We start from the raw sequence: 288,358 nt of genomic DNA on the forward strand, positions 1-288,358 counted from the left end.
CCACGCTGCTCCCAGAAGCGGCCAGCTGCTAACACATCTCTGCAGCCCCTGGCTGGGGAGGTGGCTCCGTGCACTGCCCCGCCCCCAGAACCATCCTCGCAGCTCCCATTGGCCAGGAACTGGCCAATAGGAGCTACAGAAGTGGTGCTTGTGGACAGCACATGGAGACATGCTGTCCCTCTCCCCCCAGGGACCACAGAGAGGTGCTATCAGCCAGCCGCTTCCGGGGGCAGCGTGGGGCCATGGCCTGCAACAGTTGGGAGCCATCTGTGGTAAGCGCCTCCCAGCCAGAGCCTACACCTCACACCCACTCCTTCACCCCACCCCCCTGCCCCAGATCAGAATCCCCCTCCTGCACCCAAACTCCCTCCCAGACCCTGTACCCCCTCCTGCACCCCAATCCCCTGCCCCAGCCCCCTCCTACGCCAAACTTCCTCTCAGGAAAAAAACTTGTATACAGGGACCCCACAAAATCTAATAGGCCCGGGCCCACAGGAGAGTTAATCTGGCTCTGCCTGTCTTTCTTGAGCAACACTTCCATACCAATATTCCAGTCGTATGTATTATCTCTGTGATGCCAACTATGTCATAGTTGTGACTATTCAGTAGTATTTCTAGTTCTTCCTGTTTATTCCCATGTAGGGAGGTTGCCTACGTGTAAAGATATCATGGGGATTCTGAAACTGGGGGTCATGACCCCTCAGGGGGTCACAAGGTTATTACGTGAGGGTTGTGAGCTGTCAGACTCCACCCCGAAACTCCCCTTCACCTTCAGCATTTATAATAGTGTTAACTATAAAAAAAAGTGTTTTTAATTTATAAGGGGGATTGCACACAGAGGCTTGCTGTGTGAAAGGGGTCACCAATACAAAACTTTGAGAACTACTATATTATCAGGACGTTATGGGGGGGGGGGGGGGAAGAGTGCTAGTAAGTTGCTAAAATTTTCTCAAGTAAATTTGTCTTAATTTGATCTTAAAGAAAAAAGTTTAGCGAAAGCATTAAGGAGGCAGTTTTACAGTGGAGTTAGTGATGGCACATGACAGGAAGGGGGACTTTTTGTTGTTTTAGAGACAGGGATCCTTCCAAACCCTAAGAACAGGGCATAGAAAAGTGTGTATCTTCCAGTAAGAGAGAAGGAGAGAAAACTTCCATCCAGTAGCCCTCAAGCTTAGAGCCTCATATTCTGCCATTTAAATCAAGAGAGGGGGATTGAACTTGGTTTCTTAATAAAACAACAAAAAGGCAAGTGATGGAGGCTAAATTTTGACTACACATCACAGGAAAAAGTGGAGTTTTGGGCCCTGGATATTTTAAGTATAGAAGACCAAGAGCCACTGAAGAATGTCCAGGACAAACTTGGCACTTAGCACTGAGTCCAATAGTGCTGCTCTACTCATTTGAAACCCTGATTGTATCGAGAGGGTGAGTTATAATTTACTATAAAAATTGGCCTCAGGAGCCTTGACAGTCAGAGGACGATTCATAGCAACATAGAAGTTTTCCCCGGCATCATGATTGTGATGTGGGTGCAAGAGTGTACAATCTCCCTTGTTGTAAGTGGATGAGGATTATGTATTGTATTCGTTTCAGTGTGGTCTCCTTTTGGCTCCTATATTTCATGTCTTTTTGATGTCTTGTGGGAAGTGGGTTCTTCACCTCTAGGTTGCTGGTGCTAGTCCACCCCATGTCAGTTGTTACCACACTGTAGGTAACCTGTATGAAATGAGGTTAGGGACCCCAGTTGAATTCTCTATGGATATGTGTCTACAACACAAAAACTGCCATCTAATTGTGAGTCTTGTCGGCAGTCTTGACATAATGGTCAGTGATGGAGTAGGTCATGAAGACTCCCCCATGGGATGATCAGGGTTGAAGCACATGCCAGCAGGCAAAGTAGAATGAAAACTGGTAGAACATTGTGTGCTGCTCACCATGCTGACCCTGCTCTGAACAAACAGCAGAGTTCTTTCAACTCAGTGCATTTCATGAGCACTAAAGACAAAGAGAAGAAAATATCAAAAAAGAAAATTCCAGTAAGCAGGCTCTTTCTTCTAGCAGGGTCTCTGTTTTCACTGTGTACTCTTTACAGAGATTTGTATATTATTAATAACTACAGCCCCTCAATTCAGGCTATTAATCAGAGCAGAGTTTTGAAGAACAAACTGGGCATTCCTGCTCATACTGGGATCCTATTTGCACTGTCGTAGAGAGAGATTTTCAACAGTTAGCTGTCCAATTCCTATTGTATTTCAATGGGACATGGGTGCCTAACTCTTAGGGCATGTCTACACTGCAATTAGACACCTGCGGCTGACCCGTACCAGCTGACTTAGGCTTGCGGGGCTATTTAATTGCGAGGTGGGAGGGTCTGAGAGCTTGGGCTGCAGCCCGAGCCGGAATGTCTACACTGCAGTTGAACAGCCCCTTAGCCTGAGCTCTGCAAGAATCAGCTGGCACAGGCCAGATGCAGGTGTCTAATTGAAGTGTAGACATATCCTTAGAGTCCACTGACAATCTCAACTCTAGATGTCAGTTTTCAGCAGAAGTTTTTGTTAGCCTGAAGCACTTAGGGCCTGATTTTCAGAAGAGCTCCATCACATTCAGACACCATTAGAAGTAGCCAGATTTTCAGTGGGAACTGCTGAGTGCTGTGCAATTTTGAAAATCTAGCCACTGATCTAGGTACCTAACAGGGAGCTGAACTTTTTTTGAAAATCTGTCTTTTACAGGTTTATCTAGAAAAAAATATATAGTCATTCCAGGAGGAAACAAACCCTATTGTTCTGTGGAGTTTAACTGTCAGGACTACACAAGCTGCATTGTTCCAGGTTTCAGACTGTTGGCTGAAGGAGTCGCCTCCAGGCTGTTGGACATTATTGTTAGATGGCAGAATTAAAATGTTGGATCTGTTTCCCAGCTGTGTTAGATTACTGTAATCTATCTGTCCTTCGCATTGCTCTTTCACTGCTCAGACATCTTAAACACTTTTATTCTGGCAGTAACCTGAAGAGAGGGCAAGAGCAATTTACTTGGCTGTTCGCTCAGTGTTCCCTTGTCAATGTTTTTAATAAGATGTCAAGGTTTTTAATAAGGACTCTTTCCTTCCCTGTCCAGCCTCTCCACCAGCTACAGCTTTTGGTGAAATCTTAATCCTGTATTTATGATGTCAGTGTGTTGCCATAGAAATGATTGTTATGTCACACATTCAAGCACTGTGGCCTCACAGTGGTATCTAAAAAGAGCAGAAGGTGTGTGCTAAGAGACTCTGGCTGAGCCACAGTCTGAGTAGTCGGAGAGAAAGTGACAGGAGGCTCAGTTTAAGCTACAAACTTGCTCTGGCATTTCCAGTTCATTTCCAGTGCCTGTTTAGCAAAGGATCTGGCCACATACAGTTTAACAGTCTGTACGTTCCAAACTCTCTGCAACCAAACAAGCACAGCACCTCCTCTGTATCCAACACAGTCTTAGACTGGCTTCTGATTGAAAAACCTGTTTTCCCACATGATTAGCCACATCCCCAGCCAGGTTCAGCTGCGCTTCACCTTCTAGCTGGGATTTTGAAAAGCACTCCTAGGATTTAATTTAAAAAACCAAACAAACCAGGACACTATTTGGCTCAGTTGTTGACTTCTCCTTAGGAAACAGCAGAAATGCAGGTCCCTGCCAAAGGGCCCCCAATCATCTATATACCCCATCACAGAAATCAAGTCTTGTTTGAAATGCACACTTCCATTTTTCTCTCCTGCTACAGCTCCTGCCCATCCCATCTTACTCCAGCACAGGCCTATCTGTGGGTCTGCACTATGCTTAGTGTGTTGCCAACTCTAGCACTAGCCTGTAGGCCCCCCATTTCTCATCATTTCTGGACTATCATAAAAAGGCAAGGGCAGGACCTAGGCTATTGCCACACAATAGTACTACAGATATCAGTGAGGATGCAGCGGCTGTTGGTGGTACAGCAAGTCCAGCATAAATTTATGGTGATGGATGGACCCAAACCCAATCCCCACATCTAAACGCTATTGCATTTGGGGGAAGCTTGGAGATGACTTTGCATCTAAACTTCGTGGCTATCCCACTCTCTACAATGAGCCAAAGCAAAAACCCTACACTTTATATCCTCCCTCAGCTTTGGGGAAGTTTAGAGTCAAACTTTGCCCTTCAGTAGACAATCTCTTAGAAAGAAAGATATTAAAATGACTTGGGGCACTGCCACGTCTTCCCAGCATACGCTAAGCCAACTCCTTGCTGTAAGAAGTTCTTCTGAAGAGGTACTTTAATGAAGGAATGTCCTACACACTTTGGCAAAATCCTTCAGAGGAAGTACATAAATCCAGGTGATGGGAAAATCCGACATCTCTGAATAGTATCAGGCTTTGTACAAGAGTATGAACCTCAGGAAAGCATGGAAGCTTCATGTCACAGGGTTTACTCACTGCTGGGACACCCCTTGTGGCTGTCTCTGGGGATTAGCTCTGCCACAACCCCACTTGCTCACTAGGAGTCACAGTGCTTCCTGGCTTGGCCCTCTGGCCAGATCCTATGCAGATTCCCCTTCTGGGGTAGCCAAGTCATACTGGCCAACTTGCCCACATGCCATCTCAGGCAGTCTTCTGTAAGTGCTGGGCTGTGCCACTTTCCCAGTGGCTGGTAGGGAAACCAAGGTCCACCCTCTACTCTGGGTTCGAGCCCAGGGACTTTGTCAGCAGCAGCCAAGGTCTACACATTCTCAACACTCAAAGCTCTTTTCCTGGGCTTCTTACTACACTGATTTCCACAGACTTTCTTCCCTGCAACTCCTCTGGATAAACCCTTTCTGCAGGACTAGGATCCCAGGGCTTCCCTCCCCCCCGGGTTTCCTCCTACCCACCTCTCTGTGCCCAGAGAGTGACTGCAGACTCTCTGCCTGCAGCCCCCTTCTTCTTCAGTTTGGTGGTGTAGCAGACTTGCTTCCTCAGCCTATGACCGCCATGAATTGTATCTTGTACCTTTGTCATGACTTAGAGTCTCACACCTTCCCCAGTATTCTTAAAGAAATACAGAAGGGGGTTGGTTGTTTGTTTTTTTTAAATTGGACCCCATTTTCCTTGTATTCTTGTTAGAAGTTGCAAAGAAAGTTTTGTTATTCTGAGTTTCCAATATAAACCTCTCCTTTCACAGGTATAGCCTTTGCAATCCCAAAGGATATGATTTATCATTTTCTGGACTTTAACTGTTAGACATAATCCATCTATGTTAATCAGAAATAAATTACTATTTAATCCACAATGCCCTCTTAGAATTCTAAATAGAGTCATTTCATTCTTCCTCTCGGGGCCTTGGATTACATCAGCATTGTCAACTGTAGGGCATACTTAGCCCCCAACTGCTCTAACTTGCTGGCTTTTTACAAGCCCACCCAACTCCTACCCAACAGGGCTTTGTCTTCAATTAGTGCTTATCATTCAAGCCTGACTCTCCCCCAGGTGAAGCCTATAAGATTGATTGGACCCTTCTGAGCCACCTTAGCCACTTCAGGGGTGGTGTGGGGTAAACATTCTTCAGGAGAAAATTATGAGAAGATGGGCAAATCAAGTAGCAAAAAATCTCTTCATAGGACACTTCCTACAGCCAAGTGTAGTTTCCAAAGTGACATTGTCTCTCTGATGGGAACAGCTCAGTGATCACCATCTGACCAGCTATTGATGTGACATCTCAGGCAATGGAGGGTTTGCCCAGAAGGACTGCATGCAGTTTTTCACTGACACTCCCATTCCAGAGAAGGAGCAGGTGAATGGCTAATTCTGCACTCGAAGGATAGAGTAGCAGTGGTGGAAAGGGTCGCTGGTGCTCTGCACTTATGAGAGTAGATTCCATCCAATCCACAGGGCTTCTAAGAGAAAACCCTGCACCAAGCCCTTTCATGTAGGCTGGGCCCAAAATACAAGATTGAACCCCTTGAAAAAGGTACTCTGCATGTGGTGGATCTAAGTGAAGACAGCTGAGGGGTGATGTCATTATGATCAAATGCTAGGACCAGTGCAGTCAAGAGAGAAGCTTTGTGGTTTCCAGTGGGACCAGGATTTGACTTGTAATGCAAGACGCTAATTTGTAGTCTACAGCCTGAGAAGTCTAAAGAGTAGGTTGTGCATTTATGGCAATACATGAAATGCCCTCTCCCTTTTTTTTCTTTAATACAAGAATATGTTACTTGCAAAATATTTGGCCATTGTGCTTGGATAACTCTCTGCACTTCTATATCCCCTTTCATCATGTTACAAACACATAAGCCTCGCATCACCTTAGAGAGGTTGGTATTATACACATTTTACAGCTGGGGAAATTTGAGGCACAGAGAGGTTGCAAGGTGCCTGAGGGTAATATCTACTAAGAGCTAGGATTAGAAGCTGGGAATCCTGATACCCAATCATTGACTCTAACCAATGGCCTACAGCCCCTCCTCATGCACAACTGTATGTGAACAGATGTATCATTACTATGGAGGCATCTTCTGTAGCATACTCTATTTATAAAGAGCCACAACAATTCTGTATAATATCTAAAAGAAAAGGAGTACTTGTGGCACCTTAGAGACTAACAAATGTATTTGAGCATAAGCTTTCGTGAGCTACAGCTCACTTCAGCGGATGCATTCAGTGACCCTGTGTATTGTGAAGCTGAGGCCTAAGCTCTCTGAATAAATGTTTTGTTGCAGGCTTACATCAGATTTTCTTGCCTACTCTGGTTTTAGATCTTAACCATATTTACACATTCTGTCCCCTGATCTTTTTCTCTCCCCCCTCCCCCCATTTCATACTGTAATTTGTCATCATGGACTTTAGTTTTAAGAAATGATTTTATTTAAAAATAAAAATCAACATTCTCACTTTTATTCATAGTTCAGATGCAATTAAAATTGCTATAAAACTCCATAGGTTAATAAAATACAAGCGAACAAGGGCAATCTGCCATGTGGCACATGGGCTGGTTTGAAGGGTTCTCACAGAAAAGCCAAAGAAAATAGGTTTTATTTTTTTCTCATCATTTCTAGATAAGCTTATTACATTCACCTGCATAAACTCATCCAAATCCCCTCTGATGGGGTTACTGGGAGGTAATTGATGGGACACCTTGAGTATCACGCCTGCTTTCTGACAGACTCTTCTGTTTCTTCCTGCAAGTAAATGTGTTGTGCCTTCTTTGGACTCTCCGGGCCAGATGTATGTAAACAATCAAGAGAAGATAATTCTCACTTTCCAAGCATTACTAAATAAAGTTAATCATATTTATGAAAAATGTGTGTGAATGTAAAGTTTACTTTGGAGCAAATAAATAGGACCATTGGTCATTTCTAATGGTTTCCTATCTATTAAAAAACTGGTCCACAGGCCCTTACTAACTCATACTAACTGTTTGTTCACAAGGTGCCTTATTAACCTCTGAGCACCTGAATGAAAACTGAAAATAGCAATTACCAGAAAGGCATCACTGCCCAATGAGTGCATAAAGCCCCAGAACCAGTGTAAAATGTACACAGCATTATTAGGATGTATTATTTCTATAGCACTCCACGCCGGAAGATGCGATTGCAAGGGCCGCGGAGTGAGAGTGCGCTAGGTGTGCATATGCAGTACTGCTTGTACGTATAGATTGCTGTTTGTTCTGTGGGTGCATATGCTGTGCTCAGTATCGTCCGCTGTGTGTGTTTATGGATGGTGTGTGTGCTGTGCTTGTATGCATGTCTGTGCATGTGCTCTGCGGGCACTGTAGTCTCTGCATTATGTGGGAGGTGCATAAACACCGCACGTGTGTGTGCATGTCTCCCGGGTGCACATGTGCAGGACTGTGCGCGTTATCTGCGTGTGTGCCTGGGTTCGCGGGTGGCGCAGGTAGTGGGCTGGCTGCCGTGGGAAAAGCCGAGCTCCCGGCGGCGGCGGCGGCAGGAGTGGGGCTGGTTGCAGGCTGGCGGAAGTGTCTGTCGGCAGCAGTGGGCAGCAGAGCTCCGCCGGCTTTGTGTTTGTTTCCTCTCTCTCACGCGCCCAGGGAGCGGGGAAGATGGCAGGGCCCCGGGAACAGCTGTCAGCCGCCGAGGACCAGCTCCACAGCTAGCGCCCTCGACGCCGGAAGATGCGATTGCAAGGGCCGCGGGGTGAGAGCAGCCCCGGAGCAGCAGGGAGCCCCAGCCCCGCTTCGTGCAGCCGATGCGGCAGCCTCCGCGCCTCCCTGGCGTTCACCGCGTTCGGGGGGGTCCGACATTAATCACCCGGCCGCAGCTCGCCGAGCCGGACTCGCAGACCAACTTCCCCGGGGACGCACCGAGCGAGTCCCCTGAACTGCGGGGAAGATGAGGTGAGGGCGGCCGGGACCGGGGCCGGGACCGGGGCCGGGGGGAGGCGACGGACCCGCCCAGCGGGACCCAGCAGCAGCCGGCTGGTTTGGGGAAGCAGCTCGGGGGCGGCTGATCGACATGGCAGGAGCGTCCCACCTGGCGTCCGGTCCTCCCACGGGCGGCCGGGGGGAGAACCCGTGCGCCCGGCTGCAGCCCCGCCTCTCCCCGGCTGGGAGCCCCGGGGGCGGGCCGGCTGCTCGGGTAGCCCCCCGCCCGGTGGCCAGGCGTGTGTTTCCCAGGGGCCGCGTGTCCCCGGCCCCCCTCCTCGCGGCGGCGCCCCGCTGCCATGGCCGTGGCCGGCGGGTTCCGCCCACCTGGCTGCGCGCGTATCCCCGGGGGCGGCCCCTTGCCTTGCCCGGGCAGGCCGGGCTGCGAGCTTCGTTCCCCGCCCCCGGACACGCACCTGGCTCGCGGCGCGGGAGGGGAGCCCCGAGGGCAGGGCGGAGGCTGTGGGCTCAGGGGTGGGGGCAGACGTGCTGCCGGACCCACGCGGCTCATTCATTGGCCTGTGGTTTTATGAAGGCGGGTGACTGGCCGGGTTGCTGAGGCTCCCGGCGAAGTGTGGCCGGGGTGGAGCGCTGGATGTCTGGGCTGGGGCGATTGGAGCCGGGCAAGAATAATGGGGCGGGGGTCCCCTGGATCCTCCCCATCCTCACTCCCAGACAGCCCCTCCCCAGGGTAACACAGTTGCTCTCACTCGCGCTGCACTTGCTTGGCTCGGTGTTTGTGCAGGGGGAGGGGACCCCCTCAGCTCCCCCCTCCCCGCCGCATTTGGGGGTGGATTTCCCGTGGGCGATTTTGGGTTAGCTGTCTGTCTTTCAAGGACTGGTGTAATTTGCTGCCCTTTGGAGGGAACGGGGGCATTCCTGCACAGGGGGAGGAGGTTAAGCAGCGCTGCGCCTCCTTGTCCTTCCCCGGATGGATAATACTAGTGGGTGGTGACATCTTTGGCAGGTTTGACTGTCATTACTTTAAATCCGTGGGACAGATTATGTCCGTGGTTATAAAAGGCTGCAGGCGGGTTTGAAAATAGTGCAGCAGCACAGAGCCGGGAATCTCCAACGCTGATGTTGTTTGGGTAGCACACTCCAGCTTCTGCCGAGGCTCATCTACCCTTGCCCTCTGGCCTGCAAACCAGCATGTAAGATTGTAAAAGAGCTTCAGGGGAGCAGAGAAAGTGTACCCTTGAAAGATTTCAGTGTAGATCCTTCCTGATCATGCAAAGATCTTCCTCTAACAGGGGGAGCTGGCCAGATTGCTGTAGGTTTTTCCAGGGCAGTTTGGCTATCATGACTCTTAGGAGCAGAGAACATAGATTTCATGTAATCAGAACAGAGCTGGAAGGAAGAGGTCATCTATTTCTAGACCGTAATTCCCTTCCCCCCAAGCAGTGCAGGAGTTCAGTCTGGTTGTAAGTGTCTCAAAGCAATGTGGCTTCCACTGTTTCCCCATCCCACTGTATAATACTGTTGATTCCTTCTGCTTCACCATCTCCTTTATTTATTAAAGCACTGTGGCTTGTCTCAGGAATGGGAATCACAATCAAAGACCAAATTGTCTTCTGTGTCTTTGGTGACTTGGAAGACTTTTGTTTTGTATTGCTCATAAGAAAGACAATAGAATTTTAAAAACTTTTTTCCCCATAGGGCACTCATTATATGCAGCTATATCATGCTTCAAATAGTCTCTTTAAAACTTTTTTTTTCTTTTGGGGAGAAATTTGTTTTGCCGCCTTAAGTGGGTAATTTGATTTTGTATTTTTAAAGGTGTCCATTGTTGATACGTTGGTGTCTTTTGGATACAGTCATATTTGGACACTGATACATACCATGGATATTAGTATAAATACTGAATTGGTTAAATCCACTATATACACATTTACTGGCAGGTTCTATCTAACTTACTTCATTCTTCCCTCCTCACAAGGGAAAGAAAACCCACTTAAAAGGAATTTAGGTGTAAAATTCTCCTCTAATAAATGTAGGTTGTATTACTCCAAGAGATCCTGACAGACTGCAATCATTTAATAAAAACCTTCAAGAATCTTTCTATATGTGTGTTTTTATTTATATTGCTTTTCAATGGTGAATAGATTACAGTACCTTTCTTTGCACTGAAATGAAATGTTTCTCAGTTTGAAGTAAAAAATTTGCCTGTATATTTTAATTTTTCCTAAAAAGAAAAGGAGTACTTGTGGTGTCCTCAGTTTTGTTTCTTCCAAAGAGATAATCTAGAACATAATGTATGAATAGAGAACATGCCATATATTATGGCTGACCTGGAGGGATAGCTCAGTGGTTTGAGCATTGGCCTGCTAAAACCCAAGATTGTGAGTTCAATCCTTGAGGGAGCCATTTAGGGGGTTCTGGGGTAAAATTGGAGATTGGTCCTGCTTTGAGCAGGGGGTTGGACTAGATGACCTCCTGAGGTCCCTTCCAACTCTGATATTCTATGAATCTATGTATGAATTTTCTCACTGTCTTATAAAAGTGCTTTGAGATCCTCCAAAGATAGATGCTATATAAGTGCAACGTATTATTACTTATTCAGTACTTAAACGTGCAGAAATATTACCTCCCACTGTACAATAAATATTGCTAGTTTTTTTAGTAGCAGATTTTATTTATTTTTGCAAGCATCATGCAGTTCTATCATTTTACAGAAATACATCTATAAACACAATCTCTTCATGTTCTGGCAATCTTTGTACAGTTTCCTGCCGATTTGTTAATCTTCAGTATGTCTTATAAAACACCTCCTTGTGTTTGAGAGGCATCCACAAGAAATACATGGAGCCAGCCATAGTATTTTGGGGTGGGTCTGTGGAGCAGTTTTTCACCTTTACCCTCCCAAGTAGCTAACTTATGTCCACCTCGATCATACCACTGTACACACGGCTACGAGCTATACACCAGTTGAGAGGGCTCGCCCTCAACATATGTGATTCGTTTTATCGAAAAATGGGTACTGAGAAGCTGCACCTCCTTTTTAACTGTGAGGGTGATCTAGCCATTGGAACAAATTACTGAGGGAAGTGGTAAACTCTACACCTCTTGAAGTCCTCAAAACAAGACTGGATGCCTTTCTGGAAGACAACGTGTGCTTGACTAAAGTACGATCGCTTCAGTGCAGAGGTAACTGGGTGAAATTCTATGGCCTGTATTAGACAGGAGGTCAGACTAGATGATCTAATGGGTCTCTTCTAGCCTTAAAAAATCTATGAATTTCTCCAGACTTCTGTTGCAGAAGTGGTGCCGGCTTGTGCTGAGTCGCCTACTTTAAAAAAAAAAAAAAAAAATCCCAGGAAGATGCCATATCTAGGTATAGAGCTTTGTGTTTGTCACCAAAGTGAAAGAACACAAAATAAAACAAACTGATGTACAAAACAAAAACTCACCCTGCAGTGATGGCTCCTGGTTACAGGGCCATTCACTTGTGTCCTGGCCATCCCCTTGTTATGATGGAGGGGCAGCGGGGCCAAATTTGAGTGAGCGGCATTGCAACCTGGTGACTGAAGTCTCCCTCCCTCCCCACCCCTGGTTCTCCCACCCCTGCCAGGGGCAGGATCCAACCCTTCCCTCTTCCTCTCCCCCTCCCCCAGGGCATCCTGTGCTCCAGGGCAGAACCCAGCCCCCAACGTCACCCGCGTTAAAAAAGATAAAACAACATGAAATTCCTAAAAATAAAACAAAAAAATTACAACACAAAAATCTCACAGGGCTCTATCTGTGTGCATCCCTAATCTGAAGGGATGAAACCAACCCACTGCCGTGAGACAAACTGAACCAAATATGCATACAGTAACCATGTACAGTAGTAACAGTGTGCATCATGAGCTTTTTAATCCAATAGTTTTGATTGAAGATTTACTTGAGCAAAGTCTTGACAGTGTTGCAATAAACCCAGCATTTCAATTACCTTATTGCCCTCTCATTTCGCAGTTCATGTGGCAGCATATATATAGTGGCCAGCACTTTTAGTTTGATGTAAAGAGAGCTGTATCTGCAGCTTAGTTTTAGTGTTTCCTTTATTTATTTGCTCTAAATTCCTTTCTGTTTTGCTCACATAACAATCAGGATTATAATCACAGAAAAGGAGAATATGCTGGTTTTTGTATATCACCTCATTTTTAATTGCCTTATTTGATCAGACCAACAGGTCCATCTAGTCCAGTATCTTGTCTCTGTCAGTGGCTAGTACCCTGTGCTTCAGAGGAAGGAGCAAAAAAAACCCCAAGTGGGTAATCGTGTAACAACCTGCCTGTAGAGGAAGTTTTTTCTATCCCTATCAGTTAGTAATTGACTTAACCCCTGAAGCATGAAGCTTGTAGCCTTTCCAAACTTTGTTTTAATCCTATATACTGTAACTGTGTTGTTCTCATTGTCTATATAAACGTCCCTTTGTTTTTTGAGTTCTACTGAGGTTTTTGCTTCAATGATGTCTTGTGGTAAATGAGTTCCACAGACTAATTAAGAGGGTGGGTGGGTGGTAAGCAGTAGTATTTCCTTTTTATTAGTTTTAGATTTGCTGCCTTACAGTTTAATAGAATGTTCTCTTATTAAGAGTAAGGATGAGCAAAAGAGTCTGTTATGCCTTTTCTGTGCTGATTCTTCTTTTTCATCTCTTCTCTAAACTGAAAAGACTGGAAGTATTTAATCTCTCTTCACATGGAGGTTCCTCCCCCCCCAATATTACTAATTATTTACATCAATTGTCTCTGAATTCCTATTTCTGCTATATCCTTTTTTGAGATAGCATGTCCAGAACTGAACACTGCTCCAAGTGAGGGTATACCACTGATATACATGCTGCCATTGTCATATTTCATTACATTCCTTACACATTGTAACATTTTGTTTGGTTTTTTTGACTGCTGTTGCTTACTGTGCAGTGGTTTTAGTAGAGCTGCCCCTGGCTTATTTGGAGTTGTTAGTTAATGTAGATTATGTATCAATGGTTAAAATTATTCCTTCTATTTGTTCATTGCTTTGCATTTATTAATATTGAATTTCATGTGCCATCATGTTACCTGTTGACTTGGCTTTATTTAGTCCCTCTGGAGTTCATCACAGTTTTCTCTAGTTCTGACTAACTTAAATAATGTTATCAAAAAGAAAAGGAGTACTTGTGGCACCTTAGAGTACACAAGTCCTCCTTTTCTTTTTGCGAATACAGACTAACACGGCTGCTACTCTGAAACCTTAAATAATGTTATGTCAGTTGTGCAGAATTTGCCACTTCCCTGCTATAACCTTTTCCAGATCATGAATGAACTTGTTAAACATCACTGGTCCTGGCACAGAACCTTGGCACACCTCACAGTTAATACTGTGCCACAATGAAAGTTGACTATTTACTCCTCTTCTGTGGTTTTCTGCCTCTTAGTTTTTGTTCCATGACATTACAAGTACCTCTCTACCTTTGTGATATTTAATTTTCCTTAATAGCCTCCTGTGAGGGATCTTATCAAGGGGAAGTACATTTTATCAACCTGCTCTCCATTATTCCCTACTTAGCTGACATGCTCAAAGAATTCTAGTAGGCTAGAAGACCTGGTTTTCCTCTGCAGACACTCTGCTGATTAGTCCAAATCAAGTCAGGATCACCTAGGTGTTATATAATTCTATATTTAGTTTATTGCTTCAGCTGGTTTCCTTGCTAGTGAAATAGGTCTCACTGGTTTTGTCATTCCTAGAATCACTCCCTGGTGGTCCAGCAGACTGCCTGATTCTCTTGCAGGTTTCCTGCTTCTGATATATTTAAGGGATTTCTCATTGTTCGTTGTTATATCTTTGACTATTTGTTCTTCAATTTCTATCTTGGCCCTCCTAATTTTCATCATAGCTTGCCCATCATAGCTGATGCTCCTTTCTATTCCCTTCACTAGGGTTAGATTTCCATTTTTGAAAGGATACTTTTTTGGCTCAAAAAAACCTCTTGAACCTTGCCATTTAGCTATTTTGCCATTTCTTGCCTTCATGCTTGCTGCTCTCAGTATTCTTTCTGTGTGCTGGCCATTGCATGTGATAAACAGTATTGAGCCTCCTTTTTGTCTTAGATTTGAAGTATTGAGGGAATTTATTAAACTTTCAAATTAAATGGATTTTCCTTAATGTTGAGCCCACAAATTAAATTAATTAACTCAAGTATGGATTTCTTGTATCCAAGGAGATCCTAGTAACAACCTCATGTTTCCTGCCTGAATCTGGACCTGAAGATAAATATTCAGCTCTCCAATCTGCTGTTTTATTTCCTTTGATCAGAGCTTTAGAAAATGTAGAAAACTGTGGTGTCAGTCTTCATCAATCAGATTTCCATGGTCTCCACTCATTTAAGCATTGGCTTTATTCCTGTAGAAGTAGTTTGAGTTTTAAAAGATGTCCTATATTTTCTTTTCACTCATTTCAGAGCTGCCAGTGATCCATAAATCTTCTCTTATTCACCCCAAACCTTGGATCTCAAGGGTACTGAGGTAAAGTTGAAGTAACTGTCATAATTTCTTTGCCTGGGCTGACACAGTTGGGTCAATAAATACTTCTTATCTTTACTCTTACCCCAGGCAGATTTCATCAGCGGTAATCCAAGGCTTCCATTTCATCTGCTCTTCTGATTTAATGCGTAATAATGAGGGCAGTTGCTATCTCCACTCTAACTCAGAGCTCCACAGAGATTTGTCTAAGCTATTCATTGACAAAGCTCCCCTCCTCCATTCCCCTGCTGAAGTTTTAGAGTTGCATACTAAGAAAAGCACAGTTCTCATAGGAACAGAGGCATGACCTAGTAAACTGAGTCAGGCTGTGTGAAATTGCAAACATTTAAGTTTTTGATGAGAGACAATTTTGCCACCACCAGATTTTTCACAATGGAGTGTTCACATCAAAATGCAAACATTCAGATTTTTATAGATTGAGTCTCAAAAATCGATCTTAACCCATATGAAATTCTGAAATTCCAAATTTTGAAAACAGTAAAGTTTTTCCAAAGAGAGATTAAGAGGCAAATCCTCCCTCAAAATACCCATGTAAACCTCCTGCCAGCAAAATGACCCCTCAAGCAAAAAACTTCAACGTTTCAGTGTTCTGCTACAGCTGATTGAAATCGTAACAAATTGCAAAGCTTTCAAATTTCACTGAATATTTCATGCAACCCTGATTTGAGAAGAGGCCGGGGAGCCAGGAACTCATGAGTGCTGACACTGACTGTATGCGTTCACTACAGAGTATGTCTTCACTTCTGTTGCTTGGATGCTGGCCCAAACCCTTCTCTTGTCCACTCACCCAGCCCTCTACCCTAAGTGTAGTGGTGCTTTACGCCAGGGCTAACTGGCCCAGCTGGGAGTATGCTGCTTCAGATGCTGCTTTCGTGCAGTGAAGATGTAAGCTACATCACTTGAATGTTGATAGACTTCCAGTACCTTCCCACAGTTTCCCCTTTATGATCAGAAGGGCAGACTCATTCACCCACTGTTTACTTGGAAATAATGCTGCTCAGCTTACTGCAGCACCCAGAACCATGGGATACGCCCCCAGAAATCCTAGCAACCCACCCAGGGGAGTGCAGCACCTGTGAGGACACCGTAACTTGGGTATGGCTTTCCATTGTGGCTGTTCAGACCCCGGCTAGGCTAACCCAGGCTTTGAGACCTGGGTGCTGATCACTTAGATTAACTCTGTAGTGAACACATACAGACTCATGGTGGTCTGTAGCAATTTAATCATTTAACTACTTTGGCTCCACTACCCTATTTGCAGAATGAGGATGATAGTACCTACCCGATGAGGTGTTAAGATGTATTAGTTAGGTCCTAGTCCAGCAAAGGATTTAAGCACGTGCTTAATTTCAAGCACACGAGTAATCCCATTGAAGTGCTTATTTGCTTTGCTAGAGCGGAAGCACTTTGAGGATGAAAAGATACAAATGCTAAGTATTACAATATGTATTTCCTGTACTCCATGCACCTCTCTCTATGTATCCTTCCTTCTCCCATGTGCTCTTCCCTCCCTCCTCATCAGTGCCTCTATTCCTTTCTTTCCCTGACTCTCACGCATCTGTTAACTACCCCACCACGGCTCCAATAATGAACAGACATAAAAGAGAATGAAGTGGAACTCCGGGTATGTCTGCACTTGAGCTGGGAGACGTGATTCCCAGTTCACACAGACGTACCTGTGTCAGCTCTGCTTTTATTAGCCTGCTAAAAATAGTAGTTTAACCAGAGTTGGTGAAGGTACTAGTGCACTACAAATAGTAAGGTAGCCAGGGTAGCCCAGGTGGTAGCTCAGGCTAGCCCCTCCCCCCGAGTAAGTACCCACCCGGACCCCTGAATACATAGTCAGGTGGCTAGTCCGAGCTGCCGCTCAGGTTACCTCAGCTACCGTACTATTTTTATCCCACTAATAAGAGCAGAGCTAGTACAGGTTGTCTTAAATACCTTTTAATGGCATGCTCTCTCCTTTTCCCTCTTACCTTTTTTTAAATTGTTGGGCAATAACAGCGCTCCCTGTGTGTGCATGTGTGTATAGCAACTGGGACAATTGGGTCCTGATCCTGACTGGGACCTTTGGGAGTTGTCACAATATACAGTATAAATAAATAAAAGTGCAAATATTGTGTCTGATACAGAAATAAGTGGTTTTTTTGTTCAGTCATTTTTGGTTAATATCTGTTTCAGTAAGTAGGAGCTTTAGCACAGACTAAAATTATCTCATAACGTAATGGCATAATTTTAGTAACCTATTGTAATTTTACTGTATTATGAAAGTTGCAATTTGTTTATATGCTAATCTCTGCCAATTGATGGCATCTTCTTGGGTTGATTCAGATGAACTTCTGATCTCAGCAATCATTTTCTTAAGAAACAAAAGTTGATGGGCCACTAAATAAGTCAGGCTTGCTTTCCTCATTCAGCTAATCTCATTGTAGCGCCTGTAACCCAGCCAAGTAAGTAAAGCAAACAGGATTTGGCCTGTCACAAATGCACCAAATGGTATAGATTTACTTTTTCTTTAGCGTTTTATACAGTGGCCTGGATACAGAGTCACTTTCTTTTTGCCATATTTGTTGCTGTTACATTTTCCCCAAAATAAGAACTGTCCATTTATTCAAGCACAGACAGAAGGGTTGGGTAGCTTCTCTTAAGTATAGAACTTCAGGATCATTACTGCATCTGAAATGCTGTTTTGTAGGCTGTTACAGAAATAGCCCTAACTCTCCCTCAGTAACCTTGTATAGCAGTAAGTATTTTCCCTTTCTCTCCTCTTGCAATGGACTGAAAGCAAACTTTTAAACCAGCGCACTGGCTGTTTTCAAACTAATGGCTTTGCATTCAGGCTGAGGAAAGCAAGGTACAAAAATCAGCTGTTGTCCTAAGTCGAATGGTTCATTCCTTTTTGGTTCACGGCTTGAAACTTTTTTCTTGATCACACCTGTTTGTGAGTGGAAGATTATCAACATGCCAAACTTCCCTTGCTTCCCAGATAAAACTTTTTCATATGGAGTAAACATCTTAAGGCAGCATTAAAACAATTCTTTTAATTAAAAAGGAAGAGGGGAAAAAAAAAGAGAGAGAGCTTGGAGAGCAGAGATGTGTGCAGGCAGCTATAACAGAGTGGAGATGAGTGTCAGATACAGATTAAGAGCCAAGCTGTGCCCTAGGATACGTGTATAAAACTCCCATTGAAGTCAAAAGGGATTAAGCATATGTACTGGATTCAAGAGCAATATGTATTCAGCCAAATGGGAGAGCGAAGAGGCTTTCTGGAGTCTGAGCTGCTTGCTGGACTCGAGCAGCATCTGTCCCCCTGACCAGAGTGCTGGGATGTAGAATATTAAACCTACCATTACTGCAAAAGTACCTATGAGGGGTGGTACAGAGATACCATGATAGTATATAAGACATCGAATCACCAGCAGCCAAGCCAAACCACATCTTTCTCTCTTTTCAAGACCTTGCCAGATTTGGGCTCTGCTGGAGTCTGGATCCTGGAGCCTGCAACTCCTGACCATCCTTGCTGATCTTAACAGCTGCCCCAACAAAGTAAAAGATTGGAGGCAGAAATGAGGCTGGCTGATGCCAGGCATTAAGACCCTTACACACATGCTTAAGCTTACTAGTGTGGGAAGTTTAATTGATGTCAATGAGTTCAGTGCAAGATTGGGGCCTAATACAGGAGATGAAAATACTGTCCTGATCTTAATGTACCTGGATTAAAAAACAAAACAGCAACAAATATTTTCCTCTCTGAATTTTAAAGAACATGACACTAAGGGAAATCCTATACTCTACAGAGAAGAAGACTATGTTTATCCTATTCCTTCTTTGTGTGCAGCAGTTATCTCTCAGCTAATATACAGGAGTCACTCTGAATTGTATTTTCATGTTGTCCATAGGTCCTGGCCATTTGCCGGTATCTGAACTAATTCCACAATGAGATAAACATATACCCCGCATGTACACCTTGTTTCTTGTACATCCAGGACATTGTTGCCCAAAGTCAACCTCGTGGGTATATGTGACTACTCCTGCTCCACGGTCCTTGGAATGTGTTAGTTGTTTGTTATTTATACTGCATCTTGGGTATGTGTGGTGCTTTACAAGGTGTTCTGAGAGGATTACAATCTGGAATTAGAGCAAAATCATAACAAATGGAGAAAAGATCAGAAGCAATAAATGAAAGGAGCTGGATATCTCCCTTGCGAGATGTTGTTTCTTGCAGTGAATAAGAAACAAAAGGTTGCATCATGGATTTCTAATTAGTTGCTTTTAAAATATATAATATAATAGATTTGAGGAAGGGACTAGTTGTGGTGCAGTGGAGACTGAGAGTCTCTAGGCCTGACAGAAGTGAACGAGGAGGGGTGTCAGGACTGGGCAATGGGCAATCTGACCTAGTGGTCACAGCAGGAGTCAGGCGTCAGGCCAGGTCCGATAGCAAAAGGTCAGAGTCCAAGACAGGCCAGAGGGTAAACAAGGGTAGGTGTCAGGAGCAGGCAGGGTTAGGTTACCAGGAGATCAGAAGCAGGCAGTAGGTGCTGGTATTTCAGGGGAAGTAGCCCAAAGCAGGGAGAACCCAATTGCATGGACAGCTTCCTGTTCCTGTGCTTGGCTCACAGCTTCTAAACCCATCAGGATGCCCAGCATTCTGCCAATCAGTTTCTAGGACTGGGGTCCTCTGTCAGAGTTCAGCGCCTATTCTGATGACCGTTAGCAGGTCACTGGGTGGCAAGTTGGAGCTTACTAGCTCCAAAGAACCCTGAGCAAAGCCAGACCAACACATCTGAGGAGGAGTAAGGTGGGGCCGGGGAAATGGCCTGATTCTGGGCCAGCTTCAAAACTGCTCTAAGTTACCCAGCTACAGGGGAGCTGCTTCACTGGCTGAGGATGAGAAGCACAGTTGGGGTCATGGATCTCTCCTAAGTTCAAGTCCCCTAGATTTGTTTCTTGACAAAGAAGTGCTTGAAATGTGCCATAAAAAACAAGAAGGTGGAATTAAGAGACACCAAAATAGGTTGCTTGTGTTGAGCCAGGTGGCCTTTCCCTTGTCCTAAAGCAGGGGTAGTCAATTCTTTTTTATCAAGGTTGAAATTTCTTAATCAAAGCATAGTCAAGGTCCAGACTCCAGAGAAAATAAAACAAAAAATAATAAGTAAATAAAAAGATTTTTAAGGATCCATTCAAAAGCCTCTGGTGTTTTTGACTCTGCTGTATTTCTCTTCACACTGACTCTCTTAAGATACGAAAAGGGCAAAAGCCAAAGGGATTGGATTTCTCCCAATTAATGGTCTTCCAGCCTAACCACAGAAAGTCAGTGCTTCTCTGAATGATATGGGAGGGTACAGAGGACCATTTTCTGACCTTACACCCTATGAAATCCCATCGACTTCAGGATATAAGTCAGGGCAAAACTTGACCCATTGTCTCTGAATTTGGTGGAGTGACACACCAGTAATTTCAAAGAAGGCAGTTAAGTAGCTGAGGACCCTGCCTCGTTCTTGTCAAAAGTTTAAACTTTGTTTTTGATTTAATTAAAAGTTCAGATCTAAACTTTACAATTTCCATCCACCCAGTGTAAATAAGATTTGCTTGTTTTTCTGTCCTGAGCTGATAAACAAAAACTATTGGCAAAATTGTATAACCAAATGTAATTACAAATCTTTGCTGGAAACAGAAAAAAAAAACCCCAACAACCCATTGTTTTAAAATTATATAGTGTGAAAGCTTGTGAGCATTACAGAAATAGCACAGGAGAAAGTTTCAGAACTAGACACTGAACTGGAGAAGATGGAAACAAGTTCACAAAGGGAAAAATGCATATTGTGACTTGCTTCAAACGATGAAGCACCTGTGTTGAAAGATCTGCAATATGAATACTATTTTTCGGTTTAGCTTCATGCAGTTAGTCAGTCAGTACCTCAAAGTATGAAATCTGTGTTGAATACTGGTTGCGTTACTGATGGATTTTTAACACTGCTTTCATTCTGTAAGGAGGGTACATGGAAAGAATTGTTCCTACTGCTTAGGGCTCAAGGCCTACATCTTCAAAAGGAGCTAGTGATTTTTGGGTAACATCAATTTTTAGATGCCTACTTGAGACACTGCCAGGTCACAGATTGTTTTGAGTAAATAAAATCCTTTGTAACAATTGCTGCAAAGCCACAGATCTTGGCTCCATTCCCAGGCAATGTATTCTGCTGACGTTTCATCAGGTGATGGAAACCTTTCTGCCACTGCTTGTATGGGCACCAGTGAGAAAAGCCAGTCATTGTAGATTCTATATACAGATATGTCCCAAATGCTTTATTGAAACACTCTAGCAGTAAGGTCAAACTCTGGCATGTGTAGTCAATGAATATTTATTTAATTACTAATTTAATTCAGAGGTCAGATTGATTAACCAATATGAAAGGCATCAGATGTATAGACATATACGAGACTTCTAAGCTCAGATGCTAAAACAATGCCTTCTTTTTTTCTTTTTTTAATATACACCCTCCATATCCGCTTGGGCATCTTGTCCATGATATGAGTCTGTTCTTTCAGTCTCCATCTCTTGTTGGCCAAAGTGTGTGGCCACAGATCCAATTTAGGCCTGATCCTGTGAACTTTCTGTGAGCAGAACTTCCATTCACTGCCGTAGTCATTCCTCACATGGGGATGGTATGGGAAGAGCCCAGTCCTGCTAACTCAGAGTGCGAGGATCCTGCTTTGACTATACAAGCAAATGAGAGCAGAAGATTCCCTGAAAAAGCTTATTAGAAATGTCATTAGCTACTAGAGGTCATAGTCCAAATGTGATTCTCTCTTGGAAGCATGGCGTACACCTCCATGTCAGTGAGGTAGGGTTGGAGTGTTGGGTCAAATTTGAATACCCTGAGGCCAGAGCGAAGAAATGTGATGGATTTGAATTGCAGTTCGACTCCACAGATGGCACCTGCATAGGAAGGAAGTTTTAGAGATTCATGCCCTAAATATGATGTAGTGCATATATTTTGTGTCCATATTTTTGCATGCAGGACAAAATCTCAATGAAATTGAGTACTATAGGACAAACGTGTAAAGTACATTAGGAGGACCCACTTCTGAACTTGCACCACTGAGAATCGGCAGTGATGATATGAAAGTCAGTAGAGTGTAAATAAGGTGAAAATTAGGTTAGAGACTGAATATATATGAAAAGTGACTTTCACACTTCACTGTAGGAAGTTAATCCTTTATGGTTACTTTTTTTTTTTCCCCTATTAAAAACCCTAGACAGGTACATTGTATTTTTGTTGTTTGTTTTGTTTTGTTAATGTGCAGGATGTTTTCAAATATGGATTAGTAATCTGTTAATTTTTAAAATAGACATAAATTCATCCTTTTCTAAGATTTTTTTTCAGGACATCATTATAATGTCCCATTAATATCAGCCAGGATATTGCAAATATTGAAAGACTGAGAAATGAAGATTTGCAGTTGCCAGGTCTCTCATTTCTTCAGTAGACTCAAGATGAGTTTTAACAAAGCTAAAAAGCAAGAGGAAAAATCATGAGACAGGGAATTGGCTGAGCCCATAACCTGAACTCAGCAGAGCACACCGACCCTGAGTTAGTGTCCAAACCCTACCCTGGCCTGGGGAATGAATTCTTTTGTATCTCAAAACCACTGTCAACAAACGTGGCTGTTCCTGGGGGTTTCTCCAGGATTTCCTTTGTCCTAGTTTCCTGTAGTCCAGTGGTGTCCAATATCTGTCCTGCATGTAGCTCACCTGGGCTACACAGAGTCAATAGAATCTAAGTTTTCATTTGGAAAAAAAATAAACTTTCTGACCCTGATGGTTGGAAAGATACCCTTCCAAATTTAAAGGCTGTATAATTCAGTGTAGTGATGTCTTCCTCAGTGTGCAGAGAGCCTGAAACAATGGAAGTGTATTGCAGCTAATTGCTGTCCCAGACCTATAGGCAACAAAATATAAGACAGCAGGGACTCCAGGTACCATGTTGGTTCCAGACAATTCCAAACCTGTCACCTACAGAAATAATTGTGACTGAAAATTGGAAAAGGTTCAGAGAAGAACTACAAGAATGAGTCAAGGTCTGGAAAACATGCCTTATAATGAGAGCTCAATCTGTTTATCTAAACAATGGCTACATTTAGAGTACTAAACTGTACCGATATAAGCACTTATGTCAACACATGCTAGAGATCCATGGTAAGGCATTGTGCTATTTGAACTATATCTGTTTCTAACAGGTCTAATTAAAACCATGTAAGCCAAGCCAAAGAGAAGGTTTAGAGGTGACTTCATGGTCCATAAGTACCTATACAGGAAGATGATGTCTGATACTCAAGGGCTTTTCTGTCTAACAGAAAAACGTGTAACCAGATCCAATGTCTGGAAGTTGGAGTTAGATGAATTCAAACTGGAAATAAAGTGCAATATTTAACCACGAGGGTAGTTAACAATTGAAACACTTTACCAGGGCACGTGGTGGATTCTCCATCACTTGAAATCTTTAAAACAAGACTGGATAGCTTTCTAAAAGATATGAACTAGTTCAGACACGAGTTATGGGCTTGATGCAGGAATTACTGGGTGAAATTCTATATTCCCTGTTGTGCAGGAGGTCAGACCAGGTAGATGAACATAATGATTCCTTCTGCCCTTTTAAAATCAATGCATCAATTAATAATTCTAATTAACTTAGTTTAATATATTTAATGAATTAATTACATTAATTTACTCTTAGATGTGATTTCCATGCATTACTCATGGCCTGATTCTATACTGTATTGCTTTCCCTTGATGTATAATCCCCAGCCATGGAATTTAAGTGCATATACCTTCTGACTAGCCACCAGCAGCACTCTTTTGGTCCACTCCACCCAATACCATAGGCTCCCTTACCTAGTTTTCATGTTGCTTTTCCTACCTTTTCCACTTTAGCTTCCTTTTATCCTCTGTGATGAACTGGTGATTTGGCCTTATGTATACTATATGGATGAGTGCAACAGAAATGCAAAGATAAATCTGAAAATGGCAGAGATGTTTTCCCCCCAAGAGTGGTTACTTATTGAACATGGATAATTTTGAAGTCTAAAAATGAAAGAATTTCTAATCAAATAGCACCAAGAAAATGCAGTGCCATTTATTTTCCCCTTTAGGATTTTATCAATATTAAGGAAAATTGCTATTTTTAAAAAAAATCATATGTATACATTTTATAAGTAGAACATGCAAATGTGAGAAATTACAGCAAATTTTCTTACAATATTTAATAATATTTTAATAGGAAAATGTTTAAATGATAGAATTAGGATTATATTAATTTTTATCCAAAAGTATCATTTGAAAGACTCAATATGTACAATTGTGGTAATATAAATTGTATATATGATTTTAGTTAATGCCTTTACAAATATGAAGAAAATTATAGAAACTTTAGCCTGACCCTGTAAATATTTATGCACATGCATAATTTTAAATGAGTAGTCCAGTTGGCACTACTCACCTGAGTAAAATTGCATATGTGATGAAGTTTTTGCAAGATCAGGGCCATAGACAAGGGGCTTGATTTTGATCTCACGCTGGTGTAATTGAGGAGTAAATGAGTAAATCAGTGGAGCGTCACCTTTTTAAAATCAGGGATGAGTCATTTGTTAAAATCAAACTCTGCATATCTTTAAAGTATAGTTATCATAGGTTGTGTGTGACGCTGGGACAGAGTATGTGTTTGTTATGTAGAAAGCAGCTCTGTACTTTTGCATATGTGGGACTTCTCAATAACATCTTAAAGATAAGTTTAAATTGTATTTATAAATTAGCAAAATGACACAGCAGTCATGGTGTTATTAGAGATGGGTGAGCCAGTGTTGAGTAAATAAAGAACTTACCTGAAATTTAGCCCAAAATTTAACATGAATCAAAACTCGGATATGAAAATGATGGGGCTTGTAAGCACACAGTGTGAAGATTTTAAAAGGGATTTAGGAGCATTGTATTTCTAAATCCCTTTGAAAATCTCTCCCTAGAGCAGTGGTGTCCAAACTTTTCCTGTTCTGCCCAACCCTTACCAGTAATGAAATCTGCTGAACACCCCTCCCCCGATCCCCATTACTACCTAGTTGTCTCAGCAGAGCAGCTTGGGCTGAAGTGGGCAGAACTGGGTATATGGGAGGAGCTAGGACTAGAGGCAGAGTTGACCTGGGAGCGGAGAGGGAATGAGGGCAGAGCTGGGCTTGGGGTAGAGCAGGGGGCGGAGTGGAGCTGGGGCTGGAGCTGGGCTGGGTGACGCTCCCTTCCTTCTCCCCATGGGGACTGACACGAGCCCTACTGCATGCCCCCTCAAATATTCTAGGGAGTTCCAGGGCATGCCCAACAGTTTGGAGACCAGTGCTCTAGAGAGAGGAAATGGTTATCTTTTGGTTTTAATTTTGTATACCTATACACTTCCTGGCATCAACTCGGGCTGGAAAAAATGCCAAAATACTGCATGAAAGGCTGGTCTCACCCGCTAGGAGGTTCCAGAAATCTTATGGGATTCCGGCCCAATTTGATTTGAAACCAGCCTTTGAACTCTGCCCATTTCACCCCTATTGTAATATCAGCAAACCAGACGTTTATAAACAATATGATTCTTCATTAGGTGATGACGATTAGTAAGACTTTGAAAAGATGTACTGTTTAAAGTTATCGCCTTATATGGAGAGTTGCTCCAAACTTGGCTGTCACCAGCGAATATTTTTGGCTCTGGGACAATTTCCTTTACATGGCTCTTCAGTAAAGAATCTCCAGTGTTTGGATAGTGATGGTTAACAAGAGATGGGACTGTTGTATAGGATTATTTTTGTATGAAGAAGAGAGGATGGAATGCAATAAGCAGGTCAAAAATAGAAACAAATTTTATTTGGCCAGAAATTATATGTATAAATCTTAACTGACTTTTAAAAGTGGCCCGTTTTCAAGGCAGATTTTTTTAGCACGTTGAGTTTTGTAGATCTGTTTGCTCATTGTTTTGTTGTTGAGTGCTTCTAGATTTGTAGCTGTTTAGTGGGATTCTGTAGATGCCACTCTAGAAGTATATATGGTCAGATCTCTGTCCCCATCCCAATTCCCACCATTGAAAACTGGCTTCTTGGGAAAAGTTTCAGTGGAGAAAGGGGTGGGAGGAAAAATAAGAGAGGCAACTATAATAGGGCATGTCTTCATTGCACAGTTAACCTGGGTTTTAGCCCCAACTTTACTATCATCCACACAGCCAAATATCTGGTTTGGAGGAGCTGTGAGCCTGGAAGTATGGATTACAACCATATCTGTCCTTCACTGGGCCTAGAACAGTGGTCCCCAAACTGTGGGGTGAACCCCTCTCGGGGGCTTCAGAGAAATGTGCAGGGGGGCATGATGAGGCATGGGCCAGATCCCACGGTGGGCCGGGAGTGAGTGCCACCAATCCTGCTCTGCCCCCAGCTCTGTTCCAGCCCTGCCTGCAGTCGAGGCTCCAGCCTTGTATGCTGACCGCTGCCCCACTCCTGGCTCCGGCTCCCGAGGTGGGGCAAGGGGCTCGGACAGATTACATTACAGGTAAGAGAGGGCGTGTCATAAACATACAGCTAAGGGGGTCATAAACATACAGTTGGGGATTGGTCCTGCTTTGAGCAGGGGGTTGGACTAGATGACCTCCTGGGGTCCCTTCCAACCCTGATATTCTATGATTCTATGATAAGGGTAGCATAAAATCCGTCCTTTACCTATAAGGGATTAAGAAGCTCAAATAACCTGGTTGGCACCTGACCAAAAGGACCAATAAGGAAAGAAGATAGTTTCAAATCGGGGGGGGGGGGGGGGAGGTTTGTTTGTGCTCTCTTTGTTGTGCTCTCTCGGGACAGAGAGTGAGACCAGGCAGGAAAAAAAATCTCCTAAAACCCTACCTGAAATAAGCATCTAAGATTACAAAAATTGTAAGTAAAGCAAGGAAATGCGTTAGATTATCTTTTGTTTTAGCTTGTGAATTTTCCCTATGCTAAGAGGGAGGTTTATTCCTGGTTTTGGAACTTTGAAGTTGAGCCTAGAGGGGAATCCTCTGTGTTTTAGATCTTATTACCCTGTAAAATTACCTTCCATCCTGATTTTACAGAGGTGCTTCTTTTACCTTTTTTCTTTATAATAAAGTTCTTCTTTTAAGAACCTGATTGATTTTAGTGTCCTAAAGATGAAGGGTCTGGTCTGTACTTTTATTAAAGGCAATTGGTTAGTATATTATTCTCAAGCCTCCCCAGGAAAGGGGGTGAAGAGACTTGGGGGAATATATGGGGGAAACAGGGACTCCAAGTGGCCCTTTCCCCTGGATGTTTGTCTAAATCACTAGGTGGTGGCAGCAATACTGTCCAAGGACAAAGAAAGGATTTGTGCCTTGGGGAAGTTTTAACCTAAGCTGGTAGAAATAAGTTTAGGGGGTCTTTCATGCGGGTCCCCACATCTGTACCCCAGAGTTCAGAGTGGGGAGGGAACCCTGACAGGGCGTGGCATAAAAAGTTTGGGGACCACTGGCCTAGAACCAGCTCGCTTTGCAATGAGCATGCAGGCTAAATCATTCAAGTGCTGACAGTCCATCAATGCCTTCCCACAATTCCCCCCCCCCCCCAAGTTATCCCGCAAATGACTGGGCAAGAATCTTAGAGCGTCTCAGTACAAAGAATTAGGGGAGATGCCCCCAGACACACATGAGTGCATGCAGAAACAGTGAGGATTCAGTAACTTCGGTAGGGCTTTGCCACGGGAATCCTTGCTAGGGAACACTGGTCTAGGCTAATCCAGGTGTTCAGACCCAGGTGCTGATCACCCAGCTTAATTGCACAGTGAAGAGACAGCCTTAGAGGCCCGTAGCAGGCTAGAGAGCGTGATAGGAATGGAAGGACTGAGAGAGGAGCGTGGTCAGTGTGAGAGAGGACGATGGCATTGGCAGCAGCATTTTAGAGTGACTTGAGTAGAGATAGTTGAGAAACAGTGAGGCTAGACTAATCTGAGTGCAGAGCTCCCGGTCATTTCCTCTCCCACCCTTAGCATGCCCTCATGCTGGATGGTGCCCAAGACAAAGGGGGCCTGTGCTGCCCCATACATGGCAAAATTCTCTAGTGGCTTATTGTACCCTCTCTATGCTGCTCCAGGGTGGATAGAAAGTATCCCATTGTACTATGCCAACGGGGAGACCCTTGAGGTGTTCCAGGCAGATTGCTTAGGAAGTCTAGTTTAAGTGATGGAGATGACATGGTCAACTTAATGTGGAAAGCATTAGCTGTACTGAGCCTAAGTTATGGTACTGTGTGGAAACCGACTCCACAGCCCCTTACTCAGATGTGAGAGTGCTACTCATGGACAATCCCAATAGTAGAACCTCGGTAGATGTGCTTTAGATAGTGTGTGAGAGAATGGTAACCTGTGGTTGAGAAATGACATCACTGGCAGTTATAGTTACCTGTCTCTGCTGGCTTTAGTCCATCATTCTGCATCATTGACCGTACATTTCTATGGCTGCTAAAGCAATTTGTTTGTCATTGGTCTAATGATTAACCCTGGGGTCAGGTAGAAGATAAAATAAATGAATAACAGCGAAAACATGTGCCAGTGGTACCCAGGGAAAATTGTTACATGTTGGAATGTTACGATACCAGTTCCACTTAAAGCCTCAAAATAGGGCTTACCTGGGACGTAATTGGCACATAGGCTATGTGGTAGACAAACTTCACCTAACAGATCAAATTGCACTGTCATTTACACCTGTGCAATCTCATTGACTGTAGTGGGACTGCAGTGGTGTAAATGAAAGCAGAATTAGGCCCTCAGAAGATATTACTTTGTAGTTGAAAAGTGAGCTTTTCAGTCTTAATTCTCTATGCTGCATCCTACCATGTCATTAAGGAGTTCACTACTAAATGTTAGGAAGGTTTGTTCTTCTTCCTGTGTTTATTCAGGTAGATGCCAAGGCATACATGGTAATATTTTCACAGGGTAAGACTTACCCGTGTCCTGACAACACGCTTGATAATGACACCAAGATTTAATAGGCATTAATATGCTCAGCTGTGTGTGGGAAGTTGCTTAGTTCATGTTGGCTGCAACTTTTGACTGCAAACACTCCACCATGTAATTAAATGCTGTAGAAGATCCTCTGGGCCATTTGGTTACTTGAAAACTACTGCAGATATCCAGAGTATTTTTGGTGGCTTGTGAATATTCTTCTTTGTATTCATATAACAGCATTCAAATATATATATGATATTTATCCACCTTTACAGGGCACGTTTTCAACATATGAAAGCCAAAAGGTCCACTGAAATTGCATGGCTACTGGAGGTATCTATTCATATATTATTTTAATTTTTGCTGAATATTCATTTGGTGGTGATTATATTGTAATACCAACATACCCTCTTGCCCAAAAAAGCAGGCTTATCTAATTATGGCCAGTTTGAGGGACATTTCCATGGAAAATTGACGTCTGTAGGTTTCAGAGTAACAGCCGTGTTAGTCTGTATTCGCAAAAAGAAAAGGAGTACTTGTGGCACCTTAGAGACTAGTTTATTTTATTTACTCACATAGTGCCTTCCCTGTCTGCTGTTCAGTTTTCAAATAGGTTATTAGGATACTAATCAGAAGAGGTGTAACTACTATAAGATGTTATGGGTGTTTTCTTGTGAATATTGATGTGGTATAATTCTTAATTGCTAAGGCAATTTTTATGCTGTATGAGTCAAATTAAACTTTGTTGTATTAAAAAAGTTGTGGTTTACCATTTTTTATCTAGGAACAAATAATACCTTGACTGCCTTTGATTTCAAATTCATGCTGTCCTGTACCTTTCCTTGGTATGGATGTTATAGTACATTAAATAATTTTCTGTACATAGGCAAAAATCCAGGTCAGGCATATATTTTGAAGGTTTTGATCATATATAGTAGTGTTTCAAACAACGTGTCTGAAAACAGTGAATCTTGTTAATTTTTGGTTAGGCAATAATGTGAATGCATTGGTTTCTGATGAAGTGAGCTGTAGGTCACGAAAGCTTATGCTCAGATAAATTTGTTAGTCTCTAAGGTGCCACAAGTACTCCTTTTCTTTTTGTGGCTACAGACTAACACGGCTGCTACTCTGAAACCTCTCATTACTTTTGACATTCAGAGCAAGTGCTTTTTCTCTATTACTGTTTTGCCATGTCTTGTCTATTTAAACTGTCGGCTCTTTGGGGCAGGAACCATGTCTGCTATATATTTATACAGCACCCAACACAATGGGGCTCCAAAACCCAACTAGGTTCTTTGAGCATAACCCCAATGAAAATGATAAAGAATGTAATTTAGTAATCAACTTTGTTTTAATTGATTGATTAATTAGAATTGAATCAGTTCTGTGTTATTGCAGAATCTGATACCACTTAACCCCAGTGGTTAGAAAGACATTAGGAATTGTGTCCACTCTACCTGGTCTCCCCACCCTCCTTGAAGTATTAAAGCAAAGCAAATGGTTGTGTTGGAAGCATTTCCGTTTCAGTGCTGTGATGAGTTGCTGCTATGTGCTCATCAGCACCTTGGATCCTGTACAGAGCATCTATTAAAGAAAATGGGTGTGCTGTCTAAGCAGCAAGACTGGCCGCAGAGGAGCACAAGTTTGGGACTGATCTCAGGACATCCCTAGGCACTAGATGGATTGCAGGGAGTGAAGCAGCTGATGTTCAGACAAAATCAGAGAGGGGTGAGGGCAGGTTTTTGTTGTGCAAATGTCCCTGATCTGGCATACTTTTAAAGCGTCATCAGAAGTGCCTGTATGGGACAGGCGAGCTGGAGGAAGGGGAAACATGCTCATTAATGCATTACTGCTACACTAGCTTTTTCACAAACCAATTGTATTTACATTGGATATTAACAGTATTAAAGAGTGGGGGGGGGGGATATCTGTTGCCAGACATACTCATGCAACCCCTCCTGGGGTTGTGCAGGTGATGGCATTGGGTCCTGTGTGTTTGTAACCTTTTGCCATCAGAGTATTTTTCTCCCCACACACAGATTCAAGCTTCTTTTGGCAGAATAACCTCCATGCTGGTCAAAATAAAGACCACAGAATGAAGGAAGTGAGGAATTTCTCAGTCAAGAGAGTTATTGAAATGAACAAGAATAGTTTTCTTGTCTCATCACACCATGTCACTGTCTCATGACAAAACATGTTATAAGTACTATAGCTGAAAATGGAACATGTGATTCATTTTTTTTTTTTCTACTTCAGTATCTGGAGGTTTGATGATTGCCAGTGATACTAGTGCCATGCTGTTGCATCAGTACTGTTACCACAGATGCCGTAAATGCCATTGTTCACTAAAGTCTCTTGGGCTATTGGAATTGTTTCAGGGATTCTCCCAATACTAGAATAATCTAAGGGAACCTTTCCCTCCCCCACTCCACTAGACACTTTCAAATCTTATTTTGCTAAACCCAACAAAGACCATTGAACTCAAAGAAAACTCTACTGAAGGAGATATTTAAGCAATATCCTTGGCTGCTGTCTATGATCTCCATACCTACCACTGTGCAGAAAAGATAGGGCTGATCAAATGTATCCATACTGCTCAATGTGCTGCCTTGTCTTTATTTTTCTTCTCCATTTCCACTCTGTTTTTGCCTCCTCTCCAACTGAAATTAATGCTGGATCATTCCATTGAGTTCTTTTTCAAAGAGGTCAAATCCACATCACCAAAATTATAACACAGTCCAATGACAAATGCAAACATAGTGAACGTCTTTCCCCTTGCCAAGGTAAACAAGCACTTTATTCAAACGTTTCAATATTGTGTGATCAGATGGTACCATTGAGCATCTGGATGGATAAGGCATCACTGGAAACTTGAGTCAACAGAGTGAGTGCTGGACAGGCAGAGAGAGTGCATGCTCTTACACTAAATGAATCTGAACTCTGTGTAGAGCAGAGGTGGGCAAACTGCGGCCCGCATGCCACATCCGACCCACGGGACTGTCCTGCCGGGCCCCTGAGCTCCCGGCCGGGGAGGCTAGCCCCCGGCCCCTCCCCCCGCTGTTCCCCCTTCACCCGCAGCCTCAGCATGCTGCACCGCTAGTGCTCTGGCCCACCGCTCCTGCCAGGCAGCATGGTGGCGTGACTGGCTCTGGCATGGTAAGGGGGCAGGGAGCGGGGGTCCTGGCTCCCAGTCAGGGGACTGGGAGCAGGGGGGGTTGGATGGGTGGAGAGTTCTGAGGGGGCAGTCAGGGGGCGGGAAGTGGGAGGGGGCGGTTAGGGGGCGGGGGCCAGGCTGTTTAAGGAGGCACAGCCTTCGCTACCCGGCCCCCCATATAGTTTTGCAATCCCGATGTGGCCCTTGGGCCAAAAAGATTGCCCACCACTGGTGTAGAGGGTTAACATAAGGCCTACATACAGCTTGAGTCCCATTTAAGCACTGGGGGAGAAGTTCACCCACAGCCTCTGGCAACATGCCTCAGCCCTGTTCTGGATTGTCATATTTCAAAGCCCCTTCAGTCATTTTCTCCTCTGCTAAGATTTCTAACAGGGATGACCATTTTTGTCACATGGACACCTGTCTAGTAAGAACTAGACTGAAACCACCAACTCATTTTATATAAGCCACTGAACTGCTGTCAAATGGTAATAAATTATAGTAACTAGCACGGCTTTAACCTGGGTCAGATTGGAAGGTGGAAACTGAAAGGCTGGATTTTCCGTTACTTTACTGTCCAGTTGCTGACATACACTTACGTTCTAGTTTATATGTTTCTGTTCCATAACATAATAGCAATTTTTGGTGCAACGTGGGTCTTTTTCCCCAAGTGATTGAGCTGGGTATCCAAGCAGAGAATGAATGACCTTGTCATTGAGCAATTCTTTGTCTTTTGCTGATTCTGATGTACAGGACTCTAATTGTCTCCTTTTTGACACGTTAAAGCCAGCGTTAAATGCCTGTACTCAGTATGTGAGAAGCTGCAATGCTTGCTTCTTTATTTCATCTTTATGACGTGCTACATGATTTTGCAGGGTCTTCCAATTTAACTAGAAGGTCTCCGGCAGGATTATTCCATTCAGGTTTAAAATGCTCTATGACCATGATGGCAGTAGATCAATAAGGCTCTGGCATTTCTTTGCCCCCTTATATCTTCATTAGACACTTAAGTCATACAAGTTCTGTCAGGAAATCTTATGCTGATCTTCATTCATGTGGACACTGCGACATCATGCTCCAGATTGTCCAATCTAGTGGGAGTCCTAATTAATTTAATGTCAAGAAATTACACCATTAATTTCCTTGTAGGCTGAGAACCATGCTTGAGCGGTATGTGACACTACAAGCCACTGAGAAAACACTGGATCATAGAATCATAGAATATAAGGGTTGGAAGGGACCCCAGAAGGTCATCTAGTCCAACCCCCTGCTCGAAGCAGGACCAATTCCCAGTTAAATCATCCCAGCCAGGGCTTTGTCAAGCCTGACCTTAAAAACCTCTAAGGAAGGAGATTCTACCACCTCCCTAGGTAACGCATTCCAGTGTTTCACCACCCTCTTAGTGAAAAAGTTTTTCCTAATATCCAATCTAAACCTCCCCCACTGCAGCTTGAGACCATTACTCCTCGTTCTGTCATCTGATACCATTGAGAACAGTCTAGAGCCATCCTCTTTGGAACCCCCTTTCAGGTAGTTGAAAGCAGCTATCAAATCCCCCCTCATTCTCATAAAAATTAAGTTTTAAACGTTATCTCAATAAGAACTTTCAGCAATTGACCTTTACTAAATGTAAAAGCTTTCTGGAGCGTTTTTACCTTTTTTGAGACTTTTATCAATTAAATCAATTAAAAAAGTCTTTTTTGAGACTTTCTTCACAGAGTGGCCCTTGATGAGGGTGTCAGGGCTTGAACAGTAGACTGTTTCTTTAGCTCCTAAGGAGTTGCAACAATCAGAAAGCATGGCAGTGATTTAGTGAATTCAAATGCAAGGTGAATGGATTTGTTTTTAAACAGTATTTTATTAATATAATAATTTAAAGCTGGCATTAGAAATCCCAGTGTTGCACACAGAGGCCAACACGGTGGGAGCTTAGCCACAGTCTTCAGATCAGGGTTGGGCCAAAAGGAGGGTAGAAGAGAGTGCTTCACATTTTCTTCCCTCATCACTGTGGGATCTCCAGTCTTAATCCTGACTTTCAAGGTGAAATCCTGGTCTTAGTGAAGTCAGTGGCAAAACTTCCATTAACTTCACTGGGGTCAGGATTTCACCCTCAGTGTCTAGGAATCTCATATTCTTTCACTGGACCCTACTATGAAGAAGCAAGGTGGTTTTCTGATGTCTTTGTTCCTCTTTCCTCTGATAACGTGGAGCTCTTCTTTTTTTCTAAGTAGGATACTCAGAAACACCTACTTTTCATTTCACCTCTCCATCTTAATGTTTATTTTTGAGGATAAGAAATACTTTGATGGCCAAATTCACCCTTCATTTATATCAGATGGTGTAACCAAGGGCAAAATTTGGCCAGGTATGTTTTTCTGTTACTACAATATACATTTATTCCCATTTTAATAACTTATTCCCTTTTAAACAAAGGAGGCAATGCAAACAAAATCCAGCGTCCTTTCAATGTGCAAAAAATGCTCTTGCCCCAAATGAATTTAATGCAGATTTTCTATAAGTCTCCAGTGTCATTTCTTTCTCTTTGCTCTCAAGCATGCTTCCCGGGTTCAGAGTTAGGATTGTTGGAATCCTCAATGAAACATCCTTGAGAACAAGGTGCATGCTTTACCTAAACAAATAGCTATTTTAGGGCCTGATCCTGCATTTCTTGCATACCCAAAACGCCCATTGAGGCTTGATGTTCAGGGAACACAGACTTCTATGGATTTCTCTCTCTCTCATTTTTTTCTGCCATGTTTATAAAACACAAGGTCTCTAAAGCCTCTCCAGATTGTTTTGGAAGAACATATGCTTTGCCTTTTGAAGTATTCTAGGAATGTTGCTCTGGTGTCTGTCTTACTCCAGCATCCTGATGTTTTTTTCCTTATCTACATACAGTACATGTAACTTTTGGCCTTTGTAACCTGAGCTTGAGGTATCTTCTATTGTGTTGTGATTCTTGTCATATACCACTTATGCTTTGGCAACTTCCTACCCTTGTGCTATTTGAGCCACATTTTAATCACGAGGCATGCAAGGAAACCTGTTTTATTCCCATTTTAAAGAAGCTTCCCATTTGGTTGAACCCCTGTCTCCTTTGCCATAGAACTTTTCATGTTGCTTTGGAGATTGCATTGCTCTGTTGCTAGGCAGCTGAAGCATCTTCAGTTACATGCCACAATTTGTGAAATTCTTAAGTTATCTCATTGTTATTTTCTTTCTTTTTATTTGGAAATGTGGCTATTTGGCTTTCATCCCTCTTCATTCAGTTGCACTAATGTGATTTATTAGCATTAACCCCCTGAATTCCTAAGAGCCACATGTATTGGGGCAGATTGAAAGTGATAGCAAAGAAATGGGGAGAAAAGGAGTTAAATTGGTCAGGATTAGTCTACAGTAGGTGATGATTTCTTGTCGCTAAACTACTTTAATGTGTTTTGGCTTCCATGGAAGGGGTGGATCGTTGTTGTAATCTGTTGCAACATTGACAGTTCATGTGAATAAAAACACTACATGATATTAAAGTATCAGTGCAAGGTTAGAGAGTCTGTTTAGATAGGCCTAATTAATCTATCAGTTTGTAACAGTAATACCATATTTCTGGTCTGTTTCCTCCTTCTCCTCTATTTGAATTTATTTTTGATGTAAAATATGAACCATAATTTAACCATTGAGTTTGTCATGTAAAGTATTTGACTTATTTGGCTTGAATAATAAAGATATCTGCCTTTTATTCTTGGAGTATACTGCATTAATCAGACTTGCTGGAATGATCACATGGTACTCTATGCCTTTCCCTGTTAGCTGCTGCTTGTCAGCAGCTGGCTGAGCTGTAGGCTGCAGGCCAGTATCTGCATACCCTTTCTCTTCAGAATATTTCAAATATACTGCTTCTTAATTATGCATTTTGCTGCAGTTTGACAAACTAAATGGTTCTCCTGCATGTTAAGAAGATTATTTTAAATTTCAGAGAATTTGTCTAGTTACTAGGCCATGTATGCATTTGAAGAATTCAGGTAGGCTCTCTATTTTATACATCAGTGTGCTTGGTTTTTGTTCTCACAAGGTTTTTGCTGTGTAATGTCAGACGGCTCCATAGTTAGTTCTCCAAAATGTAAATCTTTCTTGCATTTTAAAATTTCTACCCTGTGTATTGGGAGAAGTGTGTAGAAGAATGAGCTGCAGGTAAATGATAGCTAACTGCATGACGGAGAGTAAAACTGGATAATTGATTATATCTTGCAGCTTCTGGCTACATGACTATAAAATGTGTGCAAGTACAGTATAGAGTTATAAAACAGAAAGTGTTCTGCTGAAAAGGGTCTTTGCTATTTTTGGTTCCTGAGACCTGACAGATGCTTCTTCTCTAAAGAATACGGATTATGATAATTAAGGGAAAAATATTGATGCTTAGATCATAGCTAGGATTAGATTTTTGTGCTGCAGCACAGTCTACATGCCTGTTTTTCATAATCCTGTAGCTGTAGAATTTCATATGATATTTCTAAATGTGATTCATATGGTTAGATTGGGGTTGGATTGGGTTTTTGTTTGCAAACATTTGAACAGCTGTGCTTGTTAAAGTACAAAATTAGCATATTTATATTTAATATTAGTGCTGCTCAATACTGGGTCCCCCCCCAATATAACACTCTCCCTATGCAGCTTCAAGGTCTATTTAAACCATAACAGGTTTTTGAAGATAGCTGAAACAAAATGAATAGACATTCTAACACGATTGATGTTTTCACCTGCAATGAAACTGTACTCTATGAAAATTTCTGATCTTCAGTGGGTCTTTCACTTTGTTTTAGGTTTATTCACTGTTTCTTGTAGGTCACACTATAATATTGGCCAGATAAAAATGGTGATAGTATTATGACAACATCAGGGTAATCTCTTGGTATATTTTCTGTTCTATATGCCATTGCTATAATATAATGAAAAAAATCCCTTTGATTTATTTAGATGTAGAAAAAGATGGTTCAAGTATGTAACTGAACGTGAAGGAGATTGGCTTTGCATTCACAATACACATTCAGTACCTGATTATTTTTTTCTATTAAACTTTTTTAACGTCAGACAAAGTATTGATTCCATTTTGTTAATCTTTGCTTTGCCAGATGACGTACGTGTGTGTGAGTACACATCTTGATGCTGACAAGTAGTAGAAATGAGCAACTGGAAAAAATAATAATTAAAAAAACACCATATGTCTAGAATCTAGCCATAAATGATGAAGAAATACAGGCTAACAGGGACTAGAACTTCTACTGCTTATGAAATGCTGTAGGATACTGCCTCAGTGAAGAGATTTTACTGGAATACTTTGTGATGCTGTGTAACTGCAGTTGTCATAGGATTGTCAAGAGATGCTCACAAATCTTGATTTAGCCAATTGTTGGCAGTAAGTTAAATTGCAAACAGGCATACAGTCTACTATGTCATTATTTGATTTAGTAGTTCTTTATATTGCACCGAAGTGTTTAAAACATATTATTAATACAGGATTGGCCTAGTTCAGTATTTAGATGGAGCACCTATGCCTATAAGATATGGAGTTGATGATTCAGTAGGTGGTGCTGTTCCCTGAATTAAAGACTCAACATGGTGTTAAAGGCACTATGCTGTGGGAGGTGCCATCTTTTTGGATAAAATATAGAACTGAAGTCATGGCCACTTGTGCTTACTCAGGGCCTGACTTCTGTTAACAAAGTAGGTGCTCTCTTGCATGTGCTCACGTACAAAAACATACATCCAGTTTAAATCTCGGATTTGTCTACAGATCGGTATCTGTCTAGCCAAGTGCGAGCAAAGCTTCCATTTGTGCATGCATATACAATTGAGCACATGCAAAATAGGTTTTCATTTGTGCACGTGCAAGTTTACACCTACTTTCTGACTAGATATTGGCCCTAAGGAACCCAAAAAAATCTCTGAGAAAGAGGTGCACAGCCATGGTGTCTTGGACAAATTCCAGATACTGTAGAGTGATGGCGTTCTGTCTACCCAACTTTCCCCCTGGAGTTTCAGTTTGCTATAATGATCTTCACTTCCTGGCGAATGGTTGCGTAGTGCTGGGTACTCTTAAACAGCTGCTGGACTTCTCTGCAGAAGCATCTTACTTCTGGACTGGATGAAGAAAGCAACCCTGGTGTGCTGTTTATAAAACACTTATTTGTGAAGCACTTTGGGATGAAAGGCACTCGGTAAATATATAACCAATGCGGATGAGTGGGTGGATGAGTCAAGAGTTGAACCTCAGAGGAAACAAAGGAGCTAAAGTCCATTGGGAATTTCATAATTGCATGTTCTAGCCAAGGGCAGTTTTTTTCCTGACATTGGGACAGGGCATTACCCCCTAAGCAAACTTTTATTTCTTTTTAACTGAGGGTTACAGAAACTTACACAGCCAGGACCTCAGTTTGTGAAGTCATTGGACCTTTACCTCCTGACATCAGCTGAGGATCTGGTCCCTTGTCTTTACTAATTACTTTTATAGTCTGCATAGACTCAGTAGCCTAACATGCATTTTTTTATACGTAAAATGAAGTAAATTTTCTCACGAGCTGGATTTTCTCAACCTCTCACTGATCTCCCCACCTCACTGTGATAGGTTGTTGTGGATAACGTTAAGAGAAGATTGCTGTGCTTTTGGCCAAGAATGTACTGTACTTTTGTTATGTCCAATCTAGATCAGTCTTTGTAGCAACAGAAAGCTTTGTTAAACCGAGTGTAGATTTTCCTCTTGTTGCCTTAGGTATATTAGGCTGGGGTATTACTTGGCATACTCCCCAATGAACTAGTGTCTGTCTGTTTCTAATGCACCTTCACCATCACATCTGGGAACTTTCTAGTCCCCTATGCACTGAGTAAAACTAGTAACAATACAAAAAAGGGAAATTTTATTCTCTTCAAAGTCAACCGTTTGTGAATACGGCAAGTATAGTTGTTTTTCAAAAATTGACATAATGCATTTCAAAACAGAAATAGACTATTTATATTTTGTGTGCATATAGCACCTCTCATCTGAGGATCTCAAAGTGCTCAGGAACATTAATAAAGCCTTATAATAACTCTCTGAAGAATATATTATGATGCCACTTCTATAGATGGGTAAACTGAGGCACCGAGTGATTAAGTGACTTGCAGAAGGCTACACCCATGAGTTTTGTTGCACAGTTGGAATAGAACCCAGGAATCCTGATTCCTTGCCTTCTGCTTTAACCACTGCCAAATAAAAAATATAAATACCTCAAAATAGAAAAAAATTAATCATTCTGAGTACTGTCTGACTAAAGCAAATTCCAGTGGTAAATAATCCTAGATTTACTTGTTGGCTGCAGTTTTTCCCATCCTATTACCAGCATTTCAGGTAACTCTGGTTGGGAGCTCCAGTGGGATAAGTTTAATAAAGAATAAATAAAAGAAAGTTGTTTGTCTTCCATCCTACTCTATGAAAATGGAAATGATATTGAAATTTGAAGTGGAGGCAGATAGATACATCTTCAGAAAGGAATAGCAGAAAGATCTCCAGACCAGATAAAGCCAAGTGCTCTAGGTGGATGAGGGCCTAACTTTCCAAAAATGACTAGTTACTGTGGATGCATCAATTTTTGGGTGGGGCATCTTACAGGGGCCTAATTTTCAGAAATACTGAACAATCATCTTTTGAAAATCGGGCCCCCTTTTAAGGTGTCTTAAATGCCCCAAATTTAGGAGTACTAAAATCCTGTAGTTACTTTTGAAAAGTTAGATCCTTTTTCTTGCTAGAGAAAATGACAATATTAATTATCAAGGGAGAGGAAAGGAGAAGTTCAAGGAACATTTTCAGCCTTTGCAAGAATGTAGTTTTTGTGAGTGGCACTGGTATTATAATTGTTAGGGAAAGCCAAAGCTACTTATTGTTCTGAATCCAAGGGATTGTGACTTCACAGGTAAGATGAAGTGACTAGTGAAAAAAATTTACAAAGTGGGGTAGTTATTCTTTTCTGACAAGAAGAGAAGGAAGTTTAGGGAGTTAAGGAAATAAAGCTGCTTAGGTTAAATGGTGTTAAAGCAGAAGAGGCAGGGGAGAATGTTTAAAACGGTGTCAAGGGTTTTGCAGATTCAGATGCTATTTTTGAGCAGCATTTGGCAAACAGTGTCTCAAAAAACTGATGTAACCTGCAGCACTGAATTTACTGCAGTTGCAGCATCATGAACAAAACATTTGTGAGATATTTAACCAATAGCAATTAAGAATTTTTGCAAGCAGGAGTTTAAAACTGACATTTCAATGTCAGTGGACTAAATCCAGTTATAGTTGAGATGGTGCTTTCGTTCAGAGTCTTTAGTGGCTTAAACCTTCCAACAGACCAACCAGTGCCCTTCTTTTTATTCCTTCTTTACAAATAGGGAAATTTAAAATAAAAAAACTGGCATAAAAGTAATGTCCAGGTTGAAGATTTTAATTGCACACCAGAGTCAGAAAATCCAGTTATAATTCCCATAGCAAATATAACTCTGCCACATTATGCATCTCCTGAGGCAGTAAGAGAAAATGGGTTCATGGGCACAAACAGGCCAACTTATGGTTGCTGTGAGAACCATTCCACTGACACTCTTGCATCTTGTGAGATTAAAATCTCAATTTTAATGTTATGACTAATTTAAGGCCAAATTCTGTGGGCTTTCCAGAAGCAAATCGCTAAGCGAAACAAGTTTCTTTACATTTATGGGAGATAATGCTGCCCACTTCTTAATTACAGTGTCACCTGAAAGTTAGAACAGGCATTCACATGGCACTGTTGTAGCTGGTGTTGCAAGATATTTATGTGCCACATGCACTAAAGATTTATATGAATTTTTCTTGAATAAGGCCCACAAAATGTGGCTGTTCAGTGTTTTGTATTTAATTATGTGAATGTTGAAATCACATTTAAAAATATGAAAAACCCTTCTTTTGGACAGCCAGTAAAGTTATTCAGGCACGCTACCAACCTATAACTGCTGAGAGAATGTTAATTCCTCATGGGAATGTTAAATTCCCTTCCTCAAACAGCTGATTATTGTACCAATGAAAGTTTTCAGCTACATACATTATATTTTCTCAAGAACTGATACCACAGTTGGCCCCATGTTTCATTGATTTAGAAATTAGATGTTTGACGAAAAGGAGTTGTGTTTTTTCTAAGGAGAAGTAACGTGAGAGAACATCCCTGGAGCACACATGACTCTGAATACACTTGCTGGAGATTAAGATATTCATGGAAATAAAATGTTCCTGCTACGTTGTAATGATTCTCTTAAACTTTATCCCAGTGATAAAGGTCCGAGGGAGTATGCTGGGTAGGGATGTTTTTACTTGGGAGTAAAAAAAATTCCTGTGAATGGGATGCACGTAACCTTATCCTAGAGACTGAAATATTAGTAAATATGTCCATGTATACTGTGTTTATGCAAGGGGGCCCCAATCCTGATGGGGACATCTGAGAGCTTCTATAATATTAATAACTGTAATAGATAGAGATTTCAGTGGGCAGGAGGATTGCTACAGGTTCTACTAGTCTTCCAGCTATAGTGATCCTGAATTTTATGTCCTCATGGTCTCCACCTGGTCCTTGGAAAATATTTATCTAGTATCCCTATTGTAATTGCTATGAACAAAATTTGACACTCTGTGTGCAGGCAAGATCCAGGCTTGAGTCTTGCAAGACTAATATGTATTATCAGAGATGTATGGAAATGTATGCCTGGCTTTTAAATAAAAACAAGACCCTGAATCCTAATATCTTACTTGAAAGGAATGAAGCTACTTAATCTACACAATGCAGTGATGCTTTTATTAAAAAATAAAAAAATCTGTGTCCAGTGGGAAAGGATGAGCCAGCCTTAGCCTGATCTGCCTTTGCACATCCTTGCATCAAAATTCAATAAAGGTTTGAAAAAGTGTGATTAAGATGCTTCCCTACACACAACCACTACCCATTGCTTCTCACTTAGGGTGGTATCTTCATTTGGATGGAGTGCTGGTTTCCACTAGCATAGTGTTCTCTTCAAGAGGTAGTCAGTTTCTCTCCCTCTAGCCCCAACTCCAGCCATTCATCTTCAAGGGAGGCCAGTTACCCACTCTCACCTGTTCCAGTACAGTGTGACCAAGTACACCTGCTGTAAGATCTGCTGTTTTCAACACCTATAAAACATATATATTGTACTTTGTAGCTTCACTACAACTTTCTGCCTAATAGCCTGATCTGAGAATCTTTCTATTGACTTCAGTGTGTTGGATTGGATTCCATATTCCTCATCTTGTTCTCAAAGTCAATGTTAGACTCATCTTGACTTCAGTGGGAGTAGGAATATGGAGCCCAATCCAAAGCCAGAGCTTGGGAGATCCATGCTTTCCTCCCTTCTCATAAGAAGAGTGATTGTGTTTGCATTTGCCTGAACAAAAACTGAATAAGGACCTCACAATTTGGCACCATGAGAGACTGAATTTGAAAGACATATTCCCAGCTGGAAAAACCATGCCCCATGAGCACTGCATTAATGGACTAGGAGAGGGGAGAAAAACATGGTAATTATGGACAAAAAGGAATAACAATAATAACAATATTCTGTGTATTGCTATAGCACCTTCCATATGAAGCCTCAGCATGCTTTACAAACATTAATGAATTAAGCCTCACAATACGCCTCTGAGACTGGTGTTATCTTTGTGGGAACACAGAGGTTCAGGGGGGGACTTAACCTAAGTCACACACACAAGCCTGTGGCAGAACCCATATTCGAATCCAGATCACCTGCCCCTCATCCCTCTCATTTAAACATGAGGTGTTACTAAACTGTGTGCTCTAACAAATCCCAGCACAGGGAGGCAGTGTGGTCTAGTTATTGTAGCAGATGGGACTGGGAGTCAGGGCTCTTGGGTTCTATTCCCAAAGCTACCACTCACTTCCTGTGTGACCTTGACCTCTCATGCCTCAGTTCTCCCAGCTGTCAGAAGGGTCTAATAATGATACCTGTTTTATAGGGTTATTGAGATGCTTCATTAACGTTTGTAAAGAGCTTTGAGAGACACAGAAATGAGGTACTTTGCAGAGTAAGTGGATTGTTATTTGATTAAAATACTAAATTTCATGAATGAGGTGAGAGGCTGGCAGGAGCACTGGAAAATCAGTAAAAACCTGTGACCCTCCTGATTTTAACACATTGTGATGGCCACTGAGAAGACTTACTTACCAAAGTCCATGATTATGGGGTTACTGTCTCTTTAAAATGACACATACAGCTACAGACTGGTGAAGATCTGCACAGCGAAGCAGCAGCTGAAGGATTTCAGCCACATCAGGCTTGGAGAGTTCAAGCTTAGATCTAAACTCTGGACCAAACTGCACTCTAGTGTAACAGGGCATGTCTCCTACTGAAGTCAAGGGGAGTTGTCTGCTAGTGGCAGGGCTGAATTTGGCTCTCCTCTTCAGTCAATGGGTGTAGCACTTGTACGAGAGCAAAATTTGACCCACTGGATATTGCAAAGTTATCAGATAAATATCCAGGTATAAATAGCACCCACACCAGGTGATATGTACAACCGTTTAAAACACAAACAGACACATTGGCCATCCTCACCGCACTCTCTGGAGAGGCGGTAAGGCTGGGCAGAAAAGAGGAAGAATTCCCAGGATGAAGGGGCTGTAAAAATACCCACATTTCCTTCCAGTCTCGGCAACAATGAGAGCAAAGTCTTGCTCTGCAGAAGAAAAAGGAAGCAAAGTTCTCCTCTTTGGGAGAAGAGGAGGAAGGAACATGAAGAATAACCTTTCCAAAGTGCCTTGACTCTAATTGAGTGTGATTCTCAGACTGCCGTGCTGAGTAGTGTTAGTGTTTAAAGGGGGTACCCAGGATGCCAGGAAGATGGCAGCCCAATGAGGGCGATCACTAGAGCTGACCAGAGGACGATGATTCTCTTTTGTGGCACCTTTCAAGATTTTGTTAATTCTGCATTGGAACAAAAATGAATCCTCTTGAATGTTTTCACAAAAATGGGATGGTATGTCCATTTTCAGATCCAAACCTGAGCTTTTTGACTTGGGGAGGTAGGGGTGTAGCTTGGTGGGTAGGGCACTGGCCTGTGAGAGACCAAAGTTCAAATCCTTGCTTTGCCTGATTCCAAGCAGAGTTTTTCATCCCAGATCACTCTGAATCAGATGGAGCAAGGGTTTGAACCAGGGTCTCCCATGTCCCATACGCTATCCAGCAGGTGCTAGGCTGTGAGAAAGTCCTGCTCTCTTAGTTGAAACTGATCCATCTCCATGAAGCCTGTCCGCTTTGAAAAAACAGCATGTTTCCACTAATTTTAATTTAGGCAGAAATGTTCTGACCAGCTTTAGCAATTGCTCCCTTGCTGCTATTTGGCTGGAGACTGTTTTTACAAGGGTGGGTTTAGCAGGACAGCAGAGTATCAATTAACACAGTGTTCAGGTTCAAGAGTATCCATCTTTCTGTCCAGGTTCCTAGTTGGCCTTTGTTACCATGTTATCTGGGATTCAAGTAAGAGGGTTTTTTTTTTGTTTTTTGTTTTTCCCTTCAGCATGAGGGGGGAAAATCTAAGGACCAGAAGACCACCTAACACTTCAGTTTAGGCGCCTCAGTGGGCGTGGCCAGATTTTCAAAAGTGCCTTGCACCCAGGTACTGTCATTGCTCTCTGGATGCTGAGCATTCTAGAAAACTAGTTATCATATTTAGGTGACTGATTTGGAGTTGAATAGTTGAGTTCTTTTGAAAATGTGGCTCAATTGTGGTGCTGAACTTTTTTTTTAAGCGGGCTCTAAACATATATGTCTGTCTAAAAGGACAAGGTTAGATAAAATCTTTGCAGAAAACAGAAAAAAATGTAGAAAGCCCCTAAAATAGTAGAATCTGGTGTAGAATCTGTCAGGTGACAGGTTATTTACAAGTAAATAAGATTAGATAAAGTGTTCTCTCATAAGTGCACACTTAACTTGGCATGCAGACCTTACAGCTTCCTGCAGATGATTTTTCACACAAGGTGAGCAATATGTTTGGGGGTTAGGGCTTTGTTCAGTTTTTTTAGTTTAAAGATATGTTTGTTGATATTTCTTGTCTTCAGTGATAACATGGTGGTTGTAGCAAATGGTGGACAAAAGCATTTTCTGATAAGAAAACAAGGCAGGGCTAATGTCAAAAAGGTCCAGTTTAACCCTAGAAAAATTAGCTTCAGGTGAATGAAATGTACTCTGTCGTGTGACCTTGTCACCATGAAACGCTTTAGGCAATAGCATCTATGCCTAAACTTGAGTGTAAACAACAGTTACAGCACTTCTTGGGAATAGATAAATGCATGTCCCAGTTATGCCAAGTTATTGCATAATCAATATATGTGCTTTGAAAACAAAGCATACATCCCAACCTTAATCATACACTAGAGCAAGGGAAACAAACCCTCCAAGCCAAATGAGTACTGAAACATTATGACATGTAAAAATGCAGTATAGCGCCATTGGCCGCATCCCCATATGGATGGGGGGGCAGTCTGATTGCAAGGGGCACTCTGCAAGAAGGACAGTATATAATATATAGTCAATGCCAGAGGGAAAAAAAACCTATTCTCAGACTGGAAAAAGATGTGTCAAAACATAAAGATGAAACATCAAAGATTTTTCTTGCGTCTCATATATATTGCTGCCACTAGCACTGGGTAATAAATTCACTGAACCAGATTCTTGGCTGTTGTAAATCAGAGTAGCTCCACTGAAGTCACTTTATTCTAATTTTTATCAGCTAAGGATCTGACCCATTGCACCCAACTCCAAATACACTCAGACACCAGGAGCTCATAATCCAAATTTACACATTTGTTGAATGATCTGCTTATGAGGGGTAGTGTAAAAAGGAGCAAAAGAAAAACTCAAATGAAAAAATAGGGGAAAAGGTGGTGCAGCGAGCTAGGAGAGTGCAGCATGCATACGGAGAGACTGCATGTGGGTGGAGATGCGGGTGGGGAGAAGATGAGGGGGAGCAGGAATTCCACCAACGAATAATACTGTGGGCCAGATTTTTGGCTGGTGTAAATTGATATAGCTCCATCGTTTCAGTCCTTCAGTGGTGCTATGATGTTTTACAACAACTGACAGTCTGGCCCAGTATATATTCTAGATCCTGCTGTACTTAAGGGGAAAGAACTCAAACTTGGGGCCTGATTCAGAGTGAGACTAAGCACACACTGAAGTCAGTGGTCGCAATTGACCTTTACGATGTGGCCCCTTACGCTGCTCCAGTGGCATAAAGAGGATGTTGACGGCAGCCATCTGCAGAATAACCTAACACGGGGAGTCTCTCCAGCCAGCATAGAACCAGGATAATGGCCCTATACCAGCCCCATTTCCCTATCCCCAGCATAGGGGGTATGTCAGAGGAGGAGGGACATGGAAGGGAGTGTTAGCTAATCTCTGTTGGCAGAACTGCTCATAGAGGGCCCCTGGAAGCCAACCCAGGTTAGAGCATCCATGAGGCTGCTCTAAATTGTAATGGGCAAAAATTGGGGAGTTGCAAAAGGTGACTTCAAGTCAACTTTTCCTGCTCCTATCCTGCATCCAGTAGAGGGAAGGAGTATTGCAAAATGAGGCCTAGTGAGTGTTGTGGGTGCCCAGCACCTCTGAGGATTTAAGATCTGTGATTGTCTGGAAACGACCATGGAATTGCACATGAAAGAAAACAATTTATGAAATCAGAATCCAATCAATACCTGTGTACTACAACAACGCAAGGGAGGAGAGATGTCATGTCCTTTTGAGGGAAGAAGATCCCTACAGCATAAACGGGCATGGGGATTTCAGGTAAGCATGCTCAAGTCCCAAGCCTGCTCAACCTGGTGGAAAAAGCTGTTAAGAAAAGCTGACAAAGAGGCAAAATCTGTCTATTGCTGTGCTACAATACAGAAGGTCACATGCATACTGCAGCTAGGCATTCTTGCTAGCTTGATGATGATGATGAGCAGGAAAGCTGTACTCTAAAGCTCTCTGTATCCAGCAGATTAACCAGCGATTTCCTCAGCTGTATGCTGAGCTCAACTACAGAAGCATTAAAGTAAAAAAAAAAGTTAGAAACTCTACTAAGACTGCTTGGTGAAACCATTGCTAGACTGCAAACCAGTCAATAAAACAAAGATTAGATGTGGCTAGATTTGGAAAATATCTGTAGGAAGAGGTGCTGTTTGTCTCTTCAGGTCCTACATCTGTGTTAGAGCAAACTCAGAAAGGCAGCAGTAAAGATGGGAGGCCAGAGCCTTCGCTGCTGGGAATAGGCACAGGTCCACTGACTTTGTTGGAGATACCACCATTACGTGGGCAGAAGTTCTGGCCCAGAATCATTATCATTTATTCTAGACCAGAGAAACCTTGGTTAACACAACATCTGTTTTAGGTATGGTCACATTCCGAAGTTCTAGTCAGACTGTGTTTAGTCTACGGACTTGAGAGACACGTTTCCCTTGACAGTGGGGTAAATATAAGAGTGACACTTGGGGCAGGAGACTGAGTATTTGTCTTGGATGCCAAGTTTATTTGCAGGCGTTACCAGATATACTGTTGGAGCGACCACACACTAACAGTGACCTCTGTGCTTCAAAACACAAGCACTCAAGCGAGGTAGCAGTTGGTCAGTTGTCCTTGCTTACTCAAAAGTGCATTGCAGTGGATGTGGATTAGTAGAATACGTGCAAGTCTGAGTGAGGAGTACAAGTCTTTATCATGGTGTGTGAGGGTGTCCATAAAGATAAAGAATTGTGAAATGGTCCTGGCAGCTGGGGAGCAGAGTAGAATCTACATGTCACGCTATGTATGGAGTTGGACTGGCTAATCAAAACCAGCCTTTGTAGCTTTCAGTGGAATATTTTTTATTATGGCAGGTAGCCTCCGCTCTGCTTGCATAGCTGTGTGTGGCCAAGTAAGCTCTCTGTGGCAATGACTCAGCATATTTCATTTACCTTAAGATTTCACTCACTCTTTACTACGATTCCATTTGCCCCCCTGATAATTCCCATCCCCATCCCCCTTTCTTTATAGCAACAGCTGCACTTTTACCCTCGGGCTGAGAGAACGCACTGCCTCCTCTGAAGCTGCAATACCAGATGCTAGAAGCTCTGCAAGAGTAATACACTTTGTTCCTTCTCTCTAAGTGACTATGGGATACACGGCCCAATCCTATATCAGTGTGGAGCGCCTGTGTGAGATGCTGAGCATCTTGAAGGCTGAGCGAAATGAGTGAGAGTCCATGGGAGTTGAGAGAACTCATCGCCTCATGGGAGATGCTCAGTACCTTGCAGTATGAGGCCCAGTTTTTTTTTCAGTGCACTGACAGAGAAAATAGTACACAGTAATAGCATTTACCTAGAGCTTTTCATTCATAGCCCTCAAAGCAGTTTAAAAAGGAGGGTATCATCCGTATTTCAGAGATGGAGAAATGGAGACAGAGAACATGACTTAAGTCACTGCCAGTGCTAGGAAGAGAACTGAGGTGTGAAATCCTGGCTCCTCTGAAGTCAGTGGCGAAACTTCCATTGACTTTAATGAGACCAGAATGTCTACCCAAGTACCCTAGCCTGGTGGTTCTCAACCAGGGGTATGTGTACCCCTGGGGATACGCAGAGGTCTTCCGGGGGTACATCAACTCATCTAGATATTTGCCTAGTTTTACAACAGGCTACATAAAAAGCACTAGTGAAGTCAGTACAAACTAAAATTTCATATGCAGACAGTGACTTGTTTATACTGCTCTATATATTATACACTGAAATGTAAGGACAATATTTATATTCCAATTGATTTATTTTATAATTATATGGTAAAAATGAGAAAGTAAGCCATTTTTCTATAATAGTGTCTTGTGACACTTGAGGATTTTTATATCTGATTTTGTAAGCAAGTAGTTTTTAAGTGAGGTGAAACTTGGGGTACGTAAGACAAATCAGACTCATGAAAGGGAAGGAGGAGGATCCTGGGAACTACAGGCCAGTCAGCCTCACCTCAGTCCCCGGAAAAATCATGGAGCAGGTCCTCAAGGAATCAATCCTGAAGCACTTACATGGGAGGAAAGTGATCAGGAACAGTCAGCATGGATTCACCAAGGGAAGGTCATGCCTGACTAATCTAATCGCCTTCTATGATGAGATTACTGGTTCTGTAGATGAAGGGAAAGCAGTGGATGTATTGTTTCTTGACTTTAGCAAAGCTTTTGACACGGTCTCCCACAGTATTCTTGTCAGCAAGTTAAAGAAGTATGGGCTGGATGAATGCACTATAAGGTGGGTAGAAAAAAGTTGGCTAGATTGTCGGGCTCAACGGGTAGTGATCAGTGGCTCCATGTCTAGTTGGCAGCCGGTGTCAAGTGGAGTGCCCCAAGGGTCGGTCCTGGGGCCGGTTTTGTTCAATATCTTCATAAATGATCTGGAGGATGGTGTGGATTGCACTCTCAGCAAATTTGCGGATGATACTAAACTAGGAGGCGTGGTAGATACGCTGGAGGGCAGGGATAGGATACAGAGGGACCTAGACAAATTAGAAGATTGGGCCAAAAGAAATCTGATGAGGTTCAATAAGGATAAGTACAGGGTCCTGCACTTAGGACGGAAGAACCCAATGCACCGTTACAGACTAGGGACCGAATGGCTAGGCAGCAATTCTGCGGAAAAGGACCTAGGGGTGACAGTGGACGAGAAGCTGGATATGAGTCAGCAGTGTGCCCTTGTTGCCAAGAAGGCCAATGGCATTTTGGGATGTATAAGTAGGGGCATTGCCAGCAGATCGAGGGATGTGATCATTCCCCTCTATTCAACATTGGTGAGGCCTCATCTGTAGTTTTGGGCCCCACACTACAAGTCCAGTTTTGGGCCCCACACTACAAGAAGGATGTGGATAAATTGGAGGGAGTCCAGCGAAGGGCAACAAAAATGATTAGGGGACTGGAACACGTGACTTATGAGGAGAGGCTGAGGGAGCTGGGATTGTTTAGTCTGCAGAAGAGAAGAATGAGGGGGGATTTGATAGCTGCTTTCAACTACCTGAGAGGTGGTACCAGAGAGGATGGTTCTAGACTATTCTCAGTGGTAGGAGAGGACAGGACAAGGAGTAATGGTCTCAAGTTGCAGTGGGGGAGGTTTAGGTTGGATATTAGGAAAAACTTTTTCACTAGGAGGGTGGTGAAACACTGGAATGCGTTACCGAGGGAGGTGGTAGAATCTCCTTCCTTAGAAGTTTTTAAGGTCAGGCTTGACAAAGCCCTAGCTGGGATGATTTAATTGGGGATTGGTCCTGCTTTGAGAAGGGGGTTGGACTAGATGACCTCCTGAGGTCCCTTCCAACCCTGATATTCTATGATTCTATGATGCTATGAAAGGGGTGCAGTAGTCTGGAAAGGTTGAGAGTCACTGCCCTAGCACCTTGGATTGCATTGCTTCCAGGAAGTACACTCCTGCATTGACAGGGATACATACGCCTAATAATACAGTGTTATCTCCATGATTACCATCATGTTCCCCAGCCTCAGTTAGCTATTTGCCGCTTTTACAGATCCAGACTAACATTGCTACCCCTCTGATACTCGGAGATCAAGTGTCCTTCAGTTTGTCTCAACCCAAGTCCTACTTAGGGCAGTACTTTGTATTAGCTGCTGACAGCTTTTATTAAGAAAAAACCATCAACAGGCCAAGCTCTGAGTGATACCCATTGTATTCTTGTCTGACTATATATTTATATCTACATTTCTATCTACTGCTGTAAGTGAAACCATTTCCTGCATAGCTCAGGATACAGAATGTTGCAATGTGACCATCATCTTAGAGAGGAGACACATTTGTTTATAGCTTGGTGGGGTTCAAAAGGTGTAAGATGAAGGCAGTTTGATTTTGTTTTGTTCTTCCAGTCCAAGTTGCTGTATACAGTGACAAGTGCGGGTTCTAGACCGGAATTATTTGTGTGTTAGTCCATTAGACTTGGCAGCGGCCAGAAGATTTGCTTATGTTGCTGAAATTCAAATCTATTTGTCTGGTGTACTTACTGGCAGAATGCTTTTTTTTTTTTTAAACACTAAATATCTCATCACTTTTCAGCAGACAGTAAGAAATAAATGAAAGTGCCTTGCATTCATGCATGCTTTAGTGCGGGCAACTGTAAAGATGGGATCCTGGTCAGTTTGCAAAGCATCTGAAAACAACACTTGAAACCCTGAAGAAATATGGATAGGAATATTGTTAAGTATGAGTTATCCAGAGTAGTAGCATATTGCTATTTATTCCAGTCTGCATGAAAGAAAAATGACCAGAAGGGCTGTTCCTGTAAACGCAATGGATAATAATAGTCCTGTATACATCATAGTTAATAGTTCTTTGGACTTCATTAGCTCCTCCCAACCAAGAATCCCAGAGCACTTTGAAGACGTTAATGAATTAAGACTCACAGCACCCCTGTGGGATTGTTGTTATCGCTACTTCACATTTAGTGGAAAAAATGAGGTTAAATGACTTGCCCAAGATGCCAAGTTAATGGAAGTGCTGGGAATACAAATCATATCTCCTACTTCTTCAACCTCTAAACTGTACTCCCTCTCTAACACCTGGACTGGAATGTCTTGGCTTGGGTTACAATTTCAGGCCAACCTTCTAGGAAAGCAGGAAACCCTAGAGATTGTCTACACTGACGACTGGCTCCAATTTCAGCCAAAAAATAGCTAGCCAGAGCTCTCGTGTGTACAGGGAAACCTATTGTAAAATGCACTCGTGTAAAACGTAACTTATAGCAGTTTATCCTGTCTACAATAGGAGTTTGCACCATTGCAGCTCCACTTGTTGCTGACGACTAATGGCTTATATCAGGACAATTCCTCCGTATAGACAAGGCCTAAGTTGTATGTCTCAGACAAAATGTAAAGGTGCTCCAGCATGTAAGGGTTTGGTGAGTTCCTGCCTATCACATGGCTGAGGTGCATGATGTTATTTAAAGCAGGGGTTCTCAATCTTTTTCTTTCTGAGGCCCCTCGCAACATGCTATAAAAATTCCACGCCTGTCGGTGCCTTAACAATTGTTTTTCTGCATATAAAAAAGAGGGCCAGCATTAGGGGGTAGCAAGCAGGGCAAGTGCCCGAGGCCCCATGCCACAGGGGGCCCTGTGAATCTAAGTTGCTCAGACTTCGGCTTCAGCCCCAGGTGGTGGGGCTTGGAGCCCCAAACTTCCCGGGGTGGGCTTCAGCTTTCTGCCCTGGGCCCCAGCAAGTTAATGCTAGCAGTGCTTGGCAGACCCCCTGAAACCTGCTTGCGGCCCGCAATGCGCCCTGGACTCCTGATTGAGAACCACTGATTTAAAGAAAGGGGGAAACTGGTGCAAAGGAAGCTACCAGAGGGAAAGGGTGTGCCCTTTCCACTCCCTGCTGGAAAGCCTTTCATAGTTATTACCCAGTAGTCTGAGCTGATTTATTCTGATTTTGGGGAATAAGTCAAGCCCCGAAGAAAGGGATATGAGGAGACCTGTAGTTGGGACTCTTGTTCTGACCCCAGATGTTGAGGCTGCTCGTGAACTCTCAGGCAGACTTTGTTAGAAGGTTGGCCTGGAATTTGAACCCAAACCAGCACCTTCTGGTCCTTGAGCCGTAACCAAAGATTAACAGACAACGCTGGTGAATGGGGTCTTTTTCTGGGTCAAATATTAACAGGTGGTGGCTGTGCCGTGCTTCTTTCTTTAAGGCTTGCATGTGTTCTAGAGAGTTTAAAATTCTGCTAGTATCACTTTTGTTTTCTGACCTCTTCTTTTCATACTCTCCCTAACTTATAGCTTCTATATTTTGAAGATCCTTCATATCTAACTTCAGTTTTAAGTTTTAAACATGTGAATGACAAATCTTTCTGATTTGAGCGATATCACAACTTTGTGTGTTTATTGCTTGACTATGTTGCCTTTATGGCAAGTCAAGACAGAATTCACTTGTGAGCTGGGTAGAAGCAAAAGAATGTTAAAAGATTTCAACATTTTAAAGGTATTTTATACAGCTGCTACTGCACCCCATCAAACATGCTGATTCATTGCCCACTTGGAATGAGCACTTAACAGTTCTACTGTAAAAAGAAAAGGAGTACTTGTGGCACCTTAGAGACTAACCAATTTATTTGAGCATAAGCACAGTTCTACTGTGTTTCTCTGATACCGAAGCAGTTCTGTGGGGTGTTGTAAGCTTACCTTAAATTTTTCCTTGAGGTATGTTTATAATGTGATTCCTGCAGTGCATATAGTAGTCTGCCATTTCTTGAAACCATCCTTCTATATGAATGAGAATGACAGGGAAGTGTCCTTGTTTCCCCAAGACATTTTTCCATCAATGAGTTCCATCAACAGTAAGCCACAGAACAAATAGGAGAGAGACTTTCTTTTTTCCTTTCCTTTCTTGGTTCATGTAGAGGAGAGAGTTCTTAGTGTTCTGGTTCTCTTGTTATTTCAGGCCTCGTCATTTTTTGGACCAGACTGTTCACTCATGCTGTGTTTTCCAAACTTTTTGAAAGTTGAGTCCCCACTTCAGGAAAATGAAACAAGTTGTGCCCCCGATCAACCCCTCCTTGTGTTAAAGGCCTACCCCCAAATGAGTGTTCCTCGTATGGATCTTCTTTCTTATATGCTTCAGTGAGCAGTGAAATCATTAACAATGTTGACATTTAAAATATCATTAGCAGCTGAGTTAGTATCCATGGAAATAATAGGACTGTTCACAAGTTGTTTCATGTTCTCTGCAAACTCAGGCAGTTATCAAATGTTCTGGGGAACAATTGAGTCCATATCCCTCCCCATCCCAAACTAATTCTTTGTGACCCACTATCTATGGTAGTGCATCCCACACTATGGGAAGTGCTGCATTAATATTTCTAAAGTAATATTTACAGCAACCTACCCTATGTTAAACTGAGGGCTATCTCTGCCCAGGAGCTGCATCTCTGCTCTCCTTGTGCTTTGCAGTGTTGTAGCCATGTTAGTCCCAGGATATTAGAGAGTGTGGATGAGGTAAGATCTTTTACTGGACCAACTTCTGTTGCTAAAATAAACAAGCTTTCAAGCTACACAGAGCTCTTCTTCAGGTCTGGGAAAGGTACTCAGAGTGCCACAGTTAAATACAAAGTGGAACAGATTGTTTAGCAAAGGTAATTAACACACATTCTAAGGGACCATTCCAGGTGAAGTAGCCCATTAACACCCCTGCAGTCATAGGGCAAAAAGGGGGGATTAGCCATGGGTTACAGATTGTTGTAATAAGCCATATATCCAGTGTCTTTATTAAAACCCTGATTTTTATAGTGTCTAGAAAAGTTATGAATTTTGTCCTGTGATTGTATTCACTTAGCCTTGAATGGTCCATTACATTGTATATTAATTACTTATGCTAAACAATTTGTTCCACCTTGTACTTAGCTGTGACACTCTGGGTATGTCTACACAGCAACTAAACACCCACGGCTGGCCCATGCCAGCTGACTTGGGCTGGCGGGGCTTGGACTGTGGGTCTGTTTCATTGCTGTGTAGACTTCGAAGCCCGACCTCTGGGACCCTCCCACCTCGCAGGGTCCTAGAGCCCATTTCAAGCTCAGAAGTTTACACAGCAGTGAAACAGCCCCACAAGGTAAGTTGGCTGGCATGGGCCAGAACTCAGTAGCTGTATACTAGTGCACACTTTCTACTTACCCAGAATGCACCACTGTCAGTCAGATGAGTATGTAAATGACTCATTCTTAATGTTGCTGTGCTGACATCTTCATTGCAATTATAAATACTAGTTGCCATCCCCTCAGCGAGAGAACTACTTTCACTTGAAAATGTACTGATAGCTTTCCTCCTGTCAGCTTAGACAAATGAGAAAATTAACTACACAAAGAAATTTGGCTTAGAGTAAAAGCCATCATCTATTTGACCTAGTTTTAAAGAAGGCACTTGTTTAAAGCGACTGGCTAAGTAAGCAGATGTTTTAGTTGAGGTTAATCCAGTAGTAAAACTGTACAGCGGCAAAAAACTTTCCATTTAAAATAAATGGCCACTAAAGAAATATTTATCTCGTGGCATACCGTACCTTAAATGGCAGATATTTTGCTTCTAGAACTAAATGTACTAGAGATACTGAACAGTGTTCTGCAGCATTATATTTTCCAAAAGAAAAGTGCTTATTGTCCTTACTCATAGAAGAAAAGGTACATATTGAATTAGCAGATCTAGATTCTCTGCGGTGAAACTGCTGTTTAGATCGTACAGGTGAAATGATGTCAGCCACTTGAAAGTGTCTTTTACAAAAAGAAAAGGAGTACTTGTGGCACCTTAGAGACTAACAAATTTATTTGAGCATAAGCTTTTGTGAGCTACAGGTCACTTCATTGGATGCATGCAGTGGAAAATACAGTGAGGAGATTTTATATACACAGAGAACATGAAACAATGGGTGTTACCAAACACACTGTAACAAGAGTGATTGGGTAAGGTGAGCTATTACCAGGAAGAGAGAAAAAAAAATTTTTTTGTAGTGATAATCAAGGCGGGCCATTTCCAGCAGTTGACAAGAACGTGTGAGGAACAGGTGGGGGTGGGAGATAGTTTTACTTTGTGTAATGACACATCCACTCCCAGTCTTTATTGAAGCCTAATTATTTAATGGTGTCCAGTTTGCAAATTAATTCCTGTTCAGCAATCTCTCGTTGGAGTCTGTTTTTGAAGCTTTTTTGTTGAAGAATTGCCACTTTTAGGTCTGTAAGCGAGCGACCAGAGAGATTGAAGTGTTCTCCGACTGGTTTTTGAATGTTATAATTCTTGACGTCTGATTAGTGTCCATTTATTCTTTTACGTAGAGACTGTCCGGTTTGGCCAATGTACATGGCAGAGGGGCATTGCTGGCACATGATGGCATATATCACATTGGTAGATGTGCAGGTGAACGAGCCTCTGATAGCGTGGATGTTGTGATTAGGCCCTATGGTGGTGTCCCCTGAATAGATACGTGGACACAGTTGGCAACGGGCTTTGTTGCAAGGATAGGTTCTCAAATCAGATGTCAAGAATCTCGCCAAGCTCGCTTACAGACCTAAAAGTGGCAATTCTTCAACAAAAAAGCTTCAAAAACAGACTCCAACGAGTGACTGCTGAATGGGAATTAATTTTCAAACTGGACACCATTAAATTAGGCTTGAATAAAGACTGGGAGTGGATGTGTCATTACACAAAGTAAAACTATTTCCCCCATGTTTATTTCTCCCCCTCCTCCCCCCACTGCTCCTCACACATTCTTGTCAACCGGTGGAAATGGGCCACCTTGATTATCACTACAAAAGGTTTTTTTTTCTCTCCTGCTGGTAATAGCTCACCTTACCTGATCACTCTTGTTACAGTGTGTATGGTTACACCCATTGTTTCATGTTCTCTGTGTATATAAAATCTCCTCACTGTATTTTCCACTGCATGCATCCGATGAAGTGAGCTGTAGCTCACAAAAGCTTATGCTCAAATACATTGGTTAGTCTCTAAGGTGCCACAAGTACTCCTTTTCTTTTTGCAGATACAGACTAACACGGCTGCTACTCTGAAACCTGTCATTCTTAGGAAAGACTCTCGTTGACTCCAGCCCATGTTGCATTGCATCTGTAAACTGCTGTCCCACTATTCCCCAGGTATCTTTCTTCTTAAAAGTAATAGTGCAACTGATCCTAACTTTTGACTACTGCAGATCTGCTAATGCAACTTTTATAACTACACACATCCTGTTAGCTACAGTTGTTGTTTATTTATAGCTTTTAGGTGACCACCATCACCTTTAATGTGTGAGCACCTTGCACACACTAATGAATTTATCCAAGGTGCAAAGTCCCCATTTTGCAGACGGGTCTAGTCTTACTCTCAGAAGTTGCCTAACTGAAGTCACTAATCATGTAAGAAAAGCAAGCAGGATCTGGCCCCATCTCGCCAGTTCAGTTCAGAGGAGGAAATCTCTAATGTGAGGCCCATTTCAACAAAGCATTCACCATGTACTTGTTAAGCTGTGCTTAATTCTCATTAACTTGGTTGGGGCTAAGGCCCAGATTTTTGGCATTGCAGCGCTCAGCGTTGCACCGCCTAACTGATTAAGGAGCTTAAATCTAATTTTCAGAAGGGATTTAGGCATTTAGTACCAACAGTCAATTGGATGTAGGTTCCTAAGTGCCTAAATCCCCTTTGAAAATGAGATTTAGGTTAATAGATTAGATGTTGTGACACTTTTTGCTTAGCAACGCCTGCTTACTTTAAAAATCTGGGACCTAAGTGATTTGGTGAATTGGGGACTTAACCAAATGTTTATAGTTAGGGATGTGCTTGAGTGTTTTGTTGATTCAGGTTCTTATTCCTCAAATAAAACTGGAATATGACTTAATTTCCGATTAGCCAAGACAGAAAATTCAGAGAATGCTACTCTCATTTCTGTAATCTACCATAATTATGAGTGTAGATAACATATTTAGATATTAGACAGACATATTTAAATATCCACAGTCTCAAGTATTTTGGTTTAACTTCAAAAGCTGCAATCGTTCCAGGTTTGTAAGCAAAAACAAACCCTAGGGATTTCCAGTCCTAGGGAGGGTGGGCAGAAGGAGGATGAATGGGAAGGTGTTACAACAGAACTGTTTGGAGAAATATAAAGCTAATATGGCTTATGATGGGAATAGAGCCTGTGTCCCCATATGGAATTTCAACTAGGCACTTTGATCTGGAAAGGTAATATGAAACTGATGCTAATGGACTATGAAGGGCGATATCTAATGCAATTGCAATGTTTTCTTCAGGATTAGTTACTTTTGATTGGATTTGCTGAGTATATTAGATCAAAACAGTCTATTTGAGCATAGTGATAATGTTATGTCCTGAATGGTGAAGGTATGGAGTACCGCGTTTTATGTTGTAATAACACATTTCATGCAGTTTCTTATCTAATGTTCCCTCTGGGATTAATAATCTTCATTGGTATTTTAGGGACCATTGACACTGGCCAAACAAAATGTGCCAGAATCATCTGTGTACGTTACTGTTGAGCTGTGGTTCTCTGCTCCCAACATTTCCTCATCTCTTTGCATCCAGAGCCTTCCATCCTCTCTGTATCTTGGATCATTCAAAACCTCTCCAGTTTGTGCCCTTTGAGTTTCTCTTTCCTTTGCATTTGCTGGCCTCTCTGCCGGAGGCTCCCCTCTTCTGGAGAGTGGTCCTCTCTAGCTAAAGATAAAACAATAAGGGAAGGAAACTTAATTTGCTGCTGTAGCACCTGTTCTCTGCATAAAGTTACCTTTGCCAACCCCTCTCCCCGGGCTGCACCTTCTGGAGATGCAGAATGGAATCTGAGCCTAGAAATAATAATGGAGAAGCCCTAAAGACTTGCAGTAGCGCAGCTGAGTAATAAGGCATATATTATATATCCAATCTAATTTACCATTCCAGTTAGGGTACCTCCTGGGGCATTGGATGTGAGATTCTGCTGTGAGGCGATCTGAATGTCTTACTGGCTTGTCTTAAGGAGCTTAAAAAAATTATCTTTCTCAATAATGTTTTTAATTGGATAAAAAGAAACCAACATTTTAGAGTAAAAGAAATAGAAAAGAGAATTTTTTTTTTAAATTAAGGCTTTGAATTGACTCCGGTGAATAGCACATTGTGGCGATTCTTATCCATTCTGATGCTGCTATTATTGCGGCTTCATTAATGACATACACAGGCAGGCTTCATTAAAACAGAGAAGAGCACCTCTAGGTGCAGGGCACTGTTATCCTGTGTTAAGCATGAGAGAGCTTTCTATTTTGAAATACGAACTGCAGCGTAACAAACAGGTGATAGAAGAGCAGAGCCGAAGGTCATCATTAGTCTGTTCTCTTCCATATAATGTGCCTGCAAGGCCTTTAGCAGAAAAGATTCTGTCCTTTAAGTATTCCTGAGACCGTTTCTACTGGGGTCTGTGTTCAGATGGGAGCAGCATCTCGTACTCTGAATGGTATCATTTGAAGACACAAGACACAAAACAGCCAGTGGGTTACAACTTCTTCTTCCTGAATATAGAGTACAGAGAAATGATATCTTTCCTTCCTTTTAGTCCGCATTCAAGGTACTTCTCAAGGATATTCCTGTTTGGATAGCTAGAATTTATGCCCCTGAAATTGATGGCATTATTATATAGGGCCAGGATTTAAGAAAAAGAAAGAATATTTGTATTTTTAAACAATGATTAAATGTTTTCGGATGTGAGTTGGCTGGAGCCCATGGACGTCTGATCTTTCCATGAGTGTGGATCCTGGTTAAAATCACCATCCACAAGGTAGGGTCTTCGATCAAAAGGTGCAAGTAGCACTGTAACCATGGAGTTTGGAAACACCATGTCCACAATGTGTCCGTGTTCTGCCAACTTTTAATTTCTTCCTTGGTAATTAAGCCACTCACATTCCATCAGTGAAACCTTTATCGAAATTGTTGATTTGACTCCTGTCCCTGCTTGTTCTAAGCATTGTTCCTGATACCAGTTTGAGAGAGGTGGATGATGCAAGTGATTTTAGTATTCCCCCAGTGAAATGTGTTGGACTAGTTGCAGATCCACATTTCATGGCTGAACAGCGTAGATCATGGAAAACGCTCTTTATTTGAGCTTTTGTTAGCAGCTGCAGCAGCTGGGAAATTGTGAATGAACAGGGAAGCGGAAGCTAGAAACCAGCAGCTCTGTAAATGTGAATTACAGAAATGAAATCCACGTACAGGACTCATTCTGTAACTGAGCTTGAAACAAGAAGATATTGAATGTGTGATTTGAATAGAATATTGGCAGTGTTATAGTTAAGGCTCTGTGGGGAGAAAATTCACTCAGGGCTGAAAATGTCTGAGTTTGGGGTGGTGGGGTTGTGTTGGGTGGTGGGGTTTGTTTTGGTTTTTTTTGTTTTGTTTTTCAGATGTTGCGATTTAAATGAAAGCTGTGCCTTTTTTGTCAGCCTAATAATCCAAGAACCATGTGTCCAGCTGCTGCCCCTGACTTTGTACATCCACTGTTTTATACATAACTGATTATTTACGTAAAAGAGAGTATGCAGCATTTTGTGTACGCATACAGAATTTGTGATGCAAACTGAGTACCTAGTTCCATGATTTGCAGACACCTGTTGCACATGCTCATTTTTGCAGGCACCATCAAGATCCTCTAGATATTTGCACGGTTTAGGACCCGAGCTATGAGGAGACCAGGTTTTGCATTATACTTGGCCCCATGAATAACTCTCCAAAGAAGTGGAGGAAGCCTGTTTTTAAAAAAAAAAAATGTAAATTCAGTTACGATACCAGGCGTCAGAGAGTGAAGTCTGTGGAGTTGATACAGCTATACTCATGAGGGGTTATTTTTTATTTTTGGTTTTGGTTTTTTTTGTGATTCCATAAACGTGATTTCAGGCAGGAACTTTTTATTTAATTAAAGAAAACAAGTTCAGGCAAATACAAAGAGTGAAGTGCCAAACAATTTGGTAGAGCCACTAGTTCCCGTATTCGAGGCTAGTCCTTAATAACTCAAGACCGTTCAGTGTAATGGTAGCATGGACCAGTCCTTTAGAACTTAAATATCCTGCTCAAGAGGATTCTAATGTAACATACTGGATGAATGTTATCTTTGTCCTCCTCTAATGGCTAGAATACATAAGAAGTTTATGAATACACCTTTGTCTCCAAGCTAATGTCTCCTTGTGCATTAGCTCAGACAGTTGGGGCATGTTGTTATTGTAGATGCCCCAGGTTCAATCCCTGCAGTGCAGACAAACGAATCAGGCTGTTAAATCGTCATCTAGACCCTCTCTTTGGTGCAGTTTAAACTCATTTGGGTCATGTACGGCTTGAGAGAGTTTTCTGGTGCAGACAGATATACATTCTTGAAAACAATCAGCACATTTTACTTGTGACCCAGCTCAGTATTTATACTCCCTGTCACGCTGTCTGGAGTGGCTCTTGACCGTGAGTGCCTACCTTAGGGGCAGACTGACAAAAACAGGGCAGACACCTCAAACTGGTGGTGTGTTCTATAGTTAGATTTTACCAAGCTAGTAACAAATGTAAACTCCTGGATCACTATACCAGTCTTACAATGGATGGAGTCACAGACATACAGTCTGTCTTGCCACCCAAGCAAATTGGACTTAGTGATGAATGGTCACTTACACCAAAAATCACAGCACATTTAGGTTGCTTCCATTCCCAAGAGACCAGTCACTTACCCCAGATCAATTGGTACGCTAGACCCCATACCAAAGAAAAGGCCTGTAGCCAATCCTGTAATAAACTATCTAAAGGTTTATTAACTAGGAAAGAGAAATAGGAGTTATATACAGGTTAAAGCAAGCAAACATATGTAAAAATAAGTTGCTATCTGAATTCTAAGCGTAACAGAGTTGTAGTGATCTATCAATCCAAAGTGCCTTTCAGTGCAGATGCAGGAGGCAACCCCTGGGGATCTCTGGCTTCAGTTTGGTGCTTGGCCCTGTGAGAGTTCAAACAGTAAGGAGATGAAAAATCTTCACATCACTTAGTCACTCGGGGGTATTTTTTTCACACCCAGGAGCGACATAAGTTTTGACAACATAGGTCACGTCTACACTACCACTTAACATACAGGTGAACTGGTCTGGTCTCCAGCTATGAGTTTGTCAGTTCTTCACTAATGCCTGCAGTCTTGGCAAGAGCTGGCATCTGGCTTGCCAGTGTCACACCTACCACTTCACACGTAGAAATCTAGTAAAGTAGTCCCATGATCATGAAATGGTAGAGTTCTTGATTCTAAGGAATGGCAGGGAGGAAACCAACAGAATAAATATAATGGATTTCAAGAAGACAGACTTTAGTGAACTCAGGGAGTTGGTAGGTAAGATCCCATGGGAAGCAAGTCGAAGGAGAAAAACAGTTTGAAAGAGGTGACATTTTTTCAAAGAGACATTATTAAGGGCACAGGCGCAAACTATCCTACTGCTTAGGAAAGATAGGACGTATGGCACGAGAGCATCCTGATTTAACCAGGAGCTCTTCAATGATCTGAAACTCAAAAAAGAGTCCCACAAAAAGTGGAAACTAGGTCAAATTACAAAGGATGACTATAAAAAATCAACACTCGCAGGTAGAGACAAAATTAGAAAGGCCCAAGCACAAAATGAGATTAAACTAGCTGGAGACATAAAGGATAACAAGAAAACATTCTAGAAATACATCAGAAGCAAGAGGAAGACCAAGGACAGGGTAGGTTCATTACTCAATGAGGGGGGAAAGACAGGAACAGAAAATGTGGAAATGGGAGAAGTGCTAAATGATATTTTTTTCAGTTTTCAGCAGAAAACTTAGTAGTGATCAGACATCTACCATGGTGAATGCCAGTGAAACTGAGGTAGGATCTGAAGCTCAAACAGGGAAAGAACAAGATAAAAATTACTTAGGCCAGGTCTACACTACAGGCCTATGTTGGCAAGACGATGTCACTGAGGGTTGTGCAAAATCCACGCCCCTGAGTGACGTAGTTATATCAACCATAACTCCCCATGTAGACAGCGCTATGTTGATGTGAGAGCTTCTCCTGTCGACAGAGCTACCCCCTCTCAGGGACATGGATTAACTATGCCGATGGGAGAGCTCTGTCGTCAGCATAAGAGTATCTTCACTTAAACGCTACAGCTGTGCCAATGCAGCATTTTGAGTGTAGGCCAGCCTTTATACAAGTTATATGTCTCTAGGTAGATACGGTCTGATGAAATACATCCTGGAATACTCAAGGAGCTGAGTAAGGAGATATCTGAGCCATTTACAATTATCTTAGAAAACTAACGGAAGATGGGAGAGATTCCAGAGGACTGGAAGAGGACAAAGATAGTGTCCATCTATAAAAAGGAGAGTAAGGACAATCCGGGGAATTACAGACCAGTCTGCTTAACTGGAACAAATGAGCAATCATTTTGCAAACACCTAGAAGATAATAAGGTGATAAGTAACAGTTAATGTGGATTTGACAAGAACATCATGTCAAACCAACTTGATAGTTTTCTTTGACAGGGTAACAAGCCTTGTGGATGGGGGGAAGCGGTTGATATGCTATAGCTCAGGGGTGCCCAACCTGCGCCTAAGAAGGAGCCAGAATTTACCAATGTACATTACCAGAGAGCCACAGTAATACATCAGTAGCCCCTCCCATCAGCTTCCCCCCGCTCCCAGCACATCCTGCCGGCACAGCCCAGCCAGTCAGCACCTCTCCCTCCCTCCCCGCACCTCCCGATCAGCTGTTTTGTGGCGTGCAGGAGGCTCGGGGTGGGGAGGGGAGGAGTGAGAGCATGGCAGGCTCAGGGGAGGGGGTGGGAAGGGGTGGAGTTGGGGCAGGGCCTGTGGCAGAGGCAGGGGTTGAGCAGTGAGCACAACTGGAAAGTTGGTGCCTGTAGCTCCAGCCCCAGAGTCGGTGCCTATACAAGGAGCCACATATTAACTTCTGAAGCGCCGCAGGTGGCTCTGGAGCCAGAGGTAGGCCACCCCTGCTATAGCTTGACTTTAGTAAGGCTTTTGATACTGTCTCACATGACCTTCCACAAACAAACTAGGGAAATACAACCTAGATGGAGGTACTGTAAGGTGGGTACATAAGTAGTTGGACAACCGTTCCCAGAGAGTAGTTATCAGTGGTTCACAGTCAAGCTGGAAGGGCATATTGAGTGGGGTCCCATGGGGATCAGTTCTGGGTTTGGTTCTGTTCAATATCTTTATAAATGATTTAGATAATGGCATAGAGAGTACACTTATAAATTTTGCAGATCATACAAAGCTGGGAGAGGTTACAAGTGCTTTGGAGGATAGAATTAAAATTCAAAATGGACAAACTGGAGAAATGGTCTGAAGGAAATAGGATGAAATTCAATAAGGACAAATGCAAAGTACTCCATTTAGGAAGGAACAATCAATTGCATACATACCAAATGGGAAATGACTGCCTAGGAAGGAGTACTGCGGGAATGAGAAATGACTGCGGAATAGGATTGGGGGGTGCTTGTGGATCACAAGCTAAATATGAGTCAACAGCGTAACACTGTGGCAAAAAAAGCAAACATTGTTCTAGGATGTATGAGCAGGAGTGTTATAAGCAAGACCCAAGAAGTAATTCTTCCGCTCTACTCTGTGCTGATAAGGCCTCAATTGGAGTATTGTCCAGTTCTCGGTGCCACATTTCAGGGAAGATGTGGACAAATTGCAGAAAATCCAGAGGAGAGCAACAAAAATGATGAAAGGTCTAGAAAACATGGCCTATGAGAGAAGATTGAAAAAATTGGGTTTGTTTAGACTGGAGAAGAGATGACTGAGGGGGGACATAACAGCTTTCAAGTACATAAAAGGACTTACCAGGAGGAGGGTGAAAAAATGTTCTCCTTAATCTCTGAAGATAGGACAAGAAGCGATGGGCTTAAATTATAGCAAGGGCAGTTTAGGTTGGACATTACGAAAATCTTCCTTGCTGTCAGGGTGGTTAAGTGCTGGAACAAATTGCCTAGGGAGGTTGTGGAATCTCCATCGTTGGAGATTTTTAAGAACAGGTTAGACCAGAGGTGGGCAAACTACGGTCCGCGGGCCACATCCGGCCCGCGGGACCGTCCTGCCCGGCCCTTGAGCTCCCCACCAGGGAGGCTAGCCCCCGGCCCTCCCTGGCAGCCATGCCACTGAGCACAGGGCAGTGCAGCAGCGTGTCTGGCTCCAGCCGGGCAGCGCAGCTGCCAGACATGCTGCTCTGAGCGGCATAGTAAGGGGACCGGGGCTGGGGGGGTCTCAGGGGGCAGTCAGGGAGCAGGGGGCGGTTGGATAGGTGTGGGAGTCCTGGAGGACCTGTCAGGGGGTGGTTGGATGGGGTGGAGGTTCTGGGGGGTCGTCAGGGGATGGAGAACAGGGGGGGTTGGAAAGGCGTGGGAGTCTTGGGGGGCCTGTCAGGGGGCAGGGGTGTGGATAGGGGTCAGGGAAGTCAGGGGACAAGGAGCAGGGGGGTTGGATGGGTGGGGAGTTCTGAGGGGGGCAGTCAGGGGGTGGGAAGTGGGAGGGGTCAGATGGGGCGGGGCCAGGCTGTTTGGGGAGGCACAGCCTTCGCAACCCGGCCCTGCATACAGTTTTGCAACCCCAATGTTGCCCTCGGGCCAAAAAGTTTGCCCACCCTGGGTTAGACAAACACCCATCAGAAATGGTCTAGTTCAGTGATACTTAGACCTCAGGAGCCAAATTAGTGATCAACATTACCTGAAAGAGCCACAACAGTGTGAATGACAGGGGAAATATTTAGTTTATATAATATTATTCTCACAGCAAATAAGTTAATAACAGTGCAAGTTGATAACTTAATTGGTTTATAACACAGTAAAAGCATCTTGACTGGTTAATAACTTAGATTGTTAATATTAAAATACTGTGATTTAATTACTGTGTGCTGCAAAGAGCCTCAGGAGACACGTTAAATATCCACTTGTGGCTTGAGATCCACAGTCTGAGTATCACTGGTCTAATCATTATTTAATCCTCCTTGAGTGCAGGGGACTGGACTAGATGACCTATTGAGGTCCCTTCCAGTTCCGTGCTTCCATGATTCTATGATCACAATAGAAGAGAGCTGGAATTGATTGAGAGTTTGTGCCATGGGAACAGGTATAGAATCTACCAGGAATGCAAGGAATGAGGAGAAATGTGGGGTGTTCTCTGATTCAATTCCCAAAGCTTATGAGTTTTGCTCACTGCTATTGTCCTATTAAAAACAGGAGGCCGCAACTCAAATATTAATTTACTTACACACACACACACTTAGGTAGAATAATCTTACAACTGTGTTGCAGTAATGTTCCTCTAAACTGATATAAAAATAAGGTTTTGTATTTGATTGGTCTGTATTAGGTATTTTAGGTATTTTTAGGTATTAGGTATTTTTTTCATATTCTCTAATGTATTTACAGCAAAATTACTAAAATGTCCAGAGCATTTTAGATGTAATGCTATAATTAGCTGAGGGATTACTAAACAGTAATATGTGCTGAATAACCTTTGTACTTTAGCAAATTGCTAAACCTACAGTGAAAGCTGGTAGCTGAAGAATGTGTGTAAGGAATGACATACACCTGACTTCAGACATGGAACACAAAATCCTCATATCATTTCAGTGGGAGCTCTGCATTTGTAGGGAGACCATTGGAATGGGGTTCCTCCATGGGATCTTAACGAGAACTGAGTGCAGGATTTTGCCCTTCGATGTCTTTTGAGCAAATAAATGAAGTGCCCTGTCGAGCCACAATGGTTTTTCTCAAGTTTCGTCATCCTTTTTTAAAGGCAAAGCAGTGTTCTAATGTCTTTCAGTGCAAGTCTCTGAAAATAAAACTGCTGCTGCTAAAGATTTTTCAAGAAAAATACAAAAGAAACAGATACAATGCAATGGACAAGACTATTACATTTATTTAACGATCATCACCAAAATCAGGATGGAGGAATGCAAACAGAACAATCTATTACTTTTCTGGTTTTCTGTTTGTTTGTTTCTAATTTAGACACTGTAAAGGACCCATGCATGATCACAGGATCAGTGTATACTAGCTACAGATGTAATCTAAAAATGTTGTTTTAATGGTGATGTCATGTATGAATCATGTTGTATCATAAGCAAATTAATGTGGTATGACATGACACTTCGTCACCGATATGGAGGTACTTTCCCCAGCAGAGCTGTGTTTTAAAATTCTTTCAGCCATTTTCAGCAGCAGATTTTTTAAAATAATCTTTTCTCATTAAGGCATATTTGCTATTACTGATTCAGACAAGCAAAAATATAGGGCCAAATTTCACCATGATTTATACTCCATTCTGTCTCAGTGAAATCAGTGTATAAGTCAGCATGCAGTTTGACCTAGGGTCTTCATTGTGAAGTATAGATAAGAAGAACATTTTATCATCACTGGCATTTGAAAATTATTTCCCAAAATCAATATTTCATTATCCCTAAAATTAATGGAATATTTTCAGCACATTTTTTTAAAATGTTGATTGCCTCTTAATTGTGATAGAAATGCGTCTAGCTTTCTCCGAGGGACAGTGTTACAAATGTACCAGGGCCCACATAGTCCCTGTTATCATGCTGACATCTGTGGAGCTACACCAGGGTTGAATTTGTTTCTGTATGTGTTAGGTTATATGTGGGTGGAAATATAAGGGAGCTGGTATAGTGACTTTGCACATGCCAGAAAACTTGCTTGCAGCAATGAGAACCCATGGCAGAAGTTAGTTACCCTGATTCTGTCTCCTCCAGAAAGTCATAGGAAGACCAATCCACACGTCCTCCAGAACTGTTGTTTCAGAGGGGAGCGCGAGGCAAATCGGTGTGGTCTTGCATATGCAGCTAAACATATCAAGCAGTGGTCCATACAAAAAACCATCACTCTTACATATTCTTCTTCTTCTTAGTAGCAATGGGATGAGAATAGTGCTGGTATCAAGCAGGACATATTAACACAGCTCTTACACTGTATAGGTTTCATTCTCCCATTCTTTAATATTTCAGTAAAAACAACTATTCGTGATATGAATTCATTGCTACAGTAAAGGTCAGATCTACCACAGCACTTCTTCTTTCTGTCTTGTAGTCTAGCAGCATAAAACCGAACTAAGCTGAAACTGATAGTCTAGAAAAACAGAAAACCAAACCTTGTAGATTAAGGAACGAAAATGTACATCTATGTCTATAGTAACCTCAACTTGAAAGCCAGAGCTGCCCAAAGATCACCGCTTCTTCTAATGAATTATTGTAAGAACAGTCATTGTCTTTCTTTATCTCTCTTCTGCAACAGCGCATTGCACCCCTGAATTGTGTGCCAATAAAATGCTTTTGTTTTCTGTTAGTGCCACATATTCTGGGTGGCAGAGCTTGCTTTGGTGCAGCTGGCATCCTTGTGGAGATTACAGGCATCAATTTCCAGACGCTTGGAGCATCTGCAGCATAGCCCGGGGAACTGGAACCTCAGTCAGTTCCTGAACCAAATAGGTTTTCATTTAATAGCACAAAGACACCCTTAAGCATCAGTAATAGAAAGACGTTATCAGAATTTAATTAGATTCAGCATTGTTTAACAAATCTGAAATTAAACACTTTCCTTACACCATTCAACAAGTACCCAGACTTGGTAGCCGGAAAGTTTTATTGATGCCTTGTATTTTCCAGAATGATAACATATTCTTTTTTTGCTGGTGAATCAGAAGAGTTCTTCCTACAACATTCCTTCTGAAAATAGTTAAGTCTTGAGCATTTGAATTTGTAAACTTGGCCCAAGATAGGACTGAAATGTAGAAGGACATAATGCAATAAGAGTATCCATTTGCACACATATATGGTCAGATCTTCCACTGGTGGAAAATAGCATGGTATCTTAGCACATGCAAAATGTATTGTCCATAAGTAAAACTTGGAGGCCTTTTGAAATTTTTGGTCTGGAATGTCTCTTTCCCTGATATTTTGTTCCTCAAACACTAATTCCAATTCACAAAGGATTCTAGCCCTGACCAATGATAACCTTAGAATATTTAAATAAGTCCTAACCTAGAACAAGAACCCAATCAGAGCAATTCTCTGTCTAACTCAATAATGTGGAAGGTCTGGTATTCTCTAATCCCATTAGGCTGGTGTGTTTCTCTTAACATAGTTTACAGAAAGCCTATCAGTTTCTGGCGTGGTCTATACATAAAATATATACCAGCCTATCTATGTCGGTCAGGGGTCTGAAAAAACCATACCCCCTAGCGACATAGCTATGCTTGCAAAACCCCTGGTGTAGATGTAGCTATGCTTACAGAAGAGGGCTTCTGTTGGCATAGCTAACATCATTTAGGAGGTGATATTCTGATACCACCAGACTGTTCCTTCTGTCAGCACACACACACTACATCTGCACTAGGGGACTATGCCGGCATAGCAGCACAGCTATATTTATGCCAGCATTTCCTCCGTAGTGTAGACATTATCACTAGAAGAGTCTCCCAAGGGACATTGCTAGGGACATTTAAAATTAAGAGTTCCCTCAACTGGTAGATTTCCAGATGGAAATCCTAATAGATGTGAATGTTGATGCTGGGCATAACACAACTGTGATGAGAGAGGCAGTTGTAGCATGAGTAGAAATTTGTCTGAACTAACAACATGGATCTGAAAACCTCAGACTATTTCTTTCCCCCCGGAACCCAAACATAGATTTGGATCCGAAGCCTGCATGCAACTTTATAACGAGTCCAATCAAACACTTGCAAACTTTGTGAGTAGTGATTACAAAAAAAAAAAACAGCGAGGAGTCCTTGTAGCACTTTAGAGACTAACAAATTTATTTGGACATAAGCTGTCATGGGCTAAAACCCGCTTCATCAGATGCATGGAGTAGAACATACAGTAGGGAGGTATAAATACACAGCACCTCCCTACTGTATGTTCCACTCCATGCATCTGATGAAGTGGGTTTTAGCCCATGAAAGCTTATGCCCAAATAAATTTGTTAGTCTTTAAAGTGCCACAAGGACTCCTCGTTGTTTCTGCTGATACAGACTAACATGGCTACCACTCTGAATAGTGATTGTTGACTTGAAATTTCAATCTGAGGTTTAGGCCCATCAACTCTTCTAGGTGAGCCATGCCGCTGGGGGAAGAGGTAGGTTGGGGAGCATCACAGAGAAAAAAGCATGCTGCATGGATAGCTTGGGAACTGTGGGGCTGACACCGGATTCCTTGGTAGGATGCTGGGATTCTGTAGGCAGTTCCACTGTCCCCATTCAGCCACTATCCCCTATGCTCAATAACTCTCTGATAAACCTTCAACAACTGTTAGTCCCATGATTTTGGAATGACAGTGATTTAAACGAGCTGTCACCATGATTATTCCAGAAACCACAATCAAGGTTTTTCGACCACAAAAAAAGTTTAGTAATAAATTAATTCATTTAACGTGTACATTTATTTACAGCAGTCTTGGGTTCTGCAGTGCGCAGCTGCTTAGTCTTCAACAGCTTCACTTGAAAGCAGCACTGGCTCCAAAGACATCTAGTCCACCATCCTATTATCTGGAGAAAAATTGTTTAATAATAGCCACTGGAAAGTCTGTGACAAGAGTGCACAGTATAGAGGCAAATAAAAGAAATAGAACATATACCTGAGTAACAATTAATGTGGAAAACTTGCTGCCCAAATTGCTAAATGCATATGGGCCTCGAAGCACTAAATAGCCTTATTCGCCATTACTTTGAGTGGTAATTTATCCTTGTGTGAAGTGGACATAAAACGCTTACCACATCAGCTTTTTACGCCCACTTTGCATGGGTGGAAATAGCAATACAAACTGTAGAGAAGCAGAAATTGAGGCCCAAAGATTCTTCTGCCATGAAACTTCGTAGCGCCACCAAGATTTTCAACGTTCCTGTGAAAAATAATTCTCCTCAGTGCTAAATTTGAGCCCATTGGTGTAGTACCGCATTTCCTCCATAGTGCTATGGTGATTGTCAGACTTGAAAGAAGGACCTGGCTGGAGCTCCTTATTTGACAGCAGATCTGGCATAGTGAGGCTGCTCTGACTTGTCGGACTACAGCACTGGATGGGAAAAAGAAACTTCAAGTATGTGGGATGCAGATGTATGTTTTTTAAGAGACCTTTTCAAGCCATTTATGTCCTAAATCTATCATACCTTTGAAGTTGTGTGTTGAAATGGGAATTCTGCTCTTTATTCTACCTGTGCCTGCATCTTGAGAGGACTTTGGACACTTGAGGTTCTGCCACCCAAGGAGAGGCTGAGTGAAAACCCTCGCTCCTTCCTGTGCTTTCTGGCAGGATTCAGGCAGGACAGGAAAGGAGTCTAGGAGATGGAGGGAGCTGAAGCTCATCAGGCAGTTGTGGGCTATGGAAGAGAGGAAGCAGCCCCAATTGCACGAGGAGCAGACTGTGTGTCAGAAGCTCTGAACAAGGTCTCTGTCTGTGTTTGTTCTCTAAAAAGGAAGAACTTTTATTTTGGAGCTGTTTGTTACCTTGGCGATGGGGAGAAATGTGTGCCTGGAAGAGCCCAAGCTGTGACCTCACTTTTGAGGGGTGTTGCTTTTAAATTGCGAATTCCATTAATTACGCACTGTGCACATCTCTGCAGGTGCCAGGATCATACCAGGTGGACAGTATCTGTCTCCTCCTTACAGATTGCTCTTTAAAAATTATTCAGGGAATTGGGGAAAGTGATCTTCTTAACTTACCTTCAGCAGGAGATTGTTTTGTTTAAAAGATGTTTACATCATCCTTCGTTTCTGCTGTTAAAGTGCTCTGTTCTTTCACTTCAAAATTCTTATGTTGTTGGAACACTAATGCCTATTAATTCATTCTGTAAACAGCTGCTCTTGGCCCCAACTCCAATTTCGTGTTCTCGGTTGGACACTTTGGGGCCATCCTTTCAACACACAAAATATGAATGACTCCGGTTAAATCCGTGGCACTCATGCACATTCCAGGCACCTTTTTGCATTCTCCCATGCCATCCCTTCTGTGTGCAAGGAGCTCCCCAAGTCACCACTTTGTCCTTCAAGCCCCTTAAACTGTCCTGTGCTATGAGACCAAGAGAGGTTGCAACGGTTAGGCAGTTAGCATGCTTTGTCCACAGCCGAGCATTGTATCCATAGTCCTCTTTGCTATCTTGTGCTGTTGCCCTTCCCTCATCATGTCTGTTTGTTGTTTTCACCTGTTCTCTCCCATCTTACACTTAGATTGTTAGGTCTTTGGGGCAGGGACTGTCTTTTATGTTTGTACAGTGCTTAGTACAATATGGAGCCTGGTCTCTGATTGGAGTTCTTAGGTTCCCCTGCAATAAAAATAATAAATATAAATAATAATCTGCAAGGGGTGGGGAATAGAGCTGTTTGGCCTGATTCACTTCTCATGCAAGTGTAAACAACGAATGACTCCACCAAAGTCAATGGAGTTCTACCAGTGTAAAGCAGATAGGAGAGGGGAATCAGGCCCCTATTTTCAAGCCACTGTAATTCTCATGTTGGCTCCTGAAAATACTGCCTTTTGGATGCAAACGATCTTTTGGGACTATTTCCTGTTACTTTGGTGGTGAATAGAAGGTAACATAGTCGGTGTGCTCTGGGGAATAGACTAGTCAGTTCCACCACTCCATGGAAGCATAGGTGCTGCCGCACCCCCCCGGCTTGAAATGGTTTCCATTATATACAGGGTTTACAGGTTGGTTCAATGGCTCTCAGCACCCCCACTATACAAATTGTTCCAGCACCCCTGCATGGAAGTGAAAGTTACATTATGCTACAGCTGTGCTCCCTTATCCCCCTGGCTTTAAGATTTTCCAGTCATGCTCTATATTCATGTATCTATTTGATTTCTGTGGGCCCCACCCCACAACAGATCTCAGCTTCCACCCAGCCCTTAGCCACCCTATCTTCCCCTCATATGTCTCTATGAACCCTGCTTTCCACTGCTGTTTTTCTGAACTACCCAACTATGGGCACCCCAACGGTCCTAGCTACCCCTCCAGTCACCTCCACAAAGCTAGCCCCTAGAAGCTCCTTGGATACCCCACAAGCCTTTTCCCACATGACTGCATTTAAGATTTTCCCTTCACCCTGCATATTCATATATCTATTTTGTTTCTCTGGGGGTAGCAAGAAACTTTTCACAGGGACAGACGATCACATGCCCTTTCTTCTTGACAAAATTCTAATTGGCTGTTCTAGGAGGGATTGCTTTCAGTGCATTGAACCCATCACCTCAGAGACTCTTGGAGAGCTACTATTTACTGTGGCGCACGCCTTCCCTATGCTGTGCAGGAAGCACTTGTTAGTGAATCCACCGCAAAACAGCTGGGGGGGTTCGGGGACATTCTGGAGGTACAAAGTCTGTGGTGGATTTCCAGAGCTCTTTGAGTTTAGGGGGCTCCCAGTGACATCAGGAATGCAGGATTGGTCCCCAGAAGAGAACCACAGAAACTCCACATACTGTATTTAAAACAAAAGAGATTGGCTATCACCCACGAAATCCATGTGTCACAATGGTAAGCACATTCAGTAAGTGTGAAGTAAATTGGCACTGGAAAGAGAGAATATTCTACAATAACTTTATTTAATTTTGACTTGTAAATTCGAAGTGCCCATCCGTCGCTCTGGGTACTTTCACTGTGCTTAAAATATACAATAGCAAATGTTTCCATCAATGGAATAGAATAAGATACAATACAATAAAACCTGCAGCATATTTATAAATGACCAGAAGTAACTGGTTTCATACTTAGGTGAGTCTGACATACATGAATGCACTAACCCATATAACCCACATACTCCTGGTAATTTTTTTTTTTTAATTGTTTGGAGAAAACCCCCTGTAAAACTGGACTGTATTGAAGTTGGGAGGAAATACTACACTCCACAGCATAAAATGAGTTCCTGTATTGCCGATTGGTCTTCCTGAATGATCCGTCTGTGGTTTTTGTTATCAGTAAAATAGATTAAACTCTGAATCGATGAGTACTTGAATATTTAAAGGCCCCAGTGTGCAATGCAGGGATGCTGTGATCTTTAGAAGGACTGACAGCTTTCCCGCTGGCTATTAACATGTCTGCTTTATACAACATAAATGTCAGAATTGCTACTAGCCTAATTAGAGCAGTGGGTCAACCACTGTCTTTCTCGGTATAGGAGTCTGGGCCACTAGTAACATGAAAGAGAGCTCTTTTGTTGATTTTTCATTTTATCCTGTAACATCCTTAAAATGTTGTATTTCAGAATGTGGCATCACTGATTATAGCAAAAAGGGCATCTATAAGAGATTGCACTGTAAAAGACCGTTCCGCCCTTTACCCCCACTTTGAAAACATGAACCATAATGTATGGACTTGCTGTGATAATGACAGGCCCTTGCATGGCCCTTAGGTTTGACCTACATGGGCGAGGAGCATTGATTTATTTTTGTTCCAAAGCAAAATGTACATTCAAAATGACAGTTTAAGCAATCGCAGCATTATAGATCCCAAGACCTATACAGATAGACAAACATGATTTCCTTTCAACTTACTGAAGGGTAAATAGTCTAGCTATTTCAAACTACCTTCTGTTAACTTGCAAGCAAAATAAAATTGCCATAATCTTTTCCTTTCCTTATTTTAATGGAGAAATCAATTTGGTGGATTTGGTTTTTAAGTGGAATTTAGCAGTTGTGGCTTTTCCATTTCAAGATTTAGAAAACAGTGGTGCTCATATTGAATGTATGAAAGATGTGATGGCTGTTTACAGTTTAAACCATTAATTTTCTGATGGTTTCTTCAGTTTCTTCTCTTGCCATTTCACCTATCAAGACGTGCAGTGCACTACAAGAGAAGTTAGGGGAACAGAACGCAAATTATTTAAAGCCAGCTGCACGTTTTAGCATGGGACCTCTTTTGTGTGTGTGTGTGTGTGTGTGATAAATATGTAAGGTGTTGAATTTTACAGTGGAAATCTTTGTGCAAAATTACAGCATTTTTTAGTGAAGTGGGCAAAAATAATCAAGTACACAAGCAGTGATATAATGTTCAGATCAAAGCCTGTATACTGCAGTTGTTTCTTTGATGGGAGAATATCAGCAGTAGGCAGGAGATTTCATCTTTCACCAATGCTGAGTCTATCATTTCTCTTTAAAGAAAAACTTGCCACGGATCTGTGCAAGTCCTGGATAGGCCCTGACGAAGGCTGAAGTTGTGTGGGGTATGGTTCTGGTCTTTATCATGTTATCACTAGCATTCAGTTGTTTTCATTGCTCAGCCCTGAATACCCATCTTTGATTCTTTCTGCTGTATGCTGTTACTCCCCTTTTCATTTTGTGTAACATGACCCCAAAATGGACTAGATTGGTTACATTCAGTTTACTGAAGGCCAAATTTGCACTCACTCATACCCACAAGTAAATCTGAGTAAACAGGCTTTGCACAGAGTGATCTAAAGAAGGCTGGAGGAAGAAGAATCCTCTCACCTAGCCCAATGGCTTGTGCTGCTACTACAAATTAAAGACATCATGAGCTGCTGGAGGCTTCTGATGCAGAGGCTTTAGGCCTGTAGATTTGTGTAGTGGGGCATCCATTGGCCACTCCATGACACACCTCCAGTCTGAGAGACAGCAGAGCTCTGTGGCATGCAGAGTATGGGGAGGTCTGCAGCCACTGAGTGGCCTCTTTGTGGCTCACCCGCCCTTGCAGTAGAAGTGTAGCATTTCCACTTAGGCCTCATTTAGGAGCTTCTGTGCCCATCCTGGGAATGGCAGCTTCAGTGCAATGTGAAGGAAGGAGAAAGGGGTGGTAGCAGCATTTGGTGGATAGCAGTTATTTGTTCCAGTTCTAGCCCATTTGCATTAGCTGTTTGCAGCTGAGTATCATTCTCCTGCATGTAGCTCAGGGTGCTCTGACTCATGTGCATACACTCTAAGCCTACTTATTCCCTTCCCGATGTCCCCTCCCCTTCTTATACTTCAGCGCACTGTTCATTCCAGTGTGATCTGAGGAGCAAATTAGTCCTGGATCCTTTTGCAAACTATCAGAACTCTGTGTGTGTGTGTGTGTGTGTGTGTGTGTGATATCACATTCTTACTTGTAAGTTAAAAGATGAGAAGCTGAAATAGTTTAAAATCCCAAGCAATGCCACAGAAGAGGGATCTACATTCCCCTTCCTGCCTCACTCTAATTTCTGCCCCTCCCTTCTCCTACCCCCAAGCCAGCACTTTTCTGCAGTGCTGCCTCTGTAGAAATTGAAAATCACATAAAGGGATTTTTCAATTTATAGGAGAGATTCATGGCTTGCTACTGTGTTCTTTTCTTTGTGGGGTGGTTGTCATTCCATGGAAAACGAAAGCTCTTGATTGCCCCAGACATACATGCTGGGGCAATTTTATTGCAAATTTATGTTGCCCTTTTCAAAAAAAATGGGCTGTTTCTGCCAAATTAGCTGCGGCGGATCTGTGGCCAGGGGCTGCTCTTCAACGGGAATGGAATTAAAACCACCTCACTCATTTCCGAGGGGAACCGTTCTGCCTAGGCTTTTCAAATAAGCCCACTTACCTGAGGTGTTAGGCACCAAATTCCCACTGAATTTCAAAGGGGTTTGGGCACCTAACTCCCATAGGCCTTTTTGAAAATCCCAGCTAAACAATAAAGGCTTGTCTGCACACAACTGGACCTGAAATAATTGCAAATGGTTTAACTCAGACCATTCATTATTTCTCTGCAGGCCTGTGTCTGGACACTCTTATTTCAGAATTAGTGTCATGATTTTATTTAATTTCAAGCAATGCAAAAATCACTCTTAATTTGGATTGAATGTCCATACACAGGCTTGCACCAAAATAACATAAGGTGTAAATGAAAACTGATTTAGTTATTTTGGTGCCAGTTTGTGTGTAGAACAGCCTTTAGGAGGAGAAGCACGCAAGAGGCAAAGATTATAATCAGCTTTTTGATTTATCCCATCAAATGGCAATGTTTCTTTCTGGGCCAGAGTGTGGTGAGCGTTTACTCATGTGAGTAGTCCATGTGAGTAAACAAGTAAGGGTTTCGCAGTCACCATAAGTAGGTCAGCTGTACAATAGCTCCCACCCACTGAAATAGAATTGCACAGCTGGCTATATGCATCACTGTTTTCTTTTCATGTCTTCCTAACCACCCACCCTATATCATTCCATCCCTCAGAATTATTGTGAAGCTACTGTGGGAAACACAGCCCCAGCCTAAGGGGATTAGTGAGACTGGCTGGGATTCTGCTTCTCTGCTCTTTGCAGTAGAGGCAAATTTTCTATAGCAATTACATTTCAAATTCTTCTAGTGCCCGTAGCTAGGTACCATTATCAATATTGATATGCAGTGTTTTTATAGCCCTTTTGGTCCCTGGATCTTAGAGAGACAAGGTGGGTGAGCGAATACCTTTTATTGGACCAACTCTCTCACCAGTGGAAGTTGATCCAATAAAAGATATTACCTCCCCCACTTTGTCTCTATAAATACGGATAGACCTTCATCATAGAACACGGGATTTGAAACCGCTTTGATGTGCATTGTAATCGACAGCACTACTGGGTGTGAGTGCTGTCTAGAGGTAGCTGGTAGTATGCTCTGTGCAGCACGAACTCCAAGGCAAATGCTGGAGGCGCTCAGAGTACAAGGCCACTACAGGCTCTAGCAATGGGCATTGCCGTTAAACACTCCCAGACTTAGTACGTGAAGGCGGATACGTTCCCAAGCTTTGCAGGAAGGCACAATGGCTTATGCTGTTACAATGAAGGCTCAACATCGGACGTTTCTAACTCAGGGCTACATCCAGCTCCACTGAAATCAAGAGGAGCAAGATCAAGCCCTCAGCCCCTGGGGGCACTCCAGTACAGGAGTATAAAGGTGACCCTGCTCCATGGGGCTCCTCCAGTCCATCCCTGTTGTGCTGAAGGAAAAGGAAGTGACAGTCAGAATGCAGAGCAGCTCAGGGACAGAACATGTGAGGTTGGAGCAGCAGGCGGGAAGAGGCAGACTGGAAGCCGGCTGTAGACCGAAGGAAAGGGGACAGGTAGCCTGAGAGCTGGGACAAGGAGGCTGGGTGAAAAGCCAAGCAAGTGAGCAGACTGTGGCTGGCAGGGGGCCTGTAACAGCAGGACAGGCCTGGAACCCCACATCTCGTCAACAGGCCAGCTGACCAGATGTGGGGTCCAGGCTTGTCCTGTTATTACTGCCCCCCTGCCAGCCAAAGCCTGCTGGCCATGGTGGTAAATGACTCCAGCTGGTTCTGAGAATCTTATGGTTACCTAGTAAATAATGTGTTTGTGTGGTTAAAATACTGGTAGTGAAGATAGTTTAAGAGCTGTAATCCTTCCTTTGCTGTACCAAAGGAGACTGATTGTTTGGGCATGTGAGATTGGCTGTCTGAAGTACTACTGATAGGGGCCAAATCCTGAGCCCACTTACCTGGGACTATCAGGCCCCAAATTTACATGGATGATGAGCGGTCACTGTGCACGTTAAGTGCTGCTTTGGCTACCAGGAAAATAGGATGCTCCTCTCCCATAGACAGGCGAGACTTCCTCCCAGAGGGCCTCACAAAGCCGGGAAGATGGGTCCAGTACATCCAAGTGTGACAGCAGTCATCTTGACTTACACACCGGTGACTGAACTGGGGAACCTCCAGAGCTAAATGCATGAGTCTTTGTTACCTGATCTTAAGGGCCAGACTTTGTAGCTGGACCTATATCCTCTGTGGACTGGGCGGAGGGGGAGACACACAATCCGCTAGTGTACATGGCTTGACACTGATTTAGGAGGGGAACAGTGATTCATTGGCACCATGGACATGAAGTACATATTAAGATGGGGATTCTCATCCTCCGCTTCATTGTGGAAATACATTTGCATGTGAACAGGGCCCTTTCACTTCGGCCTGTCTGAGTTTTCTGAGATTATAATTATTATTATTATTAAATATTATAGTGGCACCCAGAGTCCCTAATAAGAATCAGGTCCCCAGTGAGCCAGACACTGTGCAGACATACCGAACGTGATGTGCTCTGCCCCAAATATCTTATAGTCTAAGAATGAATCTAAAGTCTCAAAGACCCTAACAAAGCAACACCAGGTTTTCTTATTTTCATTTGAAAACTGTGTGAATGTAATTTTAAGTGAGGATAAAAGCGAGTGACTGAGCGCAATGGGCATATGTAATACACATGAATAGCTTTGGTTTTAGTTTTCTCTTTTTTGTGGGGGGGGGGAGGATTGTTGAAGACTCACTTTTTTTAAAACAACTATGCGGGTCAGTTGATCAATTGGAACTGGTACACAGCACTATACAGGTGGCAGATGAGAGGACATAAGAAATCTTGAAAACAACTTGAGGTGGCAGTTCTGCATCTACAAGTCCTACCTGAATCTAAGGTACAAAAGGTCCACAAAAGATATCCTAGGGGAAATAGCAGATTCCATGAACTGCTTAATGCAGAGCTGTAAACTGAAAAACATTCCACGCTCAAGGCTAAAATAATCTGCAGTGCGAGACGGGGACGTTTTGTTTTCACTTATCATGTATTTCACAAAAGTGTTCTCAAAATTCACTGCCTGATTTCCTGCTCTAGTTGTATTATTAAGTAAATAAGGACCATTGTTTGTGTGTTAGAAGCTGGTCATCCTAAACATAGAAAGAGATGAAACAGGCAAGGAGGGCAGAAATATTGAAGAGAAAAGGCTTATGGCAAAAATGCAGACATTACTTTAGAAACTGCTGTTTGAAACTAATGCTCCCTAACCCAGTTCCACTACCTGTCATGAAACTGTAATCTGGATTTGAAAGGAGGTCTCAGAGGTCAATGTTTTATCCATTAAGGTGTTACTGCCTAAACTGAGAGTGCTGCCCAAGAGACGATACAGAGTCTAGCTTGATTTTGTATTCTGTTTGCACATTGGGGAGTTGGTGTAAACAGACCAAATAACAATAAGATACTCCTCAGATGATAACAGACCAATTATAAAGTTCACCTCATGCGATTGTGCTGTGAATTAAAGTTTCATGCACCGTCTTTAGTTTGGGTAGGTTCTTTGGGGTGCAGTAATAGCCCAATTCAGACCTAGGCGACAGAGTAGTCATAGAATCATAGAAGATTAGGCTTGGAAGAAACCTCAGGAAGTCATCTAGTCCAACCCCCTGCTCAAAGAAGGACCAACACCAACTAAATCATCCCAGCCAGGGCTTTGTCAAGCCAGGCCTTAAAAACCTCTAAGGATGGAGATTCCACCACCTTCCTAGGTAACCCATTCCAGTGCTTCACCACCCTCCTAGTTTTTCCTAATATGCAACCTAGACTTCCCCTACTGCAGCTTGAGACCATTGCTCCTCGTCCTGTCATGTGCCACCACTGAGAACAGCCGAGCTCCATCCTCTTTGGAACCCCCCTTCTGGTAGTTGAAGGCTGCTATCAGATCCCCTCTCACTCTTCTCTTCTGCAGACTAAATAAGCTTCCGCCTCAGCCTCTCCTCATAAGTCATGTGCCCCAGCCCCCTAATCATTTTAGTTGCTGCCTGCTAGACTCTCTCCAATTTGTCCACATCCTTTCTGTAGTGGGGGGCTAAGTTCCCTCTAAACTGCACTGGCGCACAGCTACCTATTAACCCCCACTCAGGGCTGTGGTGGGGAGAGATGCCTCTCCCCCAGAATGAACCTGCTGCATCAGGGAGAGGCACCCCGCCCTGCCAGCCCCTTCCCGGACCTGCCGCGGTGGGGGGAGAGGCGCCACGGCCCCAGTGTGGACCTGCCGTGGCTGGGGGAGAGGTGCCCCTCCCCTGGCCCCAACACGGACTTGCCCTGGACCTACTGCGGCCGGGGGAGAGGCGCCCCTCCCTTGGCCCCAACGTGGACCTGCCCCAGACTTGCCAGGCCCACCAGAGCTCTTCCCTGTCCCCAGCTGCTGTGGCAAGAGAGGGCTGGGGGGAGTCCCCTCTCTTTCCCTACTGCAGCGCTGGGGCAGCCTACACCCCCAAACCCCCCATCCTGGCCCCACCCCAGAGCCCACACATCACCTCCACGTTGGTGTACATAACAAAATTCATTCCGCACATGGGTGTAAAAAATTAGAGGGAACACTGGTGTGGGCCCCAAAACTGGACACAAGATGTGGCTGCACCAGTGCCAGATAGAAGGGAATAGTCACTTCCCTCGATCTGCTACCTTATTTGAGGTAATATTAATTTAGTCAGTCTTTCAAAACCTGTTTCTAACTTAAGTCTAATTATAATCTGGCTCTGGATACTGATTTCAACGTTCTTATTGAAGTTGAGAAGTACTGTTGGCTACATTTGAAAGAGAAGAATCTGCCTTTCCTATCTAGTCTGGCTGTGACTCTCAGCATCTTCAGAGGAGGTTAGGAGCATTAGCCATTGGCTTAAAAAGTTGGCTTGAGAGCTTTCTGACCATGGCTGATATGGAATTGATACTTGAGTGGACACCTTGGTACATTATTGGAATGCCTCTGTCACATCGTATGAGCACTCCCAATTCAGATTCTTAAGGGAGAGTAAAGGTTTAAAGCTCAGCAGCTGGGTGACAGGAATTGGGGGGCACAAAGGAAGAATGAGGCAATTTAAAACTGCCCCCAACTCCATGCACACATCTATCTTTTCAACAGAGGTCACTGGTCTTCTAGGACCTTTCATTTCTCACCACTTTCTGCTGTATTCTGATTCTCCACTGTAACACATCAGTTTTCCCCAGGTGCAACTCCAGATAATTCAGTAGCATTCCACCAGGGTAAAATCAGTGTAGCACGATGAGAAACAGGCCCTATGCTGGTAGCTGTTAACACTCCCACTGTGGTACTGAGGCATTTGCATTAGAATACTGGGTTGAAAGTGGTTCTTGGTTTACACACTGCTGCTGCAAAAGAGTGAGGAGGATGCCCAAAGAGTCCTGGCAACCTTAGAAGCTAGTCAGACAAATAGAATTTTAAAAATTTCAATATAGTTAATTATCGTCTCTTGTCCTGACCCTGGTGTAGTTGTTGACACCTGGGCAGAGTGGGCAGATGCTGGGTGTGCAAATCCCACCATTTCCATTTGGTAGCATCTCACAGCCCCTTTGCAGAGGAGGATATGACTGCATAGACCCAAAATGTTCACTCAACGTTTTATTTAATCCAGCTTCTACAAGCTATAGGCTTGATTCTATACACTCTTATTTATGTGTAGAATTAGGTCATATTTTTCACAGCTGGTGTATACCTGCATGCACCAAAGCCTAACTCAAGGCCCACTGAACTCAATCAGAATCTTTCTGTTGAGGTCAGTGCATTTCGGGTGAAGCTTTAATTGCTCAGAGCTGTTAACCTTGTTTTGCTAATTTACTGGTGAGTTTTGTTCTCGCTTGTTACGAAACATAGATAGAAAAGTAGCAGATAGCTCTTGTCTGATATACACTTTGCAAAGAACCTGCTCTTGCTCACATTGAATAGGAAGCTTCCCATTTACTTCAATGGGAGTAGGAATAAGGGCCAAATAATGTTAAGATGCAACTCTGAATGCACTAAGAACCTCTCTGTTACACTGTAAGAGATTCAGGTGTTGAAAAAGAGGAAGAAATACAGAGACATGGTCAATTATAACTGTTATGATAAATCCATTCCCAATAGGAGGTGTTATAGTCTTAGGTAGATTGGCAAGTTTGGCAGTTTACTGTGTCTAAGAGCATTATGGAGAATTGTAGTCTAATCCTTTGTTCTTGTTCTATTCATCTGGGGCTAGATTTTATATGGGTGTGGCTCCAAAGAAGTCAAGCTTCTAGCCACCACAAACCAATCTTTTCCTGCCCCTCCATGTTCTCTGAGAAGTATCACTATTGAAAATACATTGCTATAACAATCTTATGTAATGCTAGGCATTTACTTGGGATTGCCACTGTCCTACACGATATCCCCTCTGTAACCTTGACACATTCCTTCCTAGCTCTACTTCCTTCCTTAAACATTAAAGTTAATAATTTAGCCCTCCTATAGAACATTACCTTCATTTTTTTAATTATATTTTGGGATCTGTTTTTTGTAATGAGCGGTTCTGACTCATTGGGAAAGCACTTTCCAAATTTATCAAACCCATACTCAATCTCTGGCAGTTTGAGCTACTGTATCCTTTTTCCTTTCGGCCCTCTGCCAGGGGCGAGAGGAGGGAACAAAACAATAAAAACCACAATGAATATTCTCTCTCATTACCTTTGTGATTTGTCAAACTCTTAGCCAGAGTCTTGCAGCTCTCTCATGTCTTCATCTCAGTCTAATGCCCCTTACTTCACATGACCTAACCGTGTCTTCTCACTTGATAACTGTTATACCTCCCTCATCCATGCATTTCTAGAGTACTTATGATAAAAGCATTTCCATTAGTATCCAGAAGGCTGTGTCATTGTGCTCTTACCACAATACATGGATCTTACACATTAAGTAAAACATGATATTCAGGTTACACTGTTCAGCAGTTTTGCTTCTGGTGTTGGGTAGCATTGGAAATAAGTTAAATCTAAAAATGAGCAACTATAAAACTTTCTGTAAGAGGTTCCTAGTCTCTGTTTTTTCATGATCATAAAGTTAATAACCTTCTATCTTTTAAAAATTTTAAATAGCTAAGAAGCCCTCTAAAATAAAAATAAGGACAGAAATAACATATACAGCTCACCTTGCCTGCTGTCTACAGTTGTGATAACCTTGTTTACTGAGGTAAAAGGAAATGTACAGGGTAAAAATGAGAGTAACTGCTGTAGACCACATGTTCATTGACATTCCGTATTTGGTTCAATGTATGTGAGAATGTCTCTCGACAACTCCTGTAATTAGAAATGAGTGTTAGCCAACATTCAGACCATAAATAGCTGCTCTTGAAACCTAGATCATTTTCTACCTTTTATCTGAAATGTTTTTACAGGGAAAAATAAAGTAAATCTCTTACAAAAATTAAAAGCTACAGTACAGAGCTGGACATAAAACATTCTGTACTTTTTAATCCTCAACATCTAATTTGAAAAGGCAGGAAAACATTAGAAATGAGCCAAAGCCCCTTAAAGTGAATGGGAGTCTTTTTGCTGACTTCAGTTGGTTTTGGATTAGACCCATAGTGTATGGCTGTTTCTAAACAGAAATATGGAGCTATACATTTTCATCCTTAACTCGCAGGCTCTCCACCCTTGGAACCACCGTTCGCTATAATGCCAGTTCTGACAGCCAAGAGTTTGCAAGATTGGGCCTTTTCTTTTACTATGGGCTAAAATGTAAATGCCAATGTTTATTTTATAATGACTGTAAAATGTCTCAGACACTCAGAATCCCAGGTCCTTTCATATTTTAATGGGAACATTTTCTGTATCATATTAAATAAACTGCCATGTAATCGTGGTGCTCCAGTTGTTATGAAATTGCTGATTTGTGGTTGTGCAATTAGCTGACTCCAACTAAAAATGGCATTGTAGATATTCTGTACATGAAGTGGCAGATGATGGTCTATGAATTGTTCCATTGCCGCTTAGCGTGGGGTCTGGGCTCATTGCCCTTGTATCAGAGCTTATGGGAGATGAGAAGTTAAGGCAACCACAGAGTTAATACTTTGTAATTCAGCATCTCTAATACAGTACTTACACTGCTAACATGATACAAGCTATTTGTATCATCAAACAAAAGAGGCTGCTCCTTTGAAAGCAGATGAGGCCTGCACCTGCTGTGAAGCCAATCAGAGTTTTGCTGTTGACATACCGTGGGGCAGCACCGGGCCAGGCCTTTAAGTCTTTACTTCTTGGATTTAGAAAACTTTTTTCAGGATGTATAGCGGGTTCCCATGTTGAACTGGTTAGAGGAAAAAAAAGACCACCTACTAGATATTCACATCAGGGCTTGATGTAGGCCTCAGAAAGCAAATGCATCTGATGATTTAACTTGACCCCCTAGTTGCTTATAATGCTGTAAGGTTGGAGGAAGGAATGGGGATTTTTGTGTGTGAAAGGACAGACATTTGTTAAAAGTGGTACTAATAGTCTCCGGATTATATTTATTGTTTCACATATCCTTCCTGACAATATATTAGTTGTAACTGAAGCTCCTATTTCTTTCCCAGTGCACAGCTATTCCCTGCAGAGCTCCTTCAGGACAGTAGAGGTTGCAGTCCTGTCCCCATGCTGCATGGAGGAGCTCTCCATAGCTTCTACTGAAGCCTCTGGGCACTGATTGTACCTGTCCCATCATTTAGTGGTGTGGGATAGACAATACACAGGGACAGAGATCCACTTGCCTTTCCCTGTTTCTGCCCCCAAGTCCCCACCATACACTAGCATATAAGGACTCTCTGGGAAGCTGGGCTTCGTGAGTGTGTGGTAGATACCTTGTCTGCCTCGCCCAATCCTGCCCTTACTTGTGCAACAGAACCGTACATCATGTTGTTGTTATCGTCTTGTCCCCTGATACTCGTGCCAGGCCATGAAGTTCAAGAATGATTTCAGTCCTTTGTGAGGGCTTGAGCCAAGGTGTCAGATCTGAAGAGGGTCACTTTCCTTACAATATTACATTCAAAAGCATGGGCTATATCTCAGTCTCATCTCTGTTTATTTACATTCCTGTGGAGTGCCCTGTCTGCAATCTCACAATAGTAGCTGTTTTTTCTGCGATGCTTGGATATTAATCACAAGATTTTTTTATCTGTTGACCCTTTATTTCTGCTAATATTTTCCATGATAGGGCATCACTATCCTCAGCTATTGTCATTCTTACCTGAATTTCCTGTCTTCCAACTTTGGCCAAATCATCAGCTACCTCACTCCTATATATACCAACGAGTGATGAAATCCATTGAAAACTCAATCCATTGCCTTGCTTTCTGATCCTCTTAGCCTCCTTATGAATTGTATTGTTGGTAGTGTTCTGGTTTCTCTTGCAAAAGGACACACTGTGATTGCTGAGGAAGTCTGAGGAACAGCAAGTACACCTCCTCAAAATCTGCATAATTCAGCTGATTAGAAAGATATTGGGGGTGCTTTATCTGCCAAATGTTTGCCTAGTTTTTAAGTAATTATTTTGGGTGCACACTAAGGTTGAAATCCAGGCCTCGTTTAAGTCAACAGCAGAATTCCCATTGACTTCATTGGGACCAGGATTTCACTCTAATTGAATAGCCTCTGACAACTACTGTTGTGGAGCTGGCATGCTAAGTAGGCACAGTAGCATCTCTGTCACATCAATAATTAGCATCTTACTAAATATTTAGAAACCTCCTAATACTAAACAAGTAGATCATATTATATCCTGAATTTTTTATTTTTTTACAGCTCCCTTTGAAGTAAAATGAAGGTTCTGTGGAACGTGGGGAGACTAGAGCCCTGAAAGACTTGTAGTGCATTTTTTACATACAGGGCTAATGGTTAGTGGACAAAGAATTTTTGATCCATTTGCACATGTAATGGATGCAAATCTGGGAACATGAGGAAAAAAATGGTCTTATATATTTATATATGACTGACAGCTGTAAAATGAGTTTTGCAAATCTGGATCTATGTATATTCGTGCATACCTTATGCAGCAGACATGCATATATTGTGCGTACAATTTTTCTTACTGATTTTCAACGTTTATTAGTGTGTCATTTTAGTAGTGAATTCTCACGCCTATTAATTATGCTGTCCGTAAAGGAAAGACATTAGTCTATGCAAATACTTCCTTTTACTGTTTACTCATTGTAATGGGTTTCTTTTTAAGATAAATAATAAAATCTAAATATGAAACAACAAATACGTACGCATAAAAAAGTAATTCAGATAGTCTGAAATATTGTGTTAATTGTGGAAAAAGCATGTTTTCAGCTTGTCTTCTTTCAAAATAGCTCATAGATAGTAGAGTTTATTTCGGATGATTGAGTATAAGCGTCTTGTTGTGTATTCAAACCTAGGACATCTTAAAGTGCTTCTTTTCGTTCTTAAGGAATTAAATGGTTTTCATATCTTGACATGATATATCATTTTGAGGCTGAGCCAGTAATCTATCTGGGTTCAATCGGTAGCCCTTAGAACTGATAGCATATCTTACATCTCATCTGAAAATCATGCGTGGCTTGCCAATGCAGCTTTCTCTCAAAGAAACACAAATACAGCACCTCATCCTCCTTCGAATAGTATCCCTCCGTTAATATGTTCGGTAGGTGTGTTGCTAAAAAGGTTCCAGTGATATTTATACCGTTGCAGCTAAGGCTAGGCTCTTGTGTGCAAGAAATTCTGATCTTCTTGCAGAGATCTAAACCGATTGTTTTAGACATATGTTCATCTAGCGTTCAGTCCTTGTTAGGTCCCCATAGACCTAGATCCTATTTGTACTTTGTCCCAAGGTGATATTCCCTTCACAGTCCTCTCTTTCTAGTCCAAATCCATCAAGGCATTTTAGCAGTGCAAATGAATGATTAGAGATACTTCTGCCGGAATGTGCACAGTAGTGATTAATTAAATTAACTTGGCACTGGGAGTCAGCACTGGGTTTTATTCCCCTCGCTGTCACTGATTTATTGTGTGACTTTGGGCAAATCACTCAGGACCTGGTATTTTGAGGAGCTGAACACCTACAACTCCAGTTGAAGTTAGCTCAGCACCTCTGAAAATAACACCCTCAAAGTGCAGCTACAGCCAGAAAAAACTGCTTTCTCTTGCTCAATGGACCCAATCACTGTGTATATTAAGAGTCAAAACTGCTTATTTTTAGCAGGAAAATTAAGTGGGGACTGAGTTTGAGCCTCTTTCCCCTCCACTCCCAGGCATTTGGCAGCTAGCTTAAAATATTTTTGCGAGGGACCAGACCTATGCCTGTAGGATCAGAGAAATGTAGGGGTGGCTTAGAGCCACCTTTGCTCCAATCCCCACCAGACTTGTACAGAGCACAGCATGGCCACTTTGGTGACTTTGGCACAATTATTTTGTGATTTGGGCTAATAATTATTTAGAGACAAATTTTTCAAGCCATGCCCCTGCAACATACAATGGAATGCTGTTCATGCAGTGACAGATTGTATAGCAGTGAGATGAGCAGTGTAAGTCTACCCCCCTGAACCTGGTGACAGAAATACCTGCTGCAGTGAGGCATTTACACACTAAGGGCACGTCTACACTGGCAGAGTTACAGCGCCGGGAGTTAAAGTGCTGCTCAGAGAGCGCTGAAGGGAAACCCCTGTTCTGTGTTCACACTGTCAACTGCCTGTGCAATAGTGTGTTCACATTTGTGGTACTTTCAGTGGTATTTGGAGCGGTGCACTCTGGGCAGCTATCCCACAGAGCACCTCTTTCTCTTCTGCTGCTAAGAGTTGTGGGAACATGGAGGAGGTTGCAGGGCATCCTGAGTCCTGTCTCATGTCTCAGTGCCCCGTGATGCATTGCTTCGCATCCCAGCAGTCCCTGTGCTTCTGTCTGCATTTAGCGCCATCTTTCAATGGAATGGATCCCAAACTGCTGACCAGTATGCTGTTCGCTCTGACCAACACATCACGAGTGGTAGTGGAGTTATTCCTTAAACTACAAAGGCAAGAGGAGTGCGACATTGATCTCACCACGCATAGCAGCTACTACATGAGATTGCTTGTGGCATTCACGGAGGTGTTGACAACAGTGGAACACCCCTTTTGGGCTCGGGAAACAAGCACTGAGTGGTGGGATCACATCATGATGCACATCTGGGATGACGAGCGGTGGCTGCAGAACTTTCGGATGAGGAAAGCCACATTCATTGGACTGTGTGATGAGCTCACCCTAGCCCTGCGGCGCGAGAGCTGCCCTGCCATTGGAGAAGCATGTGGAGATTGCACTGTGGAAGCTGGCTACTCCAGACTGCTATCGATCGGTTGCTAACCAGTTCGGAGTGGGAAAGTCGACTATTTCCCTAAGTCTGCAGGGCCATTAGTCGCATCCTGCTCTGAAAGTCTGTGACTCGAGGCAATGTGCGTGACATTGTGGATGGCTTTGCACAAATGGGCTTCCCTAACTGCGGAGGGGTGATAGATGACACACACATTCCAATTCTGGCACCAGACCACCTAGCCCAGGGGTGGCCAACCTGAGCCTGAGAAGCAGCCAGAATTTACCAATGTACATTGCCAAAGAGCCACAGTAATATGTCAGCAGCCCCCCATCAGCTCCCCGCCACCCCCGCTCCCAGTGCCTCCCGCTCATCGGCAGCCCCGCAGATCAGTGCCTCCCCCTCCTTCTTCGCACCTCCTGATCAGCTATTTTGTGGTGTGCAGGAGCACCCCCCCACCCCCCAGCACATTGGAAAGCTGGCGCCTGTAGCTCTGGCCCTGGAGTCGGTGCCTATACAAGGAGCCGCATATTAACTTCTGAAGAGCCGCAGGTGGCTCTGGAGCCAGAGGTAGGCCACCCCTGACCTAGCCACTGAGTACATTAATCACACGGGGTGTTTCTCAATGGTTCTCCAGGCACTTGTAGATCGCCGTGGGCGTTTCACAGACATTAATGTAGGCTGGTCTGGAAAGGGGCATGAAGCACACACCTTTCGGAACACTGGCCTGTTCAGGAAGCTTCAAGCAGGGACTTTCTTCCTGAACCAGAAGATCACTGTAGGGGAAGTCAAAATGCCCATTGTGATCCTGGGAGACCCTGCCTACCCCTTAATGCCATGGCTTATGAAGCCATACATGGGGCAAGCTGACGGCAGCAAGGAGCGATTCAGCGACAGGCTGAGCGAGTGCAGAATGACTGTTGAGTCTGCTTTTGACCATTTAAAAGCCCGCTGGCACTGCCTCTGTGGGAAGCTGGACCTGGCCGATTACAATATTCCTATGTTTATAGCTGCGTGCTGTGCGCTCCATAATATTTGCAAAGGGAAGGGTGAAAGCTTCACTTAGGGCTGGACCACAGAGGTTCAGCACCTGGAGGCTGAGTTTGAACAGCCAGAGACCAGAGCTATTAGAGGGGTGCAGCGCGGGGCCATAGGGAACAGGGATGCTTTGAGGCAGCAATTTGAAGCTGAAAGCCACTAATATTTGTTGCTATGCTTGGGAGTGCAGTGCTTGTAATACTAGGAGGTAATTGGTGCAGACGATGCAATATATGGATTTAACATAATTGTATGTTGTTTTGCAGGTTTCTTTTTGCTTTAAATTAATAGAATAAAGATTGCTTTCAAACCAACACAATTCTTTTATTAAAAAACAACAACCGGAGGAGAAAATCAAACCAAGAAAAAAAAAAAAACAGCAGTGAGGGGGATGGGGGAAGGGAAGGTCCCATGAGGAGGAGGGGTCCCGGGATGGCTAAAGATTTGTGTACGTCCAGGGGTCGTATCCAGCCTTCTCCTTCGGAGTACAATGCAGCGGGTGCTGTTCTTCAGCAGGGCCAAACTGCAGAGGGATGGGTGTTGCGTGCAGTGGGTAGTGGGAGTCCGCAGTGCCGGACTGTGAGGGGGGAGGAGTGGAATGCCGCAGGTATAGACTGGAGCCAGGAGGTTCCTAATAAGTGTTTGTTGACGGTGTCTGGGGCGGGGGGAGAGCACATGGGAAAGAATTTTATGACAGCGGCTGCAGGGGAGGGCAGGCGCGGAGCTGCTTGGTTTGAAGAGATAGTATCACCTGGAGTATGTCTGCTTGGCTCTCCATAACCTTTAAGAGCTGCTCCATGGCTTTATTCTGGCATGCCACGTTCTCCTTTCAGTCCCTCTTCTCGCTGTCCTGCCACTCCTTCAATTCCTGTTTCTCAGCGGCGGAGTGCATCATAACCTCATGCAGAAAGCCCTCCTTAGTTCTTCTTGGCCACTTTCTAATTCTGTACAGCCGTTCAGCCACCGATAACAAAGAGGGAGGCTGCGCTCCCAAGGTCATCTCTGTGAAGTTTAAATGCAACATTTTACAGAAGCAGTATTGTTTGCAATACAGAGAATGCTGATTCATTGATTTAAAACACAGCCAGTACTCACACACCTGTCACTGTCTGGCTGACCCCAGACAATCACACATGAGCCACAAGACCCCCAAAATGGTGAGTAGCCCCAGGGGCAGGGTAAATCACTCTTCCTGGATCCTGCTGTACACTGGGCACGTGGCACTCGGGTAGAGCCAGCACTGAAGGGGAGGCCTGATAATCATTTCTGTCCTCACACTTTCCACAGGATGTGACCATTATGGAAGGTATCTCGCTGCTGAGGGTGAGCAGGGAATCAAGGGAGGGTCTTCTCCAAGCCTGCGACTTCTGCCCTGGCCCCTATGCAGCTTGCCTGTGAGCAACAATGGTCTCCCTGCCCCCATGGTGTCACAGCAGCATGGGAAAGTTACTGTTAATGGGGCAAGAAACAAAGCAGCTCTGCTGAAGAACCTGTAGGAACGGATTGCCCAGTATCTCCATGAGAGTTTCCTGGAGATCTCTGAGGCAGATTCCCATGAAGAGAGGGAGTCAATCAACAGCCTGTTCCACCGCTCAGACTAGGCATGTGGTGGGAGACTGCTTCCTGCAACCCTCCTGCCCCCAACAACTCGCTTCAGCAATTCCCAAAACCAAATCCACTTAGCAGGGGCCTCCTCTTCTGTTTCCACTTCACCAACATCTGGCAGTTGTGACTGGCTAGCCTCCTCCAGGGTAGAAAAGAGCTCCTGGTTGCATGCATCTCTGACCTCCGAGTCATCCTCTGCCTCTGGGTCTCCTCCACATCCTCGTCCAAGATTTCCTTCTTCTGGCTTGATCCACTTTTGACTGGCACGCGAGCCACCGAAGTATGCATAATGCCGTTCGCAGTGGAGGTGGGATCGCCACCAAGTATCGCGTCCAGCCCTTTGTAGAACTATCAGCTTGTGGGCGCAGCACCGGTTTGTCTCCCGCGCCTCGTGGTAGGTGTTCCACAGCTCCTTCACTTTGACCCTGCACTGCAGTGTATCCTGGTCCTGGCCCCTTTCTGCCATGCATCCTGAAATCTGTCTGTAGGTATCATAATTCCTACAGCTGGAGTGCAGCTGGGACTGGACAGCCTCCTCTCCCCAAATGCTGATGAGGTCCAGCAGCTCGGCATTGCTCCAAGCGGGGGATCACCTGCTGTGTGGTGCAGCCATTGCCACCTGGAAAGATGCGGTGAGCCCACTGCACGCATCACCGAGCAAACAGGAAGGGGACTTTCAAATTCCAAAGGAATTTATGGGGTGGGGATGATGGTTGGTTGGTCACCTGAGGGCAGGGCAGTAGAGTTCAAACCGATGACCAGAGAGGCGAGAACAGGCATTGTGGGACACCTCCCGGAGTCCAGTCGCAGCAGTGTAATCGACCAGGGTGTCTACAGTGGCACCACAGTGCTGTAGCCCCAGCGCAGAAAGCCACACGCCTCACGTTGGGGTGGCTTTTTTACAGCGCTACAGCTGTGCAGTTTCTGCGCCCTAAGTGGCTTGGCAGTGTGTACACCTCGGGAGTTACAGCACAGAAAGCTGCTTTACTGCACGGAAACTTGCCAGTGTAGACAGGGCCTAAGTGGATGTCGTCTCTTGCTACGCATAGGAGCCAGAGAAAGGACATGCCACTGCGTCCGGGAGCCACTTGAGGTAAGCGATGCTCGGAGCCTGCCCCCCCCTGAGTGTCTCCCCATACCCCAACCCCCTGCCCCAGCCCTGATCCCCCTCCCACTCTCCAAACTCCTCGATCTCAGCCCAGAGCACCCTCCTACTCCCCAAACTCCTCATCCCCAGCCCCACCCCCAGAGCCCGCACCCCAACCCCAATTTTGTGAACATTCATGGCCCACCATACAATTTCTATTCCCCGATGTGGCCCTCTGGCCAAAACGTTTGCCCATCCCTGGTCTGTCACATAGTTTGGTGACATTTTCCTATCTCTCAGTGACTGCTGAGAATCCCACGCACACATCCTGTGATGTTTTACTGTGATCCCAATATCGGCCAGTTGAACAGGTTTTTAAAATCAGTTCTGTGATAGTAAAAAAAAAAAAAAAAAAAAAAAAAAAAAGACAAAATAAATTAAAATAAAATAAAAATGTCATAAAATAGCTCTCTATTATCATCTAGAAGCAGCTTTGTTTCCTTGCTCTTGTCACTTGCACTTCAGCTTTATTTTTTAAAATCTTCAGGAGTTGTAACCTGGAATAGTATTTACATCAGGCCAGATTCTCTGCTGCATGTTGCAGGAGGCTTAGCACAGGCTGTGTAGCACAGGCTGGGAAAAGGAAGAGGGGGCTGACTCCCACCTTTTCCCTCTCCAAATTCTGACCTGTCTGGGGGCCTGCCTGGTCCCTAATGCAACTTAGACCACCCCAGGTTACGCACTCAGAACTGAATAAGTACTATTCAGCATGAGTAAGGACTGCATTGATTATCAACTCTTTTGAGCAGATACCAATGCAATTGGTGACTTTCCTTGCCTGCACTGAGGGTTTGCACTGATATGCTAGCTCAGTGGTTCTCAAACTATTGTACTGGTGACCCCTTTCAGATAGCAAGCCTCTGAGTGTGACCCCCCCCTTATAAATTAAAAACACTTGTTTATATATTTAACACCACTATAAATGCTGGAGGCAAAGCAGGGTTTGGGGTGGAGGCTGACAGCTTGCGACCCCCCCCCCATGTAATAACCTCACAACCCCCAGAGGGGTCCTGACCCCCAGTTTGAGAACCCCTTTGCTAGCTGCTGAAATTAGAGGTATCCCTCAATATAGACAAGGTCTCTGTGTTTTGTACAGGATCAAGTACAGTGACTGTGTTGCACAAATGATAATAATTCTGTTGGGTTTTTTTTTTTTTTGTCACTGAATCCATGACAAGAAAAACTAATTAAATGCTTTTAATATCAACATTACCAGTGGAAAAAATGGCAGTTGATCTCATCTTAATCCATATTCTCGGTCTTGGACTATTGCTTCTTTTCATCTTTTTATACTGAACAAATTTTCTTTTCTTTTCTTTTCTTTTTTTTAAACCAAGTGTTATTTCCTGCTCTCTCTTTTTTGGTAAAACTTCCGTTTTCCTGTTTGGGTATAGGGCTTTATGCATACACTCTCAAACTGCATTACTGTCGAGTTTTTGTTCCGCTCTATAAATTGGAGAAACAGAATATCTGATTTAGCACAAATTACGTGTGACAGATTGATAATACATTGTTTCTGAATCTTCTGCTAAATCCTTTTTTCAATGGCAAGCTGGTAAGTACCTGGGGACTCTACCATGAATATATAATGACTTTGTTGACCAAAATTCATATGGTGTAATATAAAGAATAGCATGTCCTATTTAAACTGTACTTTCAGAAGGTTTGTGTTTCAGTTATGAAAAGATAATTAGATTTTTGTGGCAATAATAGATTGCTCTGATTCTGGCTTCCAGTGCTGAACTTGATTCACTGGGCCAAATTCGTCTCTGTTGCAAGTCAAATGATTTAAGTGGAGTTATCAGAGATTCATTTGTCCCATTGAGAACTGAATGGGAATAAGAATTCACCTGTGTGGATCTCATTGAAGGATCAAGGCCTTATATAGTTTGTTGTGTCGTGTACAGTTATGCATGTGTCTGTGTCCTGATGGATAGTGTCATGTTTGTAATTTGCATATGTTTGAATTTTTTAAAATCTTTGTTTAAAACGTTGTTCTACTCAAACACACTCCAATGGCTTTGAGAGTGTTTGTCTGAAAGCATTAGCTGGTGTCTAAAATTTGCATTTTCCGTTCACAGTATAGTTTCTGATTGTGCATGTTGTTTCAGTATTTTCTAAAATTAGTTACTTCTTGTTCTTATTTCTATAAAAAGGGAAGTAGTTTACATTAGCAATGGCCTGATCTTGTAAGGATACTTCATTACAATTTTATATCTCAGCATATGTAATAGACTAATCAAGTCTGTGTCATTTTTTCCCTACGCTTACCATCCTGATACTTACTTCTAAGAATTTGGTGTGTGTAGTGGAGGTTGTTTGCAAGATGGCATGTGGGATGCTATAAAGTACCGCACTTTATTACAGGAAGATACAGTGAATAGGTTAAAGAGTTAATGGATCAGTGAAGTGCTGGAGAGGGTGGAGGTGTGCATACATTGCTTAAATAGCTTGAAGGTCAAAGGAAAGCTTCCGCCCTGGAGTATGGCATGTTCCTATCTGTAAGCGGGGGAATAGTTCCGCTCTTGTGGGGAACTTTCCTAGCTTCTGCACTACCCTGGTTAAGTGGGCTAGCAAAAGGATCTGAGTCCTCGCTCCCACTTCCTTTACCCAGTGGCCTCCCTGCCCTTGAGGACTCCCCTTCCACTCTCCTGTCTGGCAGAGTCCTCGTAACCCCAACAAGGCTGGACCCAGGATTCCTGGGGGGCTCGACCCCCAACCCTGCTTTGGTCACCTAGGACAGGAGCTAGGGTGTCCCCACTCCGGGGTACTCTCTCTGCATTGGACACTTCTCTGATCCACTGACCATTACATACAAGTTAAAACAAATGCAAGTTATTTAATCAACAATTAAATTTAAAAAGAATAAGAAAAAATGGGAAAGGTTAAAGGAAACACATCACCCCGCTCTGTGGCAGGGAGCATCACAAACGGTGTCTCTGGAATGTCAGGGCAGTTCACAGTCTGTTCCTTGTAAATCCCAGGCCTTCTTCTCAGGCCCTGGCTTTGCTGCAGAGATGCTGTGGGTTGGACACTTGCTCTGGTGGTGGCCACATGCTCTCAGGCTCTAAGTGGTAGGACCCTTCTTCCCAGTGTTGCCCCCGCTCTGTCGGGGTTACGATCCAAGCCTGGCCTGCAGAGCCCCATGACTGAGGCGTCTCCCTGTGCTGGGCCTGCTGCCCCAGGGTCCCCCTCGCTCTCCCCAGCTGCTCACCGCACCCAGCTCCAGACTGCTCCAGCCCCAGCTGCACCACTCGGTCTCTGCAGCTGCTGCTGCTCTGCCTCCAGCTCCCTGGGCTGCTTCTTTTGCCCCTCTGCCTCTGGTTGCTACAGCTCTGCTCCCAGGACAGGTTTGCTCTGCAGGCTGCTTCTGTGACTCTGCTCCCAGCACTGACCTGCTTCCTGGGCTGCTTTTCTGGCCCCTCTGGCTCTGGTTGCTGCAGCTCTGCTCCCAGGGCAAGTCTGCTCTCTCTGGGCTGTGCCTCTGGCTTTGGAGCTGCAGCTCTGCTCCCAGCACAGGGTCTGCTCTCTCTGGGCTGTTTTTCTGGTCCCTCTGGATCTTGATTAGTCTCCCCAGCTCAGCTTGAGCCCCTGGTTTCTCCTTAGCTCGGCCCCACTCTGTGTGACCCAGGCAATTCCAGCTCACGCAGAGGACGGGACCTCCCTGACCTCCTGACTCCCTGATTAGCCTGCCCGCCCTGTCATTCAGGCTGATCTGGAGCATTGGCCTCTCCCCATTGTTCCTGGGGGCTGTCAGTCTCAGGGTCCTGATTCCCATAGACCCTTCCCCCTTTTTAGTACTGGGAGCTAGCAACTAAAACACCCCCACTGAATGTTAGTAAGGGGGCAACAGTCCCCTTACATAAGTATCTGACTATTTTGGCAGGAGTGATGTTTTTTAATGACTAAATTGCTGAGTATGAGATGCCTTTTGTTCAGCAGCTGTTTATATTTTTTTAAGATGCTGAGTTGACGTGCTCCCAAGTGGAGTTTGCCTTGAAACCCTTTTTTCCTTAAGCTAATTGTTCTGTTTCGCAAGAATGTATCAGAACAGGAAACAGAGGAGTTAAAATGAATTCACCAGCTACTACCCAAAATCTTAGCAGGATAAACTAAGTGCTGGGGCCAGATTCTGCTCCCAATTTCATTGGTGTAAATACAGAGCAACTCCATCAGCCCTGATCTGATTCGCTGCTGACTCGCAGCTCATACGCCATTTATATGTGGGTAGCAGACATAAACAAATCAGAATTCTCTATTCATTCACATCAGTGGTATAGTAGGATAGAATTGGTGGGAGATTACTATCAGACCTCTATGAATCATCTGTTACTGTGTGGTGTCTCTTTACATATGTTATACTTGCATCCCAGATTACCTCACGGTCATGTCTCAGTGCTTTGATGCAGCAAGTTACAAGTAAATAACTGTGAGCCTTATTGAGCATGGCTACACTACATGAATTTTCACACTGAAGTGACTAAGCCCCCAAAGTCCTGGCCTACTAGGACTGGACTCTCAGTGTAAACTCTGGATTCTCTATGACGTGTCTCTTCTTTGGTTTCCAGCTCACAAGTCTACATGGATGTCTTCACACATTACTCAATATAGTGTTTTAATAACCTCAGAAAGGAGAAATCAATTAAGGGGAACACCATCAGCATAAAGAGCAACTTCTGAACCCTGTTCTTTTATAACAACACATAGTAGTTGGCATCGTGCTTGTTAGTCACACAAACCTTCTCTGTAAACTACTTCCTTATCTGTCAGGCATGTTCTGAGGCTTAATTCATTAACAACATCAAGCCTTTTTGAGATGTATGGATGAAAGATTATATATATATATATATATATATAATGTGTGTGTGTAGGGGTTCTCAAACTGGGGGTCGGGACTCCTCAGGGGTTGCAAGGTTATTACATGGGGGGTCGCGAACTGTCAGCCCCTACCCCAAACCCCGCTTTGCTTCCGGCATTTATAATGGTGTTAAATATATTAAAAAGTATTTTTGACTTATAAGGGGCGGTCGCACTCAGAGGCTTGCTATGTGAAAGAGGTCACCAGTACAAAAGTTTGAGAACCACTGAGTACAGGATTGTTGTAATTTTTGTTATTGGTATCTTTGGATTTAAGATATTATATAGAGACATGGGAGTTTTAACAAAGAAGCAATTTAAGGGTAAGGCTGTGAATGGCTATAGGCAGATGCACAGTGTGGATGAATCTTCCCCCTTTGACAGCTCATCCAAGGGCCAGCTACAATTACAATCCCTCGATGCACATCAAAGGCGGTGGAAAGGAGGCTGGTGCATAGCTTGCCTCCTGTTCACCAGACTTCAGAGTGCATTAGAGAAGGGAGCATAAAAGGTGGTGTGACCTGAGCAGATCCTTCCGTGCATTGGGTCATAGGGGGGATGAGAGACCATGCCTCCCCCTTAGTTGGGCCGGTGGCTAAATGCCCTCAACCTTCACAACAGTTTTGGTCAAGGGAGTTTTCCACTTGTTCCCATTGCTGCTCTAATGCAGGAGCAGAGTCCTGCCTCGCTTGGTATCTGGTAGAGCAGGGGTGAGCAAACTTTTTGGCCCGAGAGCCACATCTGGGTGGGGAAATTGTATACAGGGCCATGAATGTAGGGCAGGGGGTTGGGGTGCGGGAGGGGGTGCGGTGTGCAGGAAGGGGCTCAGGGCAAAGGGTTATGGTGCAGGTGGAGAATCAAGGCAGGGGGTTGGGGTGTGGGGTGCAGGAAGGGTTCAGGGTGTGGGCTCTGGCCCCGTGTCGTTTACCTTGAGCAGTTCTGGGATAGCAACAGCGCGCAGTGGGGCTAAGGAAGGCTCCCTGCCTGCCCTAGCCACGCGCTGCTCCCAGAAGTTGCCAGAATATCTGGCAGTGACTCCTGTGGGTAGGGTGGGGCAGACGGCACCGCTGCATGCTGCCCTTGCCTGCATGTACCACCCCTGAAGCTCCCATTGGCCACGGTTCCCTGTTCCCGGACAATGGGAGCTGCGGGGGGCGGTGCCTGCAGGCGAGGGCAGTGCATAGAGCCTTCTGCCCCTCCTCCCCCAGGGGCTGCAGGGACATGGTGCTGGGCGCTTCTGGGAGCGGTGCAGGGCCAGGGCAGACAGGGAGCCTGCCTTAGCCCCGCTGCGCCACATCCCGTGGGCCAAATTGAAAGCCCTGATGGGCCGGATCTGGCCTGCAGGCCACAGTTTGCCCTCCCCTGTGGTAGAGGATCCTCCAGAAGTGATGCTGACTTCGGACAGGAAGTAGAAGTGGTAGATTGTATGGCAGGACAAAATTAGCGACCTAGTCATATCTGCAGCAAATGCTAAGATGCCAAATATGGGAAATGTTTTACTTGTAGTAACTTGACTGAATGCTTTTTTGCTCTGAAGTTTCTAGAGGTATTTTTAAGCTCTATTTGAATAAGTAGGTTGGACAAAAACTGCAAATATGGTGCCACTCCATAAATGGCCATTTCTTTAAATAATTACATCTAATTAAAAAATATTTTCTTCCCACCCTAATCATTGAAATAATTCTGTTTAGCAGAGTAGTCCATTAGAGTTTGCAGCTGACCCCAGCTGCTGCAGGAATGTGGTCTCTACCTTTGTATCTTGTTAACCTCTGAGGTTAATGTTCGTATATCACACTAGCCATACTTCTCATTATGTACAATTTCTTATTTACATAGGTTTTTTTAAAGGTAATGTCGGATGAACTATATCAGCATGTGAACCCAGCTTCTACTTGCACAGGAGGTTTAACCACACAAATGCGACTTCCTGTAAAAAGTACAATATGTTAAAAACATATTGTAGAGGGCTTTTGTAATTTTTCCTTGTGAAGTGGATTTGTTGCAAGGTAGAAAAAGTCCTTGACCACCCAAATAACTTCTGATATCAATAATAACGATCAGGCTGGTGAGAAGAAAAATAGTACAAACCAAGTTTTGATAAACAAAATGAAAACAAAAGTTTAGGAAAATGTTCACTAACTACCAGTTTGCAACTTCAAAGAACTTTACAAAAACTCCTTAGTTAATGAAGATAACTAAGTAATTATTAGCATCCTCATTTTAAAAAGTGAGGCATATTCTTAGCTTTTGTGAAATATCAAGTCAGTGGAGCTATGGCTGTTTACACCAGCTGAGGATCTGCTCCAGGGAAACGGACTGAGTTTTGTGTAAGTCTGAGAGCCAGTATGGGCTTCAGTGGTACTACTCACATGCTCCAGTACTTTGCTGGATCGGGGTCCGAGTGCTCAACACTGTGCAGGATGCAGCCTTTAGTTCTGAAATTGGTTAGTTCCATGGTCACTATAATCTTTTGTGGGAGTGAGTTCCATGGCCCAATAAAGGCTATGATCAGCTGTCATGGTTACAGGGTGAGCTGTGGTTTAGCTCCTTTTAGTCCCTCTCAAGTGCACGCCTCCTGGGTGGAATTACGTGGCCCCAGTGTTCTTAGACTGGATCTCTGGGCTGCAGCTCCCCTGTGAAACAGTTAGCATGACAGACCCAACTGGGTTTGGCACCTGGGAGCCTCTGAGCAGTTGCTGATTTAAAGAGACTCAAAAACAGCTTCTTCAAAACAAAGGGTTATTTATTAACCCGAAGGTACATAGCAAGCAGAGAAAGAGGCTAACAACAGAAGGCCTATCCATCTGGTCTTACCTAACTATATTCTTTGCTTGCAAGCTCCAGCAGCTGCTGCCTGCTCACCTCCCTTTCTCTCTATGCTGGTGTCTTTAATGGTTTAGTGCTCCTTTGATCTTAGGTTCCAGCCTGGGAAAGGTTCCTTTAATTCCATGCAGTCATGCAGAAAAATATCAAACAGGTAAATTGAAATGCAACTGATATTCATAAAAAATAATACAGATATCTCCTTGTTCTCCACATAAGCATTTTACGTTCTCTTTCGTCACAATTCTAATATGGCTTACATTATCTTTGGTAACCTTTACAATGAACATGGTTCTAACTGCTGCTATAGAGGATGTGGTCCATTACATAGGGCACTGAACTGGAAGTCAAGAGACATGGGTTGTGATTATTATTAGTCATCTTTCTTATGGTAGTCTCCAGGAGTCAACCAAGAACAGGGCTCCATTGTGCTAGCCACTGTACAAACATAGAATAAGAGACAGTCTCTACACTGAAGAGCTTACAATCAAAAGGCTTGTCTTCACTGCAGTATTAACTCAAGGTAAATTAAGTGTTGCCTCTAACTCGACTCTCAGGTGACCACTGATCCCTTATTTTAAGGGATCATCCCTTATTTCTTTGATTTGTCTCTTTAGGGTGACACCCATCCCTTATTTGAAGATGTATTGAATTGTATTAAAACTGATAGTAAGTACCATTTTAAACATTAAATTGAAGCTTATAATAATTGCATTGTATATCTGAGGGCAGTGGAAGTATACACTTAAGAGAAAAATACATGATGTGCTAGAGGAAATGGTGTTTGCCTAAAATGTCCCTTACAATAAAGCCTTGTCTCTTAATTTTTCCTGTGGTTTTCCCTTTTTTCCATCCAACAAAGACACTTACCCTACCCGACTTCCTTTCACGGTTCTCTACCACAAAGTAGGTGGTGCTTTAAACTCGAGCTAGCTGGCCTAAGAGGAGGTTGGGGTTGCAGCTCCCATGCTGCTGATAATTGAGCTAGTAATCGAGTGGGAACTCAGCTTCTCTGCTGTTAATTCAATCAGTCTGTGCAAATGTTCTCACTTAAGCGTCACTGACCGGAATGTGGGCAGTCGGGCCAAGTGACTGGATCAAGAGTTGGCAGTCAGGGATAGGAACCCAGGGTCAGAGTTGGAGTCAGAGTCCAGAGCCAAAGGTCAGGGTGAAGTCAGAGACAAGGTTTAAAGCCAGGTTATCTGAAGTGGCAAAGCAGGGGAAAGGCTGGATCCAGGACAGGAGTGGGGCTGGAACAAGGCAGGAAAAAGGCTGGAGTGAGCGTGGGAACAAGCAGGCAAAGGACCTAATGCAAACGTGGGTGAATACTTGAGCTGCCATTGGCCTAATACTGCTGCTGGGCTTAAGAGCATGCCTCTTGGTTCTTCTAGCCAATTGGGTGGCTTGGCCAATCAGGTGATTCTGCTGCAAGCCAACTCTTATTCAGCTCTCAGTCCTTTGTTCCTCACTAGGTAGGTAGAGCTAGCTGGTTCCAGGCTCAGCTACCAGCCCTAATTCATGACATCGAACAAGGCTAACTCAAGTAGTTAACTTGAGAGTGGCTAATTTAACCTAAAACTGCAATAAAGACAAGGCCTGAGTAGACAAGACAGACAAGTGAACAATGCGCTGGCAGCAAATATCATATTCTGCATTTTATTTTATTTTTTTGCGAGGTGAGGAGGTTGGTTTTTTTAAAATTTAAATCCTTGGATGGAGTTATCTGAGGGGGGGATTCTATCCCTGGCCTGTACCTCAGGTACCCCAGTGTAAATGAGGATAATTATATTTACCATAATTTCTATAGTGCTTTGAGATCTGTGGATGAAAAGTGCAGCTGACCTAGCTTAATTGGTGTCTGTGTTTCTGTTGAAATAATAATAAAATTATTTTCTTATTAAAATTAAATACTATTGTTAAAATCAGTTCAACATAGTATAGTAGTTCAAATAACCTTATATTTGGAGATCAGTTTTTCCTTTTTACTGTTTTTTACATAGAAAAGGGTGATCTGAGCCTAAGTAATTCAGAGGTTAAATTATTTCATTTTTAAGATTGTCCCTTTAAAAAAAAAACCTGCAGTATTGTACAGTAATGGCCCTGCAGAGATCCTGCAGTAATACACTGCAGTATCTCTACTGTAAGCTGCAGTGTTTTAGACCATTACAGTAGAATATTTCAGTACTTTTCTCATAAGGGAGTGTTTATATCCAGCCATGGGCCTTAAGAGAAATACATTTGATTGTCTCAGCTCAGTTCATAGTAAATTATGGGTAAAAAAACCCCAACAACCCTACTACAACTGTAGGGCAGGGCTACACAAAACACAGTGGCATGACTTCTCCCTAAAGGATCGTGTACATTGCAGGAAAACTCACTTGCCTTCACAACTTTTTCCCTGTGAATCAACAGAACATTTTATTTTTCAGCTTGCATAAAAAAGAGCAACATATTTCACATGCATTCATGCTACCATGGATGTTTTCTGAATTATTACATTTTTTTTAATATTATAGAGGGTAATTCTACAATAACCAGAATGCAAATTAACAATTAATGCCATGACATCAATACAATCTGTTCAGTGGGTTTCATTAATATTACATCTCAATCAAACACTTACGCCATTTAAACAATTTTTATTACTGCCCCAGCTACACGCCTTAAATGATCTAGAATTCTCTTGTTCTATCCTATGGCACAGTACTTTAAATATGTTGAAAATATAGATATCTCTGAGAGATATTGTCTAAAGTAGCTTTGCAAGTATATTCCATGGTTGCTTTACTTACACAAAAGTACTCAGATTTTAAATAAATTTAGGCCACATTCTGATACCCTTACTCATGTTGAATAATGTGACAGATATGGCAATTTCCTGCAATGTTGTTGGGAGACTTTATTGAATTATCTTTTGGTGCCCTTAACTGTGAAATATACAACCTTAGTGAACAAATAACTCAATTGAAGTCAGTATTTCTTGTGCAGTAAGAAGCTGCTATATGTGAGCGTAAAGATATCAAAATCTAGCCCTCTAATAATATGTAAATTAATGAGATCTGTGCATGGAGGGGTTCATCTATGTCTGCATATCCCCACTCCTGTATGGAAGGTTAGCTCAGACCCATTCCAAAGGCTTTTCTGTGGACCAGCACCTAATGAAAGGTGCTCTGTATCCTTTGATATCACTGGCAGTGGAGGGCCATTCGCACCTAACAGGATCAGGACCTTCAAGAACAACTCCTACGTCCTCCACAGCAACCCTGGAAACATATCACATATCCTACAGTAGGTAAGATGTTAGCAATGCTGGTAAATGAGCCTTTATCTTTGAATGTTCCAGATTACATGTGTCAGTTTTCAGGGAAGACAAACCATCAGGAAGAAATTATATCTTAACTCATTGTTTCATAGATTCCAAGGCCAGAAGGAACCATTGTGATAATCTAGTCTGACTTCCTGTATAACACAGGTCATAGAACTTTTCCAAAATTATTCCGAGAGCATATCTTTTAGCAAAACATTCAAACTTGATATTAAAATTGTCAGTGGTGGAGAATGCACCGTGATCCTCGGTAAATTGTTCCAATGGTTAATTACCCTCACTGTCAAAAACGTCCAGGTGAGTCGCATCATATGCGCATTTAACTTACATGAATTCAACTATATGCACTCAGCAAAAAAAAAAAGAAAAATAACAAGATACCTGTAAATAGTGCGGGCGATTCCACCCACCATTCCACTCAATGAGTATATGCCCCAGAGTAAGCGTGAGATGGGAGATGTGAATTTGCTGTTCCCTCAGTCAGTCTCAGTTCCCACGTACCTCTCATAGTGTGAACATCTCGCCATGCTGAGTGTGATTCTAGTTTTTAAAATACTGTACGTATTTTTCGTACAACATGGCCCTTAAACGCAAGCGAACTACTTCATCTGGTACACAACCGAAGAAACAGTGATCTGTTCCAATGCTGGAGGAAAAACTGGCTGTGTTGGACTTATTGAGAGACAGTATGTCAGTCTCCAACATGGCATGTAAATATGGCCGCAACGAATCTAGCATCCATGCCATCAAGATTTGAGAGAGAGAAATTTGTCAAGCCGTGGCATCAAGTGCTCCAGTAACCGCTAAGGTGGTGAGCCAGGTGCATGATAAGACTTTAGTGAAGACTGAAAAGGCATTAAACTTATGGCTGGAAGACATGAACCATAAACGTGTGCCTATCGATGGCAACACGTTGCAAGAAAAGGCTCTTAGCCTCTACGCGCTGTTCAAACCTCCCCCCGAAGAGGGACAGCCTTCTGATGGGAAGGAATTCAAAGCCAGCCAAGGTTGGCTTAACAGTTTTAGGAACCGCTTCAACCTCAAAAATGTGCAGACTACTGGTGAAGCTGCATCTGTCAATGAAGAGGCAGCAAAAGCCTACCCCGAACAATTAAAGAAAATCATACAAGAAAAAAATGCCCAACTGCACTTACACTTTGAAATCAGAAAGACAGGCCCCTGGCTTGAAAGCAGCTAAAGACCATGTGACTGTGTTGTTTTGTGGCAATGTGGCTGGGTATTTAATAAAGCTGGGCTTGCCCTACAGGACTAAAAATCCCTGTGCCCTAAAAGGCAAGAACAAAAATCTCCTGCCTGTGTTCTGGCAATCAAATAAAAAGGCTTGGGTGACGGCAGCGTTATTTCTGGATTGGTTCCACAAGTGCTTCATTCCAGAGGTCAAGCGGTACCTCGAAGAGAAAGGACTTGACTTTAAAGTGTTGCTGATCGTAGACAGTGCTCTTGGCCACTCTGCGGCACTCCGGTTTGCACATAACGACATTGAAGTCTTCTTTCTCCCCCCCAATACCACCTCCATCCTCGAACCTCTCGACCAAGGCGTGATTCGCTGTTTCAAGGCCACATACACGAGGCTTACGTTCTCACGGATACGTAGCACTATGGATGCTGATCCCAGTCATAATGTGGTGGAGTGTTGGAAGTCCTTCAACATTGCCGATTGCATCACTTATATTAAACAGGCAGTGGATGCAATCAAGCCTGAAACAGTCAATGCATGTTGGTGAAACCTATGGAAAGAATGTGTGAATGATTTTAAGGGTTTCCCAACCATTGACAAGTGAAATGCATCGTTCAGGTGGCCAGGCAAGTGGATGGTGATGGTTTTGTTGACATCCTTGAGGAAGAAATTGAAGAATTTAATTGAGAGCCATAGAGAAACATTGACTAACGAAGAGTTAGAGGAACTGATAAAATAGTCTACAGAAGACGAAGATGATGATGATGAACAGGAAGAGCCAGCAAGTTGGAATCTTCATAAATTTGCTGAAGTGTTCCAAGCAGCGAAACACGTGAATTATTTAATTTCTGAATATGATCCCTCTATGGAACGAAGCCTCAAAATCACACATAGTATTACGGACGATTTGAGACTGTATCAAGAAACGTTTGAGACGCTCAAGACACAACAGCGACAGTTGCCGATCACCATGTTTTTCAAGGAAAAACAACCAGCAGCAGATGAGCCTACACAATCAACTTCTTGAGCTGAACCAGAGTCAACCACTTCTTCTACGACTCGCTCTCCGTCACCCAAGCTCTCCGTCACCTCTGTATCCTGGATCGACATCAAGCCCTGACTACCCCCTGTAATTAAAAATACAGTACTGTAAAATTATATTTTGCATATGTACTCTTTATTATATACTGTACATTCTTGTATACGTTATATATTTATACATATTACTGTACAGGGTTGTATACACAAAACCATGTACAGGATACTGTACTTTATGGGCGATTTAAGGGATTTTCAAGGGTAATTTTGACCATATGCGATTTTTGCCTTATGCGCTGACTTTAGAACCTAACCCTCGTGTAAGATGCAACTCTGCTGTACGCCTTATTTCCAGTCTGAATTTCTCTAACTTCAACTTCCAACCATTGTTTCACATGATACCTTTCTCTGCGAGATTGAAGAGCCCATTACTAAATATTTGTTCCCCATGTAGATACTCACAGACGGTAACCAAGTCACCTCATAACCTTCTTTTTGTTAAGCTAACCAGAGCAGTCAGCCGCCAGACAAGAAAGCCTGATAGCTCGTCATAAATGTGGTTCTAACATTACAAAAAAACCACACCCAAACTCCTGGAGCCCACACCCCAAACCTCCTCCCAGACCCCAACCCTGAGCCCGCTCTCCAAACCCCTTGGCCCCAGCCCAGAGCCCCCCTCCCCCACTCCAAACCCCTCATCTCTAGAGCCCGCACCCCCAGCTGGAACCCTGACCCGCTCCCGCACTCCAACCCTCTGCCCCAGCCCAATGAAAGTGAGTGAGGGTGGGAGAGAGCACGCGACTGAGGGAGGGGGGTTGGAGTGAGTGGGGGTGTGGCCTCAGAGAAGGGGCGGGGCAGAGGTGGGGCCTTGGGGCAGGGCAGGGTGGTGCAAGGGTGTTCAGTTTTGTGCAGTTGATTGGCAACCCTAAATTAGACCCATGTTTTATCCTCCTCATGTTCACTCGACTATAATGGAAATCCAGGCTGGCAACAGTGGAGTCGGATACCTTGCATGTTAATGCAATGTAATATAATTAAAAAATCAATATAGAAATTAATTACATTTTGAATGTTATGTGTAACGAAATAGCGAATTGGATCTGCTACAGAATATCTCTATTCTCAGTAATCATATTTTTTTAGATACATCAGGAAATTTATGTATAAATTTCAAAGTTGTGGTTGTTAAACCATGACTAAATACAAATGCTGATATGATCCATACTGTTTTAAGAGAGAGAGAACATAGGCTATTCACAGTCATATGATATAAAGTGTTACTGTATGCCTGCAGTGCATTCCCCTGCCTCACAGCATTAACAACGACTTATGGCCCAGAAAAATAGCTGGGGAAACTTCCCTGGTAGCAACATGAGATTATCATTATCTGGTTTAGGTATAAAACAATGTAATAACCCATTCTAGTTCACACTGAGCTCAGTAGAAAGATTCCCATGGATTTCAATGGGTATTGGATCGGACTTTTATGCGGTATTTGGTGGGAAGTTACTATAGCAGTCGCGTGGGTAAAGTGAGAAAGTAGAATTTAGGCATATAGAGGTGCCTCTTAGTTCAAGGTGAGAGACTGTAGGCTAGAGTCAGGTCCTGGGAGGGACTATAGGGTTTGCAAGATAATGAAGGACTTCGCAAAGAGTGGTTTTTCTTGCATTGTTTGTCTTCTTTTATGTTGCTTTCTGTTATTTCAGTGGAGGCCAAGTAATGGATCTGATCCTGTTCCTGTTGAAGTTAATGGTTAAAAACTCCCATTGACTTCAGGGGAAGCAGGAATTGCGCCTGATATTTTGTGTTATAGGAGAGTTAATTAAAATGCCTCAGCTACTAAATCTGACTTGGGGAAATGCTGCTGTAATGCACATGCGCACCTTCAAAAAGAATAGTGCAAAGATTTGGGGGTTTTGTTTAGTCACACAATGTCAATATAAGAGCTATGTGGAGGGCAGGGGTTCCATTTCATGAAGGATTTTGCAATTTTGAAATTTAGCTTCATTCCAAATCAGAATGAAAACCAAAAATTGATAAATTCTTTGTGAAGGAAAAGTAAAATAAAAAATCATTTTTTGTCAAGCACGCTGTTTTGTTTTGACATAATTGTTCTGTTTTGATTTTAACTTCTTAAAATTTTGCATTTATTAGAATATATGGTAGTATATAATATAGCACAAAAGTTCAAAATGAAAACTAATTTCAAAAGAAATAAATGAAAACCTTTCAATCTGAAAATATTAAAAACTGGACCTTTCAGTATCGTCCAAACTTTTTTCCCTGGTTTTCTTCCAAAAGAAAATTCCAGTAAAATCGACTTGATTTTGCAAAGCATTTTAATTTGGATGCAGTATGGTTTGGTCAAAATTTCTCTGACCAGCTCTCATCAGTGTGAATAAGGGCGCAGATGTGCAGTTGACATCATGGAGGACACCGTATTTGGCTGTTGAAAGCAGACGTACTTTACTCTGAAGCAGCCTATTCTTGATGTCCTAAACATTCACTGACTCCAGGGAGAGTCGCTTATGATCAGCAGGTACTCAGCACTGTCTTAGTTTGGCCTATAGTTAATCAAACAGCTGGGTTTTTTTTTATAAGCAAACATATGCGTTATAATGAGAGAGTGGGGTAGGGGCAGGGCCATGAGCTCCATTTTGTAGTATGACCTATCCTCCCCTAAAAACATCAGAAGTTGAATTGTACTTTTCAGAAAAACCTTTCAAACAGCTGATGTTTTACGATTACTCTGCCAAGAGGTTTGACCAAGTTGTTGTTGTTGTGCTTAAAGGCCCTAAAGGAATTCGGCCCCATTGTACTATAATGAAAAATATTGGTAATAAAAAGTCATTCCCTTTCCCATATAACAAGACAACAGGTGGATGGACATGGGCATATCCTTTATAAGAGACCTAAAGTACATACATAAAGAATACTAGCGTTAATATTTCAGACTATACAAGCTCCTTCTCCTGTATGCTCCAGTAACATACCCTACCGATTTTCATGCTGTTAAGTAATAATAGCCTATTATTCTGGATTTCTTAGCTTTAGGATAATTAATGGATTGTCTGTCAATATAGAGCGTACTGTCTGTCTCTGACTATCTATCATACTTATCAGCATCATGTCTGAGCATCTCTCACAGGTAGAAATGACAACAATGAATCTCTCTCTTTCTACCTTGATGGCACAAGAGAGGATTGAAGTTTTTTCTGGTTATTATTTGTTTCTTTGCTTGTTTTTTTTAAAGATTAATGAGACCACTCTTCAAGCGTTACTGCTTTTCATTAGATACTTGAAAATACTTTACCATCCGCTCATCCTAAACTAAGAAAGAGATCTATGTATGAAGAGGTATGTAGCTATAAAATTATTAGGGTTGTCATGAGCTCAGGACTTATGCTGGACATAAACCATTACAATTTCATTTATATTTTTAAAAGGCCATTGGCCTGATCTTGCACTGGTTACTCATGCAAACCTACAGTTGTGTGCAGGATGAGGGCCCAGATCTTGGATCACAGAAATTTTGAGCATTTACCCATTTCTCGTGAGAGTAGTCCTAGTGTGTGCAGCTGCTGGGAATTCAGGGTAGCAATAGTTGAAATACTGGTTGACAGTCCAAAAATGTCAGTGATGGATGTTGAGTATTATGTTCTGTGTTCGTGTGACCTCAGTTATATACCCAATGATATCTGTTTCATATGAAATATGTATTTTTACAGTAATCTGGAGGAGTGCACCGTTTGTCTGAGAGAGCTGTTATTCAAAGAATAAATTTCAGTGGGAGGGAAATAATAAACTCGTGAAATTACAGAACAAAAATAAACATTTACAGTAACTACCTTATAATGATTATGCACTTTAACAAGATACTTTTGTTGCTTAAAACTGCAAATACACACTAGTACTCATAGGTGCTAGAACTAGAAGTGCTGGGGGTTCTGCCTCACTACTTGGCTTGAAGTGGTTTCCATCATATATGGGGTTTACAGTTTGGTTCAATGGTTCTCACACCCCCACTATACAAATTGTTCCAGCACCTCTGCTAGTACTAAAAAATATAAAAAACTTAGATAAAGTTCAGAAAAAAAGCAACCTCTGTTATATTTCTTTAGTTGGGGAAATCTTCCAACCACAGTTCCCCCAGAAAACTCATGTTGTCATTCATGTGTCATTATCTACATTTATTTAAAATTGTTCTTCACATCTTTAGCTCAGGTTGAAAATAACTGAAATACGTGAATCCAGATATTCTGATTTTTTTAATGTAATCTTGTATTTCTTAACATTTTGGGCTACTTCTGAAAGGCGATTATTTCAGTAATTGAACTGCATCTCCCCAACCCCTTGATCTTTCCTTCTTTGCTAGTAAGCTGAAGTAAAACTGTTTTTTAAAGAGCCTGTGTATCTTCTACAGTGTATTCTGGGACTTCTAAATGTGTCATCAAGTTCTGAGTATTACAGACATTAGCTGGATTAGTGTAATTGATTTCTTCAGTTTACCTAACAGGGCTTTTGGTTTGAGGGCCCACTTGCTTCCAGTTTAAATTGTGTGTCTAAACTTTACTCCAATTAATTTGCCAATGAGCTACAACATATTAATAATGTCAAAGCAGATATGAAAGGCCTCACTTGTCAACAGGTGCAAATTAAATAGAGCATTAATGCTTTTGGTTCCCTTTCTTAAAGTGTTTGTGAATTAAGTTTCCACTTAGGTCCTAGTATTGGTGTGCAAGATTAAAAAAAAAAGTCAAGAAAAGTAACACTGAAGAGTGTGTGTGTATATGTGTTTACACACACATTTAACCATTAAAACATTAATTTGGCAGGCACAATGCAAAATGCCAGCCTTCTGAGGTTAATAGACCGGACATGCAATGTATGGTTTAAATGTATTTGATAATTGTGTTTTCCTCAGAATAGTTTGCAATAAACCACACATTTACTGTATTTTATGGTTGTGTTACTTTTGTTCTCCAGCGAACAGAGTATTTGCCAAGCCCGGGCTTCAGTTATGGTCTATGATGATACCAGTAAGAAATGGGTGCCAATAAAGCCTGGACAGCAGGGATTCAGCAGAATCAACATATACCACAACACTGCCAGTAACACCTTTAGAGTAGTTGGAGTTAAACTACAAGATCAACAAGTGAGTAACTATGTCTTTTGTGTCCTGTACATATCCTTTGATTTCTAAAGATGTAATCAGTTATATAATTAATCCTACTCCTACAAAGGGTATATACATTTATACTCTGTTCCATAAAGCCATGTCCTGTGTGATTTCTTGATCCAGGGCTGTACCTCTATTTATTATAGCTTGTTGTTTGTCCTTTTACGTGAGAGAGAAATCTCACTGAACATTAGGCATGGAAGAATTTGTGTGTTTTCTGCTCCATTTTATTATCCCTGTTTTCTACTGAAGGCTTTGCTCCCTGCTACTCCCCAACTGCTCTTTACTGCTCCATTCATGGTACAAACTTCTAGTATTCCTGACAAATAAGAGATCATTCACTCTCCCTGTGACTCCTGCCTTCTTGTGATGAGTAACTAAGTTCTCATATTGCATTTTAAAAACCTAGGCACATATTCTGATCTCATTTACAATAGCATAAATGGAACTATGTGGGATTTACACCATCAAAACTGAGTTCAGACTCTGCTCCCTAGTCAATGGCTATCAGTATGATACGGGGGCACTGTCAGCAGCAGTATCAGGTGTGTCAGGCTGAAGTGTGAAAGCATTTGTTCCCAGGAACTATAAGTAGATGTCTCATTCTAAATGTAATATTCACATTCAAGTGAACAAATCACATGATTGTGTAAACTGTTAAATCAATGAATTACTCCCACTTTACATTTTAGAACAAGAGCCTGGGAGTCAAGAGTCCTGGCCCTGTCATTCACTTGTGTGATAGGGCATGTCACTTAACTTCTCTGTCTCAGTGTCTGCCTTTTGTAAAATGTAATGATGCTTACTACTCTGCTTTGAAAAGCGAACTGTGGATGGGAAGTGCTATATATGTGCTAATTAGTATTTAATGTTAGACAATCTGATGTACCCACCGCCTTCATGTTTTTTAAAAGGAAACCCAAATAATTTTTGGAAAATGTAGTATGTTGGTTTTCAACTATTTACAGTGTACTTCTGAAACTGTTTAAAATATAGTGCTGAAATATGTAAAGCTGCTGTGTTTAATTAGTAACAAGATCAGATATCTTTGTTTATACTTTGGTATCATTGACTGATGTCAGGATGGTTGTGAAGTAGTGCACATTAATGAACTTCTAGTACCTAGCCCAGTAAGGGAAGCACAAATCGTTGTTTCACATGGGCCCAACATAAATAACAGCTGTTGTAATTTGTATACAAATTTTTCAGCAATTGGGTGATGGTTTTTTTTCCCCCTGAACTACTTATTTGTAACCCAGTGGGCTTTCTTAATCAGATTATAACAATTTAAATTTAGGACAAATTTGAGACTTAAATTGTAAATATTGGCAGTGGTGCTTTAAATGTGTCAGTTCATTAGCTTTAGCCACTGGATTGGATTGCAAAAGTCATTGTTTGCATGAAGTAAATAGGTAGGCACAGGTCATCACTGAAAACATCTGAATTCAGGAGGAAACATATGTAAGAAGATAAAATCCATATGACTACTGAGTGGAGGTGTTCAGGAATTTGATGACAAAAAATAACTGAAGCTACCTGGCACTAGGTTAAAATCTCTTCAGAAAATAAGAAGGTATTAGAGAAAATACTAATTTAAAGATGATACAAAAAATGCATTATAATCACAAAATCCATTGGACATAGCATAAACTGATAGATAAGACTGGGATTTAAAAGATCATTTCAAAGTTTTTCAGGTTCAGAATTTAAACTTCTTCACAGCTCTAAATATCACATCTTCTGTAGTGGTTTATTACTGCAACCAAGATTTGCTAAATAGTTGCTTTTAACAACAACAAATGCCATCCAGTGCAAATTGTTCTCTGTTCAAACCAATTCATGTACCCTCATACTGACTTCAGTAAAGTCCCATTGAAAAGTGAGGGTTTGTTAAAATTAACTATTTAGCTAGCAAAGCATGTTTTCTGAAAATGGCCAGATCCTCAGCTAGTGTAAATTGGCATGAAGTGAAATCACCCGGAGCTATGCCGATTTATACCAACTGAGGATCTGGCCCAAAATCCCTAGCACAAGGTCAGTTTAAACTTGTATTGCATACTGATTGGCAGGATGAGAGAGAGAGAGATCAGTATAATCTACATGACATGACCTTTATCTGCTTTTAATGTCCTCTCTTTAATTTACTCCTTTCCCTAGATCTCTCAGAGTCTTTCATTTTAATTTGCATTCTCTGTCTTCTGCTGCATCTTCTGCTGCATGTAGGTTTTCCCTTTCTTCTCTTTCTCTAGCTGCTTTTTCTAGCTTTTTCTTCTGGCCCTTTTCCTGGTTTTCTTTTAACGACATTTACAACTTAGTCCTTATTTTCCTTACCTTTCTATCTCTGTTTGTCCTTTTCTCTAATTAGTCACCACTGAAAAGCTCACCAAAAAGGTTCCATCCCACTAGTGTAGTTTTTAAGATGATGTTGAGTGTGATCATATGTAAATTTAACAACTGGAAGTGGTCATCAGACCATTTTATAGGTCTTATTTATGGGTCTCATTTGCACGCTTCGTTCTCTCTCTCTCGCTCTTTCTCGGCTGCAATGTTAAAGTACTTATTAACGACATAGTGCAAATGAAGTCATCTGTTTCCCCTGCACAGATGCACGTATCTGTGTAGACTCATACCAGCATGATCAGCAACCCCAAAAAAGCAGCAGCAGTACAGGATGAGGCACTTCTCAAACTGTGGTCACCAACACTGTAATCACTTCCATTTTGTTAGTCATTCGCCTTGAATATTTGTCTGCAGAAGTCAGCAGCTTTTAGTTTAATTCAGAGGTATGACTGAGTGATTGTTAAGTGAGGAATTTAATATCAAGTGATACGGCCTCAGGAGGAGCGCCTTATTGAGATGCATGTGGCAGGGCTGTGCTGAAGAAATAGACGGGACAAGTCAAAAGTGAATCACACTAGTCTGGAGGATTTACATAAAGTCCCGAGCTAGAAAATTATTATAAAAATGGGCCCTTGGAGAAGGTGGTACTTTTCAGAATTGATCACTGCAAGGTTAGGCCAGTATTGGAGCTTGTACCCTGACAGCATCCTTGTGGTATAAATTTGCCGCATTTTTGAAAATGTTGGGTCAAATTCATCCCTGGTGTAGGTGAGGTACCTCTTTTATTGAAGTTGTTGGGGCCTGGGCCTGCTTGTAGCAGGATTAAATTTGGCTTGCCCTGTGGAGGTATTAGCCATTCTGAGGTTATTAGGCTATAACCCTCTGAATTTTAGAGTATGTACAGTTGGTGACAATCTGGGGAAACATTGCAAGTGCGACAAGCATCAACCTGAAAGGAAATGTCCCTGCATTATTATCGTATAGTAGTGCCCAGATCCCAATCATAGACAAGGCCCCCTGTTCCAGATGTCATACAGATCCATAACAAAAAGACAGGCCTGCCCCAAGGTCTTTACAATCTAAGCATAATACAAAAGACAACAGATGGATACAACAAACAAAGGGAGAACAAGGTAACATTGACACATTCCTGGCCATCATGAAAAGAAATGGTGGCATTGAAAGATGGCAAATATAATATGGATATACAAATATTTTTTCACACAATTAATAATTAAGCTGTGGAACTCATTGCCACAAGATGTCACCGAGGACAAGAGCTTAGCAGGATTCAAAACAGGATTGGACATTTATGTAGATGATACAATTATCTGGTGTTTCAACAGTAAATATTAAAAGGGATGTGTGATGGGGTGTACGGATCCTGTGCTGCAACAGCTACAATAGAGTTAATGGACAAAGCAACTACTTCCTCACCTGCAACTGATTATATAACCAACAGCGGGTGTGATACAAGGCTGCAGCTCAGGCAGAGAGGGACTGCTGTCAGGATGTCTGTGGAGGACTCTGCACCAACCACAAACTCAAAGACAGGAAGTGGCCCAGGGAATCAGCAGTGAGTCTGAGGAAGCAGAATGTTGTATCAGCTTAGTAGTACAGGGTTCCGGGACTGGAACACAGAGGAAAGGGAGTGTCTGGGTTCCCATAGAAGGGATTTAAATCCCTCCTAATGCAAGGGGGTAAGGACAACTGAGCTCAGGTTGGGGCTGAAGACCTGACATAAGCTCCTAGGACTGTTTGTTGGACTCTTTATTGTCCTGGAAAGGGTGGAGCCCTATAAGTGACCTTATGGGAGGGCTGAGTTGTGAGAAGATGCAAACCACTTCAGGCGCAGCGTGGCCATTGATAGAGTGTGCCAGAGGCTTCTACACCATGCCTAGCCATGATGGGGGCACACTGGCCAGTGAGTGACCCTTCTACAGGGGAAAAAGGGTTTTCAGAGGGATCAAAACCATCATGCTTCAGGCCTGAAGTTAAACTCTAACTATTGGGAGTTAGAAAGGAGAATCTTTCCTGGTGGGCAGACTAATCCATCGCTGTTTTCTGCAAGGTTTCTTGCCCTTTCCTGTTAGACAGCTGCTGCTGGCCACTGTTGGAGCTAAATACTACTCTAGGTGGACCACTGGTCTCGTCCAGTGTGGCAAATCCTAGATTCTGACATATGTAGCTCTAGAGGAAACTTCCCCTAGAAATATTATAATAGCTATGTTCCGAACAGTGGAAAATTTTTCTGTATTTATTTATTTTATTTGCTCCTTTGAAGCATCCAACTTTCCATTTCACAATTCACCTTGTGATCTAAGCACCATCTACAGCAGATGCTACTCTGCCCTCATTCTTTCAGCAAGAGGCAAAGCAGTCCCATGTTTGCTTTATTCTGAAACTACTGACTAAGGAGGTAAAACTAAACTCATACCACTTCTTTTCCTTTTTCTTTTAATGGGAGCCACGCTTTGGAGTATGAGGACAGGTTGTATACTTATTCTTCTGCACATTGGTTTTGCTGGCAACCTGGAAAGTAGCAGTATTCCAAGAGTTAATATGGGTGAGAGGGTTCAGAATTCTGTCTCTCCTCCACTTGAAGTGGTTAAATCCTCAAAGTGAAGGTAGCATTCTGAATTCTTCAGACCACATGGAATTAAATGCTCTGAGACGCAAACTGAAGAGTTTACCTGCATTGGTAAATAATTTATTGCAGCGGCTTTTTGCAATTTTTATCTTTAATTGTGTTAGTCATCAAATGCTCCACACCCTTTAGTGCTCTTCAGATTTGTACAGTCCTGCGTCTGAATACCAAAGACTCTCTCCAGATGGAGAGGACAGACTCTTCAGAGTCGAGAGAGAGCCACACACCAGTCTTCCCAAACGTTTCTTCAAAGGCTCTGGCTCTGCCTCCCTGACTTAAGTTAGTCAGAGACGGTTGAAAAGCTTAATTTTTTTAAAATTGGTAAATGTGAAAAATACTTGCTTGTTAGCCCAGACATAAGACCTCTTTCGCTCTCTACAGACCCATTTCACCATGGGCATTATTCATGCAAACTTCCCTATATTCCCTTGCCTAAGCCCAGAGGGATTGTCTGTAGGATGAGCAAGTAGTTCTGTCTCTGTGTAATTCAGGCATTGCCCCCCCCCCCCCCCCCCGGCACTGTGTCTGCCATCTAGTGGCAGTAATTGTGGTCTTGCAGAACTGGACTGATACTGCTAATTTATATCCCATAGTCAACTGAGCAGCCTTGTGACAGCAACAGACTTCATTCACTAGACACATGAGCTGATTGGGAATGGGGAACAGAGGTGCAAGATTCTGGATGCCAGATTCAATCCTTTGAGTAATCTAAATGACAGCAGGGGGGTTTTGGTAGGGTGGGAGTTGTTTGTTTTAATTATTATTGGTTTTTTTGTTGCTTTATTTATTTTATTTGTATTACAATAGTGGTTTGCAAACCTAGTCATGGACCAGAGCTCTATTGTGCTAGGCACTGTACAAACACAGAACAAAAAGACAATCCCTGCTCCAGAGAGCTAATAATCTAGGTATGACATAAGTTTCTGAGGCATATATCACCTAAGTATTTGGAAAAAAAGGATTCTTCCTTAAAAAAAAAAAAAGAAGAAGAAGAAGAAGAAGGCAAAGCATAATTGCCCATTTTGCTTCTATTCAGATAAGCTTTTCAAATAAAAATCCCTGTGATCAATCCTGTGTGCCAGTTTGATAATGCTGCTGTGGTAGGAATTATAGAATATCTACTTGAGAGTTCCAGATCCACCACATTCTAAAGGGACAATGCTGATGTTAAACTAACTTGTGCTCTTAGTGTAACAGCTCTCATTCTGGTCTTTCTCTAGTTCTCTGGCTGGCCAAATCATTATCTGTACTGAAAAATATGAAATCTTAAACACAACAACCCACAGATATCTGTCTGAAACATCACCCAAAATGGCTATGTGTCCTGTTTCTGATCTCTCACAACTGTGAATCAGGAGCTTCTCCAGTCAAGTTGGTGGTGACAAAGTAAAGTGGACTGATTCTTACACTTGTAAGAAGGGAGGCTTCTTAAAGGTTTACCCCAGAGTTTCCTTCCGTATACGTCCTTGCTACACAAGCCACTCCAGGGGCTATTTTTATCTGACACCTCAGTATTATTTTCCAATAGCCCTTTGTGGTGAGTGAGCTGCCAAAATGTCTCTGTTTTCTGCTTCCTTCGTCGTCTTTTCTCATTCCTGTCTAAACACTTTCACTCATGCTGCCCCCTGCACTTAAAATAGTCTCCCAGACAGTGTGCTGCAAACCCCCTCCTTCTACTCCTAGAAGTCACTTCTTATCACTCAGTGGTGGAGCTGATTCACATACTACCTAATCTGAACCCCACTGAAGAAAGAGTCGCATTGACTTCAGTGTGCTTTCAATCAGAATTATAACCTGGAGCTTGGTTGGGCCTATTGTAAAGTGAGGGTCAAAACAACCCCACCTGTAGGGGCCAGCTATGAAGTTCAGACCTAGATTTGCAATACTTGAATATTTGGAATTGTTCTTATCCAGGACATAGTTTCAGGCTTATCTCTCCCCCAGCCCCACCTGTTTAGTAAAGAGACAACCTCCGCTGAGCACATTGATATTTTAATGGCACTGTATCTGTGTGTAACTTTGGACTGTGAGGCCTTCAGGATAGGAATTTTTGTTTTGGCCTTATGTTACCTGTCATAAAGTGCCAGTGTAGCCTGCTGGTGAGCGTGCATTATAGGTCCCCGTCTGTGCTCAGTCCACAAAGTACCTGAGGCTATTACGGCATCAATTAGGGATCCTTCGCTATTTAGCTTAAGCTATAGCAGCTCATGCTTTTAGCTTTGGAGGTTCCCAGTTCAGTCCCCGGTGTGTCAGCCAAGATGACAACCATCATACTATAACTACGAACCTTTACTAATTAGATGCCAATCGTTTTAATTTGTCTCTGAGCATAGCACTTGGCAGCTCCATCTTTAGGAGAAGAAAAAGATGAAAATCAACAAAAAGATAAAAAAACATTGTAAGTGTTTCTCTCCCCATGCCATTAAAATGCCTTTTTAGTTCTGTAGCCATGAGTGGCAGCTACAGAACTTGCAGCAAGGCAGCAGGTGGAAGTGGACACTCTGAGTCCTCTGGTACTATCTGTGCTGATCTAATTCTAGACAAAACAATTCCTCCACTTGAGAAACTGGTAGTAACTTGGAGCATGCAGGAGGAGCAAGTCAGGCCTGTGGCATCCACTTAAATATGTAACCTGTTGTGGGGGAGGATTGGTGCCAATGAATCAGTTGCTCCCTTTCTCCAACAACTGTGGGTGATTGCTCTCCAACAGTCGAACCCCTATCTGCAACATGTAGGTGTATGGTGGAGCTTTTGAGGGAGGCATGAGCAGGTAACAGATTTTTCAGGTCGAGCCCGTGTGCCCTGACACTGAATCGAACAATTCTAAATCTCCTCAGCAGGCATGCGTCTGTAAATGTCAAAACTCACATTTGCCTACCTTGTTCTGGAAGGTGTGCATACATTTTTTTTGCTATTACAGACCTGAAGTGATCCTTGCCTTTTCTTTCCTATCAGAGAGTTGAATATTTGTAACCTTCATCTATATCTCAAATTGCAGGTAGTGATTAATTATTCAATTGTGAAAGGACTGAAGTACAATCAAGCAACACCTACCTTTCATCAGTGGCGCGATGCACGGCAAGTCTACGGCTTGAACTTCGCAAGCAAGGAAGAGGCTACCACGTTCTCCAATGCAATGTTGTTTGCGCTGAATGTCATGAATTCACAGGATGGAGGTATGAGCAATCACTTTGCTCTGCTCTTTTATTAATCGCTCTGCTAGCCTGTGGTACTTGCTGTCTGCATTTACGTACCTCAGTCATATGTTGCAGGTACGCCCGCTATCTGTGCCATGCCAAAACAAATAAGCAGAAAGGTGTAATTTAGTCTCCTTGTTGAGGGTCTTTAATTGCACCAACAGTTGCTGTGGCGGGCACTGTACGTATTTGTATGATTTGCTTTTCCTTCTTTCTTTCCATTTTTCACTCAGTCTAGTCCACACCAAGAGATTAGTGGCAAAATTTTGCCATCCTTACACTGCACAGTAGCTGACTGGGCAAGTAGCTCCATTTATTTATATGAAACTACTGGTGGAGTAATGTACAACTCAATATGGGTAAGAGTGTCAGAATCTGAATCTAAACAAACAAAAAAGCTAGAGGAAAGCTGTGACATCTCATAAAATTTTACATGTCGAACTTGGAGCCTGTATTTCTTCAGGTGTCTTATCTGTCAGTTACAAACGTTGGCTACATTGGCCTACCTCCCTTGCATAGAGGGTACAGTGTTTGGCTTCTGGTTATAGGACACAGTAAGGGTCAAAAATTTAAATCTTGGCTTTGGCTTATGCTGTTACAAGTAGTATATTGACTGCAGTTCAGGTTTATAGTGGAAAGTAATTGCTTCATGAGTAGAAAAGGTGACTGGTGGTGTCTTGCCAAAGACACAGACTCGGGGCCGTATTGCCCAGTGAAGGTCACTTTCATAACCCAAGAGGTTTTAAGTTTCTTCTGTAAGCTTAAAGCCTTTGATCTATAGTATCAGAGTCAAATTCTGCGCTCAGTGATGTGTCTGTTTGGGGCTCTGACCCAGAGCGGCCGTTTGCCTCTCTGGTTTTCTGGTAGGCTTGCCTCAGCTCCTTAAGTTTCATGTGGCATTGCTTCGGGTCCCTGTTATGGCCTCTGTCCTTCATGCCCTGGGAGATTTTGACAAATGTTTTGGCATTTCGAAAACTGGAACGGAGTTCTGATAGCCCGGATTCCTCTCCCCCTACAGCGATCAGATCCCGTACCTCCTGTTCAGTCCATGCTGGAGCTCTTTTGCGATTCTGGGACTCCATCATGGTCACCTCTGCTGATGAGCTCTGCATGGTCACCTCTGCTGATGAGCTCTGGCCAGCGTGGCAAGCTGCAGGTGACCATGCAAACAGGAAGTTGAAATTCAAAAGTTCGCGGGCCTTTTCCTGTCTACCTGGCCAGTGCATCTAAGTTGAGAGTGCTGTCCAGAGCGATCACAATGGAGCACTCTGGGATAGCTCTTGGAGGCCAATACTGTCTAATTGCGTCCACAGTACCCCAAATTCGACTCGGCAAGGCCGATTTAAGCGCTAATCTACTTGTCAGAGGTGGATTAAGGAAATCGATTTTAAGAGCCCTTTAAGTCGAAAAAAAGGGCTTCATCGTGTGGACGGGTGCAGGTTTACATCGATTTAATGCTGCTAAATTCGGCCTAAACTCCTAGAGTAGACCAGGGCTTAGTGGGATTCTCCTCTGCATGTCTAGGAAGCAGTATCCTGCCACCTGCCCTCCACTGGTCCTTCTTCCTTGTTTGGCCCTTCCTCCTAGAAGAGGACTAGAAGCACAGTGGGTACCAACTGAGCACCAACTCCTGTCATAGCTAGTAGTGACATCATCCACTGCTTTCAGCCAACAGAGGGATTATGCTTGAGGATTAGCCCTATGTGCACATGTTACCCTTTGGTAAGTGTGTGTTACAGTTCCCCCCCATGCCCAGTCAGTATAGCAATTCATGCTTTTAGCTCTGGAGGTCCTCAGTTCAATTCCTGGCGTGCTGGCCAAGATGAAGGCTGTCATACAAGCCCGCTGTCCATGCTTCCCAAGGAGCCACTTCCTCCCTCCTTGTGGCAGCTCAGAGAGTCACAGTGCTGTTTTGCAGCATCCATAAGTGTGTAAAACATTCTAAGTGGATGGACACCCCCTCCTTTCCACCCCATGCCCTCTTAACTGTGTCAGTGGATACATGGCCTTTTCACTGCATATGGACCTTCGTACTGCATATCCCTCATCCCATGATTTGACCTAATATTAATAAAAATGAATTTTAAATATCAGGTGAGACCATTTTTGGAGTAGGTGGGGGAAGAGGTGTGGTGCTTTAAACATTCCGTCTGCAGCCAACCCAAACTTTGTAGGATTTGGCTAGAGCAGGAGAAGCAGAAAGGGAAACTGATTGATGTAGTGTGTGTTATCTTGGCTCAAGAGGAGTGAAAGGCAGGATGTAAAGAAATGGTATAAACGGTGAATAGATAAACTAAAGCTGAAGAATCCTTTGAGCTCTAGTGCTCGAAATGTTATCAGTATTTTCACATCAGGGAACATCAGAGTGTCGGCTTAATTTTTCTGCTGTTGAAAGGTGGATGTCATTTACTTGGTTCAATAAGCTGTGGTGGAAAGTTTTCTCCTGTGTCCTTGACAACTCTCCATTTTGGGGCAACAGAGTTCTTTACTCTAACAGACGTTCAGCATCTCCTTGCCACTTTCCACAGGACTCCTGCATTGTTGCGCTTTAGACCAGCAACAGCAGCAGAAATACTGTAATTCATCTAGAACAAAGGATTTCCCATCATCTTTGAAGAGCATAACAAATCTAACGGCTCTGTAGTCCCTTCTCTGCTGCGCTGTGCGAAAAACACTTCAGGAAGGAAATTGAGTCTAAAGAAGAAAAAGTGTTGAGAGAGCTAAGAGGGACTGAAGCATGTGGAGAGAAAAAGGAGAGTGGTACATGTGAGACTCTCCAGCTTCGTCACACCCTACCCTGTTTACATTCCAGAGAGATGTACAAACTGGTGAAATTCCCAGAGTTCAGGGACAAAAAGTGCTTTCCCCCTGGCTTTTCTACTAGTCCCGATAAGTGACAGAAGTATTTGAAGAGCATGAGAATTTGGGAAAATATCCATCAAGCCTTAAGAAATGTAGTATTTGTTTGTTAATAGCAATCTACAAACTGTTTCCTTCGTGAATGTGCTTTATGGACTCACTAGTGATGACTCCATTTGGGGTTAATTTGACCTATAAATCAACATGTCCTACATTAAGCATCTACCATCTTGTTACGTAGGGCTAGATTATGACTTCAGGCAAGGGATAATGTGGAAGCTCCTTCACCCCATGAGATATTGTTCGACAGAGACAGTCCTCTGAGTCACTGAGTCACAATCCCTCCCCTGCTTCTTCCTTGCTCCTCATGAGAGAGTGTGATGGGATCCCCGGGGTACAATCTGAAACTGTGGGACCACTGTGCCTCCTTAACTCTCTAGCCTGGGTTGTCTCTCACAAAGCTAGGCCAGTGACAAGCAGCAAAACCCCTCCAGGCACTGTGATCACTCAGCCATCAACAAGTGGAGCTACACACCCAGCTAAACTGCATGAATACTCTCTGAGCCACTCTTGAATCATACAGAGAGAGGCACCAGCAAATCACCCCAGCTCCCAGCCTTGCACCCCAGAAATATACCGTCTTACACCGCTCAAGAATCCCTTGGACAGTGCAAGCTCATAAGTTCACCACTTCTTCAAAGGAAAGTGGACATGCACCAGCCTTTGTAATCTGAAGAGAGATTCCCCAAGCATTTCAACCAAAAACACACTGTTTTACATTTTACCTAAAACAGATTTATTAACAACAGAGAGACAGATTTTAAGTGATTATAAGTAGCAGGCATAGAGATCAAATTTGGTTACCTAAGAAATAAAAATAGAAACGCAGTCTACATTCTAACTTTAACGGACTAAGCAAAAATTGAATCAAGCAGTCTATCACCCTAACAGATTTGCAGGCAGCTCACAGGTCCTCAATACACAGGCTGGATTCCCTTCCAGCCTGGACCAGTCTCCCTAGTTCAAAATCTTTGTCTATCAGACTGTTTTCCAGGTGTTGAGATGTGTGGGAGAGAGGTCAAGTGACGATATCACTGTCCATCTTTTATACTTTCTTCCAGCTGCTAGAAAGACCCTGGCTGTGACATGGGATCAGGCAGTCCTCAGTGCATACGTGCCCTCTCTGAGAAGCTTGTGGGATAGCGTATTCTTCTTGATGGGCTATTAACACCTGTCTGGCCAGTGATAGCTGCTCCTACTGAAAGGCTGGCTGTGGGTGTTTCCCAACCTCACAGAATATGGTGTGTAATGACAGCAAAACCAGGCTCCTAGACTGGGATCTTCAGAGGAGCCAAGGGGAGATAGGCACTGCAATACCATTGAAAACTCAGTTGGCTCTGGTTGCCCAGTTCCCTTGGGCTCCCCTGAAACTTGCAGCATCAGTATTTGGCTGTTTCTCTGATACATCTCATTTCTGCTCTTTGCTGCATTGTGGTTGGAATCCTCACCCAAGTCTCTCTCAAAATCTGCAGCATAGAAGAAACAAATGACTTTCACTGTTGCAAACTGTCGGCTTCTCTTTCCTTTCTCAGCTGATTTAATGTGGTGTGTTGAGTCTCAGCACTGCCATTTTGGCTCTGTGATAATAGACTGGGGGATGTTTGTCTGTTTATCGGACACCTAATTTCTTTCAGAGAAAGAGAAATCGATCCTTGAAATAATTTTGATTTTTAAAACCTCCTTCAGTTTTATGTTCACTTGCTACCATCCTTATTTAAGTGCTTGGATAATCAGTAGCCTCTGGTGGCTCTAGAAAAATGTGACTGATTTCATTAAGCACAAGAATTAGTTTAACAGGACAGGCATTTTATTTTTCTTTGGCCCTGGTCTGTCAAATGTGCTTTCATTCAAGTGGAACCGTGTTTTATTTAATTCTGTTCCTATAGATACACTTTTCCCCTCCCCCTTTTATTTTTATTGGTATTTTAAAGTCTTTTAAAACTAAAAATAAAAAACTAAAAACTGAAAAGAAAATTCTGTGATGCTGCTGTCACCGATTAAATGAGAGGAAAACAATAATAAAAATTGTTGACAACATAGTGAATTTGCATGCAGTGTGGTTGTAGCCATGTTGGCCCCAGGATATGAGAGAGACAACTCATATCCTGGGACCAACACAGCTACAACCACACTGCACACACCTCAAAATGTTGTTGACAACATAGTGAATTTAATATCTTTTATTGGACCAACTTCTGTTGGTGGAAGGGACAAGCTTTTGAGCTTCACAGAGCTCTTCCTCAGATCTGGAAAAGGTGATGAGTGTCCAAGCTCAATAAAAGGTGGGTCAGATTGTTAAGCATAAGGGGCTCACACATGCTGTAGGAGACAACTTAAAATGAAGTGGACAGTTAAGGATTAGCAGGCAGTCTCGGGCATTGTAATGAGCCATAAACCCAAGGTCTCTGGTAAATCCATGATTTTTATCAGGGAGTCAGATATTGGCACATGCAGGCCCACATTTTCAATGATCCTCAACAAATTCCCTAGAACAGTTAGTGGGTACACACACAAATGTGTCTGTGCGTTGTGCACACATCATGTTTTTACTTCTCTGGCTACCAAATCTCTGCAAGCAGATGGCTCCTTTGCACGTGCAAATAGTCTGCTTTTTGTTACCAAAAGAAAGATGCCTGCAAATTTTAAGAACAAAGTTGAGGAAGCCTATTGAAGATTTGTTCCTGAGATAAAAAGAAAAGGAGTACTTGTGGCACCTTAGAGACTAACAAATTTATTTGAGCATAAGCTTTCGTGAGCTACAGCTCACTTCATCGGATGCATTCAGTGGAAAATACAGTGGGGAGATTTATATACATAGAGAACATGAAACAATGGGTGTTACCATACACACTGTAACCAGAGTGATCATTTAAGGTGAGCTATTACCAGTAGGAGAGCCGGGGGGGGTGGAGCGGGGAGAGGGGAACCTTTTGTAGTAATAATCAAGGTCGGCCATTTCCAGCAGTTGACAAGAACGTCTGAGGAACGGTGGGGGTGGGGAATAAACATGGGGAAATGGTTTTACTTTGTGTAATGACCCATCCACTCCCAGTCTCTATTCAAGCCTAAGTTAATTGTATCCAGTTTGCAAATTAATTCCAGTTCAGCAGTCTCTCGTTGGAGTCTGTTTTTGAAGTTTTTTTGTTGAAGAATGGAGACTGGGAGTGGATGGGTCATTACACAAAGTAAAACCATTTCCCCATGTTTATTCCCCACCCCCACCCCCCACTGTTCCTCAGATGTTCTTGTCAACTGCTGGAAATGGCCCACCTTGATTATCACTACAAAAGGTTGTCCCCGCCCCCCGCTCTCCTGCTGGTAATAGCTCACCTTAAGTGATCACTCTGGTTACAGTGTGTATGGTAACACCCATTGTTTCATGTTCTCTATGTATATAAATCTCCCCACTGTATTTTCCACTGAATGCATCCGATGAAGTGAGCTGTAGCTCACGAAAGCTTATGCTCAAATAAATTTGTTAGTCTCTAAGGTGCCACAAGTACTCCTTTTTTTTTTGCCAATACAGACTAACATAGCTGCTACTCTGAAACCTGTTCCTGAGATGTTTCTTCCATGTAATCAAAATAAAAGGGATAGTGTTCTGGTCTGTCTTTAACCTTTAAATTAGGTAATTTAGCCGCTGGACAAAAGACAGTCTCTTTAGCATACTTGAGTTCAGTACAAGATGTGTTCTGAGTCAAAACGCTCCCCGCTTGGGAGCACAGAGTCCACCAATGACATAGGTAATGATGCAGTTGAAGAGTTATGGCCCAACTATGCAGCCCTCTCTTGCAACAGACTCAACTGAGAGGAAAATCTCCTGTTTGACTCTAACTGTGCTGAGTGAATCACTATATGCTGCCTCTGCACAGCCCTTTCTGCACCTGGCCGTTCTCCACAGAGAAGTCACAAAACCTCTATTAATTGCCTTCCTCTATGGTGCCAGAGAAACGTTCCCTGTGTGTTCTCATGCATCTTCAGACTCTTCGCCAGGTCAAGCATCCTGGGTTGCCTGCTGTATGACGTTCCAGAAACAAGGCTCATTTTCCTGGGGTAAATGCTCCCCTAATTTCTCCTGTCAGTCCCAGCAAATTGTAGACCAACAGCAAAATTCACGGAGCTTTTTTGCCTGACAGGCATATGTTATAATTCTGCCTCTTCAGCCTCCATTTTAGATAGACGCATTTAAGTGGGTGATGAAATTGAAAGTAAAACCCTTCTTCAGTACTTAGTGACACTGCCTTCCCCACTTGGGTGGATTTGAAAATGGCAGCTCATCTCGACATCTGCATTAGCAGTATAGATAAAGGTCTTTCCTCAAGGGTTCCCAATTCAATTAGTTTTGTTAACAGATTCTTTTTTTTTTAATTTTAAGGAGTAGTAGATCCTATTGGCAAATCACCACAAGCCTGAGAGCACCAAATGGCAAAGTCACATCCAAAGTACAATGCCCTCAGTGCAGAAGTGCACATTAAAATCTGCCAGGACATCAGAGTCTTTGTGGTAATGTGTCATTGTCAATAGAGCGCTGGATTGGCACTTGGGAGACCTGGTTCTGTTCCCCAGCTCTGCCACTGACCTGCTGGGTAATCTTTGGCAACTCACGTCCCTCTCTGTGCCTCAGTTTTCCCGTCTGTAAACTGGGAATAATGATACTGAAAGGGGGTTGGACTAGATGACCTTCTGAGGTCCCTTCCAACCCTGATATTCTATGATTCTATGATACTGACCTCCTTTGTAAAGTGCAACTTGCCAAATAACTATGGGAGTGACTCTGTGGGGCTGGAAGCGTATATAATGCCATAGTGCAGATCATCTCAGATTTACACCAGAGTTAAATGGTTAGGAAAATTCTTCCAAAGAGTGGAGTGTTAATTGACATGTGTGTAAATGATAATTGAGTGCTAGATCACAATTTAATAAGCTGCCCTAAGTAAGGGGTCTTCCCTGCATACCTGCACTGTCCCTGGAGCAGACCAGGGCATGAATTGTGACTCTGAGAGTCAGTTAATTTCCTGATTTCCCCCTTGGTTTCAGGAGGTAATCCATTAGTGGCCTCTACCAGTGGCAGATTACTTGTGCTTTTGCCATGGCTCAGCTGTGCTGGCTGGCGCCCATAAGGGAGATGGAGCAAAATCAGTGCAGCTTGTGCTCCTGAGTCATTTATGTGCTTTTGAAAATCCCACCCCAAAGCTACAATGGTACAAAGCTAGATGAGAAACCTTATATTTAAATAACCTAGAACATTAAACTGCAGGAATGGAAAACCATGTGACAGATGGAAAAAGTCTTTCAAGGCCATTATGGTTAGTGTGATCACTGGTTTAACTTAATTCACAACCTGTTAAAAGAAAATAATGCTCTAAATATAAAATTGAGATTTGTGAAAATCAAGCCCTTGCACATAGTGTCATGGTACAGGGATCATACGAAAACATAGGAAAGGGAAATTTGAATAGTTTTATGGAGAAGTGGTAGATGAAAATATTCAACATATATAAAGAGAGAGAAAAAATTCTATATGGTTAAGAGCATCTAAAATTGCATACAAGAGTCTGGCAAATTACAAAAATTTAAATAGTTGGACCGAAAGAGTAAAGAAAAAGTACTGAAACATGTAGGAGAACAAGGGAAATAGCATCTACATTCCAGCAAATTATTTTCTTCTCAGTTTTCAGCTTCTGTTAACAAAGAGCAGATCTTGGATACCCGTGAGAAATATGTTCTTAAAACAAGGAGGTGGAAGCCGCGGTTTGTACCCAGCAAAGCTAAGAGTGTCACATACCAAGAAATCATAAGTGAAATGTTGGTGGTGTTGAAGCCAATGGGTATGTTGCCATTGGCTTCATTAGGGACAGGATTTTATCCCATGTTTTGTGGGACGGAAGCAGCAGAACAGTTTCTGGACAAATTCAAACTTGTATCCAGAGATGTCTCAGATTTAGACAGAGGTAATAGATAATAATAAGGGGTATAGCCATTCTTTATTTTCAAAAGGACTTTTTGCTTTGGATGTTGTACTATACTTAGGAAAGGCAATTTACATTATTTTAGGCCAACAGAGAATTATAATCTTTCAAGCTAGAATTGAGCTAGTAAGAATTTCCCTTGCAAAAGTGGATTTTGGATTATATTGTTGTTTACAGCTCAACATAAAATATTATTATTGTACTTGGTTATTCTCTTGAAGTTAGATATTTTGAATCCTTCTGTAAAACTTTGTTGGAGCAAATAATTTGCTGAATTGCATTTATTTATATTAAATACTGATGTCCAAACTGATAGACTCATGTATTCCATACCATGTTGGTAGGATGCAGTTTTGTATCCGCTAAAGATCCAAAAAATAAAAATAATTTTAAAACCAAAATCCAGGAACTCAAAACCAGAAATGGAATATTCTTTTATTTTCTTTAACCAGCAAAAGATACAATCAATGGCAAGTATAGGGCCAGGCTCTCACCTACAGGATCCAATCCTGAAGTCTTTACCAGGCAAAATTCCAGAACCTCAGGATTTGGCCTATAAATCTGATTTTCATGAACTGTTGAGTACCTCTAGATCTTGGTATGAGCTAAGATATGTCGTTTGTTTGTTTTGCTACACAGCCCCATTTATAATGTAAGAAGTTGTACTTGTTTTCCTCTACGTCTGTTTGTCTTTTTGGGCTCCTTCTTGTGGCTAATTTAACACTTGAAAATTATTGTGTGTGTTTCTTTGTAAATATCTAATACAGTTTCATATATAAATTACATCATGAGCACAGCAATTAAAGGAGGAAATACAAACACACTGCATCCCCTAAAGGGAAAAGAAACTTAGAATAATTATTAGGTGTATTGTCTTTGCTTTATTTTGATTCAAGCTCATCCTCCAAATTCTTATTAGGGAGGACATACAGTGATTAAATAAGCCCACCTTTCTAAAATAGGGACCACAAAGCATTGTCCATGTCTTCTTGCATTTAAGGATCAATCAGGAGTACCTTTTAGCTTCCCAAACTCTCACTGAAGTCATTGAGAAAAGTTGGGTGGGCAAGGAATGCAGAGCCGGTTGTTAAATCAGCAGTTCAGGGCAGACTGGTCCAATTTTATAATAGGTTAAATCTAAAGATGGAGTAGTAAGAGTGCTAGGGCCAGATCCTCAGCTAGTGTAAATCAGCATCTCCATGATCTATGCTGATTTATACCATTTGAGGATCTGGCCACTGGTGCACAAAGCAACTTTAGTTAAGGAACTATATTATCAGAGTAGAATTTGTACTGCTAGACTAGGTAGAATCCACCAACCCCACAAGTCATGGAGTAGGTTCTGCTCCTCACTCTGTGAGCACTCAGAACACCAACTGAGTAAAATGATAGAATGTCTGCTAGACTTAGGAGAAGTTTTAGAGTGTTAACAGTCTCAATTTAGCCTCTTAGGCAGAGGCAAGGACAGAAGAATTTTCATAGCTGGAAATTCCAATAATCAATCTGGTCTGATATCTTGTCTCTAACAGTGGTCAGTGTTGGATCCCCAAGAGAAAAGTGTGGAACCTCAGTGAACCTAAATTGTGTAATATTCTACACTGAGAAGGAATGTGCCTTCAGCTGGTGATCCATTTGTGCTCTGAAGCATGTAACTTTTATCCTAGTTAGTATAATGACAGATGCTGTTCTTTTTCAAACACCTGTGTAATCGTTCTTTGGAAAACCAAGCCTGATGAACTTGTCTCACTTAGCCAAAAGTGCATGAATCAAAGATGCCACTGGAGAAACAAATGCTGAACATGCCCAATGTGAAAGTAACTATTGAAACTAAAAGCAATGCAAAATATACGTGTTGGAGTGCTGATGTTTGGAGCTCAGTATGAGTGACATTTACTCGTCAGTGTAGGGGTCTCAATAGACCTCAGTACAGTGCAACCACTTGGGCTTTTGTTATGCATAAGAGAGGGCAAGGCCATGTGCAGGGGAACTCCACACCTCTTGCATGCAGTGGAGCTAGGTTCTATGTCAACCCTACATAGTGCAGCAAGAGGGAGGGACATGATGTGGCTGGAGTGTGGACATGACACTTAGTCAGTAATCCCAGAGATGTGGTAACCATGAATTGCCTGGTGGGGAATGCACAGAGATTGTAGCCCTTGCTTCAGTACGTGGGCTATAATGTAACAGGCTGTGTAGCTGCCCAGCCTTCAGGATGGTCAATGGAATCTTTTCCCACCAGCATAGTTCTGTGCACACAGTCCTTTTACTCAGATTTTGTGCAGGGCTCTGGAGAAAACAAAGAGAACCAAGGGAACTGGTGGATTTCACTTACCTTAGGATGCTGGTGGCATTCTGCAAACTGGCAGAAAGCTCCTATGTGGAAACTGGCAGCAGCTGGCTTAATGATGCTTTCAGAAAACAAGCCCGCATTAACAAATGCTGGAAGAAAAAAACGGTAATAGCTCTGGTATAAAAATCAAAATGTAGCTCATGTGGAGGTGATGTGCTTCCCAAGTTAGGAGCAGGAGGGAATACAAAACAGGTGAGCCTGACATTTTATATATGCTAGTACTTGCAAAATCATGTGATACTCAGTTGGTGGGGGTGAACTTTTCTCTCTTTTATATAGTCTCTTGTGGTATCATGTTGGCAAGCAATTTGCTAACAGTCATTTTAAATGGTTTGCAGTAAGAGATACTTATTGTATTATTAATAATACTTGCATGGACAATATGCATTTTGGAGTGTAGGATACAAATATAAAGGCAGTCCCTGTGCTGAGAAACTTATCATCTAAAAGATGGGCACATATCAGACAAATCGGGAGACCTAGAGGAGAGTGCAAGCTTGAAATGTTTTGATTTGTTGGCTGATCTCACTCACCTTTAAAAGCAACTTGAATAGCTAGTGGGGAGCCAGGTGTGGAAAGGAGCAGATGTGTCAGGGTTTTAATTAGAGTTGTACTGCACTGTAACGATGCTGGTTCTGGCGGGACCCAACTGAGAGTGCCAATTCAGGACACATTGCTTAAAGCAGGGCAGTTACAGCCCAAGGCTGGGGTTTTTCCACCTCTAAGGCAAACCAAACCAGCCAAACAGAGCAGACTTTGGTCTCACCCCACTGGCTAACCACAAGTCACACAAACAATTCGCTCAGACACTCCAGTTTCCCAGTATCACCACCAGTGGCACTCATTATGGGGATAAATGGTTATGAAAACCAGTACCCCAGTAAAAGAAAAAAGGTTCTCTCGATCCCAAAGGATCAAGCCCCAGACCCAGGTCAATATACAAATCAGATCTTACCCACAAATCACACTGTTGCCAATCCTTTAGAATCTAAAATCTAAAGGTTTATTCATAAAAGGAAAGAAATATAGATGAGAGCTAGAATTGGTTAAATGGAATCAATTACGTACAGTAATGGCAAAGTTTTTGGTTCAGGCTTGCAGCAGTGATAGAATAAACTGCAGATTCAAATCAAGTCTCTGGAGAACATCCACAGCTGGCATGGGTCATCAGTCCTTTATTCAAAGCTTCAGTGTAGCAAAGTCCCTCCAGAGGTAAGAAGCAGGATTGAAGACAAGATGGAGGAGCTGCAGCAGCTTTTTATATTCTCTTGCCATGTGGTCTTTCTTTCTTTGTCCCAAAGACAAGCTGTCCATCACATGGCATGAAAAAACCTCAGAGTTCTGTCCATAAGCATGTCCCTGCATACCTTGCTGAGTCATAAGGCGAGTCTGCCTTCTCTCAATGGGTCAATTGTATAGCTGATGGTACCTAATGGGCCATCAAGCAGGCTAGGCAGAGCTGTCACCAACTTGTCTGGAGTGTTCCCCAGAAGCATAGCACAAGTTTGAAATACAGACCGTATAGATTCAATATCCAATATTCATAACTTTAACTATAAAAATGATGCGCACATATAGACAGCATAATCATAACCAGCAAACCATAACCTTGTCTTAGACACCTCATTTGACCCCCTTTATACAAGGTTTGGTGCCACTACAGGACTTTGGTTGCAACAATGTTCTATACAGTCCCAGTTCAAGTCAGTAATATCACATGCACATGTTCAGAAATTGCATGTATTGCCCCCTCCCCCCCCCACCCCAGCCTACCTCCTCACACATATTTTGAAGCCCCCAGACAGGTTTGATAGGTTGCTATAGAGATGGATTCATTTCCCTTGATCTGTACCGATGGTGATTTGAACTTGCCTAAAATATTCAAATCCAGGGCTTTGGTTTGGCCCATTCTGGAGCCAGAGTGCGGCTGTTAAGTTCAGATCCAGGATGCAGACCTAAGCTTTCCAAAATGTGGAGCAGATGGAATTGTTACTCCACTGTTATGTGTTGGAACATCATCCCTGAAAGCCTCTAAGACAGGATGAATGATCAGCATTCAGCCTGTTTCTTAGCTGATACTATGGCTTCTTTCAGTATTACTGGTGCTAATGTTACAGCACAGAACTCAAAACGCACTGTGACACACTAGGGCCATCAGTGGGCACCAAGTTTTCTGGTGGCAGCCCATCTTCACTAGTATCTTTGGATGTTGGTGTACGGAGCACTCGTATTTGGATAGTGTTTATTTTAATGAAATTAATGTGTACGTTAGTAGTGCAGTTCACTAGCTTATTGATCTCAGCAGGAGATGGAGATGTTAGTCACTAGAATAAAAATAGTTTGTTTAAAGAGCCTAGACAGGCTTTCTTCAAACCATTCAAGTAATGCAAGTGTTCAGGAGGTATTAGTTACAAATGAGGCTAGTCTCCTCTTTTTACCCCATTAAGCTTACTAAGTAAGAGTTCATAGACCTCATGAGAAATGCCATGTTCCCCGCATCAAAATTTAGTATAAACCCACCAGAAGTTAAAAATGTGACATAAGCATTTTACATTTTCCTTTAAATCTATAAAATTTCAGGCTTGAAATTCTGGTCCCATTGAAGTCAACAGTCTGCTTCCTGCTCCATTGAAGGCAATGGCAAGGCAGGATTTCATCCTAAATTCGTATTATGTGCCCAGTCCTGCTGGACACTTAGTTCCCTCATCTTCCACTGACTTCACTCAATGCTTTTCAGGATTGGGTCCATGTTTGTAGCGCCTTTTTAACATCATTTTTCAGGCAAGGGTGCTTGTTTGATTTGCAATACAAAACATTCTGTGTATAACATGATATACTATTTACCAGTCTGATTTCCTTTGTTTCTAGATTTTGTCATCTCTACTATCTGATTTCCTTAAGCATTTAGCACTTGCCACCCAAAGATATGAAAGCTTTTTAAATGAGTAAGAAACCATGGCACAAAGAGTTGTTCAAGGTCAAATCAGTGACAGGGCTAGAACTAGAATTCTAGGTTCCTGATTCCCTACTTACTGACCCAGGACGCCGCACAGAAGTAAGACACTGAAAAGATCTGGTAGTATGAGAGATGGGCTCCGTTATATTTTGAAGGGCCCAAAAGTTCAGAGAGGGTTCAGATCTGGGGGTTTGGGTCAGTAGATTATTTTTTTAAAAGGGGGGGGGCATTTAAAAAAAATAAGGATCTGGATTTATATTTCAAACCCTGCTAAAAGTCAAGCATTTTAGATCCAGGTTTTGGGCTCTTCTCTAATTAGTGTTAGATCACTGTGCTAATCTTCTGTCATATGTAATACACATAGTTCCCCAACAGGCAATATATTTATTCATTCATTGTGTTGCTTTTGTAGCAACTATTGCCATAGCAACCAGGCACTTTAATTACAGTATTTTTAAAAAGCACAGCTTATACTTTCATAGGCCTTGAACAACAAATAGTGTTGTATGCGTTAGAGACGGGTCTGAGTGGCTCAATTTGAAACCATATTTCGAACATCGTAGAGTGTTTAAATCTGGGGGCTCAGGTTCAGATGCATCTCTAATTAAAAAAAAAAATCAAATCAAATAATCACTCCTGGGCCAGTTTGTCAGTACACAACTTTGGACAGTTAAGTGAAAAACAAAACAATTCAAACCAGCAATAACAAAAAAACTAACCAAATGATGAAGAAAATAAATGAGCCTTTCTCTGTACAGTCATGCCTGCTAGCTTAAAGCACCCTCAAGCCCATGTTAGAGATTTTTCTGTTTGGACAGAAAAGGTTAAGGGGCAACATCCAGGCTATAACCTGGGCTAACTGTAGCGAAGACATATGTTTGTTGAATGGGGTGCTTTGGTATCTGAGGTCTTTGCTGTTGGAAGGCTTCTAATTGGCTTATCTGACTCTGTACCTTAAAACCTGCCAAACTACTAAGTGCTGTTTATGACTAAAAATGATCAGTCACTGGCACATCTAATGCAAAGGCTCTCAGCAACAGCACCCAAAATATTGCAAGAAAGGAGAGTGTTATAGATCAGTGTGATGTGCCAAATGAAAATAGCAGAGTGTAGGCAGCTCTCTGTAGAGTATATGGTGGGGGTGCACCAGGGGAATGCAAGCCCCATCTGCAGAAGGACAGGATTTGCACACTCATGTTAAAGGCACAAAGAGAGTCAGGGTAAAATCCTGGTCCTCTTAAAGTTAATGGCAAAATTCCCACTGACTTCAGTGGAGCCAAGATTTCACCTGCAGTTTATAAAAGGAAGAATGGTACATTCATCATGATAATATGAAAGAAAAGGTACACCATGCTTTCTGCTGACAGTTTTATTTCTGCTCTTGATGACCATTCTAATTCCTCTAACTTTAGTCATCACAGACTTTAGGTATAAATTCTGTGCTTGGCATGTAAAATATTACCAATAAATACGAACATACAGTACTCCTTCTTAAGCTAGTTGATACCAGTTCTTTGTTTCTTATCTGCTGCAGTAAAATTTCCCTTGTCATGAACCTAGAGTGCTGCTTTTCCGTCTCATTGACTCTTTTCTCCCAGACTAGATTGCTTTGTGGATTAGCCTATCAATAAGTCATCATCATAAATGCTCACCCACAGTCCTTCTTCCTGCAAGTCAGGGTTTACTGGTAGATTCAGAAGTTAACCAATTAGAGATGTGCTGTATATTTTTCTTGTTTTCTATCACATCTGTTTGTGCAGATGAAATGTTCCAACATGACCGTGTTTCTAAATCATTTTTGCATTTACTGTGCAAATTATTACAGAGGCATCAGATAGATGTGCATTGAATTATACTGTGTTGGGTTTTTTTTCTGGCCAGCAAGGCCTGATGTGCAAGGAAAGCGTTTTTGTACATAACTTATTGACAAAAGCTTATAAAAAAAACGCAGCAGAGTAGAAATACATCCTCAGTGATCAGCTTGTTTGACTCGTCTGTTACATCAGTGCAGATCATGTACACAAGACCTGCTTAGTAGTCAGTTTTACTTGCACATTTCTGTTTTCTTAAGAATTTACTCAAGCATTGGTAGGTGTGTTTGTGCCTTTTGCTTGTGCCTCTACTGTAAGGTTAATGGGTTTGTATCATAGGTCTGCAGAGCCTGGGACAGTTGCCCTTCCTACATTGCCATAAGGAGGCCAGGTAGTGTCACCTTCAAGGAGCACTGTGAAGATTAGGCACTGCAGGAAGTACCACCCAAAAGGTTCAGAGTGACAGCACCATGCACCCTTTTGATTGGTCAAGTGCACTATTTAATCTAGGAGTGTGGCTCAGGAAGTTGTCTGGGCAATCATATGGACTTTCGCCTTATTGTGACTCCAGACTGCACCTTGCTTTGTGATCTCCAGTGTCTGACCCCAGCCTGATCTTGGCTCTTGTCTCCTCATTCCAGCCTGGTAGCTATTTCTGATCTCCGCCTCTAGCCTGACTCTGACTCTTGTTTATCGATCCTGACTGTAGTGATTATGCCAAACCCTACTCACTGATTACCATCTTGTGGCCATCTTTGACTGGTGGAAACCAGTCTAGCTGTGACTGCTAGGCCAGGTTGCCTATGCCCTTGTCTCTTTGTAGCTGTTCAGGTTGTGGACTCGCCAACAAATATTTCATTCCTCTTTCTGAGTAAGCCTTGATAATGAATACCAAGCCCATGTAAATTACACAGGAGATGCATCATTCATGATTCAGGGGCGTGTGTGTGTCTAGTTACATATGGAAACTAAAATTCCTGTTGTTTATAAATAATCGCTTGCTGTGTACTTTTTTCTATTGACGTGACCCTAAATACAGGCCATACTAGGATATTCAAGGTAGGAAGCGGGCCCTCGGAGCTCTTCACTGCCCCCTCTTACTCTTTCAGATGACAAGAAGAATACCTGTGGTTGCTCTCCGTCAGCATACATGGGGGAATCCTAGTACTCCCACTAACATTAAACCCCCTCAAAGACTTGTACCAATAATGGGGGAGTGCATGCTGCATTCTTTTAAAGGCTCCCTTCGCGACTTCTGTGTATGCTCCCAGAGGCATTCTGCCTTCCTCAGCTCATAGAATCATAAAATATCAGGGTTGGAAGGGACCTCAGGAGGTCATCTAGTCCAACCCCCTGCTCAAAGCAGGACCAATCCCCAACTAAATCGTCCCAGCCAGGGCTTTGTTAAGCCTGACCTTAAAAAACTCAAAGGAAGGAGATTCCACCACCTCCCTAGGTAACGCATTCCAGTGCTTCACCACCCTCCTAGTGAAAAAGTTTTTCCTAATATCCAACCTAAACCTCCCCCACTGCAACTTGAGACCATTACTCCTCATTCTGTCATCTGCTACCATTGAGAACAGTCTAGAGCCATCCTCTTTGGAACCCCCTTTCAGGTAGTTGAAAGCAGCTATCAAATCCCCCCTCATTCTTCTCTTCTGCAGACTAAACAGTCCCAGTTCCCTCAGCCTCTCCTCACAAGTTATGTGTTCCAGTCCCCTAATCATTTTTGTTGCCCTCCGCTGGGTGCTTTTCCAATTTTTCTACATTCTTTTTGTAATGTGGGGCCCAAAACTGGATACAGTACTCCAGATGAGGCCTCACCAATGTTGAATAGAGGGGAACAATCACATCCCTCAATCTGCTGACAATGTCCCTACTTATACAGCCCAAAATGCCATTAGCCTTCTTGGCAACAAGGGCACACTGTTGACTCATATCCAGCTTCTCATCCACTGTAACCTGTCAAAGTTTGACTCAGACTCACAATTTATCAGACCACTCTGTTTTATTAGCAAAGCTGCTCTGCTAATACATTTAGAAGTGAGCCCCCCGAGTGGGGCTTGTGTCTTTTAATTTATACAGTTTTTTGGAGAACAAGTTACAGAGAAGTTACAGACAAAAGAAGAAAAAGATTTTAGTCACCACCCTTCGAGATCCCTGAGACCAGTCACATATCTTCAATTACCTGCCACCCTTAACAATCTCCTTTAACAGCTTCCAGTTAACTTAACTAATTGCCCTTCACACCTTCCATTCTGATGCCTGCTTCTTAGACGTGCTGGCTCTATCTTAATTGCTTCTCCATTTAAAAGCTAACTGTCCCTACGTGTGCTCCCTCAGATACTTTGTAACTTGTTTTGGCATGCCCTCTCATATACAATGTATCCAGCATGTCCCCTTATACAATGTTATACTTCCACAATCCCCCCTTTTGATCAAGGCTACGCCCATGACCAATGACTTACTGGATTCCATACATCAATCGTTCTTTTTCATTACTTTCACTGGTGACATTTAACAACATTAGAGTAGCACTCTGGTTAGGGGTAACCTGATGGATGGTGTGTCTTGTGCAGTTTTGGATACAACAAGAAATCAATTGAAAACACACAAAGATTATTAGAATTCCAAATAGGATAGTCAGGATTCCTTGAAACAACCAGTTTCCCAGACTAGAGAAATTGAATAAGTTACTTATCCATTTCCACAAGGAACTTGGTTCTTCATGGGGAAGGTATGCAATTTGCTCCAGATGGCTAGCATGATTTATTACCTCATTAATATTATCAGGTATGTATACACAGCATTCTGTTCCAATTAGAGCACAGGTCCCTCCTTTGGCTGCCAGTATTATATATAATGCCTGACGGTTTTGGAGGGCCACTTGTCAGACCGCTCCTGCTTCTTTGGCTAGAGCTTTTAAGCTCTCTCCTGTTTCATTGGCCATGATCTCAACCACTGCTTGTAACCTTAAAAGCCTTTTTGCATGATGGATTACCCCCCCTACTGGGACTAAAGAAATGCCAACAGCTTCTTCCCAAGTTAGGGGGCTTATGTTATCCACATACCATTTAGCATCTGGCAAGTCCCTCCTTTTTCGCCTGAAACTACGGAGGCGATTTCGTGGGAGGGATTGAAGCACCCGGAATTGTGGGAAAAGCTGAGCAGGATAACAGATACCTGACCAATTTGCTGGTAACACAGTGTAAGCATTTTCCCCACAAACCCAATGATGTCCCATTAAAGCTGGGAAGGGTTGACTGCAACCCTTTGACATGTAAGAATTTGCGAAGGAGGAATAGTATCCCCCAAAGGGCACAGGATGATTTTCACTGGGAGAAGAGGTAGCATTCACATGACATTTGTAGATGGTGCTGTTTTTCTCAGGGAGGCTGTAGGGGGAGCAAGAGATTGAATCTTTGGTTTGATCCCAGTTGAGAGGAAGTTTCTTTCCATACCCGGTTCGCCATTCTCCAACCTTGTTTGAATAGTCCCATACACCATGGGACACGATGTATTGGCGACAGCTGCTCCTCCCTAGATTCAGCCCTGTCCAATTACACACCCAGCACCAGTGGCCCTTTCCTTTCACCACACTTATAAGTTTAGGAACATATGTTTTTCCCCGCCCCCAAGTGTCATTTTCCTTCCATGTCCTTTTAAGTGGATAGGGTTCTCCAGCAAGCTCTGAGGAATTCAAAGGGATTGCCATGGTGGGGATACTAGCTTGTGAGTGAGCTGGGATGTGGCTGCAGACCCAGCAATTAGAAATATTCAGGATCTGGGCTATCTGCACCTGTTGTTGGATGAAAGAATTGTCACTGTCACTCTGGATTCCCCAGACCCTCAGGACACAGTAGCTGAGGATTAAGCTTCTCAAAGGACACATGTTGGAAGCTGGACCCTTTCTGGTTCCAACAACCCCTTTCGAGGGAACCGCAGTCACGGTTTTACGTCCACCAGGCAGCAGGCGCTAGGCTCACTACTGCTTCTTGTTTGTTGGGTCCTGCTGTCTGCCTACCCTCTGCTTCTGGCAACCCTTACGAGAGTGCAGATTGTAAGGTATTGCAGGCTGTTCCTCTTTGTCTTCTGGGGTTGAAGCTGGTTCTGCGTGGTCTTGCAGAGGTGCTTGGTCCCCTTGAGGTGGCGCTGGCTTACACTGTGAGGCGTGGATCCATGCAGCGATGCCGGATAATTTCACTGCTGTCTGGGTGGTGAGCAGTACCTGGTATGGACCCTTCCACCGGGGTTCCAAGGCGTGCTTCCGAAGGTGGTGCCGCAGGTAGACCCAATCACCAGGCTCAAGAGTGTGACAGGCAGCAGAGATGGGTTCCATCGGCCAAGCTGCTCACACCTGCAAATGGAAGGAGCTCACAGCTTGCATTAACCCTTTGCAGTACTGGAGGAGCGTGCTGTGAGTTAGGTTTAGGTCTGGGGCTGGGGTAATAGTAGCCATTGTTCGCATAGGGCATCCCATGATGATTTCAAATGGACTCAGTTTGTGTCTCTGGGATGGGGATGACCGAATTTCCATAAGGGCCAGTGGTAAAGCAGCTGGCCAGTTTAACCCTGTGGAACTACAGATTTTTGCCAGCTTATTTTTAAGCACACCATTTCGCGTTTCAACTGCCCCTGCACTCTGTGAATGGTAAGGGCAGTGCAACAGGTGGGTGACATGTAATACCTGGTTTAGATGTTGAACAATTTTTCCAGTAAAATGTGTTCCCCAGTCACTAGACAAAGTGGCAGGAATTCCCTTGGTAGGGATAATGTGGTTTAACAGACATTTTGCAACGGACAATGAATCAGCTTTGCGACAGGGAAAGGCTTCAATCCAACCCGAAAACAGACATATTATAACTAAAATGAATTCATATTTCTGACACTTTGGCATTTGTACAAAATCAAGTTGCTAGTGTAGGAAAGGTGCTTGAGGCAAACCCCGGAACCCTTGTGTTACTTTTACAGATTTGCCTACATTGTGGCTTTGACAAGTAACACAAGCGGCACAGTGGCGGGTTGCAAAGGAGCTGAAATGGGGAGCCCACCACCCCGCCTTACTCATAGCAGAGACCATCCCCTCCTTGCCGACATGCGAAACACCATGTAGCAGGGCGGCTAGAGACGAGTAGAGTGAGAGGGGGGCTACAAAGGTACCGGTGGGCGATCGCCAAGGGGAATCAGAATGCAAAGAGCAACCCAAAGCACTCCAGGAGTCTTTCTCTGTTTCTGGGGCAGAATCCTGGAGCTGAGCGAGATGAGACAGGGATGATGGCGTTACAGAGACAGAGAGGGGACCAAGAAACGCTTCTGGTGAAGGTTTTATAGTGGTGGCATGTTTTGCAGCAACATCAGCAAGTGCATTACCTTTTGCCACCTCGGTGTCTGCCGCTGAGTGGCCAGTACACTTAACAATTGCCAAGGCAGACGGTAGTAAAACTGCATACAGGAGGGCGGCAATGTAGGGACCATTCTTGATAGGGGTACCAGTAGAGGTAAGAAAACCTCGAGCCTGCCAGAGGATGCCAAAGTCATGCACAACCCCAAAGGCATACCGAGAATCAGTAAAAATAGTGGCAGAGAGCCCCTCGGCTAGAAAGCAGGCACGGGTTAGAGCAGTCAGTTCAGCCACCTGGGCAGAGGTCACAGAGGGTAAGGGTGCAGCTTCTATGGTCTCAGAGAGAGAGACCACAGCGTACCCTGCAAGAAGGTGGCCTTGGTCATTTCTATAACAGGACCCATCAGTGAATAATACCAGGTCAGAGTTAGGGAGAGGTACATCTGAAAGGTCGGGGCGCAGGACGGTGATAGCGGAGACAGTTGCAAGGCAGTCATGGGGTTCACCATCTCTAGGTAAAGGAAGGAGGGTAGCAGGGTTTAACCGGGAGCAGCGCTTAATAGTGATATGTGCGGCTGAAAGCAGCAAAAGTTCATACCTAGTGAGGTGAGCAGAGGAGAGGTGAGCAGTGTTGCGTTGCAGAAGGAGAGTTTCCACAGAATGGGGAACCATGAGAGTGAGAGGAGAGCGGAGGACAAGGGACTCAGACATCTTGACCAGGCGCGCTGCAGCAGCTACAGCGCGTAGGCAAGGGGGTAAACCCTGGGCTACAGGGTCCAAGGTTGCAGAAAAATAAGCCACCGGGCGATTTCTGTCACCGTGCTCCTGAGTAAGAACCCTGAGGGCACAAACAGATTGTTCGTGACAGAAAAGGGTAAAAGGCTTGTCATAGTTAGGTAACCCTAAGGCAGGGGCAGAGGCTAAATTCTGCTTAAGGGAGATGAAAGCAGCATTTGCTTCAAGTGGCCATGGCATGGGGTTAGGTACAGAGGATCGAGTGAGTTCTTGGAGTGGTTTAGCCAGAGAAGCATATTGGGGAATCCATTGCCTACAGAACCCTGTCATGCCTAAGAATTTTCTGACCTGGCGTGGAGAGCAAGGCTGGGGAAAGCTAAGGATGGCTTGTACCCGGGCTGGATAGAGTGTACGGGAGCCCTGGGAAAGAAGGAAGCCTAGGTATGTGACAGAGGTTTGGCAGAGCTGCAATTTTGTGCGAGAAGCCTTATGACCCTTTTTTGCTAAAGCTGTGAGAAGTGTTAGTGAATCAGTTTCTGAGGCAGACAGAGAGGGGGAGCACAGGAGTAAGTCGTCCACATATTGGATCAGTGTGGATCCTGATGGGAAAACCAGATCAGCGAGATCCCTGGCTAGGGCTTGAGAAAAATAGGATGGACTCTCTGTATACCCCTGGGAAGGGTAGTCCATGTATATTGCTGACCCTTATAGGAGAAGGCAAAGAGATACTGGGATTCAGAGTGAACTGGGACAGAGAAGAAAGCGGAGCACAAATCTACAACAGTAAAGTGGGTTGCATTAGGAGGAATAGACGCTAGTATTGTAGCAGGGTTAGGAACCACTGGAAAAGAAGGTATGACAATACGGTTAATAGCTCGAAGGTCTTGAACAAATCGCCACGATTTGCCATCAGCCTTTTGAACTGGGAGGATAGGGGTGTTACAGGGGCTGGAACAAGGGACAATAATTCCTTGTTCTTTTCATGCAGATATAACTGGAGCAATCCCAGCCTCTGCCTCAGGATTCAAAGGATACTGAGACAGGCGAGGCAGAGGTTTGGAATTGTCTACAGTAATCCGAACTGGGTCAGTATTTAATCGGCCCACTTCAGATGGGTGAGATGGCCATAGGGAGGAAGGAACCTGAGAGATTAGGTGCTCTAGGGACGGAGTTAAGGGACAGCAAGGGACCAAGGGAGACCAGCAAGGGAGAGGGAAGTTTCAGACAGCAGGGAGGCTACAGAATCACATAAGGAAGACTGAGGGATTTGCAGATAGACACCATCTGGGGAGCAGTAAATAGAACAGCCAAGTTTGCATAGCAAGTCCCGTCCCAGAAGGTTTGCAGGGGTGGAATCAGAGAGGAGGAATGCATGCTCCTCAGAGAGGGGACCGACCTGAACAGACAAAGGTTTTGAGAGGGGAAAAGAGGTAGGGATCCCTGTAATGCCAACAGCAGACACAGATTTTCCAGATCGGGGAACCTCAGGCAAGTCAGTGGTGCGGATTGTAGAAAGAGAAGCTCCAGTATCAACAAGGAAAGGGAGAGAGAGATCATTTACAGTCAGGACACATTCTCCAGTAGGGGACAGATGTAATAAGGGAGCTAAAACTTTGTGAGGTTCCCCAGCATCCTGTCATTGTTGGGGTGAAAAATAGGGTTGGGGATCAGCTGGAGGAACCAGCGGGGGGTTCACTTGATTTCCCATACAATTATTAGGTCGTCTTGGACACTCTTTTTTTCCAGTGTCCAGGCTGTTTACAGTAGTTACAAACCCCAGTTAATCCAGCCCCCCGTCCCCTTCCGCAACCCCGTCCCTGTCCCTGGTGTGGTCTGCTTAGTCCTGAATAATGCTGTATCTGCAGAGCCATTAACTTTTGGGAGGACTGTTCCTCCTTTCCTTTTAAAGGGCGGTAGCAATGCTCTGCTACTGCCAGCAATTTGTCCATGGTTTCAGTCTCCCATCCCACACTTACTCGTTTTAACATGCTGCCTGTGGCAGGGAGAAGACCATCAAAAAATGCATGTGCCAAGGCCCCCTGCCCATTTACATCGGGCTCTTGTATTCCTGAATGTTGTAGGAAAATATCAGTTAGCCGGGACCTATAGTCTCCTGGGCTTTCTCCTTGCCCTTGCTTACAGCAACGTATTGCTGTTCAGTTTGTTTTAGGAGACCACACTTTGGGAATGGCTTGATGCAGGCGCTTCCAAAGAGCCATACACCAGTCTCTGTATGCCGAATCTGGGCCAGTACTTTTTATGGTTGAGTGGCGTGCCTCAGCTGGCCAGTCTGCGGCAGCCAACCATTTTTCATAATAACTGGCAGGAGCTAACAATTTACACAGTTGGAGGAGATCTGTCTCAGAGGGTTCATAGGTTTCACAGATTAACAGAAACTCCGCAGCAAATTTGACAGAGTTTTCCTGTGGTTTGGGAAAACTTTTAACTATAGATAAAAGTTCCATACGAGTCCAGGGCTTATAATCCCATATGGACTCACTTTCTCCCATTTTAAGGACTCGTAAGGGTGCCACAACAGTTTGATCAGAGTCTCTCATTAACCTCCCATCAGGTTCTCTTTTCCAAGAAGAGATGTCAAGAGAATCTTTGCAGTCTGCTTTGGATTTCTTCTTCATAATATTTTGCAGAGCTGCGAGGCCAATGAGGGTATCTTCTTCACTTTCAATATCTGTAGTCACTGAAGATTTTTCCTTTTCTGATTTCATATTTGCGCAGGAGTATGGTGGGAGTTGGGTTTGATGCAGATCATTGCACAGGACTGGGCAAAGGGGAGCGCTCAGACTAGTGGTGGGAGAGACTGCATCCAATTGAACGGTTAGTTTTTTGATAGAATTTTTAAGAGAGGTGAGTTTTGACTCAATCCATCTACGATTTGCCTCTTCCCACCACTGCATGAAGCAGTCTACTTCTCCTCTCTCCAATTTGGTTTTTGGGAGGACAAGTTTGCTTTTTAAAGCATCCACTTGATCCTTGTCCCAAGAACCTAACAGTGACCACTGTAATTTGGGGTTCTCTAGAGCTAATTTGGACCATTTTTCAAGAAACCTACAAGAGTCCGGACCCCTCCTAAAATACATAAAATAAGCTAGAGTTCCCTTAGGGAACTGTTCTACCTTAGACTTCTGATTACCCATCCAGGAGGACTTCACACAGCACTCACACAAGAAGGAAATTTGGGCTCAGCAGAGCGGTACCCTGTGCAACACACAGAAAGGAGCTCACAGGCTACTGCCTCAACTGCCCTTGCTTTCACACCAGGGGTTATACCCAAGGCGTGGTGCGGCTGCAGCTGTGCAGATTCCACTTATTCAGACCGTGGGGACGGGGACCCCTTGGTCAGCCAGTCTCCGGACAGAGATGGCTCCCAGATTCACACACACACCACGGGGAAGACGGATAGACACAAAGACAAGACAGTCCTCAAACTGGTTAAAGCACAAAAATAATAATTACCTGAGACGTCTGATTCCAGAAGCTGGATCCAAAGACCCCTACCTGAACAGAGTGGGAACCAACAAGTTCAATGGCGTAGACTGCGCTGCTGCTGTGTACCTTTCTGTCTTGTGGAGGATCGCTTGGACTAAGCGTCCAGGCGCCGGTTGCCACGATCATCCTGCAAGGCAGTCAGGGATCACACAGCCTCAGTGAAGCCGCTTACCATCTCGGTGGAACCTCCAAATTGTCAAAGTTTGACTCAGACTCACAATTTATCAGACCACTCTGTTTTATTAGCAAAGCTGCTCTGCTAATACATTTAGAAGTGAGCCCCCTGAGTGGGGCTTGTGTCTTTTAATTTATACAGTTTTTTGGAGAACAAGTTACAGAGAAGTTACAGACAAAAGAAGAAAAAGATTTTAGTCACCACCCTTTGAGATCCCTGAGACCAGTCACATATCTTCAATTACCTGCCACCCTTAACAGTCTCCTTTAACAGCTTCCAGTTAACTTAACTAATTGCCCTTCACATCTTCCATTCTGATGCCTGCTTCTTAGACGTGCTGGCTCTATCTTAATTGCTTCTCCATTCAAAAGCTAACTGTCCCTACGTGTGCTCCCTCAGATACTTTGTAACATGTTTTGGCATGCGCTCTCATATACAATGTATCCAGCATGTCCCCTTATACAATGTTATACTTCCACAAACCCCTAGGTCCTTTTCTGCAAAACTGCTGCCTAGCCATTCGGTCCCTAGTCTGTAACGGTGCATGGGATTCTTCCATCCTAAGTGCAGGACTCTGCACTTGCCCTTAGAATCATAGAATCATAGAATATCAGGGTTGGAAGGGACCCCAGAAGGTCATCTAGTCCAACCCCCTGCTCAAAGCAGGACCAATTCCCAGTTAAATCATCCCAGCCAGGGCTTTGTCAAGCCTGACCTTAAAAACCTCTAAGGAAGGAGATTCTACCACCTAACGCATTCCAGTGTTTCACCACCCTCTTAGTGAAAAAGTTTTTCCTAATATCCAATCTAAACCTCCCCCACTGCAACTTGAGACCATTACTCCTCGTTCTGTCATCTGCTACCATTGAGAACAGTCTAGAGCCATCCTCTTTGGAACCCCCTTTCAGGTAGTTGAAAGCAGCTATCAAATCCCCCCTCATTCTTCTCTTCTGCAGGCTAAACAATCCCAGCTCCCTCAGCCTCTCCTCATAACTCATGTGTTCCAGTCCCCTAATCATTTTTGTTGCCCTTCGCTGGACTCTCTCCAATTTATCCACATCCTTCTTGAAGTGTGGGGCCCAAAACTGGACACAGTACTCCAGATGAGGCCTCACCAATGTCGAATAGAGGGGAACGATCACGTCCCTCGATCTGCTCGCTATGCCCCTACTTATACATCCCAAAATGCCATTGGCCTTCTTGGCAACAAGGGCACACTGCTGACTCATATCCAGCTTCTCGTCCACTGTCACCCCTAGGTCCTTTTCCGCAGAACTGCTGCCTAGCCATTCGGTCCCTAGTCTGTAGCTGTGCATTGGGTTCTTCCGTCCTAAGTGCAGGACCCTGCACTTATCCTTATTGAACCTCATCAGATTTCTTTTGGCCCAATCCTCCAATTTGTCTAGGTCTTTCTGTATCCTATCCCTCCCCTCCAGCGTATCTACCACTCCTCCCAGTTTAGTATCATCCGCAAATTTGCTGAGAGTGCAATCCACACCATCCTCCAGATCATTTATGAAGATATTGAACAAAACCGGCCCCAGGACCGACCCTTGGGGTACTCCACTTGATACCCTTGTTGAACCTCGTCAGATTTCTTTTGGCCCAATCATCCAATTTGTCTAGGTCACTCTGGACCCTATTCCTACCCTCCGGCGTATCTACCTCTTCCCCCAGCTTAGTGTCATCTGCAAACTTGCTGAGGGTGCAGTCCACGCCATCCTCCAGATCATTAATGAAGATATTGAACAAAACCAGCTACAGGACCGACCCTTGGGGCACTCCACTTGATACCGGCTGCCAACTAGACATGGAGCCATTGATCACTACCCGTTGAGCCCGACAATCTAGCCAGCTTTCTGTCCACCTTATAGTCCATTCATCCAGCCCATACTTCTTTAACTTGCTGGCAGGAATACTGTGGGAGACCATATCGAAAGCTTTGCTAAAGTCAAGGAATAACACATCCACTGCTTTCCCCTCATCCACAGAACCAGTTATCTTGTCATATAAGGCAGTTAGATTAGTCAGGCATGACTTGCCCTCGGTGAATCCATGCTGACTGTTCCTGATCACTTTCCTCTCCTCTAAGTTCTTCGGAATTGATTCCTTGAGGACCTGCTCCATGATTTTTCCAGGGACTGAGGTGAGGCTGACTGGCCTGTAGTTCCCCGAATCCTCCTCCTTCCCTTTTTTAAAGATGGACACTACATTAGCCTTTTTCCAGTCGTCCGGGACCTCCCCCGATCGCCATGAGTTTTCAAAGATAATGGTCAATGGCTCTGCAGTCACATCCTCCAACTCCTTTAGCACTTTCGGATGCACCGCATCCGGCCCCATGGACTGGTGCTCGTCCAGCTTTTCTAAATAGTCCCAAACCCCTCTTTCTCCACAGAGGGCTGGTCACCTCCTCCCCATGCTGAGCTGCCCAGTACAGTAGTCTGGGAGCTGACCTTGTTCGTGAAGACAGAGGCAAAAAAAGCATTGAGTACATTAGCTTTTTCCACATCCTCTGTCACTAGGTTGCCTCCCTCGTTCAGTAAGAGGCCCACACTTTCCTTTACTTTCTTCTTGTTGCTAACATACCTGAAGAAACCCTTCTTAACATCTCTTGCTAGCTGCAACTCCAAGTGTGATTTGGCATTCCTGATTTCACTCCTGCATGCCCGAGCAATATTTTTATACTCTTCCCTGGTCATTTGTCCAATCTTCCACTTCTTGTAAGCTTCTTTTTTTGTGTTTAAGATCAGCAAGGATTTCACTGTTAAGCCAAGCTGGTCGCCTGCCATATTTACTGTTCTTTCTACACATCAGGATGGTTTGTTCCTGTAACCTCAATAAGGATTCTTTAAAATACAGAATACAGTCCAGCTCTCCTGGACTCCTTTCCCCCTCATGTTATTCTCCCAGGGTATCCTGCCCATCAGTTCCCTGAGAGAGTCAAAGTCTGCTTTTCTGAAGTCCAGAGTCCGTATTCCTTTCTTCCTTGTGTGAGGATCATGAACTTGACCATCTCATGGTCACTGCCTCCCAGGTTCCCATCCACTTTTGCTTCCCCTACTAATTCTTCCCGGTTTGTGAGCAGCAGGTCAAGAAGAGCTCTGCCCCTAGTTGGTTCCTCCAGCACTTGCACCAAGAAATTGTCCCCTACACTTTCCAAAAACTTCCTGGATTGTCTGTGCACTGCTGTATTGCTCTCCCAGCAGATATCAGGGTGATTGAAGTCTCCCGTGAGAACCAGGGCCTGCGATCTAGTAACTTCTGTTAGTTGCCGGAAGAAAGCCTAGTCCACCTCATCCCTCTGATCTGGGGGTCTATAGCAGACTCCCACCACGACATCACCCTTGTTGCTCACACTTCTAAACTTAATCCAGAGATTCTCAGGTTTTTCTGCAGTTTCGTACCGGAGCTCTGAGCAGCCATACTGCTCTCTTACATACAGTGCAACTCCCCCACCTTTTCTGCCCTGCCTGTCCTTCCTGAACAGTTTATATCCATCCATGACAGTACTCCAGTCATGTGAGTTATCCCACCAAGTCTCTGTTATTCCAATCACATCATAATTCCTTGACTGTGCCAGGACTTCTAGTTCTCCCTGTGTGTTTCCCAGGCTTCTTGCATTTGTGTATAGGCACTTAAGATAACTCGCTGATCGTCCCTCTTTCTCAGTTCCCTCTTTTCTCTCTTTCTTCTGGAGGTCACATGCTGCCAAATTTCTTCACCGTCCTTCTGTCCCCGCTGTGCAGCCTGCTCTGAATCTTCAGAACATTTTGTCCGTAGAAGCATATCCTGACGTCTGTCCAGGAAATCTTCAGTTTCTCTTATGCAACGCAGGGTCAATACTTGTTCCTCCAGACCTTGAACCCTCTCTTCCAATATGGAGACCAGCTTGCACTTTGTACAGTCAAAGTCGCTTCTGTCCTGTGGAAGAAAGACAAACTTGGCACATCCTGTGCAGGTAACAACAGCTGACGCTCACCATCCACATTACCTTCCTTCTAAGAGCATCCTCAGGTGTTGTAGTAATTACTCAGAGAAGCCTGCAAGATGTAAGCCTCAGTGGGCTCTCCCCAGGTGAATTCCCAGGCAAACTCCGTCTTTTAGCCTCTCTGTTGTTCGTCGCTCAGCTGGTTCGCAGCTGACTGACTTTTTATAACAGTCAGGCCCACTCAAGGCTCACCTGGAACAAAGCACTCCCAATTCACACTTTTCAAACAATCATAACCTAATGTGGGACAGAGTGGGGGGTTAGGGCCAGGGAAGGTTGCAGAGCAAGCGCACCTGCACTCACCCCCAAACTGGTGGCTCCTGTCACGGGGAGCTGGGCCTGGCTTCCCCGCTCCTGGCATTGTGACCTGGCGCACAGCGTATCCGTGCTGCTCAGGTTTGGCCTGGCCACCACTCCATCATAATGATGGAGGGGTGGTTGGGCCAAAGTTGCATGAGTGGTGCTGTGACCTGGTGTGCCAGGTCTCAACACCTGAATGTAGGGAGCTGAATCCAGCCCTCCAGAATAGGAGCTATGGGAGCTGCTACTGTGGGGCAAATTTTTATTTAGTTGTATACATTGTGTATCATGTTATTTTGTTTTTGCAAAAATTACAGGGCTTTAAGTAGAATCATAAGCATATGTGGGGGAGAAGAGTCCCAATATGCCGCCCATTCAAATCAATGTGAAATTTGTCATTGACTTTAGCAGAAGTAGGCTCAGTAGACTCGGATCTATTGAAAAGTATTGTTTATTTAGTTTTTAAATGATTTAAACCAATATTATAGTTAAATGGCAGATTTCAGATTTTTTGTGAAAGATTTAAAAGGGGTGGGGGGTAAGATTAACATTTAACTGGTTAATTAAAAATGCACAAATCACCCACATGGTGATACATTTTGTGTTGCCTTTTTGCTGAACAGTAACAAAGGCCAGGACTTGCAGGTTGGCTTCCCATTGGAGGAGAAATCAGTGACTCAGAGTCTGGGTATATCCTTAGTGTATTTTATTTTATTTATCCTATGTATAACAGTCCTGGAACAGAGGTGGTCAGACACCATTCAGGCAAACCTCTCTTTCTGAACTCATAGCCCAGTTGTTTTCCCAAAGAGCAACTCTGTCCCAGGAATCAACTACAGTTAAAAAGAGTAAGTCTGAGAATAAATTCTGTTGCCACAGATCCTCCTCCCACTCCCAATAAACTACATCACAAAAGTAACAGCATTTCTTCAAAGAGTCTACACTGCTTAACTTCAGTACCCAGAAAGATAATGGAGCAAATAATTAAGCAACCAGTTTGCAAACACCTAGAAGATAATAAGGTGATAAGTAACTGCATGGGTTTGTCAAGAACAAATTGTGTCAAACCAATCTGATAGCTTTCTTTGACAGGGTAACAAGCCTTGTGGATGGGGAGAAGCGGTAGATGTGGTATATCTTGGCTTTAGTAAGGCTTTTGATTCTGTCTCACATGACCTACTCATAAACAAACTAGGGAAATACAACCTAGATGGAGCTATTTAAATAAGGTGGGTGCGTAACTGGTTGGAAAACCGTTCCCAGAGAGTAATTATCAGTGGTTCGCAGACAAGTTGGAAGGGTATATCAAATGGGGTCCCACAGGAATCAGTTCTGGGGTTGGATCTGTTCAATATCTTCATCAATGATTTAGATAATGTCATAGAGAGTACACTTATAAAGTTTGCGGATGATACCAAGTTGGGAGAGGTTGCAAGTGCTTTGGAGGATAGGATTAAAATTCAAAATGATCTGGACAAACTTGGAAAAAAGGTAAGTAAATAGGATGAAGTTCAATAAGGACAAATGCAAAGTACTAGAAGGAGCAATCAGTTGCACACATACAAAATGGGAAATGACTGCCTACTAAGGAGTACTGAGGAAAGGGGTGTGGGGGTCATAGTAAATCACAAGCTAAATATGAATCAACAGTGTTGCAAAAAGCAAACATCATTCTGGGATGTACTAGGAGAAGTGTTGTAACCAAGACACAAGAAGTAATTCTTCTGCTCTACACCATGTTGATTAGGCCTCAACTGGAGTATTGTGTCCAGTTCTGGGCACCACGTTTCAAGAAAGATGTGGACAAATTGGAGAAAGTCCAGAGGAGAGCAACAAAAATAATTAAAGGTCTAGAAAACATGACCTATGAGGGAGGATTGAAAAAAATGAGTTTGTTTAGTCTGGAGAAGACTGAGGGAGAACATTACAGTTTTCAAGTACATAAAAGATTGTTATAAGAAGGAGGGAGAAAAATTGTTGTTCTGAACCTGTGAGGACAAGATAAGAACCAATGGGCTTAAATTGCAGCAAGGGAGGTTTAGGTTGGTCGTTAGGAAAAACTTCCTAACTGTCAGGGTGGTTAAGTACTGGAATAAATTGCCCAGGGAGGTTGTGGAATCTCCATCATTAGAGATTTTTTTTAAGAGCAAGTTAGACAAACACCTGTCAGGAATGGTCTAGATAATACTTAATCCTGTCATGAGCGCAGAGGGCTGGACTAGATGACCTCCCTTCCAGTCCTATGATTCTATGCTCACACACTGAAACGATTTTTTTTTTATTATTATATTTTTAAAAACAACTCTGTGTAACAGCGCCACCTGGTGACTGTGCCATAATAGTATCCTGCTTTAATGGGTTTCACATTGTTTTATTAAGGGTTCTTTTTAAAGATAAGATTTGATTAGGGCTCATGTGATAACACCAGTTCCAGAAATAGGAATTTTCACAACAAACACATTAATATAATCTTCACATTGCATAATCAAAACCAACATTCCCTTGTATTTCATGACACATTAAGGTACTCTGACATTTACTTTATTTTTATGATCTACAATAAGGATTCAGTTGCTTTTCTTCAGTTGGGTCTAGATCCACAACCCACCCACCAGACTGTTAGATATTCTGAGGCAAGTCTCTCAAATGTGCCTGTTAAAGCTGTACCAATATGTATAAATATTCATGAGAGCAGCGACTAGACTCTCCCACCTCCTCGCTGATTGCCCTAACCACCAGGCTAGAGAGTTATCCTCGCTGGCTCTTTCTAGCCCAGTGACTATTTAATTATTTATGCAGAGTGGATCAGCTTCTACAATAGAGGCATAGCTAGGAGTGGAAACGTGGGTGGGCCCCGACTTTCGGGTGGACTGGCAAGGACAGACAGTGCTAGCTCAGCTTCCACTTGAAGCCACATCCCCCCATCCCCTTCCTAGACCTGGTACCCCCAGATACAGGGCTTCACTAGATTTCTGAAGGGGGGGGTGGGACTAGCTCTGTCCGGCATTTCAGGTACCAGAGTGACACTCCAGGCCACTCTGGCAATGGGTGAGGGTGAGTGCTCCAACCACTGAGCTCTCTACCCACACACACACACAGTTTTGCTTGTCCCTGGATGTCTTTGGTGTGGGTTAGGCATGCATTAAGCACTCCTACCAGATTGGGTCCCACAGGCAAGATAGGTTGGGGGGGATGCCTAGTTTATGAATCCTGCCAGGTCTGAAGCATTAGCTAGTGTGCTGAGCTGCGTGGTGCCATCAGGGCTTAGGTGGTTTTGTGCATGCCATAGCAGGAACTTAGGTGCCATGGGAATTCAAGTTCCTACAGGGTTAGGCAGCTGGTGAGTGGGGTTTTGAGGCTGTCAGTGGTGTCTAAATGTTGGACTTAGGTGGCTAACTGCCACTTTACGTGCCGAAGTCCCTCTGCAGATCTAGCCCTTGGTATCTTGTAGTTTTCAGGAGGGACCTGCAACACTGCATTTCTAAAATCAGCAAGAGCCTGGACATAAACAGTTAAGTATGCACAGAAGTATGCACTTCTGCCTCTCTCCACCCCCAACCTTCTTCCCAGCACATTCCCAGAGCTCAGACACCAGCACTGCCATGTAACAGCTGTGGGCTTGGAAAGTGTTCCAAATGTTGGCATGCACATGTCTCACTGTGTTGAGGGCTTTCACCGCTTTTAGCCTCCATTCGTTTGAGTGTGGTGTAAACATGGAGTCATTTCTTATTTAGGCATTATTTATGGTGGCTGGCTGCCATTGTTTTTCTCAGCAGTCTTTATAACTGGTTGTGGTAATCAGCTGTTTTATGTTTTCTTTGCGCTGCAATGGTATTTCCCCTCATCTACATTATAAATAAATTTGGTTGCTTTTTAAGCCAATTTCTACTTGTTTTAGAGATTTAGTCCTGTTAAGGTTTCTTAAATTATTTTAAAATGTCCTTTGGGTGCTATCCTTAGCCACCCTTAACCTTCCTTCTGAACTCAATAGCAGATCTGCGTGCAGATTAAAGTTAGGTGAAGATCAAAAACAAGGTTAAGACTCAGTTTCTTCCCTCGGCCTAGTTTCCATTAATATTAGCATGTTTTAAAGGGTAATTATACTCCTTATATGCTATGTGGCCCATTCAGTCCTTGTCTTCCTGATAGGACTGTCAGCAAAGCAGCTTCTTAACAATTGTTTTAAGAAAACGAAAGTTAATCCTTTTCTGTCAGCAGTAAAATGTTTTTCAAATGCTTTTACATAAAGTTCCTGTACTTCTGTTAGAAAGAGACAAGGTAGGTGACATAATATCTTTTATTGGACCAACTTCTGTTGGCCAGAGAAACAAGCTTTTGAGCTTACACAGAGCTTTTCTGTGAGCTCAAAATTTTCTCTCACCAACAGAAATTGGTCCTATAAAAGATGTTGCCTCGCCCACCTTGTTTCTGTAATATCCTGGGACCAGCATGGCTACAACACAGCATAGGAACATATCTGTCAGAATGTTGGGGACGTCTGCCAAGTCTTCCCCCTCTATAAGTGCCATGATTTCTCCTGTGTTACCCCTCACACTTGGGAGGAGCACCCCATAAATCTCGGCAAAGCTACCTTATTATCCTCCTTAAAATTTTCCTTTGCCAAGATACCTAGGGATTCATTTGTATCCATTCTCAAGAGATTGTATTAAAAAGTCATGATATTTACCCACATGAAATAAACGTGTTCATTTATGTGACTGCTATATAATTAGCATATATTTTACATGTGAGATCATGTCATGTCCAATAAGAACTGATATGAAAGTGTCTCCTCTCATATACTCCTGTCCTTACACATTTGTAACACCCATATAGAAATAGATGCCACACTAGCTGTGTATAAGGAACACACGCCAATTTCACACGACTGCTTATTTGGGAAAAAAAGTCTATAATTCTTAAAGCAAAATGGGGATATAGATCCTTAATACTGTTGACATATTCAGATAACCGCCTTTAAAAATTAGACCCACAAACAATCTAGATTTCAGAATCCAGTATATCAAGCACCCTCTGACTGACAGAGCTTTATCAGAAGCCATGTTTGCCTCAACTTCAGGTATGAAAATCAGTGAGGGGTATGCGCTTCATCCAGTGAAATGAAAATGTGCTCTAAGAATGCCCACCTAAACAGACCCCTTGTTGTACCTGTAAAACAAATTGACCTGTAGTCAGTACTTTTGTTGTTGTTTGTTTGTTGTTATGAGCTGACGACAGTGTGAGATAGTTATCACCCTGCTACTGACTTGAGCCACATTTGAACCATTGTCCTAGCACTGAAATGCTGTGTATCTGTTTACCAATCCCTAAGCAATGCAGTCCTGAAAATTCACTTGACATGTTATTAGTTAGTGTGTTGATGTTTTTCCAGTGAAAGTAAATCTTTAGATTAGAACTGAGAAAATGGTGCACAGCTATTCCATGAATATTCATTCAGATTTTTAAATGAACTTGTTTCAACTGTGGTCACGTCCCTGGTTGTGTTTCCCTGCTATATATAGTATAGTGAATAAGTTTGCTGGCAGGAGTGTTTGCTAAGTGAGTGTGCTTTAAGTGAATATTACAAACTTTGAATTGGTAATGACAAATATTCTTATCAGAATCCTTATTCTAAGAATTATGCTTGTCTGATCATGGAACAGATCACATGGTATGTTTCTATGTGTCTAATCAAAACAGCTCATATCCGATATTGTCAGTGAACTATTCACATGCAAGAACTGGTAAAAGACCATTTGTTTGCAGAAACTCTTCAGTGAAAAAATGTCAGTAACACACAAGTTTATCAAAAAACCATCTGTTGGCAGACCGTTTGTACACAGAAAAAGATAAAATTTGCAGAATAAATGGTAGATTTAAAATAATTTACCCAGCTTTAGCATTAATTTTCTTTTTTTAAGTGTGTTATTACAAAACAATACGAAAGTATCTAGTGACCTTGCTGTCACTCTGGTATCAGTTTAGCAGTTTAGAAGGGCTACATTATTATTGATTTCATGCCAGATTTTATAATTTCATTTTTTTGTGATTTGCACTTAATATCACTCTAAATGGTAAAAATTAATTAACAACTCTTCAATGAATGCTAGTCACTAGAGAATCAAAAATCCCAATCCAGCATGTGTATTCAGAACATAGCCCTGAATGCACTGGTGAATTTAAGAATCAGTTTGCTAAAAGAAGTTAACTGTGATTAAATTTATTACAATTCACTGGAGACGTAAGTGTGGGTGCACAAGAGCGCTGGTCCAAAACAGAGTGTCTTCAAAACAGCTTCAGACTGCTAATTTTTTCTGAGAGACTCGCTGGAGATTCTCAGGCAACTCATCAGTATTGGTTTATATGGATCAGATGCTAAATAATATCTAGATTTGAAGACTTAATAAGTTATAACTCTTGAAGTTAGTGTTTCATTTTAGCGTTGTCCTGCTTAATTGAAACTAGTTAGTGTTACCATGTTCACATTGCTATTTCAACTCTTGTGCTTAATGCATATTCTTTCTCCCCTTACGCTGCTTCTCAGACATGACCTATTAACCCTACTGTATTTCACATTGACAAGTGACATGTGATGCTGGTTATGGGTAGGCCCGGACTGATCTCGAAGACTCATCTCCTGTTTCAGTCTCTTCAAAGTCTGCCTAATCTAATACATATATGGTCTAGGAGGGCTTGCATTCATTTTTCCTGTCACCACGTTTCTGATTGGAGGACTTTAGGTCCAAAATATCCCAAGGAGTCGTAGGGTGCTTGACTGTACTTCAGATAAGTTTTTTTCCCCCCTTTCCTTTGGGAGTTTCTCTACACACCAGATTTCCCTGATTATGCTAGATATTGATTCAGTCAGTGTGTAGCTACAAAACTCCTGATGTGTCAGTTGGATACATTATCCTCTATGTCTAATGTGGAAATCAGTTCAAAGGATTGTTTAAACTGTCTCTCTTTGTATTGCAACTTGGGAAGTAATTTTATTTCTCTAAAATGCCAGTCTGTCGGGCTCGGCAGGATCATCTCAAAGGGGGGAGATGGGCTACGATCAGCCTGAGTATGCATGGTAAGTAGAATCTTAATGTTAATTAAGATGATTTCAAGGCAGTCAATGCCATACCATGACATAAGTTTTTCAGGCAGAACTCTTCATTGATTTCAGTGTGGACTTCTTCGCAAAAACTGACGGTGCAATATGGCCTTCACTGTTTTTGTTGGTTTTATTTTTAATTATTGTTATTTATAAGATCGGAAACTGCTTATTATAAACAGAATATGTTATGTAGCTACTATAATCTTGGTTAAAGCAGATGTTTAGTATTATTTCTTTTAAAAAAATAGAAAGTTTATTTATCTCACATTAGTTGGAAGAAATTAACTGAGGCTAAATGCAACCACTGAACGTTATTCTTTGGTACTCATTGAAACGTGAAGATTTTCTTCACTTGTCTGCATCAGTTTTTGCATGGCTTGATTCTGGTTCCTCTTGTATCGCTTTTTACAGTGGTGTAACCACATTGACTAGTGGAACAATTCTTGATTTACATCTGTGTGTGAAGAGGGCAGAATGCAGGCCCTTTGAGACTAGCTTTGATTGTAAAATATGATTGATTGTCCTCTTGAATAATAGGAATAACATGTGAAATCTACAGTTTGATCTAAATGTGACATGCAGTTATTTTTCCCCCTAACACAAATGGACTACATGCTTCCTGCAGGGCCCTCTGTTTTAAAGCCACACCAAGAGGCTTTCTAATTACACTTCTAATTCAGCTGACTTCTTTGGTCACCTCCACCTTTTTATGATAGATATGCCTATCTGCTTTACAGGGCTACTCTTGGACTAATCCACAGGGAAATAGAAGACAGATGTGTAATTTTACATATTTTATTTTGCACTCGTGGAAGCCATTCTTTCCTAAAAGCTGTCAGTTAGCAGGGGGATGGAATACCTTACCATTGAAGTGTAATTCATTGTGCTAAATCGGAACAACCACATATTCCCTGTACAATGAGTTAAAATAGAGCCAGAGCCATGATTTATTATAACTTGTAAAGGATATTTATATTGTCTGTATTTCCTTAACATCCAGGAAGCAGATCCTGTAGAGTCTGCTCCCCTCAAGCATTCCTAGAAGTCGAACTCACTACCAAAATAAAGCCTTTTAGGCAAAGGATGTATATTAATTTCTGTAACATACTTCAAGTAATACAGTTAATGTGAGCTTGGTCATATATAGTGTGTAATGCATTGTTATTTAATTGGATGTTCAGGGAATTAGAAGTGGGATATGGAGCTCTTCTTGTCTGGTTCAAATTTCAGCCATGATCAGTAGTGGGCAAAAGTCATTGTTGTTCAACCGATTTCAGAGGTGCTGAGCTACCACCGGTCCTTTGATATCACTGGGAATTAAGGGCGCTCAGCACCACTGAAAATCAGACTTCATCTGTCCAGTCCCTGACTGAGACCTAATTCTTATAGGCACGTAAACAATCTGATTCTTACTGGGTCCATGTATACATCCCAAAAGCCACTTACTACTTAACTCAGCAGAGGGGCCCATGACTGACTGTCTTGCAGACAGACCTACCTCCTCACTTGTAGAGGGTTTTTTTTTCCAAAACCAGATTAAGGCGCATTGGCACGTCACTGGGTGGAAGCATATGCTGCCAGTGCCCAAACAATACTATTTTGGTGGGCTAAGAGAGTACTTTGGTCTCCAGGGCTTTTAGGCCAGCATCTTTCACAAAACTACAAGAATAGGAGAATTAAAATAATTAATTTGGCTCGTTTTGCTACAAACATGTATATAGCTCTCTTGTTCTCCTTTGTTTCCCTTTATGGAACAGTTTCATGGGCAGGTAGAGAGTGCATCATAAAGTATTGTGTCTGTAAAGAAACAATATAAAATACTTCAAACATCCACACTCTGGAAATTATTTTTCAATGGCTAATGTGTAAAAACAAACCCAAATAATATAACAACCCATATGGAATTGTAAAATGTGTATGCAGCTAGAGCAAGAAGTGCTGTTAAAAAAAATCTCAAGAAAACACATTACATTTTATTTATTCCCCTAAGCCTAGATCCAGAAAAACATTTTAGTGTGTGCTTCTCTTTAAGCTCTTTCGTAGTCCCTGGGGACTGTTTTTCTTTGAGCTCATGCTCAAGGGCTTTGTTGGACTGGGGCTCTGAAGAGAGAGTCATTTTCTGACAAGTTTTGGGAAAGGTCACTCTGGTGCCAAGTTCTTCTCTGAGTTTCCTTTACACCTCAAAGCAGGCAAAGGGTGGGACAGGGGACCCTGTTTTCAGTGAGACCACACAGCTGTTCTGGCACTAACTATCCAGACTCAGCACAGCTTTGTAACCTCTATCACTGTAGGGGTGCAGTAATGTCTCACGATGAAATCACAGCAGTGCACAGGGCCAGCACACCATTTAAATGGTGCTGGCCTTCTTTGCAGTGAGTGAACATTACTCCAAGTGAGACTGGTTGTTTCTATTTCCTTCTGAGGTGAGCCTTTAATCCAGGGGTGAGCAAACTTTTTGGCCTGCAGGCTAAATCAGGGGTGCGAAACTATATGGAGGGCTGGGTAGGGAAGGCTGTGCTTCCCCAAACAGCCTGGCCCCCTCCCACTTCCCGTCCTCCCTCAGAAGTCCCAACCCATCCAACCCCCCCTACTCCTTGTCCCCTGACCTCCCCCTCCCGGGACCCCCATCCCTAACCGCCCTCCATGACCTCACTCCCTATCCAGCCCACCCCTGCTCCCTGTCCCCTGACCACCACCCCCCAAACCTCCGCCCGCTGTCCCCTGACTGCCCCCCAGGACTCCCTGCCCCTTATGCAACCCTCCCGCTCCCTTACCATGCTGCTCAGAGTGGCAGGAGCTCGCAGCCACGCCACCACGCTGACCAGCAGGAGCGGTGGGACAGAGCGCTGGCAGCGCAGCAATCTGAGGCTGCGGGAGAGGGGGGGACAGCAGGGAAGGGGCTGGGGCTAGCCTCCCCTGCCAGGAGCTCAGGGGCTGGGCAGGATGGTCCCGTGGATATATTCTTCATTTTAATGTTCTTCTCCATTTAACAACTAATCCAGAAATAATTGTATATAAATTACTAGTATAGATTCAAAAATTTCTTTGTGTATTTCAGAATTTCAGAGCACCATCTGAGAGAAAATGTCACAAATGAATTTGGTTAGAGAAAGCATTTTTGCAGTGTGTATTGGCTCAGATGTCATTTACTGTTGGGTCATATTTCTTTTATAAATGTATACTCAGAATTAGGGCATGAGAGGAGGTGTCAAACACACACATAATATTTGTTCCTCTTCTCATTCATACAGATGTTGGCTAAGTTCTTTGGACTCTGCAGCTTGTTCTTCACACAACTCTAATCATTTGCTAAGATGGTTGACATTATGTCTGGTAAAGAAATTACTCAGAAGCCCGCTGTGAGTTAAACACTAAGAACAAAGCATATGGTACACCCCAAATTTGGAGTAAACATTGATCTTGTTTCCCAGATGTAGATAATGTAGCTGTTGCTAGATCCATATCCATGCGTCTGTGAAAATCAAAGGGTGAGTTCTAGTATACATTCTGTTGCCCCAATCCTGTGTGCAGAAATCCCCAGAAGTGTTCAAGTTAACCATGTAGATCTCTCAAATAGTAGAATTTGGACTTGGGTGTGTAGATGAGCAGGCAGAACATCAGCGTTGAAGTGTTTTATTTCTCTTTTACCTACAGTGCGTCTTCAAACGCTTATGCATGTGAGTAACTGTAAGTACGTGCATAGTTCCTTTAAAGTTAAGCACATGAGTTAATTGTTTGCAGGACTGCATCCTTTGTGAACAAAGAGCTTGTGGCTGATGCAGTATATTTGATACTGCACAGATGTAGAACCCTTTGCCATTCCTACAGGGCAAGGGAAAACTCCAGCCATCCAACAAAGCAAGTTGAATAAAACTTCATGGGTCAGATCCTCAGCTGCTGTAAATCAGCTCTGCTGGGGTAGAAGAGGTGATGCTGATTTTCACCAGCTGAGGATGCCCATGACAGGAGTGCAGACTTGTAAAATTTCCTCCTACCTGGAAAAAAAAAACAAGAGAGGCCATCTAAATGCAAAGTCCCAGCCTTAACTCTGTGTTCCCTTTTTGCTGCAGTAGTTCTTTACCTGACTTTCACCACAAAAGATAATAACTAAACCTCCATTCAGCAAAAAGATACAGTATGTTAAGGGGATCGTTATTCCTCAATACAATAGAAGAGATTCAATCCAGTGTACATCAAAGCAATCTCAGAAGTGCTTGCTATGTTTGAAGATAAGATGTTGGCTTAAAAAAAATGCATAACATCCATCACAGTTATTTAGATCTCTAACTTTTTGTGTGTCAGGGTGATAAGTGTTACTCTTAATATGATTTTAAGTTTTTCCTTTATTTCAAGAGAAATAAAAATGACAGGCGCCTGTCCCAGCTTCATTTTAATTTGCACAAAGCAGTCTTTTATTATTTTTTCCCCTTTGAAATGTCAGATCTCCAAAATCTATTTTTTAAAAAAAACGTATGCATGAAAAATAAATATGCAGGGCAATGAGGAATGGATGCAAAATTTGGAGGAAAAATCAGACATTTTTAGGCCATTCTGTCCTACTAAAGTTGACACGACAGCTCTGCACTGAAAGGCTTTCTGTGTGCCGTGCCTCAGTTCCCTGCACAGATGCGGTTCAGCAAGCAGACAGGAGCTTTTCTACTCATCAATGAGCCAGCTGTTAGTGCAGATGACTGTGCTTAATTTCAGGTCATTTGGTAACTAGGACAGGCAGACGTGTTTTGTGGTTCAGGCTGGGTGACAGACTAAGAACACCATCAGTGCAATACAAAATTTCACAGTTATGAGCAGCTCAGATGTGTTAGGTTGACTCAGGATGCGAACTCAGTTCTGTTCCTTCACTAGGCTTGCACTTGCTTTGTGTGTTTCGGTGTAAGATATGTTTGGCACAAGAACAGTGCAGGACATTGTGGTCTGTCTTAGCTGGCTTGCCTGCCCCAGCACTGATGATAGCATTCGGAATGCTTTTCACCGCACACTGTTTGCAGGCCTTGTTAGCTCTGCTTAGTCATGTCAGCTGTTTCTCAAATATAAATTATTTCCCTTCAGATGAGGGCTTGGTTTCCAGAGAGGCAAAGAAATGCTGGCACTATGATGGGGGCATACCAAGGGAGAATCCTCTGCTTCCCTTAATAACTGGTAAACGTGGGGCAGTAGGCAGGTAGATGATGCAGGGAGCACACAGCGACACAGGGGTTGCAAAGCGGAGTAGCAGCTTATCATTGGATTATGTTGGTGCTGGAAGGTGGTCTCTGTGGGGGGCTTTAGTGTGGAAAAAAAAAATTGGGGAAAGGAGCTGCCCTTTGGTGGTGGTCTGTTGTCTCGATTTGATGGAGATTTTTAATTTTAATAAAGTATCTTATGTCTCATAGTGGGGGCAGCTTGTCTTTGTGGCTGAAAATCTAAATCTCCAGTGGCCCCTTGTTTAGCTTCTGTGCTGTTGGCAGTCCCCACCTACCAGAAGGCAGCACTCTAGATTCATACGCTTTAAGGCCAGAGGGGACCATTACGATCATCTAGTCTGACCTCCTGCATCAGACACGCCAGAGAAATCTCACCCAATAATTTCTGTATTGAGGCCATAATGACTTTTCTTTGATCTATAGTATGTATTTTAGGAAGTTATTCACATTCCTCGGTAAATTGTTCCAGTGGTTCATTATCCTTGCAGTTAAAAAACTGCACCCGAGTTCTAGTCTGAATTTGTCTAGTTTAAGCTTCCAACCAATGGATCTTGAAGAGCCATCTAGTATCAAAAGTCTCTTCCACTTGTAGGTACTTGTAGAATGTGATCATGAGCCCTCCCAAGGGAGACAGACACTGTGACACACACACACAAGTCTCAGCATCTGGTGGTTCAAGCTAACACACATGATTCTTGTTTAATAATACTGTGGTAGGGTTTCAAATCCTTGGGTGCCCATAAGGGACAGAATGTTATAAACCTGTGATTAATCTCTATGAATGTATCCATTTAGAACTCCAATCACTACTGCATTTTCACATAAATGTTAGATTAAAGAGGTTCAGAGAGTTTTAGTCAAAAGATACTTTCAAAGAATAGTTGCTTTCGACTCATCAAAACTTTTTCCTGAGAACTTGTAGACTGAATGATAGATCACAGCATATGGCAAATCTGGTCACCAGTTCATTTGTGTATGATTTAGCTAGCATGTTAATCAAATGAGTCTCCTGAGGTACATCTGTTTCTTTTGGTGGATTGGTACCTGGAGCAGTTTTCTTAGGCAAGCTAACATTTGATAGCATAATCAGACACTGAGAATATTTTAAACAACCAGAAACCTGTACATAGCAACAGACAATTTCAATTTCAAATAGTAATAAATTAACTGTTGCACTGCTGTTGCCTAATTTGACTGAGAACATATAGTTCAACACTATTGCTATATTTCAGGTGATTGAGCTAAAACTTTCTCTGTATGTTTGTTTGAATGTGGATGTATCTCATGAACACCTTCAGGGCATGGCAGCTATTTTAACTCCCATTCAGGAAGTTCAGTAGCTCCTCCCTCTCTTTGCTGGGGGCTAAGTGCATATACCTTATCAGTTACCTTTTGGAATTGTTTACCAAATCACCTTTCAAAAGTATTGAGGAGCAATATAATAATCGGCAAATTTAACAGCAAAACCCAAATGATTGATAAGCCGCCATACATCACAGGAAGGGACGGATTCTGCCAACAAAAGTCTCATTGGAGTCAATGGGAGATTTCTCTATGTAGTGAGGTTGAATCAGATCCAAGATGTATTCACCAATGAAATAGTCACAGTGTAACTCAGATGACATAATTATTTTACAAGACCATTTCATATTGGAGAGAATGGTGCACCCAATCATGCATTCTCAGCAGCCAGGATACTGACTGGTGCTTGTTTCTCAGTAATTACTAATTTTTGCATCTAGCTCTAGATCGGCTTGTTGACTAATCACCAAGCCAATTACGGGTACATGAGGCTGCCATATTTTATGAGTCACCCTTTCCAGCATCTGCCCCAGAATTATAGAGGTGCTGGTCACGACTCCTTCATTAAGTTGGAGTTCTGTTTTGTACCTAAAGCTGGCATTCAGCTTCTCTGTTTTGTGTGAAAAATACAATGTAATTTCCCCATATTTACAACACTTGCTCTTTAAATACAGAATGAATTTTCTGAGAATTTACAAGTAAATCCATTAATTAGTTTGAGTTAAAATTAATTAAAACTGGGTTCTCTAGGAAATTTAGCATGTCAGTCTTTTCTTTGTCCTGAGTGATCTTAATAATGTTGCAGCACAGATTCTTCAAACTTTCCAAATAGTTAAAATTAATGAAAATCTTATGCATAGGCCACCTTTTGAAGAAATTAGTTTGTAATTAAGTTAAATTATTAACAATTGTATTTAATTGTTATGTTTATATAGACTGTGGACAGATTGATAGCTTAGGTAACTCTTAAGTGGGGCCATTGTGACATCAGAAGTAACTCAACCAATCACCACCTTTTGTGTACAATTTTGCCCCATGGTGACACCATGGGGGGCGGGGGAATATGAATAGCAAATGTGTCTAAAAATCAGTTTAATCTAATCTTGTATCACAAACACTAAAATGCCTTCATTGTAACCTCATTGAAGTGTAACCTTGACTTTGAGTTTTCTGGGGTTGTGCTGCTTGGTTTGGAGCATCATAACCTCTCTAGAAAAAAATTTAGTCTCTAATTACTGATAGGTGCTCTCCACCTTAGCTCCAGTTTAACATAGTTATCTCTAAAATTGTCTCAGGAGATTCTCAAACTTTGGGCTCCTGAGGGGAAGCAAGGAGATTCCACAGGTCGTGGAGATGAGATGCTCTACTCATAAGCAATACCGGTCCGTGTATGGCTGATCTTGCATCCATTGACTTCAGTGGTGCAGGATTAGGTACTATGCTGTATCAGGTCTCAGCTAGATTGTTTATCTCTGGTGGAAGCAACCTCATAGAGACTAGGAATGTGTGTGGGCATAATGCCTCACCCCATCTTCTGGTCAGATGACCTCTGAATTCTACTCTGTTTAGGTTCTTATATCATCCTTATCGCCCTAGTAGCTGAGTGCCTTCTCCAAGTGTATTAAGTTATATGACTCACATCTGTCCCATGTCAGTGGTGTAATGGGGTAGAACACCTCACGCTCCCTGTGTAGCAGTTGTTGAGGCTTTCAGAGTGGAAGCTGATGGTGGAGGTTGGGAGTGGGGGAAAGCAGCAGCAGGAGCACACCCTGGAGATGGTGTCTGTGATTTTTCAGGGGACAGAGCTGGTGAGCTAAAACAGCCTGCCTAGGAGAGACATAACCTCTTTTAAAGAACCAAGAGCCTCAGGACTCCTCCTGCCGAGGATCCTGTCGGATGTGTAACATTAATGGAGTTAACTTGGCATTTTCACTGCATTTTGCCCACCACCGCCATGTGTGGACTCCTCATGGTCCCGCTTGTAGTTGCTGGAGTCTCTGAACGGGAGACCCCATCAGAATGTCAGCGAATAAAAATACTTCCAAAATCATAAATCCCAGCATTCACCTTCATTCAGCTTCTATTTATACTTCACTTTCACTAAGACCCCAAGCTCTTAAATGTCTAATTTAGTGGTTCTCAACCAGCGGTCCAGGGCCCCCTGGGAGGCCACAAGCAGGTTTCGGGGGGCCACCAAGCAGGGCTGACATTAGACTCGCTGGGGCCTAGGGCAGAAAGCTGAAGCCCCACCTCATGGGGCTGAAACCCCCAGGGCTGCAGCCAAAGCCTGAGCAATGTAGCTTTGCAAGGGCCCTGTGGCGTGGGGCCACAGGCAATTGCCCTGTTTGCTACCCCCCTAACACCAGCCCTGGCTTTTATATGCAGAAAACCAATTCTTGTGGCACAGGTGGCCCATGGAGTTTTGATAACATGTTGGGGGGGCCTCAGAAAAGAAAGGTTGAGAACCGCTCATCTAATCCATTTACTGCCTTTTGTAGCTTGTCTATGATTGATAATGTGATGGGAGCCGGGTATAGGAGTAGAAAAAAAAACCCCAACCTTAAATTAAAATAAAAAGACAGAGTGCACAAACAAGGTAATGCTCTAATTTTATATACAATGGTTATGTATTACCTCATTTTCATCAAATCTCCAGCTTTCCAGACCTTCATGCTTAACTGGTCCATGCACAGACAGACAACTGCAACCAAACAAAGCCCACTGACTTCACCCATCCTTCCTTAGACTTCTGTATGGCTTCATGCAGGCATGTCTGTCCACACACTATCACTTGCAGGATCGGAGTCTTACTTTGTTTTCATTGTTAAGGGTTTTGTAATTAAAGTTTTCCAACCTCAAAGAAAAGTCCAGCATCCTTCCGTTCAAAACCGTGTTGTCATCACATCTCCTGCTGCAGGATAAGCTAAGTAAACAATGGGCATAACAAGGGATTTGTCACTCTCTGCAATATATTTGCCAGTAGTTTGTCAAAATTCAGTTTGCACATTGATTTCCTGCGGGGTGAGGGGGGAGAACAGGACCAGCTAGTTGTGAAAACATTTGCCTTCCAGCCAATTGGCATCTGTTTGCACTCACAATAGGGTCAAGTTTTGCTTCTGGTAAAGGAGCGAAAGTTGGGGAATTAAAACTGCTTCATGAAGCCTTTTCATATTCATAGGCACAATGTCTGATCTAGCACGACTTGCAGGAATCTGCTACCCTGCCAGGGATATCTGGACCCTAACCTACATGAAGACAAGGACCAAATAACAATAATTCCTCGAAGATCTAAATGATTGAATGGTGTAGAAACATACCTTGGCCTCTCCTGAAAACCGCATTTCTTTCCAAACTCAAGTCAACACTGGCACACAGAGAAGAGCAGGATCCAGCAAACCACACACTGACTTATCCTAAACAGAAAGGGAAGGGGACTGATTGTTACAGACTCACTCTTTCCCAGCACCGAGTCTCCCTGCTCATTGCTTTCTGGGATCCTTTCATCTTTCTCTTGGGCTTTCTCACTTTAGAAAGGAGCCATCCGGCTCTTGTGACCCAATGCAGTACAAGTCCATATTCTCATGTAATAATTATGTATGGACATCAAGGCCTCTGAGCGACTGGGTAGCCCGCTCCCCCTGCTTCAGGGATCATCAGGCCAACCATCTCCCCTTCCCAGTATAAAAGTGTCATCATCGGGGGATGACCCAGTGGCATGCTTTCCTGCCCAGTATACAGCAAGGCATAGCAAATCTTCTATTGGATTGTCTGAACTATCCCTTTCAAGCATCCTGGTCTTTGCCCATGAATGTACTAATAAAACTGCTGATTTCAGGGATGGGGCAGAGTGGAGGAGAGTGTTATAACTGGCTCATATGACGGGTTGGAAAGTGGACTTTGTTGCCAAGGTATTTTCTGCCAATACTAGGTATATGGAGGGCTATGTGGTAGTTTGCTAAATCTCATCAGATCAGTCCAGGATTTCTCTGAGCTCTGCCTTGGCTATGAAGAGGTATTTTCAGCTGTTGATGCATTTAACCCCTTTGCAAACAGAACCGCAAGGTGTAACAGATAAATTCAGCAGCAAAGGAAACATGCATGTAGCAGACATTCTTGGCAAGTTAAGCTACAGACAGGCAGTAAGTGGCTTTTTTTTTTTCAGTCTGGAATCCATGATGGAGTATAGTTGTGGATTTCTGCTTTTTATAGATTTCCTCATTATTTTTGTAAATTGTCTTCCTTTGTTTTGTGCTGTTACTATTGAGAGAGCCAGCTTGTTCCAGCGGCAAAGCAGAATAGGTCAGTGTGTTAGAGATCGGTGCTGATATTTGCCATTGGCCAGATGCTTCCCTTCATTGCATGATGCAGGAGGGAAATGAAGACATTGGAAATGCCTCAAACTGTGGGATAGTGAAGCAGTGATTTGAATGACACGCTCTTTTCTTCTAGGAAAAACCTTTGGAAGCGCCTGTCCTAACGTGACATATACTATAAAAGTATTTACTAATAATATTAATATGAATAATTTTATTTATTTTACAGCAAAATGTTTCATATGACGAATGTGTAATTATGCAAAACCCTGGGCATGTAGTGCACTGCAATATCTACCATTATCATAGTATTTTTTGCTTTTTCCTATCATTATTATTATTATCATGATTTATTTTACAGTATTGCATGGAGGCCCCATTCAGGGATCTGGGCACCATTGTGCTAAGCACTGGACAAGCAGATAACAATGACACTCCCTGCTCCACAGAGCGGACAGCCTAAGTATATAGCAAGAGACAAGTGGATACAACAAACACAATGGAGCACAGGAGCCTCTTGAGGCAATTATGATTCATATAATAAGCTGTTGTTGCAGCACACCAGCTGCCTAAACTTTAAAGGTTTTGGAGGCATCATGGCACGGGTGATTTTTACAGAGAGATTTGAAAAAGGATAATGTAGTGGCTCTGCTGGTTTTTATAGGGATTTCCTTCCATGGAGAAGGGGCAGCATAGGAGCAAGCACAGAGGTGCTTGTGGAAAAAATTGACTAATAGGCAAATGTCCCTGTAACTGTGCAATAACACACATGCTGTTTTGAATTTAACTACAGCATGTGGTAACTGTCTAGTTTTTAAGGGTGCCCAATGCAGAAGTATAAATACTGTTGACTGAAAATGGGATATAAATAGTTAATAGAAATAAACATTGGAAAATAAAAAATATGCAGTTTGATCATAAAAAGTCTATAAATGTCACCCAATCGGTTTGAGAATATTTCATATACCAAGGATGGAGCTTCTTTAGAGACTGAGCCCACAGTCAGTAGTACTAAATAGGTATCAGGAGTGATGAGAGTGGTTCTTTTTGATATATTTCCAGTTAGCGGAATAAATTGACTCCAACAGGTGATTGACATGTTCTAACTGTACCAAGAGCTTTTCAGTATCTGTGCAGCAGCTCTCAAGAGTTAGATATGACATGCAAAAAAACCGTTAAACTCAAGGGGCCAGATCACTAACTAGTGTAAATTAGAGCAGTTCCATTGATGTGAATGGAGCTACACCAGTTTATACTAGCTGTGGATCTGGCCCAGTGTGTGACAAATGCAGGACTGGGTCAAGTGAAATCACAGTAGGTAGAAGGAAGGGATAAAAGACAGAGAAGGGACTGGTGGGGAAAGGAAAAAGGAGAGGCTGGATGAAAGAATAATAGGGAAAAGAAGACCAAGGGGTACGTGTGCACTGCAACTACTAAAAACAGTAGTTTGGCTATTGCAGCATTGGTGGAGACTCAAGCTCAGACCCAGGGGCTCGGGTGCATTCGAACTCAAGTGACTAGTCCAAGCCTCTGCTGGTGTAGCCACGTCCACACTGCTATTTTTAGAGCATGAGCTAGAGCCCTATTAACACGAGTCTGTCTGCCTGCCCAGGCTGTGAGGCTCACTCCCAGGTGCAATGTAGCCATACTCAGAGAGTAAATATTCTGCAGAGCCTCCTCGTACAAATGACCCATTAATGTCTAGAGGAGTCCTTTCTGTGGGATCTGGCTCATTTGAATAGGGAAGAAGTAGCAGACAAAGTGGGAAGGGAGGAAAGAGGTGATGGGGAGGATCAGAAGAAGAACAGGAATGATGGGATGATGAAAACGAGAACTGAGAGAGAGCAGATGGGGATTTTAAACAATACATATTTAATTCTAAATCCAGCATGTCAGCTGTTACCTAGTGGTCCAAATTCGGCCCTTATGTAACCCCACTGATGCCAGTGGAGTGACACCAAGGGAAATTTGATCCAATATGTACAGAGTCCTTTTCACCAGTATGTATTAGCTTCTCTCGTCATTCACAAGCTCTTAATTTATTAAAATTAATTGCACAGGAATAAGTCAGTAAAGCTTAGACCAGGGTGGTCCAGTGCCTGCAGTTTATTTCTGGTTTTTGCAGTACTATTTTAGCAGTGTCTCATCTCACTGTCCAGATAGTGTGTCAGATGATGAAGTCCAGCGTTCAAACAGTGTGATAGGTTAGGAAGAAAGTCTGAATAAATATTTAAATGGAGAGGCCCACTTCCCTGACATAGTGGTGTATTGATTACACTTGGTGTAACCTGGCCTGTAGTGGGACGGTCGGTAAGTGCTGATCATGAGAAAGTTGCATAGAGGATTGTTCTAAAGCAGGCGCTGCCATACTATGGTCAGCAGGGAATGGATTTGTCATTGCTTCTGCCTCTGCCACTGTGACTGCATCATCCTTTGCAGAATGTCGTGTAGGTGATGGAATGTTTTTAATCTGCTGTACCTTGCCTTGCATGCCTCTTTGTGACGTGAACTGCTGCTGGAGGCGGGAGCGGTATTTCTTCAAATTGTATAGGTTTGACGTGAGCACATTTTAAAATGGAAACATTCTGCACTTCCATCAGATTCTTGTGGCAAATAGTTTATATGCTTTAAATTGTATTTGACTTGTTTCTTGTCTTTTGTTAATTTCAGTAGATTGGTACTAAAATGCTGAGTTGTTAACAATATTTGATGGAAATGATCCAACCAGCTGGACCCTTACGTCGGCAAAGGCTGTTAAACCAGGAGAAATCATTAGTGTACAGTGTATAATAATTATTCTTAGCAGCACATTGATTTGTTTTTCTTTCTTTCTTTCTTTCCTTTTATTTACTGCATTAAAATATCCTATTGCTCATGTACCAATGGAATTAGAGTATCGTTTTAACAGTACCAAAGTATGTTCAAGAACAGTGTCTTATACCAGCTTTAACTATTATGGGAATGTCTACACTGTAATAAAAGAGGGGTCAACAGACTCAGACAAGCTGCAGGGCTATAAAATTGCAGTGTAGATGTTGGGGCTCGGGTGGGAGCCCAGGGCTCTGAGACCCTGCAAGCGGGCAGGGTCACAGTGGAGACATACCCTTTATGTCCTTCTCCTACAAAGTGCTGAGCTTCTCCTGGAAGCTGCCTCGCACACTCCGCTCCTCTTGACTTCTCTGGAGTTGAGGGATTAGGCCCTTAGGCTGTAGAAATTCAAACCATTTAAAAGGAAGGAATGTAGGTTGAGGGGGGAAGTTCTTGCACCCCTTGAAGCAAATGGAAGTTTTGCCTTTGACTTCAGTGTGAGCTGGGTCAGGTCCTAAATCTGCCTTCTTTTTTCCTAATATTTTTTATAAAGGGTGGCCTCTTTGTTTTTTATCTTGGAGTACTAATTTGCTCAAGTTGCACTTATAAGGCACTCTCAACTTCACACATGAAAATCCATATGTAATCTCTGGATACATACCAATATAAGGCCATGTTCCTGCACTAGTCCTTCAGATCCCTGCACCTGTCAGTATGGTCCCATTGGGTTCAGTAGGACTCTGGGCAGGTGTCTGTGCTCGCTGATCCTAATGCAGAATTATGATGAAAGTCTGGTCAAAAATTGTCCAATGTCTTTTCCACAAATGAAAGTTAACTGTACCTTTTTCACTGCACTCTTGTTATTAATTATTAGTATTGCAGCACTCTGAGGCCACCAAAAAATGTATCCTGATAACCCCTGCAGTAGACTTACTTGGGCTCCTTGATTGGGCCAGTCCTCCATATAGAGGAAGGGAAAGAAAGGGAAGTCTCCAAGTGTCGCCTGCTCTGATTTTATTGCATGTTTTGCGATATTTACTGTTTTTCTTAAAGCAAGTACAAGGGAAACAACTTTTGTTTTAAAAAAAACATTTCTAGCACTCCTCATTGCAGGAAAACAGCTTGAAAACATGAACCCTAAAGGTTCAAAAGTGAGAAGAGAAATACAAACAACCAAAAGGAGTACTTGTGGCACCTTAGAGACTAACCAATTTATTTGAGCATGAGCTTTCGTGAGCTACAGATGAAGTGAGCTGTAGCTCATGAAAGCTCATGCTCAAATAAATTGGTTAGTCTCTAAGGTGCCACAAGTACTCCTTTTCTTTTTGCGAATACAGACTAACACGGCTGTTACTCTGAAACAAACAACCAAAATATTCTTTCTTTAAAATATCATGAGTTTTAAGCCTCATGATTGTGGGGCCTGACTTATGATTTCTGAACCCATTATGTTGGCATTACTGGCTTCTTGTGCCACCGCCTTCTTCTGTTGATACGTACATGAAGCCAGATCCGAAGGAGCCCTAGCCCCAGAATTAATTAACCAGAGCAGAGTGACTTTGTTTTTTTTTTAAGGAGAAGGTCTTCCATAGGCTAAACACTCACAATCTATGATTTAATAAACTTCTCTTAGGAACCTTTTGATGGTCCTGCCATAAATGTAACTTAACATTTAACTGATTGAGGAGCTTATGTTCCATAAAGCCGTCTATGGAAACAAGGGCATTTCTGTAAATGTAGCAAAGTTTCAGCCTCCCTTCATAGCGGGAAGGAGCTGCTAACCATTGTTCTGCTGCTCAGTGTTCCGGTAACAGGTGGCAAGCCTGTATTAGCCTGTATTTCATTAGGACATAATTGAACAGTTGCTGAATTATTTGTTTCTGGCTCAGGGCTTTAACACAGCAAAACAGTACTCCTGGGATGCTCCAGTTGCGCCTTTCCATGAACTCTGCTAAATGTGTTTTCTGCATTCATCTCACCAATCCCTCACTATTTCATGGCTTATGCACCCCGGGGGCCTGATTCCACTACCACCTGCCAGTATAACTCCGTTTACTTCAATGGATCTACTCCCTTTTGCACAGTCCGAGCACAGAATCAGGCCCTGGCCGGTTTCATAAAGGGCTGTGTCTGTACAGTGGTTATCACGCCCAGTAACAGACACTGACAAATCTAGTCACGTTCTTCTGCAACGTTAATGGACGGGAACCCTGTGATGCTTCATGCTCGTTCTTCTGGGGGGGGAGGTTAATGGCGACAAGTGTCACGTGAAGAAGGTGCAGAACCAGCAAAACAATTTGCCTTCTGCCATGGGGAAAATTTTGATTTCAGTTGCACTGACTCTAGACTTGTACCAGTTTAGGTGAGAGCACAATCTTCTTCTGTATTGCAGGCTGCTTGACACTTCCGTGAGAGGTAACCCTACCTGATATTGACTGAGCAGATACTGCTAGGATGAAGTGGGCTTGACCAGTGTCCCTAATATATTAAATATGAATACGGTCTCTCTTACCACAGGGCACCTACATCTGCTTAGTTTCAGGATCTACTTTATCACAGAAGCATCTTTACTGTGTCCAGAGCAAACAAAATTCACATGTTCCCTCATGGTTTTCTCTTCTACCTAACTAATTAAACCACTATTATATAGGACTAGAAATTCCTGTGCCAGGACAATGACTGATGATTATTTTAATACCTACCTCACTGTGTGTGTATCTATCACAACAGATTTAAAATTCACTAATTAATAACCCTGGCAGTTGAGGACGCTAGGCCAATAACTTGCTGGTGTGTTCACTACTATTTCTTTATTGCGGGATTCCTCTTTTGAAATCTAGAGTTGTTCTCGCACCCAATACTCTTTGAGCTTTTAGCACATTAGGAGCCATATTTTCAAACAATGGATCCTTTCTTGCACCTGTTTTTTTAATAAAACTGTACACCCATTTGTGTGTACATTTGCACTTACAAAGGATGCAGTGTTGTGGTTAGAGTGGGGAACTGCCAGCCAGGACTGCAGGCTTTATATTCTCAGCTTTGTCTCTGTCTTAGGCATTGTCTACATGAGAAAATTGCACAGGTTTAACTTAAATCAGATTTTAAGCTGGTTGTTAAATTCATGCAAACACCTTTATGGGCACTCTTATTTCAGTTTAAAATGGGCTTGCTTTGGGTTAGCGTAAACTGATTTCTAATTGGCTTAAGCTAAACTCTAGTAAGTCTGGTTTAAACCAAAATAAGAGTATCCACACAACCTTTTGTACTGGTTTAACTAAATTAGTTTAAAATCACACCTGTCATTAATCTGGGGCAAACTTTCTTGAGCAGATAGGCCTTAGTATAACGTTGAGTACATCATTTAACTTTTTCTGCCTCTCAGGATTGCTGATGCTAAATTTACACTTGTAAAGTGCTTTGTCATCCTGAGAGGAAAAGTGCCACAGATGTGTAGCTGATGACATTATAGTATTTATTCAATATGAAAAGTGCTCTATAAAATCAAGTTCCACCCTGCGACATTATTTAAAAGCAATTAGAGAAGCACAGCATCAATGCAGTATTTGTTTTAATGTATCTAGGTTGTCTGTCTAATGTCTAAGTATAACTTTGATTTACATAATAAAAAGAAGACACCTAGACAAAGCCTGTGACATTATTAATATTACAACAAAACAGCAGCATTAATATAATTCAGAATGGAACTCTGCCAGCTAGCCGCCTATGAAAAAGCTTCCTTTCATCATTCTGGAGAGCAGTCTCCAAAAAACCCATCTAACAGATGTATTTTTGCAGCATGTCTGGAAGGTCGCCAAATGTGGGCTGTTTCCCACAGTCTAGTGGGGAACAGGGTCTAGAGTCCTCAGAGAGAATGCCTTGCCAGCCACCCCTTCTCTTTAATAATGAGGGGGATCCAGGTCAGCACCCTTGCTTACCTCAGCTGCTGCAGTATGGCACAGGGAGAGAGGCTGTCTCCAGGCTGTCCCCCAGGTAAGCCGTCCCTAGGCCGCTTAATAGGTCATAACCAACACTTTAACCTCCACCCAGAGACTGATGGGAAGCCAATGCTGATCCCAGAGCACCGATGTCAGGTGCTCGCTCAAGATGCAGTGCTCAATAAGTGAGCTGTTGTATTCTGTACCAGCTTCAGTCTCCAAATGGTTTTAAGGAGTAGTCCCATGCAGAGTACATTGCAATAATCTAATCTGGACATCACACATGCATGGGTAATAATGGCAAAGTCCACATCTGAAAGAAGAGGTTCCAACCTCTTGGACAGAGGCACATTGTAAAAATTTGACTAGGTCACTGCTGTAGTATGCTCATCAAACAGCAGCTGGGGTCTAAAATCACCCATGTTGTGAACCCAAGTAACTAAGGGTGGACATACTCTCTCAGGCAAAGGGACTGATCTTACCTCTGCCATCTCCTCCTGCTGCTTCCGCCAGCTCACCATCATTACCTCAGCCTTGTCTGGGTTGAACCTCAGCCAACTTGCTCTCATCAATGCCCCAGTCTCAACTAGCCTTGGCTAAGGTGCTGTATATGAGATGTTCCAATATCACAATGAAGGGACTAATTTAGAGCCTAGATAGGAGGTAATTCCTCTCAGTTTCTCGGGTGAAGTGAAGAGGCTGTGGTTGGGGAGACAAAATCCAGTCCCCAACCCAGGTCCTGGACATGGTTCTGCAGCATAGCACCTCTTCAGCTGCTTCTTGAGCCCATTGGCTTCAGTCCTCCAGTGCCACTTGTTTGGTGAACTAGGTCCACTATATTCATATAAATGTGGATCCAATGACCCTGTCATTAGCCCACCACCATGACCATGCTCAGCACGCTAGCCTGTGTTTTGCTGGCACAGTGATCCACCCACTGCATAGTCGGTATTGGTGTGGAGGCCCCACTGTGAAGCTGCTGTGCTGACTTGCAAAAATCAGTGTCAAAACTCGAGCAGTTGGGGAAATTCTCATTGGAGCAGTTTTCCATTGGGAAGTGCTGTTTTGACAAAGCCAAAAAAAATTGTGAAATTGTATCGATTTGAATGAAATTTTGTTCAGGAAAAAAAGATGGGGGGGGGGGGGGGCATTTCTGAAAATGTTAAAACATGCCATTTTCGGAATGAAAAGGTTTGATTTTATTTCATTTGGAAATGACTTTTTGTTTTGACATTTATTTTATATTAAAAATTAAAAATCAAAATAGAAATGAAACAATGAATTTATTGAAACAAAACATTTAAGTTGACCTTTTTCTTTTTTTAAATTTTGTTTTGCAAAAAATAATCAAAATTTTGCCTTTTTATCCTGATTTGAGACCAAACAAAATTCCAAAATCTTGAAATTCTTTGAGGACAGAAAATCTGTTTCCTGACCAGCTCTAGGAAAAACTGTGTGTGGCGTAGATGAGAGTTCCTGTTTCTCTGAACCCAGGTTCATGGATGTTCAGAAAAATGATTGTGGTTTGCTATTTTCTTAAGTATGTCCAGGATCAGGTAGTGCTTGCATCAGTAAACACACACAAAAGAGCAGAATACAAAAACTGTGTTAGGAAAAACACTGCTTGAAATTGTGGGTTGTTCCCACATAAAACAATAAGAGGGCTCCTTCCTGCAAAGGCTTTCCATTCAGAGTCAATGCAAGCAGTAGCACATAATTTCTCTCAGTATCAGATATCTAGCTTTGATCTCATTTACTGACTAATTTTCTGAGTCAAAACAATAATAATATCTTTCCCCCTTCAATGGCAAAGTGCAATGGTAATGAAATAGCCAGGTTTTATTGACAAAGTTCAGCAAAAGTTCAATAGAAATTGGCAAATACACACAGTAAGGCCCACAATCAGAATAAGCTTGGTAACAGTATCATACTGCAGAGAGTTCCCTTTCAAGCCCTGTTAGTTCAGTCAGGGGAAAGGCGAAAGCTGTACAAAAGGTGATGGAGCAGCGTCAGCACCAGGAAGTTGCATTCAGTTAGATTATAACTAGGCCAAAGGCAGTGCTGCTGGGACTATCAATGTCACATAGGGCCAAGGCTGATGAGGAAGAAACCAGCCAGTGTCAGGAACTGATGTGAAAACAGCAAATGTTTTCTGGGTCGGGAAACATTATGGATAATTGTCATCAAACAAAAAAGGGAACAAAACTAATATGAAAATTTTCCAGTGTCTGTATACCCAAAAATAGGCCTAGAGCTCAGTCACAAGATGTTCATATAAAATGCAATAAATTATTACAAAGCAAAGAGGCATGGAAACATCAGACACCAGCAATACATCTCCTGAATTAATTGATAAAAATGTAGATTGCAGCAGCCATGAAACTGAAACAGTGCAGGAACTGAAGGGTATCCCCTGATCATTGTATTCAGTCACACTGGCCGGGGCGGGGTGCTCCCAAAAGCTGTCAGGGTAGGAGGTAAATCATGTTGCAACTTGAGAGGGATGTTTATATGGGGATTTCATTACCAGCTGCATTGATTGCACATGTCTGCTCATATTTAGAAAGCACATGAAAATGTGAGCAGTTAAATGCAGATAGCTCCATTTAATTAAAAAAAATTTCAATTTAAGCTATTGTCTGTGATCTGTCTCCCGCAGCACATGCATATATGAAATCAGGCTGTTATGAAAATAATCCCTGCATTCAATATTTGTGTGAGCTTTAGCAGAGCACATTAGAAAACTAAAACAAGCCCAGGGATGAGGAAGGACTTGAGCAGCGTGAGACTCCACCATTGTGGATTGTAAGACCCTTGCAAACTTTTAATCAGACTTGGGTTTGCATGGGTTTGCAGGGAAGTCAGACTTGAAGCAAAATTCAGCCAGAACCACAGTTTCCCATGATAATCCTGCCAGGTTTACCAGAAGCTTAGCCCAGGTTTGTAAATTTATTGGAAAACCTGACCTAAATGTTGGGTTTTGAACAAAATTGGATGCATTTTTGTTAGTTTTGCAGTGAAGGTTTCTCATTTCCCTAGAAAAGAGTCATTTCTGCCTATATACGGAGATCAGAGCTGGAATGTCTAAGGAATTATTTGGTGATGCTCGTATATAATCCTGTTAAGGAAGGCGGTGGGGGAAGTGAAGGGGAACAAACTGAGTTGGTATGTTCCCCTCCATGGTCTAGGTGGGGATGCAGGGGCAGCAAAAGCCTCAGAGGCTCAATATTCCCAGTTATCCCAAGTTATCCTCTGAGGGACTTTTCCCCAACTCTCATGTCCAGACCACTGCCTACCCCCACTTTCCAGATTTGGCAGTAAGAATCCATGCTGCCACTGACTAGGGTGAACCCTGTGACTAGGGTATGCAGCAAGCGTTAATGCTGGTTCGAGCAGCATTATCTTTCCACAAATGTTAATATCATTCTGCAGTCTTTTTGTTTTGTAGGAGAGAGGAGACAAATAAGCCACCCAGTGCAATTTCATCTTTCACTACTAAGCATACCCCTCTTGCCCCACAGCCAGTGGGATACATGGAATTTCTGAAGTTTTGCATAGCCACGTTTCCTCTGTGCACGGCCTTGCCATGGAGTTTTATGTGGTTTTATTCTCACCTACCCACCCATGCAGAGGAGCACAGGGGATTGAGTCATTACATGCTGAGACTTCATTGCTGTCCTTCACTGACAGTGACATATTATGCATCCCAGTTATCAAGTCAGTTCCACACTACCACCTCAAAAATGTAACTCTTTTACAAAATTCAATAACTGCAAAATCACTGCATTTTATTGAAAGCAGCTTGAGGGGGATATTGGGTCAAACGCAAACATTTGTGCAGAAGAGAACTAACCTGTGCAGCGAAAGGAGTAAAAGTTTATGTTGGAAAACATTTAAAGCAGTGGAGGATCTTTTTCTGTCCAAAGATTTTCATACAGTACAGGGATTTCTATCTGAAAACGTAACTCTGTTTTGCAGATACATTCTAATCTTACACTTACAGCACTAATTGTCACAATATCCCAAGACATCTGACAGAGAACTAATGGAACTTTTTGAGCTATGTGGCAGTATAACTGAGCATCTGAAATGACCATCTGGCCCTTTAAATGAATATACATGTAAATTCCACTCCATCTTGATGGAAGGGGTGTGTGTGTGTAAGAGAGAGAGAGAATGTCAGTTGTTTAAGTCCTGAATAACTTCTTCCCATCTGACTTTTTCTTTTGCATGTGTGGAGAAGGCCATTTCTTAAGATGTCATAGAGAGTTTGTCAGTTTCAACAGATAAGTGTTTTTAATGAGGAATAAAATTTCTTCACTTTAAGCACATTACACGCTGTTAACAAATACAAGAAAACAAGATGCCAATTAAAATTCTTTAACTAGGATCTTAAATAAGAGACCCTGCTAATGTGTTAATGTACAGAACAGAGGTATATGGAGCCCTCATCAAGGAGATGAAATCAAGTTATATTAATATAATTAAGCAAAAAAGAAATTTAAAATAGAGTTGGCAGAATTCAGTTCGGTCTGTTCCATACTCTAAGGGCTGGAGCTACATAGTATGATTTTTGAGATAAAGGGACAGATTTTTAAAACCTGGCCACCTTTTTTGCATCTACAGGTATGTGTGGGCTATTGACCTGTGAGCCTGACCTGATCCTAGAGAGGTTACAAGACGAGCTTCATTGAGATATTATGTATAAAAGTGCTTTTATTAGTTATAAGTGATGCCAGTATAGCTAAAACACAAGTAGGGGAACATACAATATGAGTATTCTATTAAGGTAGGTTTCAGAGTAGCAGCCGTGTTAGTCTGTATTCGCAAAAAGAAAAGGAGTACTTGTGGCACCTTAGAGTCTCTAAGGTGCCACAAGTACTCCTTTTCTTTCTTCATATTAAGGTAGGCGTGGCAATAAGCTGAGGTCCAGGGATGCCTAGTAGTTATAGTAGTTACAATTTTGTTAGTTTAAGAAGCATAAAGACTTAGCATTAGTGACCTAGGACAGTGGTTCTCAAGCAGGAGTACGCAGAGGTCTTCCAAGGGGTATGTCAACTCATTTAGATATTTGCATAGTTTTACAACAGGCTACACAAAAAGCACTAGCAAATTCAGTTCAAACTAACATTTCATACAGACAATGACTTGTTTATACTGCTCTATATACCATACACTGAAATGTAAGCACAATATTTATATACCGGTTGATTTATTTTATAATTATATGGTAAAAATGAGAAAGTAAGCAATTTTTCAGTAATAGTGTGCTCTGACACTTGAGTATTTTTATGTCTGATTTTGAAAGCAAGGAGTTTTTAAGTAAGGTGGAACTTGGGGATCCACAAGAGAAATCAGATTCCTGAAAGGAGTATAATAGTCTGGGAAGGTTGAGAGCCACTAAGCTAAGGTTATAGTATTTAGCAATAAGCGCCCTGTTGTAAACATGTTAATCGCAAGATAGTTTAAGCTGGAAAATAACCAAATCGTAGGTGGGTTTTGAGCAACATGTACCCTCACAGTTAGCCGCATTGACGTACTGGAAATATTGGGAAAGGTGTTGACGGTGATGCAAATACATTGATACATCTAGCCTATGGCAACAAACCGAACCCCTAATTATGGTTACCTGAAAAGCTACTTATGCAGAGGGACTGAGACTTAGTTAAGTGGTCACTGATATGTAAATTTATGAATTAAGAGGTGTAATACCTGATTACTACTGGTGGGTTCATCCTATTATGATGTTCTCCACTTACTTTTCTGTCCAAAGGGAATCACCAGGGATGACACAGAATGGCAAAAGCCATAGTATGGTCATGCCAGGGATCTCCACTGACCTTGTTACTTCAGATGGTCCCCATAAAGTTGTAAGTATGAACAATGCAGGAAACCACTTTACTTATCTGATTCTTATACTTACGTTTATTAATTTTTCTGATTTCAATTATATTTGTCTAGGACCCTGTGAGGTGGGAGGGTCCAAGACCTTGGGCTCCAGCCTGAGCCCAGAAGTCTGCACAGCAATGAAACCACTCCACAGCCTGAGCCCCGCGAGTCTGAGTCAGTTGGCACAGGCCAACCACAGGTTTTTCTTTGCTGTGTAGACATAACTTCTGAATCCTTGGGCACAGTGGCGTTAATGACACTCAGGAAACCAGTCTTTACAAACAGAGAAAAATGGTACCAACAGTTTTTAAACCCTTATAAAATAATTTTTCAGTAGAATCTACTGTGTCATAGAAAAATACGTGATTATGTGGGGTGAGCTAGACGGGTGCCAATAAAACTTTTGATGCCCCGTTTAAACTCACTCCTGGCTTTTCCTTCTGTCAGTGATCATCAAAAACTCAGGCCTATAAAACCCTTATGCCACATCACTCCATCATGTACATTATGTAAACTCGGTGTGTGTTTCTATCTGGAATATGCAGATATCGACACCCAGCCATCCACAGTATATTATTGCTGTCAGTAGTACAGACTGCTGTAGGTAAGGTTGCGAATCAATTTCCATTATACCCTCTTTTTTTCATGCACTCATAACTTTCAAAAATATTCACCTTTTCAATGCTTTTTGTCTGCCCAACGGGACATTTTTTTTAAAACATTGAGAATTTGAGAGAAATCTCAGCAATTTTTGAGTTATGAGAGGAGTCTATTAGATATATATATTTATAAATATTCTGATCGTAAGCATTTTGTTCTGACTGTCTTGGAGGATAACTCAAAAAAGGCTGAACCTTTAAATTTGAAATTTTACAAGCCCAAAGTCCATAATGATTGTATGCATTGGACACTTTATGGCCTCGTTATTTCAAAATGTTCCCTCTAAGGAGACTTCTTGTAGCATTTAATAGAGTTCTGTAAGTATCACCCATTGACTCCAATGGCAAAACTCCCATTGATTTCAATGGGGCCAGTATTTCACACATAGAATTTAATAGAGCATATATTATTAATAACTATGTTTGTTATTTATTTTCATTCCTCTCAGAAAATAATATGTAAACACTAGTGAACTTAATAAAGGTGTCCAAGAAGAGAAGCAGATTAAACTGCTAGGACCAAATGCAGAGATGTGACCTAAATTGGGACATAAGTTAAATGTTGGTAAATCAGCATATGTTAGTGAGGATTTAACTTGGCGTAACTCCTTCTGGGAAGGTGGACAGTCAGGATTGGAGAAGGAAAAACAAAGCCTGTAACAGACATGCTTTATCTTACATAGTCTCACATCCTCCTGGTTGTTGCTTTTTCTTGCTTTAACACTGCCCTTCTGCCGGCTTGGTACTTCAGAGGCACCAGCTTACATTCCCTCACACTGACCTATGCAGAGTTACCAATATGAAATGTACACTACTGTTTACATGACCTCCTACATTTGTCCTCTGAGTGCTATAAATCAATAAGTGCTGTTGAGGCTGCCTTTATGAATGGTGTGGATGAGAGAACAGTGAAGTGAAGCTGAGCAACTCTCTTAGGGCAAAGAGCTCTCTCTGATCCATGCTGTGATCTCTTGTCCTTTGATACCTATCACCATTCTGTACTCATTCTGCATATTGGATATCAATGGAAGTTCCACACAGAGAACTTGCACAGTGTCTGCAGCAAAGGATAGGTTGAAAAGAGCCTATCCAGCCAGGCCTGGTTTAAACTCTGTAGAAACTTAAACTGTGCAGCTTGGTTAACAGTTGTACCACATCATCCTTTCGAATGTTGCAGGTCTGCAGATCTTCACTCTAACACAATTACTTTATATTGTCTAAAGTTATCACCAATGCCTATTAGTTACTTGATAGATCTGTTCCGACATGCTGATATTGGGCCAGTTTCTCTCAATGAAACGGAAGCGATTTACTACACCAGCTCAGTATCTGACTCAGTGTATGTTAAAATTAATAAAGGGTAGAAAACCTGCTCCTTGAATCTTTGCGCTGATCTCTCTTATTACGTGTGCGCAAGGAGTCTGTGAACAGCACTGTGTTTCAGAAATGGTAGCAATGTTGTCACCGCATTTGCTTTGCTAATTATAATTGGTTGTATTTTACATAGGTCCAAATATCCAGCGCCAGGTTCAGAATGGACCCTCTCCGGATGAAATGGAAGTGCAGCGAAGGTAAGAAATAAAATTTGAAAAGAATGTATTCGATTCAAATGATTTTATATTTAAAAGAAATGACCCATGTGAATTATACTAATTATGGCCCCAATCATGCAGTTGTAGTCAGTGGGGCTCTACCAGGGCAGAGAGGTCTGCTTGTGTATATCCATTTGCAAAATCTGGCCCTGATTTGGTCACATTCAGGTTGATGGCACCTGTAACTGGTCAGACTTAACACTCTGTAGTTTCCCACAGTTCATCTTTTGTTTGTTTGTTATGGGTTTATCAAAAAAAATTTGAAATTAGGAAATATACTCTGGCTCCAGCACACAAATTGAACACTGCATATCTCCAATGGGCAGAGTCCCCATTGTCCCATGTACACCCTGGATTCCCAAACAGAACCATTCCTGACTCTATAACAGTGTGGCATCTGTGTGTCATTTGTGTACACACATACACATGCATTCAGACACATTTAAAAGAGAAACCTTCTACCGGCTCATTATTATACTTAAAAATCACTAGCCAGACTGCTTTAACCAGCACTTGGCTCACTTAGGAATGATAATTTTGTACTTTGAATATCATTATTCTGAAAATACTTGGTGAGTTCAAACTACTTAGTTTTAGTGAATTAACGTGATTTTATATTTTATTTATGTGCAGTCAGTGTATAGGAAGCAGGACACCTTTGCTAATAGATGCCATTTTTTCCATATTTAACTTCTTAGTTGTTTTATACAGCTAAATTCTGGCATGATTCTGGCTTATCTGCAACGATTTTTAGTTACTAAATAGTAAAGAACTCAAACCCCAGATATTTTTTTCAACTAAAAGGCAAGAATAAGATATACTGATATCCAGAGATACAGATAACACCAGTTTTAAAGTAATTTGCATCAGGTTTTAGTGTGCTTTTTTCTTAAGCTTAATAAGAGAGCTTTATATGATCCTATATTGGATCAGTTCTTAGCAGTAGCAGATCATGGTGCATAGACCCCATGCTATTGGCAGTATGCGTTCCTGGTGATGAATTTAACCCTTTGGGTCTGGTGCTACTTCCTAAAAGGTTTATAGTTCCCTTTATTAGGATCATGCCTTGACCTAGGATGACAACTGAATAAAACTTTAAAATGGAGTTGTGAATCCAAATAAGAGTCCTGATCTAAATGTGTATCTTGGCTTATAGGCCACGGTTGTTTTCTGTCTCCTGTTCTGCCTTGTCTCTGACTGTATGCGTGTCTGCATATTGACGTCCAAAAGAAATTATGCTTAGGTTGCATTTTGTTGCATACGTCACCCATAGCCAAACTGTAATGCTAATTTTTGATGTGACGTGCTGATTCAGCCAGAATTCCTCCTGGGGCATTAGGGAATGCACAATGGAGCAGGATTCAGAGGAACAGCCGTGTTAGTCTGTATTCGCAAAAAGAAAAGGAGTACTTGTGGCACCTTAGAGACTAACCAATTTATTTGAGCATGAGCTTTCGTGAGCCACAGCTCACTTCATCAGAGCAGGAGCAGCCCCTTCCTTTGAAAGGTGCAGCATGGACTCCTGTTCATACTGGGCCAACTCTGCTGACCAGAGTGAAGAGTCAGGGCTGTGTCCTTCTCCTCATTCCACCAATTTTATGGAGGCTGGCACTGTGGCTAGTAGTGCCTGTGCTCCCCAGTTAGACCGTGGGCAGGTGGACAAGAGGAGAAGGCTGTGTGTCCCAACTCCCCAGCCCTCATCCAGGTGCACAGTCTGTCCCATACAATGAACACCACTAAGCAGGCTTGCAGTTACAGTCTGCCATAATACAGGTGACAAAGAATGACTGGATCAGACCTTCAGCTGGTGTATGCTGGAGCACTTTGAAGTCAGTGGAGCTACCCCGATACTCGCCAGCAGAGGACAGAACTCTAAGAATTTAAGGAAAGGTTTATTGCCAAGATGTTTTTTTAAATTAGAAAGTTGCAAAAATTTCTCTAAACAAGTGGGCCCAAGTCATTGCTGGAGTGAGTGGAGTCACAGCAGGGGTGCAGTTGGACCTTCGGGGGAATTGACCTAAAGTTTGGAATAAATAAGAAATAGCTTTGTCAGGATTTTAGTGGAACGTATTTGCAGAACGCAGCTAAGACCAAGTGGCAGAAATTGTAGAAGTCCGTCTTAATGACATCACAAGCACTCAAGGCTCAGAGGGCTTCTGCTATGCCTGTAGGAACAACTCACAGTCAGGATATCTCCCCAGGTTCCTTTGGGCCATGGTGCCGCTTACTACCCTACATGCCACTGACGTACTCTGTTTGCTGGTATGTTGGCACGCAGGAATCTCTCCCTTTTGGGACACTGCACCCCTGGTGGTATAGGGAGGGAGTAGTCGCTGCTCTCCACTAAGCACCAGTAGTACAATTCTGCCTTGCAATGCCCCACACACTGTAAATCCACGTAAGGACCAGGCAGGATGTGGCCCATAGAAAAGACTTCAAATTTAATGAAGGTTTCCACATCAATATTAAAGACAGAGGGAGAGACTGTTTCATTTCAGAGAGTCAAGATTTATTTTTGGGACTATTCAACTTTCAGAAAGTTCACAGAGGAGACTCCCTGATGTGCACCAGTATGCTGGTGGTGGTTCAGAGAGGTGTGGGGAATATGCGTGTTTTTTGCAGTGCTTTGTGTGAAATATGCCCTGCACAATACGAGCCTAATCCTGTTCTTATTGAAGGCTATGTCTGCACTGCGGACATATGCCAGCATAGCCCTGCTGGTCAGGGATGGGAAAAGGTGTGTGATCCCTCTGCTGGCAGAAGTCCCTAGTGTAGACGCAGCTATGCAGACAAAGCTGCTCTTTTAGTGGTATAGCCCTGTTGTGTTTGTTGCAGGGGTGGTTTTACTTTAACGGTACAGAGCATAGCTTTGCTGATATAGCTGCATCCATACTTGGCGCACTATGCCAGTATAGTACAGCTGTATTTCTATACCAGTAAAGAGCTAATTTTATAGATACTGTCTAAATCAATGGGAGTGGCTGGGTGCTCAGAACTTTTGAAAATGAAGCCACAAATATAGGTGCCTAAATATAGATGTAGGATCCTAAGACCTGGTTTACACTTAAGTTTTACCAGCATAATTATGTCAGTAAGGGATGTGGGTTTTTTACCAACACATTGTACCATAAATATGCTGGTAAAAGTCCTAGTGCAGTTACTGAACCAGTATTGGCTACGCCAGTAGATGCACTTTTATAAGTGTGTCTACACTAGGGGAGAGATCCTGCTTCGACAATGCCAGCATAGTGAGAGCAACCAAAGGCCTAACTGTAGGTGTGTCCGTTTTGAAAATCTTATCCTAAAGTTTTGTGTGGGCAGGAAAATGAAGATGAGGAAAACAATGCAAAATGCATTTGTTTAAAAGACTTTATTTAACTATTTTAAACACAACATAGATTAAAGTCACAGGGCCCAATCTGGCTACTCCTACTCATACTGAGTAGTACCATACTGGTATCAGTAGCCCTTAGTATGTACATAAGGCCCTCTCCTGCAAATCTTTACTCACATAAATAATCTTTCCTTAGTTCGATTGATATAAATGTGACAATTTATGTGTGTAAGGTCTGCTCACATAAACAAATGTTTGTAGGATTGAACCCTTAGCACATGTAGGGTGCAGCCGGCCAGCCAGGGCCAGCCAGAAATTCAAGTGTCTGCATTGGGTCCTTCCCTTGGGAATATATATAGACTTGCAGTTCCCAGCTGGGCCAAGCTCCCCCTCCAGCAGTGGGAACAGTTAGGGAGAGAACGTTCTGCTAGATTTTTCACTTCAGCCCAGCACTGGGACCGCAATGGGACATGCAACACGCTGCCCAGACTCCATCTCTTACAGTATAATTTCTATGTGCCCCTACTGCTCTTCCAAAAATTGCACCATTGCATACAATTTATACCCTGTGACTTCATGTGGAGGAGTTACATGCCAGGTTTCTATTGTGAATCTAGTACAAGACTGATCACTGCATAATGAATAATCCTAATTATGGATGGGCCAATCCATTGCTAGGAGCCGAAAATGTGGGAATGTCTGTCATGCAAATTAAAGCATTTAACTTTATTTGTACATCTCCTAATGTAATTTTTCTGGACATGTCATTTACAAATAGTAAAAATCATAAGTTCCACAGTAAATCAAATATATGTGTTTTAAAATACAATGCATATAAAATATAACAGGGAAAACCTATTTAAAACGGCCGCTGCATATTAATTCATTATAGGCAGAGCTTGTAGCACCGCCTATAGTTAAGGTTACTCGACTGTACATAAAATGAGGCTGGGGTCCTATGGAAAATATATGACGTGATTATATAATTAGACAGTATCATAATGCTTATACACAAGAGGACCAAATTAAGTGCTTTGACTTTTGAGTGCCTGACTTTGCAAATGTAACATTCTTTTGTGTCACCTTAGAGACTAACCAATTTATTTGAGCATCAACTTCCGTGAGCATGCTCAAATAAATTGGTTAGTCTCTAAGGTGCCACAAGTCCTCCTTTTCTTTTTGCGGATACAGACCAACACAGCTGCTACTCTGAAACCATTCTTTTGAATGTGTAATATAAATATAATTTCCTTCCACAATATGAGTCACATCTAAGTGTTGTTGAAATATGTAGTTCATATCATGTAGATTCTAAAATAGCTAACTGTTAATCTAGTTTTAGCTGTTCGGCTTTTTAGTTAACCAAAGAAAAGTCAAATAGAGATTATATCAATTATAGTGAGCAATATTTCTTCAGGACTGTTAGTGTGAAAGAGAGGACCTCTAGTGGGAAATTTGGGGAATTGCATAACTCAATAAAATGGAGAAGATTTTTGGAATGTTTTATTAAACCATTGATACAGAATATTCTAATAGGTTGCTTTGTATTATGTATTTCCAACCAAGAGCCCAACCCTGCAAAGCTTTACATATGAAAGTATTGAAATCAACACTTTGCTCATGATCATAAGGCTATTAAAAATTCAGCAGAGTAATTTTGTGGTCATTGCTTATTCAGACAGTCAAGAAATATTGGTCCTATTGATCCCAGCAGTAACTGAGGACAAAATTTGGCTTATGGTATTTAAAGTATTACATGATCATTCTGTTAACCAGGTGTCTAATACTTTGTTCACCTGCAAAACTCTATGGTTGTAATAAAGGAATTTTTTTATACACCTCTGTGAAGCAGTTGGCTATGTACAATCAACCGCTAAACCCAAATCACATTTCTTTAAATTCTTATCAGTATACTGCCATTCCTTGTGCCCCATATCAGCACAATATTCAAGCATGTGCTTAACTTAAGCACATTAGGTATCCCATTGACTTTAGTGGAACTCCTCAGCTGCTTCAAGTAAAGCATATGCTTAAGAGCTATGCTGGATTGGGATCTGAGATACTGCAGTACTCTCTTACTTTAAGTTCATTGGCTATTCCACATTTTAATATCCATTATAGAATTATCACATAAATTACAAGCTTCTGTTACAAGTATTTGCAATATGCTCCAAGTGCAGGGCCCTATTCTGATCTCACTTTCTCTGGTGTAAATCAAGAGAAACTCCACTGAAATCAGTGGAGTTATACCAGTGTACATGAGATCAGAACTCACCTCAGCCCTTTCGGTCTAGCCCTTATTTCTATAATGGGCCGATTAATGCCCCCATAGATGCAAACTCTATTGCTGGGCCCATCTCAGTGTATAGAACATTTTCTAAAAAGAGTAAAAAATAAAACCAGAATGTTTTAAAAACCGTTGTTTTAGGCAAGTGATGGAGCAGCAGCAGCAACAGCGCCAGGAATCTCTGGAAAGAAGAACCTCTACCACAGGCATGTATCAAACAGTGCAGTGCAATGTAACTGTAAACAATGCAAACATATTCCTCTCCCTTCCTGTCTCCTCTAGCTGTTGGTGGTTGTCATGTGTTATTACAGAAATAACTGGCCTGCTAAATATAGCTATAATCATTATGGGATTTCAAAGCATTTTCAGTTAGAGACTTAAACTAATAAATTGGAACATGGCTGCATTATTTCACCGATTTGACTGAAATTTAAAGTCCAAACTTCAGTGCACACAGCGCAACTCAGATGGGACATGTAAAGGTGGATTTAAGCAAAGCTTTGTGCTCTTCCAGTCCCATGCTAGCTTTGAGACCGGCTGAAGACTGAGCAGTGTAAAGGCTGCTCTAAATTATGCTGCTGCCCACAGTGCCAAGGGGCTGATGTCACTGGGGTGCAGAAAAGGCCACACTTTCTACACAGCCACAGGGAGAGTGGGTGGCATAGGAATCACTCTACTAGCTCCATGGCACTATAGGATCCCCCTACCTAGAGATCAGTGTCTGTGCCTGGCTCTTCCAGCTTTCCACGGGGTGTACAGAAGAGAATCTGACTGTAAGAGTCCGTTAGTTGGAATAATAAGGTGAGAGGGCTTGTGTATGTTTAGTGGGAAAGTATACCTGATAAGTGGTGAGGTGGGAAGAGAAGTTTCTGTCTACAAAATCTGGCTTTTGCTTTTGTGAAAAAATATGTAAAAAAGAAGCCAGAATTTTTTGTGAATCGGGGGGGGGGGGGGGGGGAGAAGATTAGTTTTTGCTCAGCTTTTTTTAATTTAAAAGCAGCTCAGTTGTGTCCACAGAAAATGTCACGTGTGGCAGTCGTACACAATAATGCTCCGCAGCTTTGAACTCCTAATTTGGGCACACACAATTGTGTGCCATTTTGTGTCAGTTAAAACAAATGAAACAAACAGATGTGCCTCTGCTTCTGCGAGGAACCTTGACGTAGGCATGATATGTGAGACAGTGACATTTCCAGCTGAGCGCCCTCTTGCATGTATGGAGGCATCTCTGTGCTGTTCACAACCTGTGTGCCTGTCTTTATGTTCAAAGTGTCACTTGCCATTGTCCTTGGAACAAAGGTAATGTGTGTAATTCTGACTCAAGATGGTTTGTAGGGTTAGAAGAAGCTTTACAAACATCAAAGCAAAACCTCTAGCCTATGCTGTGTGTGTCACTGCTTTGAACTAAAGGAAGGAACAGCTCTCGATTGCTGCAGTCATCTGGACATCACTAAAATCGTGACTACACCATCCTTTTTTATTTATTATTTTCTGCTTTCATTTACTTTTTAATTCCTTGTCTCCTAACCACTCTGCCTTGTTTTCATTCCTTGCTGTATACCCATTTTATTCTTTTCACTTTTCTTTTCTGTTCTTTTAGTTTCTACCCTTCAGATAAAAGTGTCTTCTTCCCCCTCCCACTGCCAGTCTCCTCCTCCTGACTACAGTAACTACAGTGCTTCTACTTCCGCTGGTGCTGCCCCTCCACCACCATCTTATGCCAACGTTATCTCTTCAGCATCTACCATCCCCGAGTCCAGTAATAAAACCTCTTTCAAATCCTCTAACAGAGCCAGTGAATTCCCACAGTTTCGTCACAGACATTCTGCCTCTGAGCTCTCATCCTCCCTGGGTTCCTTCTCCTCTCCAGTATGGCCAAACCACAGGACTGTAACACAAAGCATCAAACAGATCTCTTTGTCCCCACCGCCTGAACCTCCTTCCCATTTTCCATTTGCACCTCACCAGCCTGTTAGACGTTCCTCTCTTTCACACTCTCGTCAGTCTTCCTCTTCTCCTGTAACATCTACATCCCCCGTGCAGAAGGGTTTTGTCCTGCAGCCGCATATTCCAGAGGTCCTTCCTGTGATTCCTGTCCAGAATGGCAGAATCAGGGGATCTACAGATATAACAGTCCAAGAAGCCTCTGCAGATGTACCTCAGATAGGCCTGAACAGCCACCCCGAAGAACCTCTAACCACACAAATTCCTTTAAACTCCTCTAGAACCCAGGTAAAAAGCGTGGATGGGTCTTTCTTCTCATACTTAGAAACTGTACCCATCTCTCAGCTACCAGTTATAACCAGCCCTGCTGGTTCCTTTATCCAGGCTTCTTTTCAGTCCTCCCAACCTTCACCTCATCCTCCAAAGCAATTGTACCAGGCCATGTCACACTTTGTTTCATTACCTCCCGCTTATGCTGCTGTATCTGAGGTGAATTTGTCCAAGAAGACCCTTCCTTTCATGACTTCATCAACCATTTCCCACTTGAGTAAGTACTTGTTTTGAATTAGTTATAACAGTTAAAAAAGCTTTAGATTTGACCTGACTGTTCATAAAGCCCAGTTTGCTCTGCCCCAGGACAATATATGGGAAAAACTCTTGAGTAATCAAAGATGAATACTACTGCACCAGATAGTTCAGACAAATAGGGAAAAGGTATGGAAGGTTAGTGCTATAACTGGTGGTGGGCTTGACACAAAACCTCATATCCAAATGCTCCAATCTTTGGGGAGAGAGTGTTTTTAAAGTCTGAGGCTGGATCTACTCTAGAAACTGTTGCAAGTGTAATAATGACAGTTGGGGCATAATATTTTTAACGTTTTTTATACTGGTGAAAGGCCTAGTATAGATGCAGAAAAAGTGCTCTTGCCAGTCTGGCTTGTTTCTTTTGGGGAACCAGTAAAAGGTAGACCTGCAAAAACACTCTTTTGTCCATATAAGTTGCAGCTACACTAGGAAGATTTGCCAGGATAGCTGAACCAGCAAACCTTTTCCAGTGTAGACTAGCCCTGCGTGTGGATCTGTATTTTGCATATGGCCTGTATTGTTAAAATGCCTGGATTAGAACAGCTCTGTGTTGTGCTGTTCAAAATCCAGATCAGGTTTTGCAAGTTGGACCCATCTCTCTGTATAAACATATTGTGCTTAAATGGATGTGCCTAGAGAACTTGGGAAACATTTGTATATTTCGTCCACTGACAAATTTCCTGCCCCAGATATTTCAGCTGTCTCTGTTGGGTCAGATCCACAACTGGTGTAGGTCACTGTATAACCATTTTCTTCAACACACTTATTCCAGTTTACACCAAAGAAGTATCTTGCCCATTATTTTTGAGTGAGGTCAATTTATAATCTCAATTATTTTTCAGCCAGGTCTCAGCCTGGCCTCTAATTTTGTGGGTGTAAATTTGCACCTATAATTCACTGTGCTCGCAATGAATTGCCAGCTATCTCATTTGTGGGCCCACATAGGTAGGGAGATAGCTGAGGTACTGCTAATAGCACCTATAATTCGTTGCAGGAGCAGCATTGTGAGCATAGTTATTAGCAGGAGTAATGTTGTGACCATAATGTTGGAGGTTATCACTGACCACAATGATGGTTGACGTTATTAAAAAAGCAAAATTAAATAGATAGACAATCAGGCCTTATTGTCTGAATATCATTCCCAAATTTTCCCTGTAAACCAATTAAAAAAACCTCTTTCAAATTAATGTTTGTTGCACAGTTGAGTTTGTAATTGAATAGCAACAGAAGCCTTTGATGAGATGGAGTAATTCTAGGTGACATACCATTGATGGAATCCTCATTCTGTTGTCCCATTATAAATAGGCGAAATATACCAGAGGCGTTAACCTATTCGAATCAGTCCATTGAAGGACGCTGCTACACCCAGTAGCTTCTGTTGAAGTAGACCGTGGCTAAAATTGAACACTTGCCCCTTAATTTTCAAAGACTGGCAGAGGATTTAGCCACGCAAATTTCATTAAATGGAAGTTGTATGGAAATGTGTAGCTAAAGCCCAGGATTTTATTTGAAAAGTGGACTTTGATGTTCACAGAGTTAGTTGATAACATTTATGTATCTGCATCTGAAAAGTTAAAATGAAGAAGAGATATCCCAAAAGTAAACCAGAAAGTGTACTCTGTGTTGAGACAGAACAGTAGCCTGACCAGAGGAAGGGATAGGTGGTGTTTACATATTTCAGGGGTTTTGCATAAGGACACAGCTGCCAATGATAACTAAAAAGCAGAGGATGTACCATTGACATACTCAGCGTGTATCATTCTTTTGATTGTATGTCATCAGACCTTCATTCACCCAATTGTCAATACGGGTTGTATGTGAGATGGGGGAGAATGTTCTTTATTTTTATTTAATCTTCTGTATGTTTCAGGTCCCATTCTTCCACCTGGTCATCCCTCTGCTGCCACAATCCCTGCTTCGTCCAGTGGGCCCCCACCTCCGCCACCCCCGCCAGTACCTCCTCCGCCTACAGGAGCAGCGCCACCTCCCCCACCTCCACTGCCGGCAGGTGGAGGACACGGGGGTAGCACTGACGATGGGTCAATGTCAGGACTAGCAGCAGCCCTGGCTGGTGCCAAACTCAGGAGAGTACAACGGGTAAGGTTTGTGGCACTGGGGTTTTCACACAGTCTGGCCTTCACTGGAGAATGAGGAATGCTTGACCTAGTTTTATTTAACCTTCTGCTAATCTATTTCATGGATAGTCGGAATTCATTACAAAGCCCAATGAAATGTGTTTTAAGTGACCATTCCATGGACCGTGACAAGTCAGTTGCTTGTACAGGCTGTTATTGAAAGGAAGGCTGAAAAAGATTTGTGCTGGAAACAGGGGTGAAAGTAAAATTAAACTCTTACCGGTACAGGGCTGGTTCCTTCCCCCTCCCCCAGAAGGGGCGGGGCTAGGGGTCAGCATCCCCCAGCCACCCCATCCACGCTGCCTGGCCCGTGGCGCCCGGGGCTCCAATGGCGATTTAAAGGGCCTGGGGCTCCGGCAGCGGCGGCCAGAGCCCCAGGCCCTTTTAAATTGCCGTTGGAGCCCCAGGGCAGCTGCTCCTTTTGCCTCCCCTCTTCACCCCCCTTCCCCCCCCACCGCCCGTCGGTGAGTGCAACAGGGGGCACAAAAGGGGAAGCAACTTAAAGTCAGCTGTATGGACTGGTACCGGAAGCCACTTTTTACTGGTACGCTGTGCTGACATGTACTGCCTTTCTTTCACCCCTGGCTGGAAACCTGTAGGGTAAAATCCTGGCCCTATTGAATTCAATGGCAAAACTCCCATTGACTTCAGTGCAGCCAGGATTTCACTCCTAGAGTCAAATTTTTAAATAAGTTAGGTGCACAGTCGCATACACAATTACTGCAGGTGCACATTCAGTGGCTATTTATGACCGTTTGCACTTGCCTTTTCCTGAGCTGCACGTGCAGTGTGGCTGGGCCTTTAAAGTGGCCTTTTGTCCATTAGAAACAGTCCTTAAAGCAGATTTCTATGTTTGGTTTTATAATTTTCAGGAGGAAATTTTCCAATTGGTTTTTTTTCCTGACTTGTTTTTACAGTAATTCACACTTTGATCCTCACTGCTCAGTGAAGATTAACTAGCAGGTGCCTGCATCGATCTCTCATGTGACTAAGACATAATTGGTTTCTCTCCAGCGTATCCTCACAATCATAGAATATCCGGGTTGGAAGGGACCTCAGGAGGTCATCTAGTCCAACCCCCTGCTCAAAGCAGGACCAATCCCCAATTTTTGCCCCAGATCCCTAAATGGCCCCCTCAAGGATTGAACTCACAACCCTGGGTTCCTGTAGAATACTCACTAGTATTATGCTATCAACCATGATGATAAGTAGTTAAAACTACACTAGACTTATCAAATAAAGGCTTGATTGTGCAGCCTGTGTGTGAGTAGGCGCTCACTGAGAGGAGTACGAGTTGCATAATCTCACCAGAAATTCAGAAGCATTTTGTTGTCATTTTCATCATTTGCTCAGGTATTTACAAAATCCACGGGGGGTTTCCCAATCCTAATATGTGAATTAGCCACTGGGTTTGACCTGAATTACATTTGCTTCCGTTCTGGCCCATTGTGCTTTCTGCCTCTGACTGCATGCTGCAATCCTGGTGCTTTGCTCCGAGTGATTATCTAAACTAGTCAGAAAGGGCCGGTAATTACAATAAATTCCTCTGGTGACTTGCAATATCAATTTGTGTCTTAAGCCAGAAGATGGTTCAGGAGGCTCCAGCCCCAGTGGGGCCTCTAAGAGCGATGCCAATCGAACAAGTAGTGGAGGAGGAGGAGGAGGACTAATGGAAGAAATGAATAAATTACTGGCAAAAAGGTTTGTACTCCATCCTAAAGTAAACTCTAGAACAAGCGCACCAGCAGACAGTGGAACAATTCGCTTTCGGTATCTACTAGCAATTGGGTAGCTCCAATGCCTCTTTGAAACTGGCAAAACTCTGCATGGGATATAGTATTGTGGAAGTTCAAGAGATCAGTTTAACAGCCTGCCACGCTGCTATTCCTGTGTAGGTATTATTCCCTGGACCCCCCCCCCTTTTTTTTTTGACACAGTAAACGCATAGGTGTTGCCACCAATGGTGTCAGACCAGCTTGAGCTGCTCTAGCTGAGCCTGCAGATTCTGTGGGAGTGAGAGCCTTAGAAGTTACTGATTTTTCTCTCTGACTTTGCTGGTTTACAATCTACGTCAAAGCTGCTGTGTTCTAAAGGAATGAGCTTCAACAGAGCCCCGGCCAGATAATTATTACGGGGTATATCAAGGGGAATGGACCAAAAAAGTATCCAAAACTGTAATAACAAGATTGCATATTGGTAGCCTTTGAGGTAGTAAAATAAAATGTCGCTGTACCTCTTACCCAGCGAATACAGCACGTCAGCTATGATGCCAGGTTAAGCAGATTCCTTGATGAGTCTACATAGGGTTGAAAGCAGATAATTCCCACCATAGCACTTGTGCTTCATGCTCCCTGGATTCCCAAAGAATAACTTTCTAAAATCAATGCAGTGCAGGGGGATTAATGCTTGTTATTAGCAATGACATAGGAGTATTTACTAGGTAGTGACGGCAGTACAGGATGCATTCATGTGACTTTTTGGTGTCCCTGCAGCTTCTCTATGCTGCTGGAAATCAAAATGTACAGGTGAGTTGCATCATACGCGCATTTAACTTACACAAATTCAACTATACGCGCTCGGCAGAAAAAAAACAAAAATAATGAGATACCTGTAAATAGTGTGGGCGATTCCGCCCACCATTCCACTCAATGAGCATATGCCTCGGAGTGAGCGTGAGATGGGAGATGTGAATCTGCTGTTCCCTCAGTCGGTCTCAGTTCCCACGTGCCTCTCCTAGCATGAGCATCTCGCCACGCTGAGTGTGATTCTAGTTCTTAAAGATACGTATTTTTTGTACAACATGGTCCCTAAACGGAAGCCAACTACTTCTTCTGGTGCTCAACTGAAGAAACAGCTATCTGGTCCAACGCTGGAGGAAAAACTGACTCTGTTGGACTTATTGAGAGACAGTATGTCTGTCTCCAGCGTGGCACGTAAATATGGCTGCAACGAATCTAGCATCCGTGCCATCAAGATTCGAGAGAGAGAAATTCATTAAGCCGTGGCATGAAGTGATCCAATAACTGCTAAGGTGACGAGCAAGGTGTGTGATAAGACTTTTTAGTGAAGACGGAAAAGGCATTAAACTTATGGCTGGAAGACATGAACCGTAAACGTGTGCCTATTGATGGCAACACATTGTGAGAAAAGGCTCTTAGCCTCTACGTGCTGTTCAAATCTCCCCCCGAAGAGGGACAGCCTTCTGATGAGAAGGAATTCAAAGCCAGCCAAGGTTGGCTTAACAGTTTTAGGAAACGCTTCAACCTCAAAAATGTGCAGACTACTGGTAAAGCTGCATCTGCCAATGAAGAGGCAGCAAAAGCCTACCACGAACAATTAAAGAAAATCATAGACGAAAAGGGCTACCTTCCGGAACAAGATTTTAATGCTGACAAGACTGGGCTCGTCTGGAAAAAAAATGCCCAACCACACTTACATTTTGAAATCAGAAAGACAAGCCCCTGGCTTCAAAGCAGCTAAAGACCGTGTGACTGTGTTGTTTTGTGGCAATGCGGCTGGGCATTTAATAAAGCTGGGCTTGCTCTACAGGGCTGCAAATCCCCGTGCCCTAAAAGGCAAGAACAAAAATCTCCTGCCTGTGTTCTGGCAATCAAATAAAAAGGCTTGGGTGACGGCAACATTATTTCTGGATTGGTTCCACAAGTGCTTCATTCCGGAGGTCAAGCAGTACCTCGAAGAGAAAGGACTTGACTTTAAAGTGTTGCTGATTGTAGACAATGCACCTGCGGCCACCCTGGGGCACTCCGGTTTGCACATAACGATGTTGAAGTCGTCTTTCTCCCCCCCCCCCATACCACCTCCATCCTCCAACCTCTCGACCAAGGTGTGATTTGCTGTTTCAAGGCCACGTACACGAGGCTTACGTTCTCACGGATACGTAGCGCTATGGATGCTGATCCCAATCTTAATGTGATGGAGTGTTGAAAGTCCTTCAACATTGCCGATTGCATCATTTATATTAAACAGGCAGTGGATGCAATCAAGCCTGAAACAGTCAATGCATGTTGGCGAAACCTATGGAAAGACTGTGTGAATGATTTTAAGGGTTTCCCGACCATTGACAAAGAAGTGAAACCATTGTTCAGGTGGCCAGGCAAGTGGGTGATGATGGCTTTGTTGACATCCTTGAGGAAGAAATTGAAGAATTAATTGAGAGCCATAGAGAAACATTAACTCTTTGTTAGTCAGAGGAACTGATAAAATCATTTACAGAAGACGAAGATGATGACGACGAACAGGAAGAGCCAGCAAGTTGGAATCTTCATAAATTTGCTGAAGTGTTTCAAGCAGCAAAACACTTGAATGATTTAATTTCTGAATATGATCCGTCTATGGAACGAAGCCTCAAAATCACACGTAGTATTACGGAGTATTTGAGACCATATCAAGAAATGTTTGAGCAGCTCAAGACACAACAGCGACAGTTGCCGATCACCATGTTTTTCAAGGAAAAACAACCGGCAGCAGATGAGCCTACGCAATCAACTTCTTGAGCTGTACCAGAGCCAACCACTTCGTCTACGACAAGCTCTCCGTCACCCAAGCTCTTCGTCACCTCCGTCTCCTGGATCGACATCAAGCCCTGACGACCCCCTGTAATTACCCACCTGTACTTACCCCCAGTAATTAAAAATACAATACTGTAAAATTATATTTTGCATATGTACTCTTTATTATATACTGTACGTTACTGTATACATTATACACTTATACATATTACTGTACAGGGTTGTATACATAAAATCATGTACAGTATACTGTACTTTATTGGCGATTTAAGGAATTTTCAAGGGTAATTTTGACTATATGCGATTTTCGCCTTACGTGTTGACTTTAGAACCTAACCCCCGCGTAAGATGCGACTCCACTTACCGCCTGTTGCATAGAGAACATAGACAAGACTGAGTGGAAATAGATGCCCAGTTCTGAGTGTGCAGGCCGGTTTAACCAGCAAAGCACCTATCACTCAGAAGTCTGTCAAGACATAAAAAATTCTGCCCTCAGTTACTTCTCTACAATCCTATGGAAGTCAGAGGGTTAGTTTGGGGTAACTGCCAGGAGAATATTCTCTATGGGCCTCACCTGCAGTCAGATCCACATGGGTGCAAGGGTCCCCCTGCATAGATCCAGTTACAGGACTAGAGCGTACATTTTTAATTTTAACTGTTTATTCTTTTCCCCGTCCCTTTTCCCTTCCCTTAGAAATCTCTCCCACCATAGGTTGCCACCTATCTTAAAACCTGTACAATAAATAATTCCCTCACAACATTCCATCCTTTACAGATTAATAAAATTCTCTCTACTACTTTACACTTTTGACGTATCCGTTGGCCATTATTAATAACATAACACCTGGCATTGACCATTATTTTTACTGATTATATGTGCCAATGAAATGTTACTGGTCCTAAATATGTTTGGGTACGTCCACACAAGTGTTTCTATTCCTTGGCAGGACATGAGATATCACACCTTAAAAATCACATCATTCTGATTCCCTTCTTTGCTTTTTCTTCCCAACCTTCCATTGTAATGTTCATTTTAATAGCCTGTAGCTCACAAGTCACTAATGTCAGAGATGCTTTTGAGTTTATCTTAAAGGATTTTTTATTGTTATACAAAGTGTAAACAGGGAAAGAGTAAAAATGCAGGAAGAGGAGGAGAGGAATAAATAGGAACGGGTCCACTGTTACAAAGCATACAGATTTAAAATGGCTAAATAATGTTCTCTGCCCCAGAACTTTTCTTATTCAAATGGCCTTGTCCAGACAGCTCTCCAGCCCCTATTGGTTTCAACCAGAGTTCTATACATACAAGACAGGTAGTTGTAAAGCACCATGTAAATGTACAGTCCTGAAAAACTGGTTATGAACAACATAAAATGCCAAATATACAATTATCTCTGGTTCATTTGAATTAGAATAGTTATTCACTGGATTCAGTGGGTCAGATTCTGATCTCACTTTGTGCTGGTGTAAATAAAGAATGAAGAGTAAAACTGTTATATTAAAGTTGTAATCAGGCCAGTGACTAGCGCTGTATAAATAATCAGAACAGATGGACAGACAGACTCCAGATGTTAAGGAAAGTCTCCATCTCTTATGCTTGGAAGTAGTAAGCCCCACAAAATGTGCATCTTTAATGTGTGGCTGTAATCTAAGAAAGTGGCTAATTAAGTGTGGCGTCTATTTTCGCCAACAGATGTGGACCTTTTGGTGTATGCAGAGTCATATGTGCTCACTCCAGTGACAAAAATAAGCTTTCCCCACATTTTACTCCTGTTAGCACTGCACAGCCAACACAGCTGAGACTGAGTGAGCCGCAGGTTCTGTTCCCCCATGGGAGTCGTCAGAAGAATTGTTTACCAAATTCCACCTGTGCAAACCCATTGAAGGCAATAAGACTGCACAGGTGTCCACTGAGAATGTCATCTGAACAAAGTGCAGTTACACGGGTGTTAGTGAGGACTTCCTGTGACCTGCAGAACTTTGTTACTGGTGATGATGTACGAGGTGCAAGGAGAACTTGACTCTTATGGTGTCGCAGGTTGTGTTTACAGGGCTGGCAGTCAGAAAAAAAATCTTTTTCCTTTTTCAACTGAACTCACACGATACAAAAGTCATTGAGAGACCAACAGAATCCCCATTTTTCAGCATAGGTCTGCACATTTAAGGATGGAATTTATCCAGGGTAGGCACAGTGACTGAGAAGCTGGGTTTCAGGTGATATAAAGCATTGCTTGCAAGACTTAGTGATTCCCATGATAGCAGCTGCTATAATCATTTCAGAACTGAAGTGGAAACAAAGCAGAATGAAGTGCTGTCTCACAAACCACTGTCATTTCTAGGCCCTTTAATTTTGCTGCAAGATACCAGAACTTAACTCTAACACTAGCCCCTCACCCCAGCAGTGCTTTTCTTGGCGTTGGTCCACAGAAGGATCGAGAAGTTCCAAGACCTCTGACCACTGGAATTGTCATTCCCCCAGGTGCTGACTTTTGTTTTTGCCAGTGGATGCTGCTCTCTGCCGCTTTCCGCCCACCCCCCCATCCCCATGTGAGCGGCAAGCAAGGGTGAGGCCTCAGGGGGAAGAGGCCAAGTGGGTGCGGGGCCTCGAAGCAGGGGGCAGGGCCCACAAAAGATTAACCCATCCCTGTGGGTGCTGAGCACCCCTGTTTTATTTTAGCGGGTGCTTGAGCTCTGGATCCCCTATGGAATCAGCACCTAAGTTATTAATGCTATTAAAATGATATAAACGATATTGACCCTGTCCCCCACCTCCGGTACACATACACACCAGTCACACAGCATGGTAGATCTTAGTTTCATGCTTTTTCAGAATTTAAACACAGACCACCTCTGTTTTTGAAATCTGTGAGGCTTTTCCAGGAAGAAGGAAAATCCCTTCACAGATTTTTCCTATTCAGTTGGTAAGGGGTTTGGAATTTGGTTTTGAGAGTTGTGTGGGGTTTTATTTTCCTTCTGTGGGGTGGATGTTGCTGGCCTCAGAGTCAGAAACGAAATAAAAATGCTGCCAGGTTAGTGGAAGAAAAATCTAATGAAGTGGCTTCTGCAGGTGGAGGAGTATTTGATGGATTACAGTCATCACAGCCAAGGTCCATGTAATATGTGGAACTGCATTGCACCTAATAATCTAAAATAGGAAATCAGACATCCCTGAATCTTTCTGGCTGAGAGCCCTACCCCCCAGATTAGGTGGATTTTCCTACAGCTGCCAGGTAGCATTCACACAATACAACTCTCCCATACTGCTCACACAGTCCATCAAAGAGACAAGGTGGGTGAGGTAATATCTTTTATTGACCCTGATTCTGTTGGTGAAAGAGACAAGTTTTCAAGCTTACTGAGAGCTTTTCTTTGGGTCTGGGAAAGGTGCTCTGTGGGTATGTCTACGCTGCAATTAAACACCCGCAGCTGGCCCATGTCACCGGACTCGGGATCACACGACTATAAAACTGCAGTGTGGATGTCTGGGCTCAGGCTGGAGTCCAGGCTCTGGGATTCTGCCTGAGCCCAAGTGTCTACACAGCAATTTTGTAGCCTATGCCCAAAGCCTGAGCCCAAGTCAGCTGACATGAGCCAGCCGTTGTTGTTTAATTGCGTTGTAGAGATACCCAGAGTGTCAGAGCTAAACAGAGTGGAATAGATTATAGATAACACATATTGTAAGAGACCATTCAGTGTGAAGTGGACAGTTAACACCTCTGCAGTCATAGGACAAAAAGTGGGAGTTAGTGGGTTATGGATTATTGTGATAAACCATAAATCCAGTGTCTTTATTAAATCCAAGAAGTTTTAGTGTCTAGCAAAGTGATTTTCACGTTTCCTTTGAGGATGAGGACTGAGAGATCAGATGTGGAGTGATCACTTTGTGAAAAGTGTTCACACACAGGTAGTAAGGCGTTTTTGACTTGTATAGTTTTTTCTGTGAAAGTGAATAACTCTCCTTGTCTTTCTAATATTGTGGGACCAACATGGCTACAAGAACACTGCAAACAGTCCATCAAATTGAGTTGCACTTGAACACATCTTGGGCTCGCTACTGCTGGCCACATAACAAAGCAGCTATGAAGTCTGTGCCCAAGTGAAAAGGGTGAACATTTGTAAATGGAGGTGAGGGGGTAAAGAATGAGGGAAAAGGAGGATCCCAGATGCACCTAGATTGTTAGTTCATAGTGTGTGATTTATGCTCTGAAGATGCAGTGGACCTGAGTTTGCTTTCAGTTACGCTGGTGCAAATCAGGAGTAACTCCATTCACAACAGTAGAGTTAAACTGATATAAAAAACTGTGTGAGCAGTAGAGTGAGTGGTTTTGTTAGGATTAATTAGATGATGTTTGCACAGTACATTGAAAATGTAAAGCACAATTTAAGTGCGAGGAATTATGGTGATGAAAAAATGAAAACTTCCCTTCCCCCGACCTTGGCGCCAAGCTTTGCAGAGGATAGAAATGTGGTATGTTTTCTCTAGTACTTTTAGACATTAAGCAGAGCTTGAGAATCAAATGTGCATGCTCCCACTCCTCAGGAATCACATGATCATTGTGGCTAATGTACTAAAAAGAAAGTAGAAACTGAACAATACTTGTTTTCCTTTGAGCTACGTTGTGGTTTGTAAGCCTCTCTAGAGAGAGAGCAGGTGAACTCCTAAACAGCATGAACTCCCAGAGACAGTGGCTAGTTCAGCCAGAATTCCTCTTGTGCTGACTCTACTAGCCAGGGTAGGAGGAAGGGCCATGGCTTCCTCGCTTCCAGCCCCTTGGCAGTGTCCACCTATATAAGTGCTGGTCTGTCCTGAGTGCAAGAGCAGGAGACGGGCCACAGGCCTTCCAGAACCTCCTTCTTCCACTTTCCTGGCCCTCTTATATTTAGGTTGCGCCATGCCTCTCATAGGAACTAAGATAGACTGAAGTGACCTATTAGGCCACTGTCCCATCCCTCTGCCAGGACAGGATTGTTCCTATATAAATAGGCTTGGCAGAATTCAATTTTGTTTTTATTTATAAGTTCAACAGATCATATCAGTGTTTGCTTTTAAGCATTGTTTTATATTTTTATTGATTTCAGTTTTTGCAGTTGTGCAAAATAATGCAGCGGGGGCGGAGATCAGACGGCAATTATTTAGTGACAGCAGATGTTGAGATTCAAAAAGTTTAAGCTTTATAACTGTTAAATCACAAGTTATCAACATCACATATCAAAATATACAAAGTAAATAGCCTTAAATTAATCTCTAATAACTTCCCAAGCTGCATTTTTTTCTTACTTTGCCTATCTGTCCATTTAGATTATTCTGCGTGGACATATGTTTTCAGCTGTTTATGTGTACACTGAAATTGATGTTTACCCACATTTACTGATAAAAATTAAATCCTTTCAAGCCTTCTTATAGATCACAGCTGTTTGTAACCTGTTTATCTGTTGAGCCACGTAGAGAGTGATGCTTTACCCTGTCTCAGGCTGACAAAGCAATACAGAATCTTGGTCTCAGCTCAAGTATTTTTCATTCAGCTTTCTCTAAAGCCCCTGGATGCTACAGGTACCATGAACCTGAGGGCTTAGCAGTTCTACAGCCTTTGGATTGGCTTTTGGGCATTCAGAATCTCCCAGGATCCACCAGAGGCACAGGGCTATCCATGTGAAAGCCCAGGCCTGACTACTGGCTCTGGCTCCCTCCTGGCTTCCAGGCAGCCAGAGCTTTCCCTCACCTCCTGCTACCCTGGAGCCCACACTCAAAGGAGATTGTGGCACATTGGAAATGTAAACGTGTCCCCAGGCTGCACTAGCTGCTCTGTGGATGCCCTTTGAGGCTGGTGGGGCGTGTGTGTGTGTGGGGGGGGGTTAATGTGCATTTCCGCCAGCCCCACATCTCCATGCCCATGTGCAGATCCTTGGGCCTACAGATTGTGCTCTCTGGGTCAGGGGTGGGGGAGGCAGAACGAGTGAGTTCTGTACATGGAGAGTCCATTCTGCATGTGGATTTAGGGGGAAAATAATCTGGCCCAGTATTAGAACATCCAACCGAGTAGTCTATGTGCCAGTGCTTTTTATTGTAGAAGCAGCCCTATACCTTGCAAGAAATTGCCTCTTAGTTGCTCAATGCCATATACATTTCCCTTACCCCTGTTCCTTTATACTGTACAACCCTGTACTTCTGAATGGAACCTTGACTCAAAATATTGATCCCCTGCCTGAAGATCCTGCTTCACAGAGGCCTAGTTTGGATTCTTAACCATTGCAGCCTCTTCTGCTAAAGAAATTCCACAGCAGTAAAGATAATCCTCAGCAAGGCACAAATCAGTCTTTTCAAATGACGATTGAAGCCTTGTGCAGGAAATGCATTTCTAAAGGGTTGACTTTGTCCTACTTTTTTACCCCTGTGCAAAGGAGGAAAGCAGCGTCACAGTCAGACAAGCCAGCTGACAAAAAGGAAGAGGAAAGCCAAAACGTAAGTGAAGCATTCACTAGTATTGTGTGTCTGTGAAGCAAAAAGGGTCTCCCAAACTAGCTGATATGTTGCGATTGCTTGAAGGCTGGAAGCACAATACTTGCCCACTGCACACACAATAAAATGACTAGCAAATGTTCACACAAGCTAAATTCAACTGCTCCAGTGTACTTAGAAACAAGAATCCCTTCTTGTTTGTTCACAGACCAGATATTGTCTAAACCACATCAGTGGTTGCCTCTTCACACTATGCTCACAGTAGTGTTTTTAAGGTTGAAGAGGCTCCCCCTCATTTATCCCTCGGGAATATTTGTGCCACCCAAAAGGAAAAGCCCCTGGTATGGTAAATCCTATTAGTATCTCATTTCAAATCAGTTCCACATATTTTAGTTCAAGCTTGTTGCATCCCTGGGCAGCAGACGTCAGCTGAACTGACCCGTGTCATCCATTAAACATGATGGCTTTGGAAAGTAGATTACTTAACCCCTCTGTAAAGCAAAAATCAGCTCGCTGCAGATGACAGATTACATTTAAAGCAGATTTCTATTGGGGAGGGGGACAATACTTTAGCCACTGAGCTGTTCAAAAGCTGTAACATATCTTTGTAAATGCATTCTATACCATCAAGTGTCCACTTGTGTCAGTTTGGTAGATCAAAGAGTATGAAATTCGGGCTCATGGAGGGGATAGTAGTTTCAGTGCATTTCTGTTTGAACCGTTCTCTCCGTGTGCTGCTGGATGTTTCAGTTGTCCTCTAAAAGATTAAGTGAGGGCTTTGGTTTTGGTTGAATTTTAAAGTGAACTTGGTGCTTGTGAAAGGAGCCACATTATCAGCCAGGAGGCTGAAGTCCTTTGTTTATCCACAGAACAGTTACAGCCCAGGAGAGCTTCCCCACCAATCACCATACCTAGGGTATGTCTGCACTTCAATCAGAGGTGACTTCAGCATGTGTAGAAATACCTGAGCTAGCTTTGATCTAGGTCGCTCAAATGACAATAGCAGCAAAGCCGTGGCAGCGTGGACTAGCAGTCTGAGTACATACCCAAGCTGCTGTGGGTTCGCTGCCATTGTCATTGGTATTTCTACATATGCTGCAGTCACCTCTCTGATTGCAGTGTAGACATCCCATAGAGGCAGCATGTCTAGGAGGACAGGAGTAGTGCAGTCACAACTCCCATGCAGTCCTTTGCCTTTCTGCTGAGACTTCCATCAGCGCTGTTGCTATTGGCTTATGACCTTGTAGTGCCTTTAAGGCAGAGCCCCATGCTGTGGAGGCTCACTGCCAATGCAGGAAAGTCCGGAGGCATCATGCCTCAGGCACACTGACGCTGCAGCTTCAGAGAGCACCAGCCTCAAAGACAAAGCACCACCTGCTCCCCTCTCCTCTTTGGGGCATGGCCCCGGGGCTTCCCACGGTATTTGGAGAGGCTTGCTGCGGTCACAATGCTGAGGGTGCTTGCACTCCGTGAGAATGAAGGCTTATTTTGCGTGACCCCTAGCTAGGTGAGCAGGGCTGAGGCTGCCTCTATGGCCATCCGCTCTGCTCACAGCTTTTCCCGAAGCCTGCGTTTGAACCATATACCTAGAAATGAAAGGCACAATTTCCCAGACTCTGCTCTCCCTCCGCTGTTAAATGCTACTGTCTGCTTCGCCGTCTGCTTTGCCATTAGCTCATATTCCACTCAGACCTTTAGTTTAGTCACATTGTAATGGGCCTTCCTTAGTGTGATGGTTCTGGAATTCCCCCATTGATTGTGCAACAATAACAACTTTGCAATACCTTTATTGTTGCTGTGGTACCTTCTATCAAGCCTAATGCAAAGCCAGCAGCCATTCAAACTAACTGACTGCTTTTTCATTTTAACTGACATGTTTAGTCCTTTGTCATAGGAAGCTCTTAAATAATAATTACAGATCAAATACATTAGTCTGGATTCTGCTCTGTTGTAAAGATTCTCGATTCTGCTCTTTTACCCTTATGTAAACCCCAGTGACTTCAGCCCAATTTCCATGAAGAAATATTGAATGTCCTATTTAGGATAGCTAAATAAACTGAAACTGCTATTACCATCGTTAGTGGAGAGATTGGTCTAAATCCTGTTGTCACTTACTCCTATGCAATCCAGCTGAAATTATACGCGGGTAACAGACCAGTATCTGGTCCTGTATCTCTCCAGCAATACAGACAGTTTCTGAACTTGGGGATTAGTTAGCTCAAAGAATGGGCAACGGCAGCCAACACCTTTCAGTCATGAGCATGAGACCAGCCGTGGTTAGTAGGTAGGAATGGAACGGTAACATTTATTGCCCACAGAAGGACAAGCAATGTCACTGTTTGCCCTCTGTTCAGTGACCTGAGTTGGTAGGTTTCAGCTGAGTTCCTAGTAGAAAACAAAAAAGAAAAAGAAAACACCACCCATCCGAATGTTTCCCCTTGCTGGTCTTAGTGGAGCGACCAGAGTTTAAATGGACTTGGGAGTGACCTACCATCTCACCTTCGAGGTGGTCCCCTCACGTCAGGGTTGAGGCACATGAGCAAGAAGCTTGCACTGACGCCGCCTGTTCTGTGGATGAGCGGAGAGCACAGTCCATCATGTCCATCGGTGACTGTTCACTTGAAAAATGTGGAGTCGAAATTTAAGAAACATCTTGTTTTTCTTTTTTAGGAAGATGCTAGCACCTCACCTTCACCAGTCACACGAGGCCCTAGCCAGCAGCAGAATTCTTCAGGTATTAAATCGAATTATTAGCACTCTTCATCTTCTCCTTAATCCAGTGAAACATTTTACCATTGGAATCTGGGTTGATTATCTTAGCTCTGAGTAAGGGGGATTTACTAACAGAACATCTACAAATAGTTTTTGTTTTAAAATCTCTTTTGAGCAATGAAGGGTGAATGTGAATTTTCTTCTCAGATCAGCATAAAGATAGAACGGTGAATCTAGTTGTTTGGGTCCAGATTCTCACACACACTGAAATCAGTGAGAGTTAGGCCCCTAAATACCTTTGGGGATATGGACCTTGGTTTCTAAGGGTCAGATCTCCCGTTGGCTTGTATCTGCATACGTTTCCATTACGAGAGTTAAGGGGAGCTGTACTGATTTATACCATCTGAGGACCTGGCCCTTAATGCAATTGCTATTCACAATGGGCCTGATCCCACAAGGTGCCGTGCCAAACGAAGGACGTTTCAGAGGCTCAGCACCAAACAGAATTGGGCTCTTAACATAATGTGGTTTTCAGTGATGAAGTTGAGAACAAAAGATTAAACCACAGATCATCTACAGGTCATACAGACGCAACCTGGTGACGATCCTGGGACTTGCAAGCCTTACAAGGACACCCTTCCAATAAAATGAGCACTGAGGGCTTATCTACATTTAAAACATAGCAGCGGCAGCTCCGCTACTGTTGAACTTCAGTGACCAGGCTTCATAAGCCGACAGAAGGACTTCTCCCGCCCACATAGTAACTCTAGCTCCCTGGGAGGCAATAGCTAGGTTGACAGGAGAATTCTCCCATTGACATAGTGCTGTCTACGGGCTGGGGAGTTAGATCGGTTTAACTGCGTTGCTCAGGGATGTGAATTTTTCACACGCACCCTGGGCAACATAGTTATAGTGATCTCATTTCCTAGTGTAGACCAGGCCTTAGTCAGTCCTTTGGGACCGTCAGATCAGCATCACTTTTGAACGCAGAAGGTATTGTTTGCTTGCTTGTTTTTGTGAAGATGAGGAAGATCAGATTGAAAGGGTGCATATGGATGAGCTGTAGGATTTTAGGGCTTTCTAAGCTGTTGAACTGAGTAATTCTCTTAAGAATCATAGTTGGGGGGGCTCATGTGTGCCTACAAATCCTTACACACACAAGTTGTATCTCATTGACTTCAGTGGGGCTATTCACTTACATATGGTCTACTTCAATCAGAAAGATTGGGCTCATAGTAAGGAACTTCAGGAAAGGTTATATACTCCTAGATATGCCAAGGCAAGAAAAATCGGGTATTTTTGGCTGAGTGTTTTGTAAAAATATACAGTGGGTTTGGCATTTTGTAACCTGGACCATATGAAATCCTCCATGGTGATTTGCATAGCTGTAATGCTGCCATCCCTTCTGAGATATCCAAACACTTTACAGTTCTGTTGTCCCATTGACATTTGAACTAAATATTATAAAATGTAAATAGCCTTTTTATTCGTGATATTAGACACATGCATGAGAATCCACTTAACTGGGTTTATCAGAGGGATTCTCCACCTTTTTCTGTTCTGTAGACCACTTTGTAAGCATGAGAGCCTCTTGTAGACCCAGCTCCCCAGAACCCTACTGCTTTATTCTCAAAATGCTTCATACTGCAGGCCACCAGGGGTGATCCGGAGTCCGGAGACCACTAGTGGCCCATGGTCCCCAGCTGGAGAGCTGCATGTCTGTCATTTTGATGAAAAAGTTGTTGCAATTAGGAGAAGAGGCCCTTTAAATGTAGAAAAGTCTAGAAAAACAAAATGAAAATATTGTAATTGAATTAAAATTATACTCATAGTATTTATTCCTTATTTCTTCTTTTACTATTTGAGTGATTTTTGTATTAAAAAAGCAAAACTCAGAATTCCATATCTTTTAGTATGAGGTTAAACATCACTTAACTGCTTGGCACTAGCTAAAGGGGATCAAGTGTCATTGCCCCTCCTCTGCATAGATTTTTACTAATACTGTCCCAATTAAAAGCAGCAGTCATTATTATTCATTATTGCTAGCCTATCTGCTCCCTTGGATACATCTCTGTAAAGCCTCCATCCCAGCTGAATGAATAAATATATAAGAAAAACAGTTTCATGTTTTTACTGGGCAAGGGAAAAAACCAGAACAAACAGTAATTCTTCATTATTACTTTACAGACCCTGGGAAGAAGCCATGGGAAAGAAGCAATTCTGTTGAAAAGCCTGTATCTTCATTACTCTCTAGGTGAGCTGCACGGGTTAGTCTCTAGAATAGTAGCACAGTCTGGACTGTAAGCATGCTATCTCCATAACGTGTGCTCAATTCATGTCTTATTTCATTCCATTGCCATAGAAATCCATCAGTGAAGAGTCTTGAAGCTAAGAGCCCCATACAATCCCAACTACCTTCTAGGTACTGAAAAATGATCTGGCTTCTTAACTGTCTCAGCTTGTCCTTTGGGAAATCATGTCATCGTTGGTACAGCAACTAACATTCATTTGTCCTTGTCATGACTGTCCTCAGCCTGTTGTGATTTGCTCCTGTCTGCTGCTTTACTAACTCTGAGCCAGAGGCTGGTCTCAATTGGGCAGAGTGATTGTGAATTTGTGATATCTGATATCAAAGAAAGTTTGGCTCAGGGAGTGAGTGGTAATGCCATGAACTGCCCTAGGATTTCTGCCCCGGGGCCCTTATTCAAGTAAGCTGTGCTTAAGTATCACAGAAGTCAACAGGACTTAAGCATCTTTCCGGGTGATCCTTCCTAACAGGAGACACTTCCATTGCCCAGCGCATGAGAACACTCAAAAGCAGAATCCATCTGGGGGCCTGCACCCAAGAGAGGAGAAATTATTTTTGCATCCAGTAAGGAACATGTGCAGCAAGGAGTGAGGAAGGAAAAATGAAGCTGAGTGCAGCATAGGAGCCACCAGAGAGGGCAACCAGGAAAGAGGAGACAGGATGGGTCTGCTTTTGTAGATTGGAAAGTCAAAGGGAGGAGTCCAACAAAGCTTGTCCGTCCAAATGGCCAAATTACAGGCACAGTACATGATCACAGGTATTGAAAGGTTTAAGTGTGACATTGGGAAGCTAGAAAAAGGCTTACTTCCAGTCCTCGGCCAGGACCACAATGTGACTATCGTATAGAGCTCTGAGCGTTGTTGGGATAAGTTAGGGGTTGGAGGTGGGACATAGTGCTTTAAATTATTCATTTCAGTAACAAACGCTTTCTCTTATTTGACACTGTTATTTTGTGCTACAGTGTTGTTAACACACAGAAAAATAAGTGGGTGGTGGCAGATGTCGGAGCGCACTGTGTGAAAGAACAGGGTCAAATCCTGCCCCACATTTCACTGACTTCAGTGGGGTTGCACAGGTGTAACTAAAGGCAAAATTTGGCTGCCTGGGTCTATCCCAGATCCACCATACAATGTCAGCTGTTAAAGATGTGCCAGCTTTCATTAGATTCAGATGATCATAGTATTCCCTGTCCTTGCAAATGCTGAGCTAAAGCTAGTTACCAAGTTTTCACGCAGTGACTGCTGTAAGACCACTGCTGTTTGGAGGATGTTCAGTGGGAAGTGCATTCACGTTCTGTTCTAGGCCTAGCACAAGAAACTACTCTGCTTGTTCTCTCATTCATACACTTTGTGGGTGGGATTTTCAAAAGCGCTCCCTGTTGGCCCAGCTCTGCTCCAGCAGCGTCAGTGGGCGTTTGACCACAACCAGAGTGAGACCACCACTGAGTCCCTTCAGAAAACCCCACTCGTAATCTTGCTCATAGCTCACGTGGGCAGCATAAGGATCAGAATTCAGGAAACACAAAGGACTTGGTTGTGCAGCTCTTTGTTGGGCTGCAGGGCCGCTGGAATCAATGCAAGACTTGCCTAAGAACGAACTTGCGCCTAAAGACAATAGCAGAGCCAAGGCTGAAATGTTCTCATTAGGCATAGGCCACTTGATCTTTTTGTAAAACGCTTCATAAAGAGTCACCAATTTCAAAAAAGGGTTCATAACCTCTACTGGCTATTTTAACAAAGCAAGCCTCTCTTGAGGTCAGCCCTTTCAATAATGTCCACTGCGGTGCCCTTGGCGATAGAAAAGAGACAGGACTCGGATGTAGTTACACAAACCTGAAGTCTTTGGGATGCTGGGCCAAGAAACACAGCTTGTGCTGTACAGCCTTACCGCTCAGCCCGCCTAAGGCAGGATTCAGCAATGGGATGGATTGCTGACTACAGTCACTAATACAGTTAGTTTAAGCAAACATCACTTTTTTGGGTTTACCATGATTTTAGCAGCTGACTGAGTCCTGAGCAGTCAAGACAGTGTTTATTTTTTAGGAAATGCAGGTGTGGAGGAGAGACTTAATTTTCAAATGTTTGAGTCAGCCATTGATCCTGCAAACCTCCATCACTGCTACACTAACTACACAGTGGTGCTGTAGCCATGTTGGTCCCAGGCTGTTAGAGTGAGAAGGTGGGTGAGATAATATCTTTTATTGCACCAACTTCTGTTGGTGAGAGAGACAAGCTTTGGAGCGTCACAGAGCTCTTCTTCAGGTCTGGGCACTGAGAACGTTTCTCAGACCTGAGGAACAGCTCTGTGTAGCTCAAAAGCCTGTCTCTTTCACCAGCAGAGGTTGGTCTAATAAAAAATATTACCTCACCCGCCTTGTCACGGTAAATAATTAACAGCCATGAAGACTCTACTTTAAAGTAGCCATAGAACTGTCTAGAACTTAATATTATTGATCAGAACTCTTTGGCTAAAGTGTTACATATTAATTCACTCCTCAGCCTCTCCGCTGCATTTTAAGATTAGAAAACAAGCTCTCTTGCTGGATGGTAGTGATCAGCTGCAGTCTGCTGTCCCAGTATAGTGCTGCTTGCTTCACAAGATAGGCTGGCTGCAAAATACTCCTGAATGGCACAAGAGGGAGTAATGGAACTTTTAAAAAAGTTAACTTACTCAAGAGCTGTGTGTTGGGATTTCATCTAGGTTAGGGGCTCTCAACCTTTTTCTGTCTCATCCCCAGCCCCCCCTCCGCCCCCACGCTATAAAAACTCCAGGGCCAAATGGCAGGCGGGGGTTGGGGCTCTGGACTTCAGCCACTGGCTGGGGGATGGGGAGACTGGGGCTTCAGCTGCAGGGTGGGGGGACTCCAGGCTTGGGGCTTCCGCCCTGTGCGGGCACCGGGTCTCAGGGCTTTAGACTGAGGGGGAGTGCTGGGGCTCTCGCGGCTTCAGCCCCGTTGCTTCGCTCCCAGGTTCAGCCCCATGATGGGTACTGGGGCTTGGGGCTTTAGCCCTGAGGGAAGCGCCAGGGCTCCGGGGTACCGATGGCTCCACTGCCGGTGACTCCGCTCCTGGCTTCAGCCCCGAAGGGGACACCGAGGCTCAGGGCTTCAGCCCCGCAGCTCCATTCCCGGCTTCTGCCCTGAGGGGGCACTGGGCTTTAGCCCAACCGGGGCTCGGGACACCCAGCTTCACCCCCATGGCTTCACTCCTGGCTTCAGACCCCCAGGGGGCACTGAGGCTTGGGGATTCCTGTGGTTCTGCTCCCAGTTTCAGCCCCACACTTCAGCTGTGGAGCCCCACAGCTCCCTGAAACCAGCTCAAGGCCCCCCCAGGGGGCTGCGGACCCCTGGTTGAGAACTTCTGAGCTAGGTGTTTTGCAGCCAGTGACTATTACAATGCTTCAATCATAATGACAGTAGCAAACACCACATGGCTTAGTAAACATTGCAGAGAATTGATTTGCTCCTTTATCCTTTGTTTCCATTTCTCAAGGATGAAGCCCGTGAGCAGCAGCAATGATGTGGCTATGGATGCCTTAGATTTTGATCGAATGAAACAAGTGAGTGAGTGGGTTTTTTGAGCGTAGGGAATTTGATATGGGTAGCTGTCTTTCCCCTTTATATTTGTCATACATGAAGGGCAACTGGTCAGGCTAAATGAAGATAGAAACATCACTTTTTGCCTTTTTGTTTGCCCAAACTTACAAAGCTCCTATTCTATTATGGAGGAGATCAGAGTAGATCATAGTGGTTCCTTGAAGCTCAGAGGGAAACAGTCCCACTGTTATTGGATCAAAATGTTTGTGCAGCAATGCCATCCCCTCTTCCCTGGTACATCAACAGGTACAGAACTCAACCCCTTTGGTAGTGAGAACGCAGGTCCAGAACACAGAACCACTGGACCTAAAGGAGTAAAGTTATTTAGCTGATAGCAGTAGTGGGTTTTTATCATCTATATGGACCGGCCCATAATGGAGGCCATGGAATTCTGAACGTACATCTTTTGTTTTGTCTCATCAGGAAATATTGGAGGAAGTTGTAAGAGAGTTACACAAAGTGAAAGAAGAGATCATTGATGGTAAGAAATATCAAAATACATTATTTTTCTAAGTTTGATCCTGAGAGATTTCACTCAGATTCAACACATAAGAAAATAAAAGCTGCAGAGAGTTCCTCAGAAAGTAGTTTTACAACTACTTTCCAAGAAGCTCTTTGTTAAATATGTATTAGTTATATGTAAATATGAAATAGCTGTGACAAGTATGGATGTGACTATTGCTCAGAAGCTGGAGTGGAACCACAAGAGACAGAAGTATCTACCCAGAAGTATCCACTGAATTTTGATCACTCAGTTGCATTTTTACATGCCTTGTTTGTCTGTGCTCTGTTCTGAAGCTTGAACATAAGGCATTCAGTCTGAATCTTTTCAGCAGTTTTGCGTTGCCTTTTGGGGATGGCTTAGCTTTTTCCCGACATCCTGATTTCATAGTCAACTGTGTATATATATCAAAGCTTCATGTAAGGGATTTTTACGAGCAATACAAAGACTGCACTCTTCCATGCATATCTAACTGAGATGCTCAGCACTGGTTTACATGCAGACCAGAAAGAAGGAAGTTCTGCCGTCCTTGGTCTTTCAGTTACTCTGCTATGCTATGAATTCTCACCTGTGGTAAATAAAATAGGGTTTTAAATCCTCACATAGAACAAAACTGAGTTTGTCCACATTTGTGTGGCTTTGTTCATTCAGCAAGTTTTGCGCTACCTTAAACAAACTAACTAGATTCCGATACTGGCTGCTGTTCTAGGTGATAGGTGTTTTCTCAGCTAGTACTGTTCCAAGACCAAAGGATATTGTTTACACAGCAATAAAAACACTCCATTACAGAATTGCTGGGGTCATTGAACTTGTTGCTAAGGCAACTGAAAAGAAGCAAGAAGAAATCTTGTTTTAGTATTTACAACTCCATCCCCTAATTTGCTGTATGAGAATTATTAATTATCGGTGGTACCATATCAGAGCATTGATGTGTCAGGGTGATGGTTCTGAGAAATCCCCACAATGCATCTAGCAAAGTGTGTAATAGCATAACACGGGGGCCAAAATCCCCTTCCCAACAGCTGCAGTGATCATAAACTAAATCTCAGAAGATTTGTTTCTCATAAGCTTGTTTTTTAACCATATTCTAGCAAAATACAGTTTTCTAGAATTATTTTGAAACTACATAAAAAGAATACTAATTTCTATAGACTGCGACTGTCAATAGGAAGTTGTAAGGCTTTTCCATGCACATCAGACGCTAGCATAGAATGACAGGTTTCAGAGTAACAGCCGTGTTAGTCTGTATTCGCAAAAAGAAAAGGAGTACTTGTGGCACCTTAGAGACTAACCAATTTATTTGAGCATAAGCTTTCGTGAGCTACAGCTCACTTCATCGGATGCATACTGTGGAAAATACAGAAGATGTTTGTTTTTATACACACAAATCATGAAAAAATGGGTGTTTATCACTACAAAAGGTTTTCTCTCCCCCCACCCCACTCTCCTGCTGGTAATAGCTTATGTAAAGTGATCACTCTCCTTACAATGTGTATGATAATCAAGGTGGGCCATTTCCAGCACAAATCCAGGTTTTCTTCCCCCCCCCCACCCCCCCAAACAAACCCACTCTCCTGTTGGTAATAGCTTATCTAAAGTGATCACTCTCCTTACAATGTGTATGATAATCAAGGTGGGCCATTTCCAGCACAAATCCAGGGTTTAACAAGAACGTCTGAGGAAGGGGAGGGTTAGGAAAACAAGGGGAAATAGGTTACCTTGCATAATGACTTAGCCACTCCCAGTCTCTATTCAAGCCTAAGTTAATTGTATCCAATTTGCAAATGAATTCCAATTCAGCCCTCTCTCGCTGGAGTCTGATTTTGAAGTTTTTGTGTTGCAACTTTCATGTCTGTAATCGCGTGACCAGAGAGATTGAAGTGTTCTCCAACTGGTTTATGAATGTTATAATTCTTGACATCTGATTTGTGTCCATTTATTCTTTTACGTAGAGACTGTCCAGTTTGACCAATGTACATGGCAGAGGGGCATTGCTGGCACATGATGGCATATATCACATTGGTAGATGCGCAGGTGAACGAGCCTCTGATAGTGTGGCTGATGTTATTAGGCCCTGTGATGGTGTCCCCTGAATAGATATGTGGGCACAGTTGGCAACGGGCTTTGTTGCAAGGAAAGGTTCCTGGGTTAGTTGTTCTGTTGTGTGGTATGTGGTTGCTGGTGAGTATTCGCTTCAGGTTGGGGGGCTGTCTGTAGGCAAGGACTGGCCTGTCTCCCAAGATTTGTGAGAGTGTTGGGTCATCCTTCAGGATAGGATGTAGATCCTTAATAATGCGTTGGAGGGGTTTTAGTTGGGGGCTAAAGGTGACGGCTAGTGGCGTTCTGTTATCTTCTTTGTTAGGCCTGTCCTGTAGTAGGTGACTTCTGGGAACTCTTCTGGCTCTATCAATCTGTTTCTTCACTTCCACAGGTGGGTATTGTAGTTGTAAGAATGCTTGATAGCGATCTTGTAGGTGTTTGTCTCTGTCTGAGGGATTGGAGCAAATGCGGTTGTATTGCAGAGCTTGGCTGTAGACAATGGATCGTGTGGTGTGGTCAGGGTGAAAGCTGGAGGCATGTAGGTAGGAATAGCGGTCAGTAGGTTTCCGGTATAGGGTGGTGTTTATGTGACTATTGTTTATTAGCACTGTAGTGTCCAGGAAGTGGATCTCTTGTGTGAACTGGACCAGGCTGAGGTTGATGGTGGGATGGAAATTGTTGAAATCATGGTGGAATTCCTCAAGGGCTTCTTTTCCATGGGTCCAGATGATGAAGATGTCATCAATATAGCGCAAGTAGAGTAGGGGCTTTAGGGGACGAGAGCTGAGGAAGCGTTGTTCTAAATCAGCCATAAAAATGTTGGCATACTGTGGGGCCATGCGGATACCCATAGCAGTGCCGCTGATTTGAAGGTATACATTGTTCCCAAATGTGAAATAGTTATGGGTGAGGACAAAGTCACAAAGTTCAGCCACCAGGTTAGCCGTGACATTATCGGGGATAGTGTTCTTGACGGCTTGTAGTCCATCTTTGTGTGGAATGTTGGTGTACAGGCCTTCTACATCCATAGTGGCCAGGATGGTGTTATCAGGAAGTTCACCGATGGATTGTAGTTTCCTCAGAAAGTCTGTGGGTTTGGGGACGGGGGGGAGAAAACCTGGATTTGTGCTGGAAATGGCCCACCTTGATTATCATACACATTGTAAGGAGAGGATCACTTTACATAAGCTATTACCAGCAGGAGAGCGGGGTGGGGGGAGAGAAAACCTTTTGTAGTGATAAACATCCATTTTTTCATGATTTGTGTGTATAAAAACAAACATCTTCTATATTTTCCATAGTATGCATCCGATGAAGTGAGCTGCAGCTCACGAAAGCTTATGCTCAAATAAATTGGTTAGTCTCTAAGGTAGCATAGAATGAACTGTGTGGTCCATTTGTTAGGTAGAGGAAAGAGAGTCAGAATTCTTTGGCTCTGATCCCACCTGGCTGTATGACCTACACTATAATACTTGACCTGTACATATGTACACATAAGGGCAGTGTGAGGCTTAACTTATAAAGCACTAAACAGTATTATAGAAATGTGACCCTTATTTTTGTGTGTGTATTAATACAATGTATTGTTAAAAGGCATTAAAAAATTTGATACTATTTGACTAAGATTTGCCGTTTCGGGCAACATAAATGGTGGTGTAAGGTATCCTAATTGTGCTGCCATTGAAATCAGTGGGAGTTTTGTCTTTGATTTAAATGGGAGCAGGAGCAGACACAAGGAGTGCAATTTGGGTGGCACGGGGGCAAATTTTAACATGAGAAACAACCATTAGGCATGTGTAAGAAGGTACAAAATAGAACAGCCCTTTCAACCCTCCAGCCTTCCATACACACTTTTTTACTGCTTCCTCTTGTTTTTCCCCAGCTGCAATCCCACCCTTCTGCCCCCTTTGCTATGCAAGTTACTCGCATCCTCTTACCAGTGTATAACTTACACTCCTTCTGCCATTGGCTCTGAGTATTTACCGCCTGTCACTGGGAGTAGTTGTCTGAATTAACCTTTTGGTTTGGTTTTCCAGCCATAAGGCAGGAGTTGAGTAGAATCAGTACAACATAATGACTGCACAGCATCTGCGAGGTACTAAGGATGCTAGGAAGATTGGATCATTTCTAAGTGTACCAAGGTCATGCAAGATGGTGAAAGAGGACACCTGCACTGTCTTTGTTCTTAAACCCTTTTTATTAGCAGACTGAGCACACTTTGAAGCTTGCTGCTGCCTTGGATTTGCTTCATTTTAAAAGTCTTAATCTAAAGAAAATATTAAATTTTAAATTTCTGGATTTTTTAGATTTCATCTGACACAGCACATCAGATTTGTCAGCCCTTTTTTGTATTTTGAATTTGCTTATTTAAATGTATTATGTTTCTTTTTAGTAGTAGGTAAGAAAACATGTGAACCATTTGCTTTTAATAGATGACTTCAAAGTCATTTTACTGGTAGTCTGCAATGTAAATGAAGACCCTTTGCCAACAGAAATGTATTGTGGCATCACCAGAAGAAACAGAGACATGTTAGTTGTCAGCTGACAAGGTCTTTGACTCAGTTATCACAATATTAAAACGGTACGTCAGTGCACCACAGTATCTGTGTTCATATTGGTAATAAACTGTTTATTGTCCATATGGCCCTGCTTTTGATTTTGTTCATTAGTTGCTCTAGCTTTGCACTTTAATTTCACTGTGTTGCTCTGGTGTGTTTTCTTGCTGGTTTTGGAGGCTCTGGTGAGAACACAAGAGCAAGGCTGCCTGCATGTTGTGAAATCTCACGTAACGTTCATTTTTAATAAAACAAGCAGGAGAGGCCCATCCATGTAGCATTAACCAGCATTTCAGAATCTGTCCAAGCAGGCAACTCATTACCTGCTCCCCTTTCCCTGACCACTCCTAGCAGTGCAAAGCCAGCGGTGCAGCAGCAGCTCCAGGAGGGGAACAGCTGGCTGCTAGCCCCATCTTCCTGCAGCAGTTGAGGCACAGAGTCTTACCTCTGCCCTCTGTCCATGATGACCAGGGCCAGACTGCAAACAGGCTACTAGAATCTGGAAATACCACATCCCTGAGTTTGTCACAGCCCTGCAAACTCATATAGTCATCAGTAACATTTACTGACCAGTACTTGGTCCCAGTGTCCCACTGCTCCACTCAGATCACCACTAACCCCTCCCCTCTCTCACTCATTCATTTCCTGTCTCCCTCCTCCTCCCCCACAAAAACCCCAACCCCATTCCCTGACTTTTAATTTGTAAAGGGTTTTTTGTTTTGTTTTTAAGAAGGCTGCAGCCTACTCAGAGTAAGGGTGGGTGACAGTTAGTAAAGCTGCAACAGCATGGTTGCAGTTATTGATGATCTAAAAATTTCCCATGGTTGCTCACATGACCCTACTCCAGGCAAAGCCTAGAGGCTGCCTTTAGACAACAATCCAATTGAGATTGGGCATTTCAACCTCTGCATTGTCACACCGCAGTCCTGGAGGCAACCTTGGTACCTGGTACTTGACCTTTGTTTTCTGTAGTCCAGCACTGCCTGCCCACTCAGCTCTTACTACTTGTGCAATAAGTATGGGCCATTCTTTCAGCCAAGTATAGGCTTGAGAATTTCTCCTAACTTAGGTCTGTTTAAGATTTACAAGAGCAGAATCCTTGTTCTGTCCTCCTGCCCTGGATCATTTTTTGATGCATGAAAGAAATCAAACAGTTTGAGCTCACTTCTTATTAAAACTGTCATTTCCCACCTACAATTGCGACTGAAGCAGTAGCTCCTGCAGTCAGCTTTTTAAAAGCCCAGATCGCTCGAACTGTGCAAACTTCTTATTTCATGAGTGAAGTCTAAGCAGCTGAAGAGCATGTAGTATTTTATTTAGGCTTTTGGACTCTCTTTGAGCAGTGCTAAATTAATAGCAAAACAGAAAAAGCAGCATAGAGGCAAGTAATGAGGTAGCAGCTGATACAACAGAGGAAGGATGGTTTGCTCAAGAGTAATCAAAGACGGCCAAGAAATTAGGAGAGGGTCAGGGTGCCTTGTAATGTTAGAAGTTTACTTAATAGAGATCCAGTTTATCAATCTGCCACAAGTCTCTCAGGCAGGGTTAAGAAATCTGCCATGCTAGTTTATACCATAAACTGAAAGCAGCAAGACCAAGTGAAGCAGGATCGAGGGAGCATTATGTTTAGAAATAGCAGAAGTTTAGACATTTATGTACAGTTTGTTTTTCTGTACAAACAAAATGATTCACAGACACTTTAAAGTAAGATAATATTGTAGAAGAGTGTTTAGTCTTAAGCTAGTCTGTTAACAGTTCAGCACATAGTGCAGTTGTCCTGTAAGATGTTAATTCAAGGTATTAGAAACCCTGTTTCTCAGTTTGCACCTCCAAAAGAATAGAAGCTTACGGCTTTTCCCTGAATACATTAGCCCCAGAAAGGCTATAGCTGATCTCCTCTTGGACTATGGTTCTGTGCTCAGTCATAATGGCACCATTCTTATTCAACAGATGCATATGTACTATATGTATTGAATCATGCTTACAACCATCACAGGAAGGAGGTTAGCCCTGCAGAGCTAATTACAGAGAAAGTTGAATGAGCAGGGTTTTATTCTGACTCACATGTTCAACAGCATCAGGCCTGATGTCTCAAGGGGAGTGTGCTTGGCAAACTGAAAAGCAATCTCTCCACTACATTGATTAAGTTGATCTGACACAGATGAGAATAGGAAATGAAGTTCCAGCTTCATTTGTACAGTCACTGTCCAGATAACGTCACTGGATGTGACAGACCATACCATTGTGTTGCTCATGGCAATAAGATTCCAGCTTTTTTTTCCATCTACTCCATTCTGGGTCTGTCCCTGCCTTCCCAATCCCAGATGATGTGGCAGCAATATTGCAGCAGCTGTTGACCCAGCTGTAATCTGCTCAGAAACCAAGATGTAGCTCAGAGATGACTGTACTTGAAGTAGCATGTATAATACAGCCCTAGCCCTCATCCATCCAAAGAAGCAAGAGGTTGAGTTTGCTCTTGAATCCAGGCTGCCTCCTGCTTGCATTGACCTATTCAGGCAAGCCAACCACCTGTTTGAAGTATGTTTCTCCATTCCTCCCAAGCTTAGAAGCATTCTGTACCCCAGGACAGGTCTAAATTGAATCTCACCCACCACACATGCATGATCCTGATGAAAAGGGGGAAAAAAATGTTTAATATGGATTTAAAATGTAAAAGTTTCACCAAGGTACAAAGGATGGTGAATCTATGTAGCCTCTGCTATAAACATACATGTGTGATATCCTGCCAAAGAGCAATGTTACATAAGCAAAAATCCTTTTAATAAAAGTTACAGTATTCTAAAAGACAGTGCCTGTCGTTTGCTTCAATATTTTATCACCTTTAGTACTACAGAAAAGGTAAGTGCATAGAAATATTACTTCAGATCATTTTTAGCTCTGAAAACTCAAGTTCACAAATTTTGGATTTTTTTAAAACATTATTAATGAAGACACTAAAGCAAATCTATTGGTTTTCTGTTGCTAGTTTGCATATTCTCTTAATCCGTGAGTAAGGACCAATGGTGTCATCAAAAACAAAATCCCAAAGAACTCGAACCCAAGATTGGTGCTGAGGAAGGTTGTCATAATATTCTGCTGCTATCTTCTTCACCTGAAAAGAACAAGAGACCCATTTAACCAGCATTGCATTGTCAGGGGTTCTTCTGTATCTAGTTTAGATTGTGTCTTGCCCACTGTAACTTTAAGATCCACACCATTAAGTCTTTCAGTGAAAAAGCATCCCATGTCACAATCTGCTGAATGACTATGAATGACGTAGCATTTTAGACAACTATTTCTACTGGAAAGAAATGTTGAACTAGAATTCCATATTTTCCTCTGAGTATTTTTGCACACAGTGTTTAGTAGTCCACTTTATATGACTGAAATACTCCAGCAACAGCCTTGCTTGCACTAGAAATAAAAAAATATTACAGAAACCAAAGTCTGTTTAGCTGTAGCATCTAAATTCTGCACCACTTCAAGTTTCCCTATTTAATAGTTGCTGTTAATTTAGTCTCAAACTAATCTGGCATCCCGTTAAATTTTCCAGTAGACACGGGCCTGATAAAGAATTCAGGGATGTTCTGGTTCTAGAACTTTGGTTAAAAAAAAAAAACCCAAAAAAACTCTGATCTGTATCCAGGGCCAGTTGGAAACTTCATAAGAGGCTCCTATCTCCAATGGACAGAACCAACTGTTTGGTCCAAACATGCCCCCAGAATTTGAAAAAAAAAATATATATATATATATGGCTTTGAATCTAATCTTTGTATTTTGGTTACACGGGACTAGAATTCAGCAGCCAGAACTAAGTCTTTTATGAGAAGGGAAGGGAGACATGGATTAGTCTGATTCATCATGAGAACAAGGCCTTGTTTTGAGCTATCAGGACTCCATCACAGCATAATTCATGTATTTTGTGCCACCCACTTCTGAACATGATTAAGGGTTCAAGAACAAGTGGCAAGTCCGTGAAAGATCAAACCAGTTCAGAAGACACAGTGAGTGCTGCTTGGCCACAGTTCTGTTTCTCCCTGTGCGCCATTACTAGCTGGTATTGTAGCTGCACACCTGATCTCAGAGTGACAGAAATTCACCTTGCCTGCTCTCAGAAGTGCTCTCTCTATTGCTGTAGGTAGGTGCAGGCTGCCCTTCCCATACAGCGGAGTTTCCATTTGGGGGGCTGTAAACCTTAAGTGACGATATCTGAACAAGTTTTTTTAAATCATTTTAAAGATTTTTAGTGGGACAAGACAACAGCTGAAGTGTAGCTGGGGCAGGGAGTTGGTTTTGCAGGGGGGAGGGACAGCCTGAAAAGGAAGAGATGTCAAGAACTCATGGAATTGGGAAGCTATCGCAACTTGAGCACGAGCCATACAGTGGTGATACAGTTGCTATTACCAACAAACAGCTCAGCCCTCTGTTTCTGCACGTACTTGAGTGTAGCAGCAAGAGACTCAGTGGAGCTGCTCTGCGTTTGCACAAACTGGCCAAGATTATTCTTATCTAGGCAGATTTTTATTTTTTTAAATTGAACTCAGCCCTTTAGACAAACAAGGGCATAATGCCCCAGGCAGAGTAGTGGAGCTGAAAGCAGATTTCCTTCCAGAACATTATTTACCCAGTATTTAAAAGCCAGCGAGGTTGTTAAATGCAATAAAAATTCCCCCATCCCTTCCCCCATTTAAACTTGGGCTTTTATGAGCCATTCTTCCCATAGCGCCATTTATATGCAAGTTTTTGACCTTCAGTGAAAGAAACTCAGATAAAGTTAAAGTGTAAACCAGTGTTAGTCACACTGTAAATTCATTTACCTGTTTTTATACTTCTCCTTTAGCATGAATTGTGTAATACAGTCCCAACACCCAAGAAAAGAGGAAGTTACTATGTTAATAAGGACTTGGATGAACAGTGCTATATAAATGCAAGGGCTGAAAGCAATCCACAAGCCTTACGAACAATACACACACCTCCCATGAGATAGGGTATTGTTCCAGGACACCAGGGTTAAGACCCAGTTCTGGTTATCACATTCTGACATCTCATAAAAATGCCACTGTTTCCATTAGAAAATATTCTTCACAACCTATTTTAAAGCTATTGTGAAGGGCTGATATGCAGTATTATAACAGTTCCTTCATTTCACCCTAGAGATGGTGACCATGCCAATGTTCCCTCTAATTTTTAACAGGCCATGTGCACAAAAAAATTCTGTACGCACAGTGTTTCGTGGTGTGCGTGTGGTTTAGGATCTGTGTGTGTGCACACACTCACAGCTTAGAGGGAACAGTGACCATGACCCATATGTGGTATTCATGTATCAGTTCAGGAAAGGGTGATTGAATGGGTAAGGTACTGGCCTAGGACTCTTGAGAGCTGTAGTTACACCCTGGTTCTGCAACGAACTCCCTGTATGACCTTAATCTCAAATCATACTCCCTCTGTGAATCAATTCCTGTCCCCCATTCTGTAAATTGGGATAATCCTTCATTTCCCCCTGTCTTGTCCATTTAAATTGTAAGCTCCTTGGGACAAACCTTATCATTATGTGTTGTCTACTAAATCGGGCCCAGAGCCCAAGCCTCTAGGTGCTACTGCAATACCAATTAATAGTTACATTGGCAAAGCACACTGGGATCTTCTGGGAAGTGTAAAATCCTTTAAGACTATTAGATTATCTCCCTCTCCACTGAAATATAGCCACCACCGGCATGGAAAAGCAACTGCATATGATGGTTAGTGAAACTAGAGAGAGAATTTTAGGTAAACTGATTTGGCCAGGATACCAAGGGAACATCCTTACTCTTGCAATACTATCATGGGCTTCTTTTTAAATGGCCCTGGATAATCAGGAGCTTGGTTTTATGTCCCATCTGAGTCTACATCTCTAACAGCATATTTCTCTTCACCACTCCTCCTTCACCCTAATGCTAAGGCAGTGGTTCCAAAAAGACCAAGTGCTATCTATTAAGCATCACCACCACTTCCTGAAGCACTGGGATTTTCCTCTGGCTGCCATGTGGGTATGGGCACAGGCTGTTTAATTTTCAACAGGCATCAAACTCCTCATTGTATTGTTCTCTGATCCCATAGTTAAGCATCCTGCTATGTTGACAAACTCCTGCCCATGTTTTGAAGGGAGCTGAACACAGCTGGCTTTGTTCAACAATCAGTTTAAATAGCAACTCTCAGGCTGTCTATGCTACACAAGTTGAGTGTGCCCAGAATTGTATCATCCCTTAATATGCTCCTAACATCTCATGTAAGAGGGCCCTACAGTTTATAAGCACACCAAATATGGGTTCAGTAAAATATGCTTCCAGCAAAGTTAGAGCCCAGTTTAGTGCTAACTGGATTTAGGCTGGAACAGTTTAATGTGAATAGCACTAATGAGTCAGAAAGTTTTCCCAATGTTGTCCCACTCTGCATGGGGAAGGAGGCTTTATATCTCCCAGAGACCCGCTGTTTCTGAGAGCAGAGCCAGGCTCTGCAGGATTGGTACCTAGGGGACATACTAAAATGATTTAGAGCAGCCCCACTGTGGCTGTAGGGCAAAATGGCACCATGAGTTGGCTGGTCTACCGTGGACCCAGCTTGTGCATAAAGCAGTTCCATCCCACCAGTTCAGTTAGGAAGGGCAGTCCTATAACCGACCCCGGGGCACGAGTAGCAGCATCAGTACACCTCTGGGACTGGTACCAATAGAGAGAGAACGAAGCATCGAGCTTTAGAAACCTTACCTTAAAATATATCTGTTTGAACAGTAGTATTAGATTTAAGGAATTATCTACAATGCCAATATTTCTTATTGGAGGATTAAAGTTCATGATATCTAGACACTCAACTTCCCTGCTTTTTATCCAGCACTTACAGACTGCAGATGTACCGTACTCCATGTCCTAAACATTGATTAGCTGGTGTCTGGAAAACACCAGCATTCTGAGGGTTAAGTCTGATGGCCTATTTCCTGTATTGTGACCTACTGGAAAGTGCACTGAAATAAAAGCACTGAAGTTCTGTGCAGTTCTGCTTTGTAATGTTTGTTGACGAACTACCCCTATAAAGAAATCCAACATGAAAACAGTGAGCATGTTTAGTTGTCTATGCTAACAGCATCACAAAACATGAACCATGTACATTGATTTAGACATAAGGAAGCGTATTTTAATGCAAGTTTTATTTTAAAACCATAACACTGACAGATCAGCAAACTGAAGTTAAAGTGCTATTAAATGTACTCTGGCCTGATAATGCAGATAAGGACAGGTACCCTATAATAGTTATCTTTCCAGTCACTTAACATCTGCTATAGTATTACTCGAGGGCAGTAGTCCACAGTATTAATTTCATTTGATTGCATTACCATTATCTCAAAGAAAATGGAGGCATTGTGATTAAAGTATAGGACTGGGAGTCAACGCCTGACTCCTATTCCTGGCTGTGCCACTAGCTTCCTGCATTATCTTGGGCAAGTTACTTTACATCTCTGCCTCAGGACCCCCCCCCAAATCTGTAAAATGGGTATACCAATACTCCCTTTCCTCAGAGGGCTGGTGTGAGGCTTAACTTGTTGGTGTTTGTAGAGAGTTTTGATACCTTCAAGTGGAAGGCACTACAGCAGCCTGAAGCATCGCCCTAATGTCTACAAGAGGCTGGATAACTAGTTGGCAGGTGGTATGTTGAGACCAGTGCTCATGCTCCTAAGCTGCACTGTGTTGTTGTTTGCTTGTGCTCCCCCTTTAACCAACGGATGTCTCTTCTCTTAAAGTTCTTGCAAGCACTGAGACAGGGACTTTGTTGTCCTTGTCGTCCTCCTCCTCCTCCTAGTCTTTCCTTAGACTTTCAGCACTACTAAAGCACTTACTTTGGAAAGTGATGAATACAGCTGTACTAAAGCACTGGAATCGCAGTGGCGTCTAAGCGCTCCAGTTATAGCCCTGTACCCTATGGTGCGTGGGTGCTGTAGAAAGCTAACAGTGATAAAAGTAGATCATAAGCTAGCTGTGAGCAACTGGATAGTTCTAAGGTATGCGTAAAAAGCCAGCTAATTCCACTGCTTCTGCTGTCAATTTAAACTTGTGCTTCAAACAAGCACAGCTACTAGAGTTATTCTGAGGCTGTCAATCTAGGAAATCTGGTTTCACACCCTGCCCAGTACTTCCCCCTCAAGTTTTATGAATAACTCCTTTGCCTCAGGTAATACCCAGGATCTTTTTTTCTAATGCTAGGGGTGGGAAAGACTTGCGTTAGCCTTTGGAGCATTTTTACAAGGGTGTTAACTCTACAGATAAGGAGAATGGATCTTTCTTCCCCTGGTCAGAAAAGAATGCAATATTATTAAATTTGACAGTGAAAAAAAATTCACACAAAGACTAGCCAGCCTTGAGCAGAACATGTTTTTCTTCAAAATTGGTACTTCAGGACAGGATACTAATTTCATGGTGTACAAGAAAAGCAGTCATCCCAAAGCTGATTGAAGGAGGAAAGGAGTTCTGCTGCCATCATAGGAGGCTCCCATTTTAACGGCTACTAGGTTACAGCCTAGCCTAATGTTTTCTGTTTCTATTCAGAGATCTTCTGAGGGTCACACTGATACAGGTTTTTCCAGTGGCAAACATGTTGCTTGGGACATTCTGAATGAGCCATCTGTGGTAGATGAAGCTAAATATCAATTTCTGATAAACAAATGAAAGTGCAGTACAAGGTCCATTTATTCCCTCATTTCCCCATTATGTGCGAGACCTGATCATACTCAAACAGCTCCCATTTTGTACTTGCTGATAGATAAAGCTAGAGATTCTACATCTAAAAGGACCAACTATAGTAGAGGATTTAACAAGTCCAAGGTTAAGCACTGCAGTTAAGTAGACCTAATGAAGTAAGTTTTATCTGAATGTGGTAACATTTCTTGAAATTTTATTCAAGAAATCAGTACAATTTTTCAACCATCAATACAGCAGAGTGTTTTGAGGGCCACTCATTCCATCCTAGCCTGTCTCCTTTAAGTGAGCCAGTGCCGCATGTGCACAAAATGGTCCCTCCAACTGTTGCAGTATTGTGCATTGTGATATATCCCATAATTTTATCACGGCTCCCTGGAGCAGGTGCAGCATGCATTTGTTAGTCTTTGATCTGTTGAACTGAAGGGTTTTTGTAGTGCCCAAAGCCCTGAATGCTTATTAATATAAAGCAGGTACAATATAACCACTCTGACCATATGCAATACTATATCATCACCTACATATTTGGCCTGTTCCAATGGCTCCTTCCATTGGTTGTCCTGCCCACAAAGTTACACAAGACTTTGAGAGCCAGGAGTTATTCCCTTGAGAGAGCTAGGTTTAAGCTCATTATAACTAGTCCAGCTACTGCCTTTGGACAGGGATGCTCCAGGTGGGTCAGGTGCTTGCTGTTAAAATAGAAATTAGAAACAAAAATGTATTTGCCAATGTTGTGAATTTTGTGCAATAGAGCTGGTAGAAGAAAACAAAACTAATTTTTGCAGGGAAAGTATATGTTTAAAGTAGGTCTCTAGCATTTTTGGTAACTGAAGAGTGAAGGGAAAAGTTCAGTTTTGATCTTTCTAATTAAAGTCAAAAATTTCTACCAAAAAAAAAAAAAAAAAAAAGTAGCTTGCAAAAATTTCCACATCTACCAAAAGCTATTTTCTGTCAAAGACATCCACGGAAAGTTTTCTGCCAGCTCCAATGTGCAATAGCTTTAAAAATTTGTCATAATCACAACATATTCATTTCCTTCTCTTTACATCTCCTTCTAAGTTCCAAAAACCAGAGTAGTCTGTACACACTGACCTGCAAGTGGGACATGCTTCCAGACAAGTCCATGACTCCCCGCTAGTTTCACACCACCACCCCACACCTGCCCATTTTATACAGTGGGCTCCTCCCCACTCCTCCCTCCTTCCCCCACCTCAGTGAAGAGGCGGGAAGAGGCACCAGTGGTTGTTTGAGTGCCATGAAGAGGCAGGGGTCACATTACTGTTTTTGTAGGTGTCCCTTTTTCAGGTCTCACTAGTCTGGAACACGTGCCTCACAGCCAACCCGAGGGGCCCCCCCAGCAGAAGTACACACATTCACTTATGGAACAACACTATTTTGTTTGTGTGTGCAGAATGTACTCACTAACCTTACTCTGCTTGGCTATTGCAGAAGCAGATATCTTTATATTCACATTTTAAAGCATGATCAATAAAGGTAATTGCAATCAAAACTTTAAAATTAAAGCTACTTTCAGGAAGGCTGTGTCCTACATTCTTCTCATTGGAAGCAGGGAAGCTTTGAGGGAGCCAAGACCAGCTGAAGACTAACTTGACTGATTTGGGGTCTGTCACCACCCTACTCCAGGCACAGGTTACAGAGCCATCACCTGAAGGGCAAGAGCACTTTGGAGCAGGCATGGAAAGCCACTTAAAGAGTAACACCTGCACTTCCCCACAGACACCAGCACTGAAGTAGCTCGCATTGAGCCTCAACAGGGAGGAGTCATGCACAAGGATTGCTCAAATTCAGTGTGCCCACAACAGTCATGGGGATGCTTGTGAAGTGTCAGGAGTACTTGGATGGACAGAGCATTTACAAGCATAAAGTGGTGCTTGAACCAATATGGAGAACACCAGAGTTCTCTGCAGTAAACAGTAGTAAAGTGGAGTCCATGCCATAACTTTGCCTCAGCTTCACCACTCCTTTTGTATCCTTCTCTCCTGTTGGCCTGTACACAAAGCCTCCAAATATTCCACATTTGAATCCGTTCCTAAAAGGGGTTCTTCCATAAAGCCCAGCATCAACCACCAAAGCAAGAAGAGCTGTTAGGCAACTTGTAACAAAACAGAGACCAAGGCAAAGCCATCCCTGGCCCTGGACTTAGGTAGTCAACTCTTGGAAGTCTAATTTTAGACATATAAACATGGCTGGATTTTCAGACAGTGAATACTTGCACTTTCTGAACATCAAGCCAATTTCATACATTCCAGTTTTGGGGACCTATAACTGAAGCATCTACAATCATTAGTCACTTTTGGCCTGTGTCTCTGAACTGTGTTTTCAAAGGTTCAAATAGATTCCATGGCCAGAAGGGACCACTGTGATCTAGTCTGACCTGTAGAACACAGGCTATAGAACGTTCTCAAAATTATTCCTAGAACAGATCTTTTAGAAGAACATCCAATCTTGATTTAAAAATTATCAGTGATGGAGAATCCACCACAATCCTTGGTAAATTGTTCCAATGGTTAATTACCCTCACTGTTAAACATTCATCTTATTTCCAGTCTGAATTTGTCTAGCTTCCTCTTTCAGCCATTGGATCATGTTAAAACTTTATCTGCTAGATTGAAAAGCTAGTTATCAAATATTCATTCCCCATGTAAATACTTGAGACTAATCAAGTCACCCCTTAAATTTCTCTTTGTTAAACAAAAAATTTAGCTCCATGAGTCTAACACTGTAAGACAGGTTTATAATTCTTTAAACATTCTCACGGCTCTTCTCTAAACCCTCTCCAGTTTATCAGCAGCCTTCTTGAATTGTGAGCACCAGAACTGGACAGTATTCCACCAGCAGTTGCACCAGAGCCAAATACAGAGGTAAAAAACTTCTACTCCTAGGTTCCCCCGTTTATGCATCCACAGGTATGCATTAACTTTTTTGGCCACAGCATCACACTGGCAGCTCATGTTCAGTTGATTATTCCCCATGACCACCAAATCTTTCTCAGAGAGTTACTACTTTCCAGGGCAGAGTCCCTCATTATGTAAGTATGGTCTACATTCATTGCTCCTAGATGTGTACATTTACTTTGAACCATACTAAAATATTATATTGTTTGCTTGCACCCAGTTTACCAAGCTATCCAGATAGGTCATTAATTCAGAGCAATCTTATTTGCCACTCCCCCCATTTTTGGGTCATCTGCAACTTTATCAGTGATGATTTTCTTCCAGGTATGTGTTAAATAGCATAGGGTCAAAAACTGTTCCCTGCAGGACCCCACTAGAAACATACCCATTCAATTATGATTCCTTGTTTATAGGTTTCAAAATGTAACTATCGGTTAGCCATTTTAAATGTGTACCATTTTATATTGTGCTAGCTTTTCAATCTAAATGTCATGCAGTACCAAGTCAAACCCCTTACAGAAGCCTAAGTATATTATGTCAAGACTATTACCTTTATCAACCAAACTTGTAATCTCATAAAAAAAGTCATTGTGACATAATCTATTTTCCATAAACCCATGTTGATTTGCATTAATCACATTCCCCTCCTCTAATACTTTAGCAAGTCCCGTATCAGCTACTCCATTAATTTGCCCTGTTGTCTGTGTCAAGTTGGTAAGCTCAGTGAGGCTGAACCCAAGCCAAGCCCTCATGTTCTGTTCAGCACTAAACATAGGGTCTGCAGTTACACTTCTTTACAACTCAACTGGTGATGTGATCACTGGACAAGTTCCACTTGATAAATTGCTGCTGTTTTTAGTTTACACAGAAGCAACCAACTCATTTTTAAGCTATTCACAGGTCCTGTTCAAGAACAGCCAAAGAGGATTTTGACACTAAATGTAAATAATCTGAGCCACCTCAGCATCTGGTATGCAGAGTAGGATGTTCCATTGCCAACTTAGTGTACGCGGCAGACACGTGGCCATCTCAGCTATCCCCATATACAGGAGCAGCGGAAGCTCTCGGGGGGGGGGGGGCGGCATGAGTGCCCAAACCATGGCCCCGCCCTCCCGCACAGTCCCTTCCCCACCCCTGAGGCCCCGCCCCTTCTCATTTGTAAAAGTGGGGGCAGGCCATGGCCCCCTGCCCCCCATTCCGGTGTCCCTGCCCATATATGAAGGGCACCATTTTAGACATAGATGTACCTCCATCCCATAAAACCCTACTCATCTATTTCCACCATTGCACATATACTGTACACCAGTGGTTCTCAAAGCTGGTCTGCTGCTTGTTCAGGGAAAGCTCCCGGCGGGCCAGACCAGTTTGTTTACCTGCCGCGTCCGTAGGTTCAGCCGATCGCAGCTCCCACTGGCCGCAGTTTGCCGCTCCAGGCCAATGGGGGCTGCAGGAAGGGTGGCCAGCATGTCCCTTGGCCCACGCCACGTCCCATAGCCCCCATTGGCCTGGGGCGGCGAACCGCGGCCAGTGGGAGCCGCGATTGGCCGAACCTACGGACGCGGCAGGTAAACAAACTGGTCTGGCCCACCAGGGGCTTTCCCTGAAGAAGAGGAGGACCAGCTTTGGGAACCACTGCTATACACACCACAATAAGCTGAAGAGGCCGAATTTAGGAAGTTGAAGAGTTGGAACTCTTAGGTAATGTTTTTCCGTGCAAAAGAAATCATATTGTTAAACCCCCTTGCACTGTTTGTGTGTAAACCTCCCCCCCACACACACTCCCATTTCTGGCTCTAACTTCTATTTTCTCCCACAGTGGCCTTTGGCAGGTTGAAAGATGTGCTTTAGCCTTAGTTAAAGTGGCTATTGCTATAATACACGCCATTCCAAATTAAACTGCTCTAGCAACTTTTACAAGGATCCACATATATGCTTACCATTGGCAGCTTGCATCCAGGAATGCTAGGGAAATCATGGTGCTCCATGTGGTAGCCTGCATTAAAGGTGATCCAGTTGAGAGGTCCATAATAAGAATAGGTTTCATAGCCTTTTAAGAACATGTAATGTTCTGCTATGAAGTGCCCGGCAATAGGATGCAAACCCATGCAAAGTAACGTGCCTGATATTAAATAAACGACAGGCTTCAGGCCCCATAGGTAGTAGATTATAAAATCAATAAAGAATTGTACCAGGGCATTAAATATTTCCATCTGAGTAACTGTTTTGGGGTTCACATAAAGAGGTCTCAGGCCATAGAAGAGTGGTTGGAGGATGAGCCAAATAAATTTCCGAAATGGAGTGCAAAAGAACCAGCCTTCGAAGTCAGTTGGAACATCCACATCCAAAGCGTCTCCACCAAGGTATCGATGATGGTCAATGTGGTATTTCTTGAAGGAGGCGGAGTAAGGAAGTCCAATTGGCAAGTTGGCAAACACTGCAAACCATCTATTCCACTTAGCCTGCTTGTTACCAAAGGCAACATTGTGTGAAATATCATGGATTGCTAGCGCCATTGAGTGATTGATGCAGCCCCCAAAAGCATAAGCCCAAAAGAAAATCCATTTCCAAGATAAATCTTTCACCAAGTAGCAGGCTAGAAGCTGTGTCAACACCATTCCAGATACAATCCATTTTAAGTGGGGATCTGGTCCCATTAGAGATTTAATTGTTGGATATTTGGCTGAAAGGGGGGAGAAAACAAAAACAAAAAAACTCATTAAGTATCAGGAAAGTAAGCATGGTCACCACTTGCATTCCTCTCTGATTTCTTCTATTAAGTTTATGCACAGGGGCCTAGTCTTGCTGAAAGTAATGCACAGGTACAGAATTACTCCCATGTGGTGTGCATTAACCCTACTGAAAGAGTAGTTTCAAACACTGTTATCCTGCACCAAGCCTCTCTTGAGCAAGTGTACAGCCCTGGTGTCTGGTCCCTGGTACCATGTGCACTGGGAAGTGGGATGGGAAATGTGTGGTTGTATCCTAAGAGCCACTAAAGTAAAAACTTAAGGAGCACCTTGTGTCAAGCGAGTCACTCGCTTGGCTACTTAACCTGATCTGATGGTCATTTCTCTGCTCTGGATAACAGCAGATTGATGGTAGACCCACAGAATGGACCCCAAAGTAGACAGAGGTGTTTTGACACCGACAAACCAGGGGTGCTAACAGGGGGGCAGAATATTGGACACAAGACACATCCATAGAGAGTACTTTTGTGCTCTTTTGTACAGGCCCTAATAAGGGGAAAACCAAGCATTTTACTCATTAATCTGAGCTTTTAAAAATCACCAATGGTTATATCAGGAACCAGTCCTTGTTTGCACTGACATAAGAGAAACCAATGTTATAATTATCAGGAGAAAAAAAAAGGAAGGTAGGTAAGTGGTAGATTTCCATATCTGTGTGTTCATTAGCCTTAGTAAAGTTACATACCAGGGACAGGTATGAATGCCACCCAGAAAAATCCATAATAACCTGATATAGCTCCGATTGCAATATCTTTCCATGGTGCTGTGAAGACAAAGAGCTAAGACATCTATTATCCCCCAGGCTAGTTCAAGATTGCTGCCAACAGAACATTTACTAATGTTCTGTCCAATCCAATTTGGAGTAGTTATGAATATGTAGCTACAACATTAGGGATCCATTACAAGACATTTATTATATGGTAGGAACATACTTTACATCTTTTATATCAGAAGTATTTGGCAACATACTCCTTCAATTGATCAGGGTGTCCTATTTAGCACTTTACTCTTTTGGGTGCATACCTATAAGAAGAAGTTCTATTTTAGCTGCTAACCCTCAATTTACACAACATGATGGGATAGAATTAGTGTATAGTCAAAGATACGGATGGTGCTCAGCATTTCCAGTTAATACTAGCTGTTGGGGAACACTGAAACCCTTGGATGAAGGTGCTCTATAAAGGCAGAGTATTTGTTACTTTAAGTGCCCATAACAGGAGCTGTGGATATTCATGGAGCATCATGCACTTTAACATTATCACTATTGAAGAAAAATGAAGAAACCACCGTATGTTTTACATAAGGATCATGAATTCAGATTCTTCCAGAAGGTATTACCCATTCTATAAGTTATGATTTATTCTTGACAACAAAAGAATCAGATTAATTTGACTAAATATATTGTGGGGAAATCTTGGAATCTCTACTCGTGCTCTTGCTTGGGAGCCGGAGGGTTGATTGGGTGGGATTAGGTCAGACTGACTGAGGATGAAGAGGAGTTAAATTAGTAACTCAGGGTTAGAATTGCTCTCTGCAACCCAGTAACATCTCACAGTGGCCAATACCATATGCTTCAAGGAAAGGTGCAAGAAATTCTACAGAAGGCAGTTATAGAATGAGGTTGTATATCCTTATTAGATAGGATAAAAAAACACACACACACCACAACTCTGGATGTTCTCCCCCATGCTAATAGTCTGATTTTGAACCATAAGGAGCTTTTTGTTTCAAGATATCATGCAGCAATGAATTCATAGGTTACTTATGTAAAGATGTATTTCCTTTTATCAGTTTAAATATGTTTCCTTCTGGTTTTGTTGAATGTCCACTTGATTTACAAAAGGAAAAAACCACAAGAATGTGCAATTTACTTTGTGCCCCATTTCAATATAGCCTCCTATTAGGTCCCTTCTTTAAAGAAATCCTATATCCTTTCCAGTTTTTCCTCACATGGGAGTCTATGTCCTTATCACCCATCTTTGGAGCCTTTCGTTTATGCACTATACATATTAGTAAGTATAACTCACATGGGGAAAGTTACAGGATCAATTCCTTTATCTGGGAACTGAGGCTGCAAACTGTATTTGTGTTCACACTGGGTGATGGGTGAATTTTTATAATTAGACAAGTAAAATGTCATCTGACCATTACACCACATTTGCTATTTCATTAAGGTGTGGAACAGTGCTGCTGTGGATACTGTAAACATCGGAGGCAATGCAAATAAGTTCTGTGACTTTGCAGCAGTGACAGGTGTAACATATACAGGATATGGAAGTTTTGTACTAAAATAAAGATTCAATTAAATAGAAAAGTGAATTTCCATAATCTCAGTAATTCAGTATTATTTAAAATGTGGAGGTTCCCAGAGGCCCCATTGTGCTGGGCACTGTACAAATACATAGGAAGACACACCCAGCCCTGAGAAGCTTGCAACATCGCTTTTTTTATTCCTGTTACCAAAGTACATATGAGCCCTAGTTACAGACTAGGGCCCCATTGTATTACGTGCAGACATGCCAAACCCCCTATGTTTCTAAGGGAGGAAGAGACACGCAGAAATTGGGCTTGTTTTTGGCTTAATTGGCTTGTGAGTTGCTTGTTGGCTAGTTTTTGGCTTGTAGCTTGTTGCCTTTTTTTTTAATTGGCTCCTGGCAAGCAGAGGCAAGGGTGGGGGAAGAGAGTCAGGGGTGCACAGCGGGTCCACCAGTCCCAGACTGCATACCGCGGGAATCTGGTCACAGACTGTAGGGTTCTTAGGGATTGGCTTGTTTTGAAATGGGATTAGCTTGATTTTCGGCTTATTGTGAAAGTCGGGGTGCTTGTTTACCATGTGAAAGTTGGCAACTGATCAGGTGCTGTATAAAGCTAGCAGCATTTAAGACAAGGCCTTCATATAACATCTCATCCTGAAGGATGGCATCATGCAGTCCTTTGGTCAGATTGCCCACTGCAGGCATTAAACCACCTACAGTGCATTTCTACCTAATGCAAACACCCACAGGAAAAATGTCTACTCATGTATTAAAAGGAAAGCATCTCCTGAATAGTTACACAATTCAGATGCTTGTCCATTATTTCAAAGCCATTTAGTAGCTTAGAGTATTTTTGCATACATATTTAAAAGATAATAGAATAGTTGACCAATTGTGCAATATATGATACCTTGCACTAGAATGTAGGCACCAACCACATCTGAAAGCAACATTTTCTGATCAAGCCATACTGATTGAATTGAAAGATACAGTAATAAGTACAGAAAAGAGCTTGCAGTCAATACAAGTACCTTACTATCTGTATAAATTTAGATTAGGAACAAGATTGTAGTTAATTTCAGGAACACTGTACATGAGAAACCCCGAAGTAAATACTGGCATAATAGTTAATGGCACAGAAAGATTGTCCTTAGGTTAATACTGCCAAACATTTGTTGACTAATTTTCACATACTTTTTAGTCTCCTATGCCATTATTGCACTGCCAGAAAATAATAGAATTGAAAAGAATAGCTGAGATTTCTAGGCTTGCTGTACTGACATACAGTGGGGGGGGGGAAGGGGAGAAGGGGAGATAAGGCTCTTAAAAAGGCCTCCTGATTCACGAAGGCAGCACATGCAAAGTATTCATTATTTTGTTGCTCAGACATATGCAAAACATCATGGCACATGCTAATGAGACTCAAATTTAATATAAAGGATAAATTTCATCCCTTAGAATAGTCAATCATAATTGATAATTGCAGTTTAACCATAACTAAAAGACGACATGCAGACGAATGAGATCCACTGACTAAGAAGAGCTTTGTCAAAGTGGGTGTTTTATACAAAGTCAACATTTATTTATGAATCAGGCTAAGGTATTCCAAAAGGCATAGGAAGACAAAAAACTTAAATGTTTTCACTTGAAAAAGTAACACACATTCAGAGCCTGGGATACTACCATGATAACTTTTCATGGATGCCTAAGTTCTTTGGCCTGTGTGGGCTAACAATAGCTATAAGCCCTTTGTGTGTCCTAAACAGAAACAATGGTTCTTTAAGAAAATCTCATAAGGCTACTTGAATTGCTTGTGCAGCACTACAGGTAGGAAAACTCATTTTAATGGACATTTCAGCCCTTTGTTGTAGCACAGCAACTTAATAAAGCATCCTTAATGGTAGGTGGTATTATTAGTACAGACAGAGCAAGAGTAGCTCCAGGGGATGCTGGTCAGAGCCTATCTCAATTTGCTTTTTGCTTAAAAAGGGCTTGTACAGTGTGAAAGGCTGTGAATAGTTCTAGAGGTAACAGATCTTTTAACACCCTGCAGCATTTTTGGCTCAAACATATAAACAGCACTGAACTAGAGTCTGAAACCCTTACTAGAAAAAGTGACTAAACAAACACTGACTACTTGCATTGCACAGTGGAAGTAAGGGAAGGTTTCACTGTGTTGGGATGGTGCCACATTGGTGTGGCCATACTAAATGAATGGTGTAAGAACATGGCTTGACATGACTGAACTGCAAAAGAGAATTTTGGGAGCAGTATCCTTCTCTTAGCATCAGGCAGATGCCAGAGGTGAAACTTACTGCCTCCATGTTGCGTTTATGATCAATACTGATCTTTGAGTCAGCAAATATGTCCACTTGAAAGCAAACAACACGTGTAGAACATCTTGAGTGGAGCCTGGGCTGACCAGGGCATCTCGACCCTGTTGAAGGACATCACGCAGGGGGCTGAAGTGAATGATTGATAAGGGAGTGAATGTGTGGTAATTTTCAGTTGGCACCACTCTGCAGTCTCCTCCTAAAGTATTAATTGGGTAAAAATTAGTAGCCACACGCCCACTGGGCATGCTTTTAAGACATGTGACTCCTTTGAGGACGTAGAGTATAAAAATCAAGCAAATTAAATTACTGTTGAGGGATTCCTTAATTAACACTTAAGGAAGCAATGCTGCTAGACAGAGTAGCCAAAACTCTGCTCCATGGGCTCAAGTAGGACTGAACCAGAAGGGGCTCCAGGCAGCCAAGGCCTTGCCTCGAGGGAATCCGAGACAGACCAGAGGGCTGAGGAGACCAGACCTGGAGAGAAGAAGCTGTCCATAGAATTGGTAACCACTTTCTCTGTTTGCCAAGCAGGAACTGCATGAGGCTAGCACAGAGCCTGTTTGTGTACGTTTGTGAAAGAGAGGCTCACTAAGAGGAATGTATAGCTCTTAACGTATTAGTTCTTAATGTCGAACATAGGAGTTATGTGCTTAATGTAACCCTTTACTGCATGTGTAATTTTTTCCTCAAATTAAACTGTAATGTATGCAAGATAATTACTGTGGACCTTTTTCACTGGTATGACAGTAATCTGCTCCACTGGGAGCCATTAAAGATCCATTCAGGAGTAGTAGCCCCCTAGTGCCAACCACTGCACTTTTAGAATGGAGACATCTCCTCCCTGCAGAGCTACCTGCCATTTTGTATTCAAAGGTAGCCTCCTCCAGGTACTGTGCTCTTTCGTGGACACCTTATTTTTGTTTTGTAGGGTTCCCTTATGCAATGAAGGTCACTGATTGAGAGTAGATGGCTGTTCTTTGTGTATGGGAAACAAAACATTTTGTAATTATTTCTTTTAATAATCTAAGTTACTAGCAACAAAATTAAGGACGTTTACCCTAAAAATACCCCTTTAAAAAGGTTCAGACTGAGGAGCATTAGTAGGCTACAAGTCATTAACTAGTGGTTGCTCACTGAGGTCACCCCAGTCAAAAACGGTTTTGAAAATACTGTAGCACATTAGAGTCAGTCATCTTGTTACATGAATGTCATATGTGAAACTTGTGCTGTGGAATTAGTCTTCCCATATCTAAGACCCCTCAGCCAAATAGGTGCAGGGCAGGATTATAGCTATACAAATAGAGATTTCCAATTACAGTTGGAGAAGTCTTTTTGACATGGCAAGAAATAAATAGCGGATAAAACCTACTAATATTGGCAGAGGCTACTGCTCTGTGCTCCCTCTCTGCATCAAGAATGGCAGTTGATCTCTTGCTCTGGGCTCCCACTAGTGTTGCCTCAGAGATCTGAGCAAGTGGTCCATTCTCACATGCAGAACAAGAGGTGGAGATCCAATCAGGCCTGCAAATGGCAGGACAATAGGGCCATTTCTCCTTGCTGACATGAGAAGCTCACATAGTGGCATAATTATGCCCAGCACGTTAGAGAGAAAGACAGAAGGGATGCTCTATGGCAATAGTAAGGAAAGGGAGCTCTAAATAAGTAGGGGCTGGAACTATACTCGTGTTTAGCAGAGAGAGGAAGTTTTATTCCGTCATGTGTCTCTTTACTTTGACTCATGGACTAAACGACAATAGCAGCAACATGCATGTGCAATGGAAGTAAGGACATTCCTCACCACACCAGGCTTTCAAAGGGCCTTATAAGCAAAAGGGGAAAAAAACCAGTGACACTTGGGCCCCCAAGACAGTGCCCTGTTAAACATGAAGTCACTCTGTAATGACTCCCTGCCGGAACAAATAAGAGGCACCAAAAAGCACAGCATATTTAACCTTACTACACTGCTGCGCCCTTTAATTGATCTGGTATTTATATGGAAGAAGGATCAAAGTAAATGTATTTTCACTTCATTCTCTCATGAAAAGACTGTTTTTCAGCAGCTCACCAGAACGAGCAAACCCTTTTTTGTGTTTTAATCCCTCCCTTCACCCACAACCCCCAGCATGCTATCTTGGGGATACTAGCACCACATAATGTATCATGATAAACCAGAAGGCTTTAGATACAGAAATATTGCACTCATTAAACTCCCTTCCCCCACCCCCATTTTGGCCTAGGTGAGGCAATATATCCGCCATAGGTGGCCAAGGATCTCCTAATTTCTCTATTCCCTTGTAGAGCTCTTGGACCAGATGAGGACTGGATAGATTCCGTTCAGAAACCCTCAATACAACTTTTAATTAACCACCAGGTGTGCTGTTGAGTGACAAGAGACACTGCAACCATGGGATGTTTGTGGTGATTTTGTGTTCTTCTCAATGTTGGCCCAAAAGCGACAGTTTGATATTGAGAGAGAGCAAAGCCAGTACTACTTCAGGTATTATAATTAGAAAAGTATTTGCTATTAGGAGACCAAGGACCAAAAATGTAGGAAACTAGCCTAAATACTCCTGAAAAGTCACTCAAGGAGTCAAAATATACAAAAGCAAGGAACATTTTTACAATCTGAACTTCAGCTGGTCTTAATTTGAGCAAGTCAAATAAAATAAATATTTAGTCTAAATGAGAGGTTGGTTGTGATGTTCCCTAAACATATCTGGGCTTTCAGTTGGGGTGGTTTATTTCAGATGAAAAGAATCAGTGAAGACAAAGTGTAAAGTCTCCATGAGTGAAGCATAATATACGAGTGTCAACAGCAGCCACTTTGAACTCACTCATCACAGGGTGTATTTTTTAGGTCCAGTAAGGTGCCCAATGTACTACAGGATACATAGTAAAAACAGCCTTAGGCCACATACCGATGCAGCTGTGCTGCTGTAAGATCTCCCATGTAGCCACTCTATGCTGACAGGAGAGAGCTCCCCCATCAACATAATTAAACCACCCCCATTAAGCGTCTGTAGCTATGTCAGCGGGAGACAGACAGTCTCCTGCTGACATAATGCTGTCCACAGTGGCACTTCTGGGGGGTGTAACTTGCCGCTCAAGGTATTTTTTTTCCTCCACACCTTTGAACAACGTAAGTTACACCAACAAAATTGCTAGTGTAGACACAGCAGCCAAATAGCCTCTATGGCAATGATTCAACCATAAAGTCAGACACCAGAAAGCAATGGTGATTTCTTGCACTTGCTCGCTAAGGCTATGTCTACACTACAGCCTAAGTCAACAAAATGTATGTTGCTCATTCACACCCAAGTTACACAAACATAAGAACTTGTGTGCACGATGCTATGTCAGCGGGAGAGGTTCTCCTGTCGACAGCATATGCTGCTCACAGAAGTGGGTTCTTTATGTCAACAGAAGAGCTCAACCCTGTGGCATACAGCATCTTCACCATCTGTACTAGAACTGTGCCACTGCAGTGCTGCACATATAGGCATAAGTCTCTTTCACAAAAAAGACTTTAGTAAGAGCAAAAGAACGGCCCTACTGGGTCAGACCAATGGTCCATCTAGCCCAACATCCTGTCTTCCAACAGTGACCAATGCCAGATGCTTCAAAGGGAATGGACAGAACAGGGCAATCAAGTGATCCAGTCCCAGCATCTGGCAGTCAGAGGCTTAGGGACACCCATAGCATGGGGTTGCATCCCTGACCATCTTGGCTAATAACCATTGATGGACCTATGAACTTCTAATATTTAAAAAAACAAAAACAAAAACACAATTATAGTTTTGGCCCTCACAACATCCCCTGGCAAAGAGATCCACTGGTCGACTGTGCATCAATTACACGGTTTTCCCTAACAGGAAACGAAATGAATTTGTCCTCCTAGAGACCTGGTAATTAGATTTAGAGTTAAAAGGTAAATCACTTTCAGCTATAACATTCAAAGCCAGCCACTGGCAAGGTTAACTGATTCAGTCTTTATCTCAGCTGTATTTAAGCACCTCTGTTCTTTTAAAGTAAGTTCTGTGAAGCAAAACACCATTCTCCAGTAAAGTTTATTAGAATGGTTTTATAAACTAGACTTGATCATGCATGCAAGTGAGGTCTCATTCTATCTAGGCCTTAATATTCTGCTCATTGTGCTATCTGGATGCCTTTATCTAACTGAAACTAACATTCATTGTGTTTGAGTTACTGATTTTTAAATAAAAGGAGTACTTGTGGCACCTTAGAGACTAACCAATTTATTTGAGCATGAGCTTTCGTGAGCTACAGCTCACTTCATCAGATGTATACCGTGGAAACTGCAGCAGACTTTATATACACACAGAGAATATGAAACAATACCTCCTCCCACCCCACTGTCCTGCTGGTAACAGCTTATCTAAAGTGATCAACAGGTGGGCCATTTCCAGCACAAATCCAGGTTTTCTCACCCTCCACCCCCCCACACAAATTCACTCTCCTGCTGGTGCTAGCCCATCCAAAGTGACAACTCTTTACATAATCAAGTCGGGCTATTTCCTGCATAGATCCAGGTTTTCTCACATCCCCCCCCCACCCCCATACACACACAAACTCACTCTCCTGCTGGTAATAGCTCATCTAAACTGACCACTCTCCAAGTTTAAATCCAAGTTAAACCAGAACATCTGGGGGGGGGAGGGGGGGGTTAGGAAAAAACAAGAGGAAACAGGCTACCTTGCATAATGACTTAGCCACTCCCAGTCTCTATTTAAGCCTAAATTAATAGTATCCAATTTGCAAATGAATTCCAATTCAGCAGTTTCTTGCTGGAGTCTGGATTTGAAGTTTTTTTGTTTTAAGATAGCAACCTTCATGTCTGTGATTGCGTGACCAGAGAGATTGAAGTGTTCTCCGACTGGTTTATGAATGTTATAATTCTTGACATCTGATTTGTGTCCATTTATTCTTTTACGTAGAGACTGTCCAGTTTGACCAATGTACATGGCAGAGGGGCATTGCTGGCACATGATGGCATATATCACATTGGTGGATGTGCAGGTGAACGAGCCTCTGATAGTGTGGCTGATGTTATTAGGCCCTGTGATGGTGTCCCCTGAATAGATATGTGGGCATAATTGGCAACGGGCTTTGTTGCAAGGATAAGTTCCTGGGTTAGTGGTTCTGTTGTGTGGTATGTGGTTGTTGGTGAGTATTTGCTTCAGGTTGCGGGGCTGTCTGTAGGCAAGGACTGGCCTGTCTCCCAAGACTTGTGAGAGTGTTGGGTCATCCTTTAGGATAGGTTGTAGATCCTTAATAATGCGTTGGAGGGGTTTTAGTTGGGGGCTGAAGGTGACCGCTAGTGGCGTTCTGTTATTTTCTTTGTTAGGCCTGTCCTGTAGTAGGTAACTTCTGGGAACTCTTCTGGCTCTATCAATCTGTTTCTTTACTTCTGCAGGTGGGTATTGTAGTTGTAAGAAAGCTTGACAGAGATCTTGTAGGTGTTTGTCTCTGTCTGAGGGGTTGGAGCAAATGCGGTTGTATCGCAGAGCTTGGCTGTAGACGATGGATCGTGTGGTGTGCTCAGGGTGAAAGCTGGAGGCATGCAGGTAGGAATAGCGGTCAGTAGGTTTCCGGTATAGGGTGGTGTTTATGTGGCCATTGTTTATTAGCACTGTAGTGTCCAGGAAGTGGATCTCTTGTGTGGACTGGACCAGGCTGAGGTTGATGGTGGGATGGAAATTGTTGAAATCATGGTGGAATTCCTCAAGGGCTTCTTTTCCATGGGTCCAGATGATGAAGATGTCATCAATATAGCGCAAGTAGAGTAGGGGCTTTAGGGGACGAGAGCTGAGGAAGCGTTGTTCTAAATCAGCCATAAAAATGTTGGCATACTGTGGGGCCATGCGGGTACCCATAGCAGTGCCGCTGATCTGAAGGTATACATTGTCCCCAAATGTGAAATAGTTATGGGTAATGACAAAGTCACAAAGTTCAGCCACCAGGTTAGCCGTGACATTATCGGGGAAAGTGTTCTTGACGGCTTGTAGTCCATCTTTGTGTGGAATGTTGGTGTAGAGGGCTTCTACATCCATAGTAGCCAGGATGGTGTTATCAGGAAGATCACCGATGGATTGAAGTTTCCTCAGGAAGTCAGTGGTGTCTCGAAGGTAGCTGGGAGCACTGGTAGCGTAGGGCCTGAGGAGGGAGTCTACATAGCCAGACAATCCTGCTGTCAGGGTGCCAATGCCTGAGATGATGGGGTGCCCAGGATTTCCAGGTTTATGGATCTTGGGTAGTAGATAGAATATCCCAGGTCGGGGTTCCAGGGGTGTGTCTGTGCGGATTTGATCTTGTGCTTTTTCAGGAAGTTTCTTGAGCAAATGCTGTAGTTGCTTTTGGTAACTCTCAGTGGGATCATAGGGTAATGGCTTGTAGAAACTCGTGTTAGAGAGCTGCCGAGCAGCCTCTTGTTCATATTCCGACCTATTCATGATGACAACAGCACCTCCTTTGTCAGCCTTTTTGATTATGATGTCAGAGTTGTTTCTGAGGCTGTGGATGGCATTGCGTTCTGCATGGCTGAGGTTATGGGGCAAGTGGTTATGGGGTTATGGGGCAACTTTGTGACTTTGTCCTTACCCATAACTATTTCACATTTGGGGACAATGTATACCTTCAGATCAGCGGCACTGCTATGGGTACCCGCATGGCCCCACAGTATGCCAACATTTTTATGGCTGACTTAGAACGCTTCCTCAGCTCTCGTCCCCTAACGCCCCTAACTCTACTTGCGCTATATTGATGACATCTTCATCATCTGGACCCATGGAAAAGAAGCCCTTGAGGAATTCCACCATGATTTCAACAATTTCCATCCCACCATCAACCTCAGCCTGGTCCAGTCCACACAAGAGATCCACTTCCTGGACACTACAGTGCTAATAAACAATGGCCACATAAACACCACCCTATACCGGAAACCTACTGACCGCTATTCCTACCTGCATGCCTCCAGCTTTCACCCTGACCACACCACACGATCCATCGTCTACAGCCAAGCTCTGCGATACAACCGCATTTGCTCCAACCCCTCAGACAGAGACAAACACCTACAAGATCTCTGTCAAGCTTTCTTACAACTACAATACCCACCTGCAGAAGTAAAGAAACAGATTGATAGAGCCAGAAGAGTTCCCAGAAGTTACCTACTACAGGACAGGCCTAACAAAGAAAATAACAGAACGCCACTAGCGGTCACCTTCAGCCCCCAACTAAAACCCCTCCAACGCATTATTAAGGATCTACAACCTATCCTAAAGGATGACCCAACACTCTCACAAGTCTTGGGAGACAGGCCAGTCCTTGCCTACAGACAGCCCCGCAACCTGAAGCAAATACTCACCAACAACCACATACCACACAACAGAACCACTAACCCAGGAACTTATCCTTGCAACAAAGCCCGTTGCCAATTATGCCCACATATCTATTCAGGGGACACCATCACAGGGCCTAATAACATCAGCCACACTATCAGAGGCTCGTTCACCTGCACATCCACCAATGTGATATATGCCATCATGTGCCAGCAATGCCCCTCTGCCATGTACATTGGTCAAACTGGACAGTCTCTACGTAAAAGAATAAATGGACACAAATCAGATGTCAAGAATTATAACATTCATAAACCAGTCGGAGAACACTTCAATCTCTCTGGTCACGCAATCACAGACATGAAGGTTGCTATCTTAAAACAAAAAAACTTCAAATCCAGACTCCAGCAAGAAACTGCTGAATTGGAATTCATTTGCAAATTGGATACTATTAATTTAGGCTTAAATAGAGACTGGGAGTGGCTAAGTCATTATGCAAGGTAGCCTGTTTCCTCTTGTTTTTTCCTAACCCCCCCCTCCCCCCCCCAGATGTTCTGGTTTAACTTGGATTTAAACTTGGAGAGTGGTCAGTTTAGATGAGCTATTACCAGCAGGAGAGTGAGTTTGTGTGTGTATGGGGGTGGGGGGGGGATGTGAGAAAACCTGGATCTATGCAGGAAATAGCCCGACTTGATTATGTAAAGAGTTGTCACTTTGGATGGGCTAGCACCAGCAGGAGAGTGAATTTGTGTGGGGGGGTGGAGGGTGAGAAAACCTGGATTTGTGCTGGAAATGGCCCACCTGTTGATCACTTTAGATAAGCTGTTACCAGCAGGACAGTGGGGTGGGAGGAGGTATTGTTTCATATTCTCTGTGTGTATATAAAGTCTGCTGCAGTTTCCACGGTATACATCTGATGAAGTGAGCTGTAGCTCACGAAAGCTCATGCTCAAATAAATTGGTTAGTCTCTAAGGTGCCACAAGTACTCCTTTTCTTTTTGCGAATACAGACTAACACGGCTGTTCCTCTGAAACCTGATTTTTAAATGATGTTCTCTATCTTACAATTAAGAATTGGCACCACGCACTGTGGGTGAAAACAGTCTGGGCCAGGTAGTGATAGACACAGCACATCCTGGAGTCAGGATGAGTTTCAATCTCATTATACCTGGTTGCAAACATAGGACATCTCCTGGACTGCACCATGCCTTCTAGCCCATATCTCATCAGGGAGAGTAGAATATTGACCTGTATGAAGCCCTGCATGACCACTGGCTGATTGTGTCCTTTCTCTTCTCTACAAATTATCTGTCTTATGCTATAGAGTATAAAGGTAAAATATGAAGTAGGAAGCAAGTAGAAGGAGTCAGCAACGGCTTCCACTACCCTTAACACTACATGGCAGGGGGAAGAAGTGAAGATATTTCTAGTCTGTATGGGATACAGCACCAGGCACGTTGTCAGCTCTCAAATAATGGGATAGCCATAAGGAGAGGGAAAGTGAGAAAGACAAAAGGAAGGAGGAGAATAATGGGTAGGAACAGAACCTCATGAGGCTGAGGGGAAAAGAAAAAGAAAAGGAGACATTACCAAAAAAAAGGGAAAAAGAATAAGATGAAGAAAAATTGGAGAATAAGAGCAATTAAATTCAAACAGAGGGCAAAAATGAAAGCAAGAGATGGGGGGAAGGGAAGAAGGGGCACAAACAGGCTAAGGGAGCAAGTCCAGTTCCTCCTTTGCCCCTGTTCAGGTATGAAGAGTTACACTATGGGATGGTCAGCAGTTCCAGACCTGTTGAACTGTGCTGCTGTGACATAAGATAGAGTGAAAGTCTATCCATCAGGTAGACAGAACCTATATTGTATAATCAAAATCTTGAAACTCACTTTCTGAGCAATGGGCAGTTAGTACCAATTGTGGAGGGTGAACATTACTGGCTCACAAGACGAGATGGTCAGAAAATAGTGAGCATGTTTTGAAGAAAAACCTGAGTGTCTCTGGATTAAGTTTAGAAGTGTGTGCAACAAGAGTGATGTAGTGGTGGGAGTCTGCTATAGACCACCGGACCAGGGGGATGAGGTAGATGAGGCTTTCTTCCGGCAGCTCACGGAAGCTACTGGATCTCATGCCCTGATTCTCATGGGTGACTTTAATTTTCCTGATATCTGCTGGGAGAGCAATACAGCGGTGCATAGACAATCCAGGAAGTTTTTGGAAAGCGTAGGGGACAATTTCCTGGCGCAAGTGCTAGAGGAGCCAACTAGGGGGGGCGCTTTTCTTGACCTGCTGCTCACAAACCGGGTAGAATTAGTGGGGGAAGCAAAAGTGGATGGGAATCTGGGAGGCAGTGACCATGAGTTGGTTGAGTTCAGGATCCTGACACAGGGAAGAAAGGTAAGCAGCACAATACGGACCCTGGACTTCAGGAAAGCAGACTTCGACTCCCTCAGGGAACGGATGGCCAGGATCCCCTGGGGGACTAACTTGAAGGGGAAAGGAGTCCAGGAGAGCTGGCTGTATTTCAAGGAATCCCTGTTGAGGTTACAGGGACAAACCATCCCAATGAGTCGAAAGAATAGTAAATATGGCAGGCGACCAGCTTGGCTTAATGGTGAAATCTTAGCGGATCTTAAACATAAAAAAGAAGCTTACAAGAAGTGGAAGGTTGGACATATGACCAGGGAAGAGTATAAAAATATTGCTCGGGCATGTAGGAATGTTATCAGGAGGGCCAAATCGCACCTGGAGCTGCAGCTAGCCAGAGATGTCAAGAGTAACAAGAAGGGTTTCTTCAGGTATGTTGGCAACAAGAAGAAAGCCAAGGAATGTGTGGGCCCCTTACTGAATGAGGGAGGCAAACTAGTGACAGAGGATGTGGAAAAAGCTAATGTACTCAATGCTTTTTTTGCCTTTGTTTTCACTAACAAGGTCAGCTCCCAGACTGCTACGCTGGGCATCACAAAATGGGGAAGAGATGGACAGCCCTCTGTGGAGATAGAGGTGGTTAGGGACTATTTAGAAAAGCTGGACGTGCACAAGTCCATGGGGCCGGACGAGTTGCATCCGAGAGTGCTGAAGGAACTGGCGGCTGTGATTGCAGAGCCATTGGCCATTATCTTTGAAAACTCGTGGCGAACCGGGGAAGTCCCGGATGACTGGAAAAAGGCTAATGTAGTGCCAATCTTTAAAAAAGGGAAGAAGGAGGATCCTGGGAACTACAGGCCAGTCAGCCTCACTTCAGTCCCTGGAAAAATCATGGAGCAGGTCCTCAAAGAATCAATCCTGAAGCACTTGCATGAGAGGAAAGTGATCAGGAACAGCCAGCATGGATTCACCAAGGGAAGGTCATGCCTGACTAATCTAATCGCCTTCTATGATGAGATTACTGGTTCTGTGGATGAAGGGAAAGCAGTGGATGTATTGTTTCTTGACTTTAGCAAAGCTTTTGACACGGTCTCCCACAGTATTCTTGTCAGCAAGTTAAGGAAGTATGGGCTGGATGAATGCACTACAAGGTGGGTAGAAAGCTGGCTAGATTGTCGGGCTCAACGGGTAGTTATCAATGGCTCCATGTCTAGTTGGCAGCCGGTATCAAGTGGAGTGCCCCAAGGGTCGGTCCTGGGGCCGGTTTTGTTCAATATCTTCATAAATGATCTAGAGGATGGTGTGGATTGCACTCTCAGCAAATTTGCGGATGATACTAAACTGGGAGGAGTGGTAGATACTCTGGAGGGGAGGGATAGGATACAGAAGGACCTAGACAAATTGGAGGATTGGGCCAAAAGAAATCTGATGAGGTTCAATAAGGATAAGTGCAGGGTCCTGCACTTAGGACGGAAGAACCCAATGCACAGCTACAGACTAGGGACCGAATGGCTAGGCAGCAGTTCTGCTGAAAAGGACCTAGGGGTGACAGTGGATGAGAAGCTGGATATGAGTCAGCAGTGTGCCCTTGTTGCCAAGAAGGCCAATGGCATTTTGGGATGTATAAGTAGGGGCATAGCGAGCAGATAGAGGGACGTGATCGTTCCCCTCTATTCGACATTGGTGAGGCCTCATCTGGAGTACTGTGTCCAGTTTTGGGCCCCACACTTCAAGAAGGATGTGGATAAATTGGAGAGAGTCCAGCGAAGGGCAACAAAAATGATTAGGGGTCTGGAACACATGAGTTATGAAGAGAGGCTGAGGGAGCTGGGATTGTTTAGCCTGCAGAAGAGAAGAATGAGGGGGGATTTGATAGCTGCTTTCAACTACCTGAAAGGGGGTTCCAAAGAGGATGGCTCTAGACTGTTCTCAATGGTAGCAGATGACAGAACGAGGAGTAATGGTCTCAAGTTGCAGTGGGGGAGGTTTAGATTGGATATTAGGAAAAACTTTTTCACTAAGAGGGTGGTGAAACACTGGAATGCGTTACCTAGGGAGGTGGTAGAATCTCCTTCCTTAGAGGTTTTTAAGGTCAGGCTTGACAAAGCCCTGGCTGGGATGATTTAACTGGGAATTGGTCCTGCTTCGAGCAGGGGGTTGGACTAGATGACCTTCTGGGGTCCCTTCCAACCCTTACATTCTATGATTCTATGAAGTCTGAATTTTTTTATTTTTCTGTCACCATCGCCCAAACATCCCTTTTCAGTGACAAAATGGAAAAAAAAAAAAAGGAGAGAAATGGAAATGGGGGTGGGGGAGAAAGAGCGGACTAAAACAACTTTCATTTTTCTTTGAATTTTGTTGAAAAATTGGAACATTTAAAAACCACTAACTTTTTCTGTTAAAGTTCTCTTTCAGGAGAGAGAACATTTCATCAAAAAAGTTTCAAATGAAAAAATTCAGCTAGTTCTAGTCCCAGGTAATGGCCCACTGTGATGAAGGGTGCCATCTAGCAAAGGGTTCACATTGTTCTTTACAAGCAACTCCTATCTGAGACCTGACAAACACATACATCTAACACTTTGCTTCCTTGGTGTTTATCCATAAAGGATAGCATATGAAGACTCTACTGAAAGCTTGCAACTTATCAATACACATTGTGAGATGTGTGTACAAGGAATAATGTAACTAAGTTCAAAATTATGATCTTGGAGTGAAAAAATGAGTCACTAGGGAATCATGTGTCACAGTAATAGGCCATTCAAGCAGGAGGAAGTTGTCATCCCTCCTGGGCTAACCAATTACATAGTGTATTGCTCAATTGTCCACCTTTGCACCAATCCACAAAAAAAAAAAAAAAATCAATGAAAAACCAAAGAAACTATAAGAAGCAAAACCACTGGTGACAAGGAATAGGACAGTGAGAGGATGGCCCTGTCTGTGGATAAAGACAAAAGTTGGATTCAGTATACCACAGAGTGCAGAAAGACATTGTGCATCCATTCATTGAGGAGGTACCTTGATGAATGAGGGTACTTCATGAAAGATTGTGTCCTGGCTCCTTGGGGCCAAGAAACACTGCAAAAGACTAAACTTTGGTAGTCGGAATCTACACTATTAGATATTAATATTACTTTCCCTATTTGTTCGCATTTTGTTTTTATGTAACCATGTTTCCATCACTCACATTTGTGTCTGTTTCAATCTCAATTTTCTAAGTTATTTTGTTTTACTATACTCAAACAGAGGTGAAGCGATCAGAGGTAAAACTGCTAAACTATGGTGCACTGTTCCGTTGAGAACCAAGGATTCGGGATATCTGTGGGTATCCAGTGATTCGGGGATGGATATCACAAGGGAACACTGTGAAGTGACTCAGAGGCAAGGGTGCATCTATTGTCAATAGGTAGGGCTGGTATAGCCCAGAGGAGAGTGCTTGAGTGGCCAACAGACTGCTTGCGTCAAGGAGCTAGCACAGAAAAAAGACTCCCTTATGCTAAAGGCAGGCGGCAATAAGGTGACTCACAGCCCTAGTTGCTCCAAGAAGTGTCACACTCATGAAGAAAAGAAAACCCATCAGAACACACACATTTTTTCTATTTATTAAGCTGTTCCCCAGAAGGATGAAGAAAGCACTGGACAAGGACTCCAGAGACTGGGGATCAACTCCCAGCTTTGGCCTAGCCATTTTGCTGGCCAGGATAGAAATAGTTTTTGCTTGCCCTCCTGCAGCTTTCCACATCTCCCCCTCTGCCCCACGGGCTAAGCCAGTGGTGGGGAACCTTATTTCCCCTATCAGGGGCCACTGACCCACAGGAAAAAAAAAAAATCAGTCATGGGTCACACAGCCCCGCAGGGGGGTGTGGAGGCTCGGGGCTTCCCCTAGGCTCTGGGGCAGCGCCAGAAATGAGGGATTCAGGGTGCAGGAGGGGACTCTGGCCTGGAGGTTGGGGTGTGGGATGGGGTGAGGGCTCCAGCTGGGGGTGCGGGCTCTGGTGCGGGGCTAGGTATGAGGGGCTTGGGGTGCCGGAGGCAGCTCAGGGTTGGGGCAGGGGGTTGGTGTGCGGGAGGAGGTTCAGGACAGGGCTCAGGGATGGGGGTGCAGGGTCTGGGAGGGAGTTTGGTGCAGGAGGGGGTTCTGACCTGGGGTAGGGGGTTCAGGGTGCAGGCTCTGGCCAGGCAGCGCTTACCTCAGGTGACTCCCAGTCAGCAGCGCAGCTTGGCTAAGGCAGGCTCTCTGCCTGCCCTGGCTCAGTGGGGCTCCCAGAAGCGGCTGCCATGTCCAGCCCCTAGGTGGAGGGGCCAGGGGGCTCTGCACCATGTGCACTGACTGTGCCCAGAGGCATCACCACCACAGCTCCCATTGGCCACGGTTCCCAGCCAATGGGCGCTGCGGGGGCAGCACTGGGGGCAGGGACAGCACATGGAACTTCCCTGATTGCCCCTGCGCCTAGGGGCTGCAAGGACATGTCGGTTGCTTCCAGGAGCTGACCAGACTTTTAACGGCCTGGTAACCGCAGCTTTCCCCCACAGCAGGGGGGGTCAGTGCTTGTGGCTCCAGCCCTGCAGGGGGGCACCAAGGCTCAGGGCTTCTGACTCATGGCGTGGAGACTTGCTGCAGGCCAGATCTGGTCCATGGGCCATAGTTTCCCCACCCCTGGCATAAGTAAAGAAAACCACAGCTAGCCAATCAGAATGGAGCCCCCAGAAAGCCAGCCATTTGGAGCAGAGCAAAATAAATAAATAAATAAATACACATACATACAAGCTAAATGGCACAGCAACTTGGCACCCCCTCAAAGCTAGCATTCAGAGCAACTGCTCTGCTTGTCCAACCCTAGAACTGGCCCTGACCACAAGCTTCCTGTGTTACAGTAACAACTGGTTCAAGGTAGTGCCTATGTACTCCCCCTCCCAAGATCAGGGTCCCACTGAGCTAAGCACTGTACAAACATATAAAGAGTCCCTGCCGTGAACAGCTTACTAACTAGCCAGGACAGATGGAAGGTGGAAGAGAGAAGCATTATCCTGTTTTAAAGATAGGGAACTAAGACACAGCAGGATTAACTGAATTGTCTGAAGTCCTACAGGAGGGCTGGCTGGGCCAGGGGTTCTGGGTTCAGTTCCAGAATCCCACTCTACTGTCTTAACCACAAGACATATCTGCCTCTTTTACAAGTCATTTAAGAGCTGTGCCCCATTTCACAGGAAGAGATAATATCTCCCTACCTTATGGGGTGTTGTGAAGATAATAGCATGAGTACTTAGATTAGCAACAACACAGCTGTATTCTATACAATTGCAGCTGATGAGCAGTGCTGGATTTACAATAGTTCCAGTGGCTCCAAGGAGCCGGGCCCATGCTCAGAAGGGTCCCCGGCCTGCTCCACTTGTGCTGCAGCCCGAGACCCCGCTGTGCCCCCCTCCCAGTTGCTCCTCTCGGCCTGCCTGCCGGCTGGCCGAGGCCTCCTTTCCACCCCCTGGCCCCAACCACCGACTCCTCTCTGCCCCCTGGCTGGACCCCAATGCAATTCTGGCTCTGGGCAGTCTCTGCTTCCTACCACCTGTGGGGCCCTGTCTCCCCGGAGCTGAGCTGCCTCGGACTGGTGCAGAAGTCTGGTCCGTCTCAGCCAGGTGGTTGAGGGAGACAGTGTGGGGGCTTGGCTGGGCACCTGCAGGCAAGTTGGTCCTGAGGGAGCCCTGCTGGGGCAGGCCCTGGCCTGGCTGACGGTACCACTCCCAAGGGGCCGGAGCGATTCCCTACATCGGGACCAGCCATGGCTGCACTGCTGGCTCAGCCCAGCAGAAACACAGGCCCTGCTGGGAGGCGACTGAGTGCAGCCGGGAGGCAGGATATGTGGGAGGGGGTCTCTGGGGGGTCTTGGAGGGGTGCTGGGCTGAGGGGGCAGGGAAGATCTGTGTTTGTTGGGGTACTAGGGAGTGGGGGTTCTGTGTGGAGTGCTGGGCAGTTGTGGTGGGGCTGGGGGTGTGCAGGGAGCTGTGCATTTGTGGGGGGATCTAGAGGGGGCGCTGGGCATAGTGGGCTGGGGGAGGCGCTCTGGCCATAGGGAGTCAGGAAAGTGTTGGGCGGGGGGAGGGGCTGTGTGGTGTAGCATGGACCCACCCCTGAAGGAAAGGGGTATGATGGCACCGCAGGGCCAGGCAGGCCACTGTGCATCTGGCAACTGCTGGCTTGTAAATAGTGCCCTCCCACTGAGCTGGGCAGAGCAGGGCTGCCCCTGCCCTGCCACACCCCATTGCCTCTGGCTGGCCCCTCACTCTGGGGACTGACCTCCCCACACCATGCTCCATCTACCTCCGGGGTCCCACAAATGGTTAATCCGGCCCTGCTGATGAGTGTTTTTCAGAGGTAGCCCCCATAACAAACACATTTCTGTACTGCAGCCTGGAAGTGGACATCACAGTGTACAAATGAGAAGTATACGCTGTGACACACGAGTGGAAAGCGAAGTGATTTTTGTGGCTTGGGCTCAAGTCCTGAAAAAACACACCAGAACACACTTTCTTATGTGCTGTACTATCAGTATACTCAATAGATTTCTCTTATTTAGGAATCCCAGTCAATATACTCAATGCCTGTTTGATAAATAGAATGGCCAGGCTCTTTCCTCATTCACATAACAAGAATTTAACTCTAAAAAAAAAAAAAATTACAGGTGTCTGGCTCAGAGGCTGGGGGGGGGCACGCAGGAGGAGAAGAAGAGGGGCTGTCTTGGATGGGTGAGGTTATGTGTAGGAGGTCCAACTAGATCAGAGGTTCTCACAAGAAATATTTTGGTGGTCTCAGAGTGCAGCCACCAACTCTTGCTGGTGGCCACTGACAATTTTTCCTAAAACACTTAATTAACTTTAGGAAACACAAATAAATGTGCATATATAAAGGTCCAAATCATTGTAATTTATGTAGAGTTTTTTTGCAGACAAAATAATCAACAGTTGTCTATTCTTTACTGGACCTAAACAGAATAGAAACACAAATAAGGTGCTCTGCATGTTTTGCTTTTTTTAAACACTTGCTAGCTAGTAAGTCTGTTACTGTGAAAAGCAATTTGTTAATATTAATTTCCCCCCCTAGCTTGCTGGGGCTGAGTAAGTCTGCTGTGAAAAGTAAGTTCTGGATGGAGAGGTGTGTGTGGGGGGAGGCAGTGGCAATTGGGGGTGCAGATAGAGGGCTGGAGGAGGCAGCAGAGGCCAGGACGATGGTGGTGGGTTAACCTGGGGCCAGAACATGAAACCCTGTGGTTGGGGGAAGGAGCCCACCTCCACATGGATGAAGACCAAGTCCCACTGCCCCCAGAGAGGTAGTGAACTCCCACTGATCACCTGCTCCTACGGTGTTTGTGGCTCCAGAAGGGGACAGGGACCAACCCCTGCTGGTAGGTCTGGGGCAGGGGCCACTGCTTTGCCCCACTCATCACCACCCACGAGGCTGTGGCTGCACGAAAAGCCCCCGGTGGCTGCATTTGGTATGCTATCAACACTCCCAGCTACCTTCGAGACACCACTGACTTCCTGAGGAAACTACAATCCATCGGTGATCTTCCTGATAACACCATCCTGGCCACTATGGATGTAGAAGGCCTCTACACCAACACGCCACACAAAGATGGACTACAAGCCATCAAGAACACTATCCCCGATAATGTCACGGCTAACCTGGTGGCTGAACTTTGTGACTTTGTCCTCACCCATAACTATTTCACATTTGGGGACAATGTATACCTTCAAATCAGCGGCACTGCTACGGGTACCCACATGGCCCCACAGTATGCCAACATTTTTATGGCTGACTTAGAACAACGCTTCCTCAGCTCTCGTCCCCTAACACCCCTAACTCTACTTGCGCTATATTGATGACATCTTCATCATCTGGACCCATGGAAAAGAAGCCCTTGAGGAATTCCACCATGATTTCAACAATTTCCATCCCACCATCAACCTCAGCCTGGTCCAGTCCACACAAGAGATCCACTTCCTGGACACTACAGTGCTAATAAACAATAGTCACATAAACACCACCCTATACTGGAACCCTACTGACCGCTATTCCTACCTACATGCCTCCAGCTTTCACCCTGACCACACCACACGATCCATCGTCTACAGCCAAGCTCTGCGATACAACTGCATTTGCTCCAACCCCTCAGACAGAGACAAACACCTATAAGATCTCTATCAAGCATTCTTACAACTACAATACCCAGCTGTAGTAGTGAAGAAACAGATTGATAGAGCCAGAAGAGTTCCCAGAAGTCACCTACTACAGGACAGGCCTAACAAAGAAAATAACAGAACGCCACTAGCCGTCACCTTCAGCCCTCAACTAAAACCCCTCCAGCGCATTATTAAGGATCTACATCCTATCCTGAAGGATGACCCAACACTCTCACAAATCTTGGGAGACAGGCCAGTCCTTGCCTACAGACAGCCCCCCAACCTGAAGCAAATACTTTCACCGGCAACCACATACCACACAACAGAACCTCTAACCCAGGAACCTATCCTTGCAACAAAACCCGTTGCCAACTGTGCCCACATATCTATTCAAGGGACACCATCACAGGGCCTAATAACATCAGCCACACTATCAGAGGCTCGTTCACCTGCACATCCACCAATGTGATATATGCCATCATGTGCCAGCAATGCCCCTCTGCCATGTACATTGGTCAAACTGGACAGTCTCTACGTAAAAGAATAAATGGACACAAATCAGATGTCAAGAATTATAACATTCATAAACCAGTTGGAGAACACTTCAATCTCTCTGGTCACGCGATTACAGACATGAAAGTTGCAACACAAAAACTTCAAATCCAGACTCCAGCGAGAGACGGCTGAATTGGAATTCATTTGCAAATTGGATACAATTAACTTAGGCTTGAATAGAGACTGGGAGTGGCTAAGTCATTATGCAAGGTAACCTATTTCCCCTTGTTTTCCTAACCCTCCCCTTCCTCAGACGTTCTTGTTAAACCCTGGATTTGTGCTGGAAATGGCCCACCTTGATTATCATACACATTGTAAGGAGAGTGATCACTTTAGATAAGCTATTAACAGGAGAGTGGGGTGGGGGGAGACAAAACCTTTTGTAGTGATAAACACCCATTTTTTGTCTACTTTTGAGGAAGTGTCTCAAGGACCTCATTTTACTAAATATTTAACTAGATTTGAATGTTTCTGAAGTACTATATTTCTGGTGATCCAATCCCTGGTTATTATAAATCTTCACAGCTTTAACCCATGCCAAAGCATGTTGCGAGTCCCTGGAATGGGATTTTTTTTTTTTTCTGTCTAGGGCATGGGTCCTACGAATTGCTGACCTCTTTGCCCCAACCTGTCAAACTGTGGCCTGCCAGGCCATTCTTACACACCCTTAGAAAAATTGTACCTTGCTCTGCCCTGGAGTGAGCAGGGTGCACCTGATCAGTGTCTGATCACCACTTGATCTCTGATCTCTCCTGGCACTTGAGATTTGGGTTACAATTCAGTGCAACCCCCAGTAATGGCTCATTGGCCTGCTGTTCCAAGCTGCTGCTGCTATTTTCTCCAAAAGGGAAGGCTGCTCAGTTCTAGTCTAAACTAACTTAGCTATGGGGAAAACCTGCTAGATCAATAAGCCAGTGCCTCCTTTGTAAGGAAGACAGAAGGCTCCAGTAATAAAGAGTTTGCAAGCTGGAGTAGGAATTCTCCTGCAGAACATGCCACAGCTAACCAGTTTAACCTTGCAGGCCATAGGCCAGAGCAGTTTGCTGCGGATTTCCCTATCCTGAATGAATCTCCCAGGGTTTGGGGGGGGGGGGGGGGGAAGGGGACAGAGAGGGAGAACAAACAGGGCAAGGGCAGATTGTCACCCACAGGGCTTCAGAGCCACAGAGGAAGACAAAGTAACTCCCACGATAGCAGCGTCCCCCCGAAGGGGCAGGGCAGGGTCGCCCTCTAGGCGCTGCGGCGGCTCCCCGGCGCGGGGGACGCGCTGTCCGCGGGAACGGGCGAGCGACGGGACCCCGGAGGCAAAGCGGAGGGATGCGGCTCAGCCCCGAGAGCGCGGGGAGTGCCAGGCGCGGGATTACAGCGGGCAAAGGGCAAGGGCAGAGCCGTTCATCGCCGTCTCGCCACGGCAGCAGGGAAAGCAGGTGCCTGCCCGCGCCCTCCCAGCGACGGCTGCCAGCAGCCGCTCCCCCGCGCCTACCTAGGATCTCCCACCGCCGCTGCGTGTGGGGCTGCTCCGTGTAAACCCACTCGAAGTCCCCGCGGGTGACCCTGTTGCCCATGTTCGCCCTGCCAGTGCTCCCAGCTCCGCGTTCCGCCCTCCTCCCCAGCCGGCCCCGGGCTTTATACCGCCTGGGCTCACCTGAGGGGCGGGCGCAGGCTCGGCCCGGCCCCCGCCTCCCCGCCCAGCCCGGTTCCGGGACTGCCTGCTCCTTTCTCCGGCCAGCGCTTCCTCCCACCCCGGCCCCAGCCCTGCCCAGCAGCTCAGAGGGGAGGCCGGGTTGGGGGAGACACAGGGGTGAAATGTGGGTGAGACTGGGTTACCGTGGGCCGAGCTGCACCCGAATGGGATGGGTCAGGAAGCCTGGTGAGGGTGAGACTGGGTTACCCTGGGGTGGGATGAAGTGGGATGGGTCAGGAAGCCTGGTGAGGGTGAGACTGGGTTACCCTGGGGTGGGATGAGGTAGGATAGGTCAGGAAGCCAGGTGAGGGTGAGACTGGGTAACCCGGGGGTGGGATGGGTCAGGAAGCCTGGTGAGGGTGAGACTGGGTTACCCTGGGGTGGGATGAAGTGGGATGGGTCAGGAAGCCTGGTGAGGGTGAGACTGGGTTACCCTGGGGTGGGATGAGGTAGGATGGGTCAGGAAGCCAGGTGAGGGTGAGACTGGGTAACCCGGGGGTGGGATGGGTCAGGAAGCCTGGTGAGGGTGAGACTGGGTTACCCTGGGGTGGGATGAAGTGGAAGGGGTGGGGTGGCAAGAGTGAGACTGCAATGGGCTATGCTGGGTTACAGTGGGCTGTGGGGGGTGGGCTGTTTTAGAGCTGATGGCCTGTGATGGGATGGGTTACTGGAGGGTGGGGGTGGGTTGGGAAAGAATGGGATGGCTCCTGTTAGAATAGGTTACACATGGCTGGGTTGGGATGTTGGATCATATTAAAGAAATTCTGTAGTAAAATCACAAATGAGTTTGATTCCCCATACTTTAAATTTTAAAGTTTTAAGTTTTAAATTCCAGGGTATTACTAATTAAGAGGTCTCTTGATTTTTGGTACTGTTTCTCTATGTGTGAAACTTGCAAGCTGCTAATTGTGTTAGTACCTTCTAAGACAGAGTCTGTTCTCAAAGCAATTCTTTGTAACAACAACTACTCACACAGAGAGAGACTCAAAGCAATACTCTGTAACAACAGAAACAGCACCCAGAGACTCCCCGCCCTTTTGTTGTATTCATCTCACTTTGTTAACAATTGTAATTAAAATAGAGATAGAGGATGTATGTGGATGTATGCTTGGTGTGGATAATAATTGAATGATCAGGGAGGTGCCAGCCTAAGAATCCAGTGTCCATCGGCTGAAGAAGGCGTCAAGTGGAAATAACCAGAGGACCCCCGGAGGGCAGACTGGAATCCACCCAACAGCCTCAAGAATGGGAGAACCAAAGAACAAGATAACATCTGGCAGCACGGAGCCGTCAGGAATGTGCCATCTGCTGATTGATTCAGTAACAGCATGATGAAGCAATTCCCATAGACTGGCATAGGAAGAAATTCCTATAAAAATGGACTCTAGAAAGTGAGAACTTTGGGGTCTGATTCTGCAAACCAACTTCCAGGAGCAACGGATGAGCATCTGACAAGGCCCTGCTCCCTCCTCATGTCCAGGCCACCTGGCCAGTGACTTGGCATGAGCAACTCTAAGGCTGGTAAGTATGATAACAACCTTGCAGAACCTGTGTGTGTGTTTGTATGAATGAATGTGTGAATAAATATGAAATTGAATGGAATGTTATAGCTATAACTAACTGCCTACTATGATTCTTTCTGTATTCACAATAAATGTGGCATTTTGCCTTTTCCCCTTTAATAAGATCCTGCTGGTTTTTATTTTATTGGTATAACAGGGATAGAGAGGGCTGGAATTGGCTGGGTTGGGTTGGATGAGTTTTTGGAAATAGGTTGGGTTACAAGGGGTTGGAATGGACTGCGATGGTGTGTGTTAGAATGGCTTACACGTGCATGGGTTGGGAAACAATGGGTTGAAATGAGGTGGGTTGGGTTGAAATGTGTTATATGGAGATAGGTGGGTTAGGGTACAAGGGGTTAGAATGGGATAAGTTGGAATGGGTTATATGGAGATAGGTGGGTTGGGATACAAGAGTTTTTAATGGAATGGGATGCTTTTTGTTAGAATGGGTTACATGGGGATAGGATGGGATGGGTTCAAATGGGGTGGCATGGGTGGGTTATACAGGGATGGGGAAGGTTCAGATAGCTAGAAGAGTAAGGAATGGGCTGGACTGGAGTGGGTTAGCATTAACTGCTTCTGGAATTATTTATAAGTATTTTGTCCTGGGAGAGTTGTAACAAGACTTCACTATAATGAACAGCATAGTTTCATTTCTTTTATTACATACTTAATGCAAGAGTGTAAAGAATGCTGCATGACACATGTCAAGGCTGATTCCCCACTCTGGCACTTTGAGTGGAAAAGATGGGAGCCCACAAGGATTCTAAACATTAATACTGGCCACTCCAGGCTTGTATTAAACTCCCAAGGTTACAGCTTTTTTGAGAACCCAGGAAGGTGCACTTGGGAATTCCTTCCTGTGGGGTACCCTCAAGCCCTTTCACACCCCCTCCAGGGAATAGCTGAAAAAGAAAACAAAGGAAATCAGCTGTGGCCACCAGCTAATTAAATAATGTGCACAAACCTTTTAGGACACAAAATCCAATCCTGTTCTTAAAAAAGGTAAATTTTATTAAAAACAAAAAGAAAGAAATACATTTGAAAACGCAGGCTATTGCTAGATTTAAAAAACCCACTTACAAAAGTTAAGCATCAAGAATAACCTTCTTGAGGTCCAGCTTAAAGGTTACAAGCAAAACAAAAGCATTTGGGTTTAGCACAGTGGAGTCCACAAGCCATAAAGAAATAAAAAGAAATAAACCTAATCGCATCTTCCTAGACACTTCCTGATCTACTTACATATTTGGGGTTTCAAATGAGTAGTTTCTAGGTATAATCTGATGATTTTTCATAGCTGGTCCAAAGCTTCTTACAGCATTGCTGCTCTGCTCCCTCTCTGGAGAACAAGAGACAGACAAAGGGGAAGTTTTTTCCCAATTTTAAAAAGTTCTAGCCTTCCCACTGGCTCTTTTGGTCAGGTGCCCACTCCCTTCCTTTTACCTATACAGGGAGACTTTTTAACCCTTTACAGGTAAAGCAAGTAGAGAACAACTACTAAGAGGGATTTTATAGCTAACTGGCTGGGTGGGTGTCCATAAAAGGGAGCTACCCCCACCCCTTTCATTTATCACAACTCACATTTATCAGAAAAGTCAAGAGTAGAAGTTCAGCGGAAGGAGTTCTTGCTACTTGACATTGTGACCTTTCCTCCCTAGGCTATGGTAGTAAATACTGAACAAGAAATAAGTGCCTTTGTGGGGTCATTTCTTCTTGGGGGATTCTGGGTACCTGTAGAATGGACTGTTGACATAACTTAGCTATTACTTCTTTATTACATAGACATTTTAATGTCAGATTGATGCTATGTCTACAATGCAAAAAACACCAGGTAAGTTCCTAGAGGATAGGTCCAGCAATGGCTATTAGCCAGTATAGGCAGGGATGTAATACCATGCTCTGAGTGTCCCTAGCCTCTGTTGACAGAAGTTGGGAGTGGATGACATGGATTGGATCACTCAATGATTGCCTGTTCTGTTCATTCCCTCTGAAGCACCTGGCACTGGCCACTGTTGGAAGACAGGATACTGGGCTAGATGGACCATTGGTCTGACTCAGTATGGCCGTACTTATGCTTTGGGATGTGTGTGGTTTGGTGAGGTGTATGCTACTAAGTGGGGGGCAGGTAGGGGAGCAGTGCTTCTGCGTGATTTGTCTAGAAATGAATGTCCGTTATGGAATTTACATTGATTGATGGATAATGATACAGCTTACACTTCCTTATTTTTGAGCATCTTCTCCCCTATGCAATTTTTTTTTACTCCAATTGTGACAAATGATCCATCAGCATTTAATATCACCTCCATAAAAAAAGAAAATATCTTTGAATATTTCTCACTTTGCCCTAGTAAAGTCCATGCACTTGTTTCAGATGCAGGCAAAGCTTTGGAGAATCTCCTTTTGAGGAACCTTGCCAAGTGAGAATGATGCAAATCTTTATCCCTGTAATGTAGATAAATACTTCATGCTCACTTCCCCACTTTCCTGTGTTGCACTGTGGAAATGCTTGACCTGGATGAGAACTCTTCCTTCTTTCTTCTTGATAGAAACAGGATGTCACATTTCTCCAGTCTCCTGGCCATTTTCAGGCAGTATTTTCAGTAGCAATGAGCAGTCAAACCATGATGAATCTGTTGCTGAAGCTCCAGCTCTTACTAAGGCATAATTCAAATATTTGAACACAATTGATCCTCATTCTAGAGATGAGAAGTAAAAAATGTAAGGTGGTCAAAATCTGAGACATCCATATATTAATTACTCTCTGTCTAGACATCTTTTCCCGAACACCTCAAGAAATACTTAAATAAGATGGTCAAGTAGGAGCTGAATCTATTCTTTGATCACTGCTTGTAATTTCTGGGATCCTTGTTATTCTCTACATCTCTTAATCCTGGGGTCCTTAGTTTATGTTTCCTTGTTCTGACTCTGCTTCTCAGGAACAATGGAAAGTATTGTTGCTCCCTTGATGAAGTCAGACAAAGAAGGTTTCTCTAAACCCAAAGGTCTTGCTGATCTCAATGATTATATAGGTGCCAATCTTAAATGGGAAATGTTAATCCCTCCCCCTAAGAGCCTAATGCCAGGAGGAATTGATGAGAAATATTTGTACCCACTCATGACTCCTTTTGGGAATACTTTAGGAAGAATGGGATGGTGTTGATAAATGCCATGAACTCTCTTCCCCATCCACCATATCCTTAGGTTACCCAAAGAGCATCCTCTGCCTCTTCTGATATGGGTATTCTGCAATCTTCCGTATACCTGTTGTCCCATAAATTGAGACTAGGTGTGACATTTACAGAGAAAATCAGAGGAGATCTTGGCTACTGGTTTTGCTGGATCCCAAGGTCAGCTCTGCTCATCCCATTAGTCCTAGTTATACCCCACATACCACCCTAAATAACTTACTCTAGCCTTCTTTGCACTTTTAAAATAGCTGTAGATAATTAAGTCCCAGACTTTTTGTCCTCTCTTAGCTTGACTGCATATTTCTCCATCCTAATCTTTCTTCATAAATCAGTTCCTTGGCTTCAGCCTCCTCATATCTGAGTCGCTTTTCTCTGAATTCCATCCAGTTTTTCAGTATCTTTCTGGCAGTAAGGTCCCCAGTAACAAATTCAGTATTCCAGGTAGTTATATCAGAGTCATACAGAGGAGGACTATTGCTTCACTGCTCCATCATTTGATGCCTCTCCAGGTGCAGCCCTGAAATTATATTGGGTTTATTTATTGTTATTCATAATAATTATTATTAGGGCTGTTGATTAATTGCAGTTAACTCATGTGATTAACTAAAAAAAAATCCATGATTAATTGCATTGTTAAACAATAGAATACCAATTGAAATTTATTAAATATTTTTGGATGTTTTTCTACATTTTCAAATATATTGATTTCAATTACAACACAGAATACAAAGTGTACACTGCTCACTTTATATTATTATTTTTGATTAAAAACATTTGCCCTGTAAAAATGTTAAACAAAAGAAACCGTATTTTTCAATTCACCTCATACAAGTACTGTAGTGCAATCTTTTTATTGTGGAAGTGCAACTTACACATGTAGATTTTTTTTGTTACATAACTGCACTCAAACAAAACAATGCAAAACTTTAGAGCCTACAAGTCCACTCAGTCCCACTTCTCGTTCAGCCAGTTGCTAAGACAAATAAGTTTGTTTACATTTATAGGAGATAATGCTTCCCACTTCTTATTTACAATGTCACCAGACAGTGAGAACTGGCATTCGCATGGGACTTTTGTAGCCGGCATTGCAAGGTATTTACGTGCCAGATATGCTAAACGTTCGTATGCCCCTTCATGCTCCAGCCACCATTCCAGGAGATATGTTTCCATGCTGATGACGCTGTTAAAAAAAATAATGCATTAATTAAATTATGACTGAACTCTTTTGGGGGAGAATTGTATGTCTCCAGCTCTATTTTACCCACATTCTGCCATATATTTCAAGTTATCGTAGTCTCAGATGATGACTCAGCACATGTTCATTTTAAGAACACTTTTCATTGCAGAGTTGACAAAACGCAAAGAAGGTATCAATGTAAGATTTCTAAAGATAGCTACAGCACTCGACCCAAGGTTTAAGAATCTGAAGTGCCTTCCAAAATCTGAGAGGGACAAGGTGTGGAGCATGCTTTCAGAAGTCTTAAAAGAGCAACACTCCAATGCAGAAATTACAGAACCCGAACCACCAAAAAAGAAAATCAACCTTCTGCTGGGGGCATCTGACTCAGATGATGAAAATGAACACGCGTCGGACTGAACTGCTTTGGATTGTTATCGAGCAGAACCCATCATCAGTATGGACATGTCCTCTGGAATGGTGGTTGAAGCATGTAGTGACATATGAATCTTTAGCGCATCTGGCATGTAAATATCTTGCGACGCCGGCTAAAACAGTGCCATGCAAACGCCTGTTCTCACTTTCAGGTGACATTGTAAACAGGAAGCAGGCAGCATTATCTCCTGCAAATGTAAACAAACTTGTTTGTCTGAGCGAATGGCTGAACACGAAATAGGACTGAGTGGACTTGTAGGCGCTAAAGTTTTAAATTGTTTTATTTTTGAATGCAGTTACATTTTTGTACATAATTCTGCATTTGTAAGTTCAACTTTCATGATAAAGATATTGCACTACAGTACTTGTAATGGGGGAATTGAAAATACTATTTCTTTTGTTTTTTACAGTGCAAATATTTGTAATAAAAATAAATTCAAAGTGAGAACTGTACACTTTGTATTCTGCTATAATTGAAATAAATATAGTTGAAAATGTAGAAAACATCCAAAAATATTTAAATAAATGGTATTCTATTATTGTTTAACAGTGCAATTAATCATGTGATTTTTTTAATTGCTTGACAGTCCTAATAATAATTATTTTTATTTTATTAAGTTTTTTCCTGGCATTAGCCATTGAAAATTCTTTTTTACCTTACTGTCCACCCTCTCCTCTGGGTATCTTTCAACAATATTGCCTTCCAACTTACTCCCTACAATTAAATATGCAGATTGTGGATCCTATTTGCCCAGATATATTCGTTTGCATTTTTCCAAGATGAATTTCATTTTGTTAGGTTTCTGTCCATATTTTAATCTCTCTAGATCCCTCTGCATTTCCTTGTCCTGACTGGCATCCACAAGCACTCCCAAATTACTATAAATCTATGCAATTATATATATATATAATATACACATATTAATATATGGTGAAATCCTACCCTAAGCCCTGGTCTACACTAGGACTTTAGGTCGAATTTAGCAGCGTTAAATCGATTTAAACCTGCACCCGTCCACACAATGAAGCCCTTTATTTCGACTTAAAGGGCTCTTAAAATCGATTTCCTTACTCCACCCCTGACAAGTGGATTAGCGCTTAAATCGACGTTGCCGGCTCGAATTTGGGGTACTGTGGACACAATTCGATGGTATTGGCCTCCGGGAGCTATCCCAGAGTGCTCCATTCTGACCGCTCTGGACAGCGCTCTCAACTCAGATGCACTGGCCAGGTAGACAGGAAAAGAACCGCGAACTTTTGAATCTCATTTCCTGTTTGGCCAGCGTGGCAAGCTGCAGGTGACCATGCAGAGCTCATCAGCACAGGTGACCATGATGGAGTCCCAGAATCGCAAAAGAGCTCCAGCATGGACCGAACGGGAGGTACGGGATCTGATCGCTGTTTGGGGAGAGGAATCCGTGCTATCAGAACTCCGTTCCAGTTTTCGAAATGCCAAAACCTTTCTGAAAATCTCCCAGGGCATGAAGGACAGAGGCCATAACAGGGACCCAAAGCAGTGCCGCGTGAAACTGAAGGAGCTGAGGCAAGCCTACCAGAAAACCAGAGAGGCGAACAGCCGCTCTGGGTCAGAGCCCCAAATATGCCGCTTCTATGATGAGCTGCATGCCATTTTAGGGGGTTCAGCCACCACTACCCCAGCCGTGTTGTTTGACTCCTTCAATGGAGATGGAGGCAATACGGAAGTAGGTTTTGGGGACGAAGAAGATGATGAGGAGGAGGTTGTAGATAGCTCACAGCAAGCAAGCGGAGAAACCGGTTTTCCCGACAGCCAGGAACTATTTCTCACCCTAGACCTGGAGCCAGTACCCCCCGAACCCACCCAAGGCTGCCTCCTGGATTCAGCAGGCGGAGAAGGGACCTCTGGTGAGTGTACCTTTTAAAATGCTATACATGGTTTAAAAGCAAGCATTTGAAAGGATTACTTTGCCCTGGCATTTGCGGTTCTGCCTTTGCAAAAGGTTTCTGGGGAGGGCAGCCTTATTTCGTCCTTCATGGTAGGACACTTTACCACTCCAGGCCAGCAACACGTACTCGGGAATCACTGTAGAACAAAGCATTGCAGTGTATGTTTGCTGGCATTCAACCAAAATCCGTTCACGCGGTGGGAGGAGGCAAAATGCGACCTTGTAACGAAAGCACATGTGCTATGTATGTAATGTTAACAGCAAGGTTTACCCTGAAAGAGTGTAGCGACTGTTTTATAAAATGTGTCTTTTTAAATACCGCTGTCCCTTTTTTTTTCTCCACCAGCTGCATGTGTTTCAATGATCACAGGATCTTCTCCTTCCCAGAGGCTAGTGAAGCTTAGAAAGAAAAAAAAACGCACTCACGATGAAATGTTCTCCGAGCTCATGCTGTCCTCCCACACTGACAGAGCACAGACGAATGCGTGGAGGCAAATAATGTCAGAGTGCAGGAAAGCACAAAATGACCGGGAGGAGAGGTGGAGGGCTGAAGAGAGTAAGTGGCGGGCTGAAGACAGGGCTGAAGCTCAAAGGTGGCGGCAGCGTGATGAGAGGAGGCAGGATTCAATGCTGAGGCTGCTGCAGGACCAAACCAGTATGCTCCAGTGTATGGTTGAGCTGCAGCAAAGGCAGCTGGAGCACAGACTGCCACTGCAGCCCCTCTGTAACCAACCGCCCTCCTCCCCAAGTTCCATAGCCTCCACACCCAGACGCCCAAGAACGCGGTGGGGGGGCCCCCGGCCAACCAGCCACTCCACCACAGAGGATTGCCCAAAAAAAAGAAGGCTGTCATTCAATAAATTTTAAAGTTGAAAACTTTTAAAGTGCTGTGCTTAAAGTGCTGTGTGGCATTTTCCTTCCCTCCTCCACCACCCCTCCTGGGATACCTTGGTAGTGATCCCCCTATTTGTGTGATGAATGAATAACGAATGCATGAATGTGAAGCAACAATGACTTTATTGGCTCTGCAAGCAATGATTAAAGGGAGGAGGGGAGGGTGGTTAGCTTACAGGGAAGTAGAGTGAATCAAGGGGCGGGGGGGTTCATCAAGGAGAAACAAACAGAACTTTCACACCGTAGCCTGGCCAGTCATGAAACTGTTTTTCAAAGCTTCTCTGATGCGTACCGCGCCCTCCTGTGCTCTTCTAACCGCCCAGGTGTCTGGCTGCGCGTAACCAGCAGCCAGGCGATTTGCCTCAACCTCCCACCCCGCCATATACGTCTCCCCCTTACTCTCACAGATATTGTGGAGCACACAGCAAGCAGTAATAACAGTGGGAATATTGGTTTCGCTGAGGTCTAAGCGAGTCAGTAAACTGCGCCAGCGCGCCTTTAAACGTCCAAATGCACATTCTACCACCATTCTGCACTTGCTCAGCCTGTAGTTGAACAGCTCCTGACCACTGTCCAGGCTGCCTGTGTATGGCTTCATGAGCCATGGCATTAAGGGGTAGGCTGGGTCCCCAAGGATACATATAGGCATTTCAACATCCCCAACAGTTATTTTCTGGTCTGGGAATAAAGTCCCTTCCTGCAGCTTTTGAAACAGACCAGAGTTCCTGAAGATGCGAGCATCATGCACCTTTCCCGGCCATCCCACGTTGATGTTGGTGAAACGTCCCTTGTGATCCACCAGAGCTTGCAGCACTATCGAAAAGTACCCCTTGCGGTTTATGTACTCGGCGGCTTGGTGCTCCGGTGCCAAGATAGGGATATGGGTTCCGTCTATAGCCCCACCACAGTTAGGGAATCCCATTGCAGCAAAGCCATCCACTATGACCTGCACATTTCCCAGGGTCACTACCCTTGATATCAGCAGATCTTTGATTGCGTGGGCTACTTGCATCACAGCAGCCCCCACAGTAGATTTGCCCACTCCAAATTGATTCCCAACTGACCGGTAGCTGTCTGGCGTTGCAAGCTTCCACAGGGCTATCGCCACTCGCTTCTCAACTGTGAGGGCTGCTCTCATCTTGGTATTCATGCGCTTCAGGGCAGGGGAAAGCAAGTCACAAAGTTCCATGAAAGTGCCCTTACGCATGCGAAAGTTTCGTAGCCACTGGGAATCGTCCCAGACCTGCAACACTATGCGGTCCCACCAGTCTGTGCTTGTTTCCCGAGCCCAGAATCGGCGTTCCACAGCATGAACCTGCCCCATTAGCACCATGATGCATGCATTGTCAGGGCCCATGCTTTCAGAGAAATCTGTGTCCATGTCCTGATCACTCACGGGACCGCGCTGACGTCGCCTCCTCGCCCGGTATCGCGTTGCCATGTTCTGGTGCTGCATATACTGCTGAATAATGCGTGTGGTGGTTAATGTGCTCCTAATTGCCAAAGTGAGCTGAGCGGGCTCCATGCTTGCCGTGGTATGGCGTCCGCACAGAAAAAAGGCGCGGAACGATTGTCTGCCGTTGCTCTGACGGAGGGAGGGGCGACTGACGACACGGCTTACAGGGTTGGCTTCAGGGAGCTAAAATCAACAAAGGGGGTGCCTGTACATCAAGGAGTATTTCAGGCAGGACTGCACGGAGGGTTCCAATAAGAAATGGTGCACCTAAGTTATCGTTGTTATTGGAACAAGGAGGTTAGCCTGGCCTCTGATTGATACATGGCTAGATTTACCTCGCTGCACCTTCTCTGTGAGTGACTGCAGTGTGACCTAGAGGAATGAGTCCCCTAGACAGGGGAGGAGGCAAATGAGTACAAAACAAATCTGGTCTATTTCTTGTTTTGACCCACTCCATCTATCTTTTACATCTTTGGCTGGCAGCAGACGGTGCAGAAGGACTGCATGCCATCCACATCTCATGGCTGCTCGGCAGAAGATGGTACAGTACGACTGCTAGCCATCCCCATCTCTTGCCTGCCTGGCAGAAGATGGTGCAATACGACTGCTAGCAATCCTCATCTCTTGCCTGCCTGGCAGAAGATGGTACAGTACGACTGCTAGCAGTCCGTATCGCCTGCCCGCTCACCATAAGACGGTTCAATAGGACTGACTGCAGGACTAAAGAGAATGACCTGGTCAAGTCACTCCAAATTTAGTCCCTGCGCCCATGTCTGCCCAGGCGCTCCCAGCCGACGTGGCCAGGAGCACCTCGGACACGACGAGGACGACTACCAGTCGTATTGCACCGTCTGCTGCCAGAAGGCAATGGGTTGCTGCTACTGTGCAGCAAAGCCGTACCGCGTCTGCCAGCACCCAGGAGACATAGGGTGACGGTTACCTGAGCGGGCTCCATGCTTGCTGTGGTATGGCGTCTGCACAGGTAACTCAGGAAAAAAGGCGCGAAATGATTGTCTGCCCTTGCTTTCACGGAGGGAGGGAGGGAACGGGGGCCTGACGACACGTACCCAGAACCACCCGCGACAATGTTTTAGCCCCATCAGAGTGCTCCATTGTGACTGCTCTGGACAGCACTCTCAGATGCCCGATTGTTTGCCATTGCTCTGACGCTGGGAGGGGCGCTTACAGGGTTGGCTTCAGGGAGCTAAAATCAACAAAGGGGGTGGCTTTACATCAAGGAGTATTTCAGGCAGGACTTCACGGAGGGTTCCAATAAGAAATGGTGCACCTAAGTTATTGTCCTTATTGGAGCAAGAAGGTTAGCCTGGCCTCTGATTGATACATGGCTAGATTTACCTCGCTGCACCTTCTCTGTAAGTGACTGCAGTGTGATCTAGAAGAATGAGTCCCCTAGACAGGGGAGGGGGGGAAGCAAATGAGTACAAAACAAATCTGGTCTATTTCTTGTTTTGATCCACTCCATCTATCTTTTACATCTTTGGCTGGCAGCAGACGGTGCAGAAGGACTGCATGCCATCCACATCTCATGGCTGCTCGGCAGAAGATGGTACAGTACGACTGCTAGCAGTCCGTATCGCCTGCCCGCTCACCATAAGACGGTTCAATAGGACTGACTGCAGGACTAAAGAGAATGACCTGGTTAAGTCACTCCAAATTTAGTCCCTGTGCCCATGTCTGCCCAGGCGCTCCTGATCGACCTCACAGAGGCGACCAGGAGCACCTCAGACATGATGATGACGGCTACCAGTCGTACTGTACCGTCTGCTGCCACAAGGCAAGGGGTTGCTGCTACTGTGTAGCAATGCCGTACAGCGTCTGCCAGCACCCAGGAGACATAGGGTGACGGTTACCTGACCGGGCTCCATGCTTGCCATGGTATGGCGTCTGCACAGGTAACTCAGGAAAAAAGGCGCGAAATGATTGTCTGCCCTTGCTTTCACGGGGGGAGGGAGGGAACGGGGGGCTGACGATATGTACCCAGAACCACCCGCGACAATGTTTTAGCCCCATCAGGCATTGGGATCTCAACCCAGAATTCCAATGGGCAGCGGAGACTGCGGGAACTGTGGGATAGCTACCCACAGTGCAACACTCCGGAAGTCGACGCTTGCCTCGGTACTGTGGAAGCGCTCCGCCGAGTTAATGCACTTAATGCACTTAGAGCATTTTCTGTGGGGACACACACACTCGAATTTATAAAACTGATTTCTAAAAAACCGACTTCTATAAATTCGACCTTATTCCGTAGTGTAGACTTACCCTCAGATACAGATGCCTACTCCTACTTTCAGTGAAGACAAGGAGAGCTGTATGTGCCTCTCACATGGAGGGATTTAGCCCATGGTAGATAAACCACAGTAGAGATAATTTTAGTCATCATCTGTGGAGGAGGGTATATTCACACCCCTGGGTATAAGTTGGTTTACAAGAAAGTGCCAGTCTATTGGACAGTCATGGGGAAAGAAGTCATATACTTATGTACAGAACAGCTGCAGCAATAGTGTTGGATAAAATTCTCCAGACTACCCAACCAATGTACTTTAATATTCACCTTAAAGGACTACTCCTGGAAGTGAGAGATGTATGTATTTGACAGGCTTGTTCAGTCTATGGGGAGGGATAGCTCAGTGGTTTGAGCATTGGCCTGCTAAACCCAGGGTCGTGAGTTCAATCCTGGAGCGGATTTAGGGATCTGGGGCAAAAATTGGGGATTAGTCCTGCTTTGAGCAGGGGGTTGGACTAGATGACCTCCTGAGGTTCCTTCCAACCCTGATAGTCTATGATAGTCCTTGGCCTCTTTGCCACAAGACTAAACATTAGAGTCCATTAAAGTGGTGATTAATGAGCTACTAATGACTTTCTGTTCTGTGATCACCAACTAATTTCACATAAACCATAGAACAACCTTACATAGCTTACTGACCTGTGATCTAGATTTGGTCCTGTAACACACAAGTAAAAGACTCTGTGTCCCATTAAGAGGCCACTGAGTTATCCAGTCACATCTGCATTTATGTTTCTCTCTGTTATGAATGAGTCCTGGAGTTTCATTACCACAGCTATTTTGATCAGCTGACATTAATGGAATAAAGATCAGTGTATTCATTTTATTAGAAACTGCGTTTCACAGGCTTTGTGATGCTTGAAACAGCACATTCGAAAAAGTGTTGAACGTAGTGGTTTTCTCTTATGCATACAAATTATTAAGTAAGATGCACCTTTGTGAATAAGGTGTATGGAAAATATGGAAAAATCATATTTCATATATTTATTCTGATCGGGCTATTTTGCTTTTAATAATACTTGGCTTTTATATAATATTTACCATCCATAGATCTCTAAGCACTTTACAAAGGCAGGTAGGTATCTCTAAACCCATTTTACAGGTGGAGAAACTGAAGCACAGAGAGGGGAATGACTTGACAGAACTGGAAATTCATCCCAGCTCTCCTGACTCCCAATCCAGTGACACAGAGGCAAAATCATGATGAAAATTATTGATTTTATTATATCAAGTAAGTGATACAAGATAATTTGGTCATTCTACTTAAATAACTGCTGTACTTCCACTTCTCTCTTACACTTAAACTAGCTTCTTTAAGCCAAATCTTGCCACTGATCTACACCTGGAACTCTCCACTGAACTCAGTAGGAAGTTCTGAAGAATTGATGGCAAGATAAATGGACATTAGGGGATTTTTGTTTGTTTGCTATGTAAACCACTCTTTTGATGGAAATCTGACATCTAGTGGTCAGTTAGATTAATCACAAATGAATTTTCTATAGATACTATTTAGTAACTTTTAGTTTTCTAGATCTGAATTAGCATTCCTCGGCACTTCTAATTAGAATAATTCTTCCTTGACATTAACTGTTGAAGATTTTAACAGAAATTCCATTATCTAATCTATCTACAATGCATTCTATCACCATGGAATCTAGACAGAATTAGAGAAATACGTCTGTAAAACAGCAGTGCTTGGATTTAGGGTGAAGGCAAGTGATTGTAACTCCCTCTCTGTTCAGTTCACAAAGGATATCTGTTTGTTAAGGGGGCAATTAGGAGCGCAAATCCTTTAGTTCAAGCTGCAGAAGCTTCTGCTTTAGCCCTGGAGGTACCAATTCAATCCACAGTGAATATCAAAATGATGATTCTTATGTGATGATACACCCAAAAAGGGATGCATTTGTATTCTTAACCTTTTCTCATCCAGCAGAATTTGGCTCAAAGACTGATTTTAGCACCTAGTTACCATGGTGATGAGCATAATAACAATGCCTAGATAGTTTTATTACATTATATTAGTGGAATCCTTAAAGTAAAACGTACACCAAAGGACAGTTTTCAGAGCCAATCAGTTTTTAAGATTAATCCTAATTTCTTTTTGGATTGACTAATTAACCACCTTTCTTTTCTATGCCTCTCTTAAATTATGATTGTAGTGGATAAATGAACACCCAAATGGACAATTCTGTTCCCTAAAACATTCCTGTTTATAATAGAAATTGCTTGACTTTACCATCTAAAAGTTTTAGATCTTTTTGCAGTGAATTGTTTAAAATATTTTAGAATGTATTGGCCCCACCTTTATCCCGATCCTTATCTAATTCAGTCTTACAGCAATTAACTAGCAATTAACAGGATAAAGCATAGGCAGTAGGAAAGCTATCTGTATTGGGATTGGAAATAATTTATTTTACATAAATACTACTCCAATTTTATAATCTCATTCTCTCTTTCTTTACCACATCCAAAACAATTACAACCTTTCTGAAGATGGGTGGCTCTGTAAAGCATTTTATTTTGTTCGATGTTAGGATTTGTGGTTATTTTCTCAGTCATGTGAGACAGATTTGGTGTTCCCTACTATAAGCACTGAGCTATGAATAGGGAATGTAATCATGGAGCAATTCTGCCGTTCTGGAATTTCAGGAACAGTTTTACTTTGATCCCAGGGTTCTAATATAAACTGTTAATAAGCCTCAGACAGGTATGCATTGCTTCTAAAGCAACAAGATTATATATAAATAGATATTAATATTCCCTAATTATGAATATACATGTAGATTATTCTAGTCTGATTGGTTGTTTTTCACATTATTTCTGTGTAGGCATTACATTTACCTTTGAGCCCAAAATATATGTGTCCTGAACACAGAGGGTACAGTCCACAAAGCAATTTAGGCACCTAACTTCCGGAATTAGGCACCTGCATCATTGGCGTGACACCACTGCGATCCCAAAAACTTCTGCTTGGCTGCTGCCTAACCCAGTAGGCACCTAATTTTCTACTGTAAAAGTTCCCTAGGTAACTAAATTATAGACCCTACCTTTGTCTAAAGTTTGCACACTGATACTTCCCTCTAGGTGTCTATGTCTTGCACATTTTCAGTATAGCCTTTTGAACTCCTAGGGCTCACCTCTGTCACATGTCCTCCCTAGAGAGTTTATATACAATCCAGTACCACAATAACAGGTTTCAGAGTAACAGCCGTGTTAGTCTGTATTCGCAAAAAGAAAAGGAGTACTTGTGGCACCTTAGAGACTAACCAATTTATTTGAGCATGAGCTTTCGTGAGCTACAGCTCACTTCATCGGATGCATACCGTGGAAACTGCAGCAGACTTTATATACACACAGAGAATATGAAACAATACCTCCTCCCACCCCACTGTCCTGCTGGTAATAGCTTATCTAAAGTGATCATCAAGTTGGGCCATTTCCAGCACAAATCCAGGTTTTCTCACCCTCCACCCCCCCACACAAATTCACTCTCCTGCTGGAATTTGTGTGGGGGGGTGGAGGGTGAGAAAACCTGGATTTGTGCTGGAAATGGCCCAACTTGATGATCACTTTAGATAAGCTATTACCAGCAGGACAGTGGGGTGGGAGGAGGTATTGTTTCATATCATATCAACAAGAAGGCCAATGGCATTTTGGGATGTATAAGTAGGGGCATAACGAGCAGATCGAGGGACGTGATCGTTCCCTTCTATTCGACATTGGTGAGGCCTCATCTGGAGTACTGTGTCCAGTTTTGGGCCCCACACTACAAGAAGGATGTGGATAAACTGGAGAGAGTCCAGTGAAGGGCAACAAAAATGATTAGGGGTCTGGAACACATGACTTATGAGGAGAGGCTGAGGGAACTGGGATTGTTTAGTCTGCAGAAGAGAAGAATGAGGGGGGATTTGATAGCTGCTTTCAACTACCTGAGAGGTGGTTCCAGAGAGGATGGTTCTAGACTATTCTCAGTGGTAGAAGAGGACAGGACAAGGAGTAATGGTCTCAAGTTGCAGTGGGGGAGGTTTAGGTTGGATATTAGGAAAAACTTTTTCACTAGGAGGGTGGTGAAACACTGGAATACGTTACCTAGGGAGGTGGTAGAATCTCCTTCCTTAGAAGTTTTTAAGGTCAGGCTTGACAAAGCCCTGGCTGGGATGATTTAATTGGGGATTGGTCCTGCTTTGAGCAGGGGGTTGGACTAGATGATCTCCTGAGGTCCCTTCCAACCCTGATATTCTATGATTCTATGATTCTATGAAAGGGAGCTGCCAGTTATGAGAAATCTCCTAGTTACCACCTGAACTGGAACTAACAAGAACTGTACTGGGGAAAGAATTGGGCCCAGACTACGCAGGAGTCTAGTCTGTGAAAGAAGCTTATTGGAACATCTCTGAGGGTAAGATTTACCTGTATTCAGTTTCTTAAATGTATTAGGCTTAGACTTGCGTGTTTTATTTTATTTTGCTAGGTAACTTACTTTGTTCTGTCTTTTATTACTTGAAACCACTTAAATCCTACTTTTTATTCTCAATAAAAACACTTTTGTTTATTAGTAAACCCAGAGTAAGTGATTAATACGAGAGGGAGCAAACAGCTATGCATATCTCTCTATCAGTGTTATAGAGTGTGGACAATTTATGAGTTTACCCTATATAAGCTTTATACAGAGTAAAATGGATTTATTTGGGGTTTGGTTTGGATCCCAACAGGAACTGGGTGTCTGGGTGCTGGAGACAGGAGTACTTGCTGAGCCATTTTCAGTTAAGTCTGCAGCTTTGAGGGCGTGGTTCAGACCCTGGGTCTGTGTTGCAGCAGGCTTGCATGTCTGGCTCAACAAGGCAGGGTTCTGGAGTCCCAAGCCATCAGAGAAAACGGGCTCAGAGATAGTTTCAGCACATCAGGTGACAGTCCCAAGGGGGTCTCTGTGACTGAACCCATCACAATTGCATTCTTAGATGCCTCTCTCTCCCCATTCATTGTATAGATGCCCAGATGCCTAACCCAGCTTTGCAGATCACAGGGTTGTGCCTATGATTTTCTAGGCACCTACAAGATAGGCACCATGATGCTCAGCACTGCAATGCCTAATTCCCTTCATGGATTCCATCTCAAGAACCCAATTTAATAAGAAGTAAAAGGAGAAGCAGTTTTCATATATTTTTCCACATCATTAGTACTGGCAGATTATGCTTTATTCTAAACTGGAGAGTGAGGAATAATCTGTCGATAAAAATGCCTGTTTGTACTAACCAGCTTCTGTTTCCCTGCTAATTCATGATATGTTAGACTCCATGTGATACATTAGCAGATTTTGTGGTATACATACAATCATGTTTTCAATCCTTTAAACACTTGATTCCAAGTAACATATTTCATCAATCATTTGAACTCAGAAATTCTCTTCTCCCACCCAAAAAAAGCTAGCTGCCTTGTTTGCAGGTGTAACCATATGTTTCATCTGGTAAAGGTGGGTAGCTGTCATAAAAAATTCTATGGAGAGTCCAGACTCAAAAATATGTTTGCCAATCACAGGGAACTGTATGGTGCTTATTCAGTTAAACCATTTCTCCTGAAATGATTAGAAAATCTGGGATCCCCGATGGAAGATAAGGAAACAAGGTCAAGCTGTGATTTTCCCCTTTTAATATTGATGACGGATTTCCTATGTAACTTCACTACACATCATCAGTGCTTTGGCACACAGTAGGGCAGCATCCACTGGCCCCATCAGGCCCCGATGGACCTACACTTGCGAAAGTATCCACTAATTTTCAGTATTCAGTGTGAAACACCTAGGATCTAATTTTCAAAGCCGCAAACCACCTCTAAAAATCAGATCCAAGGTGCCTCGAAGTGAGTGCCGAAAACCTAATGCACTCAAAATGAGTGGGCTCTTGGAAAAAAATAGGCCATGGACTCTACATCAAAGGGCTTTATAGTTGAAGACTCACTGCTTTTTGGGTTGGACTAACAAAAGAACCAAAATCTCTGAGAGTCCTGCCTATCCAAAGGACAAACTTCTGAAAAGAGAGGGCTTAAGTAAGGTGCAGAGAAGTGCTTCGGTTTTTGAGACTGGCTGGTCCAAAAAACCCCAAAAATCAGGGAATGAGCTTCAACTAGAGAAAAATTTCCCTACTTGGAAACAGATAGATGCTTCATCACAGAAACAATTCCACCTGGAAGTGCTCTACAGATGTCAGTTTGAAAACCACCATACAGTCCTAGGCTATTTGCCTTAATAATATGAAACTGCATTGAATTCCAAAGGTTATGTTGCACTACAAAATCCTTTTATATGGACCAGGACCCTATTGTGCTAGGCGCTGAACAAGCACAGCACAAAAAGACACTTCCCACTCCAAAGAGTTTATAACCCACAGCTGTTTCTTGAAAATTGTTGGCATTTCTAAATGGGTGTTTCAACAAAAAATATTAGCACACTGAAAAGTAAACTACACTTCTACATTTAAATACTTTTCATGCTTAGTTTTATGTGATAATATGCTAAAATATATTTTATTACGTGTGAGCTGTTGGAGTAAGTATTCATTTTGTGTTAACAGGCACAGCATACATTGTTTTGTAGGAACATGATTAGTTTGGCATAGGAAATTCTGCTGCCCTCGTGCTGCCATAGGACTGCATTAACTTACCTTCTTTTTTTCTAAATGATTTTTTTTAGTAATTTCGGTCAGTAATTCTTCTCTCATGTGGTGAAATGCTGGTTCAGGGTCTGATCTTTCATGCTGGGTGCCATCAACTCCCATTGACTTTAATGGGAGTGAATGGTTCAGCAGCTTGCAGGATCAGACCCAGAGTGCATAACCCATGTAAACAGATACCCAAGTGTGGGGCTCAGGAGCACTAGCACTACCATTACTGCGGGCGATAGGGATGTGTAGCAGCTGCAGGCTGTTGCTCCCTGCTCCCTGTATGTGGATATGTTTACTGACGACACTGGCCATGACCCCCACCACCTTCCCATCTGTGAAATCACCTCTGTGGACTCTCCACCCAGCTGATACACATTAGTTTTCAGTGTTTTGGGCCTCCTGCATTCACTGTGATTTGGCTCTTTGAGACTTCAACACACCTATCACATGGACAGATCTATTCTGGACACCAAATGGAAAAATGAAGTCTGGTGAATTAGGAAAGCACAATTACAAATCTTCATCCATCAGAAAGAGGGGAAAATCGTGAACGAGTTAATGTATTTGCATTTGTCTTTCAGATTCATAATCTAATAAACAATAATAATTTTGCTTAGATATAATTTCACACATTAAATCTAGGGGGTTAAATGATGCTCCCTTTGCTCACGCAAGTACTCCTCTAGTGCCCGATTCTTCTCCCATCTCTTAATGCAGTGTAAATCAGGGTTAACTACTGGGAGGCATATCACACCCATTGACTTAAGTGGGACTACTTGTGTGAGTAACGCAAGCAGACACCGTGTGTGTGTGTGTGTATAAACTACATACAAGGGAAATAAAGGGTAAAACTTATCAGATGAGGGTTGTTGCTAGAACAGTTATACATAATTATAATGATTTAGAGGAGATAGTGGACAATACATTAGAAATGAATTTGCAATGTGAGGTGGCTGCAAAAACCAGGGCCCTACTGTGCTGGGTAAGGTAAAAGCAAAGATAAAAGAAAATCCTTGCTCTGGAGGATTTACAGCCTATAAAACATGAATATGACAGGTAGAGGGAGAAGGATGTAACATATAAACAAATTAATATGGTGAGGAATTGGTGCAGCTTTGTTAGTTATGTGTTTTGGGGTTTTTTTGTTTGATTTTTATTAATTGGGTTTGAAGTAGGGTAAAGAACAGCAGAAATGGGGCAATTAGTAAGAGTAAGTGAGAAAGAAAAGGAAGGCAGGGAAGAAGTGACAGTATAAGCAATTCATCACCTGCCTAGCTACAATCAGTAGATAGAGTTTGGTAGTCATCATGGGAGAGGTGAATCTTAAGGGGAGAGTTGAAGGAGAATAAAGTAGTAGCTATACAGATTATATCCAGGATTTTTACCACATGTAAAAGGTGGTATGTGGGAAAGTACAAAGATATTTAACAGAAGTTGACAGGTAGGGAATAAGGGTGGCTAAATTGTGAAGGGCCTTAATGATGAAGACAAAAATCTTGTTTGATGCAGCGGTGAAGGCAGTCAATGGAGGGACTCAAAATGACTAACTCCTTCCTATGGTTTAGCTTTAACAATAATTCAATCTGTACCTGAATACTTTGCCAGAAACTGAGAATGGGCAACAGGGGATGGATCACTTGATGATTACCTGTTCTCTTCATTCCCTCTGGGGCACCTGAACCTGGCATTGGCCACTGTCTGAAGACAGGATACTGGGCTAGATGGACCTTTGGTCTGACCCAGTATGGCCGTTCTTATGTTCTTACTAACCTAAATTTCCACCCTGAGCTTACCCCAGGTTTCCCCCTCCAAGACCTCTCTTGTCTTAACTCTATCAGTAGAAAGTCATTTCCAGGGAGAGGTAACACCTGCTACACTGAGTAAGCAGAATTTATTCAACAGCTTATGTAGGCCTCTAATAGCCATTAAGAGTGTGATCCAAGAGAAAAGTCTTGTCTTAAAAACAGTGACTTTATTTTCCTGTCATGTGTAAGTGTGTCTGATATTTGAACTCATTTATAAGCAATTCAATGCTTAACTATTTCTAAAACTGCTTAGTTTAGATATTTTTAAGCCAGTAGTAAACAAAAACATCGGTCTTAATATATAATAGATAGGTGTTGGGTTACAAGGGAAGTGACATTCTTTTCCTCCAAAGCTGTTCAAATATTGGGCAGAATGTTGTGGGTGATACACCTTTAACAAGAGAAAGGATGGAATATTAGAAGCAGAAAGTTCCAAGGGAATGGATTTGGGCAGTTTGGGAGAGGAGGGGGAAAAAAACAAAAACAAAACCACCTTCAGTGACAGAAGTAGCACAGAAAGGAAAATGGGAACTGGTTGTGGAGGAGAAAGATAGCTAAGCTGCTTAAAGTATGTGAGAGAGGATGAGTATTAGAGAACTGAAAGTAAGTTGAAGAAAGAAAAAGAAAAAGAAAAAAAGAAAAGAAAAGAATACTTAACTAGTAGGACTAGTTAGGAACAAAAACAGCCCCTGAGGGGGGAAAAAGGGATGATCCTGGTTCTGTCTTTTACAGGATGGAAGATGTTTAAGAGTTTACATTTTTGTCTGATCTGCCTTTTCTTTCAAATATATTTTTCTTCTAGTGAGTGATTTCTTGTTTTCAAGGGACTAGTTATCTAGTTCTGGTTAGATGTAATTGAGGGCCATTATTGAGGTATGGGGCATATGTTTACCTTACATGTGAGACAGCTAGTATGTTTTGTGTGAGAGAGGTTGTCAAGGTTCCTCCCCCACTCTGAACTCTAGGGTACAGATGTGGGGACCTGCATGAAAAACCTCCTAAGCTTATCTTTACCAGCTTAGGTCAAAACTTCCCCAAGGTACAAAATATTACATCCGTTATCCTTGGACTGGCCGCTACCACCACCAAACTAATACTGGTTACTGGGGAAGAGCTGTTTGGACGTGTCTTTCCCCCCAAAATACTTCCCAAAACCTTGCACCCCACTTCCTGGACAAGGTTTGGTAAAAAGCCTCACCAATTTGCCTAGGTGACTACAGACCCAGACCCTTGGATCTTAAGAACAATGAACAATCCTCCCAACACTTGCACCCCCCCTTTCCTGGGAAATGTTGGATAAAAAGCCTCACCAATTTGCATAGGTGACCACAGACCCAAACCCTTGGATCTGAGAACAATGAAAAAGCATTCAGTTTTTTACAAGAAGACTTTTAATAAAAAATAGAAGTAAATAGAAATAAAGAAATCCCCCCTGTAAAATCAGGATGGTAGATATCTTACAGGGTAATTAGATTCAAAAACATAGAGAACCCCTCTAGGCAAAACCTTAAGTTACAAAAAAGATACACAGACAGAAATAGTTATTCTATTCAGCACAATGCTTTTCTCAGCCATTTAAAGAAATCATAATCTAACACATACCTAGCTAGATTACTTACTAAAAGTTCTAAGACTCCATTCCTGGTCTATCCCCGGCCAAGACGACTACAGACAGACACAGACCCTTTGTTTCTCTCCCTCCTCCCAGCTTTTGAAAGTATCTTGTCTCCTCATTGGTCATTTTGGTCAGGTGCCAGCGAGGTTACCTTTAGCTTCTTGACCCTTTACAGATGAGAGGAGCTTTCCCCTGGCCAGGAGGGATTTCAAAGGGGTTTACCCTTCCCTTTATATTTATGACAGAGGTTTAGAGGTGACACAACAAGACTGCATTGGTGCAGTTACAGGGGCTATGATTTCAAATGCTGCCAACTAATAGACCACCAGAGGAAAACCAGGAGAAATGTGGTAAGAGGCCAAAACTGCAAGATGCGCTGAGCACCAGCTGCAAGCTGCTTGGTGCCTGATCCAGCAAAGTACTGAATATTTTTTCTAGGCCCATATCCTGTGTAGACTTATGCATGTGTTTAACTCTGTGTACTGTGAATGGTCACATGGATTTCAATGGGACGACTCAGTATGTAAAATTAAATATTGGTAAGTCTTTACAGATCTGTGATTTTACATACTTAATTTTACATACTGAGTCGTCCCATTGAAATCCATGTGACCACTCCCAGTACACAGAGTTAGGATATGTCTCCACTACGAAATTAGGTCGAATTTATAGAAATCGTTTTTTTAGAAATCATTTTTATATAGTCGATTGTGTGTGATCCCTCACAAAATGCTCTAAGTGCATTAAGTGCATTAACTCGGCAGAGCGCTTCCACAGTACCAAGGCTAGCGTCCACTTCCAGAGCGTTGCACTGTGGGTAGCTATCCCATAGTTCCCGCAGTCTCCGCCGCCCATTGGAATTCTGGGTTGAGATCCCAATGCCTGATGGGGCAAAAACATTGTTGCGGGTGGTTCTGGGTACGTGTCGTCAGGCCCTCCCTCCCTCCCTCCGTGAAAGAAATGGCAGACAATCGTTTTGTGCCTTTTTTCCTGAGTTACCTGTGCAGACGCCATACCACAGCAAGCATGGAGCCTGCTCAGCTCACTGTCACCCTACATCTCCTGGGTGCTGGCAGATGCGGTACTGCATTGCTACACAGCAGCAGCTCATTGCCTTGTGGCAGCAGACGGTGCAATAGGCCTGATAACCATTGTCATCATGTCCGAGGTGCTCCTAGCCGCCTCGGTAAGGTCAGTCAGGAGCGCCTGGGCAGACATAGGCGCAAGGACTAAAATAGGAGTGACTCGACCAGGTCATTCTCTTTAGTCCTGCCGGCAGTCCTTTTGCACTGTCTTCTGCCGAGCAGCCAGGAGATGAGGATGGCTAGCAGTCCTACTGCACTGTCTGCTGCCAGCCAAAAATGTAAAAGATAGATGGAGTGGATCAAAACAAGAAATAGACCAGATTTGTTTTGTATTCATTTGCTCCCCCCTCCCTCCTTTCCTCCCTCCGTGAAATCAATGGCTGTCAATCGTTTCGGTGAGGTCTGTCAGGGGCACCTTGAAAAGTTTAATGGAGATTCAGTCCTGCCTGAAATACTGGGGGGAGGGATAGTTCAGTGGGTTGAGCATTGGGTTGAGTGTTGGCCTGCTAAACCTGGGGTTTTGAGTTCAATCCTTGAGGGGGGCCATTCTGTGTGACAGTTGTTTTTTTTCTCCTTGATGTAAAGCCACCCCCTTTATTGATTTTAATTCCCTGTAAGCCAACTCTGTAAGCCATGTCGTCAATCGCCCCTCCCTCCATCAGAGCAACGGCAGACAATCATTCTGCGCCTTTTTTTCTGTGTAGACACCATACCACAGCAAGCATGGAGCCCGCTCAGATCACTTTGGCAATTAGGAGCACATTAAACACCACGTGCATTATCCAGCAGTATATGCAGCACCAGAACCTGACAAAGCAAAACCGGGCGAGTAGGCAACGTCAGCGCAGTGACGAGAGTGATGAGGACATGGACACAGACTTCTCTCAAAGCACGGGCCCTGGCAATGTGGGCATCATGGAGCTAATGGGGCAGGTTCATGCGGTGGAACACCGATTCTGGGCCCAGGAAACAAGCACAGACTGGCGGGACCGCATAGTGTTGCGGGTCTGGGCAATTCCCAGTGGCTGTGAAACTTTTGCATGCGTAAGGGCACTTTCATGGAACTTTGTGACTTGCTTTCCCCTGCTCTGAGGTGCAAGAATACCAAGATGAAAGCAGCCCTCACAGTTGAGAAGCGAGTGGCGATAGCCCTGTGGAAGCTTGCAACGCCAGACAGCTACCGGTCAGTCGGGAATCAATTTAGAGTAGGCAAATCTACTGTGGGGTAGTACTGCTGTGATGCAAGTAGCCCACGCAATCAAAGATCTGCTGATATCAAGGGTAGTGACCCTGGGAAATGTGCAGGTCATAGTGGATGGCTTTGCTGCAATGGGATTCCCTAACTGTGGTGGGGCTATAGACGGAACCCATATCCCTATCTTGGCACCGGAGCACCAAGCTGGCGAGTACATAAACCGCAAGGGGTACTTTTCAATAGTGCTGCAAGCACTGGTGGATCACAAGGGACGTTTCACCAACATCAACGTGGGATGGCTGGGAAAGGTACATGACGGTCGCATCTTCAGGAACTCTGGTCTGTTTCAAAAGCTGCAGCAAGGGACTTTATTCCCAGACCAGAAAATAACTGTTGGGGATGTTGAAATGCCTATATGTATCCTTGGGGACCCAGCCTACCCCTTAATGCCATGGCTCATGAAGCCGTACACAGGCACCCTGGACAGTAGTCAGGAGCTGTTCAACTACAGGCTGAGCAAGTGCAGAATGGTGGTAGAATGTGCATTTGGACGTTTAAAGGCGCGCTGGCGCAGTTTACTGACTCGGTTAGAGCTCAGTGAAACCAATATTCCCACTGTTATTACTGCTTGCTGTGTGCTCCACAATATCTGTGAGAGTAAGGGGGAGACGTTTATGGCAGAGTGGGAGGTTGAGGCAAATCGCCTGGCCGCTGGTTATGCGCAGCCAGACACCAGGGCGGTTAGAAGAGCACAGGAGGGCGCGGTACGCATCAGTGAAGCTTTGAAAACCAGTTTCATGGCTGGACAGGCTATGGTGTGAAAGTTCGGTTTGTTTCTCCTTGATGAATCCGCCCTCCCCCCCTTGGTTCACTCTACTTCCCTGTAAGTTAACCACCCTCCCCTCCCCCCTTCGATGACCGCTTGCAGAGGCAATAAAGTCTTTGTTGCTTCACATTTATGCATTCTTTATTAATTCATCACACAAATAGGGGGATAACTGCCAAGGTAGCCCGGAAGGCGTGGTGGAGGAGGGAAGCACCGGGGGGGGTGGGGGTGGAGGAGGGAAGGACAAGGCCACACAGCACTTTAAAAGTTTAAAACTTATTGAATACCAGCCTTCTGTTGCTTGGGCAATCCTCTGGGATGGAGTGGCTGGGTGGCCAGAGGCCCCCCCCACCGCGTTCTTGGGCGTCTGGGTGAGGAGGCTATGGAACTTGGGGAGGAGGGCGGTTGGTTACACAGGGGCTGTAGCGGCAGTCTGTGCTCCAGCTGCCTTTCCTGCAGCTCAACCATACGCTGGAGCATATCAGTTTGATCCTCCAGCAGCCTCAGCATTGAGTCCTGCCTCCTCTCATCATGCTGCTGCCACCTTTCAGCTTCAGCCCTCTCTTCAGCCAGCCACCTCTCCTCATGGTCATTTTGTGCTTTCCTGCACTCTGACATTGTCTGCCTCCACGCATTCGTCTGTGCTGTCAGTGTGGGAGGACAGCATGAGGTCAGAGAACATTTCATCGCGAGTGTGTTTTTTTCGCCTTCTAATCTTCGGTAGCCTCTGGGAAGGAGAAGATCCTGTGATCCTTGAAACACATGCAGCTGGTGCAGAAAAAAAAAGGGACAGTGGTATTTAAAAAGACACGTTTTCTAGAACAATGGGTACACTCTTTCATGGTAAACCTGGCTGTTAACATTACATACATAGCACATGTGCTTTCGTTACAAGGTCGCATTTTGCCTTCCCTCACAGCGTGGCTAACCTCTCCCCGTGGCTAACAGCGGGGATCATTTCTGTTCAGCCACAGGCAAACAGCCCAGCAGGAATGGGCACTTCTGAATGTCCCCTTAAGAAAAGCACCCTATTTCAACCAGGTGACCATGAATGATATCACTCTCCTGAGGATAACACAGAGAGATAAAGAACGGATGTTGTTTGAATGCCAGCAAACATACACTGCAATGCTTTGTTCTGCAATGATTCCCGACTACGTGTTACTGGCCTGGAGTGGTAAAGTGTCCTACCATGGTGGACGGAATAAGGCTTCCCACCCCAGAAACCTTTTGCAAAGGCTTTGGGAGTACATTCAGGAGAGCTTTATGGAGATGTCCCTGGAGGATTTCCGCTCCATCCCCAGACACGTTAACAGACTTTTCCAGTAGCTGTACTGGCTGCGAATGCCAGGGCAAATTAATCATTAAACATGCTTGCTTTTAAACCATGTACACTATTTAAAAAGGTACACTCACCAGAGGTCCCTTCTCCACCTGGCGCGTCCAGGAGGCAGCCTTGGGTGGGTTCCAGGGGGTACTGGCTCCAGGTCCAGGGTGAGAAACAGTTCCTGGCTGTCGGGAAAACCGGTTTCTCTGCTTGCTTGCTGTGAGCTATCTACAATCTCATCATCATCATCTTCCTCATTCCCCAAACCTGCTTCCGTGTTGCCTCCCTCTCCATTGAAGGAGTCAAAGCACACGGTTGGGGTAGTGGTGGCTGAACCCCCTAAAATGGCATGCAGCTCATCATAGAAGCGGCATGTTTGGGGCTCTGACCCAGAGCGGCCGTTTGCCTCCCTGGTTTTCTGGTAGACTTGCCTCAGCTCCTTAAGTTTCACGCGGCACTGCTTCGGATCCCTGTTATGGCCTCTGTCCTTCACGCCCTGGGAGATTTTGACAAATGTTTTGGCATTTTGAAAACTGGAACAGAATTCTGGTAGCACGGATTCCTCTCCCCATACAGCGATCAGATCCCGTACCTCCTGTTCGGTCCATGCTGGAGCTCTTTTGTGATTCTGGGACTCCATCATGGTCACCTCTGCTGATGAGCTCTGCACTCACCTGCAGCTTGCCACGCTGGCCAAACAGGAAATGAGATTCAAAAGTTCGTGGGCCTTTTCCTGTCTACCTGGCCAGTGCATCTGAGTTGAGAGTGCTGTCCAGAGCGGTCACAACGGAGCACTCTGGGATAGCTCCCGGAGGCCAATACCGTCTAATTGCGTCCACAGTACCCCAAATTCGACCCGGCAAGGCCGATTTCAGCGCTAATTTCCTTGTTGGGGGTGGAATAAAGAAATTGATTTTAAGAGCCCTTTAAGTCGAAAAAAAGGGCTTCGTCGTGTGGATGAGTGCAGGGTTAAATCGATTTAGCGCTGCTAAATTCGACCTCAACTCCTAGTGTAGACCAGGGCTTAAACACATGCATAAATCTGTGCAGGATATGAGCCTAGAAGAGCATTTAGGATCCATTCTTGAGAGGTAATTCAGCCAGTTACATGTAAGAGAAATGGTAGGGAGAAGAGACTTGTCAAGGGGGAATTTAGTGCTGCTCTTGCCTGTAAGATGTGCACATGCATATCTGAAACTGATGCCCTGAAAGAATTTAGCAGTACCAGGGAAGAGGAGTGAAGAAAAAGGAAATGATGAGCAGCAGAAATTCGCTCTGACAAACTAGGACTAGGACTAGGATTTAGTTTAGCAGATTTTAAGAAAGGAGGTGAATTATTTTAGAAAAATTATCATTTCTAAAAATGTTACGTGTTTATTTGAGCTCATCAAAAATTATAAAGATTTTTCATGAAAATTTTTGAAATAGCTTTCTGCAGGCTTCATAAAAATGATTTTTCATAAAAACATGCATAGAAAATGTTCTTCATTTGTTTCCCTCTCTTCCTTCCTCACCCTACTTTTTCCCCTATTTCCTCCTTGTATTTGATAGTTTGAGCAGACAACCCCAGAACCACTGGTGAGAGAACACAGGACAAAAAGTCCCTTAAGTTTGAACAAGTTGATTCCTCCATTCTGCCCATCACCCTGTGCACCTCCAACAAGCCATCTCCATATTATTTGTCTTGATTTGTGTTGAGGGTGATATGGAGGAAACTATGAGCCCAATCATTCTTTCATTTGAGAAAACCCACAGGAATTGGGGGGAGACATAGCAAAAATGTTTCCCCCTGTGAATTTTCCTCCTGAACTGTTCTGTTGGGGTCTCCACTCAAACAGGGGATGTGCAGGAAGCCACGGGCATCCACTCCCTGTACTGGCTCTGGAGGCCCTCTACCCTGTTTATTATTATCTATTGCTGTTCCTCAGAACACCCTTAAAGGAGTGAGGGGTGGGGATGTTCACTGAAGATAGGGCTGCAAAAAGGTAATAGAAAAAGGAGTTACCTTTTGTGCGGGCAGGGACTCCCTTGACCCCTTCCAGACCCTGCTCTGTCCAATCCTCCCCAGTTCATAGCACACGAGGTGTTCTTTGAGTCAAACAAACATTCAGAAGAAAGGCGTGTCCCTTCACATAACCCACCCCTGAAGATGAAAAGGCCATTCTGGGGCACCTTGTCTTCATCCCCGATCTCCTGTGAAAAGAAATCGGTGTTTCCCGCCTGATGTTGTACTCTGAAACTATAGGATAGCGCAAGACACCAACTCATAATACATTGGTTTGTGTTTTTCATGGTGTGGATCCAGCGTAGGGGTGAGTGATCTGTGACTAGGGAGAAGGGGCTACCCAACAGGTAATATCTGAGAGAGTCCACATCCTGTCCATTGCTAATTCCTCCTTTTCAATAATTGAACACATCTTTTATATAGGTAATAGCTTCCTTCACAGGTATAGGATGGGCTGCTCTGCTCCCCTGAAAGCTTGTGAGAGGATGGCGCTAAGTCTGACATCTGAGGCATCTGTGTGCAGTATGAACTCCCAGGAAAAATGGGGGCTGAACAGCATGGGTGCCTGGCATAGTCGTGTTTTCAGTTCGCTAAAACTTCCTCACATTTCTCATCCCATTGGATCCTCTTATGGTTGCTCCCTTTCATGAGGTCCATAGCGGGAGAGTGCTGCAATTGAGGTGAAACCAGGGATAAACCTCCAGTAATATCCTGCCAGGCTGAGAAAATACCTCACTTGCCTCTTCATCTGGGGAATGGGGTATGCTGTGAGGACCTGTACCTTGTTGACCACTGGTTTCAGAAGGCCACCTCCTCTGCAGTATCCCAAATAGGTTATTTCCTCTACAGCTAACCTATGTTTTTCAGGGTTGGCCATAAATCCCACATCCTACTGGGCTTTTAACACTGCCTTTAAGTGTTGCAGGTGGTCTTCCCAGGTAGGACTGTATATGATGATGTTGTAGACGCAGCATATTGATGGTGGGGCAAAGGATCCTGTTCATAAGCAATTGAAAGGTTGCGGCAGTTCTGCGGAGGCCGAAAGGCATAGTCTTAAATGGGAAGTGCCCACAAGGGGGAGGAGAAAGTTCGCTTTTCGGAGGATGCAGAGAAGGGAATCTGCCAATAACCTTTTGTTAGGTCAGTAGTGCTCAGGTATTCTGCTAGTCCCAGCCACTCATCTACCCTTGGCATTGGGGAGGTATTGAATTTCAAGATGGCATTAACCTTCTTGAAGTCAATGCAAAAGCGAACCATCTGGTTTGGGAACAAGAACTATGGGGCTCCTCTATTCATTTTTGGATTTCACATTTCTTTCCCCCCCCTCCCCCAGCATCGCTTGCATTTCCTCTCAGACTGTATCCTTTGTGGCAACAATTTAAGGTTCTCCCTCGGCAGGTGGAGAATACAGTCGTAAAATCCTCGATCAGTGGGATGAGCTGCCTCCTTTGCACAGGAGAGAGTCCCTCACCCCCTGGAACTGTCGCCAGCTCTTGGCCGCTGGGTCCTTGGGGCCCTAATTTAGGTCCTGTCGGAAAGGGAGTTAGCAGCAGGACCTCCCATATCTTCCGAAGTTTGAGAAGATTCACATGAAAGACCTTGGTTTTTCTCTTCTTATATCAAAGTCCATAGGCCCTACCTGTCTGACCACTTTGAAAGGACCCTGCCATCAGGTCATTAATGTAGACTTGGCTGAGGGTAGTAGTAGAAGGAGATGGTCACCTGGGTGAAAAGTCCACAGTCAAGCCTCTATATTGTAATTTTTTTCCTGTGTGTGTTGGGCCTTTCCTCAGATTCTCCCTGGTGAACACCCCAAGTTGTTCCCTTAACTGTAAGACATATTGGGTTGCACGGAAGGCCCCCCCATGTCTTGTTCCTCCCAACCTTCTCGTAGCAAGTCCAGGATCCCCCACACTTGGCGATCATAAAGCAACTCAAATGAAAAGAGCCACATAAAGGCTTGCAGGACCTCCTTTATGGCAAACAGGAGTGGTGGAAGTAGCTGGTTGCACTGCTTTGGATTGTGACTGACAAAGCATCTCAACATTCCCTTCAGCATCTTATTAAAGTACTTCTAGTAGGCCATCGGTCTGCTGGTGATACACTGAGGTTTTCAGGGACTTGACCTTTAGAAGGGAGCATAATTCATACATCAACTTGGAGGTGAAGTTAGTCCCTTGATCTGTTAATATTTTACTGGGAAACCTCATGTGTGAGAAGAGCTTCAAGAGTTATTTCTGTGGCTTTTGTGGAGCGAAGAGAAACAGCCTCCAGTTACCTGGTTGTGTAGTCGACAATCACTAATATGTACTGATGCCATGATGCAGTTTTTTCTAGGGGTCCAACCACATTCACTCAGATCCTCACAAAGGGTGTCTCAATCAAGGTCACAGGGAACAAGGGTGCCTAGCTGACACTCTGGGTAGGAACAACAGTATTCTCTCACCTCATGATGCATGCCTGGGCCAACAGAAACAGGCTAATACCTGAGACAATGTCATTTTTCTTCCCAGCGCATCATATATCATGCACAAACTGCAACATAGTCTGGCAGTTCCTGCGCAGCACCAGCAGCTGGGCCCTCACCACCCTGGTTTGCTGATTCCTTTCCATTTGGTAGAAGCACTCTTTCTTGAGTGTGACGTGTGGATACTGCTCACCATACTGAGGCTCTGTTACTTCTTCATTTACGGAAGCCAGTTGTTCATATGCATGGCTCAGTGTAGGGTCATTCCTCTGTTCTTGCACAAAATTCCCAGCCTATAGGAGGACTTCCAGGTCTCAGCTGCTTGCCTCTTCTTTCCTTGTGGGGGTCAGTGGCCATATTGCTTGGGATGTTCCTTCCTCGGGGTTCCCCAAGGCTTACCAAGCTCCAGAGAACTGGTTGTAACAATTGGCCCAGGGTCTCCTTGCTACCCGGGCTTGTGTATTAATGACTTGGCTACGATATGTATTGACAACGCAATGGATACACTGCAGGTGGATCATATTCTTAGGAGTGATGTCACCTCCCTCCATGGCCCTCCCACTTTTTGAAAGTGGACAGGCCTGGCCCATCCACTTTTTGCCACGGGCCTTCCTGCCCCACCTCTGGCCAGGCTGGCAGCTGGAGCCCATCTGGGGAGTCCAGGCAACAGGGGGTGCCCTCCAACAGCCAGAGGTGTTGG

The 288,358-nt window shown here is 43.3% G+C and overlaps 3 protein-coding genes and 1 long non-coding RNA gene across 7 annotated transcripts in view; 1 reads left to right on the plus strand and 3 right to left on the minus strand.

Moving 5' to 3' along the window:
- The first annotated feature begins 7,827 nt into the window (after positions 1–7,827).
- EVL (Enah/Vasp-like) lies at positions 7,828–216,715 on the plus strand. 4 transcript variants are annotated; one of them, XM_048853438.2, is made up of 14 exons: positions 7,828–8,331; positions 110,418–110,586; positions 118,596–118,773; positions 181,562–181,625; positions 187,409–187,473; positions 191,667–191,893; positions 193,511–193,632; positions 202,860–202,920; positions 205,588–205,651; positions 207,817–207,883; positions 207,992–208,051; positions 211,429–211,495; positions 211,956–212,013; positions 216,111–216,715. In XM_048853438.2, exons 1-14 carry the CDS (start codon positions 8,327–8,329, stop codon positions 216,146–216,148), a joined length of 1,245 nt encoding a protein of 414 aa, XP_048709395.1. In that variant the 5' UTR covers positions 7,828–8,326; the 3' UTR covers positions 216,149–216,715. The 4 variants fall into 4 exon arrangements, with proteins under 4 accessions (XP_048709395.1, XP_048709393.1, XP_048709396.1 ...); XM_048853436.2 differs by lacking the exon at positions 7,828–8,331 and adding an exon at positions 35,844–36,036; XM_048853437.2 differs by lacking the exon at positions 7,828–8,331 and adding an exon at positions 93,603–93,745.
- LOC142072581 (uncharacterized) lies at positions 71,265–99,593 on the minus strand. The gene is made up of 3 exons (XR_012669074.1): positions 99,417–99,593; positions 83,272–83,419; positions 71,265–71,909 (listed from the first exon to the last, which is right to left on the minus strand). It is a non-coding gene; the product is annotated as an uncharacterized LOC142072581 (long non-coding RNA).
- Positions 216,716–219,262: 2,547 nt separating the features above from the next.
- On the minus strand, positions 219,263–255,665 carry DEGS2 (delta 4-desaturase, sphingolipid 2). The gene is made up of 3 exons (XM_048853440.2): positions 255,535–255,665; positions 230,205–230,947; positions 219,263–219,741 (listed from the first exon to the last, which is right to left on the minus strand). The coding sequence occupies exons 1-3, from the start codon at positions 255,614–255,616 to the stop codon at positions 219,595–219,597; spliced, it is 972 nt and encodes a 323-aa protein (XP_048709397.1). The 5' UTR covers positions 255,617–255,665; the 3' UTR covers positions 219,263–219,594.
- Positions 255,666–282,030: 26,365 nt separating this feature from the next.
- Positions 282,031–288,358, minus strand: part of LOC142072582 (myb/SANT-like DNA-binding domain-containing protein 7) — a 7,979-nt gene continuing 1,651 nt past the window's right edge. The window contains exons 1-2 of the mRNA XM_075129868.1: positions 283,276–288,358; positions 282,031–282,627 (exon numbers count right to left, since the gene is read on the minus strand). The exon at positions 283,276–288,358 is cut by the window's right edge and continues 1,651 nt beyond it. Of these exons, the coding sequence (XP_074985969.1) occupies positions 282,570–282,627; positions 283,276–283,829 (612 nt within the window). The 5' untranslated portion in view covers positions 283,830–288,358 and the 3' untranslated portion in view covers positions 282,031–282,569. The remainder of the gene's footprint in view (positions 282,628–283,275) is intronic.

Source organism: Caretta caretta, chromosome 6 (assembly GCF_965140235.1).
Source record: "Caretta caretta isolate rCarCar2 chromosome 6, rCarCar1.hap1, whole genome shotgun sequence".
NCBI classification, from domain to species: domain Eukaryota; kingdom Metazoa; phylum Chordata; order Testudines; family Cheloniidae; genus Caretta; species Caretta caretta.

Bases quoted from the DNA above. Each gene is read 5' to 3' on its own strand.
- DEGS2 (XM_048853440.2), bottom strand. From the start codon at position 255,616: ATGGGCAACAGGGTCACCCGCGGGGACTTCGAGTGGGTTTACACGGAG. The intron at 230,948-255,534 runs GTAGGCGCGGGG...CCCCCCTTTCAG, and splicing joins GCGGCGGTGGGAGATCCTAG to CCAAATATCCAACAATTAAA. The intron at 219,742-230,204 runs GTAAGCATATAT...TGTTCTTTTCAG, and splicing joins CTGGATGCAAGCTGCCAATG to GTGAAGAAGATAGCAGCAGA.
- EVL (XM_048853436.2), top strand. From the start codon at position 36,014: ATGTATGCATTTGAAGAATTCAG. The intron at 193,633-202,859 runs GTTTGTACTCCA...CCCTGTGCAAAG, and splicing joins AATAAATTACTGGCAAAAAG to GAGGAAAGCAGCGTCACAGT. The intron at 212,014-216,110 runs GTAAGAAATATC...TTGGTTTTCCAG, and splicing joins GAAAGAAGAGATCATTGATG to CCATAAGGCAGGAGTTGAGT.